Source organism: Rattus norvegicus, chromosome 3, assembly GCF_036323735.1.
Source record: "Rattus norvegicus strain BN/NHsdMcwi chromosome 3, GRCr8, whole genome shotgun sequence".
Lineage (NCBI taxonomy): Eukaryota > Metazoa > Chordata > Mammalia > Rodentia > Muridae > Rattus > Rattus norvegicus.
Window position 1 is genome coordinate 165,720,905 of NC_086021.1, and position 250,571 is coordinate 165,971,475.

General features: G+C 47.6%; 8 protein-coding genes, 2 long non-coding RNA genes and 1 pseudogene across 40 annotated transcripts in view; 4 read left to right on the forward strand and 7 right to left on the reverse strand.

Annotated features, from left to right (window-relative positions):
• Nucleotides 1-10,964, forward strand: part of Dlgap4 (DLG associated protein 4) — a 147,598-nt gene extending 136,634 nt beyond the window's left edge. For 8 of the 11 annotated variants that reach the window (XM_039104402.2, XM_039104406.2, XM_039104408.2 and 5 more), the window contains 4 exons: nucleotides 440-852; nucleotides 7,436-7,527; nucleotides 8,369-8,524; nucleotides 9,294-10,964. In XM_039104402.2, coding sequence (XP_038960330.1) covers nucleotides 440-852; nucleotides 7,436-7,527; nucleotides 8,369-8,524; nucleotides 9,294-9,512 — 880 coding nt within the window. In that variant the 3' untranslated portion in view covers nucleotides 9,513-10,964. Of the gene's footprint in view, nucleotides 1-439; nucleotides 853-7,435; nucleotides 7,528-8,368; nucleotides 8,525-9,293 lie in introns of those variants that run through there. The other 3 variants (NM_173145.2, XM_063283180.1, XM_063283179.1) reach the window with 3 other exon arrangements.
• Nucleotides 10,965-21,115: 10,151 nt separating this feature from the next.
• Myl9 (myosin light chain 9) lies at nucleotides 21,116-27,505 on the forward strand. 2 transcript variants are annotated; one of them, XM_006235402.4, is made up of 4 exons: nucleotides 21,116-21,257; nucleotides 23,880-24,088; nucleotides 26,275-26,436; nucleotides 26,861-27,505. In XM_006235402.4, the coding sequence occupies exons 2-4, from the start codon at nucleotides 23,905-23,907 to the stop codon at nucleotides 27,031-27,033; spliced, it is 519 nt and encodes a 172-aa protein (XP_006235464.1). In that variant the 5' UTR covers nucleotides 21,116-21,257; nucleotides 23,880-23,904; the 3' UTR covers nucleotides 27,034-27,505. The 2 variants fall into 2 exon arrangements, with proteins under 2 accessions (XP_006235464.1, NP_001094355.2); NM_001100885.2 differs by having other exon boundaries at nucleotides 21,143-21,225.
• An 11,231-nt stretch (nucleotides 27,506-38,736) lies between these two features.
• Nucleotides 38,737-49,765, reverse strand: LOC102551821 (uncharacterized). Of its 2 annotated transcripts, none has more exons than XR_591803.3 (3): nucleotides 49,577-49,765; nucleotides 48,081-48,174; nucleotides 38,737-39,497 (listed from the first exon to the last, which is right to left on the reverse strand). It is a non-coding gene; the product is annotated as an uncharacterized LOC102551821 (long non-coding RNA). The 2 variants fall into 2 exon arrangements; XR_352763.5 differs by lacking the exon at nucleotides 38,737-39,497 and adding an exon at nucleotides 43,756-47,155.
• A 12,149-nt stretch (nucleotides 49,766-61,914) lies between these two features.
• Nucleotides 61,915-72,444, reverse strand: LOC120101767 (uncharacterized). Its single transcript, XR_005502677.2, has 2 exons — nucleotides 72,076-72,444; nucleotides 61,915-63,813 (listed from the first exon to the last, which is right to left on the reverse strand). It is a non-coding gene; the product is annotated as an uncharacterized LOC120101767 (long non-coding RNA).
• Tgif2 (TGFB-induced factor homeobox 2) lies at nucleotides 70,197-87,765 on the forward strand. 7 transcript variants are annotated; one of them, XM_063284390.1, is made up of 4 exons: nucleotides 70,197-72,428; nucleotides 76,601-76,826; nucleotides 85,291-85,390; nucleotides 85,508-87,765. In XM_063284390.1, exons 2-4 carry the CDS (start codon nucleotides 76,635-76,637, stop codon nucleotides 85,810-85,812), a joined length of 597 nt encoding a protein of 198 aa, XP_063140460.1. In that variant the 5' UTR covers nucleotides 70,197-72,428; nucleotides 76,601-76,634; the 3' UTR covers nucleotides 85,813-87,765. The 7 variants fall into 7 exon arrangements, with proteins under 7 accessions (XP_063140460.1, XP_006235487.1, XP_006235489.1 ...); XM_006235427.5 differs by lacking the exon at nucleotides 70,197-72,428 and adding an exon at nucleotides 72,539-72,768; XM_063284389.1 differs by lacking the exon at nucleotides 70,197-72,428 and adding an exon at nucleotides 73,467-73,594.
• Nucleotides 87,766-97,155: 9,390 nt separating this feature from the next.
• Rab5if (RAB5 interacting factor) lies at nucleotides 97,156-107,167 on the forward strand. Its single transcript, NM_001013922.1, has 4 exons — nucleotides 97,156-97,424; nucleotides 99,124-99,227; nucleotides 105,740-105,869; nucleotides 106,649-107,167. The coding sequence occupies exons 1-4, from the start codon at nucleotides 97,311-97,313 to the stop codon at nucleotides 106,688-106,690; spliced, it is 390 nt and encodes a 129-aa protein (NP_001013944.1). The 5' UTR covers nucleotides 97,156-97,310; the 3' UTR covers nucleotides 106,691-107,167.
• Nucleotides 100,260-127,183, reverse strand: Sla2 (Src-like-adaptor 2). Of its 3 annotated transcripts, XM_063284391.1 has the most exons (9): nucleotides 126,035-127,183; nucleotides 123,834-124,997; nucleotides 121,048-121,175; nucleotides 117,892-117,991; nucleotides 117,463-117,549; nucleotides 116,723-116,826; nucleotides 109,547-109,696; nucleotides 108,770-108,902; nucleotides 100,260-108,157 (listed from the first exon to the last, which is right to left on the reverse strand). In XM_063284391.1, the coding sequence occupies exons 3-9, from the start codon at nucleotides 121,142-121,144 to the stop codon at nucleotides 108,037-108,039; spliced, it is 792 nt and encodes a 263-aa protein (XP_063140461.1). In that variant the 5' UTR covers nucleotides 121,145-121,175; nucleotides 123,834-124,997; nucleotides 126,035-127,183; the 3' UTR covers nucleotides 100,260-108,036. The 3 variants fall into 3 exon arrangements, with proteins under 3 accessions (XP_063140461.1, XP_063140462.1, NP_001165589.1); XM_063284392.1 differs by lacking the exon at nucleotides 123,834-124,997; NM_001172118.1 differs by lacking the exons at nucleotides 123,834-124,997; nucleotides 126,035-127,183 and having other exon boundaries at nucleotides 107,753-108,157; nucleotides 121,048-121,144.
• Nucleotides 127,184-128,571: 1,388 nt separating this feature from the next.
• Nucleotides 128,572-166,634, reverse strand: LOC134486193 (protein NDRG3-like; annotated as a pseudogene).
• A 2,551-nt stretch (nucleotides 166,635-169,185) lies between these two features.
• Nucleotides 169,186-204,203, reverse strand: Ndrg3-ps1 (NDRG family member 3, pseudogene 1). 5 transcript variants are annotated; one of them, XM_063285109.1, is made up of 14 exons: nucleotides 204,107-204,203; nucleotides 189,805-189,925; nucleotides 188,042-188,104; nucleotides 185,846-185,906; nucleotides 185,498-185,584; nucleotides 182,268-182,324; nucleotides 180,225-180,328; nucleotides 179,224-179,289; nucleotides 179,088-179,139; nucleotides 176,815-176,862; nucleotides 173,509-173,544; nucleotides 173,308-173,359; nucleotides 171,825-171,863; nucleotides 169,186-170,730 (listed from the first exon to the last, which is right to left on the reverse strand). In XM_063285109.1, the coding sequence occupies exons 1-14, from the start codon at nucleotides 204,189-204,191 to the stop codon at nucleotides 170,549-170,551; spliced, it is 1,053 nt and encodes a 350-aa protein (XP_063141179.1). In that variant the 5' UTR covers nucleotides 204,192-204,203; the 3' UTR covers nucleotides 169,186-170,548. The 5 variants fall into 5 exon arrangements, with proteins under 5 accessions (XP_063141179.1, XP_063141180.1, XP_063141177.1 ...); XM_063285110.1 differs by lacking the exon at nucleotides 204,107-204,203 and adding an exon at nucleotides 199,466-199,644; XM_063285107.1 differs by lacking the exon at nucleotides 204,107-204,203 and adding an exon at nucleotides 192,450-192,531.
• Nucleotides 204,204-208,148: 3,945 nt separating this feature from the next.
• Nucleotides 208,149-243,231, reverse strand: LOC120101769 (protein NDRG3-like). 4 transcript variants are annotated; one of them, XM_039106702.1, is made up of 14 exons: nucleotides 243,135-243,231; nucleotides 228,759-228,879; nucleotides 227,112-227,174; nucleotides 224,928-224,988; nucleotides 224,580-224,666; nucleotides 221,354-221,410; nucleotides 219,313-219,416; nucleotides 218,309-218,374; nucleotides 218,173-218,224; nucleotides 215,898-215,945; nucleotides 212,465-212,500; nucleotides 212,270-212,321; nucleotides 210,788-210,826; nucleotides 208,149-209,693 (listed from the first exon to the last, which is right to left on the reverse strand). In XM_039106702.1, the coding sequence occupies exons 1-14, from the start codon at nucleotides 243,217-243,219 to the stop codon at nucleotides 209,512-209,514; spliced, it is 1,053 nt and encodes a 350-aa protein (XP_038962630.1). In that variant the 5' UTR covers nucleotides 243,220-243,231; the 3' UTR covers nucleotides 208,149-209,511. The 4 variants fall into 4 exon arrangements, with proteins under 4 accessions (XP_038962630.1, XP_038962632.1, XP_063141175.1 ...); XM_039106704.2 differs by lacking the exon at nucleotides 243,135-243,231 and adding an exon at nucleotides 238,528-238,701; XM_063285105.1 differs by lacking the exon at nucleotides 243,135-243,231 and adding an exon at nucleotides 231,508-231,589.
• A 3,948-nt stretch (nucleotides 243,232-247,179) lies between these two features.
• The window catches only part of LOC120101770 (protein NDRG3-like), a 35,527-nt gene continuing 32,135 nt past the window's right edge, over nucleotides 247,180-250,571 (reverse strand). For 3 of the 4 annotated variants that reach the window (XM_039106706.1, XM_039106708.2, XM_063285112.1), the window contains exons 13-14: nucleotides 249,815-249,853; nucleotides 247,180-248,720 (exon numbers count right to left, since the gene is read on the reverse strand). In XM_039106706.1, the coding sequence (XP_038962634.1) occupies nucleotides 248,539-248,720; nucleotides 249,815-249,853 (221 nt within the window). In that variant the 3' untranslated portion in view covers nucleotides 247,180-248,538. The remainder of the gene's footprint in view (nucleotides 248,721-249,814; nucleotides 249,854-250,571) is intronic. The other variant, XM_063285113.1, reaches the window with a different exon arrangement.

Below are 250,571 nucleotides of genomic sequence, written 5' to 3' on the forward strand. Positions count from 1 at the left end.
CTCCCTAACCCACTTCTCCTTGCTGGATTTCTAATAACCCAAGCTGGGTGTGGGTGTGGGTGGTGGCTCAGGTGTGGGGGCTGGGCAGGGCAGGTGGGTGGACACACGAGCGCTTGCTCTGAGACCAGTCACCCCAAGGGGAGCAAGGCCGTGGCCCCCAGCACCCTGATCCTGGTGGTCTTCCTGGCCCCACTGCAGTAAACAGACAACCTTATGACCTTGTCCTTGTGTGTGGTGTGTGTGTGTGCGCGTGTGGGCATGGGCAGGCGGGCAAGGGCTGAGCAGAGAATGAGCGGGGGCTGTGGGACCCGCTTCAGGCGCATGGTGAGCAGATGATGCATCCGTTTCTCTGTCTCCCCGTGTGTCCGGGTCAGGCGGCTGCTGGTCTCTGGCCCTCTTGGTGACTCTTTCCTTCCTGTCCCCATCCTCCCCCCCACAGAAGCAGCGCCCCCTCTCACAGCATGTCCTCCCGTCGGGACACTGACTCCGATACCCAGGACGCCAATGACTCCAGTTGTAAGTCATCTGAGAGGAGTCTCCCAGACTGTACCTCACACCCCAATTCCATCAGCATTGATGCTGGCCCCCGACAGGCCCCCAAGATTGCCCAGATCAAGCGCAACCTCTCCTATGGAGACAACAGCGACCCTGCCCTGGAGGCATCTTCGCTGCCCCCACCCGACCCTTGGCTGGAGACTTCCTCCAGCTCCCCAGCAGAGCCAGCTCAGCCAGGGGCCTGCCGCAGGGATGGCTACTGGTTCCTGAAGCTCCTTCAGGCTGAAACGGAGAGGCTGGAAGGCTGGTGCTGTCAGATGGACAAGGAGACCAAAGAGAACAACCTCTCTGAAGAAGGTGGGTGTCACGAGGGCGATCCGTCCCCTGGGTGCGCTTGGAGCCTCTCAGGGAGGACCATTGACCCTGTTCTTGGGCTAATTAGTGAGCTTGCCTTTCGGTGTTCATTCTTTCCGCCTGCCTCACCCGGCCTCTGCCCAGATGAGCCTTAGGATTGCACTGCCTTTGTGCAGGCTGTGGGCTTGGTCAGACAGGAGCCCAGCTCAGCCACCTGTTTTTGATCTTATTCTGCCTGCAGAAGAACCTTGTGAGGACTGACGTGCTGGACGCGAAGCTGCCCCCTAATTATCCCTTCCCAGTTCTTTACTGCCTGTTCATTGCTCCCTAGTGCAGACATCTATCTGATCGGGCCCCAGCAGGACAGACCTGCAAACGGCAAGACAGTTTCTGCTTCGCTACCCATTTCTGTCAGTACTCTAGATACTTACTCAGAAGTTACCTCCGGCAGGGAGGCCTGCAGTGGTGCTGGCCTGGCTGGCACACAGGAGCCCTACTAGCACTACCAAACAGAAAGGGGTTGAAGAAAGGGATGAGTGGTGTGCAGGGAACCTGAGTCACAGCATGCAGCGAGAGGCAGCCTCTGGGAGCCTTCAGGCTGTCACCCTGTGCTGACCAAGTTCTACCAGAGCTCAGCTTCTCAGGTGGTTCCTCTACCCCTGAAGGTTCAGGAAGGACAGGCAGGATTGACCTGTATCCCAGATCATGTGTTCTGAGGACACCTTTGATGACTCAGGGTGTTGGTAGAGTCAGTTTTCACTGCCCTCGGGGCCTCTTCCCAGCTTTGATGTCACACCCACCTTGGGGCAGGGAACTCTTGAGGGTTCTACCCAATACACTTAATTATGACATATTAAAAAAAATCAAACCAGTGGCAGAGACCAGAAGGCACCAAGTGTCTGACAGAAGGCAGCCAGCCGGTGCTCCCGTGGCCACGCCGTTGGTCTGTTCTGTATTCACCCGCACACTTCTTTTTTTTTTTTGGTTCTTTTTTTTTGGAGCTGGGGACCGAACCCAGGGCCTTGGGCTTCCTAGGTAAGCGCTCTACCACTGAGCTAAATCCCCAGCCCCTCACCCGCACACTTCTTCAGTGCAGTGTGATTGCCTTCTCCTACTTCTCCAGAATTAAGTCACTAAGTATTGATTTCTTAGGGTTTCCTATCTTTCCTGGTTCCCTTGTCTTGCTTGGGCCTGGCCATGTCCTCTAGATGTTTCCAGCTGCAGGCTTGGTTCTTCTTCAGACACTCCCTCAGCCCTTCCCCGCCGGGCCCTTCGCCTGCTGCCGCTTGATCTTCCACTCACTTTTCTCTCTATCCTGAGAGAACTTTTTGGATACTCAGCATGTCTTTCAGACCTCACACTTTAGGTATAAAGTTGAGGTTAATAATCACATTGACGTAGATAGCTACCTCCATGTTAACATTCGAGTGACAACACAGATGAAAGTGTGGGCCGAGGTCATCTTCTCCAACCGGAAGGGCCCTGCCGTGCTCTGTGTGCTTCCCTGTGATAAGAAGTTGGAAGCCATTCTGCTTCTCTGTCCTTGGATTTTATCATGGAAAACTTGAGGATCTTTATTCTGTCTGGTGAAACTTGTTAGCAGTGTGCCTGTAACTCCAGCACTCGCGGCAGAGGCTGGGGAATCGTGGGTATCGCAGTGCAGGCTTGCCTGGGTTGCAGAGCGACACCATGTCTCACACAAAGTAAACTACTACCACTAATTTCTCCCTTATGTTTGTTCTATTTTTTTTTTTCTCTTTGAAATTCCTTTCTGGTGTTAGAGTTGCTGGGTTGATTTTTCATCTTTTCCTCTCCCACTAGAGTCTTGCTTTGTAGCCCAAACTTGAAGTCCTCCTCAGCCTACTAAGCCTGGGACTACAAGAAATCATCGTCCTATCCTTGCCTTTCCTCTTGTCTGCATAGTACACAGTACCTTATCTTTGTGTGTGTGTGTGTGTGTGTGTGTGTGTGTGTGTGTGTGTGTGTGTGTGTGTGTGAGAGAGTGTATGTGTATATGCATGCGTGTGTGCGCAAGTGTGTGTACGAGTATGTGTGTGTGAGAGTGAATGTGTGTGCGTGTGTGAGAGAGTGTGTGGTATGTGTGCATGTGTGTGTGCATGTGTGTGTGAGAGTGTGAGTGTGTCTGTGTGTGTATGTGTGTGCAGGCGTGCGTGTGTGTCTGTGTATGTGTGTGTGTGTTCCTTGAATTTTTTTTCTTTAATTTTTCAACTGCTTTAGTTACTTAGGGCCCTCCACCAAGCCATACCCTGGCCCTGAGCTTTACTGAATTATAACTCACATGCTGTAAAATTAATCCTTTTGAATTCATAATCCAGACTTGCTAGTGGTTGCCATCCAGCCCTCAGGCCACCACCAAGGTTTATCCACGTGTTCGTGCACCATGCCTCATTCCTTTTTGCTGCCAAATGATGTTCGATGTTGATGGGTGTGCCTTATTTACCCAGTCCACCTGTTGACGAGCACTCAGGTCATTTCTGTTTGCAGGCTGTTCTGACCAGTGCTGTAGTGAACAGTCATGTACAAGTCTAGCACACTCTGAGCCCATTCTTTGTGTATATACCTCAAAAAGCTCAGCTTTTTGAGAATCAGTTAAACTACTTTCCAAGGCAGCTGCACATGGGCCTTCTCCTTTCCCACCCTTCTAAGTGACTGAGAGTGCGCTGTGTATCACAGGCGCTGTCAGTACCCATGAGCCCGGAGCTGCTCCATGGTGTTTCCAGTGTAATTGCTGTACACCTTGGAGTATAACACTGCTGTCCATAAGAGTCCCAGCACATCCCCTTAAGACCCTGACTTCCCCGTGTGATGAAGGGCTGAGGTCAGAGGACAGCTTAGGCAGCATGCACGTCACCTGCCCTCTCATCAGTATACCTTGCTTATTTTACTTCCTCGCACTTCGGGGCTTGGGGTCAGGGGCCTTGCAAATATAAGTAAGGAGAAGACTGCCATGGGGCTACATTTCTCTTACCTTTTTAGTTTTTGAGTCAGAGACTCACAGAGCTCCTCTTACCTCTGTCTCAAATGCTAGGATTAAAGGCATATGCCACTGTGCTTGACCTTTTAAGTCTGGAGACCAGGTCTGTCCCAGGCAGACCTTGAACTGGTGATCCTCCTGTCTCAGCCTCTCCCTTAGCTTGGGTTGCAGGTCTGTCCCGGGCCCAACTTTGCCGAGTCTCGAAGACCGAAGTCTATAGGGTCCTCATGCTCCTGGTGGGGCCTGACGGGTTGTTCGTTAGGCTGCGTATTTGGTTTTGCTGGAATGTTGCATTTTCTCAGTGTGGCTACACATGCACGCACACATTTCTTCGTGTTTGTGTACTGTCTTAGTCTTTCACTGATTTGAGTATCCCTTTAATCCACACACGCTGGGTTGGTTCACAGAAGTGTAGTCCTTTATAGTGTGTGTACTTGAGTTTCTCCCCCCTGACCAGTTTGAATCTGGTTTTAGGATGCTTCCTGCCTCGGCAGTAGGCGCTGTTAAGAGTTTGTACTGTTGCCATCTGAGGCATCCCTAAGGAACATGCATGTTGTAAAATTTATATTAGAAGCATAGGATTTGTCTCCGTTGTTTTATGACACGGGGGTTTACTGTGTTACTAAGACTAGCCTTGAACTCAGCCTCCTAAGTGCTGTACACCACACTCTCGCACTTGGATTTGCTTTTTATATTTCTGAGGTCTGTGTGGGCACGCATGTGCCACGGGTGAGTGTGAACCAGAGGGTAATTTGCCCGAGTTCATGCTTGGGATGAAACTCAGGTCATCAGGCTTGGGGAACAGATGTCTCTACCCACCAGGCATCTCACTGGCCCCGAGGAAGGCACCGATACACACCTGTAATCCCAGAATTTTGGAGCTAGAGGTAGGCGGGGCTTAAGACCTGCCTGGGCCACACGTAAAAGCCACTCATTGTTCTTCAGACCCAGCAGCGCTGTTAACACTTGTAGTTCCTTCATTTCATTGATCTGAACGGCTCAGCTGTGTGTACCTCTCTCTGTCTGCACCACTGGTGAGCAGGGGTTTGTTTGTTTTTTTCTCCTGTTATTTAAAGCATGATATAAAGGGGGGGGGGGGCTGGTTTGATAATTAAACCCAGGGTCACATGCACAGCACCACAGGGCCATATTTGCAACCCTGAGATATTAGACACTATAAAATTCACCCCTTTATGATACATAATACATGGAGCCTTAGCTTTCTTATTCACAACATTGCCATCACTATATAATAATCAATATTCTAATCACCCCAAAAGGAAGCTCTGCCTGTTTAGCCCACACTTTAATAACAAGGTCTTAATGAATGGTCCAGGTAAGCCTTGAACTTGTGATCCTGCCTCAGTCTCCCAAGCAAGCATCACACCTATGGACTGGAGAGACACCTGATAGTTAAGAGCAGTGGCCGTTCTACCATGGGATCTGGGGTCAGTTCCTAGCACCCACATGGCAGCTTCTTGTTTTGTTGTGGGGTTTTTGTTTGCTTTGAGACAGGAACTCAATGTAACCAAGAATGTCCTTTAACTCCTGATCTTCCAGCTCTCAAGTGCTAGGATTTCTGGCACTACCACCCTACCCAGTCACTATGCAATGGGTGTTCTCCCTGTGTGCTAGACAAGCTCTCTATCACTGACTATGTCCCCAAATCCCCTGACTTCGGTTTTCTGGTAAATGTTTGCGTGTCTGGGCCCATAGCTCCTATGTTGGTTCCTCTTCATGGTTCTCGGTAAGATTCATTATTCCTCGATGAGCTCTTGTAAGGTCTTTGTGGAAGTAAAGTCAAGATATGTCCCAGGTCAGTGAGGAGATGCTTGGATCTGGCTGCAGAATAGCACTGGTAGCCATTTCAGATGTAACACAGTTGACAGTCCCCATCATTCCCCTGGCGCTCAGTCCACCGTCCTTTCTTATCTGAAATAAAAGACACATATAACAATATTTGTGCTATTTTGGAAAACTCAACCTTGCCACCTTCATTTGGGATCTACATCTGTCACTGCCTAGTGGCCTTACATCCAGCCACAGGGTCTTGGCCTTGTTTTATTGAGTGTCTTATACGGTAGCCCAGGCTGGTCTCACTGTATTCTCTGTTGCCCTTGGAACTCACTATTGTAGCCCAGGCTGGCCTTATAGGTGTGAGCTACCACACAGCTGGCTTTGAGCTTGATTGTCTAGCGTCAGTTTTCCCTTCCTGCTTTTGTGTTGCTTCCCATTGACTTCTGCTGTGACTTTCACACTGGAATCACACTGCAAGTCTATCTGCTCACACTCCCGGACTAAACGCTTCATGGTTAGGAGATTTGTTCTGAAACTTTCCTGTTTGGTTCTGTTTACGTTTTATTAAAGACTTCCATGTTAAGAAAGCTTCCCTCCTTGACCATGTGAGTCAACCAGCAAGGCTCTAGGAAGTCCTAGCTGCTCAGTCTCCCAGGCAGCGTGAACATCAGGGCACACACTGTCTGCTCCTGAAAGACTGGGACCAACCCCTTCACCCACGCAGACCCAGCAAGGTTCCTCTGACTTCTGATTCAGTCACTTGTTTTAAACACTGTTGCTCTGTACTCCCCACACCACCCCAAGGCTAGCTTCTAGCTCCCTGTTCCAGCACCTTCTACTTTTTGCTTCCTAAAAGTATTTAAAATGTTTTTTATTGGGGTTGGGGATTTAGCTCAGTGGTAGAGCGCTGGCACAAGGCCCTGGGTTCGGTCCCCAGCTCTGAAAAAAAGAAAAAAGAAAAAAGGAAAAAAATGTTTTTATTAGCGCGCGTGCGCGCGCGCGCGCGTGTGTGTGTGTGTGTGTGTGTGTGTGTGTGTGCGCGTGCGTGCGTGAGATGGGGAGGACATGGAGGTCAGAGGGCACTTGGTAGCCTGCCCTCTCCTTGTCTTACACAGGTCCCCTGAGTGACAGCTGTTCACTCACTGGGCATTCTCCACAGCCCCTCTCCGTTCCTTCTCAAGCCCATGATAATTTACATTTCTCTCCTGCTTCTGATTTACTGCCATAGCATGTCCTTAGAAACTGGGATAAGGTTCCTGATACAGCTGATAAACTCCCTGTCTTGGCCTCCCAGTGCTGGCTGGGATGAATGGTGTGAGCTCCCATACCCCCTTTCTTCTGACTCTTTAGAAGACAAGGTCTCACATAGCCCAGGCTGGCCTCAGATCTTAACCCCCTGCCTCTACCTCCAGCCCTGCCCTCTTCTGTTTGTCTTCCTTAATAATGGGTTCATGTGCAAATAAACATACTAGCTTGTGTGTTTGTGTACATAAATACATGTACACACATGTATACTTGACCTCCAATTCCCCTTCCACCCCAGCACAGCCCACATGTTGTTAACACACACGTGCGCACACACACAGACTCACACACACACACACACACACACACACACACACAGACTCTCTCACACACACACACAGACTCACACACTCGCACACACACTCGCACAGACACAGACTCTCACACACACGCACACACACACGTCCCCAGGCCCACCCTGAGCAGGTCTGTGCTGGCTGACCTCTGTCCAGCACCACCATGTGTGCTGAGCTGCTTCCTCTCTCTCAGTCTTAGGAAAAGTTCTCAGTGCTGTGGGCAGCGCCCAGCTCCTGATGTCCCAGAAATTCCAACAGTTCCGTGGCCTCTGTGAGCAGAACTTGGTGAGTGACTCCCCCTCATCAACAGGCCTTCCAGCCAGTCCCTTGGCTGCCCACCTGAGTGCAGGGAGGGAGCCCCTTGTAGCCTCTGACCTCCACGCAGAGGAGGTGCTGCCCCCTCGTGGCACTATGAAGATGGCAACATTACACACCAGTCTCCATACGGGGAGGGTTGGGGCAGTCCTCCAGATCGTTAACCCTGGTATAGAATAACTGTATGAGAGCTATGTCAGTTGGTCCTGACTTACTCATACCTTTAGTCCAGTATCCAAGAGACTCCTGCAGTGAGACCTCAGGAAACACTACTACTGTGCCAGATGGCTGTCTTCCTCCCTTGCCCATTCTGGGGCCTCCCTGCCCCTAGGCCAGGCGCAGAGACCTGGTCAGAATGTCCTGGGAGAAGCGTGCTCTCCAACCAATTGGGAGCATGCGTTCCCAAGGGTGAGCACAGTGGGAAGTGAGTCTCCAGGGCCTGTGTGAGGAAAACAGCAGAGTCTGATCACAGCCGGCCTGACTATGATGTACCTTCTTCCTACCTCACCGGGAAACACACTGGTCAAGAATGGGTCTCTTCCCTACACAGGAGGACCAAGGATTCCTTACCACAGCCCTGTGATAGCCATTCTAGCGATGGCCACAGTCATATGCAGGGCCTACTCAAGATAAAACTGGATCCCTGCCACACACACTGGCATGACCAGAGCCGGCTTCATTCACAGATCCTGGCCACAGAACAAGGAAGCGAGGCCCTACCCAGGGCCAGAGCCAGAGGCCCATGTGTGTGGTGAGGGAGATAGGCCAGGTTCCTGCATTGCTGCCCCACTGACCCCCATCTGCCCCACAGAACCCTGATGCCAACCCCCGTCCGACAGCCCAGGACCTGGCAGGGTTCTGGGACCTGCTGCAGCTGTCCATTGAGGACATCAGCATGAAGTTCGATGAGCTCTACCACCTCAAGGCCAACAGCTGGCAGCTGGTGGAGACCCCCGAGAAGAGGAAGGTGAGCATGGAGCAGTGCGGAGGGGAAGTCCAGGGACAAATTCCTGGTCGGCAGTAACGCTGCCCACATCGGTCAGTGCTGCTTGGCTCCTTCTCCATGTGTCGTCTTTGAGCTGGGGCTCACGTCCATCACCTTGCGGGGTCCATGCCTGGCACCTGTCCAGCATGCTGCTCGCTGTGTAGTGGAGGCTGTCCCTAAAGCATGATATCATGCTCTGCATGTCTAGCGGAAGGGTCACATGTGCTAGTAGAAGACGCAGAAGGGCCCTTCTAGGGCCTTGCTGTCAGGGGCACTGGGGTCTGGCCCCAGTTCCGCCTCCCTGAGGCACCTGTGCTTCTGTGAGGCTCAGGCGGCCTCCTGTAGATCAGTGAGCCCAGGGCCTGTCATGATGGTCTGAGGCCCTGGTAAGTTCTCATGCAAGGACAACATGTGAGATACGGGATAGACGCCATCAGTGGAAGTCACTGCTCTGGCTGGGAGACTCAGGCAAGGTACCTAATGGCTGAAAGCAAGGGTGGGCACAGGTGGGGTTGTCCGTCCTGTTCTAGAACGTTCTAAGCCTAAGCTTGCTTTTTGCTCCTAAATCCTTTGCTCCTCCCACTATCATTGCTTCTGTGGCTTTCAGATTCTAGTGTGTGTTGCTTGTGCCAGTCTGGCGTGGAGACTCGGGGTGGGGCATTGCCAGCTGCCTGCATAAGGAAGGGGCAGTGCCACACAAAACGTGGCACCTTTAGTTTATTTCTGTCCCCTCCTCACTGTCTCAATAAAGGAAGAGAAGAAACCACCCCCTCCAGTCCCGAAGAAGCCAGCCAAATCCAAGGCGGCAGTGAGCCGCGACAAGGCCTCAGATGCGGGGGACAAGCAGCGGCAGGAGGCCAGAAAGAGACTCCTGGCCGCCAAGCGGGCAGCATCTGTGCGGCAGAACTCGGCCACAGAGAGTGCAGACAGCATCGAGATTTATGTCCCTGAGGCCCAGACCAGGCTCTAAGGCCACAAAGGAGAAAGCACTCATTTTAAATCATTAAAAACTCAATGCAAACGGAACAGCGTTTCTCACCCTTTGGTATGGTTATTATCTCTAGAGACCCTGAGCCAACTTTCCAATTGACACGTACAAGGGCTCACAAGGTGGCTTTTCTGGGTCCCTCCAAGCTTTAGGTTATGAAGACTTGACTCAAAAAAAAAAATTCAAAAACCACAATCTAGAACCTTTTCCCTTGGGCTGCCATGGTGGACCAGACGACGACTTGGGCAGCCGTGGCCCGGCCTCCAGATTGCGGTCATTTTGCTTGCTCTGTCTGCTGAGAACTAGCTTGTTTACAAGACGACGACAGTCCAAGGCAACCTTGGGCCCCTGCCATGTCCCTCCCTTCCCTACATCCCACAGCTTTTCTGTTTCCCTGCAGAACTCACAGGGGTCACCACTCTGTGGCTTCTGGTTCACACCCTTTAGGGCTGAGGGCCCAGAGGACAGAGAGAAGGGCAGCATCCCCTCCTCCCACCCTCCCCACTAAGTGCTCACACACAGCTGGCCCACCCTCCCTCCGCTGCCGTCCGCCAGCCTGGGCAGTGTCGGGCTGGACTGGCCTCCGAGCAGATAGGAAAGTACTGGTCCTCGGGGTATGTGGGGAGCCCACGCTTACCATGCTCCAGCCTCTTCTTCAGCAAAAGAAAATGTAGGACTCCCAAGTGGCTTCCAGGGGGTTGTCTGCCCTTGGCCGCACCTTCGTCCAGTTCCCCCAGGGGCAGGTGGCGGTGTCTGTACGTATGTGTACATATGCACATAGACCTTAGAGTGTATATTTAATAAACGCCCATCTGCTCACCCAAAGCCCACCAGCGCCGCCACCGCCACCGGCTCTCGGGGTACCTGCAGGAGGCGGGTGTGTGAATAGCATATATTTTTACATGTACTATATCTAGGTGTGTGTACAAGTGTGTGTAAAAATATACCTTGTGTGTAAGCAGTCCCGTTTTTGGTTGTCCCCCTAACCTGTCAGCCCAGCCTCTTGAATTTTTTATTCTGTTGTGATTTTCATCCCAATCCTCCTCTCCTGTCCCCCACCCCCATCCCCAAGGTGTTCTGAGCCCTGAGCTGCAAAGGCCTGGGCCCACAGAGCAGGGTGGAGAGGGCAAGGATGGGTCAGGCCGCCTGGAGGGGGCCCAGTAGACAGTTTGGCGTGCCAGGGGCTGTTCTATACTGTGCATATGATTCAAGGGCAGTGGGGACATCCTCTTGTCTGGCGCATGCTGCAGGGGTCCCCTGGATGAAGCAAGGGCCTGCTCTGGGGGCCTGTTCCAGCTTGGCCGCCCCCTCTGTGACCTTGGGCAAGTCATTTGACCTCTGTGTGCCTCAACTTCCTCCTCTGTAAAATGGGGACAGTCCCTGCCCCTCCCTACCTCACAGGCATGTTGTGAGAATAAATGAGGTAACGTGTAACCAGGCCTCATTGGCATTATTGCAGTGTGGTGGGCTGGACTGGACCGGGATAAGGAGCGTGGCATCAGATGATCCCAGGAAACCCAGCTAGATCCCCCTCCCAAAAGGCAGCCTTGGGAGACAAGGTGTTCAGAGAGCATCCCTGGTCTGTGAGCCTGGGCAGTAAAGCAAGGGAGCACCTATGTGGCATTCAGCCCACCAGACATCAGAACAGCATACTTACTTCACAGGGACCACCACAGAAGAGAAGGCAGATCATTCAAAAACCTGACCTCTGTACAGGGTAGGAGGGGCCCCATGACCTGCAGCGATTGCTCCCTCAATAGCCTAGGGATCCAGTATATTAGGGAATGCGCTCTGCTGTGCCAGGAGAGGGGCATGGGCTGCCTAGGAGCTCACCAGGAAGCCAGTGTGGTGTGGATTAGACTCACTCTGACAGGGCAGGAAGTTTATGGAAGACAAGGAGGAGCTCCGTGGAGTGTCCAACCGAGGTGGAAGAGGCCTGCTACTGACTGAGACAGGAAGTGAGGAAGATGCCACCCCCAGTGGGGTCAGAACATTGTGTTTAAAAGGTCTTGGGCCAGGCCTTAAAATAACATATGTCCCTTGGCTCAACCCAGCCAGGATTCCTGTGACCCCAGGCCCAGGGACCCTATTCATCCCCCCTATTCAGGAGTTTGACCCCAACTGGACCCCTTAAGAAATAAACCCCTGTGCTTGGATCCCAGCATGCGTTTGTCAGTGTGGCTGAACAACAGCTACCATCGGAGTCTGTGTGACAGTACTGTCCTTCACCTACCCTAGCCGTGGCTGACTTGAAAGGCAAGTGGCTGCCTGTTATGTCAGACTAAGACTGTTTCTGCATCCAGCATCTAGCCATCCATCCAAATGTATGAGTGAATGGAGAGGGCAAGCTAGACACAAGGACCAGAGGTCAGACTGCAGCCTAACACTACCCCCTGGGCCTCAGGGACCCGAAAGCAGAGGAACTTAGCACGGGAGAATCTTGATCCGGCCTGGGGAAGGTTCTTGGAATCACAAGCAAAAAGGGTGGGTGTCCTGTGTGGAACATCGGGCTCTACACCTAGACAGCATAGTGCAGCACTAAAGGGACCTTCCCCAAATCTATCCGGCACCTCCTAAGAGCAAGGATGGTTTCTGCCTGGCCACAGCACCCTCAAATAAACAAATGTTCCAAGCCACACTACCTTACCTGGACGTTTGGACCCTAAAATATCCAACGTCCTGCAAGTCGCTCAAGCCATGGTCCCCATGATGTCCCCCTGGTCCATTAAGTGCAGTTAGGGGCTCTAGCTGCTTTTAGACCAAGTTTCTAGTCTGAAGACCACAGCAACTGCCCCTGCTTCCTTGTGTTCTTCTTTGCGATCATTTACGTGCCCAAGCAGCTTTCAGAGGTTTCTTGGTTTTGGTTTTCGAGACGTCTTACTACTTAGCCCAGTCTTGACTTATAATCTGAGTCCGCCCCCCAAGTGCTGGGGTGGTAACGGTGTGCTTCTACACCCGGCCCCTCTCTGGCTGGATTTGAAGCAAATAGTCTTGACACGAATAGTACTTAGATGATAATTCCACCTCCTTTGAGCCTGTCCCATCAGAAAACGTTTGACAGGTTTCAGAAAGGCTGACAGCGGTTTCTCGAAGAAGCCGGGAATGAGTCTGGGCTTCTGTGATTCAGAGCCAAGGAATGCCGTTCCTGGAGGCTATGGGAAGGAGTGCAGGGAGACCCAGGAGAACAGACTAAGCACCTAGAGTCCTCAGAACCCCCACAGGGTTATAGATCTGAGGGTGTCGAGCCCATATATTCCTCCTGGAACCCCAAGCTCCCCCAGTGTTGTAAGTCCTCGGAGTTCTGTAGAGTCCTCACGGAACAGCCTTGCAGAGAGCAAGGGCCATCTTCTGCCATGAGCAGCAGGGGGACTTCAGGACAGTCGAGGAGGAGGAAGCAGTTGCTACTGGAGGCCATGAGGAGCCCATGCAGGTAAGTCTAGTGGAAGACAGACCGGCAACCAGGACATAGCTTCAGTAGTGGGGTAGGAAGTGTACATGGATCTAAGTTGTCTCCAGCCCTGCTGAACCTGCCACTGTACAGAGCAGGGAACCTGGGCCTTTTGCAGCCTGTCCTCTGCCTACTGGAGAAAGCATGCTCTCTTACTGACAAGAGGTGACAGGCTCCTTTCAGTTGCATCACTATCAAGAGTCCATGGATTCTTCCCTATAACAACCTGACTCCTGCACAGAGCATGGAGGCTTCCCACTGTACCCTGCATCTCTCTCCCCTGCTCTCAAGGTGGACAGCAAGGCCTGGAGAAAGCCTTCCCCTGCACTTAGTCCAGGTTGGGCTGGTGCCAACCTGTGCTCCATGTGTGTGCACTAAGACTTGCTTTCCGTTGGCTATGATGACTTCCGTGTCATTAGATGTGCCTGCCTCTACTGAGGGAAATGGGGGCTCTGAAGGAAGAGAGTCGGGCTCTTCCCAGTGACTCAGGACCCAGCAGGGAGCAGAGCCCCAAGGACCGAAGGGCTTAGTGATAAAGCACTGGTCTAGCATGTGCTAGTCGCTGGGTGTCCTCTCCAGAACTGCCAGGACATGGGTAAGAAAAACTAGGCACAGTTCTAGCTACATGGGAGCTGGGGAAGATGAGCCACTTGAGTTCAGGAGTTTGAAGCCACCCCAGGCAACACAGTGAGACCTGTCTTAAAAATGAAAATGAGACAGGGAATGTAATTCAGTAGGAGAATGTTTGCCTGGTATACAAAAGGTCCCGGGTTCAAGTCCCCACCCCAAAGAACAACTTCCTAAATGACTGACCTAGGGAGAAGAGGCAGGTACTTGACAGAGATGGCAACTTTCACTGGGGCTTTGAAGGACAGAGGCTCCAGAGGCTGTGAAGGGCTCAGCCAGCAGAGGCAAAGACCCATGTTGCTGCTCAGACATGCTGTGCTGGGGATGTCTTGAGTGCCAGATAAGGAACAAAGCTTCCAGCAGGACCTGCTCTAACAGAACAGGGACATTCACACGGAACCCTGCCTCCTGGCTCCAGCCTCTCTGGATTGGTTCCAGCCAACACCAGTTTTCTCTAAATGTGTCGGCAGAGAATAGGCCTAAAGCAGCAGTAGGGAATTCGGACCCTCGTCTGCCCTTTGCCTAGGAGCAGCCTGTACATCTAAATCTCCACCTAGACCCATGCCTTTCCCTGAACACCACACTTCAGGCAGGCATTGCCTTAACTAGGTGGCCACAGTGCACACTGACAGCAAGAGATATGTGCAGGTGTGCGCACGCACGTGCCACTGCACCTATCGGCATCTAACATCCATTTGGCATTTCTGACCAGATACACCGAGAGGCACAACATTCTGCTGTGGTGGTGCTGGCCAGCAAGACGGGTCAGTGTATCCATGGGAAGAGAGAAACAGCTTCTAAGAATCATACTCTCAGATCTCCGCTTATGTGCAGTGGCACATGTGTGCACACACATGGCACGAAATCTCATATACACACAAACACACACTTGTAAACAGGCACGCATGCACACTCTCATGCACACATTCGTGTATACACACACAAATAAGACTGCTCAATAGGGGCTGGAGAGATGGCTCGGCGGTTAAGAGCACTGACTGCTCTTCCAGAGGTCCTGAGTTCAGTTCCCAGCAAGCACATGGTAGCTCACAACCATCTGTAATGGGATCCAATGTCCTCCTCCCTACTCATACATAAAATAAATATTAGATTATACTTATGTACTCATACATAAAAAAAACACCTTTTTTTTTAAAAAAAGACTGTTCAAAATAGGTAAAGGGGCTTTCAACACAAGCTGGATGACCTGAAATCAATCCCCTGAACCAGGAGGTAAAAGGAAAGCTGTTCTCTGACCTCCACCCGTACCTCATGGCACATGCGTGTGCACACACACATGTATCATGCACAGAATGGTGCATAAGTGTATGGGTGCTTTCCCTAAGTTCTGTGAGATACTCTCGCAAATGAATATTTTAGGGAAATGTTTTTAGGAACCAGGTTGGAAAGATGCAAAGATAATGCAGGACCCAATATTCACAAGCGATCTGTGGCCTATGGGCAGTCACACGGGTTTCAGGAGCTCAACCCGTGGGCGTCTCACAGGCTGTCCAAGAATTGGTTGTCACATCCAGATCCTGGCATGAGAAGTATTGTGCAGGGGTTGGGGATTTAGCTCAGTGGTAGAGCATTTGCCTAGCAAGCGCAAGGCCCTGGGTTCGGTCTCCAGCTCCGGGAAAAAAAAAAAAAAAAAGAAGAAGTATTGTGCAGGCTGCAGAGATGTGGGTCTTAAACTGTCACTTCAATGATACTCAAGCTACCATCCATAGAACCAGGGAGGCTAGGTTCAGAGCAGGGGACTAGGGAGTACAGATAGATCTAATTACAAAGGCAAACAGGACAGAGAGCTATGGACGAGTGCAGGGACTGGAATGGGAGGACGAGGTGAGAAGGGGAGAGGAGGATGAGGGAGGGAATACAGGGAGAGGCAGCTAAAACCAAGGATCATTTGAGAGGAAGTAAGGAAATAGCAGAAGCTTCCTAAAATGAAACTGCCAGATAATGGAGATTCAGAGTCCCAACTAGCTGTGTGTTGTTACCAAATGAAGCTTCTGGTTCTGGGATTGGGAGCATCTAATCAATTTGTTGGCCAAAGGGGTCCCATGGGAGTCCCCAACCCACGCAGGCTGTTGCCAAGGCTGTGGGTTGTCCTCCACAAACTGGCTACAAGCCTCCATGGAGAAGTCAGGCGGAATCCTTCAACCCCTGCATTCTAGAGTCTTCAATACATGAAGGTATCTGGCACAATGCCAAAGGAGAAACAGAAACACCAAGCCAGTCTCAAATCCTTTGAACTACAATGGTTTCCCGCCTGCAAGATATGCTAGGGCAAAGTCTATGGGAGTAACTAACCAACTGATACCTGCTTTGACCTAAGGCTCACTCCAGGAAATGGAGCCCATCCATACAGACAAGGGACCTAGAGTAACAGCAAATACTGTTCTGGGAAACAATAGCAAAAAAAAAAAAAAGAACAAAAAACATGTAGCAAGAAAATGACTCCCGATGATTCTGCTTCAACTCCTAGATCCATCAGTGCCTTGCTCAGCCATCATCAGAAACGCTTCCTCCTGCAGCAGATAGGAACAGAGACCCACAGCCAGACACCATGCAGAGTGAAACACTCTGGAATACGCAGCCCTAAACACGAAGTCTCCCTCAAACCCCTCCCCTCGGCCCAGGGAACCTTGAGGGAAAAGGGGCTGAAAGGGCCCAAAGGCCCGAGGGTATGGAGGACACAGGCCCTCTAGATCAACATGCTCAAAGCTCACACGAACTCAGACAGGCAGCAAGCGCAGGTCTGCACCGGGTCCTCTGCCGGTTATTGTAGCTCCCAGTTGAGAGGTTTCGTGGGACTCCTAAGTGCGTGAATGAGCGGATCTCTGATTCTCGGGCCTTCTCTTGGGCTCTTTCCCTTCTGTGTGTCTTGTCCAACTCCAGTGTGTTCACTACTTTATTACTGTCCCTCAGAAGAGTATTTGTTTTACGTTTTTATTTATCCTTCTGTCATATATTACCTTCAGAACATAGTTTCCCTTCCTGCTCTCCTCCCAGCGCCCCCCCCCCGCCCCCCGGCCCGTCTCCTCTCCCTTAGATCCCTTAGATCCACTCCTATTTGTAGGAGAACCAGAAAGGAAAGGGATCCACGTGGGAAGAGAGAGGAGGAGGAATTGGGACAGGTAGAGGAGGGGAACCTTACTCAGGATATCTGAGGGCAACAAAAGCCCGTTTTAAATGAAATGAAAAATTATTTAATTAAAAAAAATTACAATATGATCCAGCAATTCTACTTCTGGACATGCACTCAAAATAACTGAAAGTGGGATTTGGGTTTATTGGGACAGCCGTGTTTTTTGTTTCTTTTCTTTTTTTTTTTTTTAGATTTATTTTATTTTATTTTTAGATTTATTTTAGATTTATTTTTTTATTTATTTTTTAGATTTATTTATTTATTATACATAAGCACACTGTAGCTGTCTTCAGACACACCAGAAGAGGGCATCTGATCCCATTGCAGATGGTTGTGGGCCACCATGTGCTTGCTGGGAACTGAACTCAGGACCTCTAGAAGAGTGGTCAGTCCTCTTAACCACCAAGCCATCTCTCCAGCCCAAACAGCTGTGTTTTAAATATCGTTATTGCCAAGCATGGTGGTCCATACCTGTAATTCTAGCACTCAGAAGGCTCGTAAATTCAAAGCCAGCCCCAACTACAGAGTAGACTGTGTATCTAAAACAAAGCAACTAGCCAGGTGTGGTGAAGCACGACTCACCCAGCACTTGAGAGGCAGAGGTGGGCAGATCTCTCTAAGTGTGAGGCTAGCCTGGTCTACGTGGTGAGTTCCTGGCCAGCTGTGGACTACGTAGTTGAAGCCTCTCTCAAAAACAAACAAAAAGATAAATCACCAAAAAGCAGTATTGTGGATGGAGATGAAGCTCGGCAGGTGTAGCACCTGCCTAGCATGCATGAGGCTCTGGGTTCAATCCCAAGCCTATCATAAAACCAGGAGTGGGGACGTGTGCCTGTCATCCTAGCACTCAGACACAGAGGTAGTGTGATTAGAAATTAAAGATTATCCTTGGCTACATTTCACATTCGAGTCCAGCTTTAGCTGCCTGAGACCTGTCTCCAACTGTGTATCTGTGTGTGTGGTGGGGTGGCTCAGTGGTTAAGGACACATGCTGTTCTTCTCGAGGACCTTACAATTCCCAGTACCCACACAGCAGCTCACAACCATCTGTAATTCCACTCCTGGGGGATTTGATAGCCTCTCTGGCACCAAGCAGTCCAGGGATACACAGTCATGCAGATGAAATGCCCATACACAAAAAATGAATTTAAACAACATTTAAAGACAGCATTTTTTTTTCATTTATTTCTTTTTTCCTTTTGCATTGCTAGGCCTCATGCATGCTAAGCAGGTGCTTTATCGCTGAGCTATGCCCCCAACTTGAGCCGTATGCTCAGTAATTAAAACAGGAAGACAGCCTAAGTGTCCATCCAGAGGTGGGTAAGCAAAATACAGCATATTCAGACACTGAGAAGCATTCAGCCTTAAAAGGTAAGGAAATGGGTGCTGGACATACAGCACAAGGGTGCTGACATCCCTCGTGTTTTTGTCAGATGGGACCTTATTCTGTAGGCCTCACTCTATAGACCAGGCTGGCCTTGAACTCACAGAGATCCACCTCCCTCTGCCTCTTGAGTGCTGGAATTAGAAAACATGTGCCACCATATTCAGCTCAACACTTGTTGTAAGTACCTTTGTGGGTCCAATTCACAGTGTGTGTGTGTGTGTGTATGCGTGCGCGCGCACATGCATATGTGTATGTGTCTGTCTTTCTGTCTGTCTGTCTATAAAAGAAGTTAAAGATGTAGCTCACTTAGCAAGAGTATTTGCCTAGCAAGCAGGAGGCCATGGGTTGACTCTCTTAGCACTTGGGAAATAGAAGTGCAAGATCATAAGGCCAAGGGCATCATCCTCAGAGCACAGAGAATCAGCCTGTGTTACATGAGACCATCTCAAAAATACATGTATGCATGTGTATATGTGTGTATAGTTATAATATGTATCACACGCACGTGCACACATACATGCACACGCACACACGCACACACAGAGCAAATAAACTTAGAGAACTCGGGAAGCTGTGCAGTTGGTACGACCAGCCAGCAAATCGTGGAGTTTGTGCCAAAGGCCTGGTGACGAGTTCTATCCGCAGAGCTCTTGTAAAGATGGAGAGGACCAGTGTTTGAGTTAGGGTTTCCATTTCTGTAAAGAGACACCATGACTAACAAGTCTTATAAAGGATAGCATTTAATTGGCCCTGGCTTACTGGTCCTGTGGTTCAGTCCATTATCATCATGGCAAGAAGCATGGCAGCATCGGGCAGGCGTGGTGCTGGAAGAATTGAGAATTCTACATCTTCATCCAAAGGCAGACAGGAGGAGACTGGCTTCCAGGCAGCTAGGACAAGGGTTTAGAGCCCCCACACAGTGACACACCTACTCCAACAAGGCCACACCTCCTAATAGAGCCACACCCCTGGGCCAAGCCTTTACAAACCACCACACCCAGCTCCATAACATCACCTTCCAAGCGCCATAGGATGATGCCCTTGGCACCTGCACCTCACCCATCACATACACCCTGAACCAAAACAAATTTCCATATAGGATATTACTGTGACACTTGTTGCACTTGGAATATAGGTTGTAAATTAGAAGCCTAGATCAAGGGGTTGGGGATTTAGCTCAGTGGTAGAGCGCTTACCTAGGAAGCGCAAGGCCCTGGGTTCGATCCCCAGCTCCGGAAAAAAAAAAAAAAAAAAAAAAAGAAGCCTAGATCAATGTTAAATCTTATGACTTTGATAATTATGCTATCAATACATAAGGGAGCCCTCCTTTTAGGATATGCTAAAATATTATATGTAGTGATAAAATGCACATTATGTACAGGTCGATATCAAGTATTGGGCAATATGCATAAATAACTTTGTGGGTCCCTGGGTCCCCTGTCTTCCCCACAGGGAAGAGTGAGAAGCCAAATGTCAACTGGAGACTCTCAAGGAAGTCAGTTTTCTATGATTCTTTTCTCTCTCTCTCTCTCTCTCTCTCTCTCTCTCTCTCTCTCTCTCTCTCTCTTCTTTTTTTCGGAGCTGGGGACCAAACCCAGGGCCTTGTGCTTTCTAGGCAAGCGCTCTACCACTGAGCCAAATCCCTAACCCCTCTATGATTCTTATAACCTTATCTGTTGCTTGAAATTATCTGAAAAGAAAGTTTCCAAAAATTAATACATCTAAGACAAAATGGATCCCTCCCAAATCTGTTCCTCCTGTGCCCGCCCACCCTGCCCAGCTAAGAAAATGGCAGCTCTCTCTTCCTCCAGCTGCTCGGCTGAAGTCCTTGAACTGGGCCTGAGAGAGGCTCGGTAGAAGTGGCACTCGCTGTCATATGTGGCCCAGCCACATATGGAGGAAGGAGAGAACTGACTCGCGCAATTGTCCACTGACTTCCACACCAACTCTCTTCCCAAATAAATATATTTTTTAAAGGAATTTAATTCTTGGAGCCAACTTTTTTCTTTCTCATTCCACTCTGATCCATTTCCAAGTCCTATTGGCGGAAGCACTGAAATGTTTCCAGAGCCCCTCCCTTTCTCTCCCAGTTTCTCACTGCCCCATAAGCCCAACCAACATCTCCTCCACATTCTGTCTGCTCTCTCGTCCTTGAGTGTGCGCTCTAAATCTCCTGCACTGAAATCCACTAGTCTTTCCTTTGTGACTTCTGGACTTGACGCTAAGCTAAACTCGCCAAGTTCTAGTTCTGGAAGTGTTTCAACTGTTACTTCTAATGTTGCCCAGGACAGATAAAAACTGTTACCTTCTATTTATTTAGACCTTCTTGCTCCATAGCCCGGAGCGGTCCTGGAACCTACAATCCTGCTGCCTCAGCTTCTCAAATGCCGAGATTACCGGCATGAAGCACCGCATCTGGCTCCATCTCGCCTCACCCTTACTCCATTTCAACCCGGTTCACAGAACCCTCATGCTCAGAACTGTCCCGAATCATAGTCGGTTTCAGGCCTCCCTCCCAGGGCTCCCTAGGCAGATGCATCAGTTGCCAGCCCCATTGCAGGGGGCCAGGCAGCTATTTACAAAGTAACCGAATGCCGAATGCCGGAAAGTTCCCTAGGGAAAGAGTGATGGCCGCTGTTGTCTGTGTCTCACTGGAAAAAAAAGACCATACTTGGCCGGGTGAAAGCCAGCCTTCCACCAGACACAGCAGGGGCCTCTGGGACAAGAGGGGGTCGGAGAGCTGGGAAACCCTGAAAGCTCCGCCCTTCTTGCCAGTCTGAACACCCCAGTCTGCTTCCATGCCCCAGCCTGGGCCGACCCAGGGAAAGGCTGCGTCGAGGGGGGCTATTCTAGGGACACCCCAGCCTCCTAGCCAGCAAGCGGAAGCCTAATAAGGCCGGGCTGACTGCCTCAGCCCCGCCCCCACCCCACCCCCCGCACATTCTTCTGCCTTGTAAGGCCGGGCCGCCCCGGTCCAGCCAGCCCCGGCTCCGCCCCCAGAGCTCCGGAGAGCGGGCGAGCTGCTGCAAGCCAGCTTTCGAAGCACCGCAGCAACGCCAAGGACTTTTCTTCTCTGCAGCAGGTGGGAGCCCGCTCAGCGCCTGGGCAGCTACAGTAGGTGGTCAGGCCGAACCTCACCCGGCCTTCAGAGGGCTGTGGCATGCTTAGTGGTGTGGGCTGGGACTACTGCCTTGTTCAGGTCTTACAGGGGACCCTGGCCTGGGACTGAGCAACTGATGGTTCTGCGCCCCCGGAAAACTGGTTTTTGGGCAAGGAAACAAGGATCTAGAGTGTCCTTTTGCTAAAGAGCCTAACACACCAAGTCCAGAAGCTCCAGGCTACCTGTCTGTAGAGATGCCAGTAGGAGGTTGAGGGAGTCACTGACCGAAGAAACTGTGTGTGTGTGTCAAGAGGAAATTGAGCCCTACGGAAGCACAGCACACACACACACACACACACACACACACACACACACACACACACACAATTTTGCAAACTCTACCGCAGAAGGGATAGTGACCACTTCACACCTCCCTTATCCTCAGTGCCGTGTGCATCAGAGAACGGTGGGATGAGGGGGTCTTGGTCTTGGCTTCTTCACAGCCCTCCAGCTGCCCTGGTTGCTTCCAGGAAGATAGAGTATTTAGTCTCTAATAAGCTGGTTCGAGAGCAGGGCATCTGGCACAGCCCAGCTATGGAGACTAGTAATGAGTAAGGGGACCCTGTTGGCTTCTACCTTGGTGTCAGCTGTTGCAGTAGGAAGGAATATTCTAGCCATGACAGCCAAGGTCCAGCTGTCTGATCCTTGGTGTCTAGGACTCAAGAAAGGGGAGACTATGGCTTCAGGGTTAGGGGCCAGCTTATTTCTAACTTCAGTCATTCAACCAAGTCTAGAAAGTGCCTAGCCACAGCCTTTGGCCCTTTAAGAGCCAAGCCTGCCACCCACTGACTCCAGCCTAGCATGGTGTCCTGACTTGCAACCCTCTCATGGGTATGCACTTCCCTTTTGGGGGGCCATTGCCTCTCAAGGATGAAGAAGGCTGCGATACCCTAGGGGAGCCTGGCTGGGTCTGCTCTAGAGGTCTGCAGACAGGAGGGGCTACAAATGCTGATGGCCACAGGAGGTGGGATGGCAGCTTCAAGGGACAGCATTTCTGCCCTCAGTTCCTACCAATGCCCACCCAGCACTTCACAAAGATACACCAAAGCCTGGTGCATGCTGTAGGGCCCTTGGATCTTATACAGCTCGAGTCTCAAGACTACAGGCAGATGTGGCCCTGGGACCTGCTGGAGCTGACCATGATCCCAGCCCAGGGGGGATTACAGGGAAGGACATAGGCCCTGGGCCGAGGGATGCAATGCATAGGGCAGAGAGGGGCCTTGGCTAGTTTAGGGGAAGCAGACACTAAGTCTTGAGATGTATTCTCCCCACAAGCTGTGATGGGGTCAGGTTGAGTTCTTTCCCTGGCCTCAGTTTCCCCATCTGTAGAGTGGAGCTCTGACGACCTTTCACTAAAGAGCCATCTACTCGCCTGCTGCTTGTGGGCTGCCCTAGTGGTGAGGGATGAGGGAGTCTGCAAGTGTTTGTTGTCAAGATAAGGGCGGAGAACAGCACCCTGGGACTCCAGAGCTCCCCAGGATGACAGCTATAGAAGGAGGGAAGGAAGGAAGGCCTGGGAATGGCTGTGGAATGCTAGAGGTCAGGGATGGGACAAAGTGGATCAGTCGGAAGCTGGGAGGACACTAGGTCCTTTCATGCCATGCTGTGGATGTGGAGGGCTTTTAAGGAGACAAGTAAAGGTCTGAGTTTTGAATGGGATGGGGGAGACCAGCCCAAGGCCCAAATGCCAAAATGCCAGGTTTAAATGATCTGTAGTTTCAACTTGAGGGAACTTCAATGTACAGGAAGTGACAGAGAGCCCAGAATGAAACTCATCCACTAGGGACCAATCAGGATCCTTGAGAGAGAGCAGCTGTGTTCCACAGACAGTGCAGAAGATGGGGAGGGTTGGGGGAGGGGCATGGAGTGAGAGGGTTGGGGGGGAGGGGGAACAAAGGTGTGGAATGAGAGGGATAGGAAGGGCTGCCGGGAGGGGTGCAGGGGCATGGAGTGAGGGGGATGGGGAGGGTTTTGGAGAGGGGTACAGGGGCATGGAATGAGGGGGATAGGGGAGGGGTGCAGGGGCATGGAGTGAGAGGGATGGAGGAGGGGTGCAGGGGTATGGAGTGAGGGATGGGGGAGGGGTACAGGGGTATGGAGTGAGGGATGGGGGAGGGGTGCAGAGGCATGGAGTGAGGGATGGGAGAGGGGTGGGGAAGGGTAATATCAGAAGTACAGTGCTGCTGATCTGCCCCCTCCTAGGAGAGCCCTACCTCCCTGCCAGGAGATGGGCACATGCTATCAAGAAGTAACATAGACAAAGCACATTAATGGTTGGCTCCAAGCCAATCCTGTTATACCCAATTGCAACAAAATTAATTCTTTCCATGCTCAGCACCACTCAGTGGCTCTCTAGATACTAAATTAACTAATTCCTGCAGCAGGATGCTCTGTCTTCCCGATTTCCAGATGAAGAGAGATAGAGGAATACAGCCCACAGGCTGCACTCAGAGAGAACTGAATGGCTGGAGGCCCAAACCTGTGGGATGCCTTGAATAGCAAGCTTAGCCCTAAAAGCCCTCAGGGGGAGGCAGGAAGGTTCCCTGTCCATCATGATCCCATGCTCTTCCCTGTAGGGAACCCCCAACACCCAAAGCCAAGATGTCCAGCAAGAGAGCCAAGGCCAAGACCACCAAGAAGAGGCCCCAGAGGGCTACGTCCAATGTCTTCGCTATGTTTGACCAGTCCCAGATCCAGGAGTTTAAGGAGGCCTTCAACATGATTGATCAGAACCGTGATGGCTTCATTGACAAGGAGGACCTACATGACATGCTGGCCTCCCTGGGTGAGTGGAGCAGGTACACAGAGAGAGAGAGGTGCTTGGCACCTACAGGGCACTTCCTGTGAAATGAGAGTTACAGTGCTACCCTGAAGGTCATATTGCTCCAACTCTGCCCACTCAACAGAGAGGCAGACTGAGGCAAGGAGCAGGTTTAACACGGGATTTGAACCTAAACAGCCTGACTCCCCGGGGAAAGTCAGATCTATGCATCGGGCTATGTGGTAAATCTTAGAAAAACGTGCCAGTATTTTGAGTTTGTACTGATGGGAAAACTGAGGCTTAGTAGGGAGGCCAGAGCACCCCTCCATACTCCCAAGACACCTCCAAGGTCAGGGTCTTAGGGCCAAAAGGGGTCAGGGATCAGGTCCAAAGTGCCAGTGTTCAGATGGGTATACTGAGGCCCAGAGGCAAGGCCTCCAGAGTGCACCTCTCTCCATGCGCCGGCCACAGCCAGCCAGCCGCAGCAGCAGTTCTCAGCATGGCCTTCAATGGGGCTAGAGGATCAGGGCTAGATGACAGATAAGAGTAGCACTGGGAGAGCTGCCATACCATCGAGCTTGGCCATCCCACTCGACCCCTGGCTCTGTTTTGGGCCTACTACTGCCTGTGTAAAAGGCCAGTCACCCAGATTAGAAAATGGGGTGCCCGTCCTTCCAGCCAGGCTTTCTTGAGAATACCCTCTCCCAAAAGAAAACCCAACACTCCAATATGGATCCTCTGAGTATCCTGGAAGGGAAAGACTGTCCAGGTGAGGAGGGCTGGTCCTCATGGGCTAAAAACTCCTCTGGGCATCTTCTGAAAACAAAGCAAGGGAGTGGAGGCTCAGAAGGCACAGTCATAAAGGCTTCCCACATCAGTCAGGCTATAATACAAGGCTTCCCACCTTGTATTTCACGTCCCAGAGACTGGATGGGTCTAACTAGGCAGCCAGAAAAACACGTGCCTGTGTATGGTGGGTCCACGGATCAGATGTGGTTTTCAAGTTAAAGAATATGGCCCACAGAATCAGCTAAGCAGGACTCATGGGGGCTCACAGAGACTGAAGCAGCAATCATGGAGCCTGCACGGGACTGTACTAGGTCCTCTACATGTGTAGTGGTTGCTAGCCTGGTGTTTTTATGGGACTCTTAACAGTGGGGGTAACAGTGGGGGTAACAGTGGGGGTGGGGGTGTCGCTGACTCTTTTGCCTGCTCTTGGGACCCTTCCCTCTACTGGGCTGCCTCGTCCAGCCTTGATATGAGGGTTTGGACCTGGTCTTATTGCATCTGGTTAACCCTGTTCAGTTACCTAGGGAAGCCTGCTGCTTTTTGAAGGGAAAACGGAGGAGTGGATCTCGGGAAGAGGGGAGGTTAGGGGAGGGAACTGGGAGGAGTGGAGGGAGGGGAAACTGTGGTCAGGATGTATTGTATGAGAGAAGAACTAGATAGATAGATAGATAGATAGATAGATAGATAGATAGATAGATAGATAGATAGGCAGACAGGTAGGCAGACAGACAGACAGACATGGTAGTAAGCTCTACAGCCATCACCCTAATTCTCCATGCAGCTCCCTCTTGGGGGATGGCAGGCAGAGACTCAGAAAAAACAAGCAATCTGCCCAAGGTGGCACAGTAGCCCCGAGCACAGCTGGGTCTGAACCTAGCAGAGGACAGCATCCCAGAACTGTGCCAATGACTGCCGGGAGACCAGTGGAACTGTGTCTTACCGTCACAGTCCTGAGGCACAGAACTGGGACTTGAATGTAAGCCTATATGTCACCAAAACTCACCCATGTAGGCACTTGTGAAATGTTTCTGGAACCTTGGAACAGACTGCCCAAGTTTAGCTGCTGACCCCTGGGCCTCACTTGCTTTGTGACCTTGGATAAGCTGCCCTACCTCTCTATACCACAGTTCCTGGCCTGTGAGAAAAGAGTATGCTGTTGGCACAAGGAAGGTAGAGAGTGCACCAGGTGGCCTGGCCCACGGGAGCAGCTAATCTTACACCGTAATGGTGGAGGAGCCAGGGGCTTGTGGCATGCCCTCATACCTCAAAAGCAGGCAGGGACAGGAGCTGGATGCCCAGGAGAAGGCAGGAAATTGGCTGCCTGGCACCTGCTTCCCAGTCTACAAAGGTCACTGGGAATGAGTCACTCAAGTTGGGGACAGAGAACTGGGAACAGCAGCCGCAATGTCCATCCACCACAGGGAAGAACCCCACGGATGAGTACCTGGAGGGTATGATGAACGAGGCCCCGGGACCTATCAACTTCACCATGTTCCTCACTATGTTTGGGGAGAAGCTGAACGGCACAGACCCCGAGGACGTGATCCGCAATGCCTTTGCCTGCTTTGATGAGGAAGCCTCAGGTCAGTGTACATGGGAGACCTGGGCTAGGGAGGGGGCACCAGGGTGCTACAAGGGAAGGAGCCCAAGTTCCCAGTGCCCAGGACACACTACTTAAACCTTCCAGAAATTTAAAAAAAAAAAAAAAAAAAAAAAAAAACCTTCCAGAAATCAACTGTGCCTTCTCATTTTTACCCCAGCTTCTGTCACAGATAATTAACCCCTCACGGTGTCACGGTCTCCACAGACACTGTGCATAGACCCTCTGTAAACTCTTCCCTCTGGACCCCTCCGAAAACTCTCTTATCCACAGCCATGTCCCTCAAGTGGCTGGAAACCTGAGGGGGGTCTTCTAGCCCCACCCACTATGAGGTTTCCAAGGTCTGGGAGGGGTGGGTGGGCGTGGCCAGAGCCTGCTCTTCCTAACCGCGTCATGCCACGCCTCAGGGTTCATCCACGAGGACCACCTGCGGGAGCTGCTCACCACCATGGGCGACCGATTCACGGATGAGGAGGTGGACGAGATGTACCGTGAGGCGCCCATTGATAAGAAGGGCAACTTCAACTATGTGGAGTTCACTCGCATCCTCAAGCACGGCGCCAAGGACAAAGACGACTAGGCTCTTCTTAGCTGTCCCAATGCCTACACCCCATCCCAGTCACCTCCTCAACACATACACTCTACCCTCCCCATGAGGAGTTAGGGTCCCGGCTCCCAGGGCAGGAAATGAGCCATTAAGACGCACAGGGTGAGGCAGGGGTTCCACCACGGACCCAGGCACTAGAGGAAGGGCCACAGTGGGGAGGTGAGCCAAGGGTGGGGCCAGCTAGCACCAAAGTGAAGGAAGCCACTGAAGATGGCCACCCTCAGCCATGCCCTCCCATTCCAGGGCTACCCTGAGGAAGAAAACACCCATGTTCTGGTGTTGGACACTAATTCCCAGCATCCCCACAAAGGTACACACCCATTCACCATGTCCCTTCAGAGGATGACAGTCTGCACTTACACCTATGGAGTTGTCCCAGCACACCCAGAATGCATAGAGGGACGCTGCCTGAGGGACAAATTCTCTAATACAAGGCTGAGCACCACCTCTGGTCTGTGTGTCTGTGATGGGGGCAGGGAGGGGGGCAGATAGTGTCCCATTGTGCCTTACTCCCGTTCCAGTGGCTGCCCAGATGCACCATGCTTACTGTCCAGGGGAAGAGCTTGGGGGTCTGCCAGCTATGCAGTTCTGAAGCCTCAGAGCCCCCAGGAAGGGTGCTGGCTCCATGCTCAGCTGAGACCAGATACAAATGGAAGAGAAATGGCCCTCTGGGAAGACAAGACAGAATCGTAAGACCCTTGGGTTCACCAAACCCCATACAACAGATGAGTTTTAATCTGGGGGATGGCAGGGTATCAGAGGTCAAGGTCACAGGCCTCAGGACTAAAGCCTGATTTCTAGGTCACCTCACTGGGGGACGCTTAACATTAAGGGAGACTCTAAGAACAAGAAGAAGTAAGGGGGCCAGTAGTTCACTGATCACCAACTCAGCTGCCCCCCTTATCTAGTCCAGCGCCAGGCAGTCAGAAGACCGTAGGCACATTCAAGCATGCGCAAGTGCTTGAACATACGTACACACAGACATTCTATTCCAGCACACAGGCAGGGCTGGGCTCCACCACATTTGAATAATGGGGTCACTGACAGTGATCCCTACAGTGTAAAGGGTGGGGACTGCCTGGGCTCTCCTGGTAGTCTATGGGTAGAGAAGGGGGCTTCACGTGTCCCACCTAACCCTGGCAGAGGTCCCGGACAGATTCTGGATCCAAAGCGATCCTTGAGAGGTAAGCCACAGCATGCACACAGCAGTGGGGGGCGGGGTACCAACCCAGCCTGGAGGCTACACTCAACTACATCCTCTGTAGCAAGCAGACACACACACTCACACACACCACACACACACACACACACACACACACACACACACACAGTTCCAAAATGAACCTCACAAGTTCTTGGTCTCCGCTGTGGGTGGGACTAGGCTGGTTAAGGTGCAAACCAGCCCCAAATAGTATTCTAGAATCAATACCAGCCCCACCTGCAGAGCTGAGTGACCTTTGGCCTGTCCCCTGGACACCACACCCTCTTGCTAAGCCATCCAAACACCAAAGGCCTGCTTTTAGTGTCTGTTCCTACAGTCCCTGTATGTCACGAGTTCGAGGCTTAAACTACAGAGTAAAGCCATGAGTCAGGAAGGAGGAGGGCGGGTAAGAAGAAAGTTCTCTGAGATCCATGTCTCCTCTAGGCAGGAAGGCTTTCATAGCCGTCATGGGCTGGGAGGATGCCAAAAGTATGGAGGGAGCAGAGGTCTGCAGAGGAGGGAAAGAAGGAAGCCCAGGCATGGCAGAGTGCACCCACGGCCCACAGTGCCAACCCCCCAGCTCTGCAGCTGGGAGGAAGGTGGTGTCTCATTCCCAAATGAGAGGCAGCAGGAGCTCGGTGACGCTGAAAGATTGCCACGAGCTCAAACTCAGGGCCAGCCTGGGCTACAAGGGGAAGGCCTTGTGTATGAATAAATACAAGTCAGTGGGTTGTATCTTCTCAGCTAACAATTAGCGATAAAGCGAAACCTTCCAGAATCAGAACTTTCCAAGGTTTGTGCAAACCCCGGAAGCCACAAAGGAGAAGCCGGATGGAGTTGAGGGCAGGAGAGTAAGGAGGCTGGATAGTCAAAGCTGGTGCATGCTGGGAAGCTTGCACGTGTGGACAGCGCTGAGGGGTGTGGCCCGGCTTTGCTCTGAGGAGGGCTATCAGTATTCACAAGCTTACTTTATGAACAGGATCGCCGACAGGAAATAAGGCCAAGTTTTTTTCTCTCTTTTTCTTTTTTTATTAGTGATTTTATTTTACATTCCATGCACCCCCTTCCTGGTCCCCCATCCACCAGTTCTTCACCCCATTCCCTTCCCGCATGACCAGAATCTAAACGTATCTCGTGGCCTTTTTCCAAAACCATTTTAGGCACTAAAACTGAGCAGAAAACAAAAACAAAACAAAAACAAACTTTTCCAACTTTCACTTTTAAATTCCAGAACAACCAGATGCTTTGCTTTACCCCAGAACGAAGGACTTTTTTTTTTTTTTTTTTTTTTTTTTTTTTGAGATAGGGTTTCTCTGTGTGGCTCTGGCTGTCCTGGAACTCACTCTGTAGACCAGGCTGGCCTGGGACTTACAGAGATCCACCTGACTCTACCTCCCTAGTGGTAGGATTAAAGACGTGCTACCCACCCCCCCACTTCAAATTACCATCTTATTGAAAAGCGTTCACCTGTTCCAGGACAGCCAGGGCTGTCACACAGAGAGAACCAATCTTGAAGAAAAACAAGGAAGGAAGAAGAAAGGAGGGAAGGAAGGAAGGAAGGAAGGAAGGAAGGAAGGAAGGAAAAAAGGAAGGAAGGAGAAAAGCAGACACCAAGTTGTTTGTTTCAACCTTTAGTGGAGAGATAGGATCTCACATACCTCAGGCTAGCCTCAAACTCACCATGTAGTAAAGAATGACCTTCAACTCTTGATCCTCCTGCCTTTGCCTCCCAAGGCATGGGCTACTAAGTCTGGTTTTATAGAATGCTGGGGATGGAAGCCAAGGTCCCATGCATGAGCCCCAACCTCGGCCCATCTTTTGTTAGATTGTGTGTGTAACACACACTATGGCACAGGGAAGGCAGAAGCAGCTTCACAGAGTGGGTGCTCACCTTCCAATTCGTCAAAGCAGCAGGGCCTCTAGTTCTGAGCTGTACCGTGTAGTCCAGGCTAGCTGGCCCAGGTAGAGTCCAGGCTAGCGGGCCATAGTGCTTCTGGCCACCTGTTTGCTTCCCTTCCCATTATGACAGGAATTCAGAATTTACAGACACACACCCAATTTCTGTTATTTTGTTGGGTTTGGGGAGAAGCTGAGAAAACTTGCTTCAAGGACAGAAGCTTTGGGCTGGAAAATGGCTCAATGGTTAAAAGTGCTGACTGTTTTCCCAGAGGTCCTGAGTTCAATTCCCAGCAACCACATGGTGGCTCACAACCATCTGTAATGGGATCTGATGCCATTTTCTGGTAGGTCTGAGGACAGCTACAGTGTACTCATGGAAAATACACACACACATACATACATACATACATACATACATACATACATACATATACACACACAGAGACATACATACCAAAAAAAACCACAGTCCCCTCTACCAAAGAGGAGGTTTAAAACAAAACAAAACAGAAGCTTTATTCTCTGAGTGTTCAGGGAGGTGGCCAGCTTGGGATCTGAGGGGGGCCGAGTGAGCCTTGTCTAATCATATTTTGACATGGAGGTTGAGCGAGGGGTTTCCGTTGAGGCTTGGCTGGACTCAAGGCTGGCAGTCAGAGGAAGGGAGTAAACACTGGTGACCAGGCCTTATCTGGGCCACCTGGCTTCAAGGTCCTTGACTAAGAGCTTCGGTGATCAGCCTGATCCTGGACGCATGGTCCAAAACTGGGAGATAAGGGAACAGAGGAGTGAGTAAGCGGCCATAGTCAATTAGGTTATGACAGGCAGCCAGTCGCACACACACAGGACTTGTGTGCCTTACTTTAGATAACAGGAAACTCCTTGATGTTCTTTTATAATTTACTGGTTAGCAGACAAACAAGGAACATCTAGAGAAACAGGGTAAGAATTGATTCCTGGCCTGGGAATAGGAGCTTTAGCTTGACCCTGGAAGAAGCTGACCCTGAGATGGCTGGTTTCAGAGAACTGTGTCCTTATATTCCCCCATCTTTATTTATGTACCCAAATCAAGTCTTTGATGTTACACCTCCGGTCCACTCCTTAGACAAAGGATTGATTGTATTTTGCCCTCAAGACTGTAAGTTTGATCGCATTAATGTGGTCTTGGACAAAACATGAAATGAAGTTTATCACACACACGGGGCACAAAGAGAAACAGAACTAAGGACTCAATCAGGCTGATGACAAGAGTGGGCAGCCATGGGGACCAGTTGAAAAGAGGCGAAAGCCAGTTTTGATCATTTAGCCTGTCCCATTTCCCCTGTAAGAGATTCTTAACCTTGGAGAGAGCATCCCCAACACTGAGCGGTTAGTATAAAAACAACATCTCTCTTCTAGGGCTATTCAAAGCCCTCCTTATCTTGAAAACAATAGATTCTCAAGCCAGGCTGATTCTAGAGGACCATTTCCAGTCAGTAAATCAACTTGGTTTTCCAGAAAGGAAATGGGAGAACATAAGCTGAAAAATGTCCTATCCACTGCTCACTTGGAAGCCTTGGATTCTGGTTCCCAGTTATCAAGGCCATTCTGAAAAGCCCAGAGGACAGAATAACAGCAAACATTGGTCCACCACTCCCATTTTACTGCTTGCCCACATTCTTTTCAGTTAAAGTAAAAACCATCGGGCTGGAGAGATGGTTCAATGGTTAAGAGCACTGACTGCTCTTCCAGAGGTCCTGAGTTCAAATCCCAGCAACCACATGGTGGCTCACAACCTGTAATTAGATTTGATGCCCTCTTCTGGTGTGTCTGAAACCAGCTACAGTGTACTTATATATAATAAATAAATAAAACTTAAAAAAAAAAACCCATCTGGCCTGTTAAGGACTAAACCCCAATCAACAGAATTCTTCTTTACTACCCCTGAACGTCTGCCTATCGGTTTATGCTTTAAATGGTGCCCACTCTTCCCCTTGGGGCCAAGGTCGGCTCCAGAGTTTGGCTTCAACCCTAGCTGGCTAGAAGTGTTTTCCCCGGTGAATGAAGGTGCTTTTGGTTTATTTCTGGCTTCTGTGGTCCTGTCCTCATCATTTGCATACCCTATGACCCTAACATTTTGGTGCGCTGGCCGGGAAGCACACAATTTGAGAATGAGATTCCCCAAGTCTCAAGAACTTTGTCCTTTTGGTCCTGACCAATCGTTAAATTCCTCTTTGGTTTCATTTTCTGGTTTCATTCACAAACTGGGGCTCAATGGAGAATAAATAGGTGGATGCAATAGTGATCCCAGAGCCAAAAGGGCCCGAGGGATGCCTCATCCCTTCCTGTGGCTATCAGGTCACCCCTTTGAAACCCTCTGGGATTGGTACTGGTCCACCAATTCCCGGTGGACTGATGTTCAGTGCTCTCCCTTCTGTGTCGGCCGATTTTCACTGGTGGCGTTTTCTGGGTTGTTATGTTCACTGTGGATCTCTTTGTTATCTTAACTCCTGGCCTAGTTCTAACACGTGTCAAGCCTTTTCACACCCTCAGACCCACATGGAACTTGTTCTTTCTCATTTCCAGGACTTTAAGGACACTGCCTCAGCTACCCATGTCAAGATTCAAGATGCTGTTTTTAGTCATCCTGGTCACCCGGATCAGGTCCCCTTCATGTGTGGCGTGGTACTATTTAACTAATTGACACCACCTTCTTGGTTAAAAATCTCTTATCCTCCCCTCCGGGAAATGAGACTACAATTCCTGTTCAGCCAAAAGAATCAGGAAGGAAATCTAGCCAATCTGCCATCCCTGTGGTGTTTACCCCCATCACAGATCCGGAATTGGAGAACCATACCCCTCCCTACACCCCCTGACCTCGAACATGGGTGAGACCTCCAACCCCTGTTAATTCTCCTGAATCCTCCTCCTCCTCTTCCCCTACTCTTACCTCTCTTCCCAAGCCCTCTGCTTCATCAGAGTAATTCCTCCTCCTCCTCCCCTTCTTGTGGGCCAAGCCACCTCATATCTATGATAGTTTGAATATGCTTAGCTCAGAGAGTGGCACTTTTAGGAAGTGTGGCCTTGGAGGAAGTGTGTCATTTGGGATGTGGGCTTTAAGCTCCTAGCTGCCTAGGAGCCAGTCTTCTCCTGTCTGATTTGGATGAAGATGTAGAACTCTCAGTTCCTCCTGCACCATGCCTACCTGGATACTGCCATGCTCCCGCAATGATGATAATGAACTGAACCTCTGAACCTGTGAGCCAGCCCCAATTACATGTTGTCCTTTATAAGAGTTGCCTTCAAAAAAAAAAAAAAAAAGTTGTTTTCATCATGGTGTCTGCTCACAGCAGTAAAACCCTTACTAGGGCAAGACCTCAAGCTCTTCTTGCTGTTCACCAACCCACCGGGGACAACTGTCAACAGCTCCTTCAGGTTGATTTCATGACTGAGGAGAGGGACAGGATCCAGTGGGAATACTGGAAACTGGTCCCTGGGACAAGACAGTCACCCTATGGATAATAAGCCGTCATCTGTGAAGCCTTCCCCTCCCTGTGGCCCAACAAAATATGGGATGACAATATGGCTAAAGGTCGGGTGAAGCTGCAGGTCTCCCCACTCTAGTGGATCTTGGGAGCAGAGATGTCGAACAAGATGGCGGGAAGCCCTGCGAGTACGTATGATGAATGACCACACCAGAACTGCTTGTCAATAAGCAGATCAACTTTATTTAGGGTGACTGAAGGCTTATAAAGTTTTGGGAGGCTGAGAATAGGGACATATAAGAGGAACAAAAGTCCTTGGCTGTGGTCTCAGGGTACATGGAATGCTTCGTTAGCATGGGAAAGCATTTCAGGAATCTCAGGAGCTGGCTGAGCAGGTTTTCTCAGGAGAAAGGAAACTAATCCTAGAAACTACTTGAGGCTGCCATTACTCACTGAGCCACAGAAGGCGATCCAGTCAATGGGAGACTCTCTAATTAGCAGTTTTCCCACAAGAGGCTAAAGGTCCATTGAGCCAGATTCTTACTGGGGGAGGGACATCGTTGAATGGCTGCTAGATGGCCCCCAAGTTTGTTTAAGTCAGGCAATGCAGGAACAGACTGAATCACCAGACGCATTCCTTGAGTCCTTACCGCCTCTACACTCAGATGGACCTCGACCTCAAAGCACCTGAGAATCAGGTGGCAGTCAACATGGCTTCTATCAACCAGACGGCCCCAGACACTGAGGTAAAACCTGGTAAATATGGATATAAATACCTTTTAGTCTTTAAAGACACTCTTTCAGGATGGGTAGAAGCTTTCCTGACCACAAGGGAATGGCGTCCACAGCAGTCAAAAAGATCATTGATGGACTCATCCCAAGATATGCACTTCCTTCAGTAATAGGATTGGACAAGGGACCCACCTTCGTCTTAGGTAAGACAGAACTTAGTTAAGGCATGGAGACTAATTGGAAACTGCATTGTGCTTATCACCCCCAAAGCTCAGGACAAGTAGAGAGGATGAATTGGACCTTAAAGGAGACCTTGAATGAATTAACCCTAGAAACTGGCCAGGACTGGACAACCCTCCTACCTTATGTCTTGTTCCGAGTACAGAACACCCCCAACTTCAGAATCATGTCTGGTAGACCCATTCCTCTGGTTCCCAAACTCCCCCGAGAGGTTACGGCTAGGATGTCTGAATATAAATTTCTTAAGTCCAGGCACTTCAGACAGTACAAGACGTCTTCCCGGCTCCTGCAGCATGTTCATGAGCTGCCGCCAGGAAACCTCGTGTGGGTCAAGAGACATCACAAAAAAGACTCTTGGGCCTCACTGGAAACCCTGGGCCCCACATGGTGACCCTGACCACCCCAACTGCCATTTAAGGTCAATAAGATCAAAACTTGGGATTCATCACTCTCTTATCAAGCCCGTTCCTGACAGGAAACTGCATGACCCAGACATCAGATGGAAAGCCTCTCAACACCCCCGAAGACCCATTAAAGATAATATTCAAAGCCCAATGTTCCATCGGTTCCCTCCTTTTCTCAGCCCCACTATCCCTACTCCCCCCTGAGGGGACTCGGCTAGTTAGCAGCAATGGGTTAATACCTTGAACACATTCTCAAATCTTCTAGGAAGAAAAGTTTTTTTCTACTGGTCCAAATCGTTCCTCAGGTTTATTATTATTCCCAGGAGGCTATGGAAGAGCACCTGGCATTTGATAGCTTTTGTGTTAGGCCTGCGATAATTGGAGCTTCTGAGTTAGGAATAGCTGCCCTAGTCACGAAGGACAAAAACCCTGAAAACACTATGTGTGTCGGCTGATGTTGATCTAGCTGCATTGTAACACCAAAGGCCCCACCTGGAGAGATCCCTCGACACTCTGACTGGGGTGGTTTTATAGAACCAAAGGGGCCTAGACCTTTTATTCTTACACTGGGGTTGGGGACTATGCTTGTTTCTGAGTGAACGATGTTGTTTTTAAGCAAATCATTCTGGAGTGATTCAGAAATCTCTTTCCTTGGTTAAAAAAAAAAAATCTCCAAGACCAGTCCACCAAAAACTGGTTCCAGTCCCTCTTCTCATGGTTCCCTGGATTTACTACCCAAGTCTCAGTAAAAACCAGACCAGTACTCTTTCTAATCTTTCCCTGACTTGTGGGCCCTACCGCACAAATGCCCTCCTTCAGTTTGTCCAGGCCAACATTTCGGCAGTAAAACTAACAGTCCTTAGGACTTAATTTACCCCCTTGGCCAATGAGTCAACCTTGAGGAAATTGATGAATCAAGGGTTTGATTCAGTTCCACTTCGCTGTGGGGGAGCCCAGAGTAACTCCAAGCACTGGGCTGCAGTCCCCATTTTACTGCACGCCCTTAGTCCTACATCTCTCCAGGATACCTGGCCTGCGTCAGCCCCCATGCATGTTGAGATTAGACTGCTGCCTTGTTAGAAGAACCTTGAACCTGTACACACATCCTGCTATCACAGACAGCCATATCTTGAGACAGGCTGTTACTCAAGGACAAACCCTCAATTTATGAATTCCTTCCTAACCATCCCCTGAACATCTGCTTGTGGTTTTATGCTTTAAAGGGAACTCATTCTCTCCCTTCAAGGCCACAGTTTCAGCTCCCGAGTCTGACTACATCCCTAGCCAGTAGAAGTGCTTCCTGTGGTGAATAAAGTCGCTTCTCATTTAATTCTGATTTTGGTGGTCCTGTCCTCACTGTTTGCACAACTCCAGACCCCAACACCCTGAACAGAGACATTGAAAACCCAGATTTCAAGGCCAGAGCAAATTCTATAATGAAACAAAAAACTAAAAAGCCACAAAATGAATACTTTGGCAAATGTCTATAGAGGATCAGAGGCCAAAACTAAAGGTATGTATGAGTAATATTTAAATTGAAGGAATGGTAGACACTGGAGCTGATGTAACTATAATCCAACAAAATATTGGCCACCAGATTGACCTCTTCAAGCAGTGGATATCCGATTTAGAGGAACTGGAACTTTATCCCAGGTAAAACAAAGTATCAGATGGCTTGACTGCATAGAGCTAGAGGGCCAAACAGGAAGAAGGCAATACATTGCTGATATAACCATAAACTTGTGGGGAAGAGATCAGTTTCGTCCGTGGAAAACACTGATTAGCATCCCTCCAATTTCAGGACCAAACTATAAAATAGGTGATAAAATTCTGATTAAAAACATCTTTTAAGTGTTCTCAAAGACAGATACAGACTGCCCAGGCTGTCCATAAACAGAGCACAGCAGAGGCTGGCTCTTCAACTTGAATTGGGGGAGCCTCTGCTGACAAAATGCCGACAGCCTTAACACTAAGGTGTTTGACTGACCGACCTATTTGTATTGAGCAATGGTTATGACAAAGGCAAAATTACAGGCACTAGAGCAGCTAGCCAGGAGCAGCTGCAGGCTCAACATACAGAGGCCACCAGCCCTTGGAACTCTCCTGTATTTGTCATTAGAAAGAAATCTGGCAGGTTGGGGATTTGGCTCAGTGGTAGAGCGCTTGCCTAGCAAACACAAGGCCCTGGGTTCGATCCCCAGCTCCGAAAAGAAGAAAAAAAAAAAAAAAAAGAAAGAAATCTGGCAAACGGAGGATGTTAACAGATCTGAGAGCAATGAATAAAATTATACAGCCAATGGGCTCTTTACTGCCTAGAATCCCAGTGCCTTCCTTGCTACCTAAGGAATAAGTTCTCATAGTGATTGACTTAGAAGATTGCTTTTTCGGGGTTGGGGATTTAGCTCAGTGGTAGAGCGCTTGCCTAGCAAGCACAAGGCCCTGGGTTCGGTCCCCAGCTCCAAAAAAACAAAAAAAAAAAAAACAAAAAAAAAAAACAAAAAAAAAAACAAAAAAACAGAAGATTGCTTTTTCACAATTCGTTTACAAAGACAAGATAAAGATTTGCTTTCACAATGCCCACATTTAACCACTCAATGACAATCAAAAGGTACCGATGGAAGTCTTACCACAGGAAATGAGAAACAGACCTACCTCACGCTAATATTTTGTACAACCACCATTGGAAATAATTCATAAGCAATTTCCTCAATCCATAATTTATGATTAGATGGATGGCATTTTGCTGGCTGATTACAATGGAGATACCTTAGAAAGAGTGTTTAATGAAGAAAAATTATTGGGAATTACAAGTTCCTCCTAAAAACCTACAAAGAGGAGACTCTATTAATTACCTAAGATATAAGATAAATCTGCAGGAAATTCGACCACAAAAGGTACAAATCAGGAGAAACTAATTAAGAACTCTTAATAATTTTCAAAAATTACTGGGAAATATTAACTGGCTATGGACTACAACTGGTTTGACTACTCAAGAGCTAATAATTTACTTCAAACCCTCAAGGTGATAAACAGCCCTAAAAGATCCACCTTCAGGGAATGCTGAGATGCTGGGGCATTTTGTTCCAGCACCCTGCCTGATCCTAGCCTCAAACTACCTCAATGCTGTTTCCTCAAAAAACTGGCTTCCACAGCAACTTCAAAACAGCTAGCTTACTTGGCTGTGACAATCAGGAATAATAAAAATGACACACAGTAAGAGCATACCACGGAGACTAACTTAAGACTATTTCCCCAATCTTCTTGCCCACCCCCAAAAAAGAAAAACTTCAACCCAAATCAGCAGGAAGCAATTTTAAGAGAGCAACCCCCATTCCCTTAAGGTAGGGTGGGTAGGTTTTAGTCATTCTATGGGGTGATGGATGCTTGTTGTTATAAAGGGGTTAGATACAAGTTATCAAATGGTCTTAATGGGGGGGGGCAAGGTATAGGAGGGTATACTCAGGGATTTCTCTCCTTTCGTTTTATCCTTCTTTCTTTCTTATGTAGGAGAAGAGGGGTTGAAAATATAGAAATCTAAAAAAGAGAAAGAAAGAAAGAAAGACAGAAAGAGAGAAAGAAAGAAAGAAAATATAGGAATCTTATAGGAATAATAGGAAAAGTGGGTAGATTATTGAATCTGCTCTTAAACCAAAGAACATTTAATAGCCAATAATCTCATATTGATACAAATCTTTGCATGTTGATACATATTAAGATTACATTTTGTTACAACTTATAAACCTTTGTATAGGGATACAAATTTAAGTTTATTTTTGTTACAACATATTATATATACATAATTTCAACTCTTTTTTCTTTTTTTTTAAAGAATTATTTATTAATTGATTTATTTTATATATGTGAGTACACTGTAGCTGTCTTCATGACACCAGAAGAAGGCATCGGATCTCATTGCAGATGGTTGTGAGCCACCATGTGGTTGCTGGGATTTGAACTCAGGACCTCTGGAAGAACGGTCAGTGCTCTTAACCGCTGAGCCATCTCTCCAGCCCCATAATTTCAACTCTTACTTGAGGTATTATGTCTAGATGCCTTTTAAAATTTATTTATTTATTTATTTATTATATATAAGCACACTGTAGCTGTCTGCAGATACACCAGAAGGGGGCATCTAATCTCATTACAGATGGTTGTGAGCCACCATATGGTGTTGGGATTTGAACTCAGGGTCTCTGGAAGAGCAGCCAATGCTCTTGACCACTGAGCCATCTCTCCAGCACTAGATGATTTTTTTTTTTTTAGATTTATTCATTTATTATATATAAGTACACTGTAGCTGTCTTCAGATACACCAGAAGAGGGCACCAGATCTCTTTACAGATGGTTGTGAGCCACCATGTGGTTGCTGGGAATTGAACTCATGACCTCTGGAAGAGCAGTCGGGTGCTCTTAACCGCTGAGCCATCTCTCCAGCCCGCACTAGATGATTCTTAATGATGTAATATGAAGCTCTAGTCCCTTTTAATGCTGCTATTCAACCTGTTTAGAATAATTTAAAAAAATGCAAGTTAATAATCAGACAACCAAACTCATGGTCATCTTAGATATTGAACTAGTTTATCAGAAAATATGCTTTCTAGGTTGAACAGATAGTAAATAGCTAAAAATAAACAAAATTTGCCTATTACTCAGATATGCTATGGATAAATAGCCTTCAAAAACCTCAGAAACTTAACAGAATACAGCGTTTTAAAATGTTTTATCAACTTAAGCCTTTTTTTTGGACAGTGAGACAGGTCTGCTCCTGGCAGCAACCCCATTTCTACTTCAAAAAAGATGATGAACATCAGAAAATCTCCTTGTGGAGTTTTCTTCAAATGGGGCAAGTTACCCCTGGGCAAAAACTGCCCTAGCTTCAACTACAGACAGAATGCTGTCCAAAGGGGACAAACATGAACACTAGAAAGTCAACTGCCAAGCTTTGCATGGACAAGGTAGGCTAGCCCTTCATAATTCCTGCTTCACAAAAGTCTGTCAGACATACTGGGCCAGAAGGCTGAAGTTGGATGTTCCAATGGGGAACTGTCCAGGCAAACAGCTCCTCTGTCATTTCTATAGTTTTGGAAGTTTCTTGCTGCACTTCCTGCAGTTAATATTTATTCCTTCTCAAGTCTCTAATGTGATCTGAGACTAGATAGTTATAGTCTAGCAATTAGGCTTAATTTGTTCTGGACTTACGAAGATGTTTTTGGGTCTAAAAAATATTTTAGGTTAGTAATACTACAAGTTATGACAAAAAATGACTTATATACATAACTCTGAACTCTCCAAAGCAGGACAGATAGTAGAGTGCTTTAGACAAAGTGGCCAAATATGAATGGATGGATATCATGAATATAACTCCTACCTAACAGTTTTTATAACAGTTTCATATTTGTTCTTATTATACATCATGCGGTCTAGCATGGCCTTGCGGAAAGGTCCCAATGCCCCAGTACAGAACAAGCCAGACTCTCCAACATTCCTTAACCACGGTCACTACCATCCCTCAAGGAACTACAGCTTCCTTAGGCCCATTCCTGGGTTACAGTGACTGTTTCTTCCCTTAGTACCATGTATGGCTACTGCAAACCTCACTCCTTCTGCCACCATGGAGCCTAAAACTTGTCCTAGATGCACCACTCCAACAGCTCCATTGCCTCCTAACTGCATGGCTCTAAAATGGCCCTCTCCTTTCAACCCAACCACCCCTCTGTCTCCCTTCCTAAAGATAAATTCTCCACTGCTGGTAACCAAGCAAGCTACAATTCAAGCCGTGACCTTGTGGTCACAGCACTCTCAGACAATGTCCTGACTACTTATTACTATTTATTAACCCTTTCCTGTCCTGACACAGCTTTGAGCTTAAACTTATACACTTATTATAAACCCTTAAACATAATTAAAACATATAACCTATTAATTAACAATAACAATTAATATATAACTATTAGTTAATATCAACATACTAATTAACTCAAACCAGTGGGTCATAGCTGGGTTCACAGTCCCTTCAAGGCTTGGCCTGAGGGACCCTCGTTCTTACTGAAGTGTATGAGCTATTAAGAGGCTTGGCCCGGGGGCTGGGGATTTAGCTCAGTGGTAGAGTGCTTACCTAGGAAGCGCAAGGCCCTGGGTTCGGTCCCCAGCTCCGAAAAAAAGAACCAAAAAAAAAAGAGGCTTGGCCCGGTAGGTTATGGGGTTCATGTGAAGGAACCTAAGGGCTTTCGCCAGCTTTACACCCACCGCACAGATCAAGATTAGGCAAAGTACCAGCTTCCCACCATATTTGGCCCAGGTCAAGGCTAGGCCAAGTTCCAGTCTCCATCCACAGTTCTGGGAGGCGCAGGGACATTCTTGAAAAACTGCAGAATATACTGACTGATAGTCACCTGATAGAGTTCGAGTCACCTGATAGGTCCCAGATAGAGTACGAATGCATGTCATATGCTTGCCAGCCAATAGATTCAAAGGTCAATATGCTTAGCCAATAAGTTTAAACTGTAACCTTGCTGATGTAACCTGTACTCCTAAAAAGTATAAAAACTGCTTGTCATATCCACTTGAGGTCGCCTTCCAGTCACTCCCCACAAGGGGCTGATTGAAGGTCGACCCCAACGTGCCGAGAAATAAACCTCCTGTGTTTGCATCAAACTCTGAGCCTTACAGGCCCATGTGGCAGAGAACAGTTGTCAGACAGAGAAAGCCAGGACCAGACTGAGAAACTCGTAGATAGCAGCATGGAAAGACCATCTTCCTGGAACCAGTGATGTATTAAGTTTGAGCAAATAGAAACATTTTGAAATGTGCTTAGGTGCTGAAGAGGAAAAAAATGGTTAGTTTGAAAAAGAGAGTTAGAGGAATTAAAAAATATTTTCTGTGTTAAAACAGGAAAAAAACACCATGGAAGAACATTGAATTGATTTTTAATAACTAAAGCCTGGCGGCAGGCTCGCTGCCCACCTCAATGGTTTGTGTTTCTGAATGAAAGATACGCACACAGCTTTTATATCTTTTTCTTTGAAGATTTATTTATTATATATAGGTACACTGTAGCTGTCTTCAAACACACCAGAAGAGGGCATCAGATCTCATTACAGATGGTTGTGAGCCACCATGTAGTTACTGGAGTTTGAACTCAGGACCTCTGGAAGAGCAGTCAGTGCTCTTAACCACTGAGCCATCTCTCCAGCCCCAGCTTTTATATCTTAATATACCTTAAGCAGCACAATAGCTCAGCCACCAGCTAACCTCCACCTGGCTAATCCCGAGTTAGTACTTATTAATTCTATGTCCCATCTTGGCTGCTCTGCACCCAGAGGGCTGCCCAACTGGGCCACAATCTGAGCTGTGCTCTCCCAGCTCCTTGACACAGCAGCCATGCCCTCTGTCCTGCACTCTTCTCATGCATGGCATCCTTCCTCCCTCCACACTCCCCAGGCATCATGGATCTCCCTCCTTCCTCCTCCTCCAGGTCCCAAGCCCAGGAATCCTATCCACCACCACTCCATGTCTCTTCTCCCCTGCTACTGGCTGTTGATGTCTTAATTTACCAATCAGAATTAACTGGGGTCAGAGTCCCTCAGTATCTTAGGTGCAGACTCTCTCATGCAAACAATTTTGAAGACCCAAATTCACATTAGAATACAAACAGCCTTAGACTAAACCCACTACATATCCCCCCTTTCGCCCAATTAAAAAAGGCTTTCGGATATGAATTGAACATAATTATAACAATTATGCAAATTATAAGGTAGATATACACTTATAACATCCAGCCCATCTTATTTGTCAATTTATGTAAAGTACTTGATCATCTATCCTAACTTAAAGAATTTACAATTCTATACCTCAATTATGTTTGATTTTAACTTTTTTTTTCCCCTATTGCCAGAAGCCATCAGCATTTGGCCTCAGGAGAGCAGAAGAGAGTCATTGCCAGAAGCCATCAGCTTTGGCCCTCACAACAGTAAGAGAGAGTTAACTGCCAGAAGCCATTAGCTTTTGGCCTCAGAATTGCAAGAGAGAATTAAATAGCCAGAAGTCATCAGCTTTTGGCCTTCATCCAATGCTGCACCCCACCTCAGTCAAGCATGAACCTTGACATGTATCATTTACAAAGATAACCCAGGGTTCAAATGAATCTTTCACAGACTTTTTTTTTTTTACAAAGATTAACTTCAGCTCTAAGTAGAAAAATGTCAGATCCAAATGCTAGGGGATTTTTAACTGAATCTTTAGCTTTTGAGAATGCTAATGCTGAATGCAGAATGGCAATGAGACCTTTAAGGACCAGATCTGTAACTACTTGCAAATAGATTAAAACAACAGCAGACATTGAATCTAATGCTCACAATTCAGTTGTAGTTGGACAAAAAAATGTCAACAGATTTGAAAAATCAAAATGTCCATGGCTGTGGCAGTGAAAGATCAGTCCATTTTCTCAAGGACTGCAGATATACAGTTCTGGGGACAAATTCCTCCCTAATGATAATCCAGGGAGAAAGTTCCCCATGTGGAAGGAGTGGACACAGGGCTTATGGATGTAGTTCATCCAGGGATATTTGAGACAATCACTTACTGTCAGACAACAGACTAATGAGCCTCACTTAGGGCCTGCCAAAAAACAGCACAAGTTATGTGTTTCCTGTCAGAGGAGGAAAAACTGTTCTGGAATGTGAGTAGAAAAATTAAAACCTGGGCTGGAGAGATGGCTCAGTGGTTAACAGCACTGACTGCTCTTCCACAGGTCCTGAGTTCAATTCCCAGCAACCACATGGTGGCTCACAACCATTTGTAAGGGGATGCAATGCTGTCTTCTGATGTGTGTGAAGACAGCGACAGTGTACTCATATAGAATAAATGAATAAATAAATCATAAAAAAATTAAAACCTGACAGGACAAACGGCGCTGCTCAAAACTTAAACATTTACCAGAGAAAGAGCAGCACCTATTGATAGAAGAAGAGATTCTGAATATAACAGATATTCTGGCAAGCTACTATAAATGATAAGAGAACAAAGTTAAAATTACAAGAAGATGGAATTGAGGTGGAAGGCGTAGTGGATCCAGGAGCTGATGTAACAGTAATTTCATAAGATACCAGGAAGTCAGCTTGGCCACTTCAAAAGGTATCTACACAGCTTCTAGGGATTGGCACAGGTAAGATGAAGTTCACAGTGTATGAAATGCATACGACCATTAGGTCAGATTAAAGCCATCTGTGGCAGATACAGCCATGAACAAATGGGAATGAGATCTTTCTGCAATAGTGGGAAGCACAGATCAGCATTCCCCCAACTTCAGAGAGAAGCTACAAAACAGGTATTGAAAAAATGTTATCAAAGACAGTAACAGACTGTCCGTAAGGAGGACACAGCACAGGTTGGCAATCCAAATCTATGAGGAGGCCCTCTGCAGACAGAGTACCAACTGCCCTACCATTTATATGTTTAACTGATAAACCTGTTTAGGTAGAGCAATGGCCCTTAAATTTTAAAAAGTTACAGCCACTAGAACAACTGGTCCAAGAGCATCTGGAGGCTCAACATATAGAAGAGTCCAGAAGATCTCACTGTATTTTAAAGGGAATGCTCATAAAGCAGAAGAGGGGTATGGGATTTCCCAGAGATAGATTAAATAATGCCTCACCGACCTCAAATTTTTTAAATGTCAAAGAGACAGGTAGCACAGTCGCTGAAAAACACTGGATTTCAGAAAGGACTGTGGAATTAAGTTGGCCCATATATTGTAATAATATGTTAGCTTCAGAATGGAAGCCAGGAAATGCATCGCTTTGGGGGAGAGGATTTGTTTTTGTTTCAACAGGAAGTGAAAAGCTATGCATTCCTTCTAAGTTAAGGGAAGACCTCCTGGAAATCCTGACTGTAAACATGGGAGAAGAGACCCAGAACAACAACATAACAGCTGATAGAATTGCTAGCCTTGTTACATGGGAACAGAGACTGGTGGAGACACAAACGTCTCTACAGAAGCCAATGAATCTTGTTGGCTCCCTAGTCCTCAGGGCTTACTATTACATGCCATCCTTTCATACGGCATGGAAGGAGATTTATATTATCGTTTTATTATGCAGTACAAACGGACTTATAAAGTTTGATACCTTTCACCTGCTCAAACACATAGACAAGAATCATGTTTACCTGATTTATTGCAACACACATTCAATACGTTCATATTCAACACACATTCAATATGTTAATGCTTAAACATATGTTAACTTTAAAAGTTTGTGTTTTCAGAGCTTCCAGGGACTAAGCCACTACCTAAAGACTATACATGGACTGACCCTGGACTCTGACCTCATAGGTAGCAATGAATATCCTAGTAAGAGCACCAGTGGAAGGGGAAGCCCTGGGTCCTGCTAAGACTGAACCCCCAGTGAACTAGACTGTTGGGGGGAGGGCGGCAATGGGGGGAGGGTTGGGAGGGGAACACCCATAAGGAAGGGGAGGGGGGAGGGGATGTTTGCCCGGAAACCAAAGAATAATTATTAAGTATTAAATAAATTAAAAAAAAAGTTTGTGTTTTCAGAGCGAAAAGACCAGACACCAATGAAGAAGATAAAGCAAGTAGCCCAGGTGATTCAGCCTCACAGAGTGCCTTAGCTGCTGTGTCAGGACAGATTCAAAGCAGCTAGCTCAGAGGGTCCAGCCTCACAGACTGATCCAGCCAGGACTGCAGTTAAGCCCTGCATTTTCCTATCCCATAGCTCCTGGACAAGTGAAGCAGTCTGCTCTCCCAGGACTTGGCCAATATCCCAATTTTCTTAGGATCCTCCAAAGGATGCCATTGCACCCAGAAAGTAGGAAGAAATCATAAGAAAGTGACGCCCCATTCCTGAGAGGAGGGGTGAGTGGTTTCAGTCCTTGGTTGGGTTATGGATGTTTGTTGTATTTAGGGGGTTGGTTACAAGTTACTAATGGTCAGGAAGGAAGCAAAAGAAAGAGGTTAGACTCAGGGATCTCTCTTTCCCCTCCATCCTTCTTTCTCTCTTATCTACTGTTAAGGGAAAAGAGGGAAAAGGGGACAAAAAGAAATAAGGAGGGGGATATACGGATATAGGGAAAAGAAAAGTAGATTATTGTATTTGCTTTTGGGCTTGAAAGCAACATTAAGTATCAAATATTTGGGGTTGGGGATTTAGCTCAGTGGTAGAGCGCTTGCCTAGCAAGCACAAGGCCCTGGGTTCGGTCCCCAGCTCCGAAAAAAAAAAAAAAAAGAAGTATCAAATATTTAACACTGGTATGGATTTCTGTATGTTGAAAATTTAAGGTAATGTTTGCCAAAACATACTGGATATATTTCTCAACTCTTATTTAAGGTATTGTACATATCTCAAATCTCATTACAGATGGTTGTGAGCCACCATGTGGTTGCTTGGATTTGAACTCAGGACCTTTAGGAAGAGCAGTCAGTGCTCTTAACCACTGAGCCATCTCCAGCCCTTCTAGTGCTTTTGAAAGCTGCTATTGTAAACTGTTTAGGATAACTAGGGAATAATAGGAGTGGGTCATCTATAAATAATCTTACTTGTAGTCATGTTAGGTACTAGTTAATTACAGAAACAAGCTTTATTTTGTCTCCTATATAAAGTAAATAGCTAGAAACAATGTTTGTGTATTAAGATATACTTTAGATAGACAGATGGTCTTCAAAACAGAGATCTGCAGAATATGGCATTTAAGATATTTTAATAATCAAAGAATTTTCTGATAGAAACATATATGCTCCTGGCAGTACCCACAGTACTCTAAAGAAGATGATGGGTACCACAGAGCCTTCACCTGGAGTTTGCTTCCACGGTGACAAAGATGGTCACTGAGAAAACAGACAAACTAACAAATACCTCTGACCTCAATTGCTGACAACATGCTGTTCAAACTGTGGACAAGCAGGACACTGGGAAGTTGACCAACTTTGGTGAGACAAGGTAGGTTAGTCCTTCAAAGTTCCTGTTTCACAGATAAACATCAGATCTTCTTGACTTAGCATCTGAAGATGAATGCCTCAACAATATAGAGGAACCTTGGGTGACTGTCCAGGGAGCCAACCGTTCCTGCCATTTCTTCAGTTTTAGAAGCTGCTTGCTCTGCACGTCCTGTTTTCTCGGGTAACATTTATCCTTCTCAGGTCTCTGTTGGGGTTGAAGGCTAGATAGTTATGAATCTTACAGTCTTCCTTATGAATGATTAAAAATGCAAGCTATAAGAGTCATAGGATGTGGGCTGGAGAGATGGCTCAGCGGTTAAGAGCACTGACTGCTCTTCCAGAGGTCCTGAGTTCAATTCCCAGCAACCACATGGTGACTTGCAATCATCTATAATGGGATCTGATGCCCTCTTCTGTTGTGTCTGAAGACAGTGACAGTGTACTCATACAAATAAAATAAATAAACCTTAAAAAAAAAAAAGAGTCATAGGATGTGAGCGCTTGGCTAGTGGATAGTGTTAGAAAGAGCTTTAGACTAACCAAGACAGAAATAAAATGGAGTATTTCCTCCAAGGTTGACACATACAAATGGACTGAAAACTGCATCATTCTTACCTGATAGCTTTCCTATTTGTTCTTAATGTATATAGGTTTTGATGTTAGAGAAAAAGTCACTGAGGTATACTGTGCAAAAGTGCATCTCTATCCTTCCTCACCTGCCTAAGGCATTCTCTGATTGGCTTTAATAAACAGCAGAGGGGGGGTTGGGGATTTAGCTCAGTGGTAGAGCGCTTGCCTAGGAAGCGCAAGGCCCTGGGTTCGGTCCCCAGCTCCGAAAAAAAGAACCAAAAAAAATAAATAAATAAATAAACAGCAGAGGGCCAATAGCTAAGCAGTAAGTGGAAGGTGGGACTTCTCTGATAAAGAGAAAGGGATGATGGGAGAGAAATCAGAAGTAGAGGATTCAGCCAGCAAACACAGAGGTAGATGGATGTGAACACAAGCAGAGAGGTAGATCTGGCCACGTGGCAGGATGGAGGCAGAATTGGTTAGGTCAGAGGAGATGAGAGGTATCCCAAAGGCCTCAGCTTTTAAAATATGCAAATGTCTTTGTGTCTTTATTTACATACCCGGCGGGTCTGTGAAAGTTCAGTTATCCTTGTCTGAGAGTCCCTATAAGGAAGATAAGCAGGCTCTCGGACTCGCCAAGCCGTCAACAGATACCTGAAACAAAGAGAAACCAAGTGAGCTGCCCAGAAGAGGTTCAGACCATCCTGAGCCACCTGGAAGGACACTCTCCACCCTGTTGAGCTGCCTGCGGCTGTCAGGCTGCTCCAGGTTCCCAGCTTTACTGAGCTGTCTGTGAGTCATTTCTGCTCCTGTGGCCCCTCACACATACTCTTGTAAGGAACCCAGTAAACTCATTGGGTCACCAAGTTGGACTCTGGTGACATCGCACTGGACTGTTGTGGGTTCCCTGTCTGGGGTGAGTAGATGGGTGTTGCGTGTCTTCAGGACATGTTTTTCTCATCCAACAGAAGCCAGCCTGGACTAAGTAAGACCCTTTATTTTAAAAATGTAGGGAGGAGAGGAAGGCAGACATTTTAAACTGGGAGGAAATGAGGGAAAAGACCAAGCAATCCAGTTATAAGTTAAATCTTTGGTTTTTGTTTTTGTTTTCTTGTGTGATGGGTCACAAACTCCATATGTTAACATATGTTCAAACTGACTGGTGTACAGGGGTTGGAGGTTGGGGGTCGGGGATAAAAAGCAAGCCACTGGGGTTGGGGATTTAGCTCAGTGGTAGAGCGCTTGCCTAGGAAGCGCAAGGCCCTGGGTTCGGTCCCCAGCTCCGAAAAAAAGAACCCCCCCCCCAAAAAAAAAAAAAAAGCAAGCCACTTTATATTACCACATTGTCAAAACTTAAAGCAAGAGACAATACTAAACACTGGCAAAGGTGGACAGGAAATCATCTTTTGCTGAGCAATGGGAAGAGAGACTGGACAGGAGGTAGCCATGCACCTAAGTGATTTACACCCAACTCATGCAGAAGTAAGCAGAATGGGGAGCTCCAGCTCTAATGCCTAGGGAGACAGAGACAGGAGGATTGCTCCCGAGTTCTGGGCCAGCTAGGGGCTACGTAGTGATACCTTTGTCTCAATAAAATAAAATTAAATTTAAAACCAGTGAAGAACCATGCTTTCCCAGGTGTACCCTGTTATTTTCTGAGACTCTGACAAGCAGATAGTAGAGCTGTCTGCAGTCGGGACACGTCCTAGCTCCCTCGTGCACTAAGGATGCTGTCAACCCCTTTGACTCTGGTTTCATCCCATCATGCCACAGTCTGTCTAAAACACATCGGGAGCACCTAGACTCTAACTCAATACAACAAGAAAGTTCTCTAGAAACCTTTTGAACACTCAAACTCAGAAGCCACCAAAATGGTGGGTGTTAATGCCAAGACACTTAAGTGTGGCTCCTGAGGAGCCCGGGGAGTACTTGGATGTGAGCTGTCCTGGTCCTGAGCCCCCTCTCGCTCTCTGACTAGTTCCGAAGCCCCTTCCTTGGCACTGCTGAGGTGGAGGCAGGTCAAGGTCATCAGCTACATAGGAAACTGGAAACCAACCTGAGCTTCCTGAGACCATTTCCAAAATCAGCATCACGCCAGCATCAGCATCACCCTTAGGGGTTTCCCTCTCTGGACTCCACAGGCTAAAACAGTCAGCTGAGTCTTCTGCTCCTGACAAAACTGAGGAAAAGACGGGAGGCCTCTGAATTGCAAAAGGACCACAGAGAAAGATTACCTGATTAAAAAACAAAGAACAGTAAGATGGACCCTAGCTGGGTGGCAGAAGCGTCAGGAATTCAAGGTCATCCTTAGCCGTAGCAAGTTCAAAACTAGCCCAGAACACACGAGGCACCATCTTTTAAAAAGAGAATATGAGCTCTTTTTCATGATGTTGAGATGAAGCTAAATACCTTCTTCCCAGCCACTGGTCATGCGAAACACTGAAGTAAGCACACATTTCTACTTCTCTAAGAAGCACACAGACCCAGAAGTAGCTGCTCGAGCTCTTGGAGAAGAGTGCAAAGGGGCTGTGCTCCCGTGTACACACAAGATAAGGGGACTGTAGCAGTAAATATTAAATAATGAGTATCTACCATCCCGAGCTATAGCCCTATGGCTGGCACCGGTGGGCCACATGGCATCTGCAGGGTATTTTCATCTCAGTCAGCAAAGCGTCTCACCCACTAGGCTCCATCCCATCTCACACTGCCGACTGCTACTCTCTGAGCCTGGCAGCAATCTCTCCATCCATCTAGTTCCCAAGGTGGGTCACTGCCACACCAGTTTCATAGAGAGACCACCTATCTCTGCTCACATTCCCAGCATCCTCCCCCTGTGGTTATAGTCACTCCTCCCAGTAACCCGTTAAAATCAAAACTCCATAAGCTTATAATTTAGCAATCAGATTTATATCTTAAATTCTCAGTCCATAAAACGTCCACATAATAAAACTCACAACCAATTGATAGTGATATAAACTGCCCACCTAGATAAGACAGATTGTCCTATAAAATTTCATCCCTTAAGAAATAGTCATGGGGGGATTGGGGATTTAGCTCAGTGGTAGAGCGCTTGCCTAGCAAGCCAAGACCCTGGGTTCGGTCCCCAGCTCCGAAAAAAAAGAAAAAAAAAAAAAAAAAGAAATAGTCATGGGGCTGGAGAGATGACTCAGTGGTTAAGAGCACTGACTGCTCTTCCAGAGGTCCTGAGTTCAAATCCCAGCAACCACATGGTGGCTCACAACCATCTGTAATGGGATCTGATGCCCTCTTCTGGTGTGTCTGAAGACAGCCACAGTGTACTCATATACAAAATAAATATATAAATAAATTTTTAAAAAAAAGCTCATAAAAAAATAAAGTGAATAAACCTCATAAAAAATTCTAAGACAAGTTTCAGGAACAGATGACCAAGAGAGAGAGATTGTCCTCCCTGAGAGTTTTTACTTCTAAGGCTGAGTCCAGTCAAGAATAAGACTCTTTAACATGAACAAATAAATGATCAGACCTTGAAGAAAAAGAACTAAAACCAACATGGCCCTGCCTAAATCCTCAGGGACAGCCTTACATACAGTAATTGCACAGGAAATGACAAGCGTGTATGGAGTTCTGAGAGGACAGGGGGGGGGGGGGGGGGGAGTGTACAGCTCAGAGGCAGAGAGAGCACTCAGCTGTCTGATCCCCTGCCCGGAGACAACAAACAAGAAAAAGACAAAAGAATCAGTTCCTTAACCTCAGGTCCACCCTCACTGGCTTACAAAAACAGAGGATGCCTCCGGATGTCCTGTGCAGAGAGGAAAGGAACCCTGAAGCCAGAGGAGCCCAATTAGCAGAACTAAACTGGCCAACACCCTGGCCTGGTGCATGCTGGGTAAGTGCTCCACCACGGGGCCACTCCACTGTTCTTGGGTAAGTTAACTTTTGTGAGGCTCAGCTTTCATCTACAAACCCAAGATATCAATGTGTACGGCAAACAGTTGTTATCAGTACTAAGTGAGGCCGGCTGTGGAGGTGCAATCCCAGCCCTCAGGAGGCAGAGGCAGGTGGATCTCTGTGAGTTCAAGCCCAGTCATTAAGGTTGCATAGAAGAGGGGTTGAGGATTTAGCTCAGTGGTAGAGCGCTTGCCTAGCAAGCGCAAGTTTTCCTACGGAGCTGGGGACCAAACCCAGGGCCTTGAGCTTGCTAGGCAAGTGCTCTTTTTTTTTTTTTTTTTTTTTTTCTTTTTAATTTTTTAATGTATAGGTCCACTGTAGCTGTCAGACACACCAGAAGAGGGCGTCAGACCCCATTACAGATGGTTGTGAGTCACCATGTGGTTGCTGGGAATCGAATTCTGAACGTCTGGAAGAGCAGTCAGTGCTCTTAACCTCTGAGCCACCTCTCCAGCCCCAACCACAGTTTTATAAGAGAAAATAATAGTTTGCTTAATTCAATTCAGACAATTCCTTTTTTTTTTTCCTTAAAGATGTATCTATTAATATGAGTACACTGTCACTGTCTTCAGACACACCAGAAGAGGGCATCGGATCCCTTTACAGATGGTTGTGAGCCACCATATGGTTGCTGGGATTTGAACTCAGGACCTCTGTAAGAGCAGTCAGTGCTCTTTCTTTTTTTTTCTTTTCTTTTTTTCTTTTTCTTTTTTTTTTTGGAGCTGGGGACCGAACCCAGGGCCTTGCGCTTGCCTAGCCACTGAGCTAAATCCCCAACCCCGCAGTCAGTGCTCTTAACTTCTGAGTTAGGACCTGAGTTAAGGAACTGATCCTTTTGACTTTTTCTTGCTTGTTGTCTTAACCTCTGAGCAATCTCTCCAGCCCCAATTCAGATAATTCTAATAGGAATTCACAAGCTTTAAAATGGGCAAGAATTCCAAGAATTTAAATAAGGGTGTGTGTGTGGGGGGGGATCAGGGTGAGCAACAAAACATTCAGGATTCAATGGCGACCAAAGCTGCATTCAATCTAGGAGATTAACCTGAGCATGGTAGGGCACATCAGTAATCCCAGCAATGGATGCCAGCCTGTGCTACACAGCGAATCCAGTATACATCTATATGCACGCACACACACACACACACACACACACACACACACACACAAACACACACGGGACTTGCATACAATTAAAAGCAAATACTGGTAGACCTTACTGAGTAAAGGAAATACCCAGATGTTCTTGTATGCTTTCTGGTGCTGTGATAAAGCACTGACCAAAACAAACTTGGGAAGAGAAGAGTCATCTGACTTACAGGTTGCCGTTGGCCACAGAGGGAAGCTGAGGCAGGAGCCTGGACCAGGAACTGGAGCAGAGGCCATGGAGGGACACTGCTAGCCAGCTCCCTTCCCTGTTCACACTCAGCCTCCTTTTCTCATACAACCAGGACCCCCAGCCCAGATGCCGCTCACACTGGGCTAGACCCTCCTGCATCACAAAAGTCAAGAAAATGCCATACAGACCCGCCCAGACCAATCTGAAAGAACCCATTTCTCAGCCGAGATGTATGCTTTCCGGTTATACCAAGTTGACGGCAAGAACAGCCATCACACAGGGCCTGTACGGCGCACACCTTTGACCCCAGGACTCACGAGACAGAAACGGGCAGATCGGGGCTACAAAGTGAGACCCTCGTCTCAAAAAACAAACAAAGCAAGCAAGCGTGAAGGAATATCCTTCTAGGACTTGTATTGAAAGTAAATGTATCAGGGCTGGAGAGATGGTTCAGTGGTCAAACAGGAGCTGAGTCCAATGTGTAGCACTGACAACAACTATTGTAACTCCAGTTCCAGGGAAACCTGACGCCCTCTTCTGGCCTCTGAGGCAGCAGACACACATGTGGGGCACAGATATGCATGCAGACAAACCACCCATATCCATTAAAATAAAATAAATAAAAAGTAAATGCATCAGGAGGCTGGAGAGATGGCTCAATGGTTGAGAGAACACGCACCACTACTGCAGAGGGCTGGAATGAGAGGACCGGGATTGAGTCCCATCTCCCATACACACTGGGCCACTCACAATTACCCCTAACGCCAGCCCCAGGAGCAGCGGATGCCTCTGCCCTCCAAAGGCACTGGAGTATATGCGCACACACACACATGTGCACTTAACTGAAAATAAAGTATTAAAAAAAAACAAAAAAAAAAACTAAAGGTATCAACAAAACCTGGTACAAAAGTACATTCTAGGCAGCAAACAGACTGGATTTGCTGGTGAACGGAGACACAGTCAATGGATGCAGTTAAGTAGGGTGTGGAGGAAGACACCTTTAATCCCCAGTACCTAAGAGGAGGAGCATGAGTTCAAAGCCAGCCAGGGCAACAATGAGACCCTGCCTCAAGAACACAAAGCGTTGGGGTTGGGGATTTAGCTCAGTGGTAGAGCGCTTGCCTAGCAAGCGCAAGGCCCTGGGTTCGGTCCTCAGCTCCGGAAAAAAAGAAAAGGGAAAAAAGAAAAAAAAAAAAAAAACACAAAGTGTTACCATATTGTGCCACTAGGGGTCACCCAAGGATACTGCATAAACTGGAGACCTCAGTCACAGAATTCCCAGCTGGGTTGATGCTCTCAAACACCAGCTTCCTCTTAGGAACTTGCGGTCCATGCAAAAGGCAAGGATGCTATCTTTTTTTTTTTTAAGATTTATTCATTTATTATATATAAGTACATTGTAGCTGTCTTCAGACACACCAGAAGAGGGCATCGGATCTCTTTACAGATGGTTGTGAGCCACCATGTGGTTACTGGGAACTGAACTCAGGACCTCTGGAAGAGTAGTCAGTGCTCTTAACCGCCGATCCATCTCTCCAGCCTGCAAGGATACTATCTTAAGGCCTCAGTGGCTACAGGCCGAAGGAGCCCAATAACCACTGAGGATTCTGGGAGAAGAATCCTCTCCCTTCCTCTCAAGGCCCATGTGCCTGACCCAGCTTCCCTACTCAGCCCGGATGCTTGAGAATGGGGTCTGAGGCTTCCACTTGGCCCTCCTCCTAACCAGGACCCCTGTCCAATTCATTCAGCAAGGGCTCCTAGCATCCCATCAGAAATTCTTGTGGCCCAGAGTCTGGCACGAGGTGAGTGACCGATGTCTGCCACATGCCCCACCCTCATCCCCATCTGAACCCCACATACCATGTTCTGTCTCACCAAGAATCAGAGCTAGGGCCTATGAACTGAGATCTGTGGCCTCCTGTACATAAACAGGTCTTTCCCTTCCTGAACTGGTCATGTCAAGTACTTTGGCAAAATGACACAAAGTAACTAACAGAAGGACAGACTCTAAGACACCGGGAACACACTACTGGAAAGATCTGACCACGTGGTCCAGAAACCCTGGGAACTGATTTGTGGTGAGAATGTGGAAAAGCTGGAGTTATGAACCAGAGAAGCCAGAGAGGACTGCAGGCGGTCGGCGTTTGTCCACGCCACACGCTGAGACTTTGAAGGAGGCTGAGTTCGAAGGTGAGGGACTAAATCTGATGAATTGATCGGCATTCAGGCGGTGGCACTGTCCGCTGTTGTCATCCAGGTCTACAGTAAGAATGAGGAACAAAAAGAGAACAGAAGACTAAAAGATGTCATTTAGTCAGAAAAGCCTGTGCAAGCTGGAGCAAGGAATGACTGATGTTGGAGTGTTGAAAAGGAAGCCCAGTTTGGAGAGACAGTTCCAGTGGTTTAGGAGCACAGGCTGTTCTCCAGAGGATCCAAGTTCAATCCCCAGCACCCACATGGCAGCTCACAGCCTCTCCAGATAATCCAATGCTCTCTTCTGACCTCTACAGGCACCAGACAGAACTGCAGTACACAGACATACACACAGGCAAAACATCCAGACTAATAAAGCAAAAATACATATTTTATTGTCAAGTATGTGGGGACGTGGTGGTGCGCACCTTTAAACCCTGCACTCAGCAGGCAAAAGCAGGAGGATCTCTGAGTTTGAGGCCAGCATGCTCTTCAGAGGGAGTTCCAGGACACCCAGGGCTACACCGAGAAACCCTGCCTTAAAAAAGATAAAAGCCAAGTACTTTGCATCTCTGCAAGAGAAAAGATGTTTCAAGGAGCCAAAATATGATAATGAGGGATTGAGAATGACCACAGACTACTGCACACATGTATAAAATGTCATAATGAGACCCATTATTTTGTACAATTAATAATCGCTAATAAAAATGAGGAAAGGATGCCTTGAGGGCATCTCAGGAACTGGCAAAACCCCAACCATGGCATGCTCAAAGCCATGCAAAGAGGAAGCTCATTTGATTGTCCCTTGAGAAGGAAGCCCTCTGCCTAGGGGCACCTTGCTTACATAGGCAGTGTACCGGCTGGTTTTGTGTGTCAACTTGACACAAGCTGGAGTTATCACAGAGAAAGGAGCCTCCCTTGAGGAAATGCCTCGATGAGATCCAGCTGTAAGGCATTTTCTCAACTAGTGATTAAAGGGAGAGGGCCCAGCCCATTGTGGGTGGAGCCATCCCTGGGCTGGTGGTCCCGGGTTCTATAAGAGAGCAAGCTGAGCAAGCCAGGGGAAGCAATCCAGTAATCCCTCCGTAGCCTCTGCATCAGCTCCTGCTCCCTGACCTGTGTGAGTTCCTGTCCTGACTTCCTTTGGTGATGAACAACGTGGAAATGTAAGCTGAATAAACCCTCTCCTCCCCAACTTGCTTCTTGGTCATGATGTTTTGTGCAGGAATAGAGACCCTAAGACAGGTGGCAAGAGTCCTTTCCCCAGGATCTGTTTCCCAAGCTTAGTCAGATACCTGGGCACCCGGAGGCCAGTGAGGCTGTGCTCCAAGATGGCCAGACAACTGCCAGCAGGCACTAAGAGAGCAGTGTGAGGCCATGAGAGTGCCACTAAGGACGGAACGGGGACCCCAGAAAGGTAAAGCTGGCAGGAATGAGAAGTGTTTACTATGAAAAGCTACAAGCAGTAGCAGAGCTGACCCAAAAGGAAGCCGGATATCGGACGTGAGAAAGCCCGGGGCTTGGGCTGTGCGGTTGTGAATTCCTGCACCCTGGATGCTGGTAGAATGCAAGACTTAATGTTTTCCCTAATGCGTTTTCTTACTTTTTAAAAAATATTTGTTCTTGTTTATTACTTTGTGTGTGTAGTTGCTTTGCCTATGTCTGTGTACCCAGTGTCTGCGTGGTAACTGAGGACAGACAGGAGTTTCAGACCTGAACTCATAACTGATTTGTGAGAGAGCTAGAGTTGTGAGCCCGAAAAGCCAGAGAATGCTGCAGGCGCCCCGGCCGACATGTGTCCCTGTGCTGACGGTTGTGAGTCACCACGTGGGTGCTGGGAATATAACCTGGGTCCCTGGAAGAGCAGCCACACCATTGCTCCTACCTCTCCAGCCCCGTGTTTTGTTTTGTTTTTTTGAGTCAGAGCCTCACTGTGTAGTCCTGACTGGCCTGAACCTGCTATGTGGACCAGGCTGGACCAAACTCTCAGATTAGCCTGTCTCTGCCTCCAGAGTGCTGGAATTAAAGGTGGTTCTCATTTTCCACCCTGTTGAGGTGGGGTCTCCTGTATCCCAGGCCAGCTAGCTCCTAAGCTTCTGAGCAGCTCTGCTGTCTCACCACAGGAGTTAGTAGGATTACAGATGTGTGCACCTCTGACTCTTAGGTGGGCTCTGGTCTTGGTCTGAACGCTGTCCTGGGGCTTACACAGCTAGTGCTGGGTTTTAGTCTTTCTTTGGTCTGAGCTTTCCTTATTCTACTCCTCAGTTTGGGCTTGGGAATATTTATTGCCTGTTTAGGTTGTTGTTTTTAAAGACTTATTTATTTTACTTATATAAGTACACTGTAGCTGTCTTCAGACACACCAGAAGAGGGCATCAGATCCCATTATAGATGATTGTGAACCACCATGTGTTTGCTGGGAATTGAACTCAGGACCTCTGGAAGAGCAGCCAGTGCTCTTAACCACTGAGCCATCTCTCCAGCATACACACCCCATCCCTAGTTGTATGTTAAAAGTAAGTAAGCTTCTTTTTGATCTTTTGTGGGCTTAGAGCTCATGTAAAAGTCTGGAGGAGAGTCTGGACTTTTGAACATGGCTTGGAAAAACATTAGAAAAAATTTTAAAAGATGACTTTGGAGGCATTTGGATATGAACTAAATGTATTTTGCACCAGGAGAGACACACACACACACACACACACACACACACACACACGGGGAGTGGGGACACATACACCCCAGCCCTCAGTTCTCAAAAGCCATGAGCTTTTGGGGTAGAATATTATGGTTTGAATATGAAACGTCTCCCCCATAGGCTCATGTGTTGAATGCTTGCTCCCCAACTAGTGGCGCCATTTTGGAGTGTTCAGAAATCTCCAGAGGACTAGCTGGAGGAGGCGGATCATGGGGAACATGCCTCCAAAGGTTACACTTGTTCCAAGTCCCTTCTTTCTCTGTTTCCATCTGCTAACGTGAGCAGTCTTGGCTGCTTACCACCTCATCCAGAGCCCAAACCCAACAGAGCCAGACTATCACACTGAATGTCAGTGTCTGAATCATGAACTAACTTCCTCTGCAACACACAGACACAACACACACACAACATACACACACAACATACCCACACAACATACCCATACAACACATACACACACACACACACACACACACACACACACACACACACACACACGGGGAGTGGGGACACACACACCCCAGCCCTCAGTTCTCAAATCTGCCCTGATTTTCCCCTCTGCTGACCCTTACCCTCTCCCAATACCTTCCCTAGCCTCTGTTGGTTTTAAGATCAGATTAAAATCAAGCTGCACCCAACTGGAGCCTGAGCTCTTACCCCTAGCACCCTGGGCTTTATGTGAACCACCAATATTAGTCTTTCTTTACAATCTGAAGATAGAAAAATTAAGGCATCTGAAGCACACAATAGGATGAACGCGCCCCCCACCCCCCAGCGAGCAGGACTCCTGGTACTTCCTCCCCAGACAAGCCTCACACCTACCCACGAGAAATTTTAGATAACTTACTGCCAAGCTTCTGTAGCCATGACACCACCCTGACCAAGACCTAGCAGGTTCTTACTCTAAGCACAGACCTATAGAAACATAGTAAATGTTCTTTACCTTTAAGGGTTAGACAGAGGACTCAGTGATTTACAGCACTGGCTGCTTTTCCAGAGGACGCAGGTTCAATTCCCAGCACCTACACGGTAGTTGACAACTGTCCTTAACTCCAATTCCAGGGGCACCAATGTCTTCTTCCAGCCTCCTTAGGAATCCTCGCACATGTGCCCACATAACATGCCATGCAGACACTCACACATACACATAAAATATATATAAATCTTGGGGTGGGGTGGGGGACTTCAGATCAAACTGGCTTTCTGGGCTGGGGAGAGGGCTCAGAGGTTAAGAGCACCTGCTGTTCTTGTAGAGGACCTGGGTTTTACTGTCAGCCACTGTATCACGAGGTTATCCGCCTAGAACTCCAGCTCCAAGGAATCCAATACTCTCTCTCTTCTGGCCTCCTCAGGTATCAAAACATCCCATGTCATACAAACATACAAACACACATAAATCAAAACCAAACCAACAACAAAAGTCAGCCGGGAGTGGTGGCACACGCCTTTGATTCCAGTTCTCCAGAGGCAGAGACTGCAATTCTGTGAGGGCAAGACCAGCCTGGTCTACTACACACATTGAGACCTTGTCTCAAACTAATAAGTAAAGTCTAGAAATATCAGAGGAGTTAAAGGAAACCATCAGGCACAAATACTTTAAACGACTGTTTATTCAGATGCAAATCTGTATGGTCTCCTCCTGGGTTTGGAAGACTACAAACTCATTAGCCCTCAAGCCAAGAGTGCACGTTAGGTTACCCCGGCCCGGGAGTCTCTGGTCACTCAGCTGATATGATTAAGTTTAATCGTCTGTTGCATTTGCCGCTCTTTATTATCACTTCGTCTTTGTCCCATGGTAGTTGAGTGTTTTTCTTTTGCTTGGAAATTCAATCTCCAGGAATGCAGGCTGTGAAGACAACCTTGACTGTACCCTCCTCTCTCCAGCAGCTAAATTTTACTGGATTACTAGTTTTATGCTGGATTACTGGTTTTATACTGTGAGCACAATAGTTCTTCAAAACTACTGACGCCTACAGCTTTGCCTCCTGCTTGTTTCTCTTCGCTTGCTTTTTGAGGCAGGATCTTATTATGTAACTAACACTGGCTGTCACCTCATGAGCCTCCTGCCTCAGTGTCCCGAGTTGGAAGCGCCTGTCCTTAAACAATGCAATTTCCCACCTGAAGTACAGAATGGCAATCACTTTTTACGTCCTTTTTACTCAAGTTCTTCAACGCAGACAGCCACTGATCTCCGTTTTCAGATTTCTTTGCTTTTCTTTTTTCCTGGAGTTTTATTTGGGAGGGTCCTATAATTAGTATTTTTTTTTTTTTTTTGTAACCAGCTTCTTTCATCTGGCCTGTTAATCACCGGTGACACTGCACATGTTTGCAGGACAGTTTCTCTCCTGTATGCACCGAACTCCCTCGAAGTGAATAACCATGTATGGTGTTTATAGCCTGGGGTCTCTTAGGGCCAGGGCGGCGGTGAGCACTGCTTTACAAACACTTGTGTAGACTTATGCTTTGCCCTCTAATGAAAAACCCACACCTTTGTCTGTGGTGCTTCCTGCCGTTACATACACACACACACACACACACACACACACACACACACACACGCACACACACACACACGCACGCACCGACTCTCTCTGCTGTCAAACTGACTTACTACAGAAGAACGTGTTTCCGTCAGAGACACACACACAGGCTCTGTAAAACATGAATGCAGTCACTGCAGGAAGCTGTAAAATGTGAGGGGGGGAGGTTTCCCCTGTAACTTTCCCTGACCATCTGCCAACGTCCACTGAGGTATGTATGACCTAAGCTTTCTTTTTATTTTATCCAGCTGATTTTTAAAAACAGGTCTCCTGTGGCCAGGGATGATCTCAAACTTCTCCTCGTCCTGCATCCACCTCCAAAGTGCTAAGATTCCAAGTACTGCTATACCTTGTTTGTCTTGGGAACTCAATCCCAGAACTTCTCTTAGGCCAGGCAAGCACTCCACTGACTGAACTCCACCCCAGCTGGGTATTTTCCTCCTTTTTACATGTTTTTTTTTTTTTTTTTTTTGGTTCTTTTTTTTTTTTTTCCGGAGCTGGGGACCGAACCCAGGGCCTTGTGCTTCCTACCACTGAGCTAAATCCCCAGCCCCGCTATTTTCCTCCTAATACAGAGATGGACCCATGGGCCACCTGAGAGGCAAAGTATCAGTCAGGACAGCCTAGGCAGGAAACAGCATTGTTAGCCCCGTTTCCTGGTTGGGAAACTGAGCTGGGTGGGAAGGGAAGGACCAAGGAAATACATCCTCGGTCTGCCAGAGTCCAGGTAAAGCCCAGGGCAATGACTTGAGGAACTGGCTCCACCACTCACCGGCTGAATCCTTCCCTGCAGGGAGACTCACTCTCAGCTTTCAGCCTGACTTCAAGCAGTCTACACCCATAAATAATCCAGATGGCCAAGAAATGTCATTCCGTCACCCACCCACAGCAGACAGGCAAAGACCCCCTGCTTGTGCAGGATGGCAGGGAGTGTAAAGTTTCAGAGTGGCCTTTTGAAAAGCAATAAAAACACAACACAAAAAAAAAAAAACAAAAAATCGCCACGTGGACAGCCGGAGGGGATCTTTCCTGCCCACCACCTGCTGCAACCAACCCTGGCTTAAATTATTACGAGTCCGCCCCACCCCCACTCCCCACCCCCGCCTTAAATTACTGAGACCTTAGTCAAAGAGGACACTAGAGCCTGAAGCTTGGGGGCCCAAAGGGACAACGTTGACAAAACCTTAACTGGCTCTGCAGGGGGAAGAGTGTAATTTGTGTCCATTGTAGGGAGGCTGGACAAGGAGAGGGAGGAGCCTGGACAAGGAGAGGGAGGGGCCTGGTCAAGGGAGGCGGAGCTGAGCCAAGAGCAGGAAAGCAGGCCAAATACCTTCAGACAAAGATAGGCCTCCCAGAGGTAGGGCATCAGGAATCCAGGCCCACGATTGAGAAGGAAAGGCCAGCCAGTTCCTCCAGAACACAAAATTCACTCACTCTCCTGAGGCCAGTGTTAGCAAAATGTGGTAAGGATGGGACCCGAGAGGAAACTGGGAGCAGGCTGCTCCAAAGCCCGAATGGGCATCCTGAAAAGAAAGGGTTAATCACAGCACTAAATGTCAAGATGCAGGACAGGAGGGCACCTGTTAGGTTAGGGAGGGAGCCTAGTAGGGCTAAGCCTGAAGGCACTGGAGCAAGACCTCAGCAAACATCTCTGAGCCCTCAGAGCCAAACAGGAGCTTGGGCCCAAAAGCCAGTCTCCATTTACATATTTTAAATTTTATTTTTATTACGTGTGTGCATGCATTGCATTAGGGTCATGAAGCACCTGAGAGAACAATCCTTCCTTCCACCATTTGGGTCCTGGGATCAAGCTGTCAGGCTAGGTGGAAGGTGTCTTTATCCACTTTATCCACTGAGCTGTCTCACTGAAAATAGTGTTGTTCACTAAGAGACATTCATGATGAAAGCCAATATGCATCTGCCAGGTACGGTGACAGATGCATTTAATCCCAACCCTTCAGCAGAAGTACGTGGGTCTCTATGAGTTCCAGGACAGCCAGACTACATACTGAGACCTGTTTCACAGAACACTCAGTAATCAAACAGTCAGAAAGATCAAGAAGACGGCCCAGGCTCCAGACGAGTGCCAGGCCAGCCGGAGCAAGTTAGTTGGAACCTGTCTGAAGTGGGAACTTAAGGGTTCTTTGGAAAGTCAGTTGTGTTGGACGGTGTTTTGCTGGGGCGAACACGTGAAGGAGTGTTTTCCTGAAGTAGACACAAGTGAAAGGATGTTTTGCTAACTCAAGCATGAGAAAGAACCCATGATGAAGGACTCTTGGCTAATGGAACGCAGGCATTGGTCCACCTTACATGCATCGCTGAGCTCCATTTGTCGGAACTCCATAGAGAGAAATGCACCAAAAACACCTCTGGTGGGGTGCCGCGGCTTCTGGCCGCTTCTGAGGACTCAGGCTGATTGGCAGAGTGATGTCAGCTGAGGCAGACTCACATGCTGACGTACAATGAGGCAAGACTCGCAGAGGGCACGTGATGTTTGGCGGGAATATAAATAATACTAAACGGAAAGGGTCAGAGGTGAGGCTTGGCTTGCTTGCATAGCTAGAAGCTTCTTGATATCTCGTCTTCACTGATCTTTGCTTCATCAAGAGATACACGGACAAGAATGAGACCTTCTCCTGGTGTTCCTGTTGGCCCTGGTCCCTCCTGCTGACAAGTTCCAATTCCGCTGAGGCCTGGCTGTCTCTGTTAGGTCATGCCACCACTGCTGATTTGTAGTCGGTCTTCTGACTGCCCAACTGGACTGCTAGTGTATCCCTGAAGTATATTCCAGTGGACCCAGCAGTCGCTGCTGACCTGTGAACTGAACTGCTAGTTTCCTGACAACGTGGATGGGAATTAATCCAAAGAGCTATTTCTATCCTTTCTTTTCCACAACCTCTGGTGGGTGGTGGGCTAGAAGGGAGGTTAAAGCATGTAAGAATGATCATTAAAAAAGTTACGGGCTGGAGGGATGGCTCAGTGGTTAAGGACACTGACTGCTCTTCCAGAGGTCCTGAGTTCAATTCTCAGCAACCACATGGTGGCTCACAACCATCTGTAATAGGATCTGATGCCCTCTTCTGGTGTGTCTGAAGACAGCAACAGTGTACTCATATACATGAAATAAATCTTAAAAAAATAAAAATTAAAGTTACACCTGCCTCAAAATTCAAGAATGCACAAAGCTCTGTGTTCAATCCCAGTACCTCATAAATAAAACCAGACACGGCAGCGAACAGAAATTCAAGGTCTTCCCCAGCCACAGAGTGAGTTCGAGGCTAGCTCATGGGAAAATTATGGTAGCTCATGTCTGTAATCCCAGTTCTTGGGAGGCAGAAGCAGGAGGAATGTCTCAAGTTCAAGGCCAACATGGACTACATAAAAGTTCCAGGACAGCCAGGTCCACACAGTGAGACCCTGGCTGAAAAAAAAAAAAAAAGCAAGAAATAATAGTAAATAATCTTTAAAGTAAATAAATAAACACGGGAGGGGGACTTGTGTTGCATACCTGCAAGCCAGCACTCAGAGATGACACGGGCTTTATGCTAGTCTGGTCTACACAGTGAGTTCCAGGATAGCCAGGGCTACACATAGAAATCCTGTTGGAAGAAAAATGAAATTTGGGTGTTTTTCTGTTGCTCTTTTGAAATGGAGCCTTGTGTCGGCAGACTGCCTTGATCTAGTTTGCTGTGGGGTGAGGATGACCTTGAATTTCGAATCCTCTTGCTTCCCAAGGCTTTTGCTATCAGGCCTGGGTTTCTGGATTCCGCTGTTTGTTCGGGGCGTGTGTGTGTGTGTGTGTGTGTGTGTGTGTGTGTAAGATTTTTCTAATTCTGAGCACACTGTCTCACTCATGCTAGGCATCCTCAGCCCCAAACTTTAAGGCCTCAAGCACTCCTCGTACCCCAGCCTCCTGAGTGGCACGGACCGCAGACACACACACATCAGCCCAAATGGACTCACTATTAATCGACTTTTTTTTTTTTTTTCCATTTCTTTTTTTTGGAGCTGGGGACCGAACCCAGGGCCTTGCGCTTGCTAGGCAAGTGCTCTACCACTGAGCTAAATCCCCAACCCCTATTAATCGACTTCTTATAATGATGGTTTTATAATATCACGTTGTACAGAGAAAAGGAAGGGAATTCCTTCTACTGTTTGTAATGGCATTTGTTGTGTAACTACGTTCCTGGCGGGAGAAAACTTTAGCTTTTCGGTAATTATTGTGTAAGAACTTAAGTCCTAGGACTGGAGAGATGGCTCAGTAGTTAGGAGCACAGACTGCTCTTCCAGAGAATCTGGTCTCCACTCTCAGAACCCACAAGTCGGCCCATAGAGGGTTGTAACTGGAGTTCCGGGGATCTGATGCCTTCTTCTGGTCTCCATGGGCACTGCATGCACATGGTATACAGACATACATGCAGGCAAAACAACCATATACATAAAATAAATCTTAAAAACAACAACAACAACAACAACAACAATGAAGTCCTCTAGTTAGCGTGTGGAAGCTCACAGTAGTCCTGGCCTTTGGGGGGCCACAGTAGGGGATCAGGATCAAGGCCAGCAAAGTCAGGTAACATCTGATCACAGAACTTTTATCCTTTTGTTGCTTTTTTTTCCTGAGACAAGGTTTCTCTTTGTAGCCCTAGGCTCCTGGAACAGGTCAGCCTGTGTCCTGTGTCCTGACCTGTAGCCTCTGCCTCCTGAGGCTTGGGATGAAAGACACAAGCCACCATGTCAGGCAAGAATATTTTTTTTTTTTTTTTGGTTCTTTTTTTCGGAGCTGGGGACCGAACCCAGGGCCTTGCGCTTCCTAGGCAAGCGCTCTACCACTGAGCTAAATCCCCAGCCCCCAAACTTTTTTATTTAAAAAAGAAACTTCCTTTATAAAGAAACTATAGTCCTTGGTACGGTGTATATTCTCTTACTCTATTCCTGACACTCCACTAGAACAGCTTGTCACATAGCAGGACATTCATTTCTGAACTGTCTATGAAAGGAACTGCAGATTCCATAAGGAACCCAGCTAAATGTGCTTCTAACTCAACCTTGGGCTAGATCAGCAAAAATGACCTGGGCTGAAAGCCACCAGGTAGAGGGAGAGGGACTCCCAGACAGGAGCCACAGCAGGTCAGGATAATGGAGTGGAAGAGTTGCAGTGAACACTTCTAAGACATAAAAACATGCCACTCTCTTCTTTTCCAGTCTCTTTGGCCTCTCTGACAGAGGCAAGATGACGAAGGGAACATCATTCCTTGGAAGGTGTCACACTACGACACTACCGGGACTGGCAGTGAGGAACCTAAATTTGTCTGTCAGATTCAGACTCGGATTCCATGATGGAGGGACAAACAAACAAACAAAAAACCAAAAATATACCACCCTTCCCCAAGGCCTTTTAAAGACACTTGGATCACCAGTGTCCTTACAATTCAAAGGTCACTGAGTTCACAGGAGAGAATCTGTCACCCTCACGACAGGCTTTACTGTCTATGTACCCACTCTTTGGATGAGGACACCCCTTGGGTTTTGCGGTGAAATGAGGTTTAAGATAAAAGAGGGGAGGATAATTAAAAACACACTAATAGCTGAGCATGGTGGTGCACACCTTTAGTCCCAACACTCAAGGCTGTTGGAGTCTAAGTTCAAGGCCAGCCTGGTCTACAGAGAGAGTTCCAGGCTACACAGAAAAACCCGGTCTCAAACAAGCAAACAAAAAAGGAACAAACAAACCCTCATAAACCAAACTATGTACCATGATTCTTACTGCAAACTGCAACCCAGACTGCATGACCAAGGCAGTGAAGGATTAATCGCTATACAATACGCCATTAGTAAATGAGCGGAGGTGTCTTGGGGCAGGGGTTCATGGATAGCATATACTTTGAGGTATGCACGACTCTTGCTTCTATCACAAGCACCTCCAGAAAAGAGAGTGAATACAACTAGGAGTTGTAACACCGCCTGCAATATCGGCACTGGGGAGGGAAGGGGATCGGGAGTCCACAGGAATCCTTAGGTACACAGCAAGTACATTAGACACTGTCTCAAAACAACATCCACTCACCTCCCACCCCCCAAAAAGGAGAAAATAAAACTCTGATATTAAGTCTCCCTGACTCAGGAGCCCATTCCTGTTCCATGCCACCTACAGCCATGTTGGAGGGGTTGGTTCCCAGTTGTGGACAGACACAGAAGTAGAATGCTACAGGGATGGAGAGCTCAGCCATCAGTCAGTCAGAGGACCCGAGCTCATTCCCAGCACCACACACAGTGGCTGCCTGTGACTCGGGAAAATCAGGTTCCCTTTTCCAACCTCCGTGGTTATCGTATTCACATGCACAAACCCACACTCCAACACAAACATTCACACACACACACACACACACACACACACACACACACACACACACACACACACACACACACAGGCATGCTGGTGCACGCCTTTAATCCTAACAGTCATGAGGCAGAGGCAGGTGGATCTCTGAGTTCTAGGCCACCTTGGCCTACAGAGCGAGTTCAACAGCCAGAGCTACATAGCCAGACCCTCTCTTAAATAAATAAAATTGTTTTTTTCTAAATCCTCCTTTTTTGACGGTTTATTTTGTGTGTCTGGGAGTTCTGTCTGCATGTCTGTCTGTGTACCATGTGCATGCAGTGCCCACAGAGGCCAGAGGAGGGCATCAGATCCCCTAGAACTGCCACGTGGGGGCTAGGAGTTGAACCTGGGTCCTCTGGAAGAGCAGCCATTGCTCTTGACCACGGAGCCATCTCTCCAGCCCTCTCTAAATCCTCTTAATTAACATTTACTTATCTGTTTACTTATTGAGGCCTTCCCTCCCCTCTCTGGAAGGTTGTGGGGGTGGAGCATGGAGGTCAGAGGATAGCTCTGGGCATCAGTTTTCTGCTTCCACCAGATGGGTGTCAGGGACCAAACACCGTCGCCCTTGGCAGCAGCAGGTACTTTTGTCCTTTGAGCCACCTCAGCAGCCCCTAAGTCCCCTCCAATGCTGAGGAAGATAGTACCTGGAGCCTTCTTTTTTTTTTTTTTTTTTTTTTGTTCTTTTTTTTCGGAGCTGGGGACCGAACCCAGGGCCTTGCGCTTCCTAGGCAAGCGCTCTACCACTGAGCTAAATCCCCAACCCCTACCTGGAGCCTTCTACATGCTAGGTAAGCACTCTACCACAGAGCTACACCCTGACCAGTAAAACTGCTTATTCCTCAATTAAAAGCACACCATTCCACGGTAGTACTTAATCTGTGCCCGGGAGCCAGAAAACATCAAGGAAAGAGCCTTCGGCACCCCTACCCAAGTCTGACTGCACCCCTGCAACACTTCCAAGTTGGCATGTGGTAATAAGCTCGCTGACAAATGCCTTTGAGGCAAACCGTCTGCGTAGAAAATCTTTCTACTAAGTCTAAGCAGACCAAGGCAGAACTGACTCTAAGAAGTGATACGACTTTTAGTAATATTCCTCTCTCTCTCTCTCTCTCTCTCTCTCTCTCTCTCACACACACACACACACACACACACTCTTACTTTTAAAAACACACAAGCCTTAGATGGCAGAATGCCAAGGAAGTGAAGCGATCTCTACCTGATCATGCACAGGCCTTTTTTAAAATTACATTGTGTGTGTGTGTGTGTGTGTGTGTGTGTGTGTGTGTGTGTGTGTGTGTATGTGCATGTGCTTAGAGGTCAGAGGGCAATGCAAGAGTTGGTCCTCTCCTTGTATCACATGAGTCTCTGGCTATCGTAACTGTCTTATTTTTGGAGACAGGGCCTCACTGTGTGGTCCGGCAGGCCCTGAGCTCACAGAGACCAACCTGCCTCTGCCTCCAGAGCACTGGGAGCTTTTTTTAAACAGATGAACAACTTGGAGGTTACACAAGGACAGTCAGCACCAGAGGCAAAGCTGAGACGCCACGATAATCAATCACACCTGCCCTCCCGTGAGCACAGGCTACTCGCAAAAGACTAACAGCTGTGATATCTTTGCCTTACCAAAGCTTGATCTAACCACAGACAAGAAACCTGAGGTTCAAAGGGTGGGCAAATTTACTGAAACGACCCGCTATAACCCCAACTTCCAGCGCCACATGCTTCCAACCACAAGGAACTGTTGGCCAAACTCTTGGGGTAGCCCAACCAATGGGCTCCCCAGGTTGAAGCATACAGCCTGCCAAGATAGTCGCTCAAAAATTAAATAGAGGCTAGGAATAGTGGTTCGTATCTTTAATCCCAGCACTTGGACGAGGCGGACGCAGGTGGATCTCTGCATGTTAGAGGCCAGCTTAGTCTACATAGCAAGTTCCAGGCCAGCCAGAATAATATAGGTGCAAAAGAGACATTAAAACAGGGGCACAGGGGTTGGGGATTTAGCTCAGTAGTAGAGCGCTTGCCTAGGAAGCGCAAGACCCTGGGTTCGGTCCCCAGCTCCAAAAAAAAAAAAAAAAAAAGAACCAAAACAAACAAACAAACAAACAAAAAACAAAAAAAAACAAAAAAAAACCAGGGGCGCAACAAGTTGGCTCAGTGATAGGAACTCTCTCGGCTGAGCCTGACAACTTTGAGTTCAATTTCCAGAGCCCCGCAGATTATCTTCTGAGCTCCACAAGTATACACAGATACTAAATAAAATGCCAAAACAAAACTGTCTTAATTAAAGAGGGGACTTTGGTGAGGCTTGATGAGAGACTTGCTAGCATGCAAGAGGGTCTGGATTCTACCTCAGCACCAGGGGTAGAAGAGGTAAAAAACTCGGACGACCAAACTCAACAACATGAAAGCTAAACGGCATGGGCTTGACCGACAGGGTAACGACTTTAAGTAGTTAAGTGGGAATCCACGTGAGACAGAGACAAGAACCTCTCGTGAACCAGTCTCCACCCTGAAGGCTGGCCTGCTATGGCTTCTCCTCTACCCACTCAACCTGATCTCTAAGCTCTTCCTTAGTCTCTAGAAGAGGCCCGGGCGGGCAGGCAGGCGGGATCCAAACCTCTTCACCACCTGAGGTGACTGCCTGTCACAGCCGGTCCCTTTGCCACTCTGGTAACAAGGGCAGCGGCCAGTGATTTCTTTTCCAATCAAAGTGGACTCCTGTGACATTTACTGCACCCTTGTGACCAGCAAGTATCCTCGGAACCAGCAGCATGAAGGCTCCCCAGAGGTCAGGACCCCAAGCTGGAACCAGGAAGGCTCTCTCCTTCTCAGTATAGGTGTTTGGTTGTTCTGAGACAGGGTCTCCTGCTCTACAGTGGCGGTTCTCAATATGAGGGATCGTGACCTCTTGGGGTGTTGCGTATCCGATATCGTGTATATCAGATATTTACATTATGATTCATAACAGTAGCAAATTTACAGTGACGAAATAGAAACAAACTTTTATGGTGGGGGGGTCACCAAAGCACGAGGTCCACAGCATTCGGAAGGTTGAGAACTAAGGCTACAGCTAAGGCTGACCTTGAACTCATGATGCTCCTGCTTTTATTTCTAGAGTACTGGGATTACTGACATGGTTCAAAGAGCTATTAAGAAAACCTCCAAGTCGGGGCTGGGGATTTAGCTCAGTGGTAGAGCACTTACCTAGGAAGCGCAAGGCCCTGGGTTCGGTCCCCAGCTCCGAAAAAAAAAAAAAAAAAAAAAAAAAAAAAAAAAAAAAAAAAAGAAAACCTCCAAGTCAATGGGTCATCCCCATCCCAACCCCCACCTCTCTACCCCCCTCCCCTAGTTTTATGGGGGAGCTGAGGACCTTGACTGGCCTGGAACTCTCTTTGTAGACCAGGACGGCCTTGAGCTCACAAAGAGCCACTTGCCTCCACCTCCAAGTGCTGAGATTATAAATTTGTGATACCACGCCCAGCACAGTTTCTTACTTTGGGGGGGGGGGGCCGGGGTGGGGGAGGGGGGAGGGCCGGGGTGGGGGAGGGGAGGTTTCTTGCCACAACAATAGTAATGTATTCTTAGTGCTGGGGTCCAAATTCACGTTTGCTAGAGAGGTTTGAGCTTACCAAAAACATACCAGAGCCAGGTGTGGTAGGGCACACGGATTCCAGACTAAACAGGACAACATAGGGAGACCTGCATATCCAGAGAGAGAGAGAGAGAGAGAGAGAGAGAGAGAGAGAGAGAGAACTAATAGTGCTACTTGGGAGTCTGAAGCAGGCATAGCCTTGAGCTTGGGAGTTTGAGGTCAGCCTAAGTAACAGACAGACTTTGTCGCAAACCAAACACCAGTCAGAAAGTTTTCTTGTCAAAATTATCAACATATCTGGCCAAAGCCCCTTCTAGGCTGAATATTATAGCTGAAAATAAACTCAAGCCAGACCTCGCTGGCTTGGAGCACACAGATTTATGATATTGTATGGTTCCGTTGTTATCAATAACGATCCAGAGGCCAGGAAGGGCACCTAGATGTTTGACTTTTCCAGAACAGCAGCGTGAAGAATAATCTCACGTGAGTTTTAGCTTCGTGTGCAGCTGCTTTGAAGACATTAACCCGGGGGTGGAAGTGCCTGGTGTAGAGACGCACACATCTTAAAACTATATTTACAAAGAAGACTGACCTGGCAACTGTCAAATTCATGGTATATTTAGGCTAGGGAATTTGTTTATGGGAAATCCTGACACAGAGCCAGCCCCCCCATCACCCCAACTCTGGATCCTTCTAAGAAGGTTAGGGAGAATCCAGACCTGTCACCCAGCATTCAGTTCCCTCTGCTGCTGGCCATGGGAACGCATCACTCATCTGGACAGACTTGGGGACACTGGCTTAGCAAGCTGTCACTGGTGGAATCTGTGGGGAGTTCTGTGGGCTTGTGACTGCCCACCAGAGGCTCCTGTCCCAAAGAGAAGATATGGCTCTCAGACCTGCTACACATGCCTAACAAGAGGTCCAACTTAGCAGCTAAGAACCAGGTCACATCTTCAGGTTCACCAGGCTGTCCCTCTATTTCCCTTCCATGCCACACCTATATGAAGGTCTCTGCCTCTTGCCAAGACCTAGTTGATTCTTACCTTACTTACCTAAGATTTCCCATCTCCTTTATTCTTATTCTTTCATAGGTCTGTGGATGGGATATGACTTGGCCAAGAAATTGCTCGTGACCAACTCTCTGAGCCTTGGTTTCTCCGTGGGTAAAAAGGAGGGTTCTGGGCAATGTTGTAGATTTTGGATGGCCATTTTGGTTGAAAGTATTTTCAGCCAAGTCTGGCTTCTATGACACCCATCTTAAGAGGCTTTTAATCAGCATCCTGACTGGCTTAGGGCTTTCTGGGTGGGAAACTTAACTTTTGTTCCCAAAGTTTCTGTGACTACAATGCAAATGAACAACAAAAGTTGAGTCTGATGTAGCAATGACAGTTGTTGTCTCTGTCCCTTAGGTAGCCTCAGCAGGGTGACCCCCAAGCTCAACAGTAAAATAATGGTTAGAAAATAATAACATTTAAAAAATAATAATCAAGGGAAGCCTGTTCCAATGCCATTGGTACTGGCACGAGGGTCTCAGGTTTCTGGGCCTGTATGTTCACAAACCCAGAAAAGGTCTCTGTGAGCTGGAATTAGGATATGCCAACTAATGCAGAGAGCAAGAGACAGTCGGCCAGTCAAGTAACTTGTTAGTAAGGAAAACTTGAAGAAAAAAGACACCAGCCTGGACTGTTGACAGCGCCTAGATTCACCCTCTGCATCTGGATTTAGCCACCAAGGGAAAGGCTCAGGCTCTACCATCAGACCCACCTGGGCCAAAGGACACTGGCAAACATGGTAAGTCAGGGACCAGCGAGTAACTGTGGTCATCTCCAAATTGCGACACGGTGCCCGCCTTTCCCACGCTCCTGGGGCGCAGCCTGTACTCACCCCTGGCCGACCCTCTGTGCTAGGCTTGGGGTTTTATCCAAAGTGGCCTTCGCCGCGACCCTACGGGCTGACAAAACAACTGGTCCCTTCGCACCTGGGAGTTAGCCTCCGTACCTACTGAGCCTCAGTTTCCCCATCCCCACATGGGCAAGCTCCCAGAAGAGGAGACGAACTTACGGGGACTGGCACCCCTTATGCTCGGTAGTGCCCCCACCCCCATCCAGGAGCACACAGTAGGCGCTCCGGAAACACTCTCTGAAAGGAGGAGCGGGCCACTTCCTGCCCTGGAGCTGACTCCGGGAGCCCTGGTCCCACCGCTCCGCCCCAGGCCCGGGCCATGTGGCATTCCTAAGGTGGGTGGGCGCAGGAAGGAGGTGCCGCGGGACCGCCCCCTCCGGCGCGTGGGCGGAGCGAAGCCCCCTGGCTCTGCGGGCCCGCCCCCAAGGGTGGGCGTAGCTGGCCACGCTCTGCACAAAGTTTGTTTCTGCCTCGCGGCGGTGGGGGAGGGTGAGGCGGGCGCGATGGGAGGAGAGGGGATCTGACGTCAGGTCGCGAGGTGCTTTCCAGCCGCGAGCTGTCAGGCGGGTGTCAGACCCGGCAGGTACCCGGCGCGTTCCCCCTGCGCCCCCCCGTCCCGGCCCGGTCGTCCCTCACCCCACAGAGGCCGCGTGGGCCGGAAAGCCGCCGGGGAAGGTAAGTGCGGGGCGCCGGAGGGCTGGAGACGCGGGAGGAGGCGCGCGGACAACTTGGAAAGTTTCTTGGGGCGCCGGGGCGGGGGAGGGGGCGTCGTCCCGGCGCGTGCGACAGTGGGTGTGTGAGCCCGGGGGTGTGTGTGAGTCCGGACGGCCGAGCGCTGGCGTGGAATGTCCGGGGGGGTCCTGTTCGGTGTCTTTGTGGGAGGGGTCGGCTCCCAAAGATCCCACTCTGGGAGAGGGCGGCCGGTGCCCTGCAGCGGGGTGAGCGCGCGGGGAGCGGGTTTGTTTGGTTTCAAAAGTGCACGTTGCTAACCGCCCGCAGCCCCCCTCCCGCACGGTGGCGGAGCGGGACCGGGGGCCGCCGAGTGACAGCTGGAAGTGGGGGCCGCGGGCGGGGCTCCGACGGAGAGGGCTTGGGAGCCCGCGCGAGTTCCCCTTTCCTTTGGAACAAAGGAAAGTCTGTCTCCGAGGCATCTGTCACTCCCGGGCGGGCCAAGGCTGTGGGGCGCGTGGGGCTGGCGACGCGAAGAAAGTTTGTGCGCGCCGGGACCCCGGGGCCAGGCGAAGGGCAGCCGGGCGTCTTGCGGGGGCTGTGCGCGTCCCCGATGCAGGGGGGCGGCCAACATGGAGTCTGGGAGCAGAGTTGGGGGGGCGGCGCGGAGGTTGGAGCCCAGCCCCCTCTTTTCCCCTCCCCCTCCGGGCCGAGTTCGGAGCACAAAGCCGAGCGCGCACGCTCCGGCGGCCCCGCGCCCCAAGAGTCAGTCTGCGCGGAGTACCAGGGAAGGGGCTGGGAACTAAACTTTTTCCTGTCCCAGAATGGACACGTGAGTTTTCTTTTTTGCAGAGTTCCCCCCAATTCCCAAGCGCCGAGTGGCGGGCCGGCAGGGGAGCTGTTGCACGCACCGTGACTCTGGTGGGGGACAGTTGAGTGAGGGTGCCTTGAGCGCCGGCGGATTCGTCGGCGCCCCATGAGCCATGTGCTCCGCTGCGTCTGGGCCGCGGGGGAGGCTGCGCGCTTTGTGTGAACTGCTGGGAACTCCAGCCTCAGTGTGCGGCCCGGGAGAGAGTATCTAGAGCTGGGCGAGTTGTCAGAAAAGTTCTGTGGGAGTGGCTGCAGATGGTGTTGTGGGAGTGTGTAGGAGATTGATGGGGTGCAGTGTCCAAGGGGTGCCTCCAATAACCTAGTTAGTGTAAAAATTGATGGATGGCTGATGTGGTGACGTCTGTGTCCTGGATCGGAGAGATCGTGGGTGGGCAGGTCACTTGGGGTTCGTGGGTGGGCGGGTGCAGGAGTTGGGCTAGTTCGGAGAGAGCCTTAGTCGTTGGTCCTAGGTATGGGGTGTAAAGCTGTGTGTTTGTAAAACTCTGGGAACTTGGGGATGTGAGCAGTGGGTCGGGTCGGTTTTCTGAGCAGTGTTCAACTTGCATGAGGGGTATTGAGGTATCACTGGGGTGTGTGTGTGTGTGTGTGTGTGTGTGTAACCTGCAGACAGCCCTAGGGTGCAGGACCCATAGGTGGAAAAAGTTCCCGCTGAGGGGTGCTCTTCTGGCCCCACACCGGGAATTCTGAAGACTGAGTTCTGGCAGGCAGCCAGAGTGGAATTCGTAAAGATAACCTTGAGTAAACTTCTCACCCACTGCCAGGGCTGCCTCCCTGAGCTGGTATCCCAGCTGTCGTGGTGGCCGAAATGTCTGCCCTCAGAATGCATCCAAGTTTGCTCCTCTTAGCGAACAGTGCCCGTTTCACCTCCAGGTGGCCTGGCTGAAGGTAGACCCTTCCCTCGAAAGTCTGGCTTAGCCAGCCCAGGGATCTGGGCTCAGGCCCAAGTCGAGGAAACAAAACCTGGGAGATGCCAGAGTCTTTTGGCTAGGCCTGCTGGGGAGCTGTTAAAAGGCAGAGAAGGGAGGAGCCTTGAGATTCGGGCCCAGCCTTGGCCTAGAACTTGTGCTATTAAAATGTAAATTTCTTTTGCTTTTGTGAACTGGAACTTTGTCTGCTGGAGGGGCAGCTGATACGAGTTATCTAGGCAGAAACCTTCCTTCTCGGACCAGGGGCGGAGGAGGGCTTCTAACTCTGAAAGGAGGACATTTAACTAGGATCACACAGCCCAGTGGGAGTTAAAGCTGGGACCAGAGCCACACTTCATTGGTCAGGATTCTGAGATTAAGTCTCAGACCAGGTCAGAGGCCGGACCAAGGAAGACGGTCCAAGAAACAACCATAGGAATGACTCACTACCCACCACATGCACAGTGGCTGGCGGCAGGACGTACAGAACCAGACCCGCCTCTGGGCCTTGGAGGGAAAATTACCCCATACCAAATCCTTTATAATGAATCTTAAACGATGGGAAGTTTATTTTTTCTACTGTGTGTGGATTTTCATCTGCACCTCAGAGGTCAAGAGAAGGCATCTGATCCACTGGAACTGGACCTGTGGTTGGTTGTGTCCTCCACGTGGGTGTGGGGAATGGAACCCACGTCGTCCGTAAGAGCAGCAAATGCTCATCAGTGCTGAGCTATCTCTTCCTGCCCCAGAAATTCACTTTTAAAATAGGCGTGGGGACCTGGGGGGGGGGGGCTGGAGAAATGGCTCAGGGGTTTAAGAGTACTTGTTGCTCTTACAGAGAGCCTGGGTTCGGATCCCAGCACAGACACAAGGCTCACAACAATCTTAACTCCAGTTCTAGAGATCTGCCTCTTCCTCCTGTCCTACCAGGACTCTGCATACGTGGTGCAGAGACATGCATTAGACAGAACATCTATATATGTAAAATAAGGAAAATCCTGGAGGTGGGGGGGGGGAAGGGATTTGGTGGGAGGGGAAAAGGTGAGAGAATAGAGCACTTTGGTCAAAGAATATTTTAATATATATATATATATATATATATATATATATATATATAAAATTTTAAATAAAACAGGCTAAAATCCTTCTATCCTCCCCACTCCTAACTGACTGCAGAACCGTTTTGTAGAAGCAGCCTGTTGCAGACTTCCCTTCACACTGGGAAACCTAGCAGTGGTCCTTTATGACGGGCCTCTTCCGAGCATGTGCTCAAGGCCCATCCATGTTGTAGTAATTATAATTTATTTTGTTTTATGTGTGTGAGTGTATGTACGCACCACATGGATGTCCGTGGAGGTCACAAGAAGGCATTGGGTTCCCTGGAGCTGTACGTGGGTTGTAAGCCACCTCGTGCTGGGAACTGAGGTCCCCTGGAAGAGCAGCCAGTGCTCTTAACCACCGAGCCATCACTGCAGGCCACTGTATTTCTTTTTATGGCCAAGTAGCTCTTTCGCTCAGCCATCTGTTGGAGATGTCTTGGTCGTTTCCACCTTTTGGCTCCGGTGAGCATTGGTGCATGGGCTTCTGCGTGGGGCCAGGTGTGCGTTTCTCTTGAGTAGCTAGCGAGCAGCGAGACTGTGAGTTTCCCCCTTTTAGGAGTTTTCAAAAGAGTTACGTGAGGTAATAGGAGTAAGTTTCCAGGACAGCCCAGAAAACAGAATTAGAGCTAAGCATTGCCCCCGGGGAGGCAGAAGCAGGAGGGTCCACCTGGGCTGTGTAGTGAGTCTGTCTCAGGACCATGGGAGGAAGCTGTAGTTCTTTCTGGTCCTGCTCTGTTTTTAGAAGAGATGCCACCCATGTCTCAGTCATCCCTCTATGTTCCATGAATTGGTGGCATTTAGGATTCATCCAGCTTGCTCAGGCTATGGTGCCACTGTCCGGGATTTGACACCATGACCCTGCTTGTGACGGAGAACTCACTAGGAGACTAAGGAAAGGGGGACAGAAGCTAATATCCCCATCCACTTTGTCACTTGCCCCAGGCTGCCCAGAGGTCCAGCTTAGTCCCCAAGCACCATGTCGGACAGCGATCTAGGCGAGGATGAAGGTCTTCTGTCACTGACTGGCAAGAGGAAGCGCAGGGGGAACCTGCCCAAGGAGTCAGTAAAGATTCTCCGAGACTGGCTGTATCTGCACCGCTACAACGCCTACCCCTCTGAGCAGGAGAAGCTAAGCCTCTCTGGACAGACCAACCTCTCCGTGCTGCAGGTAAGAGGGGACCAGGCCCCAGTCCCTGGCTCTGTCCCCCGGGCCCTGTGGCCTTGGCCTACCATAACCCCTGCTGTGATAAGAAGCCCACTCCTGGCCCTAAGGGAAAGACACTGAAGTGAGGTTGCTGATGCTCTTGAGGCTTCGGTCCCTGTGAGGGGATGAGGAGTTGTTATTGTTGACCTTGAAAGTGAAAAGGCACGGGAGCAGAGAGAGGTTCTGAGGTGCATCCCACAGCGCTGTTGGAACAGGACTTGCTTAAAAATGAGTTGAATGGACTGAGGAGGTGACCCAGGGATTAAGAGCACTCTCTGCTCTACCTGTGGATCCTCGTTCCGTCCTTGGCACGCATCAGACAGCTCAGAGCCTTCTGTAACCCCAGCTCTCAGGGCCTCTCGCCTCTGCAAGTGCATGTATGCCCGTGACTTTCTTTTTCTTAATTTCTTGATGGAAAAGAGAAGGTCTTTTAGCAACTGCTGGAGGTAGACAAGCTGGTACACGCCTGTGATCCCAGCCCTGAGAAGGAAGAGGAGGAGGCTAGTTAGACATTCCTCTCCTGTGCCTAGTGGAACTGTTAGGAGGAACACATTTTAAACGGGATATAAAAGGACCTTTGTGAACCACATTCAGGGGCACTCGAGACGTTTGTACTAGAAGTTGTGTCTCTTTTCAGTTGTCCTGTCAACCAGCAGATGGGTTTGCTGTTTGCATAGTGCTGACCCACCAGCGCTCTGGGACTGGGTTGGCTCTCACCTCCCGAGTTTATGCAGTAGGCCCTTGGCCTAGACCAGAGTCCTGCCTCTGTCTTGCTGGCCTCACTGCTCCTTTTGTGAGCCAGCAGGCCTCCTCTCGCTTCTCTTCTCTGGCCTGTCTACCATTTCTCCAACCCACAAGCTGGCTCCTTCCTCCAGTTACCTCACCTGATCCTGCTACTTGCCAGGCTTCCCGCCTTTTGTTCCTCCTTCAGTGAAAAGGCATGGCGGGTGGTCAGCCTGTAAAAATCCTGGGACCTAGCTCTGTGCCTTAGACAGTGGTTACCCCAAGTCTGTCTTGAGACACAGTCTAGACTCAAGTTATAGGACTTGATTGTCACCTCACTCTTTTCGCAAGGATTCTGGACCTCAGCCAGTCTGCTGCTGTCATTCTGAGTCTCGTCTCTTCATCTGACAGGGAGCGTTCTCGACAATTCAAACAACAGTTGGGGTGCTTGTCTTCTTTGTTTTTATCCTCCAGGAGCCCATAGCCAGGGTGCTCTGTAGCACGGAACATTTACATTTAATTCCGGGGCCCTGCTCCTCCTCCTAGGATACTGTCAAGGAACTTCTAGGCTGGGAGTGTGGGGTACAGATTGATGGATACTAAGACAAGCCAATAGAGACCGGGTGACACAGAGCCCAGGGCCTCTGTCAGGACGCCTTGGAAGGTGTCTTTGAACTTATGTGCGCTAGAGGCACATAGGCAAGAACAAAGGCCTAGCGTTTGAGACCAGAACTGCATAGACAGCCTTCGCTGGTCCCCCTGCCTCCAGCCTTTATCTTTCAGTCACAGAAGTACAGATCAGATCATGTCCCACACACTCCAGGGACCCCACTGTCCTCAGATGGGCTCCAGACTTCAGAGCAAGCACCCCAGCTTCCTTTGCAGTCCTTCCTGGGACTGGCCGTTGGGTATGAACATCCAGGGTCAATCCTGGCCTTTGTTTGCTTCACTCTCCTCAAGCACGTGTCTCTCCCTCTAGCCTGCTTCCTGTTTGGAGCTGTTGTCACAAATCCCTGTGGCACCTCACACCTGTCCTGTCAAGCCACTTGCCACACAGAGTTGAAATTGCTTCTTGTCCAGGACACTATTTCTCAGAGCTGAGAAATGGACTGAGACTGACCCTTTTCAGTAATTGGAGAATGGGCTGAGTGGTGAGGCACTGACTGACTGGCTTAGCACACCAAGAAACAGGGGTCCCCAGCACTGCACAAAAGCCATTCCTTGGCCCTGCCTCCCCTCATGATGCTAACTTTAATAATTTTCATTTTTGTCTCATAAGTGTGTAGTGCAAACATAAAACTGAGTTTAAAACCTTTATTTTTGCTCTTACATATAGCTATAAGACCAGTTTCCCAAAGTAAATAAGTTACCCCAGTGTGTTCTGCCGCCAGCTCCAGATGTGGGGGCCGGCAGTTGGGCGCCATGCATGACATGGGCCAGAGTGAAAAAAGTCAGAATATCCTTGCAGAGACCAGTGGGGCCTACACGACCATAGCTTCACTTCAGCATCCAAGTAGAGGGCAGGATCAGCCACTGGGGTGTACGGAGAGTAAGGGGCAAGTGGAGGCCATCTGGCACTCCCTAAAGGATACCTCATGGCAGCCTCAGCTGTACCCCTCTCCTGAAGACTCTTCAGGCACTTCAGGTACCTAAGTGGAAACTTGACAGTTCCAGCTGACCCTGCCCTTTCTCACGCTCCTGTGAGAGCTCCAGCTTCTCTTCAGGGTTATGGAATATCAGGTTTTGGGTTGTTTCTTGAGGCAAGGTCTTGCTATGGAATCCCTAGGTGGCCTTGTCTCATTAGGAGAGCTAGCTGCCTGAATCTCCCAGTGCTGGGCCTAAAGGTGTACCCACCACAGTAGGGGACTTAGCTTTTTTTTTTTTTGTCTTTTGTGTGTTTTGTTGCTGTTCTGGTTTTGTTTGGTGGGGTTTTTGGCGGGGGGGTGGGGGGGGATATTCTGAGGCAGGTCGTCCTGACCTAACAACAGTCCTGGAACTCTGTGTGGACCAGACTGGCCTCTGGCCTGTAACTCACAAAAATCCACCTGCCTCTGCCTCCAGAATGCTGAGATCAAAGGTGTGAGCCACCGTGCCTGGCTGGAATGCAACTTCTCTATTCCACGCTTTTCCCTGTCACTCCAAGACACCAGTTGCCTGTTTATAAGTCGGTCTCCTCTCTGGCCCACATTCCTGCTGTGTACTCTCTTTACCATATTCCTTATTCTGACCAGGGAACCCCACCTCTGTAGGAGTTGGCTGTTTGCACAGGACCTGGGCCCAGCATTAGGCCCTTTAGCTGGCTGCATGTAGGTGGCACAGAGTCCGTGGGTGTGGGGAGCAGAGACCTTAGCTTGCTTTGCTGTCATTGCTCCACTCTGGGTGCTCGCTCATCAGGGAAGGGCTAAGTAACTGCAACAGCAGAAAACAGTGTTGGAGATGGACAGCACTGTCTGTATATAGTTTAAGGTTGCCCTTGGCTCCTAAGGACATTGGTTTCCAAGCTCGCCCACTAAGCACCACTCCTGCCCCGAAGGAAGAACTTTAAACTAGCCACTGCCCCAACAGGTACCTCTGCTTTGTGCCAAGCTGGTTTCTTCTCCCCGGGGCACCTCTTTTGATCCTGGCTTCTTACTTGCCCTGGAGCCATGTCATTAGCAAGTCACTGAGTCATGCAAGTAAATGGTTTGCTAGGTTTTGTCCTGGGTGAGGCAATTGGGAGAATAAGACACCCCCTCCCCCACTGAAAACAAAAAAACCCCCGACCGACCATTGTGTTGTGGAGGATTGTTGTCAGGTCCTTGTGGCAGTCAGAGCCTAAGTTACTGGTTGAGTTCATCTGGTTTCCTGTTACTGGACTGACTGCCTGGAGGGTCCTGAGTCCGTTTCTTAGTTTTCCCACCACCTGGGCTGTACTGGGAGGGCTCTGTGCTGTGCTGCAGGCAGTTAGTTCCACTGCTCCTCTAAGTCCTTTCCTGACAGTTCCTGTGCCCACAGGCTGCATAGCTATTTCTCTAAGACCCTTCTGTCCCCCTATGCAGGCAGTCACTGCAGGCACGCACTGTGGAAGCTTCCACAGGCTACAACAGGTCACTTGTCCTCAAGGCCCTCCTGTGTGTGTTTTGAGCTTCTTCTGTGTGACATAGTTAAAGAACTGGTGGTGCTCACCAGAGTGGGTTAGATAAACCCCTGTCCCTAGGTCTGCACAGCAGCTCTCTGCAGAGCCCTGGTTTAAAAATGTGTATTGCCAGGTGAAGGTAGCAGCTCACGTCTGTGACTACAGGAGGATTACCACAAGTTCAGGTCAGCCTGAGCTATAGAGACCCTGTCACAAAAGAAATCCAAAGTCTGGCATGGTGGTGCATACCTTTAATCCTAGTACTCAGGAATAATTGGAGGCAGGTAGATGTTAAGTTCCCGGCCAGCCAGGGCTACATAGTGAGATGTGAGACCCTAATCTGAAAAAGAAAAAGTGAGTAAGTCTAAGAACGGAAACATCTTCCCAACTCCACCTCGTCCTACCTGCATATAAAGTCCGTAAAGCAGATTGAAAATGGCCATTTTAACAGATTTTTAAAATCCCTCCAAGGATCAGGGATGAAGCTGAGTGATGGGGCACTTCTTAGCCACATGAGAAGACTGGCCCTGGGGCAGGCCCTAGTACTGGGGCAGGGAAGGGTGAGGAGCATCTGTGGTAAAGGCTCAGTTCGGAGAGTACCGTCCTAGCAGTCAGAACCCTGCTGTGGGTCCCCAGCACAGCGTAAATCTAGGGGTTGCTCTCACTCCCCCTCAGATGTGCAGTTCTATGGGATGAGTAGTTCAGCACACAGTCTGTGGGACACGGCTAGTGTGGAGGTACCCTGGGCTAGGGGCCCATACAGCCGGTGGCCAGTGCCCAGAAAGCCTGTAGCTTTCTCTGAAGCGCATTTCTCTTAAATTTGCTAGGCAAGGGGCTGGGGATTTAGCTCAGCGGTAGAGCGCTTGCCTAGCAAGCGCCAGGCCCTGGGTTCGGTCCCCAGCTCCTTGCAAGGCAAGTTACTAAAGTGGTGCCTGGTGCCTGCTCCCACACCTCACAGCCAGATGTAAAGGAGAGAAGAGCAGGCTGCTAATGGCTGAGGGAGGGAGGAAGCAGGTGGACGGGAGCTGGGAGGAAGGGTCTAAAGCCTGCTCCCTTCTGCTGTATGGTCAGGCCAGCCTTCAAACCTGAACTCCTAGTGATGGCCTCTAACTCAGCAGTGGAGATTGTCACCAAAACCATGTCATGGACTGATGAAGACTAAACGAGTCGAGTGGATGGGAGCTGAGGTTTTGTGTTTGAGTGATACCTTTAAGATCGAGGTTTACTTAAACTGTCCCTGTGGCAGTTGAAGGAAGATGGAGACCTCTAGCCAAGAGATCAGCTTGTGAAACCAGCTATGTAGCTCAAGGCAATGTGACTTTAGGCGTGTCTCTTCATCTCTGTGTCCCTCTTTGTAAGGTTTTGAGGACACTGCCTACTTACTACCTCCCAGACTTGCATACAGATTTAACAAAATGTCTCCAAAGTTGTTCCAAGACATCAATGTTAATCCTGCTTCCAACCAGCCAGCGGTCCAGCCTGTCCTTTGTAAAGGACCTAGCTAGAACTCTAGCCATTATCTGCCAGTGCCTGTGTGTGTGAAGCACCGAGGTGAAGAGAGATAAACGAGTCCTGGGCAGCCCTCTTGAAGCTGGATTGGAGAGGGGAAGAGGGACCACGGATGCCTCTGTCAGGTTAGCTCAACAGGGCTCTTCTGTGGGGTTTGGTAAAATTGCAGCTGGCTGTTACAGATTACTCTCTGTCACGATGGGTCTCTTGTCTCTTTGGCTAGACGTGGTGGAGATCTCATGAGAAGACTATACCCAAGAGCTTGCTCAAGAAATGTACCAAGAAAGAAGCCTAGCACTAGTCAGGGCCAGAAGAGAGGCACAAGAGCTTGGGTCTCTGATCTAAGCAGGATGGAGGAAGTATGAGGCACTGCTGTGGCCTTCTAAGGAAGAAGACTCCTGACCTTTCTTTTTCCTACAGCAGCTGGTACAGGCTCTGAACGTGTCTGCTGATGAACTAACAGGACAGAAGAGCCTAGGGTGTGAAACTTGTCAAACTGCATGTGTTCCCAAGTGGTGGGATCAGCCCTGACACTGAGAACTCCTCACCTACCTCTTCTTGGACCTGGGATTTTTATTGGGTTGCTTTCTCTGCCCAGGCTCCTGAGTAACAAGGACCACACAGACTACACATTCACAACCTTTCCATTCATTAGTCCTTCTGCTTATCTGAGGTCAGGTCTTACTCAGTAGCCCAAGTTGGCCTCCCATTGCTGGAGTTGCACGTGTGCACCATCATAGCTGACTTCATTAGCTCAATGACCCTTTAGTATTTGCTGCTGTGGCCTCAGTCAGTGCTCCTTTGGTTGGCCCTGACCCTTGCTGTCCTTTAAGCCTCAGCCTTTCAGACAGACTCATTAGCTCTGTCTCTGGTGTTTAGTATTTATTTTAATTAAAGGGTTTTTTGTTTTGTTTTAATCGTTCATAGTTGCAGGGGCCTGGTCCGTGGTGGTTTGCTCATTGTTTCTGAGCTACTTACGAAGCAGTGGCATTGCAGTGTGCTGGACAGTGGAGGAGCTGTTCACTGCCAACAGGAAGCAGTTAGAGAGGGATCTCAGAGGTTGATAGACTGTTCCTTCCTGTTTCTGGACTTGTCCTGGTGGTCATTCACCTGTTTGTTTACTGCCTTTGCACAGCCAGATGATGTCAGCACCTCAGGGCAGGGCATAGAACTGTTAAAGGCAGCCCCAGCAAGGGACTGGCCTAAAGCACAGCAGGCAAACAGTGACGTGAAGAAGTCCTGGAAGAGGAGAGTAGGGGGCGTGTGGAGGCTCTAACTCAACTGTTTTAGGGATTACAGAGAGCTGGGCTCTGGGCTCTGCCAGGTGAGAGTCCACCTACTGCCAGACGGACTTTTCTGTGTGTTCACCAGCAGTACTAGAGACGGCCCAGCTCCTTTTACAGAAGAAAAGTCTGACGCTCTGTGCTCAGTAAGTAGCAGCTGTTAGAGAAATCGGCACTGGAGGTGCAAAGCCTGTGCCCTGGTCCACCAGTAGGCAAGAAAGCACTCCAGGAGGGAGGGAATGCGCTATGTAGAGCGCGTGCCTCTTGGGAGGCTAAGTTTGGTTTGGGTTTTTTGGAGGGAGGGGTATAGACAGGGTTTCTCTGTAGCTCTGGCTGTCCTGGAACTCACTCTGTAGACCAGGCCTGCTTCTACCTCCCAAGTGCTGGGATTAAAGGCATGTGCCACCAACACCTGGCTTTCGTTTAATCCCAACCCCCACCCCACAGGGTTTTACTCATCCAAAGCCTTTGCATCTGGAGTGTTGAAATTAAAGACTATCTTGTGTTTTGTGGTTAATTTTGTTTTGAATGAGCAGGGCCCAAAAGCAGTTGCACGTGCTGACCGCAGAAGAGCGGGAAGGAATGGTGCTGGGTTAGAAAAGTGGACGAGGTAGGAGGGTGTTAGTTTCCTGGCTCCTGAATCTGGACTCAGACTAGTGGTGGTAAGAAACAAACAGCCACTTCTTAGCCAGATCACCAGCCATCACACTTTGAGAACATTACACTGGCAAAGAGGTCAAAAAGAGAGCCTTGAAGCTGAGGGTCAACTCCGTGAAAATCACTTGCTTAACGTGAGCAAGACTGAGGTGCTCCCTCAGCACTAGAGATAAGTAATGGGCACACGGGGCACAGGGCACCTTGAGCTTCGCAGCATGACCCAGCATACAGAGGGGTGACAGACCGCTTGGCACTGGTGTTGCTTGGAAGCACTCTTTCTTCTCTCTGATCGCCCCTTCGCTATCTCTGTCTGGTCTCAGCTGCTCTACAAGCCTAGGAATTCGTCTCTCAGCATCACTCTTGCCACATGTACCACCCACACCTGTGGGCAGCTCATTTCCTAAACATTCTCTAACCTCTACAGGCACGTGATGCACGTGTGCGTGTGCGTGTGCGTGTGCGTGTGCGTGTGCGTGTGTGTGTGTGTGTGTGTGTGTGTGTGTCTACCTCTCAGGAGGTAGGGGCAGGCAGAGCTCTATGAATTTGAGGTCAGCCAGAGTTCAAGAACAGGGATACACAGAGAATCCGTCTCAGAAAAACAAAAATATAAAGCCAAGTGTGGTAACTCGGGAGGTAGAAGCAAAGTTTGAGGCCACCTTGGTCTAAGTAGTGAATTCCAGAACAGCCAGAGCTATACAGTGACACCCTGTCTCAAAAAATAAGAAGCGGTAACTTGTGTGGCTCCCTGTGTTCTTAGTAAAACTAAATCCTCACCCTAAGAAGTGGCCTCTAGTAACCACATTGAGCTGTGCCATGGCCTGCCTTTCAGCGTTTTTCATAGGTACGCTGCAGCCACTTTTGAGATGTGGTCTCACGATTTAACCTTGGCTTTCACAGAATTCATTTAGACCAGGCTGGCCTTTAACTCATGGAAACAGGTACATCTGCCTCTTGTCTCCCAAGTTTCAGTTGAAAACTATTTCCTAGAGTCTGCATCCTTCACTCCATTGTCCCACCATTCCACTGGCCAACATGTTGTCTGAGATGTTGGCTGCTGTCTGTGTCTTGGTGTCTGAAACACCAAACATTTTGTAGCTGTTTTGAATGAAGTTAACTGATAAGTCTCCTTCACTCTTTCTAGATATGTAACTGGTTCATCAATGCCCGCCGCCGCCTTCTCCCTGACATGCTTCGGAAGGATGGCAAAGACCCTAATCAGTTCACCATCTCCCGGCGCGGGGGTAAGGCCTCAGATGTGGCTCTCCCCAGGGGCAGCAGCCCCTCTCTGCTGGCTGTGTCTGTTCCAGCCCCCACCAACATGCTCTCCTTGTCTGTGTGTTCCATGCCACTCCACTCAGGCCAAGGTGAAAAGCCAGCAGCGTCCTTCCCACAAGTGGAGCTGGAGTCCCCCAAGGCCCTGGTGACCCCTGGGAGCACACTCACCCTGCTGACTAGGGCAGAGGCTGGAAGCCCCACAGGTGGACTCTTCAATACGCCACCACCCACACCCCCAGAGCAGGACAAGGACGACTTCAGCAGCTTCCAGTTGCTGGTGGAGGTGGCGCTGCAGAGGGCTGCTGAGATGGAGCTTCAGAAGCAGCAAGATCCAGCGCCACCCTTACTACACACTCCGCTCCCTCTAGTCTCAGAAAATGCCAAGTAGGCACTGCTCCCAGGCGGCTTGAGGTCCAGGCCAGCTGTCCCAGGTTTCTGGTTCACTTCCCTTTCATACAGAGGGTTATCTATGTACGGATCACTGCCGAGCATCAGGATCATCTGTCCAGCGGGCCTCAGCAGAAAGAGGCCACTGATGTCGCTGCACTGCACCGGTAACAGGGCCTGTACTCTGCTGAGTGCCATTCCTTCAAGCGTCCTCTCCGAGGAGACCAAGGCACCAGAGCCAGGTGTGGTGCTGCTGCTGCTGCTTCTCCAGAGAGCCCTGGGACACCTGCACTCCAGCCTGCTTTCTGACGCAGGCTCAGGAAACCTGCCAAGTTCAGACTTGAGCTGGGTCCAAGCCGCCCCTAAGCTGTGCCTCTTGGTCGAGCCAGGTGCACACATTCCAGCCTATTCAAAGGACAAAGGAAAATGCCCAGCAGATGTCACAGAACCGACTCCAGTTGAATGTTTAGATTTTTGCTAAATTGTTTTATTTTCCTTTTGCTGTGGTTTGTGTTAATGGCAGTAGGTAGCCCAGAAGCACAGGTGTGGGGAGAGAGCACCTTACGTGATGGATGGGGCTTGATGAATGGGGTAATCTACGGCTGCTCAGGATGACTGTATAAGGGACCAGCAGATTCTCTATAGTGCTGAATTCAGACTATGGTGATTGTTTAAGTCTTGGTTTGGTTTACCCTGTTATAAAAGACAGAAGGAAAATATCCACAGGTGGTGGATTATTTGCACCAGACACAGGCGGGGAATAAAGCCACAACCAAGTCCAAGCAAACCAGACAGCCATTTAGACACAGCAGAGACAGATGATAAAGTCAGAGACACACTTGTTTCTATTGTAGTTTGGGGTGGTTAAGCTAGACTGAAACAGTTTTGTTTTTCTCTCTGTTCTGGGTAGCTTGTTTCAGACTTATTCCAGCGTCTCCTGCTTGGGGAAGAGTGAGCCATCTGCTGGTCAGGAGGCCCTTCAGACATGCCGCTTGTTCCTTACCTAGGCAGTTGGAGCCTTCCTAGAGGAGAGGCTAGTGCGGCTACAGCCTGGCCCAGCCGCCTGGGAGCTGTGTCTGTTCACCTCCCTTCAAGTTGGGATTGCAAGGGGCCTGCCTAGATTTCCCGGGAAACAGACCACACTTGGTCTTAATCTTCCTTCCCCCTGTTTACTTTGCTTAGTTTTCAGCAGCACTGTACCCCATCTTTATATATCCTAAGAAACACTAACCCTAGGTTTTTATTAATCAAAATATTTGTGTTCTGAATAACCAGAAGATGTGAGGAGCCCTGACTGTAATTTCCTGGGGTCTACCAGGTTGTGCGCACAGATGGGGCTCTTGGATGTTGACTGACTTGGAGTGCCTGTCCCAGAGGAAGGCAGAAGACCACTCGCTCTGGCCTTTCTGGGAGCCCCTGATGTTTACCAGGCTTCCATACCTCTCCTGAGTGGCTGTGCCCCATTCGTTGCTGTGCAAGTGGAATGGGAGATTTGCTGTTTGTAGGGACTGCTCTCCTAGGCTGTCTCGTGCCCCCCTCTGGCTTCCTGTACTGCAGGAGACCCAGCAACCTCACCTGTGACCTGGAGGCACTCCTGGGAAGGGCATGGTGGGTTCACTGAGTTTGGTTTGCCCACTTCTACCCCACCTGTCTGAGAGCTCCCATGGCTGTGTAGGATGCTCCAGTAGGGGTGATACTAGGATGAGGGATTTTCCCCCCACAGTGCACTGAGCAGGGGGAGGAGGGAAGGAGCCATGCTGCTGACATATTCTGGCACCCCCTCCTGGAGTGAAACGGCGTCTGCAGGGTAGAGCAGTCTCTGCTTGTAAGATAAATCTGGAGAAGCGCAGTTGTCCCATTGAACAATATTTGAGCAAAAAAACTACTGTAAATAACTGGTTTTTGTCTTTTGTCAAATAAAATTGTTTTGGTTTTGTTTATGTTTAAAGTCAAACTGAGTTGTTGATTGGACCTACTGTGCTTTGGAGACAGTTTTATTTTTTCTTGTAGCCTTGGCTGTCCTGGAACTCACTCTGTAGACCAGACTGGCTTCAAACTCCCAGAGATCCTCCCGGTTCTGCCCAGCAAGTGCTGGGATTAAAGGCGTGTGCCAGTCCCTGGGTTTTTACTCCACCTTACCTCTGCTGCTCTCCTCTAGCTACCTAGGTATTGTGTAAGCCTTTCCTGGTCTGCATCTGTCCTGTCCAACGCTGTCTACAAGGATGCATTCCCTGTAAACCTGGCCAGTCTGCTGACTACAGGCAGACTCGGCTCTGTGGGGTGAAAGGATCTGCTACTTCTGAGGTGGCAAGTTTTGCCCCCTGGGTGAGGAGAAGCATGCGGTTGAGAGCTGCATCTGACCACATCTGCTTCAGCCATAGCTCAAGGCAAGAAGACCTCAGCTTCTGTTTTGTCAGCCTGCAAATTCTCATTTGAGTTCACTAGTTGTGGGCATAGTTTGCTACATCAAGATTATAATTGTGGCATAAAGCACAAAGACAGCAGTAGTAAAGAGCTCTGCTGTGTGGCGGGCCTGTGCAGTGCTCATCTAGTTGTTTTTATACACACACAGGAGATGCCCACATCCTGAGAAAGGCAATTGAGTGAGGATTTAGGTTACAGGACTGAACTCGGCCAGTGTAGGTGTGGATTTGGGACCTTCAAGTGTCTTGCTTCAAGGTCAAGAGATGTCCAAAGCCCAGTTAAAGCAGTGGTGAGTGGTTTGCCACTAACCAGCATCCTGCCATCTTTAACTTCAATGTGGGCTACGCACTTCACAATCAAAGCAGCTGGTTGCGCTTTTTTTTTTTTTTTCTTTTTTTCTTTTTTTCGGAGCTGGGGACCGAACCCAGGGCCTTGCGTGGTTGCGCTTTTTAAAAGACACCAGAAGTCAGAAAAGGGTGTTAGATTCCCTAGAATTGTAGTTACAGAAATTGCAAGCTACCATGTGGGTTCTGGGGACCAAACTCAAGTCCTTGGCAGAAGGAACAAGTGCTCCTAACTGCTAAGGCCACCTCCCCAGCCTTGATTTGTTGTATTTGTGTGTGTGTGTGTGTGTGTGTGTGTGTGTGTGTGAGAGAGAGAGATAGTGTCTCCTGTAAGCATGTGGTCTAGCCTTGAACTCCTGACCCTCCTGTACCTATTAGGATTCATCCAGGGTCTGTTAGTGTCCCCTACAACTCAACAGTTAGGCCCAGAACTTACAGGAATAGGTAACTCTGAAGAGGTTTGCTTTTGTTGGGCTTAATATGCAGGTCCAGTATTCCAGGAATAGAGGCAGGAGGATCAGTGATTCCAGGGCTAGCCTAGGCTACACAGCAGGATGTCTGAAAAGTGACATTCCCTGTGTTGCCGTCTGGATCTGAAATGACCCCTGAAGGCCCTGTAGGTAAGAAACTATTGCAAACTGATGGGCTTTGGGGAGGGAGGGGCTTGGGACTTGTTTTCTGGGATATAAGGGCTCTAGGCGACTAGTCAGTGGATGAGTTTATAATTTAGGGGGTGTGGCAGAGAAGAGATTAAGCATTGACACTTAAGGTGGTTACTGGGTGGGTGTGCCCAAGCAGAACCTGTGAAGATCCCATCCTTTTCCTGTTTCCCTTCCTTCCCTGCCTCGCCTTTTCTCCACCTTAAACCTCCAGGCAAGCCTTGAGCTAACGCAAACCCTCATTCCTTTAAACTATTTCTCAGGGAATATGGTCATGATGATAAAAACATGATATACCCCAAAAAAGAGAAGTGTTTTGAGGGTTCCACTTTGTTAAAAAAAAAAAAAAAGGCTTCTCTAAATGGAACCCTCACCTTTCAGAGAACTAAAAGTGAAACTTTGAGAGCTAAAGCCGCAGCCCTGTTGACAGAGTATTTGCCTAACATTCACAAAGCCCTGGGTTCAATCCTGGGCACCACTCTGGAAGGATAAACCAGACATTGTAGCTCAAACCTGTAATCCCAGGACTTCTATAGAGTCAGGAGAATCAAAAGTTCAAGGCCCAGCCTGAGCTGGCTCAGTGTATGAATGAATGTGCCTGCTGCAGAGCCTGACGACCTGAGTTCATTCCTAGGACCCGTGACAAAAACAACCAACCAAAAAAACCCAAAGAGAGCTGACTACTACAAATTGTCCTTTGGCCTCCCATGTATAGTGTGACACACATGTATTCCCACATGCACACATGTAACTTTAAAAAAAATTTCTAAGTTCAAGATGGTGTTCAGCTTTATAGCCGAGTTGGAGGCTACCTGAGATACATAAGGCCCAGTCTCAAAAAACCAAAACAAACAAACAAAAAAAAAAAAACCTGAGAAGCTGTGGGTTGATAATTTGCTTGAATTTACATGTTGACTGTGACTGATGCCTCTTGTTTTTAGAACAAAGTCTCACTATGTAGTCCAGGCTAGCCTCAAAATCAGGGTCTTTCTGCATCAGTCTCCCAAGTCCGTCTCTTTCTTTGTGTGTGTGTGTGTGTGTGTTGGGAAGAAAATCAAACCAGAGACTTTTCCACCTACAAGGTACACTACAAGTGAGCTAGCCCCCAGCCTCTCAACCTTAACAGTGTGTTACAAGATAAGGAAAACAGGTCTTGGGCTGGAGATGGCTCAGCAGTTAAGAGCATTGGCTGTTCTTCCAGAGGATCCCAGTTCAATTCCCAGTACCCACCTGACAGTTCACACCCACCTGTAGCTCCAGTTCTAGGGGATCCACCACCCTCACACAGACATGTATGCAGACAAAACACTAATGCACATAAAATAAAAAAGGAAAAAGTTCTTCCCTGAATCTTTTGACTTCTTAGCCCTCGGCAGTCTATAGTGACCTGAAGGTCACCTTCCTGGGATTGTCACTTTAATCACTACCTTTCCATTCCTGGACTCCACATCATAGATTGAACCAAAACTGTACATGCTACACAAGTACACCTTCCTTCCCTGTCTTCATCCACTGTATAACTTGGGTAGTGGCTTTCCCCACAGCATGTCAGGTTTCTGCAGTGCATCATGGTTTATCTAAGGCCAGCAGAGCATACCTTCAGCTCCAGCTCCAGTGCAAGCAGCTGCCAGGGACACAGGCGTTCTAGTGAGAAGGAAGTCGCTGCGGCCATGCTTGACTTGCTAAAAACCCTACACCTCACAAAGACAAATTGTGCCCTACTTCCAAATCTGTCTTCCACCTCCAAACCTGACCTCATCAAGTCCTTAGGCGCCATCTTAAGACCACCCACGATGTTTATTTTAACCAGATGGATGCCCTGGGATTCAGCCAGATTCCTCACTTCCTAAGATAAGAAGGCCTTAGAGAATTCAGAAAGGGAACAAGTCAGTCTCACACCTTCTAAGCTAGGGCTTACCCAGCTCAGCCTCAGAGAAAACCAGACACACAGATGGGCTCCAGTGGGTCTTATCCTCTAAGCTGCTGATCACCTGAGCTACTCAGCAGGATCCCAGATCCTTCCAACTTTCATAAACTCGCCTGACTCCTATGAAAAAAATTTTGATAAATTTAAGAATTAAAGTTGAGGGGCTGGAGAGATGGCTCAGCGGTTAAGAGCACTGACTGCACTTCCAGAGGTCCTGAGTTCAATTCCCAGCAACCACATGGTGGCTCACAGCCATCTGTAATGGGATCTGATGCCCTTTTATAATAAATAAATAAATCTTTAAAAAAAAAATCTTAAAAAAAAAAAGTTGTACTTCACGATCTATAACACAAATAGTGGTGTTTTTTGTTTTTTGTTTTTTGTTTTCCTCTCCTGTAAAAGCTACCTGAGCAGTTTTGGGCTGGGTGTGCTGGGTGTGCGGGTGTAATTCTATAATACTTGCACTGGGGATTTGCAGGCAGGAAACCCTGGGTTCAAGTCCTATTACTACATAAAACTAACCAGGTCTGATAGTGAATGCCTATAATCCTAGCACTTGGCATATCCAGGCAGGAGGATCTGAAATATAAGGTCATCCTTGACTACACAGCAAAGTAAAGGCCAGACTGGGCTACATAAGAACCTACTTCATTTAAAAACAAAACAACAGAATTAATCTGTGTTCCAAGATAATGTAATCTGACTGGTAGGAGACCCTACAGACGGCCTTCGAGGTGGCTAAGCGGGTGAAGGCGCTTGCTGCCAAGTCTGACCACTTGACTTTGGCCCCACACGATGGAAGGAGAGAACTCCCATGAGCTGACTATATGCATGCTTTGACATACCCAAATTTAAACTCTTTTTAGTCCCAGCACTTTCCAGGCAGAGGCAGGCCAATCTCTCTGAGTTCAAGGCCAGCATGGTCTACAAGCTTTACAGAATACAGGCTGCACTCACATGCTGCTCACAATCACAACGCGCCTCTAGTTCTGAGAGAATCGTACAACCTCTTCAGGCTTCCATGGGCACCAAATACAAATGTACTACAGATACAAACATGAAGGCAAAATATACACATCAAAACAAACAAAAAAACCACAAAACGCTAGAAAAAATGAACATGAAGTCAGAGGGGACTTCTGGGAAAAATAGGTTCAGAGGGAATGAGATGAGGGAGGGTAATAAGAGACTGAAAATAACCAAGATACATTCTATACAGGTATGAAATCATTTTCAAAAAAACTACAGTTAAGCTGGGTGGTGGTGGTACATGTCTTTGGGAGGCAGAGGCAGGTGGATCTGAGTTCGAGGCCAGCCTGGCTACAAAATGAATTTCAGGACAGCCAGGGCTACACAGAGAAACCCTGTCTCAGGAAAACCAAACCAAACCAAACAGACAAAACAAAACAAAACAAAACAACCAACAAAAACCAACCTACAAAGTTCCAATAGTGGCACTGGCATGAAAACAGACATATCGACCAATAAAGTAGACAGAAAACCCTAAAATAAATGAGCCCTTACATGCATGAAGATGGTCAGATTAATTCTCAAGAAGGGCCCAAGGCCAATGCGGAAAAGACTTTGGGAGGGGACTAGGGTCTTGATAGTTGTTTCAACAGATGGTGGTAGAAAATCTACAAGCAAAAGAACGAAGTTGAAGCTTTCATGCATACACAGAAATGACTTCCAAGTAGATTAGGAAACTGTAGCTCAGTGTCAGAGGGCCTGCATAGCCAGGGCTAGGCCCTGGGTTTCACTAACATCGGAAAAAAGAATGTAAATGTCATCTGCAATTCCTGAAGTGCGACGGCTTGGCATAGGGATGCCCTGGTAGTAGGCCAGCCTAAGAAACTCTGGGGGTCTGGGGAAGGGACAGAAGAAATCCTGATGAAACTAATGATTTGCCAAGACTTTATTGGATTTTACACCAAAGATGCGTAGCAGAAGGAAAGATGGAAAAGTCCGACTTCAGCAACTTTGAGGTCATTTATCTGTGCTCCCAGCCACTTGGGAAACTGGAGCAGGAGGATAGATCACTTGAGCCTAGAAGTTTAGGACTAAACTGGGCAATGCAGGGAGACACCCTTTTTCTGTTTCAAAACATAATGAACAAGATGTTTGGCCTATACAGTAGCACAATCCCAGGAGGCAAGAGAAGAACGATTGAGGCAGCTCTAAGGTCAGCTTGGTCTGCATCTCAGAACTTTGTCTCAGACAAAATCAAAGAAAAACCTTTTACTAAATAAACAACTTTGTCAACAGAATAAACCCACAAAATGGTTAAGAATGAAAATCATGGGGGTTGGGGATTTAGCTCAGTGGTAGAGCGCGTGCCTAGGAAGCGCAAGGCCCTGGGTTTGGTCCCCAGCTCCGAAAAAAAGAGCCAAAAAAAAAAAAAGGAATGAAAATCTGGGGTGTTGGAGAGATGACTTCGCAGTTAAGAGCACTGTCTGAGGCTGGAGAGACCGCTCAGTGGTTAACAGCACTGACTGCTCTTTCAGAGGTCCTAAGTTCAATTCCTAGCCACCACATGGTAAACCACATGTGGCTCACAAACATCTGGAATGGGATCTGATCTGATGCCCTCTTCTGGAGGGTCTGAAAGAGTGAACTCACATACATTAAATAAATAAATAAATCTTAAAAAACAAACAAACAAACAAACAAACCCCCCCAAAAAACACAACACTGTCTGCTCTTCCAGAGGTCATGAGTTCAATACCCAGCAACCACATGGTGGCTCACAACCATCTGTAATGAGATCTGATGCCCTCTTCTGGTGTGTCAGTGACAGGATGCTCATATATATTAAATAAATCTTTTTTAAAAAAGGAAAGAAAAAAAGAAAAAAAGCACATATGAGTATTAATATTCACAATGAAAAACTAGACTACAAATAAACCAAGACACAGGCAAAGCTCTTGAACAGACTTTTCTCCATAGACACAAACAAGAGGTCAGCGTGCGCATGGAAAAACACTCAGCATTCCTGACCGTTAGGAAGATGTCCATCAAAACCACAGGGAACAGTTCTGCTGCTGCAGTTCTGGGATCCCTTCACTTGGGAGGCCGACAGAGGAGGCAGCTTGGCTACATAAAGAGTGCAAGGCTAATCGGGGATACATTAGGAGGGTGGTCCTGTCTCAGGAAAGGTCCTGGAACCAGCCAGGTATGCAGTACCACACCTTCAATCCTAAGAATAGGGACCAGGAGGCAGGCAGATCTCTGTGTACTCGAGACCAGCCTGGTCTACGCATAGGGTTCCAGCCCAGCTGGAACTATACAGTGAGATCCTGTCTCAAATTTTAGAAAAGAGGGGTGGGGCAGGGGTGGAAAGTCTGGGAAACCTTGTTAGTAGACACCTGAAGACCCAACTACTAGTGACTGTTGACATATAAAAGAGAGGTTCTGGCTTTTTGTTGTGTTTTGTGTTTGGGTTTTTTTTGTTGTTATTTTGTTTTTGAAACAGGTTCTCTTTTCTTTATACAGTCCTGGCTGTCTTGAACATATAGACTAGGCTGGCCTCAAACTCACAGAGATCCACCTGCCTCTGTCTCTCAGGTACTGGATTAAAAGCTGTGCCACCTGAAAAAGAACTCAATGTCACTCTGCGACTCAGGCTGGTCCTCCTGACTCCATCTTCCAAATGCTGGGTACTGCAAATAGGATCAGGCAGTCCTGAGTGTGCCACATGGGCACACCTGCACATGTCTGCACATACTCAGTCGAAAATACACACATAAATAAATAAAATAAACTTGGGGGATTTGAAACACTATGTAGTCCTGGCTGTCTTGGAACTCACTGTCTAAGATCAGGCTGGCCTTAAACTCGAAGTGATGCACCTGCTTCTTCAGTCTGAGTGCTGGAATTAAAGGTGTGGACCACCACACTCGGCAAAACAAACCTTTAAAAGCACACACAGGCTGGCATGGTGATGCATGCTTTTAATCTCAGTACCCTGAGGAAGAAGACACAGCTGAAACTGTGAATTTCAGACTAGCCTGTCTATATAGCGAATTCCAGGCCAGCCAGGGGCTATGTAGCGAGATCCTATTTAAAACACACACACACACTGGGTGTACGGAGAGAGATGTCACAGTGCTTACGAATTTTGGCTTAAGAATTCCAATTCCAGGGGGCTGGAGAGATGGCTCAGCGGTTAAGAGCGCCCGACTGCTCTTCCAGAGGTCATGAGTTCAATTCCCAGCAACCACATGGTGGCTCACAACCATCTGTAAAGAGATCTGATGCCCTCTTCTGGTGTATCTGAAGACAGCTACAGTGTACTTATATATAATAAATAAATAAATCTTTAAAAAAAAAAAAAAAAAAAAGAATTCCAATTCCGGGGGTTGGGGATTTAGCTCAGCGGTAGAGCACTTGCCTAGAAAGCGCAAGGCCCTGGGTTCAGTCCCCAGCTCCGAAAAAAAAAAAAAAAAAAAGAAAGAAAAAAAAAAAAAAAAAGAATTCCAATTCCAAGCCCTGAATGACTCACAATTGTCTGAAACCCAGTTCTAGGAGATATGTCGCCCTCTCCTGGGCAGTAGGCACAAAAAGTGGTGCACAGACACACAAGCCAGGCAACCCCCCCCATACCGTGGAATGAAATAATTCTTTTTAGAAAGAAAAGAACATGGACTTAGAGGCAAATAGACCCAGGCAGTAACTCAGTGAATCTAGGCAAATTACTTTGCCTCTATAAACTCAATGCATAAAAATGATGTTCCAGGCTGGGGAGGTGGTTCAGAGATTAAGAACACTCTCTGTTCTTCTTGAGGTCTGGGGGTCAATTCCCAGCAACCCACATGTGACTCACAACCATCTATAATGTGATTTGGTGCTCTCTTCTGGCACGCAGACATACATGCAGGCAGAGCACTGTATACATACTATATAAATCTGTCTTTTTAAAAGTGATGTCCCTTGATCTATTGGCTTAGCATTGCACATTCTGTGCAGCGCAAACTAGAGCATGTGATTAGTTTTGCTCATTTGTTCGTTTAAGACAGCATCTCTTGCTCGGTATGCTAGACCATCCTTGCTATGTAACCCAAGTCAGCTGTGGCGCAGGATCTTGGAATGCAGCCAGGTTGGCCTAAAATTCCTCTCTGGGCTGGGATTGCAGACAGGCCATAGCATGCACTAGAATGTGTCTTCGTACAAGTTCGCAGGGGGTGCAGCTCCTTCTGTCCGTCCAAAACAGATTCTGAGACGTGCTACCAACACACAGTAGATATCCTGACACCTACTATTTTTCCACTTCCCCTAGCGGAGTTCTCCACTGGTTCCAACTTGCCTTATCCTTAGAAAAGAATTTTTCTCTTGAGATCTCAGGCTCAAATTTGTCAGAAGAAAATGCTGAGCAAGATGAGACGTTAGCTTTCACAGAATTTTTTTCCTGTTGAGACAGGTTGACGTGACCCGGGACTCACCATCCTCCAGCAGGTAGATAGGCTTGCACCATCGCCGGATGAGGGAACTTTATTATTTTTTTCCATAGTCATGGCGGTGGATGAATTTACTTCGTGAATAAAGTCGTGAATAACGTGTAGGTTTAGGAGGAAAGCACAGAAGGTAACTCCAGCGGGGCAGCCCAGGGCTTCCGGGGACCAAGGACACGGCTCGGGAGGCGGAGCAGGATGCAAGGCCACCTCTACTTGTCGCTCCAGGGTACGAGTCGCTGCTCCCTGGGCAGCGAACCGTCAAATCTCGGCTTTCCTTAGAGGGGCTGTGCCTCACTCAGTCTCCACAGCGCCTCCTCGCGTACAGGCCGCCTTCTGGCCGCACTTGTCCCTTCTCGCTCACCTTACCTAGCGCCTGACGGAAACTTACGTCACTTCCCCCCACGGGAGGACGCTCGCGCTGAGGTGTCGCCGAGCTTTGGAGCCGAGGGCTGCATGGCCGCCGATTGGCTGCGTGCGCACGTCGTGAGGGCCCCGCCCCTCCCTTCGCGGCGCTTGCTCCGTGGAGTTAGCGAGCCGGCAGCTTGGCAGAGCGAGCGGAACCTCGGCGTGCCACGGTATCTCACAGCCTAGACTGTCGCTGCCGCCCCGCGCGCCGAGACCCGCCATCCCAGACCCCGACTCCCTTTGGCTCGGCCCGCGCGCCCCACGCCCAGCTCGGGCGGCGCGACGGGAGGATGAGCGGCGGGCGGCGGAAAGAGGAGCCGCCTCAGCCGCAGCTAGCCAACGGGGCCCTCAAGGTGTCCGTGTGGAGCAAGGTGCTGCGGAGCGACGCGGCCTGGGACGACAAGGTGCGGAAGGCCGGGCGAGGGAGGATGGGGTCGGGTTTCTCTCGCCCCGGGCGCGGCCGTGGGAACAGGGAGTGGGGTGGCGGGGTTACCAGCGCGTAGTGGAGCGAGCGGAGCTCCTACCATCCTTCGCCGTTTGCTCAGCAGGATCTGGAGTAGTTAGCGCTTCTGAAGACCGCGCACGTGCCGGGTGAGGAATCCCCGAAGTGCCATTGGGAGGGGTGGTTCTGCCCTTGCTGGATTAGATGAAGAAGACGACGTGCCCTACGAGTTTTATGATTCGAGAGCGGGGTCTAAGACCACCTTAGGAGGGTGTGAGTTAGTAAGAAAGTCGCTAGACATGGGTAAGAAGAGGTTGGGGACTTCAAGATGCACTCGCTGGATCTGAGCGTGGACTTTGCTCCATTCTGTGGTCTTCAAGACCGTCACCATGCAGCCTGATTCTAGATGGTTTGAAAAGAATGCTATATTTGGGCTCCTTCCGTTGTTTGGGCTGCTGAAATTGGGCTTTCCTTCCTTCAGTTCCGCCATGGAAGGGGGAGTACTTCCTGAAGGTGCCCTTGGCCTGCCCCCAGCCCTGCCCAGCTCTTGCAAAACCTGTAGTGATCTGCTGTGTCATTTTTTTTATCTTCCGCGGTCCAAGGACTGGTGTCTGGAGTCCAGGGCAGTTCACAAACCTGAATGCTTTTTGTTGGGTGAAACTTAGATGAGTTGGCAAAGGCCTAAAGCACTTCTCCAACTCCATACCTTGCTTCCTCTGTGGCTTTCTCAAAAGTCACTGTACAGGAAGGGTGGGTATTGATGTTAATAGTTTTTCTCCTTGGAGACTGTCTAGAACTTAGCTGGTCAGGTAAGGATTATCTGTGGCCAGGAGCACAGTGCCCACTATCACTTTAAAACTGTTTCATTCATGTAGTTTCTTAGTAGAGTACAGGCTCTGGAATTAATCACTTAATGTCTAAATACAACATTTCCCATAACACTTTAGTAGAAGAAATGACAGAAGGAGCAACATATGGAGCAAGGTGGCAGTGGTGCACACTCCCCCCCCCCCCCCCCCCCCCCCGGAGCTGGGGACCTAACCCAGGGCCTTGCGCTTCCTAGGCAAGCGCTCTACCACTGAGCTAAATCCCCAACCATGGTGGTGCACACTTTTAATCTGAGCACTGGGAGGCAGAACTGGGGGATCTCTGAGTTGCAGGCCAGCCTGGTCTACATAACGAGTTCCAAGACAGCCAGAGCCACACAGAGAAACCCTGTCTCGAGAACAAAACAAACGAACAAAAAAGAACCACATATGGGGACTAGAGAGGCCTCAGCAGTTTAGAGTGGGCTCCAATCCCAGCACCCATATGGGGAATTACAACGGTCTGTAACTCCAGTTCTAAGGGATCCAATGGTCTCCTCTAGTATCCATGGACAGACAGGAGGTGCATACACAGTGCACATGCATACGTTAAGGTAAAACATACATAACAGAGTAATAAATTTGGGGAAAAGAAGAACCACATGCCAACCTAGACGTAGTGGTACACAACTTTAATTCAGTACTCCACAGCTAAAGCCTAGTTTACACAGCTGATTCCAGGCCAGCCAAGGCTACATGAGATGGTAGGAAATATTTAGTAAGTGTTTGATTTTCCACTATAGCTGTCCTGTGGTAGCCATTCCAGATAATGCATACATTGTGTCTTTTCTATAGGATGAATTTTTAGATGTGATCTACTGGTTCCGACAGATCATCGCTGTGGTTTTGGGTGTCATTTGGGGCATTTTGCCCTTGCGAGGCTTCTTGGGAATAGCAGGGTAAGTCTTGGGTATCACAGTCTTATGGTTTTGTCTGTCTGAGACGAGCTCACTCTGGAGCTTAGATAAGTAGTTCTAAGCCTAGTACATGCTGGGGTTATGAGCAAGCAACTATGCTCAGGAGCCTCATTTCTGTTTTGTATTTTAAAAAAAAATTTTTTTAAAGGAACAGGGGTCTTATGTAGCCCAGGTTGCCCCTTGATCTCCCAATCTCTTGCCTTTTTTCCCAAGTGCTTTTGATGTTTACAGGCATGCCTTAACGTGCTTGGTTGGCTCTTGGTTTCTTTTCAGGTCAAGGCCCTGTTTTCCTTTTATGACTTCACTGTGTGCATCTGATTACTAAAGCAAAGAAGTCGGTGTAGCACTCCTGGGCTGGTGCAGTGTTCCTTAGTTCCTTGGCCTGGGAGCATCTCATGTCAGGCTACTGTCTTAAAGACTGGGCCCATCTGTTTATTCCTGGGTCTACGTGCCTTCTCGCAAGTGTTACATTACTTATTGCCAACAACTGTGGCCTTTGTGGAAGTTTGGGAAGTAGAGCAGCTTTGTAGTTGACCATTTTTTTATGCTTTGTATTTTGCTTGATAAATAGTTCTGAGCTTTGGCAGGAGTTATTTTTTTTAGGTCCCTATATTTTAAAAATGGAGGCTTGGCCTTGCACATTTTATTTTACTCCTGGCCAGTGACAACATTCGTGACACCTGCTCATGGTTCAGGTTAGCCAGTTAGTGAAAGCAAGTCTGTGCTGGTGAAACTGCACTTAGAGGAATAGGAAAATCCTAAACTTGAAATGTGAGAAAGCAGGTTGGAGATTTAGCTCAGTGGTAGAGCACTTGCCTAGCGAGCGCAAGGCCCTGGGTTCGGTCCCCAGCTCTGAAAAAAAAGAAAAAAAAAATGTGAGAAAGCGCTTACAGAAGTGAGGAAGGAGTCTTGTCTTTTCTCTTTTCACAAAAGGAATAAAAGTGCGTACTCTCCTGCTTTCTCACCCCTGCCCATGGAAAGCCATGCTGGTTGGTTGAGGGCTGATGGTGTCTCTTTCTGGTTTTTTTTTTTTTTTTTTTTTTTCCTTCTTCTTTAAATGTGCATTGGTGTTCTGCCTGCATGTGTTGCGTGATGAGGTCAGATCTTGGACTTAGACAGTTGTGAGCTGCCATGTAGGTTCTGAGAATTGAACCCAGGTCCTCTGGAAGAGCAGTCAGTGCTCTTAACCACTGAGCCATTGAGCCATCTCTCCACTCTCTTATTAGTTCTTTAGAGAGGGAGAAGTGAGTTTCAGAAATAGAGTTGGATAATTTTTGGACAGTAGTAATCCAAAAAATATATATAGTAGTCCCTCTTGTTGACGATCTATTCTAAGACCCTCAGTGGATACCCACAACCAATTGCATATCTCCAAGAAAGTTTAAATTGTAAGTGAAGCTTTAGACATGATGGTGCATGCCTGTAATCTCTGTACTTAACGGGCATGAGACAGGAGGCTCGCCGTGAGTTTGAGACCAGCTGGACTGCATAGTGAGTTCCTGGCCAGTCAGCCAAGGATATGAAGGACAACTTTCAGAAAACCATTTTAACAAATCACAAATAAAGCATCGTGAGAGATTAACAGCGGTAACTAATAAAATAACAACTGTAGCTGGCAAGGTGGCACACACCTTCCATCCCAGCCACTCGAGAGGTAGAAGCAAGCAGATCTCTGAATTCCAGGACAGCCTGGCCTACAAAGTCAGTTCCAGGACAGCCAGGACTGTTACACAGAGAAACCTTGTCTCTAAAAAAATGAAAACAAATGGAAAAACCAACTATAACAATGTAAACTGTGTAATAAAATTACATGGTTCTCTTTGTCTCAAAATACCTAATTGTCATACACTACTTCGGCCAGTGATAATGTTAGATATCTGCAGAAGTACTTAATGGCGTTTCTAGTGTATCCAGATTGCTAGGATCGCTTTATTTTGAGGCTGTTACTAAGTAGAGCCAGGGTTGTTTGAGCACAAGCACTGACACTGTCACAGGTTGTGATAACCAAGTCACCATTGACTGACAGGCAGGATAGTCTACAGTGTAAATGGAGGGATGCTGCCATGAAGCAGGGCAGCAGATTTCACACAGCCTGCATGCATGGTACATGTTTGTTTGTGGAATTTCCCATTGGTCCATGATTGACGGTGAATAACTGAAACCACACAAACACTGAGAAAGGGGGACCTACAACTCTGTGCCTCCTAACCAAAAAGGTGTCCTACATTTTTTTTATACTGAGCAGGCATTATATAAGGAAACCATTAAGGATTCATGTTGGATGCCTAAAACATGTTAGGGGTGACAAGATATTGGGCCTAGGTTTCATACAGCTCTTCTTCCGTGGATGAGGTGTAAGGACAGAATGTTATTACCTTACTTGAGCTAAATGAAAAGGCAGAGAACAGTGCCAGAGGACGAGGAGCTGTCTAAAGGCCAGAGGAGTTCTCATCCTCCAGAGCCACCAGTGTAAGGGAGAGAGGGTGCTAGTTCAGAGCTCCCCCACCCATCAGATCTTACAAGACTGTTTTTTTCTTAGCTGCATGGTACATGCACATGAGTATGCAATGTATATGCATACAGAGGCCGGAATAGGATGCCGGGTGCCTTCCTTTGCTGCTCTGTGCGATGTTGCCTTGAGACAGGGTCTCACTGAACCGGTAGCTCACCATCCCGTTAGGCTGGCTTGCCAGTGAGCTCCCAAGATCTGCTTGTCTGCAGCTCCCAAAACTGGAATAACAAACATGTTGCCAAGACTGGGCTTTATGTGAGTGGTGGGGATTTGAACTCAGATCCTCATGTTTATAGAACTAGTGTTCTTAACCACTAAGGTATCTCTACATCTCTTAAAACATTAAAAATACTGGTTTTTTATTAGTTTTCATGGCAATCAGAACAACTTAAGGTGTTGGTTCTCTCCTTTCACCATGTGAGGTTGAGCTTGGGCCAGCAGGGACCTTTGCTCCACTGAGGCCCTTTTGTAAGATTTTGTTATGGTTCCTTTTTTGAGATGGTGACTTAACTGTAACTCTGGATGCCTGGAACTCACTTTGTAGACCTGGCTGATTTTGAAGTCACAGAGATCCATGTGCTTCTGCCTCCCTAGTGCTGGGACCAAAGGCATGGGATTCTGAAAGGATTTCTCTGAAGACATGCTGTCTGGGAAGATCTGACAATACCAGAGTAGTTCATTGCTCTTCTCCTGTGTGCAAACAGCCCTTAAAACCTTCAGAGAGAACTGTGTTTAAGGTCTAGGTCTACTGCTTTGAAGCTATATAATCTTGGACTTACCTGAGATCAGTTTCCTCATCAGCAAAATGGGCACAAGGAGTGAGTGACAGGTGAATTAAATGGGATGAATGAGTAACTTGCTAAATGGAGACCAGTTCATCAGGCATGCCGTGAGTCAGTCCACTGCTATTATCACGTGAGTAGATTTACAAAAAGTGGTAAGATGTGGCTGAGAGAACAAGAAACTGAATGCACTTTGTACTGACTCAGCCAGTGTGTGGGGCCATTGTGCCAGAGTTGCCCGTTTCTGGGATTCAGTCCCACACTGTCACTATAGCCAGTTTCTCACCCAGGACAAACCCTGACTTCCTCTGGGTTGGCACTCTCCTCTGCTTTGGAAAGGCCAAGAACTCTGATTTGTTATTTCTCTGTACCCCTCCCCCCCCAGTTTCCTTTGCTTTAGGGTTGACCTCCTGGGGCTGGTTTCTAGTGAATTTCCCTCTCTAGTTTAGCTGCCCTGTCCAGCTCCTGTCTTGCTTTATTTCATTCTGTTGTGGCGGTCAGCTACAGTAAAGTCATGCTTCCTGTTCTGTAATTTGCCCGAGTACTGGCTCATAACTCTTCTGTCTACTAAGATATTGCATTGACGACCCACCCCTGGGTCTCAGCTCAGCATAGGTTCACTGCTCAGTTAATGCTTAACTTTTTAAACTGTTTAATTTCTGTGTATATACTACATGGATTTATTTTGTGTGTGTGAAGGGGATACCCATCCATGTAGAAGTAAGAAGATAACTTGGAGTCAGTGTTGTCCACCATGTGAATTGAACTCAGGTTGGCAGGCTTGGCCTTAACCATGAGCCTCTCACTGACCCTTTTGTTGTTTACTGCAGTGGACAGGGGCTCACTGTATTATGCAGGCTGACCTTGGACTTAATCTTCCTCATCCTCCCCAATACAAGAATGACCTTGAACTATTAATTTGTTTACCCCTCAGATACTGGGTTTACATGCTGTGTGACTCTTCCTCATTTAGATAGAGCGATACTCATCCTTGAAACACAGTCAGGAGGAGGCCCTTCTAGGGCTTTCTCACCCCTGCCTCTAACCTCACTTACCATAGATTTAATGCCTTTATTTCTGTGGCCTCTGTCTGCATCGTGTATTACCTCTGAAAGGAAGTGCCTGTGTCAGCTTTTTCCTTGTCAACCCACTTACTATGACTTACTTCTCCACATCAGCTTATTGTCACTGTGGGCTAATCTGGTTTGGCTATTCCAAACCCACCCCAGCCTCATGACAGGGTTCCTCTGTGTGGCCTTCGATGCCCTGGAACTCACAGAAATCCAGATGCCTCTGGGATTAAAGGCCTGCAGCACCATCACCAGCTTCTTTCAGAGAGTTGTCTATTTTATGTATTAGATGTTTTTTATCAGAAAAGGTCATCTGATCCCATGAAATTAGTTATATATGGCTGTGAGCCACCATATGGTTGCTGGGAATTGAACTCAGGACCTCTGAAAGAGCAGCCAATGCTCTTAACCACTGAGCCATCTCCCCAGCCCCTTTTCACTTTTGGTTTTTAAAGACAGTCTTATTCTAGCCGAGACTGCCCTTGAAATTCAGCAGTCTTTCTTGCCTCAGTCTCCCAGGTATTGGATTACAGACAAGGGTGATCATTTCCAGAGCTAGCTTATTATCTAAGCTTTTCACTCTCAGTCTCCAGCTAGAACCGTTAAGCCAGCCTGTCCAAAATAAAGGCCCTTTAGGGGATAGGCGGTGGCCAGATGCCAAGATTTCTGGCAGAAGATGAGGGTGTGGCTACAGTATACTCAAAAGCCTTGTTTCTTTGAAATCCAAGAACTGTTACACTCACAGGCATTGGGTTTAAAATGCCTTTGTCTCTTACCTCTTCAGCCACATGCTTACCCCCAAGACACATTTGCTCTCCAGTCCTGAGACATGGACATGAGTAGCAGATGTAAAGCAGACTTTCCCACTTCTGGTCCTTCCCTCTACTCATGAGAAACCCATTCTACCCCTAGCCACAAACCAAACCTGTGAAGCCTGTACACCCCACCCTCACCTCAGCCACTGCCCACAGGATACCAGTGATTCCACCAAACACCAGTGTACTTCTTACACCAGTCTGTTTCACTCCTTGGAAGCAGTCCCTGCATCATCCCACACTCACTCACCCCCCACCCCATCCTTTCTGTTCATTGTGTTCAATTTCTGCATCAGCTCAATACATCCTGGGTCAGAGGCTTCCCTGGGGGTGGGAATGGGCGTCATAAGTCATCAGGGTGGACTCCATTCCCATTGCTGTTCCTAGCCCCTAGTAGATGACAACCTGGAGGCAAAGGTATCCGGTTTACCTCTTCACTGAGTCAGTAGCAAGCAGTAGAAGTTCATAAATGGCCCGCTCTTGGGAATTGATGCAGAGAGCAGACAGTGTTTTTATTTGCTTTATTAGGCCAAAAGCAATTAACTGTCTGTCCCCTGACCAGCCTTCAGCTGGAGCTTCGTTGAGACTCATGACTGGTTTAGGTCTTGTTTAGGGTGGCATTAACAGCCATTGATTTCTTCAAGGAGGCGGAGAGAAATTCTGTGTGTTTTAACTGGAGAATGAGCGAGTGTAGTGGTGTGCTTCTTAATCCCAGCACTCGGGAGGTAGAGACCTCTTATGAGCTTGAGGTCAGCTTGGTCTACACATAGATTTCCAGGCCAGCCAAGGCTACATAGTGAGACCCTATTTCAACAACAACAACAACAACAAAAAAGGTAGATTGGAGAATTGGGTCAGTGCTAGGATTGGAACTCAAAGTTGAGTGTGCTAGACAAGTGTTCTGCCATTGAGACCCCTGCTCCCTGCTTTAAATGTTTTGTTTCACACTTTCGGCTAAGACTAGTTGTTCCTTCCTTAAATCTCCAGCTTAGTTGGATAGGCAGCTCCACTTAAGGTCTAGACATTTTCATGTGTTATTTCCTTCACTCCTCCAGCCCTAATAACTATCAGAGTCCCCCTGTTTTCTATGCATGAGCTGCAGCCCCTCTGGAAAGACTTACCCTAACTCTCATGGTGATGAAGTAGACAGACTGGGCCTGTCTTCCTAAGCTTGGAACTTCTGAGGGTCAGCTCCTGCTTGGGCAGGGTGGGGAGACAGCACACAAAGAATAAACTGAACATGGTGGGGTGAGGGAAAGAACCTGTGGCCTCGGAGCTTACAGTCTGTGTTTGGTGTTTTTCCCCCTCACTCCAGATTCTGCCTGATCAATGCAGGAGTCCTGTATCTCTACTTCAGCAACTACCTACAGATCGACGAGGAAGAGTATGGTGGTACATGGGAGCTCACCAAAGAAGGGTTTATGACGTCATTTGCCTTGTTCATGGTATGTGCAGCTGGTAGTCTTACAACTGTTCCTGTTCATCTTACGGGATGTCAGGTCACTCAGAGAAAACACTAGTTGACCTGTGCTATGTGGTTAGGCTACTGTTCTTTTCAGTGGCCTCTCAAGCAGAATCCTCCAAAAGATGTGGTCTAGGGTGCTGTACAGTTGTGCAAATCCAGGGCCCACTGTTAACTACGTGTTAGAAACTGGGAAATGTTTTGGTACATATTTTTGGAGCTGGATGTGGCTGTTCACAATTGTAACCCCAGCAAGTGAATTACAAATTTGAGTTCAGACTGAGCTATACATAGAGACCTTATCCTCAAAAGAAAGGAAAAAGCCAAGAATGTAGATATGTGCATATGAAACATATCCATTATTCATAATAGGGAGAAGTAAACCACTCACATGGCTGTCATCCGAAGTGTAAAGTGTCTTCTAGCCATACAGTAAAATAATTGTCTGTGGTCCTGCAGTATAGGTGAACCTTGAAAACATTATGCCAAATGGAAGAATCTAGACATAAAAGGCTACATGGCTCCCCTTAGTAAAATATCCAAAATACACAAGGCCATGAGGCAGAAAGTAGGTTAATGGTTGCCAGTACTTGAAGGGAGAGAGATGGGAAGTAAGTGACCATGGAACAGACCTTTTCTTGGATGGTTTGGGATTTGTGAACATCCTAAAGACCTCAGAGTTGTGTATTGCCATCTTCACGTGGGGGAGGGGCCTGCATTAACCATCCGTGACGACATGAATATTGCTTGTGTCTCCCGTAGGTCATTTGGATCATCTTTTACACTGCCATCCACTATGACTGATGGCATTTGCTCCCGTCCCTTCTGTCCAGTCCAAAGGACCCTTTTATTACAGCACAGATACATGCTTATTGGGGCACTCCTGCTGTGTGGAACCGAGAAGACCCAGTCTCCTGGACTTAGAATCAGCGTGTTGGGCATCAGTGTTTTCCTGCAAGGGTTGTGAAACTTTTTAAAGAACCATCCACCTTTGGGGAAGCATTTCTGAGTTTGTCCATTGTCAACAATCTGTCCTTGGATACCATCATGTAACAGCTGTTTGCCAAGTGGAGCTGCTGTTGAATCTGATGCGCCTCTGGATCCGGATGAAACATTGTCTTCCTTGGTTCTCCGTCAGGTGTACAGTTTTTAAACATCACTGCATCTCAAGTCTTCTGAAAACACCATGTGCGTGGTCCATGGTACAATACAAGCAGCCATCTACTAAGTTCCATTGTAGGATGTTTTCAGATACTTGAATAAACAAATCTTTAACTGAAAGTGTGTTGGCATGCCTCGCAAACTAAAGCCTTGCTTACCTACTGACCATACCCTCAGAACCTAGGAGGAGTGTGTAGCATGGCCCCTGCTTTCTTCCTTCTTCCCCCTCCTCCCACAGCAGCAGTAGCAGCCAGATTCTCTCTTTTGGCTGGAGTTGGTGAAGGTTATTGCCTTGGTTTTGGCATTTCAGAGAGGGTCCACCACCTGATGTCCTGACCCAGCACTTAGGTGAGGGGTCTAGATTGAGATTTAAACGGTGTCATTTTGTGTTTGACCAGCAGGTGGCAGGACTGGTGTACAGGGAAGACCTGGGAGAGTTTGGGTGAACGCTTGAGCTTGGCTGAAAGGACTTGGGCGATCAGGGGAAGGTCTGGATTATCAGTCTTCCTGTGGTGTGGGAGTTAGGTGGTCTGCTGTGGTAAAGCCATCAAGGGGTCTGCTTGTTTTTGCAATCCGACCATTCTACTGTCTCAGATGTGTTTGCATGCTGAATGAGACTTGTGGATTTCCCTAATATTTTTTCTCTCTATGGTAGTGAGGATCTCTCTCCATTTTAGTAGGGCTGGTTAGCTGTTGTACTGGACATTCCTCTCAGGAAGTGACTTACCAGACCTCAGAAGTCTCTTGCTCTCCGTACAGGCCTGGCCCTGCTTTGAACTGCGCTGCACACAGACTAGAACTTATAGGCAGGGATGAGGCCTTGGAAGAAGATCCAGGCTTATCAGAAGGTCCAGGTGAGGCCCTGAATGTGTGTCCCCACCCCCACCGTCTGCTTTCACAGCCTTGCCTCTGGGGAGCTTTGTCAGGGTCAGCCAAGTTAGAGTTGTAGGTGCCACTGCCTTGGTTCCCTTTAGCTTCCAGCTTCAGGACTAGGCATCGTCCAAGGCGGTCTCCTCAGTCAGGCTGATGTAGGAGCTGAGGGACTCCCGGAGGCCCTCACTGAGAAGAGACGCCTCCCCACTGGCAGGTGCGTCCAAACACAGGAGGCTCCTGTGGACGGGGAAAAGCAGGGAAAGGAGTCACTTCCCCATGCTTGCCACAGATCACTACCCTGAACAGCACCACGTCACTGACAAACTCAGGCTCCTCATCCCTTAACTGATCTTACTCCATTGACCACATTCTGGACCGTGCTCACCCACCCACTCTACCCTGGCTTCCCTGAGTTCCGGGCCTCCCTTTCCCTTGGCATTGTTGGGCTGGATTCTAGAAGTGTCCCTGAATGTAGCAGACCCATTATGGGTTGTGAGTCTATTTCTTTTTTCTTTTTCTTTTTCTTTTTTCTTTTTTTCGGAGCTGGGGACCGAACCCAGGGCCTTGCACTTGTTAGGCAAGCGCTCTACCACTGAGCTAAATCCCTAACCCCTTTCTTTCTTTCTTTCTTTTTTTTTTTTTTTAACTATTTATTTTATGTATAAGAGAACAATGGTACCAGAAGAGGGCATCAGATTCATTACAGATGGTTGTGAGCCACCATGTGGTTGCTGGGATTTGAACTCAGGACCTCTGGAAGAGCAGTCAGTGCTCTTAACCACTGAGCCATCTCTCCAGCCCGTGAGTCTATTTCTTATTCTGCCTTTATGTTCCAAATATCCCCCTTACCTGTCTAGCTTTTTCCAATTCAGTGATGACGTTGGCACAGTCACAGGTAGAGGTGTATCTTTGCCAGGTAGTGGCCCAAGCTTCTGCAGGACACAGGGCTCCCTGAGGGCACAGCAGATGCCATCTGCTAGCTCTATGGAAGAGATCCAAACCCAATGGCACATTGAGGGCATGGTCGCCAAAAAGTAAAAAGAAGCGAAGTCTCAAGCTATGGGTCACATAAAGGCTGAGATGTTAAGAGGTCATCTGGGGCAAAGTTATGGATACTTAGTTCAGGGTAAAACTGAGAAGACCAAGTAGGGAGTGGTCAGGCTGACATCCATCATATCTACTGTGCAGAACCACCTTGTAGGAAACCCCAAGTCAACTTTCTCAAGAGGTGTCCCCCTTACACACACACACCACACACACACACACACACTGCCAATAAGGTATTCCCTTTGTCTCCTTGACACCAGAAATGCTAGTGACCGCATTGCGCCCAGGGACAGCACAGTCTGGCTCCTATGGGAAGAACCCAGCATCAGGGGAACATTGATTTGGAAGCACTGTTGCCTGGGAGATTCTGGCCAAGCTCACAGTTGGCCTGTAGGACTTTGTCAGCATGGGACAGAGGCAGCTTCCACCCAAATCTCAGTACAAGGGCTGTGTAAGGATGGAGAGGAGACGCCTCCTCTGCCTATAGCTCCTCCAGCAGGCCAAGCATCCAGGGGCACAACTGGCTACCTCCTAGGCCCCCTCATCCAGTCTGCAGTGGAGGCAAAATGTTAGCCATACCAGAGTAATGTTCCACCAGGGCGTGGAGTGAGGGGAAGGTGAGGCGAGGTGAGATGTACAGCCAGCCATTGTCAAGACGCTGTATCCTGTAGTGTCTGATCCGGTCCCAAGAAGCAGGGCGACTGAGGCGGATGGACAGGGAATAGCAGCCTGAGGAGGAAAGGGTCCAGAGTGGCTCTGAGGTCCTGCTAGAGACCCAGCCCTGCCTAGGTTGGAAGAAGGAGAAAGCAATAGCCACAGCCCAGTCTTCAGGAGGATGCTGGAGTCTAAGGCAGGCCGAAGACTGTTAGTTGTAATGGATAGGATTCTGTGCTCCTTGGAACAGGTGAGGTGTGGGTGAGCATTAAATGTTGATTGTGTGGATAAAGACTCAGGTGCTGCAGGGTTGGAATGAGAAAGTAAGTAGATGTCACTATGGCCAGAGAGAAAGTCATGGAAAGTTTGGTGTTAACAGTTGAGTTATACCTTCACACGGAGCAGAGCTCTTCATAGATACCACACTCACAGCCTGTTTGGGCCCCAGAGCACAATAAAGTGCAGAGGTACTCGGTGGTAAAGCGTTGGCCTAGTGTGCACACTACTTTGTGTTAGGAAATTCCCCACTACCTCGTACAGAGTAGAACAATGCCTTACACAGAACACAATGCTAAGTATGGAGCAGAGTGTGCTGGGACACTCCTATAACCCAAGGACTCGGAGGGTGGAAGCAGGAGAGTAGAGTTCAAGGCCCTTCTTGACTACATGGTAAATTTGAAGCCAACCTGAGCTATCTGAGACCAGACTGTCTCGAAAGAAGCAACAAGTCACGGAGTCACTCTGCCTAACTCAGCAACTTCAAAACCGGCATCGGGGGCTGCAGGGGACATTCACTCGGCAAGGTTGTGGAGAGAGGCAGTGGCTCAAGGCCAGCCTAGTTGATATACTGCGGTCTAGGTGGGGTGGGGCTGCATAGTGAGACTGTCTCTAAAATGAAAACTTTAGCCATTCCTGAGGAACTGCATTCTCCCAGTTCTATGACACCTGTTTTATAAATCAGACTGCCTAGGTTTCAGTCTCTCATGGAGCCACACTCTACCCACACCCAGCAGCCCTGTTGCTAAGGCGCACCATCTGGCACACAGGTTTGTTTTTTTTTTTTTTTTTTTTTTTTTTTTTGGAGACAGTGTTTCTCTGTGTAGCTCTGGCTGTCCTGGAACTTTGTCTGTAGACCAAGCTGGCCTTGAACTCAAAGATCTGTCTGCTTCTGCCTTTCTAGTGCTGGGATTAAAGGAGTGAAGGGGGTTAATTATCCTGATCTCCACACTGTGAGCATTCAGGTAGTGAACTCTGGCACGCGGCGAGCACCCCTAAGTATTGTCCGTACTCTGCCTCTATGTTCCTGCTGTTCCTTTGTGGTGGTTTGAATATGGATGGTCCCCAAGGTCTCATATTTGAATGTGTGGTCATTAGGGAATGGCACTGTTACAAGGTGTGCTTGTTGGGCTAGTTATGGCCTTGTTGAAGGAAGTGTCACTATGAGGTCTCAGATGTTTAAGCCAGGCCCAGTGTCTCTCTTCCCTGCTGACCCGGATGTAGAACTCTCGGCTACCTCTCCAGCATCACATCTGCCTCCGTGCTACATGCTTCCTTCCCACCATGACAATGATGTACAAATCCTCTGAACTTGGAAGCCAGCGCCAGTTAAACACTTTCCTTTAGTAAGAGTTGCCACGGTCACGGCGCCCCTTCACAGCAGTAGAACACTAAGACACCCTTCTCTGCAGACCCTTCTCTCTCCTGCACGTTGCACACCTGCCTTCTAAAGAAAGAAGTCTTCCTAAGGATGGTTCTGGGATATCCTGCCAACTTCCCATCTTCATAGCCGTCCATCCCTGAGCTCCAAACTCTGGAGTCACTGACTGCTTCCTCTCACACTGTCTTGATTTGGACCTGGAATGCCTTCCCAAAGCCCCCGAGGTGAAGGCCTGGCACTAGGGCAGTAGTGTTCAGACGTGAGGCCTTTGGGTGGTAATGGGATCATGAAGGCTTAGACTTCTCCCAGCAAGCTTTTCTGTTCTCTGGCTGCTACAAAGCAAGCGCCTTTTCTCCACCACGTTACTTCACCATAAGGCAAATGACTGGGCTAGGCGACTGCCAGCAGCCAACTATCAAACAAGGAGCCAAGACAAACCTTTTTCCCTCTGAGCCCTGTGATTTTTGACACAGCACCAAAAGTTAGCCTGTCGGCAGGGCCCTCCTGGCTATATTCAGAGCACACCAGGAATCTGACTTCCTCTCAACCAGACAGAGCTGTGACCGTTTTCCACGTGGTGGTTTTCCACTTCCTGCTTGTCACCTACAACGTAGGCCACTCCTCTTTGGAGCCCTCCCTGTCGCATTTATAGTCAAAATCCTCACCTTTGAAAGGCTTTGCAGAATCTGACCTCTCCTTGATCTACTCCAGCCACGCAGGCCACACTTCCTCAAGGCATACTTTACCCCACAGCCACACCCTAGCTCTGGTTTCTGGTTTCCTTGTGACACGTAAGTATGACAGTGACAAATGTTCACTGTCCACTCTGCCATTGAGATTGTGGCTGGAATCTAGCTTTTGATACATTGGATCTTCAGTGTCCTACTTGGTTGTTTTTGTTGTTGTTTTATTTTTTTTATTTTTTGACAGGCTCATCATAAAACTGAATCTGGCCTTGAACTGTGACTGCCATGCCTATGCCTCCCGTGCTGGTATTATAGTGGGATTCTTGAAGACTTACTACCCTTGCATTTCTTTTTTTTTTTTTTTTTCCAGAGCTGGGGACCGAACCCAGGGCCTTGCGCTTCCTAGGTAAGCGCTCTACCACTGAGCTAAATCCCCAGCCCCTACCCTTGCATTTCTTGTAGAAACCATTGAACATCTGCCCCCTACTGGCCATGGGACCCTCCCAGAGGTAGACCCTCGTGAGGGTAGAGTGCTAAGGTGCACACAGGCAGGCCCAGCTGCCGGAGTGGATATGAAGGAGCTGGTGGTATGGGAGGCAAGGTTGGGTCTGCCCTTGGTAGTCTGATATTAAGCAGCCCTCACCTTCCCGTCTGGAAGGCCGTCTTTTCCAGCTTTTCCATCCTGCTTACCCAGGCAGACTCGACTCATTCATCTCTCAGCCCCTGCTACAATGCCAGACACTGCACAGGCGCAAGCGTAGGTGTGAGGGATGCGCTCTCTGCCCGGCCATCTCCTCACCAGGGTTGAGCCCTCATTAGAGGATGAGCTCCTATGTTCTTCTCTTAAAGTACAACTTCCAGGGGTTGGGGATTTAGCTCAGTGGTAGAGCGCTTGCCTAGCAAGCACAAGGCCCTGGGTTCGGTCCCCAGCTCCGAAAAAGAAAGAAAAGAAATGAAAAAAAAAAAGTACAACTTCCAGTTTTGTTACAAGAAGCCAGTTCGCCGCAGCTGCAGGGGAGCACTGCTCTGATGTTGTGGAAGTCTCAAAAGAGTGATGGTGGGGGAGGAGATGATTGCTTGGACCACGAAGGATGGTCCCAGGGGAGAAATAGGGGAACACATGTCCTCAGAGTACCTGGTGGGCAGTGGAACTAGAGGACACAGGCAGAAGTCCTAGAGAAGGACCTACCAGACCAAAGGCAGTGGAGGTGTGCTCGGCTTTACATGCCGGGACCTCTGGGGAAGCGAGGGGCGCCATCGGGATCTTCCTGTTGGAAACGCCTAGCAAACTCTTCCCGTATGTCCTGCTCTGAGGCTTCCAGGAGCCAATGGTTTAAAGCCATTCTTGACCTGTTGGTTCTTAACCTGGGGATGATGACTCCTTTGGCAAACTTCTGTCTCTAAAAACAATTTACATTACAGTTCATAACTAGCAAAGTTTGAGTTAGGAAGTAGTAATGAAAATAATTTTATGGTTGGGGATCATCACCACAGGAACTGTATTAAAGGGTCCCAGTGTTAGGAAGGTTGAAAGCCACTGGTTTAATTGCTGACGGACCCTAGGCCGTGCCATCTGTAACTGGAGCCTGGGAGCACAGCGTGGGAGTCTGACTCTGCCAGTATTGGAGAAGTGCTTACCACCTATATCGGGCAGTGCTGAGCCCCTGGGTGGAGGAACTACGTCTCCACTAGTCTCCCGTACCGTATCCAGCACAAAGCTGGCACAAGGTGACAGCAGGAGAGTGGAGGAATGATACTTGTTGGAAACTGTCACTCATACTGGCACGGCTCTCTGGAGCAGTCCTGTGGCCTGTGTAGTTTTTAGGACCTCCTTCATAAAGCAACACTCTGGGTCAACTCAAGCCTGCTGCTCCCCAGGCCTAGATCATGACCAGGTAAGCTAAGGGAACTCTGATATGATATGGGGGGTGGCTGAGAGCGTGGGTGGTCTTGGGAGCTCAGGGATGCGGGCCTTTCTCCTTAGTAAATGCATAACCCCAGCCTTAGAGCTGCAGTGGGCTCCGGGTCCAGGCTGATCCTAGAATCAAACACAATGGCTGAAGCCTGTCATAATGGCTACTCAGGTGGAGGCAGGAGGATCATAAGGCCTGCCTGAGCTACAGAAAGAGCCTGGACAAACTTAGTGAGACCCTTGCCTCAAAACAAAAAGTACGCCAGGCTCTGGGTTCGATACCCAGCACTGCAGAGAGAGAAGAGATGACGTCACGCAGGCGGGGCTTACCACGCCGTGCGGGACCAAATGCACAGGCTGTAAGTGAACATCCCTCTTCCCTCTCACTGCTGAGCCACACTTGACCTGACTTCTTCATTACCTCTTTCTGGGTCCTCTTTCGTCACTTTGAGAGAACAGAGAACCACCCAGAGAGGGAGGCAGACTTCTGGCCTCTGTCCCCAGTAGGTCTGTAGTGACAAGAGCTGGCACTGTCCCCAGGTCCAGAGCATCCCAGTGACCCCTGTGTATGACGATCCGAGAACCAGCACTCTATAACATCGCTCAGGATAATAAGGGCTTAGTGTCAGTTTTGACTTTTGGCCCTCGAACCACAGAGTAAAACTGCACACTGCCACTCAGTATCTGAAGCAGGTCTGACTCCCACTGCTCCGGACTGCAGTGCACACTTGAGCTTCTTGCTCTACTTCACCACAGACATGCCTCGTCCAGTGAGAAGCCTCCCTTGAGGGACTCTTTCAGATTCCAGATCCCAAGACACACTCCTGACCAATTAAACCAGCTCGACCTTGGTGTGCAGGCATTCGTGTTATAAACCTCTCCAAGGTGATGGCAACATAGCCGAGAGCTAGTTCTCCGCGTGAGTTCCCCAGGCCACCGGTGTAAGAGAGGAGCGTGTTCAAGCCCAGTCTCAGACTCAGTCAGCAGGTCTAAAAGCAAGGGACTAACGTGATCTCTTTCCCTAGGCTAGGTAGGTACACCCTTCAGCTTAAGTTGTGCTGTGGAAAGGAAGCCTGGAGGAGAGGTCGGGGTCACGCTTGGGAGACAGCCATTCTAAAAGGTCAGCATGGGGAGGGTTTTTTTTTTTTGTCTTGTTTTTTTTGTTGTTGTTGTTTGTTTTTGTTGTTGTTTTTGCTTTCTATGTGTAAGCTGTCACTCCCAGGGACCCCCTGTCCTGTATCCCCAGGACTAGGATACAAGCATACATCCCCATGCCAGGCATTTTACAAATGTCTGGGCCTTGAACTAAGCCTCGTGTAGGGGATTCGGGACAGGAGGGTCCCTGGGAGTGACAGCTTACACATAGAAAGCAAAAAACCAAAACCAAACCAAACCAACCAAACAAGAAAAGCCTTGCCATACTGACCTTTTAGAATGGCTGTCTCCCAAGCTTACACGTGCTTACAAAGCAAACACTTTTCAGACTGAGGCATCCTCCGGCCTCCCACCTTAATATTTTATTTTGTAGATGAGGGCCTTGCCCTGTACCTCCGGCTGAGTCTAGAACTCACTATTAGCCTAAGTCGGCCTTGAATTCCTGTGTAGTCCTCCTGCCTCTCCTTCTGAGTGCTGGAATCGGTGCGCTGTCACTATCAGCCTTCCCTGGCGGGACAGCGTCTCACACAGAACGCATACGCCCTAAAGTCTATGTAGCTCAAAGTGACTTTGAATTCTGGATCCTTGAGGCGCTGTCTCTGAAGTACTAGGTTTCTGGCATGCACCCCTACGCTCTAACTCGGGGTCTTCTGCTTCCCATGACAGTAGCCTTCTAGTTGACCCCCCACCCCACTAGGTGCTAGCAATGGGGACGCTGGTCCCAACGTTTCTGTGGATCCTTCCACAGCTTTGACGATCTTTATGGATCCCCCTTGGCTCCTCCATTACCACTCCACGAACCTCCTGTGTGTCTGCCCCTTCTGACTTAAGAGGGCAGAAAGAGCAGCACACAGGATGGTCAGCGGTGCTCCTGGGACTGCACCAGGCCAGAGGTAGGGTGGGGTGGGTAGCTCAGCACTGAGCGCTTCCTGTGGCTTTTCTAGCTCACAACTGGCAGGTCTGCAGGGCTCCAGTCCCAGTCACCACCACCACTGAGGTTTCCTGTTTGCAGCTGCTGCACTGGGGCCAGCTGCTGCACCACCACCCCCAGCCAGCCAGTGTGTGTGAGGTTTGTTTGAGGGTGAGAGGTTGATGTTTCTTGGAAATTAGGAAAGGCTGGAGAAAGGGTCATTCAGCGAGCCCCTGAGGGAAGTGCATGCAGGGTGGAGGTAGAGAACAAGGACTCGGACAGCCCACCTCAATTAGGGCAGACACTGGAGGTCCGCCTGCACTTCGGAGGCTCTCATCTCCTCCTTCAGCTGTCACTAGCAAACTCCATATTATTGACCCTTGAGGTTTTGGGGGTGCTGGCTTGTGGTGAACATTTGCCAAAAGATCCTATCATATGCTATCTTGTGAAGGGGGGAATCACCACTGCTCCCCGTTGCCAAATACAGACTAAGCTTGGATCCCCATTGGTGGATTCATAGCCACTTTGCTCTATAGTCAAATGGAAACACTGTGGCTCAACTCCAAGCCCAGGTACCCACTTGAGAAAGTCACCTCTTGACTTGTCTTTCCTTTGTTCTCATAGGCTGGTGGCTCCACCTCAGGGCCTTTTACAATTCAGGGCATGGCTGGACTCAAGAAACCTCTGTTGATTGTTTGTAATAGCGACGGCCTGTCTTCTATGGCCTCCTGTCCTGAGCCCCAACTCTAGAGAGGTGTGGGTGGGGGCTGAGTTTACCTACCTCTCCTGGTCTGGCTCTCCCTGATGAGGAAGGCTCCTCCGGGGTTCCCAGGTAATAAGAGAAGTTCCTCAGCTTTCTCCCGACTCAGGCCCTCATACAGCCACCTGGAGGAGCAACGAGGGACAGGGTAGGCTTGTGGGTCTTAATAGAACCCTTCCATACCTCTGTATGACCTTGATGAGATCTGCCCTCCCTTTCCTTCTGGGCCTAGAAGTTCTCTGTACCATGAGGAGCAGGCTTAGAGGTCCCTCTGGCTTTGCTCGCAGGGTCCTGCTCCAGAGACTTTGGGAGCAGCCCTATGAAGGCAACCTCAAGCTTTCCTTGCCTGGAGACTCCATTCCCAAGTGTCCTGGCTTATTCAGCCTTTGTCCCCCCGCTGTCTGATCCAACCTCTGGCCTCTGTCCAACACTGCCTGGTCCTCCAGCTCTAAAGTTGGCCCACTCATGTTTGTGAGAAGTGCCCCTCTGTGATCCGACTTCAGATTGTCCTTATAGGCCATGCCTGCCTCCTACCTGTCCCCTTCAGGGTCCTCTACACTTGATTCTGGCCACCTTCCAAAGCCCCACACCCTGATACCTCCTCTATGGGGCCTTCTCTGGGGTCCTAGGTCTCCTAGGCCAAGCTGAACAAGACATGAGAGTTGTTTCTCTGCTCTGTTCAGCCTGTGGTCCTGCATAAAGAGAGCAATGTGGGGAGAGTGGAGGAAGGTCCCCAAGATGGAGCTGAGTCAGTTACTTACCCGTGGGAGACTTTAGCCACATACACACTGGGGATATGATACTCTCTGCCTGAGACTTCCGACTGGACTGTCCACCAATCTCCATCCCTATGGAGAGATCGCAGAGGGCATCACCTTCATTCAGAGGTTGTAAGAACTCATTTCCCAGAATTCCCTACATCAGGCAACTCCAGGCTCCTCCGTGGGTGAGGGCCTGGCAGGGTGGCAAATGATCCAAAGCTTCCTGTTCCACCATCGGCCCCACTGCCTCCCTCCCTGCAGTGTGTCAGCCACTGCCTCCCTCCCTGCAGTGTGTCAGGCTGCCTGAAAACCACCCAGAGACATGCTTACATGGGAGCCTTCCAAGAGTAGCCCTGTGCCTCCCTGTTGGCTTTGGAAGAACCCCTTGACCCAGGGAGCAACATCAGGGGCCCAGTGTAGTAGACTTACTCAGATATGATGGTCAGTGGTTCCCCGACTCTCAGAGATAGTCTGGCCTGCTCACCTGCTGGGAAACTGCCCAGGGCCACAGCTGAGACCTTCTGTCTTTCTAGAGAGAGAGAGAGAGAGAGAGAGACAGACACACTTACTCTCTTGGTCAGTCCTCTCTCAAGATGTGAGATCTAATTGAGTTTTGCCTTGGCTCCCCTCAGTCACCCCTCTACAAACTAAAAACCTGCAGTCCAGAGGCAGGGGATGCTGCTTAGTAGAACAGTGCTTGCCTAGAGCGGGCAGGGTTTATATCCCTAGCACCATAGCAAAACAAAACAAACCCACCACAGCTTGAAGCCTATACCAGCATGGGTCTGAAGTGGGCCTCTGAAGGCTGGGGGGACCACACAGCAGCTCTGCGGGCAGGGGAGGAACTCAGGAAGGCTAACAGCTTGGCCTGGGGCCCCAGGAACGAGAGCACAGTGAGCTCCAGCACTGACATGTGCTGTCTGTGGGGAGACAGAAAGCAGGGTCTATGAATGGAGGACCACCTCCCTTTCCAGAGTAGGGTTCTTTCCCACACACATGACTATGATTTTCGTGCTCCTATGTCTATGTGAATGGGCTCTGTAAGGCTAGAGCACTGTGCACAGGCAAAGAGTGGATTTCCAGTGGCCTATATCTGAGGTAGTGAGTGAAGGCCCTCACTGCCCTGAAGTGCCACCAAAGGCTGCTATTGCAGGCCTGACCAGGACAAGGGCCCCGAGGGAATATATGACTAAGGGTACCTGGATCTTGCACATCAGGCCCTACTGGGGGCTTCCTACATCATTTTACTTTTTATTGGACCCTTACCACTGCTCGGTGTGTGTGTGTGTGTGTGTGTGTGTGTGTGTGTGTGTGTGTGTGTGTGTGTGTGTTATGTGTATGTGTATGTGTGTGTGTGTGCTGTGTGTGTGTGTGTGTGTGTGTGTGTGTGTGTGTGTGTGTGTTTGGCTATCTCCAATGTGCAGGAAGGTCTTAAGACCCTGATGCAGCCCTCAGCAAGGAGAAGTCATAATTCCAACCCCATACCGCCCAGTTCACAGGCTCAGGCTGGGGAAGAGAGGAGGGTGAGGGGCTGGTTGACAGCTGCACCTCTCAGAAATGATCCCGGCTTCCTGGGAGGCGAAGGTTCCAGTGGAGAAGTGATTGGCCTGGGTCAATGGAAGCAGAGCGAAGCTAAGGCATCAGTCACTCTAGAAATGGTCGAGAGAACTTAGTGGGCATGAAGTCCAACTTGGAGGCTGGGCATTAGGTGCAAGCAGAAGACAGCTCACCCAGTCTAACCATCCCTTCCGAAGCCTGCAGAGCCTGCAAGTCTCTGTTGAGACCTAATTCACCCCCTCCCATCCCTTTCCTTCCCTCTGTCCTTTCTCAGTAAGGGTCTCCAAAGAGAGACTTGTTAGCACATGGATGGAGGGGCCAGGAAAGGCAGTCAAGGTCAACAAGAAGGGTTCTTTGTCCCTAAGGAGCTCCAAGGTACCAAAGTCCCACAGGACTCTGGTATGTGCTCAAGAAGGAGCTGAGACCCAGGAGTGGGAGAGGAAGAACAGACAGACAGATATACAAGAATCCAAGAGGTAGGTGAGGATAGAAGGTCTCGGTTGTAGGCAGGACGGAACCTGCTCCCCAGTCTTCCCTCTTTAAAGGTTAACAGAAACCCCCACAGCAGGAAGCTTCTTAGACCCCAGAGTCTTGCCTGCCTGACCCCTGAGGCGGTCGCTGTCTCTTTTTTTTTTTTTTCCGGAGCTGGGGACCGAACCCAGGGCCTTGCGCTTCTTAGGCAAGCGCTCTACCACTGAGCTAAATCCCCAGCCCGGTCGCTGTCTCTTAAGAGTGGAACAAGAAGCCAGTGGCCCAGCTCCACACTTTCCTTCAGAAAGGTGGCTCTGACCTGCCCCTCCTCACACTCTTATCCCTGCAACACCCTGCCACCAGCCCTAACACAACCATCATTGGTAACCGTTTAGTTTCTGGCTCTGGGACGGAGACTGGGCCCATCTAGTCCATTGTTGTGTCTTCAGTTTCTTTCTCAAGGCTTGGCACCTAGCAGGGCCTCAGTAAGTTTAAAATGGAGGTAGACCTGGGAAGGAATGATTCCTAGACTGGGCTAGTCACAACTCCTATTCCTCCTGCGACAAGGCAGCTCCGTTGAGAGAGACCCTCCTTTCCTTGGAGAGCAGCTGAAGGGAGAAAAGATCCCCTGAGTCTGGTACACCTGCTCAGAAGCACGGAATGACTCAGCAGCCTGCGGCTGCAGCTACCTCAGTGGAAAAGAAGGCGGTGTCTGTGGTTTTCAGGTCTCTTCCTGAAGGTATCCCACTGCACCTGAGAGGGCTCCAGAGCCCCGAAGGCGCCTGGGATGTCACGGCCCTGTGGAGACTGGTACTAGAGAGATAAGAGGCTTAGGAAAAGAAAACCCACATCTTAAGGGATCTGGGGGTTGAGAACTAGTAGCTTCTGCCCAAGCTCAGCTCTGCAGCCTCGGTGGAGGTAATTTACTACTCCAGCCCCTCCCTAACAGTGCTGCTGGGTTCAGATGATCTTATCTGTCATGGTTAGTTCTCTGGCCCACCAAGGCTCCCCCACACAGCATTTGGATAATGCCTGATCAGACCAGTCTGGCTGTTTCTGTGAAGATAGTTTTCAAACCAGACAATCCCACCCCAACCCCCATCCCCCGCCCCCATCCCCACGCCCAACCCCGTTTTGAAACGAAAGACAGGCTCTTCCAGTCAGTGTAACCCAGGCTATACACAAACCCATGATTCTCTTCTTTCTGCCTTCTAAATGAAGTATAAGCTTGTATCGCTGTGCTAGCTTGACATTCAAACTGTAAACGCATTTTTGTACACGTGCTGGGAGTGGAACCACAAGTTCCCAAAGTGCTAACCATCAACTATTCTTAACACTGAGTTCCACTCACGAGCCCTCACGGTTCACGTTCTAACCACTTCTGCAGGCTCGCAGAAGCTGGGAGCCATCTGGCTCACTGGGAAGGGTAGCCATAGACTTTCACTGAAGCTTGGGGTTGATTGGTGTAGTTGGCCAAAGACCCAGCGGCACGAGACTTAGGTTTCTACAGCCTCATGATGCTTGGAAGGGTCTGGGGGCTCCACAGACGTCACCTACCTGCTTGTATGGACACAGGTTCCTGGCCTGGACCAGAGAAGCTGGAACTGGAGCTTGGGCTGGAGTTTTTCCCTCTGCTGGGCAAACTTCCCATCATTCCTCAGCACACTCTCAGAAGCACACTGAACCTGAAAAGGGAGCTGCTATGTAGACAGAGCCCTGGATCCCAGCTTGGACCCAGATAGTTGACTGTCACAGGGGGATGACCTGCTCTGCCAGAGCCGAGGGAAAGGCACCATGAAAATGAAGTATCTTAACAAGCAGCCTCTCAGGACCTTGCAAGTCATCACTATGCTGGGCTGACTAACATAGACTCCAAGCCGAGACCATGGACAAGTTTCAGGTGATTTTCTCTGTGTCCCATCTTTTCTAGGCAATGAGCTTTTTCCAGTCAAGTCTTCTGGGCCTTTCTTGTGACCCCGCCCATGGGTTAACCTGCCTTCTCCATTCTTTTTGTGTCTGTCTGGACTCCACTCTTTCTTAGGAAGATCCCTGGGAAGCTTCAGCCTATGCTGATGATCCTCCTTAGAATTCCTGTGGACTGGAGAACCATCCATTCCTTAGGCCTGGGGTCAGATTCTGCTACTTAGTGGCGAGGATAGTTGGGAGACACTGAGGTCTCTCCAGGCATGCCAGGGACCATGGCTACAGTTATTAGATGGGCCAAGGAGGAGCAAAGAGGTCTTGGGATGGGAGTCATAAGCAGAGACGACACTGAATATTGGTGCCAATGGCACTGGGTAAGACTGCTGGTTATCTGTCAGTCTATGTGACATAGTAGTGGCTTGCGAAGCTCTGAGGGACTGACTGCTCACTTCCCTTCTTGGTGTTCCCTTTCCTCATCTCAGAACTAGGGATAACCACACCCCACATTTGGGTTTGATAGATAGTGCCCTGGAAAGCCAGCCCTGGGACCACACTTCCTTCCTGGTCTTGAATGTTCTCTGTGACAAATTCCTCCAGGAACTCTTCCTTTTTACTTTTCTGTCATGTTTGTTCATGGTTTCTTTTTGTTTTTGTTTTTATATGAGACTATGAACTGGGGACTATGTCCCCTGGGTTGTCCCTAAAGTCTTGGACTCAAGTGATCCTCTTGCTCCTTAGCCCTGTGATTGGCAGCAGGCGCAGTTGGAGTGTTCGTTCAGTCAGCCATTTCCCTCTAGTCCTGTGTCCTGTACTCAGCATTCAGTTAGGCCACCGAAGGCATCAGCACACATCAACAGAATGAACCAAAGTGAGCAGAGTGTCTTGTCCTCAGATTGAGCAGATCCTTGGTTTCTAGAAAAAGCTGCTTTTCCAACACTATGGTAAGTGGTTCAGTGAGGGGGCTGGGTTCTCTAGTCCTTTTCAGATGGTCTCCTTGCTCTCAGCAGGACAAGATGTAATTCCACTTGTTTCGTTCCATTCAGCTGGCCAGGTACTGCCAGGGGTTGGAAGCACAGCTCACAGAATAGCATGAGGACACAGTGGGTGCCTTCCTTACCCTAGAGATACCCGTTGCCTGGATGAGGATGTTGCTTATTAATGCCATGGGATGACATCCATGTTCTGGAATCCTTGTAGGGATGACAAACCCTCTGTACTAGCCGTGCCCCGCTCCCCTGCCTTGCAGCCCTGTGTCATCATCTGGAGAAACAGCATTTGTCTCTGCTGCCTCTGTGCAGGACCCCAGTATCACGGCACAGAGTTTAGAACACTAAGCAGGCTGGTGGTCCAGGGTTGACTCTGGACAGCCCCTTCCTCTCTCTGACTTTGGGGATTGGGCTGCTTTGGTGAGGGTGGTGGTTCTGCTGCCTCCTGGGGGCTGGCATTTGCTCACTGCCAAGGCAGCTCTTCCATTTGAGCTGCCATGAATATGAGGTTCAGGCTAAGTGCTTGGCTTTCTGCTTGCCATGGGTAGCATGGGGGACTAACTCAGACCAGCTATGTGACCTCAGACACAGCATGCAGCTTGTGGGGTCTCCTGTGATGAAGGGTCCTACTACTGACTTGCTCGCTCCACAGGGCTCACTACCCAGGGCTGTGAAGGGAGCACTGGAGGCTATCAACTCCCTTGCTCTAGTCCAACAAGACCACAACCTTCAGGACCCTTGGGCCACAGGGGACCTGCTCTTTGCTGGACACCTCTCCAGGACTCTGCAACATTCCCTTCCTGGTCGGGCCAAGGCATGGCAACTACTGGGGAAGATGAGGCCCAGGCAGCAGCAGTGAGGCGGAGGATAACCAGGTGCTGGCCACTTTTGCACAAGAGATCAGATCATTTGGCACACATCTGAGTGACATCCTATGTGCATAGGCACTCACTGTCTGTGGTGTCCTGGCGAGAGGGTGGGCAGAGTGCTGGAGAAAGGCAGCAGAAACTGCCCAGTACCCAGGCTGCTTTGCTTCTCTCGAATCCCATTCTCACTGCGATGACCTCATGTGGAGGACGAGCTGCTGCCTGCCGCTCAGGCACCAGGTTAGACCGTGCGGAGCTGAGAGGGCCATCTTGTCTATTGTGATTTTGTGGGCTTGATTTCGCCTCTGGGAACTGAGTGCTAAGGCTCAGTGATCTCTACCCTTCCTTCGTTTTGCTCCTTTTCAAACTGAGACCCTCACCCTGTAAGGACAACTGAGATGCTGTAGGTGACTGTCTTTGGAGAGTAATCTAGAGCCCTTTTATTCAGTGACCCGCAGGACCTCATACCGCTGGCTACCAGTCACCGTCCTACAGCACGACTACAAAGCTCACTCCCAGTCAGAGGACCTGACCCAAGTTCACCAGAAAACAAAGCAAGCATACTTACAGGTTTGCCATCAGAAGTTTGGTGAGGGCAGTCAGCCAATGTGCACACTGGCCCGGCAGGTCAGGCCTTTGCAGGTCCTAAGGTAGCCGGCATCTTAGGCCCTAGCAGGTTGACTCTCAGAATGGAAGATCGATCGCCCTGGTCAGAGTAGGTTGAGGTGTTGAGGTAATTGAGCTTCTTTGTCAGCAGACAACAATCTCCACGACACTGGTACTGTAGCCCTTTGCTTCTCGGGGAAACCAGATTGGGCACTCGTACCAGCACAGCAGGGCTGAAGAGTGTGGCCTAGGGGATCTGAGTCCCGGGTAGACACAGGTGCTCCTCAGAGCTCTGGCTCCCAGCTGCAGCCTCTGTGGTTCTCATAACCCCACAGTCTCCCCGCCTCTGTTTCCTCTGACGCATCACATCATAGATCATGGAGGAACCACCTTGCCCCTTTCCTGTTTCTAGGGAGCAGCTGTGCTTCCCCCATGCCTCAGGCTGGAGGGCCTTCTTGGCTTTTTGGCTCCATCTGGTCCAAGAAATAAAGGCATGTGGAGAGAGACGAGAAGGAGTTTCCCAGGCAGACCTGGCCACAGTAATCACTAGAGCACTCAGTCTCTGCGATTCTGAGTTCAAATATTCAGAGGGGACTAAGCATAGGAATACCTGAGATCTTCTTCAGTTATAGACTTTGAAGTGGGGCTCATTTCTGGTCCAGTGTGATGGCTCGGTGGATAAAGGTGCTTCTCACCGGCCTGATGACCCAGTAATCCTCGGGTCCCAGTGTTAGAAGGCGAGACTGACTACTGGCAGTTGCCTTCTGACCTCCACTTAAGCATATCAGTGAGTGACGTCGGGAGTTTGGGGAAGAGGATTTCTAACAAGCTTATGGGTAATGCCCATGTTGTTGGTGTAGGAACTCTATTTTGAAAGTTCAGGTTTGGGACTGATGTGTAGTTTAGTAGTAGCTGTGTGCTTATAATATTCTAGACCCTGGGTTCGATCCCAAGCCCATGAAAGAAAAACTAGAGTGGTCTTCAAAATATGATTCCAGTAGCCATAGTATCAGCCAGGAGTTCATTAGGTGTGCAGGCCTATCTCAGATCCAGTAAGTCAAAAAATACCCTGGTAGTATCAAGGATCAGCTTCGGCTTGGAGAGGGGTTCCAGAGAGAAGGGGTGTCTGGGAGCAGAGAAAAGAATGACTCAGGGTCAAAACAAGCTGATGACCTCTGTTCTTTGAGGTTTGTGAAACCCCTTAAATAATTCATATTGCATCCTTATATTTTGCGTAGTTGAGAAATTATATATTTCTGAACTCACGTTTTCAGAGTTCTTTCCTACAGTCTTTTTTCTTTTTTTTTTTTTTTTTTTTTTTTGTCCGGACCTGAGGACCAAACCCAGGGCCTTGCGCTTGCTAGTCAAGTGCTCTACCACTGAGCTAAATCCCTAACCCCTCTTTTTTTTTTTTTTTTAAAGATTTATTTATTTTATATATGCGAGTACACTGCAACTGTCTTCAGACACACCAGAAGAGGGCATCAGATCCCATTACAGATGGTTGTGAGCCACCATGTGGCTGCTGGGACTTGAACTTAGGACCTCTGGAAGAGCAGTCAGTGCCCTTAACCACTGAGCCATCTCTCCAGCCCTTTCCCACAGTCTTAAAGGCTGTCCTGAAGGTCTTGGCTTTTACCATTTTGCTGAACTACAGACACACCCTTGTCCCCAGATTCACACTGCTTCCTTTTTTTTTTTTTTTTTTTTTTGGTTCTTTTTTTCGGAGCTGGGGACCGAACCCAGGGCCTTGCGCTTCCTAGGCAAGCGCTCTACCACTGAGCTAAATCCCCAACCCCATTAACCTTGGCAGGGAGAATATTTCCCAGAGGAGGAACATGAAATAAAATGTCCATGTCTTTATACAAACAAGCCTTACACCCACAGCAACCATCATGGAGGTTGCCCTGCTCACTCTGTTTTAGGGGAGGGAAACCCTGTCACTCCATCCCCTACATGGGCAAGCCTGACTCAGCATGGCAGGACTCTGCATTCACATTTCTTGAGTATTTTACAAGTATTTCGGGTGATTCTGAGGCTCGAGCCTGAAACTCACAGGTGTCCTGTTCAGAACTGACAATTACCTTGACTTTCCCCGATAACAGTGAGGACACCTGCCTACTGTCCCCTCTTTAGTGGCCACTCTTTAACACAGGGACTCACCAAACTTCAACACTAGATTGAGTTCAGGTACCACAGCTTTTCCTTGGGGCTCTCTGTCTCCCCTTGCTCCCGAGGAGGTGCTCAGTCAGCATGCAGGGTGGAAGGGCTGGCAGCAGCATTTTCTCTGTAGGAAGGCATAATATTTGTTTAAGGTTGTTGGAGGGAAATTAACGAGGATTCACCCTCCAAGCCTTGGCTCCAGGCAATTCTGATGCCCATCAGACTCAGTGAGGGTTTTCAGAAACAGTGGAGGTTACAGAGACAGTTCCACGGTGTCACCCGGCAGGCTGAGGGGCCCTTTTCCTTTATCCTTTCTTTTTCTGTATTTATTTCTATGCCTGTGTGTATGTCTGTGGGGGTATGAATACCACAAATGGCAGGTAAGAGACACACTGTCGCCTTCTCTGGGACCGAGGGATGGAGAACCGCTCTCCCTCAGACCAGGAGGCACTTCCTGCTGATGCCTGGGTGTCTGGTAAGTGGACTCAGATGCTTCAGGGACAGCACTTTCTCTCTGTAGAGCGAAGCCTGGCGCTTTGCTTTCCATCTTTCTCGGCTAACCGAGGGCTTAGGCCACTTCTCTGGAGAAAACTCCACAGTGTCCCAGACATCACTCACAGGCTTCAGATCCCTCCCTCTGACTTACACGATGACAGGTATGAATCCACGTGGACAGGGGAGGTGACTGCCACCCTGCCTGCCTATCTGTGTAATCGTAACCCCTTCTACTGGTTGTGGTAATTATTTAGTCTTGGCCTGGGCTTTCTACCCGGCCTTAGACTGTTTACAGTCCCAGATGAAATACAAACACGCTTTTATATTTACCATGAGCTTTAAACAACACAGGAGCTGGGCAGCTGCCTACCCTCTATGCTGTTACCCCTAACCCAAATAGGGACCCTTGAATAGTTTTGTATCATTTTGGAAGCTCTGTCTTTGTGCTTCCTGCATACTCAGGTAATATTTAACCCCTTCTCAAAGCTCTGAAGGGGTTGAAGACTGGACAGTCATAATCTCACAATTAAACTTAAGTTCTTTAGCATTGAAGGTGTTCTAGACTTAAAAGGAGTTTTCAGATGGTAATAAAGTTAAAATCAAACACGATGAGGTACAGAATTGTAAACTCTTTAGGTTAGGATGGATGATTACATTTTTTTTCTTTTTTCTATTTTTTTTTTTCCGGAGCTGGGGACCGAACCCAGGGCCTTGCGTTTGCTAGGCAAGCGCTCTACCGCTGAGCTAAATCCCCAACCCCTACTTCTTTCTTTTTAAAGATTTATTTATTTCATGTATGTGAGTACACTGTAACTGTCTTCAGTCACACCAGAAGAGGGCATCAGATCCCATTACAGATGCTTGTGAGCCACCATGTGGTTGCTGGGAACTGAACTCAGGACCTCTGGAAGAGCAGTCAGTGCTCTTAACCACTGAGCCATCTCTCTAGCCTGATGATTAAATATTTTATCTAAATTACCAAATATAGTGGACTGGATATTAGAAGTGTATATCATGCCTTTATAATTTGCATAATTGTTATAATTGTGTTAGATTTCTATCTGAGACAAAAGAGCCTTTTATTGGACTATGAAGGGGGATTGATGAAGTTTGTTAGCTGTCGTAATGCTAAGTGTGGCCCAGAAGACCTGCAGTCTGCTGTAGCCTCTGTGACCCCACCCTCCAAGTCATTTATGATTGGTAAATAAAGATGCCAACAGCCAATAGCTTGGCTCCCCAGACCTGCTCTCTCCTGAAATCACTCTGCAAATACTGTTGTTCAAGTGGAACCAAAATCCAACCTTGTGGCCTAACCCACCCAGATATCCACTCTGCATATTTCCCTTAAAAATGCCATTGAGGGGGGCTGGGGATTTAGCTCAGTGGTAGAGCGCTTACCTAGGAAGCGCAAGGCCCTGGGTTCGGTCCCCAGCTCCGAAAAAAAAAAAATGCCACTGAGGGGGCTGGGGATTTAGCTCAGTGGTAGAGCGCTTGCCTAGCAAGCGCAAGGCCCTGGGTTCGGTCCCCAGCTCCGAAAAAAAAGAACCAAAAAAAAAAAAAAAAAAAGAAAAGAAAATGTGGGGTTCGGTCCCCAGCCACAGAGGGTTCGGTCCCCAGCCACAGAAAAAAAACAAAACAAAAACAAACAAACAAACAAACAAACAAAAAAACCAAAAAACAAAAAACCGGAATGTTTTGGGCTGGAGAGATGGCTCAGCGGTTAAGAGCACTGACTGCTCTTCCAGAGGTCCTGAGTTCAATTCCCAGCAACCACATGGTGGCTCACAACCATCTGTAATGGGATCCGATGCCCTCTTCTGGTGTGTCTGAAGACAGCTACAGTGCACTCACAGACATAAAATAAATAAATGAATAAATAAATCTTAAAAAAATGTGAAAATAAGAAGACATAGAAATGCTACAGTAATGGCATGGGTGTGTTCTTGACACACATGAAAAGGGGTGTGTGGAAGGAATGATAATCCAGCCCACTAGAGAGAGATGCTGTGGCCATGCATGAGTGAAAGAAAGTGGAGGCCAGCTGACGGAATGAAATGTTCTATTATGGAGTGGTCATTTCAAGGAGGAGGGACTTGCATGGTCCAGGGGAGGAGCATCTGCTTAGCAAGACACTTCCATGGTCTGGTGTCTGTCCAGGACATCAGGGGACTCACAGGATTCTTGAGTTCCATCTGACTGATTGCTGGTCACAGACCTGCTGAAGGGACTTTCTCCAGAGCCAATGCTACTTGAGGTGGAGTGGGTTCGTGATCGGGCGAGCCGGGTCATGCTGGCAGATGGTACTGTAACAAAGAGCCAAGAGGTCAGGAGCAGGAGCCTGGGGAAGCCCAGATGCTCTACAAGTTTCAGCAAAGACTTTACCTTTCCCAGCCCACCTAAGATGGTGCCCAGGTCACATGAGAGATCCCCACTTTGCATTATTTGCTTAGGTGAGTGACTGTACGCAAGGCTGCTCTGATCCTCTGCGTCTGGATTCTCCTCAGATTTTCCTTCAGAGTAGGATGGGAAAGCCTACAGAGTAAAGCCTCTTAGCTGTGCCCCCGCCATTCAAACAGTGATTAGGAAGGTGGCTTTGGGAACAGATAGTGGTCCCCCAAACCTGCAGTGCATGCAAGACTAAACCAAAAGAAAGAAATGAAGATAGACAGACAGACAGACAAGTAGGAAGTGTATCACCATAGTGTAGGTCCAATATGGGAGACTGCTATTCAGTCCCAAGGGCTGCCCAACTAAAGCAGGTGCTGATGAGTGTCCACCCAGCTCATACATGTGCAGGTGAATGTTCCACTCCCTGCTGGTTTCCACTCTAAGTCTGATTAGTTGATGGGTTATAGACTGAGAACTGTGGACTCGCAGATGTCAAACTTACCCTATTACAAATAAATAGGGAGCACACACTACTCACTGTAGCCCATCCCCTGCAAAAAGGACTTGAAGGCCTCGATGAGCTTCCCAGGCTGTGGGGACAAAGATGACATTAATTTGTGTGTATGTAGAGAGGTAGCTCTGTGTGTGTGTGTGTGTGTGTGTGTGTGTGTGTGTGTGTGTGTGTGTGTGTAACTGTATAATTATTACGAACACTTCCTTACCTGAACTACTTGGGGCAGTCCTCCACAGTCTGCCATCTAAAAGAGAAAGAACATAGAGGTCAGTAGAGGGGAGTGGCCTCACCATCCCCCCTTCACAGGGGATATATACATATACACATATATATACACATACACACGTACACATACACATACATATACATATATATATATAGAGAGAGAAGAGGAGGGAAAGAGAGAGGATCATCTCCTGGCTGGAACTTTCTATGTAGACCAGGTTGGCTTCAAACTCCCAGGAATCCTCCTGCCTCTGCCTCCTGGATGCTGGTTGTAAAGATCTGCACTACTATGCCCAGCTTGTCTCTATCTAAAGGAATGTGAATCTCATGGTTTCATGGCTAGAATTAAAACTTTATTTAAAAGGGAGTCAATTATTTAAGGTAAAGAATGCCACAAAGAGCCTAAGAGTCTGTGTCTGGGCTAAGCATGGTTGATTGAGTACCTGCTATGCAAACCCGAGGTCCAGGGTTCAGATCCCCAGCATCAACCTCAGTGCTGCTTGTCTGCCATCCTGTGGTTGGAAACCAGGGCCAGAGAGAGGCATGTCTCTCCATCCATTAGCTTGTTGGCCTAGCTGAGTCTATGAGAGGCCCTGCCTCGGGGCTGGAGAGATGGTTTGGTGATTAAAAGCACTTAAACCGGGGTTGGGGATTTGGCTCAATGGTAGAGCGCTTGCCTAGGAAGCGCAAGGTCCTGGGTTCGGTCCCCAGCTCTGAAAAAAAAAAAAGGAAAAAAAAAAAAGCACTTAAACCTCTTGCACAGGACCCAGATTCACATCCCAGCACCGGCATGGTGGCTCAAAAACATTTGACTCGGGGTTGGGGATTTAGCTCAGTGGTAGAGCACTTGCCTAGGAAGGGCAAGGCCCTGGGTTCGGTCCCCAGCTCCGAAAAAAAGAACCAAAAAAAAAAAAAAAAAAAAAAGAAAAAGAAAACATTTGACTCCAGTTTCAGGGGATCTGGTGCATTTTCTGACCTCCAGAGGCTCCTGCTTCTACATGATCCACATAATAAACTCTCACGGGCACATAAACACACACATGAAATAAGTATTAAAAAGAGAAAGGCCCTATCTCAAAATATAAAGCAGAGAGGCATGCATAGTACCCCACACTTTCATCCAGCATTTGGCAGAGGCAGGTTGATCTCTGTGTTCAAGACCAGCCTGGTCTACGTAGTAAGATTCATAGCTAAGGCTACATAAGGTGACCCTGTCTCCAGACAAACTCAAGTAGAGAGTGACCAGAGAACACACCCAGTGTTGACCTCGGATCCCACACATTTGCATGTGCACCTCCAGACATGTTCGTATGCACAGAGGAGTACATATCCCACCCCCAAACACACACGCACACATGAACATACGAAGTCTGAGATTAACAAGGAACCTCCTTACAGTTCAAGGAGTAAGAGGAGAAATGCGTATTCTCACAGATATCTAAGAGACTTGACTGGCCAAGGGTTTGTTTCAATGATGGCCACGCTTATGTGGTAAGTGCCTGTACATGCTAAGCTGTCTCACTGGACAAGGAGACACTCTTCACACACTCACAGCCGTCAAATAACTCAGCATCCGTCTGTCTGCCACAGGCACAGGCTGCTGTGTTCTGTGGCTGCAGATGGGAATGGAAACCTAGAAACAACCACGTCTATGGCTGTCATAAAGCGTTGTTTGTGGTTGGCAATATTGATTCAGGTCTGCCATGAAAAGCTAATTTGAAGCCAGACTTTTTAATCCATATTTTAGAGAAGCCCATCATCGATCATCTGTGAACTCAGCAGCCTCAGAGCTCTAAGCCTCTGTGTGTTCTGAGAGCTAATGTCTCGGCTGGTAACAGGGCTTCCCTTTGACACACACTTGAGAGAGAAAGGGGAGAAGTCAGGAGCCGAGTGGATGGAGACAGAGCAGCAGGCCACTTTAAACACGAAAACACATGAGCGGAGTTTCCAGTTTGGACAAATGCTCAGCCAGAGCTTCTGTCAGGGCATTGACAGAGGACTTTTTGTTTGTTTGTTTTGTTTGACAAAGTCTCACTATATAACCCTGGCTCTGGCTGGTCTTTTTTTTTTTTTCTTTTCTTTTCTTTTTTTTAGGAGCTGGGGACCGAACCCAGGGCCTTGCGCTTGCTAGGCAAGTGCTTTACCGCTGAGCTAAATCCCCAACCCCAATCTGGCTGGTCTTGAACTCACAGATACTTTCCTGCCTGTGCCTTCAGAGTTCTGGGAATTTTTAATCATGTCATGTGTGCCACCGTGCTCAACCAATGGGGAGAATCTTTCTTTCTTTCTTTCTTTTTTTTTTTAGATCAAGCCTTGATTTTTTATTACTTAAAAAATCTATATTTTCACGATTTTCTGCTCCTCAATAAGGAAGCATTCTTGATCCTGTCTCAGACACAGTCAGCACACATGGGCCCCCACAGGTCCTGCTGACCATTCTCAGTTTTAGACAATCTCATAAGGACTTTAGGTCTTATAGCATGAAACCCTGGTTGTCTACCTGGGTACACAGCACATATGGATTTGGTGGTTTCCCAGCCTTCTTGGTATAAAGGTGAACAATCCTATTGTCAGGGGTTTGAGACAGCCTAGTCTTGTTGGAGGATGGGTCGTAGGAAAGCCTACAATGCTATGTCAAATGCTGGGCCATTCTGAGTGCCTCCATGCACTGTCCTGTAAGAAGAAAGAAAGGGCAACAGGGGATGGGAAATCTTCACACTAGCTCAGAAATCTAGGCCCAAGTGGCTATCTGCAGGCCAGCCGGGCTCTTGCATGCCTTTAATCCCAGCAACTCCCAGGCAATTGGATCTCATTAGCTCGAGGCCAGCCTAGTCTATACAGTGAGTTCTGGGCTGGCCAGGACAATGTAGAGAGACTCTGTCTCAAAAAATAAAAAATAAGGGAGTTGTCCTCTGGTGTGGGGATGCAGGATTAGTAGAGTGTGTGCCCAGCATTCACAGAGCCTTGGACTAGATCCCTAGGACTGCAAAACTCTCATGCAGTGAGCCAAGCATCTGGCAGGTGGAAGCAGGGAGATCAGAAGCCCAAGATCATCTTCAGTGACATGGCGACTTTGTGGCCATTCTGGGATACATGAGACCTTTCACTTGAGAAAGAGTGCTGTCTATCTGCTTAGAGTGCTCCTATCCAAATTTATCAGAGTATTTCTGGAAGTTTCTTACCAAGATAGCAAGGTTAAGACTGTAAAAACATTTCCATCCTATTTTAATTCTCTCAATAACGTTGAGCTATTAACTTTAAAAAAAAAAAAATATATATATATATATATATATATATATATAATCTTTTAAAAGAACCATGGACTGCTCCTCTGCTCCTCTACCCCGGGGACAGGCTCTCACTGTGTATTCCAAGACCAAGCTGGCCTTGAACACAGAGATCTGCCTGCCTCTCTCTCCCGAGTGCTGGGATAAAAGGTGTGTACCACCACTCATGATCTTAATGATATAAAACTGTATAGGACAAAGGTACCAATACCTTTACCATACATCATCTTTTGTACTTGAATTCTGAGCAATTTAACTTTTTTCTTCTCTTTATTCTATTTTCCAGTATCTGTGAGGACTGAGGTGGTTTGAAATACACTGGCTCTCATGGGCTTACCCATCTGAACACTTGGTCTTCAGTTGATAGAACTCTTTGGGAAGTATTAGGCAGTGTAGCCTCGGCAGAGGAGGTGTGTCACTGCGGGCGGGCTCCGAGGTTTCCAAAGACTGAACCATTCCCAGTGTGCTCTCTGCCTCCCATTGCGGATCAGGGCATGAGCACTCAGCTGTTCCTGCTGCACCGTCTTTACACCTCTGAAACTGTAAGCCCAACTGAATGCTTTCTTTGATAAATTGCCTTGGTCACCAGGTTTCATCGCAGCAACAGAAACATAAGTATCACAGGGAGAATGAACTCAGGAAGTTTCGATTCGTTTTGTTTGAAACACGGACACAATCCTGAGGAGAGGCTTTCCTGGAAACACCCTCATGAAATCAAGCTAACTCACTTGCGAGTGGTCTGCGGTGACAGAGGACACATTACCTTCAGTAACGTTGTAGTTATAGGGTTGAGGCGGGAATTACATTCAACCTTTAAGAAACAAAAGGGGGAGGAATGATCTTGTTAACTGTGAGGAAATGATCTGTGGCTTGGCATCAGAATGATCCTACGAGATCGACAGCTCAGCTTGCTGGCGGCCAACCCACTTAGAGAGAGTGCAGCACAGACTGTGAGTCTTCTAGTGACTCTTGTCACATCGATACTTTAGGGCACGCCTACCGATCTTTAGGACACGCCTACCGATCTTTAGGGCACGCCTACCGATCTGGACGTGAGCAGGCGAGCTGGCTAAGCAGTGCGGGTGATTGCTGCCAAGTCTAGTGACCCATATCTGCTCTCCAGGGCTCAAATGATGGAAGCAGAGAACCAATTTTTCCATGTTGTTCTCTGACCTCCACATGCGCATGAGCGCACGCATGCATGCGCGCGTGCGCGCGCTCACACAAACACACACACACACACACACACACACACACACAGTAAGAAAATGTATATAAACAGATATCTGGCCAGTTCATCTTTGCAGCCTGTTACTCTTTAATGAACAGCATGGTGACTGTAAAGTCAGTAAGACATGTAGGCAGGTACCTCCCTTCTCAGAGGTGAACAGGCCTGTGGCCGCACCCTGCTGGGCTCTCCATGCCTTCCCAGCACGACTGGACTACCCACCCGCCCGGCCTAAGCACTGTGCCCACCTCCCTGCTCAGCCCCTCCTGCCTGGAGTGGACGGCTGCCCCGCCACAGCCTCTGACCCTTCTGACTCAAGGTCTCCAGCTCTCCAGCATGAAGTTGAACAACTCTGTGCCTCTATTTTTTTCTTCACAACTGAAATCTTATTGGCTGAGGGGCAGTCCACAGATATTTCCATTCTTAACAACCGTACTAAAACTTTTTGAAGTTATCTCAGTGATGTTCCAGGCTCAAACTTGGCAGTCTTCCTTCCAATAAATGGTAGCATAGCAACAGTCAAGCCCTCTTGCTCTTTGTTTCCACTGACTCACAGTTTTGCGCCACACACGTTCACACTCAACCTTTCCATCTTCTGGAGCGCGTTGCTAGGACAGGCAGAGAAATGGACTGCCGTGACCAGAGGCGCTACAGTGCTGACAGGGCAAGGTTCTGTAGGAAATGCTTCTACTAGGAACAGGAGGCCAGATGTAGTTGAAAATATCCCACAGCTGGGCAGTGGCGCACAGGCCTTTAATCCCAGCACTTGGGAGGCAGAGGCAGGTGGATCTCTGAGTTTGAGTCCAGCCTGGTCTACAGAGTGAGTTCCAGGACAGCCAGGTCTACAAAATAATCCTGTTTCGGGGAAAAAGAAAAGAAAAAAAAGAAAGAAAAGAAATAAATAAAGAAAGAGAGAAAGAAAGAAAAGAAAAGAAAGGAAAAAAAATGTTCCAGACACAAACTCACAACTGAGACCCCAAGTTGCCATTCTAGGAGAAAATGGGCTTGGAGTCTTCACCAGGAACAACCCAGGTTCCAAATCTGGTAGATATATTTTTAAAGATTTATATTATTAATTTTATTAATATGAGTACAGTGTCTCTGTCTTCAGACACACCAGAAGAGGGCATCAGATCTCATTACAGATGGTTGTGGGCCACCATGTGATTGCTGGGATTTGAACTCAGGACCTCTGGAAGAATGGTCAGTGCTCTTAACCACTGAGCCATCTCTCCAGCCCAAATCTGGTATATTTAGTACAACCAGTATGATAAAGTTTGTGTCTGGGTAATGGGAACACAAGTGCCCAGCCTTCTGCTTTGTAACCTTCCCTCATTTTCTATGGTGGGCACCCATCACTTCTTTTTAATTCGAGACATACTTCAGAAGGAAGCAGAGAAAGGCTATGGGCCCTTGACCGCCTTCTAGCCTGCTGGATCTGTGGGAACTTCCTCCAGGTGGAAGGCTGGCTGAGTGCCAGCACTGTGACAATAAACACATAGTGTTTTATTGCATTAGTTGCCACAGAGCCATTAAGGACCACACTGATCAATCGATGAGACCTGGTGACACCTCTGAGGAACTGGTTTTTCAAAGTATGTCACAGAAGAACCCGGTAGATGCGGTTGGACAGCGAGACCTAGTGTGGTCATGTTTCTATGGTGTCAGCAGGGGGCCTGCCATACACGTTGGACTGACTACACTTCTATCCCAGTCTCCTCACATCAGCAGCACTTACCACAGCTTCCACAGCAGGTGAATTGTCCCCAACCACCAGTAAAGTAGAACACCTAGGAACAGGGGGAAGAAGAGGGCTCAGTCAGCCAGGAAGGACAAACACTGCTGCACACGGATCAGTCGGGACAGGCACTTACTTTAATGTTTTCAATCTGTTATCATTTTGGCCCAGAATAGGTCTTTCGATCTCCAGGTCTCTGCGTCTAGACAAACAAAGCACAATCAGCATCACTTACAGGAAAAACCATGGCCCTTCCCGTGTCTCCTGGACATGGAATCCAGAGTATGACGGTCTGGTAACACTTTTCCTCACACCCGAGGACAGGAGGGCTCTGAGCTGTGCCCGAGCGGCTGCTTCCATGGTAGCAGGCTATAGAACAGGGGTTTGTGGGATGCTGAAAAGGGGGAGAACTTCAGAACTCAAGCAGCTGCACCACTGAAACCCTCAAGGCTGAGAATTTTCCAAGTAGCATTTTCTGTAGAAAGGAGCCCAGTAGGAGGAGGGAAGGGCATCCTTTTTTTGTTTGGGATGGAGGAGTAGGAGGGCTTTCTTTATAAAGGTCTAGCACAGATTTTTACTTTCAGAGCTGGGATCAAACACAGGACCTTGTGCATTCGAGACAAGCATTCTATTAAAAGAATTTTAACTAAAAATAGGGGCACCCTGGAGAGCAGGTTCAGGCCTGCTGGGCTCCCTGCTAGCCCTGTCACTCTGGGGAAAGTTGCTCTGACCCATTCCTCCGCCTCTCCATCCTCCCAGAGACCAGAGAGGCAAGAGGAGCCAAGATTTCACTCTGGAGAGGTCATTCCCTGCATAGGAAGCAGCCCACCTTCTTCACTCAGGCGATGGAGGAAGGTGTGTGTAACTTCTGAACACACACACTTTGGTCTGTAGTTCAGCACCCATAGGCTATGTCTCTTATGAGACAGTTCCAGCCGGGGTTGGGGATTTAGCTGAATGGTAGAGCGCTTGCCTAGCAAGCGCAAGGCCCTGGGTTCGGTCCCCAGTTTGGTCCCCAGCTCTGAGGAAAAAAAAAAAAAAAAAAAAAAGGAACCTGAGACAGTTCCAGCCAAGAGCAAGTAAGTCGAAGCTCAAGTCCTTTACCCTTTGTTTTTCTACATGCGTGGTCCAATAGCACACACCATCTGTCGCACAGCACAGGGCGCGTTCCCTGCCTCCTTTCTCTTACAGACACCTGTCGTCTCTTTTGAACTGGTCTTCAGGAGTGGGTAACACCATACCTATCATAAGAACGCAGGAAAAGCTCTAGGTTTCCTTGGTTGATATCTTGGGCAATTTGTAGTCTGTAACTTTGAATCAGTTCCAGGTTGGTTTTCAACTCCTCCTAGAGTAAGCAGAAGACATATTCTAAGCTGCAGAGAACAGAGAGCAACACACACACACACACACACACACACGCACACACACACACACACACGCACACACACACACACATACACACATGCACACACACACGCACATGCACACACACGCACGCACACACACGCACACACACACGCGCACACACACACACACACACACACACACACACACACACACACACACGAGGAGGCAAGACCTGTAAGAAATGTAATCTTACTTGGAATACTACATGGAATTGCACTGGAGGGAAAGGTATATCAGGAATCATTAGGAAGATAATTTCAGAACGGTATATAAATATCACCAGGAAGCATCGTGGAGAACAGAGATAAGGAAAAAACCTGTTTGCCTTCTACAGCACAAGGGTGAGAGAGCCGAGAAGATAGAGGCAGCTCCCTGGGCCTGAAAGTGCGGGAACGATTCCTCCCAGGAAACACGGCTGAAGCTCTAACCTCAACCTGAAGACATGACAATGAGAAAAACGAATAGTGGAGTCGGGAACTCAGTCAGTAAATACCTGCTGTGCAAACGTGAGGACTGCGAAGGAGCACCCCTAAAACTCAGACCTGAGAGGCAGGGATGGGGAGATTCCTGGGGCTCCCTGGCCGGCCAGCCTGGCCTAGCCAGGAACAGGCCCCAGTGAGACTGACTCAACAACAGGACATCTCCCTAGGACAAACTGTCACTAAAGAAAAACACCACACATAAACACACACACATGTCCGTACACACAAACAAGAAGTGGATACTATGAGACAGTAGTACATTACATAGTAATCAGACTGAAATGACTAGCCGTGGAGAGAAGCTTGAGCAGCAGAACTAGAGGTAAAAGGGAAGAAATGATACTTTGAGACAGGTAGAGATTGCTGTGAGGGGCAAAAGACAAATATCTCTGAATTTTTCACCTATGACCCATTAAAGCGTCTAACGGTTTTGTCACTGACCACCAGATTCTGGCCCAGGCCAGGGCGATTGCAGACCTGGAGGCCCTGTGCTGAATCAAGCTACAAAATTGCTGGGATCTGAGAAGCCACACAAACCTCAAAGACCAGGAGGAACTGTCACTAAAGGAAAACCAAAGCTCTCCCCAGCTCACCCGCCCTCAGTCGGCTTAGACAGCACTGACTTGGAAGTCGCATAGCTGGGCAGCGCATCCTTGCTCCCACTAGCTTTGCTGTAGGGGACACCTCTGATACGTGGGTTATGAAACAGTTGCCTAGGCAACAGCAGAAGCTTGAAGCCTGCTTTTGTGGGAAACACTGACCCTGTATTTTGAGCCTGTAACTATCGGATGGGCTTGGAGTTGGGTCAGTCTTCTTTGCTGTTCTGATATTTGGATTGGATCCCCCTCAGCTCCACCTGTAGACACGTTGGTCATCCAGGAAACGGTTTGCAGAAACGTTACCCTGAAGACTCTATTCTGCCCTGTACACGAGCTACTTCAGCATCGATCACAGCTCAAGCTCTTCCACCCACACAAGATCCAAGCTAACTACGAGGCCTGGATGTGTGTGCGAGACAATCATATCAACAGCAGGAGAGACTCAGCTGAAAACCTTAAGAGCAGGATTTCATAAGTAAGGAAGACATCTTTTGAAATGGTGCTCATCATGGGGGGGAGGGGACCTCCAGCATTAGCTGACTCCAAAAGTCCAGGGCTTCTTGCTGCTGCCTTTGTTCAGTGAGTAGCAGCCTGACCCCCACTGAGACCTGCTGTCTCCTGTATGCTCAAAGCCTGGGTCAGCCATCTGCAGGAGTCCCAGTAAAGCCTTGTCTGTCACGGCCCTGATAAATGGTTCTGTCCTCTCTCCTGCTCCATGCCACCAGAGCCCACTCTGTAGCATTGTTGGTCTATGGAGGGCAAATAAGGACACGGTCACTAACGCAAATATTTAAGGCAAAAGAAAATGATAGTAATTACCCTCCCTCTGCCGGTACACATGGATTAAAAAAAACATAAACCGTACTCTTACATACATCCTGCTAACACACATGTTTCCACTTCCACTTGGGCCTGGGAGAGAGCATAAGGACATGGAAAGCAATCACATTTTTTTTATATTAACTGTTTCCTACATCCCTGCTAATATCACTTTTTGTTGTTATGGGAGACAGGGTCTCATAGAGCCCATGCTGACCTCCAACAATATATAACCAAGGACGACCTTGAACTCCTTCATCCTCCTGCCTCGGCCTCCTGAGAGCTACAGCTACAGACTAGCATTGCCATACTCAGCTAATACAGTGCTGAGGTTGCACCCGTGATAAAGATTCTGCTTCTGAGCTGCATCCCCAGCCCACGGTTACTGTTTTTATCTTAAGGTTTTTTTAGTGTATGTGTAGGTACGTGCGTCCCAGCATGAGTGTGAAGTCAGAGGACAGTCTTGTGGAGTAAGCTCTTTCCTTCCATCCTTACGGATGCGCCAGGATTCGAACTATGCTCACCAGGCTCGAGTGGCAGTCACCCTTACCTGCTGAGCCATCCTGCTTGTCCGTCATCACTGTTTGGTTTTGCTGGTTCGCTAGATGATCAAGTGGGAGGGTGTCGTCGTTCCTGGTGTGTGTGTGTGCGCGTATGTCATTTGTGTGGGGGTACACATATGTGTGTGCATTCATGTGTATCCTTCCCATGGAATTTGTCAGAGGGGAGCTTTTTGGAGTCTGTTCTTTCTTTCTTTTTTTTTTTTTTTTTTTTTTTTGGTTCTTTTTTTCGGAGCTGGGGACCGAACCCAGGGCCTTGCGCTTCCTAGGTAAGCGCTCTACCACTGAGCTAAATCCCCAGCCCCGAGTCTGTTCTTTCTTTTACTGCGTCGGTCCCTGGGCTCAAACCCAAGTCCTCAGGTTTAGTGGCAAGTACTTTATCCACTGAACCATTATGACAGCCCAGTTGTCTTTTTCTGAGTAGTGAGAATGAGCATTATTTATGCTTTTGTATATAAGGTGAAGTGGGTCTAGGCTGACACGGAACTCACTCTGTGGCTGAGGCTGCTTTTTAACTCCTGATCCTCCTGCCTCCACCTCCCAGGTGCTGAGGTTACGGGGCCTGCTGCAGCAGCCTGACTCTGCTTCATGTTTAAAATCAATTATCTAAATCCAGATAAACCAAACCAAGGCCAGTCTTGTTTGTCACTTACATTTAGCCAACAAGTGCTTTAAAAATATTGGTTTTAGTACCTTTTTTTTTTGTGATGAGGGTTTGCATGTGGGTTAGTGGCCCATGCACATGAGTTGTACAGTGAAGCTGGAAGAGAGTGTACTGGGTCCCCTGGCACTGGGGGCATAGCTGGGAGCTGCCACGAGGGTGCTGGGAGCTAAGCCTGGGTCCTCAGCAAGAGCAGCCTGTTATACTGTCTTCCTTCTTTAGTGAGATGTGACTGACACTGGGCATCCTCCTGGTTCTGACAGGGCAAAGCACAGGAGCATCACTGATGACTTCAGAGACAATCTTCCCTCAGAGACAAAGGAGGAATTGCAATCTAAATGGCCTGCTGAGCAGTGGAGGGAAGAATCAGATGGTCTTTCCCATACTCCTTGTCTGTCTTAGGTGAAACAGTCTCCAAGCTTGACTTCTGCCCGGTCTGCCAGCTCTTCAGTGTAAGGTATAGGTATGCAGCTCTCTCTCTCTCTCTCTCTCTCTCTCTCTCTCTCTCTCTCTCTCTCTCTCTCTCTCTCAATTTGTAGACCAGACTCTCCATCCTGGAACTCATAGAGCTCTACCTGCCTCTGCTCTCCAAGTGCTGGGATTAAAGTTATATGCCACCACCTAGTTTTTCTTTTAATTTTATTGAAAATTCTTATTTTGGGAGCTGGAGACATGGCTCAGCAGTTAAGACCACTGGCTGCTTTCCCAGAGGACCCTGGTTCAATTCCTGGTCCCCACATGGCAGCTCACAACTGTCTGTAACTCCAGATGCAGGTGGTCTGGCCTCCTCACACAGACATACGTGCGGCCCAAACGTCAGTGCACATAAAAATAAATAAATCTTTAAAAACCAAAAAGAAAATTAATCTTTTATGTGCGAATGTTTTTGCCCACATGTCTGTTATGCACCAGATGTCTGTGGTGCAGGCAGAGGCCAGAAGAGGGTGAAAGATCCTCTAGGAATAGAGATTCAAACAGGATACGGTGCTAGGACTTGAATCTGGGACCTCAGGAAGAGCATTCAGTGCTCTTAACTGTTAAGCCACCACTCCAGCTGCCTAAAGCAGCTTTCAAACCTCTCAGCACACACATAACCAGTCGGTGGTAACCACCTGATCTGTGCCAACCTTCCATTCTCCTTTAGGCATATTTAGAATTAAGGATGCAGACTCACTGAGCAGCCTCTGCTCCTCCCTGTAACTGCCCTCATAGCTCCCCACCTCATCACTCAGTGTCTCTGTCACTCACTTTCCCTTAGAAAACAGGACTGGAGGCAAATCCCCAACAACAACCATCCCAGGATAGCAGCCATCCTGCTGGAGAAGCCAGCGTCTATCAGCTCGTGGTTGGATAAGGTCAACCTAAGCTCCTTCCACAATGGCTCTTCGCTTGCTTCCTCTGGAATTTCCATTCCTGTGAAACCTCTCCTGAGCCTCCTGGTGGCTCTAAAGCTGTCTGGTGAGGCACCAGTGTTGTCAAACATTCACAGATGGCATTCTGCTCACGGGGTACAGGTGGGGGAGAGGCTGTTTTCTGTCACTCTCTGAGTGCCAAGATCCGTGAGGCTGAGAGAAGCCTCTCCAGTGGGCCTGGCCTTTGCAGACCCACATGCCCTTTGGACTGACTGGGCTATGCTGTCTGCCAGGATCCAGACATTGCAAGGTTTCTCTTTCTTCCCTGATGCACAGTAAGGCTGTTTATGCGAGCCAAGGAACCCAGCTCTTCTGGTGCATGGGTGCTTACCTGCCCGAAGTGATGAGCCAAAATTATGTCCACGACGTTGGTAGTCAAGCCGGAGAGCTAAAAGATAGAAACCGTGATAAGAGAGTGAGCACGTGTGAGCATCTCACAGGCTGCCCACTAAAGGAAGGTGTAGTTTACCCACAGTATCCTTCAAAAGCAAATAAAAACACAAGTCAGTGACATTTCAAAGAAATGTAAAAAAAAAAAAGCAAAAATATAAGGAAGATCTAAATATTCCTTCCACGGTATGAGCTGAGTTTGTTTTGAAACAGGGCTGGACGAAACGGTGGCCATTGCTTTGAGATGTGCAGTTGGGGACTGTGGCCTCTGCTGCCTCCTTCCTGCCCCTGTTCCTGCATTTACACTGGGTTGATGGCAGGTAGAGATGACTTACAGCCCTGCCCAAGACATCCAAGACACAAAAAATAAGATTCCTTCCAGTTTTAGCTATCTTTATTTCAGGGAGTGGGAGGAAAAGCTATATTTACAGAATGTTCTCACATTTGAACATTTTTCTCCCAATTCTTCCCATTTGAAAATGATGCATCTCGGTCTAATAAATGCAGCAATCTGTGTAAATCTGGAGACAGGCTATTTTCAGAAAAAAATGTCAGCTCAGCTCATCTTGCCAACTCCCCTTTAAGCTGCTGCTTGGGTTCTGGATGGAATTCCCACCGAGGACTTGGAGGAGTTGGAGCTGGGGGTGCAGGGAAGGAAGCGAGGGAGAGCCATGACATGAGTGAAAGGTTAGGGAAGAAAGATGGCCTGAGATCACCCGTGGGCTGCCAGTGAGCCCCAGGCTACAAATGAGAGAGGAGCATGGGTAACGACCCGGCTCAGTTCATGAGCTGCACTGTCCATAATTAATGCTCAGAGACCCAAAGTGCTCCATGAATGTCATCAGGCTGCTGTACGTCTAAGTGTGGGGGTCAGGATATCCGCATACTAGACAGGCATTTTACGCAGGGCAGGCTGGGGAGGAGTCCATAGCCCCATCGAAAGCCAGGGAAGGCAATATACCCCAAAATGTACATGCATGTGGGGCGGGACAGACAGACTGTTCAGAATCTGGTCTGCTGGTAGGCAGAAAATATATGCAGGATTTCATCTACCTGCAATTGGATAGATAGACTAGGCTACCTTGTCTCAGCCTCCAGAGACTGGGATTAAAGGCAGATGCCACCTGGGTAGGTTTTTCTTTTATTTTTTCATTTCTTTTTTTTTTCCTTGAGTTTTTGAGACAGGGATTCTCTGTGTAACCTTGGCTGTTCTGGAACTCATTCTGTAGACCAGGCTGGCTGGGAACTCATAAAGATCTGCCAGCCTCTGCCTCCTGAATGCTGAGATTAAAGGCATATGCCATCACCAAGTGGCAAACAACTTATTTTTTATCATATGTTTTGCTATTGAATAAGACATTTTGTGACTCTATTATCAGTACTTTAGAATTTTTTCCTCATCCGTTAGACTGACAATCAATGCTTGGATGATTATATGGTGCCTTGGACCATCTAGCTAAGACACAGGACATATCTTTTTTTTTTTTTCTTTTTTTTTTTCTTTTTTTTTCGGAGCTGGGGACCGAACCCAGGGCCTTGCGCTCGCTAGGCAAGTGCTCTACCACTGAGCTAAATCCCCAACCCAGGACATATCTTGATAGGATTAACACATTCCATTTCTTTGAGTTGTCCTGAGAACAAGAGGTTAAATATACACAAACCATATGAGAACAGTGTCTGGTATTCAATAACCATTATGCTGGTAACAGATTTTCTCCTAATAAAAGCATTAGGTGGCTCAGTCAGCAAATGCACCTGCTGAGGACACCAAGCCCAACACGGTAGGGAGCATAATGAAATCCGGAGGGCGGTTTTCTGACAGCCATAGGCCTGATATGGCATGAGTACACTACGATGTATGTATGTATGTATGTATGTATGTATTCATTATCCATTCATTCTCTGTTTACTTCTGGCTATCCTGGTGGGTAGCACATATCGTAAAACTTAATTCTGTTTGCCAGTACTAAGGAATGCCTAGGAAGCCAAGCATGGCGTAGTTGCCTGTGATCCTAACCCTTGGGAGGCAGAGGTAGGAGGATTGCTGCAATTTCAAGGCCACACTGCTTTGTATAACAGTTCCCAGTGAGCCAGGTTCAGGCAATGACCCATTCAAAACAAAATAATGACCCTAAATACTTAGGGTCAGAGAAACAAGAGATGGCCAAGCAAGGGCCCTTGCTGCCAAGCCTGAGGTCCTGCGTTCAATCCCTGGAACCCACCTGGTAAAAAGAGAGAAGTAACTTATGTAAATTGTTTTATGACCTCTACAGGTGCATCCTGGCACACATGTACACACACACACACACACACACACACACCACAACAATAATAATATAATCATTTGTGTCAGGAGCTGGCTCAGCAGGTCAAAGTGTTTAGCTGCTTTTAAGCCTGAGTTAATCCCCAGGACCAGGGAACCCCTGTAAAAAGCCAGATGGCCTAGAGTAAGCTGCAGGGCAGCAGAAACAAGAGAGACTGCTTTAGCAAGGTGGAAGGCAAAATGAATGCCACAAAGTTGTCCTCTCACCTACACACGCATACACACACACACACACACACACACACACACACACACACACACACACCAGTTTTTTAAAGACGAGGGTATGGTAGTACAGCCTGTAACGCCAGAACTTGGGAGCTGAATGCAGGAGAATCAGAGGCTGAAGGGCATCCTCAGCTACAATAGGAAGTGCAGGGCAGCCTGGGCTATATAATGCCTTCTTTTAAAACAACAAAGCAGCAAGTAACTGGGTCTGAAGACTCACAGAATCTAGCACTAGGGAGGCTGAGGCAGGAAGAGTGCCACAAGGTTAATGCTAGCCTGGGCTACAGAGTAGGATCCAGTTTAAAACTACTAAAGCCAGCCAACTAACCAACCAACCAACCAACCAACCAAACAAACAAACAAACAAGGACCCTTTCAAACAAAAATAAATACACAAAATTACAAGCAGTAGAGAGAGATACCTAGGCAATCACTAAGACATCTTTCGGTGTGTCTCTGTTTGCTTTCCCAAACACCAGGATCTGAAGGGTTCTGACCTGGAGGTGAGTCAGTTCTCTGGACTCATAATGCCCTGGTAGTATTGGAAGGCAATACAATGTCGAGAGAGAAGCTGGGCCACAGTGTAGGGAGGGTGGGTGGGGGTGCACCTAGGGCTGTGTCCTGTTCCTTTCTGAACTGCCTTTCCTGTGTGCCCAGATGTCAACTGCTCCTTTCAGCAACTGCTTCCTCTCTCTGTTACAACCAATTCAAATGTCTGCACTGTGAGTTGATATAAATCTTGCCTCCTGTTGTTCTCCTGGATAATTTGGTCCCAGGTACACAAGTGTAAGTAATCCATGCATCATGCAAAGGACTTCTACACAGATCATTTTTAAAAAAAGAAATGCCTGGTGATACATTACTACTTTCTGGCCCAGAGCTCTCTAAAGGTCTCTACCCGACTTGCTAAATTCCCATGCGGCTGCCAGCTACTCTCTGAGCTCCGGGCTGCCATGGCTAGCACCAGAAGCGACCGTCCTTCTAGTTCCCATGGCATGGGTCACTGCCACAACAGCCCCATTCAGCCATCCACCTGCTGTGGTTATAGTCACAAGTCCCAGTAAACTGTTAAAATCGAAACTCTAAAAGCTTGTAATTTATAGTTCAGATTTATATCAGTAAATTCTCACTCCACAAAACGTCCACACAATAAACTCAGAGCCAATTGATATTGATATAAACTGCCCACCTAAAAAAAGACAAACTGTCCTATAATTATCCATCCCTTATAAGATTTTCATAACTACCTGTGGTTATTTAAAGCCACACAGGGGTGGGTCATCCTTCCCTCCATCTCTATTTCTTCTTTCTCCTATCTCTCTGGCCTCTCAAAAACTCTGTCCCCGCCTTCCTTTTTCACTGCCCAATCACAGGCCTTGCCTTATTTTGCGCCTGCTCTCACCTGCATATAGACATCAAGCCACATATATGAGAGGCTGAGGGCTGGAAGGATGGCTCAACAATTAAGAGGCTGCTCCTCAGAGGACCTAGGTCCCAGCACCCACATGATGGCTCAAGCCTTTCTGTAACTCCAGTTCTAGGGGATGTAACCCCCACACACTTTGACCTCCATGGAACTGCATACACGTGAGGCACAAACATTCATGCAAGTAATATGTCTATACACAAAATAGAAATTAATTTGTGAAAAAAAATTAAAAAGTAAATGTGATGGTTTGTATATGCTCAGCCTAGGAAGTGGTGCAATAGGAGGTGTGGCCATGTTGGAGGAGGTGTGTCATGTGGGCGTGGCTTTAATACCCTCATCCTAGCTGCTTGGAAGCCAGTCTTCTTCTAGCAGCCTTCAGATGAAGATTCGGAACTCTCAGCTCCTCCTGCACCATGCCTGCCTGGATGCTGCCAGGCTCCCACCTTGATGATCATGGGCTGAACCTCTGAACCTGTGAGCCAGCCCCAATTAAATGTTGTCCTTATAAGACGTGCCTTGATCATGGTGTCTGTTCACAGCAGTAAAACCCTAAGACAGCCAAGCTATTTTTTTTTTTTTATGAAGGAACAAGAGAAGTCTAGTTTAGCGACATGGGCCTGAAATCCAAGCTTCTTAGGAGGCTGAAGAGTCACATGATCATGGCCAGCCTGCCCAATTTAGTGAGATCCTGTCTGAAGGTAAATAAAAAAAGAGATCCGGGAATGTTAAGTTCTGTGACAAGATGAGTGCCTAATGTGCATGAAACTGTGGCTTTAATCTCCAGTACCACCAACAGGAGGAAGAAGAAGAAGAGGAGGAGGATGAGGAGGGGGAAGAGGAGGAAGAGGAGGAGGAGGAGGAAGAAGAAGAGGAGGAGGAGGAGGAGGAGGAGGAGGAGGAAGAAGAAGAGGAAGAAGAAGAAGAAACAGTAGTAGTAGAAGTAGTAGTAGAAAAAGAAGGAGGAGGAGGAAGAGGAGGAAGAGAGGAGGACCAGAGAATGAGCAGACAACTCTACCCCTTAGTACTTACTTTGGAAGCTGCCCAGTCAATCCAGTCTTTAGCACACGGGTCAATGTTAATGAGCACAAGACCTTCTACCAGCTCCGGATGATTGAGCTGAGAGAGAGAGATAGAAAAAGACAACTGTGTGAGACTCCCGCTCCCATTTCTGCAGGAGAGGTGCTATGGAGCATTTACAGACAATGCCTCCTGAAACCTGACTAGCACCTGGAAACCAGTCTCTCCAAAGGGATGAAGTCACCTCCCCTTGAATGGGCAAGACAGGATTTTTGTTGTCACAGCAGATGGAGAGCATGCTGCAGTTGTCCAACTCATAGGGGATTGCTTATGGGCAAGTGTGGTAAAACACTTGGCACGAGTGCTACTCGGGCTTATGTGGGCTATTTTGGTACAACATGGACTCCTGGAAGTTTTTTCCTGAAGCCATCTGAATAATAGACAGTGCCACCCTAGAAAACCCTTTTCTGTAACCCAGGAGGAATCTCACAACAATCCTACAGGATTTGGCACATTAAGGTGACATTTCAAGGTCTTTTCAAGATCCCTTTTATGGTTTTAACCATCTTCTTAGAAGTCACATCTGGGTCTCTTTATAATGTTCTGTACTCGTTTGTAGATTTTCGGGTCCCTCTACAGACAAAGCAAGTCTTCACACACATGTGCCTGGAGCAGCTAGAACTCACAGAGCCGACACAAGCCCAGAGCAGCACTAGTCATTTGACGCACTCCCCAGCTGGGACCTCCGCACTGCCTCAGGGACTTGAGACCAATCCTTCCTGTACTCACTGCAAATCTGCTGAGGATTTGCAGTGGGCTCCTGCTCCAACTCCAACGCCAATGATGCTCTTCATACTGAATGAGGCAGAAGGACAATTGACAACACCTTACTTCTGTGGCAGCATGGCAGAGTGCGGTGACTATAAGCCAGCCTCCCAGCCATAGCTTTATAGCTATGAGAACTTGGGGAACTTTTTTTTTTTTTTTTTATAAACCAAAGATCTTTATTCATTCGGTAGAATACTGGTTACAATTAAGTAGAGCCATACATTCCCAAATAAATACCCTCAAACAGTATGGGTAAAAGGAAGACTACAGAGCTGGGTATTTATGTGCATTTGAAAGGCAGTAGAACAATACTGCTGCTCACCCACTCTGCTTATGAGCTCTGCTCTGTCTCACAGCAGCTCCGCACCAGGACTTCCAGTGGTGCTCTACACGGAGGGAGGGGGAACTTTCTTTTACCCTCAAGCTTTAGTGTCCCCCTTATTTGACAAAACCACTACCTCCCCCGCCACACACACTTCCTCCCCTCCCTTTCCTTTCTTTTTCTTTTTCTCTCACAGCCTTGCCTACCGAGGGCTGAATCTAGGACTGCATGGATACTGATCGAGTGCTTTACCACTGAGCCATATATACCACAGCAAGCATGATACACATTTTTATAGTTAAGTGATAAATGCCTAGAATTTAGAAATCATCTTCATTTTCCCACTGCCTCAAAATTCATCAGCAAATTCTGTCAAATCTACCTGTGAATATTGTCATCGGTAATGGTCACTTTAGTCCATCCCATGATTTCTTGGTACTGAAGTGCTAAGGCTCAGTATCAGAGTGTGGGGCTCGCCAGACATGGGCTCTATTACTGCACTGCACGCCAGCCCCGCTCTCTTTAGGGCATTGTATTGTGATTGCTGATCAAGGTCAACAAACGTAGCCATTGACTCTCCGGTTTTGCTCCTTAAGTCCATTGACAGGACAGCAGAGTTAGAACAAAAGAACGAAGTAACGAAGTAATGGCGTAGCTCAGCCGGGAGAAACTGTTGATCGGGAGTGGAAGCTTGGGTGTGATTTGTAAGAGTTGGGGCGGGGAGCCGAAATGGAAGCCTGCAGAAGACACTCACCTCAGGTGTGTAAGAACGGGAGGCAGCATCTCAGCCAGCTCATCCACGGTGGGGTACTGATACCTGAAACCCAGAGTAACCGCTCCTGAATTAGAAAGCACCACAGTTCCTAGACACTAGGAGACCTTGACCACTCCAGGAGTCTTAGAGAAACACAAGATTTATTTTAATTAATTAATTTTACCAAAGGCTCAAAGGAGGTGTTGTGGTGCCTAGAAGTAAGTGTGGCAGACGCCATGATCCTCCATGACTGTCATGTAAGGAAGAAATAAAAGGCCACCCTCCTTGTACCAGAGCAGGCTACAGGAAAAGAACTGGTTACAGGGCCCACTATGTGCTATTTCCACAGCCTTAACATGCACTCCCAGGCTCAGGAATGCCCAGCAACAGGTCTGCCAGTCATATTTAGGCAGTTACCTTAGCAGGAAACAACGTTCTCCTGGGCCTGTGCATCATTATAAACTCAGAATCCTCAGAATAGACGCTCATTTATTTCACTTAGCCTAATGCATTCACTTTATGAACTACTTACTAATAATATGAACTGACTCCGAAATGGCCAGGCAAGCCCAGAGCTGACCCAGAGGAGGGAGAGTAAGGAGGAAGTCACAGATGACAGAATCAGAAAAGGACAGGACACTTTAAAATGAGACTGTGTGTGTGTGTGTGTGTGTGTGTGTGTGTGTGTGTGTGTGCGTGCGTGTGTGTGTGTGTGCGTGTGTGTGTGTGTGTGTGTGTGTGTGTGTGTGTGTGTAACAGTCTCCCATGTTTGGTGGCCTCTGCCCCACAAATCCAGGGCCATCTGCTGCACTGGAAGGAGTGGAGTGTCTCACACCATTGTGCACAAGTTGAGAACAATCCTGATGGACAGCACCTGGACAAATGACAACTGTATCTGAGACACAAGAGTGTGGACAGTCAGCTAGGACTCTGTGTGACAGGACATCTTAGGCTGAATCCTTGCACACTGATGAAAAATCGCACAGGACTGTTGGGCCGAGAGAGCTAACACACACAGAACATTAAACAATGTCTGGCAGAGCCTGGGTCCCGTGCAGGGGCAGACTCTCCCCTGTCAGGAATGCTTACTCTACAGAAGTCACTGGAAATGCAGCACGAGGGGGAAGGGCTCCCTCCTACCCCAAAAGCTCTCATTGGCGCCCTGTCCAGGGGGCACTTGGGAGCCTGTGACTGACAGGCAGAGCAAGTTTAGGATGATGGTGGGTGTCAAGGCCAGTCAGATGGTGTCTTTGCCCATCAATATGGCTCTAGAAAAAAAATGGTTCCCCAAGTGACCAAACTCCATCCCTAGGTGGGAACTCAGATGGGACCACCCTCCCAGAACAGGGTCAAGGAGTCTGGGCTCAGCCTATGTATTTGGAGATTCAGGAAGCAGCACAAGGTGACAAATAAAAATGGATGAGTCAGGGGACAGATGAGGGACAAGTGGGTACTCCAGACACATGACTTGTGCCTACAGGGACACAGGTCCTGGCCATGAAGAGGCTTTTGTAGGTTTGTGAAAATACCAAGGAGACATCAACACACGAGCTTCTGAGACCAAGGGCAGAAAGACGGGCAAGCAATACCACCCGTGCGTGTGACGCCATCAAGTGGAAGGGGGCACAGCATTCAGTCCCCTACAGCCACCCACAGCTCTTTGGCCTGCATGCCTCCCACAGAGCTTCCCTGGGGCCTTACTTACCCTGTTGGGAAGGAGGGTGCTGCTTCCTGTTGGCCTGGGGCATCCACGTGACAGACAGCAAAGTGCTGGGTGATCTCTTGCATATCCTCAAAGTTGAAGAACGTGTTGAAGCAGGATTTATCTATGAGACAAGGATTCCTGTGCATCGGTTCCCCAGTTCTCCCTGCTTCCCCTCAGCTCTGCAAAGCTGACCAGTGTTCTCTCAGTCCCTTCTCCTCAGCAGCCCACTCGAGTGAGGAGTCTGCACACAGCCTGTGCCTCAAGACGCCCAAGGAAGACTCTGTAGGGAGCACCTCAGTGCCTGGAGGATGAGTGGTTCTCAATTCCATGCAATGGGCTCAGAGCAGAAAGCATCTTGGGGATATTTGCTGGGTTTCCTGGTGGTGACAAAACAATCTTCTACCCACAATGCTGTCTTCTATGCACCTTGTCCCTCTACCGGATGAGGAAGGACTCTGAGCTCCCTGACCGTGGCTAGGGCTATCCTCAGCTGCTGACACCCACCACATCGGGCTCTCCATTGTCAGGACTGCTGTGTGCCTGGAGGAGATGCTGCCTCATTCTTAACCCTCTCAGTACAGGTCCTTCCTCACTTCTCAGGCTAAGACTCAGCCCTGGGCTGTCAGCTTAACACTCTGAAAGGCAGAGCAGCATGAAGGTGAGCAGAGCCTGGTCCCACATCTAGATCCTAATTCTATACTGTTTGTTGAAAAGCCACTTGTAAAATGCTTGGTGGCTAATTCGGTGAGGATTTCAGCTTTGGATATATTTGTGGAAACAGAATGAGACGTCTTGGGGACTGATCTAAAGATGAACATCAAGCAGACTTTGTCTTACATACGCCTAATGCACATAGTCTGAAGTGACTGTTAAAGTGGGCCCTTCGTCTTTGTAAGTCGGGGACTCACAGGGAACAAGAACACAGGTCAAGCAATTGTAGTTCTGCTGGGCCTGTGGTGTATCTAGCTGTTTTCTGTCCGCATTCAGTGTCAGACTCATAGCATTTTAGATTCTGAATTACTGGACTAAGGATGTTCAATCTATACTAGGCAGAAAAGCCCATTGGAAGAATACTTTTTTTTTTTTTTTGGTTCTTTTTTTCGGAGCTGGGAACTGAACCCAGGGCCTTGCGCTTCCTAGGTAAGCGCTCTACCACTGAGCTAAATCCCCAGCCCCGGAAGAATATTTTTACTACTGAATTCAAAACTCTGGGCTTTCTAACCTAAGACATGAATAAAAATCAGCCTTCAAGGCTGGACATGACGGTGCGCACCTTTAATTCTAGCACATGGGAGGCAGAGGCAGGCAGATCTCTGTAAGTTGAAGGAAAGTCTGGTCTACATAGTGAGTTCCAGGTCATTGGAGCTATGGAGAGAGAAAGAGAGAGACAGAGAGACAGAGAGACAGAGACAGACAGAGATGGAGAGACCCTGTCTCAAAAATAAATAAATAAATAAATAAATAAATAAATAAATAAATAAATACATAAATACATAAATACATAAATACATAAATACATAAATACATAAATACATAAATACACAAATACATAAATACATAAATACATAAATACATAAATACATAAATACATAAATACATAAATACATAAATACATAAATACATAAATACATAAATAAATAAAGCAGACCTCAGTTCTAATTTCTAAAATGTACTTCCAGATGCCCCACCATACTTGACCCAGCTCATACCCCAGGAATATTAACCTCCCGTTAATAAGGGTTTTAAGAGGAGAAGAGAGATGCGTGCGTTTTATTAGAAGTCTGTTATTATGCTCTTTAATACAAAGATTACGCATGGTTCAAGGGAGCTGTTTGGGGCTGGAGAGAGAGTTCAGTGCTTAGCGGCCCTTACTGCTCTTGCCGAGCACCAAGGTTCCGTTCCAGCACTACTGTGATGACTGGCAATCATCAGTATCTCCAGTTCTGGGGGGAGGGGTATCCAACATCCTCTTCTGGCTCCCACGGGGATTGCATGTATGTAGTGCCCATGTATCCATGCAGGCAAACACTCACACACTCGAAATTAAACTATTTCCTCTTAAAAAGGGAATGTGCAAAATCAAATACATACAGTTGAGCCCAATGTCATGGTATGTCAGGATAAATGGTCTATTTCTCTTCAGGGAGCCCTTTATGGTGACATGGACCATACCATGGGGTGTTTCTATGTCATGCTCCTATAACAAGACAGTGTAAGGTCTTAGGAAGTCTTCAGGAGCTATAAGCTCACCAGAGAGATGCTGTTATACCTAGTATTCCCACTCTCTAGGTCTTCTTTTGAGATAGACAACAAACACACAGAAAAGGTCTCACTTTTCATCTGAGAAACCTCACCATGAGGCCAGGTATATGTGTTGAAAGTGAATTTGTAATTGGTTGTGGGGAGGGGATCAGCCAGTTGGATAAGGAGCCAGGAAAAACTTGGGAGCACAGCTAAGGAAATGGAAACATGAAGTTCTTTGTGGGTAAAAAGTCACAGGTTTCAAAGCTCTGAATGCATGTCTCGCTGTAGACCATTTCAGTGGTGTAAGAATATATCATTAGAATCAAGCATTTCTCTTCAAGGCTGGCAGGTACTACAGTATGACATCATCTGTGAGTCCTTAGCTAACAGACATCCCAGTGTCATCCCAGTGTCAGGATTTCTTACCTGGGAAGTGAGCTAACCTCACAGGGGCATTGGTACCACACACATCCTCTTCTCCATCCCCTCTCATGCTTCCTGCCTGGTAATCAGAAAGCCCAGCTGAAGGTTCTTGCTCTGACTTCCCCACCATTCCAAGAATATAAGGTAAGCCTCCTTTTCTGCCATATGGGCTCTGATTTCTCTCTAGAGACTCCCACTGTACTGTTGCCTGTTGGTCTATTCGTGGCATCAATAATTCTTCTAATAAACTATTTATCAGTAAACTGTCTCAGTCTCCTTTTTACTTTTTTAGGTAGGGTCTCACTAAGTACCCTGGTAGGCCCTAAATCCACTATGTAGACCAGGCTAGGTTGGAACTCACAGAGATCTACCTGCCTCTGCCTCCTGAGTGACTGTTGGAATTAAAGGTTTGAATCACTATACCTGGCCTAAGGCTTTACTATGTGTGTATATGTGAATTCCTGAATATTGTCTGTGCTCCATATGTGTGCCCGATGCCCCCCAGAGGCCAGAAGGTGGCACTGAATACCCAGGAATTGAAGTTACAGGAAGTTGTGAGCTGCCATATGGGTGCTGGGAACCAAACCCTGGTCCTCTGCAAGAGCCTAACCCTTCTTAAGCACTGAACCATCTCTCTAGCCCTCAGTATCACACGCCATCCAAACCACACCTAGTAGACACTGAAAGGTATATTGGCATAGAATCTCTCTCCTTTCCTGCCTGTCTCACACCACCTGTCCCTTAGAGCAGTGACTCTTGGCTGTCGTGTTCATAGAATACATTCCTAGACTAGAACCTTCCTAGAGGCGGGAAGGTATCTGGTCATGTGCCATCAGCATCCCTCTCTAGGAACTGTGTTTGAGACAGAGAGAGCGTATCTGTGACTTGGTGCTTCTCCTGAAACTGGAGTAACCCTGGTAGCTGTTAGGTGATGTGTCACCACTCTCACTCCTGGTCCTTGTTGTGTGTCCGTAAGTCCCGAGACACCCTGGACTGCTCCTGGTTTAAGGTGCTGGGCAGTTTGTTCCACCTGTCCCATGAGACATGAAACGAAGGAAAAGTAAGTTGAGAAGCTGTTAGAGTAGAGCTCAGCTCAGGGAACCGAGTAAAGCCAGAAAGGTTTGTAATTGTTTGTGTGGGGGTGCCTACAGCATGGAGAATGATGGACAGGAAAGGAAGAGAAGCAGAATACTGAGATTTATTTTCTCTATTCCAGTTTTAACATTCCTAAAAAATAAACAATCTGATTAACTAATGCATCTCTGCTGATGATACCTGCATCCGTCAGTCTCACATTAGGTAGATTTCAAATGCAAAAACCACTGTGCTTAGTGATAAATGACTTCAATGACAGAACTCAGGAGCCGGAGGCGAGAGGATTAGAAGTTCAAAGTCATCCTTGGCTGGACCAGGAATTTACCTGCATTAGAGAACCTATCTTAAACACAAATGTCCCACAAAGGCCTTTCAACGTAACTCCATCTCGACAGTGAACTGCATCTTTGCTGGGGGCCACAGAAGAGTGTGTCAAGCTGACCGGATATTGCCACATCTCCACAGCACAAGCCAGCGAGATGGCACAGCCCTGCAGGCATTTCTGCCAAGCCTGACCACTTGATTTCGATCCTCAGACCTCATGTGGTGGAAGGAAAGAACCAATCCCTTCAAGATATTTCATGGCTTCCACATGTGTGCTGTGTGCCCCTCAAATAAATAGGTAAGTCTGTACTGTAGAATGTCCTGTGTTCATGATGACCCTCCTGGTCCATCCTCCCGTGTGCTGAGATTATACACATGAGCTACCATATACAGGAGGCTTCATGGTCTTGTCCTTTAATGTTTTGCTTTTCTTTTCTGAGAGTCTTGCTAAACAATTCAGGTGGCCTCAAACTCATGATCATCTTACCTCAGCGTCCCCTGTGCACCGCCACACCCTGTTAGACACCAGTATATCAAAGCCCAGGTTGGAGTAGATAAAGTCAGGCATGTTGCTTTCTGTCACTGATTTCTTTTCTCGAAGGCTAGTGATGGTTTAAAATGATGGAGGAGACATGGGGGTAGAAACAGATGTGAGCTGACTTGGAAGAAAGCACAGGGTTTGTGAAGGAGAAATTAAAAACTCCTGTGGCTGCATGATTTTTTTTCATAATAAGGGAGGACAGAAAGAATTTAAAAAGGAGAGGATGGGGACATGTTAGGGTACCTGGGAGGAACAGGAAGAGTTGGGGGTAGATATGATGAAGCTATTTTGCTTCCAAAGACAAAAGGAAGAAAGAAAGAAAGAAAGAAAGAAAGAGAGAAAGAGAGAAAGAGAGAAAGAGAGAAAGAAAGAAAGAAAGAAAGAAAGAAAGAAAAAGAAAGAGAGAAAGAAAGAGAGAAAGAAAGAGAGAAAGAAAGAAAGAGATCACAACTGAGGAGACAGAACGGTTGGTATGCCTGGACAAGCTTGAGGGATGCATAGGGAAAGGGACAAACAGATTGACCAAGGGCTCTATCTCTTTTTTTATTTTTTTTATTTTTTTTATTTTTTGGTTCTTTTTTTTGGAGCTGGGGACCAAACCCAGGGCCTTGCACTTCCTAGGCAAGCGCTCTACCACTGAGCTAAATCCCCAACCCCGGGCTCTATCTCTTGTAGCCGTGTATGTGCAGGGAGGAAGCAGAGACCACATCCAGAAAGTAAGCCAACCATTCCCGGTGAAGAGACTGGCAGCTTAACCACAGGGCAAGCCTGCAGTTTTGTGTGTCTTAAATCCACTGGGGTTGGAGTCTACAGAGACAGCTCAGTGGTTAAGAGCACTTGCAGCTCTTGAAGAGGACCCAGGTTCAGTTCCCAGCACCTGCCTGGAGGTTCATAGCTGTTTGTAGTTCTAGTTCCAGAAGATCTGACATGCTGTTCTGCACTCCCTGGGCATCAGGCATGCACGCAGCGCACATATTCACAGGCAAAGCCCTCATACACATAAATTAAAAATAAATTCTTTTTAAAAATCCAGTGGGGGAATTTGGTGTTATAGTGACTACTCCTCCCTTGTGACAAGCCAGCACTAGGAAAGGTCCTATCTTGAGAAACGGGTGGTTATTTGAGACTGAACTATTCTGGGAACCTAAAAGCAAGGACCAGTCACACATCTGGTAGCATCCTGCCATAGTTTCTGGGTGTGAGACAGCCATGTGAGATGAGTGTGGAGACAGCAGCTCACATCTGGACGTGTGATAAGGTCTGTGGCATGAAGCTTGGGCAGTTAAGGGCACAGTAGTCAGTGGCTGGCTCACCCTCTGTGGAGAGATCAGATCCTATCACTGTGATAGCCGATCCCCATTAAGACTCAGAAGCTGGGGTTGGGGATTTAGCTCGGTGGTAGAGCGCATGCCTAGGAAGCGCAAGGCCCTGGGTTTGGTCCCCAGCTCCGAAAAAAAAAGAACCGAAAAAAAAAAAAAAAGACTCAGAAGCCCTTGTCAGTGATCTGCATGTGACCATGTCTGAAATCATCTGTCACATAGCTTAATGCTTGCATGCTGAGAATCTCAAAGCTTGATTTGTACAGCTATCTCGGTGGGTGAGATATGGGGGCACTGTGACCGATTTTCCAGTACAGATCTGTTTGGTTCCTATTCTCCAACACACTCAAAAGATCCCCCTTTGCTTAGACATTAGCTATCCCATGGTATTCAAATTTCGGGGGAGGGAAAGGAATCTGCAGTGAGAATCCATTTGGCCCCTAGGTTGAAATGCAAAGTGTGACTATCAGGGGCTCCTGGTAAACACAGAAAGAAGCTTTTATATGGAGGCATCTGTCAGACATCCGCCCTTGATTGGTCCAGGCTTAGCACTACTCAGATGGTAAGCAAGCCAAGAGACCTAACGCAACAGGTCACCCCACCCCCAGCACAGGCTGTGGTATTTGTAGACACAGGAGGAGCAGCTCCAGCCTCCTCTTGTCCTGCACCAGAAAGAGCTCCAGGCTCCTCCTGCCCCAAGTCTGCCTTTCCTCTGTTTTCACTTTTAGTTTAACTTTTATTTCTAAAAAGCTTTTTTGTTTTTGTTTTCTTCTTGTGACTGTCTTTGAAGTTGTTTTAGACAAGCTCTAGCTGTGATCTCATGGCTGGCCTTGAGGCGAGCCTGCTGCTATTGCCTCCCAAGTACTGGGGTTAATATGCATGAGCCACCACATCCTGATTTTGACATATATTTTCTTACATAATTACACTTATTTATTTATTATAGTGTGTGTGGGAAGCATGGTGTGTGTGGCAGCAAGAGGACAACTTTAGGAATTGCTCTGTTTTTCTTTATTGCATATTCTCTCTCTGTCTCTCTGTCTCTCTCTCTCTCTGTCTCTCTCTGTCTCTGTCTCTCTCTCTCCCTCTCTTCCTCTCTCCCTCCCTCTCCCTTTCCTTCTCTCTCTCTCTCTCTCTCTCTCTCTCTCCCCCTTCTCCCCCTCTCCCTTTCCCTCTCCCCCTCTCTCTCCCCCTCCCCTCTCTCCCTCACCATTTCCATCTCTCCTCTGTCTCTTTCTCTCCTCTCTCCTCCCTTTTCTGTCTCCGACAGATCCCACAACTTTTAATTTACACAGCTCCTCCTGCCTTGGTCTCCAGAATGCTGGGTGTATAAGGCCTCACGCGAGCTGTCGTGCCTGATATATTTTTTCTCTTCTTCTGTTTGACCTGGCTTCTTCCCTACTGACCCTTCCAGACGCATTTCCTTTATTTCATTCCTGTACTGCTTTTACACTTATCCTAACTAGTTTTTAACTTCACAGCTCATTCTATATAACTGCAGAATTCCATGATTTATTCTTTTCTGCTCTGTGGTTTCTCTCTCTCTCTCTCTCTCTCTCTCTCTCTCTCTGGTGATTGGCTTTAATTTATAATGCATTTCCATATCCAGTTTGGTTTGGTCCCATTGCTATTAAAATTACTCTCTCATCTCTGAATGGCACTGAAGATTGAGCCCTCAAGAGGAGGATGCCTACTAAGAAGACCTCAGAACAAACTAGAAAGAGACAGCCAACAGATGCGGGACTTGCAGTCCAGAACCAGACACGAGAAGGCAACACGACCCCTGTCAGCTCCTCAGTCAACAAATCCAAAGAAATGCAAAGAATTCAAGATACTATTTGTAAAAAAATTCACTTCAAATGAACAAGCCTGTGGATGAAACATAAAAGGAAGTGCAAATGTGAGGTTTGTGCATGCTTGGCCCAGGGAGAGGCACTATATGGAGGTGTGGCCTTGTTGGAGTAGGTGAGGCCTTGTTGGAGTAGGTATGGCCTTGTTGGAGTAGGTGTGGCCTTGTTGGAGTAGGTGTGGCCTCGTTCAAGTAGGTGTGGCCTTGTTCAAGTAGGTGTGGCCTTGTAGTGGGTGTGGCCTTGTTCAAGTTGGTGTGGCCCTGTTGGAGGAAGTGTGCCACTGTGGGTGTGGGCTTCAAGACCTCATCCTAGCTGCCTGGAAGCCAGTTTCCTCCTAGCTGCCTTCAGAACAAGATGCTGAACTCCAGCCCCATGTCTGCCTGCAGGCTGCCATGCTCCAACCTTGGTGATAATGGGCTGAACCTCTGAACCTGTAAACCAGCCCCAATAAAACGCTTTCTTTATAAGAGTTGCCTTGGTCATGGTGTCTGCTCACAGCAGTAAAACCCTAACTAAGACAACAAGTGCTGGCTTTGCAGTTTTTCTCCTTGTTTTGTTCATGCCCACACACAGGGATGCACACATATGACCTTGCATAGTCATGCACACATATCACATATACACATGCAAAAAAAGGAAATAAAAAGCCCTGAGAGTCAATTAAAGATGACCCTAAACGGGTCACCACAAGCTGTTGTCTGACCAACAACAAGCACTTGGCATATCCACATGTGCACACTCATACACACATGTAATATTTTAATTACATGTAAGATATGACCCGCTAATCCCATCACTGAGGAGGAAGAAGCAGACAAACTTCTGAGTTCCAGGACAGTCAGTCAGGCTTACAGAGAAACACTGCTTTAGAAACAAACAAACAAACAAACAAAAAAACCCCGCAAATTAAAATTGGAGGGCCCTCAAGATGGCTCAGTGAGTAGAGGCACTTGATGGCGAGCCTATGGCCTGAGTTCAATTCCCAGAAGCACAAAGTGGAGGGACAGAACCCCACACAACGTCTTGTCTCCTCAGGGCACTGAGGCACACAGGCTATAAATAAGCAGATAAAATGGAAGAAGAATAACTTTTAAAACATCCAAGTTAGGTGCTCGAGACATCAGCTAAGAACACCGACTGTTTTTCCAGAGGACCCAGGTTTAATTCCCAGTCCCCACATGGCATCTCTCACCTGCCCCTGACTCTGAGATCTGACACCATCACACAAGCATACACTCAGGCAAAACGTCAGTGCACAGAAAACAAAACATCGAATTCATTAATGAAACATCGAAGTTAGTGCTTTGTATAAAGAACTCATGAAGGTAACGAAGGAGCATGCGGATTGGACAGTTGTCAGGGGCAGCCAGTCCGTGGCTGGTGAGGTAGCTCGGCAGCTGAGGTACTTGCGGCCAGAGCCGGTAACACCAGTCTGATCCCGAGTAAATGTGGAAAGAGCCAACAAAACCGTCTTCGCATCCACATGTGCCGAAGCATGTGCACGACAACCCTTCCCTTCACAGTATACACGCTGTAATAATACATAGAAATAAAACCAACACATTCTGACCTAGCAGGGAAATGTCGATTAAAAACTGCGCTGGGATTCCATCTCGCCTGTCACCCACGTGGCTGTCGTCAAGATGGATGAAGGAAGCGTGATGAGTCCGTACAATGGAGTTTTATCCAGCCACAAGGGAAACGAGGTCATGTTATTGAGAGGAAAATGAGTGTCGCCCTACTTTGGTCTCCTGCTTTGCATTGTCGGTGTCTCAGAATTCATCTTCCTCTTTGAAGAATGGGAATGAAAACTGTCTGCGAGCAACAGTGTGGAGAGAGGGGAGGCGCTCACCTCCACAGGGATTTGGACACATATCTGCTGTAAACTAGTGCACGAGCAGACTGAAGGAGACTCCATGTGGGGAAGCAGGCAGAGGTCTCCGCTGTGGAGCTGATACGATTGTCAGACTACAGGGTGTAAGTTGCCATCTTCCTGTTCTGCTCAACCCTCATCTGCCTGACTGGCTTTCTCCAGGGACTGTCACCCCAGCATTCTAGAATGTGACCCACAATGGCAGCCTGTGCTCAGAGGGCAGAACTCGAAGCGACCTCTCACGGGCTCTGGTGTCCATCTCTGCGGTGGTGTACTTTAGGGACACATCCCGTTGCACTCCAGGCTTATGATACAACTTAAGCTCATCCAGGTGGCCGACATCTCCATCTGTGACGACTGCCTACCCTGTCACCCAGATGGCATCCTAACCAGAGAGCCTGGTAGAACCTGAGCCAGGGTGGCACCAGTTTGATAACCAGCAACTTTGGACTTTCTTTTTTTTTTAAAAGATTTATTTTTTTATTTATTATATATGAGTACACTGTAGCTGTTTTCAGACACACCAGAAGAGGGCATCAGATCTCATTACAGATGGTTGTGAGCCACCATGTGGGTGCTGGGATTTGAACTCAGGACCTCTGGAAGAGCAGTCAGTGCTTTTTTTTTTTTTTTTTTTTTTTTTTTTTTTTGGAGCTGAGGACCGAACCCAGGGCCCACTGAGCTAAATCCCCAACCCTGCAATCAGTGCTCTTAACCACTGAGCCATTTCTCCAGCCCAACTTTGGACTTTCTCATGTCCTTTCCCTTTGGTTAAACATGCCGTCACAGTATCACTGGTCCTTTATCTCTGAGACCAGTTAAACCATGATCGCCTAATGCCTGACAATATTTCTTCTCCATTCTAGCAATTGTTTTTGCTAATATGAAATGTTATTTTTTCTAATAATTAGGCTATCGTATGAGTTTTCCAATGTTATATATGAATTGTGTGTGTTTGTGTGTTTATGTATTTGTGTGTGTGTGTGTAAGCTTCACGTTGTTGCTTTTTGTAACATGAGTCACTTACAGGCACATGGGAATGCTATCAATGACTGTACCGCAGGGGAACTGTGTTTCCTCCCCCCTCAGTGATTATTAACTTTCTACAGACCCTTAGGGATGGGTGGGGTCTTCTCAGCCCCACTTCAGGAATCTCTGATACAATTCCTACTGCTGCACCCTTTGTAGAGGGACAGCCTCGCTTCCGGTTGCGTTGGCTCTCACAGGAAGCGGTGAATCTGCTCCTTAGCCTCTGCCCTCTGACTTGCCATGGCTCCCCACCTTCGCCTCTCACACTTTTTCAGCCTGGTTCTGCCAACACTTTTCAATTCCTGTTTCTGCTTGTCACCAGTCACGGCTCCCAGTCTTCTCATATGCCACACTCAGTCCAAAACCCTCGTTGGCAATGTCAGCCTAAACTGTGTCTTTTCTTCCTTCAGTCTTTACAGACGTAGTCCACGATGAGAAGAGAAACAGTGAGTGACTAACTGCACGAAATGTTTAGTGTTCTCCCCGGCTGTAGTGCTCCATAGTTGGGGACCTGGCCCAGTTACACTGTTATTAGTTACTTTTTGCTGTTGTGGTAAAAACATCCTGAGCAAAAGCAACTTATGGAAAAGTTTAGTTTAGTCCCCTGTTCCAGAGGGTGAGTCCGCAGTGGGAGGGGAGGCATCAGAGCAGTTATAAGAGGCTGGGAGATCATGTCTTCAACCCAGTTGGAAGTGGGGTAAGGCTAAAAACTCTCAGTCTGTTCCCGGTGACATACTCCTTTAGCAAGGCTCTACCTCTAAAGGTTCCACAGCCTCCTGAAACAGGACCTCCAACTGAGGGCCAAGTGGTCACATGTGTGAGCGTGACAGGGATGCTATTCAAAACACCATGGCCATGAAGCTCAGTACCGCCCTGGGCAACAACTCTCCACAGGTCTTCTCCCTTCTCACCAGTTCACCTTTGCAGCTTCACGTCCACACACGCAGATTCCTTATAGTCAATTTGTGTACCTACGCATGCGTGATAGCCATATGCACACATAATTGCTCCTGTTTCTCTAGAGAACCCTAAGATGCTATTCAAACTCTAAATCAAGATGCGATTTTAGAAGAGATTTATATAAACAGAACCCAGTTGTTGAGAAAACTGCATGTTCTCCCCAGATCCTAGTCTCTACTGTATACAAGTGTGTGGATATAACACGTAGACAGGAGACTAGGGAAGAGTGTTATTACACGGTGAGGAAGGACAAGAAGAAGTAATGGGCACAGGTCATGAAAAATAAATTACCTTTTTCTAGTTTTCACTCTATCATGGGTTTTTTGTTTTGTGTGTGTGGACATATATAAAATGTAATTGCGAGGGAAAGTGTAAAATCCGAAGTGAAACTCTATGGCTTCTGAATGGCTGCTCTAACTGTGCAGGAGTTCACTGTGATGGACAGACTTTGGGTCTAGGCAAGCGCTTGTTTGAGTGGTTATATTAATACGTGCGATATTTTTATTTTCAAATTCTACAGTAAAGTGATTTTTTTTTTCTTTTTTTCGGAGCTGGGGACCGAACCCAGGGCCTTGCGCTTGCTAGGTAAGTGCTCTACCGCTGAGCTAAATCCCCAACCCCGTAAAGTGATTTTTTTTAAAAAAAAATATTATTTATGTATATAAGTACACTGTAGCTATCTTCAGACACACCAGAAGAGGGCATCAGATCCCATTACAGATGGTTGTGAGCCACCATGTGGTTGCTGGGAATTGAACTCAGGACCTCTGGAAGAGCAGTCAGTGTTCTTAGCCTCTGAGCCATCTCTCCAGTCCAATAAAGTGATTTTTATTAAAAAAAAAAAAAAAAGCAAACATTTATGGGCTGTTTCAGGTAATAAGAACTAGACCTAAACCTATAGTTTTGACATAAAAATATTAAAATTTCTAGGATGATTTGTTTATTCAGCTATCTTAAATGCTGGGACTTTTGCTCAGCGATATCTTAGAAAATTATTATTCTTATGTTCCTTCATACACACCTGAAGAAATTCAAGTCAATAAACCATGGTAGCCCTGTACATCTCTATTTTATCATCTTCATGATAGGCAAGCTTTAGAGTCAGCCTCGGTGTCCATGAACAAATGAATGGAAACAGAAAAAGTATCATGTACATGCAATGGAGTTTCATTTGTCCATAATTTCAGGAAAATGTATGCAGTTAGAGATCATTGTGCTTCATAAAATAAGAGGTTGCATGTTTTCTCTCTCATTTGTGGAACATAAGCTACACAAACCCATGAGTACACACACACACACACACACACACACACACACACACACACACACACGCACACACACTTTGATGTTAAAGTAGAGAGGGAGAGGAAGAGGAAGGATTGGAGAGGTAAAGAGAAGTCATAGAGCCAGGTAGTGGTGGTGCACACTTTTAATCCCAGCAATTTTGAGGCAGAGGCTGGCAGATCTCTGTGAGTTCAAGGCCAGCCTGGTCTACAGAGCAAGTTCCAGGACAGCCAGAACTACAGAAACTCTGCCTTGAAAAACAAAAACAAGGTGTAGGTGTGTGTGTGTGTGTGTGTGTGTGTGTGTGTGTGTGTGTGTGTGTGTGTGTGTGGCTAATGGAGCACAAACATGATCAGTGTACTTACCACAAGTATGAGCTACACATTTTTTTTTTAATTTTTTTTTTTTTTTTTTTTTTTTTTTTTGGAGCTGGGGACCGAACCCAGGGCCTTGCACTTCCTAGGCAAGCGCTCTACCACTGAGCTAAATCCCCAACCCTAAGCCAAGAGAACCTAAAACCCACACGAGTGTTTGTACACACCTGTGGTCCCAACTTCAAGGAGTCTGATGCAGAAGGATTGGGAATTCAAAGCAAGTCTTTCTGTAATAGCAAGTTCCTGAACACCCTAGACTAAATAGCAAGAGTATGTATGTATGTATGTATGTATGTATGTATGTATGTATGTATGCATATGAAAGAAGGAACTAGAGAGTTGCCTCCGAGGCTAACTTTTGTCCCTAGAGCCCATTTCAGGTAGGTAAATTACAAGTGCCTATAACTCCAGCTACAGGGATCTAACGCTTCTAGCATTTATTAATACGTGTATTTATGTGCATTCCCCCCAAATTAAAATAGATTAAACATACATGTACAGCAGGAAACGTGGTTTTGTGTCAAGTGCTTCACAACACCTTGTAGGTCAAGAACTTCCTGCAGCAAACAACGTCAATATCCTATTTCTATGTTATACAATAAGGTAGTCACTCAGTCCGTGAGGCCACTGACCACTTGGACTGTAGACTGTGACTTCGAGGCTAAGTGTTTTATGTGTGTGGGTTAGAGATGGAACCCATAGCTTCCTCTGTGCAAACCAGGTGCTCTGCTGCTGAACTCCTTGCCCAGCCCCTCCTATTTCCTCTTCTTTCTGCTCCTGGGATGTTCTTACCACTACTCCGAGCTCAGCAGAAGCCAGGAGCCCTTGTTTGGCTCACTGTGAAGGATGTTCATAGGCTCTCCTTGAAGCTTGGGGCAGTATAGGAGTTGATGGCCAAAGTCCGAGAGGTAGTGAGATCTAGGTGCAAATTGACTCATGATGTCTTGGAAGGGCCTGACGATCCCACACACATGACCTACCTGCTTGTAGGTCTCTGGCCTGGACCAGACGTACTGGATCTTGGGCTGGGCAGGCTTTCCCTCTGCTGGGCAAACTTCCCATCATTCCTCAGCAGTCTCTCAGAAGCACACTGCCAAAAGAAACCAGAAAAGACAGATACTGAGGGAACACAGCCCATAGATCCAGCTAGGATCCAGACACTTGACCAACACCAGGAGTAACCCACTTCTTGTCAGGTTCAAGCCCTGACCCCTTTCTTCACAGGCAGAGACTGCTAGCAAGCTGTAGGTGTTTGCTTTGTATTGGTCTTTCCTTGGCTGTGGCTTTGCTCTGTTCTGAAGAACACAGCTGGTCTCTGCCACCTCTTTGTAGCAACTTTGAAGCATGTGTGTGTGTGCCTTCTCCATTTCCTTTGTGTCTGTCTGGACCCCACCCTTTCTCAGGAAGCTCCCTAGGAAGCTTCAGCCTTTGCTGATGATCCTCCTTTGAGTTCCTGTGGACTGGAGAACCGGCCATTACTTAGGCCTGGGGTCACATTCTGCTACTTAGTGGCAGGGATAGTCGGAAGACACTGAGGTCTCTCCAGGCATGCCAGGGACCATGGTTAGGGTTAGAGTTGGGCCAAGGGAGAACCATGAGGTCTTGGGATGGGAGTCACAAACAGAAGGGACACTGAATACAATTAAAAATGTCAAAAACACAGGCTAAGATTGCTAGGAGTGTGTGTCTATGTGACATAGTAGTGGCTTGCAAGGCTCTGAGGGACTGACTGGTCACTTCCCTTCTTGGTGTTCCCTTTCCTCATAACCACACCCCACATTTGGGTTTGAATAGATAGTGCCCTGGAAAGCCAGCCCTGGGATCACATTTCCTTCCTGGTCTTGAATATCTTTTTGATAAGTGTTTCCAGGAACTCTTCCTTCTTCGCTTGCATAGTTGGGTTCCTTCCCAGTTTTAATTACATACTCATGTCTTAGATGTTTTCAAATATTCTTTTCTTTTTTAAATGACACTATGAACTGAGGATTATGTTCCCCAGGCTGTCTCCAAACTTCTGGGCATAAGTGAACCTTGTGAACCATTCCCAGTTTGAATGTCTGTTTCATCTGTCATGACTGCACAATCCCTTGCTCCTGGTCCCAACAGCCAGCGAGGCCCACAAAAGGCCGTACACATTATCAACCGTGTCTCAGATAACACTGCTTTTCCAACACTGTGGTAAGTGGTTCAGTGAGGGGGCTGGGTTCTCTAGTCCTTTTCAGATGGTCTCCTTGCTCTCAGCAGGACAAGATGTAATTTCACCTGTTTGGTTCCATTCAGCTGGCCAGGTACTGCCAGGGGTTGGAAGCACAGCTCACAGAATAGCATGAGGACACAGTGGGTGCCTTCCTTACCCTAGAGATACCCGTTTCCTGGATGAGGATGTTGCTTATCAATGCCATGGGATGACATCCATGTCCTGGAATAGTCCCCACTGAGAAGAGACACAGCCTTGTAGGGATGACAAACCCTCTGTGCTCCCCCCACCCCCTAACCCCACCCCACCCCACCCCATCTTACAGCCCTGTCTCATCATCTGGAGAAACAGCATTTGTTTCTGTACAGGACCCCAGTATCACAGCACTGTACTGACTGGTTCAGTTCAGTTCAAGAACACTGGACTGGTTGGTTTTGTGTGCCAACTTGACCCAAGCTGGAGTTATCACAGAGGAAGGAGCCTCCCTTGAGGAAATGCCTCCATGAGATCCAGCTGTAAGGCATTTTCTCAACTAGTGATCAAGGAGGGAGGGCCCAGCCCACGGTGGGTGGTGCCGTCCCTGGGTTGGTTTTCTGGATGAGAAAGCGAGCTGAGCAACCCAGGGGAAGCAATCCAGTAAGCAGTACCCCTTCGTGGCCTCTGCAGAAGCTCCTGCTTCCAAGTTCCTGCCCTGCGTGAGTTCCTATCCTGACTTCCTTTGGTGATGACAGCAATGTGGAAGTGTAAGCTGAATAAACCTTTCCTCTCCAAGTTGCTTTTTTTTTTTTTTAATTTTTTTTTTTTTTTTTGGTTCTTTTTTTCGGAGCTGGGGACCGAACCCAGGGCCTTGCGCTTCCTAGGCAAGCGCTCTACCACTGAGCTAAATCCCCAACCCCTTTTTTTTAATTTTTAAAAAAAATTTTTTAATGTGAGTACACTGTAACTATCTTCAGACACACCAGAAGAGGGCATATGACCACATTACAGTTGGTTGTGAGCCACTATGTGGTTGCTGGGATTTGAACTCAGGACCTCTGTAAGAGCAGTCAGTGCTCTTAACCTCTGAGCCATCTCTCCAGCCCCTCCAAGTTGCTTCTTGATCATGATGTTTTGTGCAGGAATACAAACCCTGATTAAGACAGACACTAAGCAGGCTGGTGGTCCAGGGTTGACTCTGGACAGCCCCTTCCTCTCTCTGACTTTGGGGATTGGGCTGCTTTGGTGAGGGTGGTGGTTCTGCTGCCTCCTGGGGGCTGGCATTTGCTCACTGCCAAGGCAGCTCTTCCATTTGAGCTGCCATGAATATGAGGTTCAGGCTAAGTGCTTGGCTTTCTGCTTGCCATGGGTAGCATGGGGGACTAACTCAGACCAGCTATGTGACCTCAGACATAGCATGCAGCTTGTGGGGTCTCCTGTGATGAAGGGTCCTACTACTGACTTGCTCGCTCCACAGGGCTCACTACCCAGGGCTGTGAAGGGAGCACTGGAGGCTATCAACTCCCTTGCTCTAGTCCAACAAGACCACAACCTTCAGGACCCTTGGGCCACAGGGGACCTGCTCTTTGCTGGACACCTCTCCAGGACTCTGCAACATTCCCTTCCTGGTCGGGCCAAGGCATGGCAACTACTGGGGAAGATGAGGCCCAGGCAGCAGCAGTGAGGCGGAGGATAACCAGGTGCTGGCCACTTTTGCACAAGAGATCAGATCATTTGGCACACATCTGAGTGACATCCTATGTGCATAGGCACTCACTGTCTGTGGTGTCCCGGCGAGAGGGTGGGCAGAGTGCTGGAGAAAGGCAGCAGAAACTGCCCAGTACCCAGGCTGCTTTGCTTCTCTCGATTCCCATTCTCACTGCGATGACCTCATGTGGAGGACGAGCTGCTGCCTGCCGCTCAGGCACCAGGTTAGACCTTGCAGAGCTGGCAGGGCCATCTTGTCTATTGTGATTTTTGTGGGCTTTTTTGTTTTGTTCTAGAGCTTGGAACTGACCCAAAGGGCCCACTCATATCTGGTCCTAGCTGTACATACTCCTTTTCGAACTGAGAATCTCCTCTTGTGAGATGAAGCAGCTGGCCGTGTCTTTGGAGGATAATCCAGAGTTCTCTCTTCAGTCATGCTAGAAGACTGTGGTCCAGGGCCAACAGTCTGCTCTGTATGGCAAGTGGGTGGTCAGAAGGGCCAGCAGGTATCTGAAGGCTAGACGGAAGAATTCGAGTCTCCAGGAGGCAGTCAGGTGGGGAGAGCAGACTGTGTTTCCATGAAATCTTAGAAACCTGTTATTGCCACCAGATCCCCTCCTGAGTCCCATTCCTGAGATAAGGAAAGCCTACTTCCATTCTCAGAGTGACCGCTCTTTCTACCGTATATGATGAGACAGTGGCCTCCTAAAACCATTCTTAGAGGACGTAGTATACAGCAGCTTCTGGAGAATTAGAGTCTGCTATCTTAAGAGCAACTCAGGAAAGTGGTTGCAAATGATTACATGACAGGTGGACCAGGAATTCCAGAGATGGTGGGACATAAGAAATGCACAAGCTTCCTTGGGATCTAGCAACTTCTCTTTAAAAACAGCACTGTCAGGCTTCTTGGGAGTTTTGAAAGGAGTAGGCCATGTCACGTAGATGGGAATTCAGCAGGTCTCCCCTTAACTGCCTGTAAGATCTCAAACACATTATTTATTCTAATGTGTTCGTTTCTCCCTCTTGCAAGAGTCACTGGGATACGTAATCACAGGTAAGAAAATGGAGTCTGGAACTGGTAAAGGAAACCCTCCCCCCACAAAGCCCTGGAGAGCCGCTTTAGAGAAATGACACCACAGCCAGGTAACAATGAGACATATACAGCTTTATTTAACCTGTAAAAAGTCACACTCTGCAGAGTGACACCTTTCTTATCTCAGCAGAAAGCAAGGAGTGTGTGAAAAACCTTTTCCTCAGGTTGGGAACCGTATGACCCTGGCTGGGCTCACATGTGGATCCTTCCAGAGTCCTTGTGTGTGGCAGCTTCTTCCCAGAGGGTCTCCCTGGCTGGTGTGACCCCTCACCAACAACAGACAGGGGGGCAAAATATTTCTACCTGGACAAGGCTGCCCTGAGATTGTCCCTTTCCCTCCTATTAAGGGACATTACATGCTTAAGACCTTCCCAGAAAAGTCACCTTCAAGGTGACTTGGCTTTCATCATGTCTGCTGACACTTAGGCTCCACTTATTTACCATGATGGTGTGTGCTAACGGTCCTTCCTCTTCCCCAATAAAACCCTCACCATCGATGGCATTTTCAAATATCACTCTGTTCTCTGGGACCGAGGGATGGAGAACCGCTCTCCCTCAGACCAGGAGGCACTTCCTGCTGATGCCTGGGTGTCTGGTAAGTGGACTCAGATGCTTCAGGGACAGCACTTTCTCTCTGTAGAGCGAAGCCTGGCGCTTTGCTTTCCATCTTTCTCGGCTAACCGAGGGCTTAGGCCACTTCTCTGGAGAAAACTCCACAGTGTACCAGACATCACTCACAGGCTTCAGATCCCTCCCTCTGACTTACACGATGACAGGTATGAATCCACGTGGACAGGGGAGGTGACTGCCACCCTGCCTGCCTATCTGTGTAATCGTTACCTCACCAGTGGCCCACACAGTAACTATAGCCTCACATATTCCTCAGACCTGCTCTCTCCTGAAATCACTCTACAAATACTGTTAGTTGTCCAAGTGGAACCAAAATCCAATCTTGTGGCCTAACCCACCCAGATATCCACTCTGCATATTTCCCTTAAAAATGCCACTGAGAATTCAAAAAAGTCCCTTTGCAGAAGCACTACAAGAAAGCATGTCTAAAATCACAGAACTATGCACACACAGACACAGACACGCGTGCTCGCACACACATGGAGTTGGGAATTAAAGAGTCTCGTCAGATACATATTTGAGGGAGCGCAGGGAAAGGCTGGCAAGAGAAGATATGGAGATCGGATCAGATCAAGGTGTTGGAATGTTACAGTAATGGCATGGGTGTGGTTCTCGGTACATACAAAAGGGCAGAGAGAATGATAATCCAGCCTACTAGAGAGAGATGCTGTGGCCATGCATGAGTGAAAGAAAGTGGAGGCCAGCTGACGGAATGAAATGTTCTATTATGGAGTGGTCATTTCAAGGAGGAGGGACTTGCATGGTCCAGGGGAGGAGCATCTGCTTAGCAAGACACTTCCATGGTCTGGTGTCTGTCCAGGACATCAGGGGACTCACAGGATTCTTGAGTTCCATCTGACTGATTGCTGGTCACAGACCTGCTGAAGGGACTTTCTCCAGAGCCAATGCTACTTGAGGTGGAGTGGGTTCGTGATCGGGCGAGCCGGGTCATGCTGGCAGATGGTACTGTAACAAAGAGCCAAGAGGTCAGGAGCAGGAGCCTGGGGAAGCCCAGATGCTCTACAAGTTTCAGCAAAGACTTTACCTTTCCCAGCCCACCTAAGATGGTGCCCAGGTCACATGAGAGATCCCCACTTTGCATTATTTGCTTAGGTGAGTGACTGTACGCAAGGCTGCTCTGATCCTCTGCGTCTGGATTCTCCTCAGATTTTCCTTCAGAGTAGGATGGGAAAGCCTACAGAGTAAAGCCTCTTAGCTGTGCCCCCGCCATTCAAACAGTGATTAGGAAGGTGGCTTTGGGAACAGATAGTGGTCCCCAAAACCTGCAGTGCATGCAAGACTAAACCAAAGAAAGAACAACAAACCACACAAGTAGGAAGGTATTTCACAAACACAGTGCAAGCCCGATACAACAAGACTACCATCCGTGTCCACAGGCTACCGTTGCCCTCTGGGAAGGAGACACGGATGGGTGGAGGGGAGAGAAGGTGTTTTGGAGCTGATCTCTACACAGGATGAGGTACAGGTTGTTGGGTCCAGGGATTGAGAGGGGAGGGACTCTGGGGGTGTTTAATTTAGACTTTTTTGCTACTGTTTCCACTTTGACTGTAAGATCCTCTCAGCATGAACATGGCCTGCACAGGGCCTTACCTGAAATGACTCACTGCCTAGTATTTTGGACCATTAGTCATCTCCCTGCTGTCTTTCCATCACAGGGATCAGAGGACACCAGGTCTGTGGTGGTCTCTGCTCACAGATGCTATTCTACCTAGCGTCAAGGATGCAGGCCCTTTTGACTCCCACCTAGGGCTCATGTCAAGGACTAGCAAACAGGTGGTGGTGGTGAAGAAGCGGCCCTCCCTGCTGAGCTTTCGCTGAGGCTGTCACCCTGGCTGAAGGTGCAAGGTTACCTGGGCAGTTCAACGGAATGCTCTTTCTTACAGGGATCAGGCCTGCTCTGTAGGGTAAACTCCTAGAACACACTGAGCCCTGTTCTATCGGGCTCTCACTGAACAGGGAAGCCGCGGACATGCTGCAGGCAGCCAATGCAGCAGGAAGAGCATAGTTGGGAGGCGGGCAGGGCCAGCACAAGAAGGTACCTGACTCGCTGCTGAGGTGACTGAGCTGCACATACGGGACTGGAAGCAGGATGGACACAGGAAAAGGCAGGTTAGTGACCCACAAGGGCTAAGTGACAACCTTGGCTGCCTAGATGCTGCTGACAGGGTATTCGGTCAGGGATGAACGTTTCTTTCAAGGTCCCAGAGAAGAGCCTGATGCAAGCACTTTAATGCCACTGCTCAAAACAGACCAGAGAACCTAGTCCACCCATGCTCTACAGGTTACCCTGCCCGGGATTAGGACCCAGCTGCATCATCGGGTATTTTTGGGAAAGGGTAAGAACAGGCAAGGAGGGGACTCTTCCTCCTGATGAGCCAGAGGGCTGTGCGTGGGCTTGGTTGGTAGCAGCTCACAGACGGGGACAACACAGCCACTCTAGACAAGACACACATGGTCTTCCTGTCAGCTACAATTCTGAACCCAGGGCCCAGTTCTGAGGAAGCTCATCAATGGTCACCACCCAATGGACAAAGATAGAAATACTGCCTGCTAGGTAGTGTTCTGTACTGGGGTTAAAGGTATTTATCTAGGGCTGGAGAGATGGCTCAGCGGTTAAGAGCACCCGACTGCTCTTCCAGAGGTCATGAGTTCAATTCCCAGCAACCACATGGTGGCTCACAACCATCTGTAAAGAGATCCGATGCCCGCTTCTGGTGTGTCTGAAGACAGCTACAGTGTACTTATATATAATAAATAAATAAATCTTTAAAAAAAAAAAGGTATTTATCTATTTCCCCCTCGAGAAGTGTAAATTTCTGTGACAAATGAGAAAGCTCAGGGGTCTGAGAGGTAATAGGCCAACACAGTAGCACATGACATAAACACACAATGTGGACATACACTGCCAGCTTGTCTCATGGCAGGACAGATTTTACTAATGACACTGTTCTTTTCTCCTGGAGTTTCTGCTTTGTTTCTGTGGGCCAGGAGTGCCTCGGCTGAGCTCAGATGCATTGCATGCTCTGATTCCTGGCTAAGGCAGTCACAGCTTCAGTGGGAAAGCCTGGAGACAGACTCTGAAGGGTCAGCCCTGGCTGTGCTGTTTACTGCCTGCCCTGGGAGGCATGCTGAACACTGTTGAGCCTCAGTGTGCTCAGTGTCACTTCTTAAAGGCAAGCATGGTAGCACACGCCTTTAATCCCCGCACTCGGGAGCTAGAGGCAGGTGGGTCTGAGTTCGAGGCCAGCCTGGTCCATGGGGTGAGAGCTTCAGGACAGCCAGGGCTACACCCTCTCTCAAAGAACACAAGAAAAGAAAATGAACAACATCAGTCTTAGTCGAGGACGTTTAGCCATCAGCCTCAGTAATACACGCACAGACGGATGACGGCTCTGTACTCTGCTGTTCTCTACCTCAGGGCTGACTAGCACATGGGACATGCTCTGCGAACTGTGACTCTAGATGGTAAACTTATCCTATTACCTATACATTTATAATAAATCAAAAACAGACACTACTCACTGTAGCCCATTCCCTGCAAAAAGTACTTGAAGGCCTCGGTGAGCTTCCCAGGCTGTGGGGACAAACAAAAGACAGCAATAATTTTTGTGTAGGTAGAGAGGTAGCAGTGTGTGTGTGTGTGTGTGTGTGTGCGTGTGCGTGTGCGTGTGCGTGTGCGTGTGTGTGTGTGTGTATGTGTGACTATTACGAGCACTTCCTTACCTGAACTACTTGGGGCAGTCCTCCACAGTCTGCCATCTAGAAGAGGAAGAACACCAAGGTCAGTGGAGGGGAGTGGCCTCGTCATCCTACGTCAGAAGGGCAGGATTAGGTACTTAAGGGCATCACCTTTGGATCACGTCAGTGCACGCTCTGCCTTGATGCTGGCAATGCCTGTGGGCAAAACCCTGAGAGAGACACTCAGGCTGCCTGTCCACAGGATGCTAAGGCCTGGCTTTCAGGCCTCTTGTTGGGCTGACAGTGTTGCCAGCTACACCTTTCACCCTGGCTCTGCCTGTACCCGAAGAAGCTAAGCGCTCAGTCCTTTCCTTTTGCCTGAGTACCTGGGCACAGGCATATGTCACCATGTCTGCTTTCTAGTCCCCTTCATCTCTTATTGCTCTGACTCTATGACAAAGGGTATGATGCCCTCAGGTGGGGAGAGCTGTCCAGTCCCTCCCCAGTCCTCAGATGGCTCCTAGGGCTGCTCTTCTCTTTTGAAGGGTTTTTTTCCATTGGGCAGTCTTAGAGCTTTGCGAGTGTGTACTGGAATCCCGTTAAATCCTGACTGTTGGATACATCTCGGGGATTCTGACTGAATAGGTGTGCAGTGAGGCCAGAGAACTAGCATTTCTAACTCTGTGACAGAGATGAAGCATCTGCCAGTCTGTACTTGGCACTTTCCAGTGCGTGTCGGCCAGACAGAAACCAACATCCTCCTTCCAGATGATATAACCTGACCTCAGAGAGGGGCTATTCCGATGACTTGCCATGATTAAAGGGATATGAACGGTATGGCAAGATGGCTCAGTAGTTAGAGCTCATGCTGTTCTTCCAGAAGACCCAGGTTTGATCCCTAGCACCCATATGGCAGTGACACACCCTGAAATTCCAGATCTAGGGGATCTGACACCTGCTACTGACCTGCTTGGACATCACCAGTCCAGTCAAGCACATGGTACACACACACACACACACACACACACACACACACACACACACACACACACACACTTGCAGGCAAAATGCTTACACATAAAATAATTATTTAAAGATATATATATATATATGTGTGTGTGTGTGTGTGTGTGTGTCCGTGTGTGTGTCCATGTGTGTGTCCTTGTTTCATTGATGCAATTAAAATCTTATTTAAATGAGAGCCATTATTTAAGACAAAAGAATGTCACAAATGGCATTAGAATTTGAGCTTAAGAAGGAACAATTTGAAAAAAACAAGCCTGAGAAAAAAACCACTTAACCTGAAAAATATAAAATGGGACAAACTAGTGTGGCCTGGGACTTTTGCAAAGTTTAGAAACTAAAAATTGGTTAGAAGTACGACACTGCTGCACGTGCCTCTAATGGGACCCCTTCAACATCTGGGGCAAGGCCAGTTCAAGTAACATAGTGAGTTCTAGGCAAACCATGACCATATAAAGAGCTACTGTCTCTTTAAAAGAAGAAGAGGAGGAGAAGGAGGAAGAAGAAGAGAAGGGGTCATAAGACCCTACCCTGCCTAGGGAAGCTAAAGGCAGTGGAGGGCTGGTAAAGAAGTCATCATGTTCAGTGGTATGGCACTTACACAAGTGTCAGTAGACGGCTCCACACCACGCCCATGAGGATCCCCTTCAAGAGTAGTGTGCACTCATCGGTGAGCCTTGTCTCCAGCCCCCTATTTGTTTTTGTTACATTTTAAAAGTTGCATTTATTTATTTTGTGTGCGTGTATGCACATCATACCTGGCGTTTGTGTGTGTGTGTGTGTGTGTGTGTGTGTGTGTGTGTGTTCAAGATGATAACTGGTGGGAGTCAATCCTCTCCACCTCAGCTCGGGTTGTCAGGCTTGGCAGTGAGCGCCTTTATTCGCTGAGCCATCTAGCTGGTCCTGTGTTTAGTGAGACAGGGTCTCATGTAGCCTGAACTTGCCATGCAACTGAGAATGAACTTCAACTCCTGATTTTTTACCTCCCAAGTATTTTTTTTTTTTTGGTACCACCAAATTTGTAAAAATCAAATTTGAAGCCATAATTTTTTATCCATATTTTAGAGAAGCCCATCAATCGTCTGTGAGCTCGGCAGACACTAAGCCAATGCGTGTTCTGAGAGCTAATGTTGCTGCTGGTAACAGGGCTTCCTTTTGACACACACTTGAGAGAGAAAGGGGAGAAAGCAGGAGCCGAGTGGATGGAGACAGAGAAGTGCAGCAGACCAGCAGGCCAGCTCCCCAACACATGAGCAGAGCTTGTTTGGAAAATGATCAGCTGGAAGTTCTGTCTGGGGTACACTTATGGTACTCTTTTTCTTTTTTCTTTTTTTTTTTTTTTTCGGGGCTGGGGATCGAACCCAGGACCTTGTGCTTCCTAGGCAAGTGCTCTACCACTGAGCCAAATCCCCAACCCCATGGTACTCTTGATAATCTAGAAATGTATCACAAACATAAAGTGGCCTAAGAGGAAAAAAACTGTATCCTTTATCACTAAGATATGCTTAGAAGTTTCCTTAAAACTACAACAGGGGCCAGGCATGGTGGAGCGCATCTTCAATCCTAGCACAGGAAAAGGAGAGGCAGGCAGATCTTTCTGTGAGTTTGGGGCCAGTATGGTCTACAGAATGAGTTCTATGACAGCCAAGGCTATTATACAGAAATACCCTATCTTGAAACACAAAACAAAGGATTGGGATATAAAGCATTCTCAGTACTATTTTATTTCTTGTAATTTTGTATGTTAATTCTCTTAGTAGAATGGGAAAATGTTTATAACACAAAGTGGAGGAAAACAGATACAGGGTTATAGTTATCTTCTAGTCTTTATTTGCCTGTTTGTTTTGTGGGCCAGAATAGTCTGGAACTTACTATGCAGCTCAGGCTGGCTTCAAACAGAGCAATCCTCAGCCTCCTGAGAGTTGGAGTTTTAAGTATAGGCCACCATCCCGCCTTTTATTTTTCAGACAGTGTCTCTCTTTGTAGCTCAGGCTAGTCTCACTCTCACTAAAGATCCACTTGTGCCTCCTGAGTGCTGGGGTTAAAGGAAGGCGCCACCATGCCAGACCTCTAGCTCCTCTGATAGTGCCCTCCCACATGACAGAGGGAAAGAAGGAAGTTGTCCTAAGTGCCATGTGTGCCTAGGCATGTGCTGTCCCCACCCATAAATACATAAACGCAATTAGCGTGCTTTCTTCTTATTCATCCAGACAGAGAACACTAACAGTCATGAGTGAGGAGAAGAGAATTGTACAGTGCTGCTTAAAACACAGAGCTGGAATGTATCTCAGTTATCGTAATGGTTGGCTGTAAGAGAAAACACACTACCTTTAGCAAAGTTGTATTTATAGGGTCGAGGCGAGAATTACATTCAACCTGAAAAACAAAACAATTTTATAAACTGCTAGAATTACCACATTAGTGATCTTACAACAAGATAGATTAGGTCGTGTGTCATGCCTGCTTGGCTAATGGCTCAGTGTTCATCTAAACAAATCTGTCATTTTCTTTTCTGATATTTTCAGTCTTTAATGAACAGCATGGTGACTGTAAAGTCCATAAAACATGTAGGCAGGTACCTCCCTTCTCAGAGGTGAACAGGCCTGTGGCCCCACCCTGCTGGGCTCTCCATGCCTTCCCAGCACGACTGGACTACCCACCCGCTGGGCCTAAGCACTGTGCCCACCTCCCTGCTCAGCCCCTCCTGCCTGGAGTGGACGGCTGCCCCGCCACAGCCTCTGACCCTTCTGACTCAAGGTCTCCAGCTCTCCAGTGTGAAGTGAGTTCTTTGTGGCTGTTTCATTGTGACAATCATCAAAATCAGGGATGACAGCCTGGCTCATCTCCTTGTTGGGGATCTTGGACCCTTATATCTATGAAAGTGTCCTCAAAGAAAATGTTTGGAAAGATTATCTCTGACAAGGTGCCTTATCACTGAGTCATATACCTCTGGCTCTAAAAGGTCAATATTTTAATCAAATATTTTTTTAATCAAACAATCTTAAATTTAATCACTAAACCAAACAACTTTTCCTTATCACATAGAAGCTGTGATAAGAGCTTAGAATCAGGAGCGGGTAAGACTATACATACCACAAAGGGAAATGAAGTAAGTTCAAAACCTTTTCTGCCGTGTGGAACAAACACACAGAAGACCAAGTAGGGTTTTCAGAGACAGATAAGAGGAGGTGGGTGTCTGGAGACATGCAGAGGTAGAGAAAGGAGGGCTGTGCAGGGCACACGTGTCACTGTGGTGGCCAAGTGTACAGACGATGCACACAGAGGCAGACTCCGAGAGGCCTGGAGCTGACTGAGCTGACAGGGTCAGAGTGCTTTAGCAGAGCGGTGGGAATGTGCAGGACTGAAGCGGCAGTGAGCCATCGGGGAGTGGATCAAGTTACCTAGGCAAGAATCAGCAATCCAGGTGAACTTGGGATCTTGGGATTGCTGAAGGGCAGGTTTACAAAACTCCTCTAAAATCAGGAGATGATCTAGAAGCCAAGCTCGAGTCAGAGGTTCAATCTGCTCTATGTGAAGGACAGTGCAGTAAACAAATGCATCCTTTTTGTACAGAAAACACGACTCTACAGGTAGAATTTTAAAATGGATATCCAGTCACAGTGCTTAAGAGTGTAGTAGATAAGCTATAAATATTTCCTAAGAAGCCAGCTTCTGTTTCTGTGTAATGAACCATGCTTTCCAGTCTCACCACTTCATAATTCACATAACGTACTATGTCCCCATGTTGAGCTCACCACAGTCACTGAGGCTGTGTGTGCTTTCCGTCGGGGTTGGAGACACGCTAATGCTCTACCTCGATCACTGGTCTCTGACATGTCTTTGCATTTCCTAAATCCCGGAACAGAGATAGCATCTGCTACTCCTCAGCACTGAATAGGGGATGCTCAAAGTGAGCACAACAAGGGGTCAATAGCACTTGGGGTTTCTCCCTGATATCCCGGGGCTAACTCTAAAGTGGCAACCATCAGAGGCATAATGGGCTCTGGCAAGAGAGTTGGGTCTGTGATTAGAGAAGTGTTTTCTCTGTATTTCAGATGAGGTCCCACCTCTCTAAAAACAGGAATGATGAAGTAAAATGAAAAGGCCAGGGTTGGGGATTTGGCTCAGTGGTAGAGCGCTTGCCTAGCAAGCGCAAGGCCCTGGGTTTGGTCCCCAGCTCCAGGGGAAAAAAAAAAAAAAAGAAAAGGCCTTATTTATTTGGACAAACTATACCTTAAAAAATCATGGATCGTGCTATTTAAGTCAACACAAGGGAAAGGCTATGGCCCTCAGCAGCTCTGCACCTACTGGATTTGTGGTGGTAACTTCCCAAGTGGAAGGCTGGTGTAAAAATCTGACAATAATTGACAGAGTGGGCAGTGGCACACAGAGCCATTAAGGACCACACTGATCAATCGATGAGACCTGGTGACACCTCTGAGGAACTGGTTTTTCAAAGTATGTCACAGAAGAACCCGGTAGATGCGGTTGGACAGCGAGACCTAGTGTGGTCATGTTTCTATGGTGTCAGCAGGGTGCCTGCCATACACGTTGGACTGACTACACTTCCATCCCAGTCTCCTCACATCAGCACCACTTACCACAGCTTCCACAGCAGGTGAATTGTCCCCCACCACCAGTAAAGTAGAACACCTAGGAACAGGGGGAAGAAGAGGGCTCAGTCAGCCAGGAAGGACAAACACTGCTGCACACGGATCAGTCGGGACAGGCACTTACTTTAATGTTTTCAATCTGTTATCATTTTGGCCCAGAATAGGTCTTTCGATCTCCAGGTCTCTGCGTCTAGACAAACAAAGCACAATCAGCATCACTTACAGGAAAAACCATGGCCCTTCCTGTGTCTCCTGGACATGGAATCCAGAGTATGACGGTCTGGTAACACTTTTCCTCACACCCGAGGACAGGAGGGCTCTGAGCTGTGCCCGAGCGGCTGCTTCCATGGTAGCAGGCTATAGAACAGGGGTTTGTGGGATGCTGAAAAGGGGGAGAACTTCAGAACTCAAGCAGCTGCACCACTGAAACCCTCAAGGCTGAGAATTTTCCAAGCGGTCTGTAGAAATGAGCACATTCCCTTGAAGGGGGAATGGCGTGCTTTTCCGTGAGAAGAGAGATTTACTTATAGGAAAGCTCTGCAAACCAGATTTAAATCCTGGCATTGCGCCCTACTGGCCGTGTATCTCTGCAAGCATACAGCTGACTCATGCAGCCTTCCCCACCACGTTCCTCCTTTGGATAAACTATTCCTAGGGTAAGAATCAGTGCTCTCTCCTCAGCCTACCCTTGGACAGGGACAGATGACAGTAAATTTTGAAATAATCAAGGGAGAAGGAACTGCTATTCTGCCTGCTTCAAGATGCAGTAGCAGCAAACAGCACTAAAATCAAGCCCCACTGTTCTCTCCATGTCTTCCTACATGTGCTTGGCTTTCCCCTGGACCCCAATATTACTGGACTTTTTTTGAATACATGCTAACTTGGGCTTTTTTCCCTTAAGACAACCTAGAAACTGTTTCTGTTTTTAGAACTCACGGTGTACTTCTTTAAAGCTCTTTTAAAAATCTTTCTTACAGCCCTTGCATCCTAGAATGGTCAGACATCATGGGCAATCCCATATACACCAATGGCACTAGGTTAAGTCTCCTCTCTGCTTCCTCGACTGTCAAGCAGATTTCAGAGCTGCACTGCACAGTTAACTGAAGGGACGGGAGACAACTGTACCCATTATAGGAACCCAGGAAGAGCTGGAGATTTTCTTGATTGATATCTTGAGCAATGTGCAGTCTGTATGTTTGAATGAGGTCCAAATTGGCCTGCAACTCCTCCTAGAACAAGTGGAAGAAAACACTAGTGAACTGAATTGCAGAACAAATTCCTCTTATTTGGTTTGTATTTTCAGAGTCACTAGGGAACTTGGGGTGGTGCTCAGAGTTACTAATGCACCAATCCACTGAATGGCTAACATCATTTTAACATCAACAACACTGATGGGCCTCACCATAGTTTGGCTCTATATTCTGTGTCAAAGCAGGGCACCAGCTAGTAAATGGAATGGCATATACCAAAGATAGCTATACAGAACAAAAAATGCCAGGTCCTTATAGTATATACTATGATTTTACTTATTTTAAATTTAAAAAAATAGGCAAAAGTAAAGAAGCAAGGCCATAGATCAGTGAGTATTTTGTTTAAGGGGATTAATGAATAGGAAGAAGACAAGAGAACCGTTTTGTTCTCTTTGTATGGAGATATTCTATACAAAAATATATATGGATATTAACAATTCATAGGATGAAGGCAAGAGACAGGTAATTATAATGTGTGCATAATAGTATATGTGAGTTACGTCCTCTTTGTCAAGAAAATGATATGGATGGACATCACCCAGCCACAAAGAACCAGATTAAAATCCCAGCACTTGGGAAGCTAAAGGAAGAGCATCCAAGCTTGAGGCTAATCCTGGGATAGACACTGTCAAAGGCAAGAGAGTGGGGGATCAGAAGACCTACAGAGGTTGCCTGTAAGAAACAGGAACTGGAGGCTGGAGAGATGGCTCAGCGGTTAAGAGCACTGGCTGCTCTTCCAAAGGACCTGAGTTCAAATCCCAGCAACCACATGGTGGCTCATAACCATCTGTAATGGGATCCGATGCCCTCTTCTGGTGTGTCTGAAGACAGTGACAGTGTACTCACATACATAGAATAAATAAATAAATCTTAAAAAAAAAAAAAAAGAAAGAAATAGGAACTGGGATGTGTTACAGATTTTCTGTAAAAAGCCTGAATAAGCTCCTTCTTCTAAAATGAGTGTAAGTGTGTGTCATTGGTAAAAATATAGTGAAATAAAAGAAAATAATGAAAGAAAGAATATGACTTTGGAACTAGATCTTGATTCAAATGTCAGCTCCATTACTTTCTATGTGGATGGTGGTGGTGGCATATTGCACCGTGTTTCAGGCTTTTGGTTTCCCTCTCTTAATATTAAGCCAAGGGGCTGGAGAGATTGCTAAGTGGTTAAGAGCACTGACTATTCTTTTAGAGGATCCAGGCTTATACCACATACACCGGATAAAATAAAAACTACTCAGCACACACATACTCAGTCGGTGGTAACCACCTGACCTGTGCCAACCTTCCATTCTCCTTTAGGCATATTTAGAATTAAGGATGCAGATTCACTGAGCAGCCTCTGCTCCTCCTTGTAACTGCCCCTCCACACTGCAGCCCTCACAGCTCCCCACCTCATCACTCAGTGTCTCTGTCACTCACTTTCCCTTAGAAAACAGGACTGGAGGCAAATCCCCCACCAACAACCATCCCAGGACAGCAGCCATCCTGCTGGAGAAGCCAGCATCCATCAGCTCATGGTTGGATAAGGTCAACCTAAGCTCCTTCCACAATGGCTCTTCGCTTGCTTCCTCTGGAATTTCCATTCCTGTGAAACCTCTCCTGAGCCTCCTGGTGGCTCTAAAGCTGTCTGGTGAGGCACCGGTGTTGTCAAACATTCACAGATGGCATTCTGCTCACGGGGGACAGGTGGGGGAGAGGCTGTTTTCTGTCGCTCTCTGAGTGCCAAGATCCGTGAGGCTGAGAGAAGCCTCTCCAGTGGGCCTGGCCTTTGCAGACCCACATGCCCTTCGGACCGACTGGGCTATGCTGTCTGCCAGGATCCAGACATTGCAAGGTTTCTCTTTCTTCCCTGATGCACAGTAAGGCTTTTCGTGCGAGCCAAGGAACCCAGCTCTTCTGGTGCATGGGTGCTTACCTGCCCGAAGTGATGAGCCAAAATTATGTCCACGACGTTGGTGGTCAAGCCGGAGAGCTAAAAGATAGAAACCGTGATAAGGGAGTGAGCACGTGTGAACATCTCACAGGCTGCCCACTAAAGGAAGGTGTAGTTTACCCACAGTATCCTTCAAAAGCAAATAAAAACACAAGTCAGTGACATTTCAAAGAAATGTAAAAAAAAAAAAAGCAAAAATATAAGGAAGATCTAAATATTCCTTCCACGGTATGAGCTGAGTTTGTTTTGAAACAGGGCTGGACGAAACGGTGGCCATTGCTTTGAGATGTGCAGTCGAGGGCTGTGGCCTCCGCTGCCTCCTTCCTGCCCCTGTTCCTGCATTTACACTGGGTTGATGGCAGGTAGAGATGACTTACAGCCCTGCCCAAGACATCCAAGACACAAAAAATAAGATTCCTTCCAGTTTTAGCTATCTTTATTTCAGGGAGTGGGAGGAAAAGCTATATTTACAGAATGTTCTCACATTTGAACATTTTTCTCCCAATTCTTCCCATTTGAAAATGATGCATCTCGGTCTAATAAATGCAGCAATCTGTGTAAATCTGGAGACAGGCTATTTTCAGAAAAAATGTCAGCTCAGCTCATCTTGCCAACTCCCCTTTAAGCTGCTGCTTGGGTTCTGGATGGAATTCCCACCGAGGACTTGGAGGAGTTGGAGCTGGGGGTGCAGGGAAGGAAGCGAGGGAGAGCCATGACATGAGTGAAAGGTTAGGGAAGAAAGATGGCCTGAGATCACCCGTGGGCTGCCAGTGAGCCCCAGGCTACAAATGAGAGAGGAGCATGGGTAACGACCCGGCTCAGTTCATGAGCTGCACTGTCCATAATTAATGCTCAGAGACCCAAAGTGCTCCATGAATGTCATCAGGCTGCTGTACGTCTAAGTGTGGGGGTCAGGATATCTGCATACTAGACAGGCATTTTACACAGGGCAGGCTGGGGAGGATTCCACAGCCCCTGGCAACAGTGTCGTTAGTTCACTCCATTGAAAGCCAGGAAAGGCAATATTCCCCAAAATGTACATGCATGTGGGGCGGGACAAACAGACTGTTCAGAATCTGATCTGCTGGTAGGCAGAAAATATATGCAGGATTTCATCTACCTGGAATTGGATAAGTAGACTAGGCTACCTTGTCTCAGCCTCCAGACACTGGGATTAAAGGCAGATGCCACCATGCCCTGCCCTGGGTAGGTCGGTAGGTCGGTAGGTCGGTAGGTCTGTCTGCCTGTCTCTTTTCCTTGGTTTTTCGAGACAGGTTTTCTTGGCTGTTGTGGAACTCACTTTGTAGACCAGGCTGGTCTACATAGAGATCCTTCTGTTTCTGCTTCCCAGAGTGCTGAGGTTAAAGTTGTGGCTACCAAGCATGCCTGGACAAGTCTGTCCTTATGCCAGTCTCACCTCAGACTCTACCCTCACCTCACATCTGGCCTAAGGAAGGTAATTCTTTGATCATACACTGTTCTACTCTTAGTATCAAGCTTTGTACCCTCTACTATTGGTACACAGACTGTGTCTATCTTTCTGTCTTACAATGTTTACAAATGTCCTGGCCTGGTGAGTCCTAGCTATGTGACCTTGGATGATGTGTTGATTCATTTGATATCCTGAGCAGAGCAGTTTAAACATAAAAATAAGTTGTTAAGAACAGTGACTGGTATACGGTAAGCATTAAATACGTGTTCATTTCTTTAAAGATTATTAACCCTCTGCTTAAATCTACATCACTACACAGTTCTCAGATACAGAATTGCTGGATGTCATGGGTTTGAGTGTCAATTAAAGTCCTGGTACATGTGATAAGCAGGATCATAGTGTTCTGGGGAAACTTCTTTCAGTGGCAAATTACAAAGACACTTATGGTAACTACAAAGTATTTAAAAGCAGGAATTTAAAAATGAAATTATTACATTAGTCATGTTTTAGCAGGCTTAAGTCCTTTTTCTCTTACGGAAAACATCATCGCTTTAGGTCAACACAAATAGATCTGTATGAGATCATGAATAGCACTGCACTTCAGTAAGAAAGCAGACTGCTTCGAGTGGACCCGACCACAGCGGGTATTGTTTCCCAAGACCTCTCTTTGGCTCTGGTTCAGCATGGAGATTTTATATGTGATAGGTCATTAGCATATTTATTTTGTTTTCTATCTGGTGGCACATATTTTAAAGACCAAATTCCCTCATTTTCCATATGGTAAACATTAATAATTAAAATGACTAGTGGAACAGTAGAAAGGAGCTGCTTCAATGTTTACAAAAGATAATGAGTCATCCAGTCATTTTATTTAGTAAGCAACTAAAAGTGCAAGCCAAACGAAGAGAGATATCTAAACTACAAGAATTTAGCAAGAGACTCATTTCTGAAATATTTTTATGTTGAACGAGGAACTCTATCAGAAGGGCAGAAGATATTTTTTTTAAAGATTTATTTATTTATTATTTATGACTACGCTGTAGCTGTCTTCAGACACACCAGAAGAGGGCATCAGATCCCATTACAGATGGTTGTGAGCCACCATGTGGTTGCTGGGATTTGAACTCAGGACCTCTGGAAGAGCAGTCGGAGCTCTTAACCACTGAGCCATTTCTCCAGCCCAGGGCAGAAGATATTAAAAGAAACTTTGCAAGAATATTCCAAAAAAAAGGCAGTGACATCCCTGCCTCTTAGGAGATGCAAGCTCTAAGCTCTAACTGCTAAAAGGATGGTAGGGCTGGGGGGCAGCATGGCAGTGCTGTGCTTGTCGAGCATGTGGGGAGCTCTAGGCCCGCTCTCTCTACCCCAAAGAAGAAAAACACACAGTGACAGGAAATCCTTTGTTGCTGTTGCACTGATAAGGGGAAGAAGACTGTAATCTAAAATACCAATTACAGGAAGCTTTAGACAGACCAGGCCTGTCTGTTCGTAATAGAAGTTAGAATAAGGTGATAACAGGCAAGGAGCATCAGGCAGGAAAAGGCAGACCATTCTGCGTACCAGCTGAGTGGTGATTACATGTGTAAATATTTGTAAGTTGCATATATAAAACCTTTTGAGTGGGGTTGTGGTTAAAGCTGGATGTTAGGGATGCTTGCACAACAAGTTCAGTTCACAACACTCAACAAAACAAAACATCTCATTTTACCCTTAAACCCTATAAAGGTAATTTTCTAAGAGACCAGAGAATGAACAGACAACTCCACCCCTTAGTACTTACTTTGGAAGCTGCCCAGTCAATCCAGCCTTTAGCACACGGGTCAATGTTAATGAGCACAAGACCTTCTACCAGCTCCGGATGATTGAGCTGAGAGAGAGATAGAAAAAGACAACTGTGTGAGACTCCCGCTCCCACTTCTGCAGGAGAGGTGCTATGGAGCATTTACAGACAATGCCTCCTGAAATCTGACTAGCACCAGGAAACCAGTCTCTCCAAAGGGATGAAGTCACCTCCCCTTGAATGGGGCGCTCAGGGAAGACAGGATTTTTGTTGCTACAGCAGATGGGGAGCGTGCTGTGGTTGTCCAACTCATAGGGGATTGCTTATGGGCAAGTTCTTTGTACTCACTGCAAATCTGCTGAGGATGTAGGCTCCTGCTCCAACTCCAATGCCAATGATGCTCTTCATACTGTGAACAGATAATTGAGAGTGCTAACTACCTACGGAAAGAATGCATGGGGATGCTTCACAACCTTCAGTGCCTTACCTATGGTAACAAGGAAAACACCATCCACTTTCAAATGTGCTTTTATAGTTAAGTTCCATGCCAACCAGAGCTACAAGAGAGACTGTCTCAAAAAAAAAGTATGCATATGTGTGTATACATATACATGTATGCATACATATATGTATTTGTGTGTATACACATGTGTGTACATATTTTTTTGAGACGGTCTGTTTTTAGACATATATACACATTTATACATCTACACATATATCTATACATATGTATGTATATACATATGTACATAAACACACACACCCCTCAAACTTGGGAATCATTTTTGCTACTACCTCAAAATTCATCAGAAATATTTTCATTATAACCTACTTTACATTTGTATACTTTTACCTTTTTTAAATAAACAAACTTTCTTTTTTTTCATTTTTTTAATTGGACATTTTCTTTATCTACATTTCAAATGTTATCCCCTTCACAGTTTCCCCTCCAGAAACCCCCATCCCATCCCTCCACCTCCTGCCTCCATGAGGGTGTTCCCTCCTCCACCCACTCCCTCCTGCCTACCTGCCCTGGCATTCCTCTACATTGGAGCATCAAGCCTTCATAGGACCAAGGGCCTCTCCTCCCACTGATGCCGATGAGGCCATCCTCTGCTACATATGCGGCTGAAGCCATGGGTGTCTCCATGTGTACTCTTTGGTTGGTGGTTTAGTCCCTGGGAGCTCTGGGGGCTCTGGTTGGTTGATATTGTTGTTCTTCCTATGGGGTTGCAAACCCCCTCAGCTACCTCAGTCCTTTCTCTAACGCCTCCATTGTGGACCCTGTTCTCAGTTCAGTGGTTGGCTGCAAGCACCCACCTCTATATGTCAGACTCTGGCAGAGCCTCTCAGGAGACAACTATATGAGGCAGGCTCCTGTCAGCACCCCTCATCATCCTTAATAGTGACTGGGTTTGGTGACTGCCTGTGGGATGGACCCCCATGTGTGGCAGTCTTGATTTTATTTGAATTTATGTTTACGGTGTGTGGCCATGTACAGGTTGAGTGCCAGGCGCCTGTGGAGTTCAAAAGAGCATGTGGATTCCCTGAGGCTGAGCTACAGGCAGGTGTTAGTAGAAGCTGGGACCCAAACTCAGGTTCTCTGCAGAAGTGGGAACCTCAATGGCTGAGCCCTGTCTCCCATCCTTAAAATGTATTTTAATCCATCTCCTTTTTTCTTTTCTTTTTTTCGGAGCTGAGGACCGAACCCAGGGCCTTGCGCTTTGCTAGGCAAGTGCTCTACCACTGAGCTAAATCCCCAACCCCTTAATCCATCTCTTAACAGAACCAAGTATCAAGCTATCCTCATTTTTTTCCTGAAAGACTATGGTCATTTAACTGTGTCCATGTGTTTAGCTTTTACTTCTCTACAAACGACTATAGCAGGAATAATTCTTTTTCAGATATAGTTCTACTGAGTTATATTTTATATACTTATAGTAATCATTTTAAAAATCTAACTTGTGCTTCAGTCCAGGATTAAAATACTTCAGTGTCTTTCCTTTATGCCAGCAAAGGCACTGCCAACGTTTATCTGACCCTTCAGACGTAAGGAGTCTGGTCTGTGTTTCTCTGATGCTACAATATGCCTTTCTTCTACCTGACCTGATAATTGGTCTTTCCTTCTGCCCTGGCGCTCTGTCTTAGCCTATACAGCACCCAGCAGGAAAGACATTCCCTAGCTAGCCCCATTTATCTATCATTAAATACAGATAAACGTTCTTTTATCTATCATAATATCAGACTTCTGTATGCTGATGTTGCTTAATGCCAAGAAGCAACCTCAGAGAGCTAAGTGCTCTCTGGCTGAGAGACAGACATACCGCAGGAACACTTTGCTTACGGCATTTTATTGTGATTGATCATCAACTACACCATCTCCAAATTTAATACAATGACCATAGACTCTTCTGCTTTGCACATAACTATAGTTAGGGACAATAAAGAATACAGAGCCAAAAACAATAAGGTGGCAGAGCTGGGCGCAGATCTCAGTGGGAAAGCACCTGTTTATCTGAGTGAAAGCCTGCAGAAGACACTCACCTTAGGTGTGTAAGAACGGGAGGCAGCATCTCAGCCAGCTCATCCATGGTGGGGTACTGATACCTGAAACCCAGAGTAACCGCTCCTGAATTAGAAAGCACCACAGTTCCTAGACACTAGGAGACCTTGACCACTCCAGGAGTCTTAGAGAAACACAAGATTTATTTTAATTAATTAATTAATTTTACCAAAGGCTCAAAGGAGGTGTTGTGGTGCCTAGAAGTAAGTTTGGCAGGCGCCATGATCCTCCATGACTGCCACGTAAGGAAGAAATAAAAGGCCACCCTCCTTGTACTAGAGCAGGCTACAGGAAAAGAACTGGTTACAGGGCCCACTATGTGCTATTTCCACAGCCTTAACATGCACTCCCAGGCTCAGGAATGCCCAGCAACAGGTCTGCCAGTCATATTTAGGCAGTTACCTTAGCAGGAAACAACACTCTCCTGGGCCTGTGCATCATTATAAACTCAGGATCCTCAGAATAGATGCTCATTTATTTCACTTAGCCTAATGCATTCACTTTATGAACTACTTACTAATAATATGAACTGACTCTGAAATCGCCAGGCAAGCCCAGAGCTGACCCAGAGGAGGGAGAGCAAGGAGAAAGTCACAGATGACAGAATCAGAAAGGGACAGGATACTTTAAAATGAGACTGTGTGCGTGTGTGCGCGTGTGTGTGTGTGGGTGTGTGTGTAACAGTCTCCCATGTTTGGTGGCCTCTGCCCCACAAACCCAGGGCCATCTGCTGCACTGGAAGGAGTGGAGTGTCTCACACCATTGTGCACAAGTTGAGAACAATCCTGACAGACAGCACCTGGACGAATGACAACTGTATCTGAGACACAAGAGCATGGACAGTCAGCTAGGACTCTGTGTGACAGGACATCTTAGGCTGAATCCTTGCACACTGATGAAGAATCGCACAGGCCTGTTGGGCCGAGAGAGCTAACACACACAGAGCATTAAACAATGTCTGGCAGAGCCTGGGTCCCATGCAGGGGCAGACTCTCCCCTGTCAGGAATGCTTACTCTACAGAAGTCACTGGAAATGCAGCACGAGGGGCTGGGGATTTAGCTCAGTGGTAGAGCGCTTACCTAGGAAGCGCAAGGCCCTGGGTTCGGTCCCCAGCTCCGAAAAAAAAGAACCAAAAAAAAAAAAAAAATGCAGCACGAGGGGGAAGGGCTCCCTCCTACCCCAAAAGCACTCATTGGCGCCCTGTCCAGGGGGCACTTGGGAGCCTGTGACTGACAGGCAGAGCAAGTTTAGGATGATGGTGGGTGTCAAGGCCAGTCAGATGGTGTCTTTGCCCATCAATGTGGCTCTAGAAAAAAAATGGTTCCCCAAGTGACCAAACTCCATCCCTAGGTGGGAACTCAGATGGGACCACCCTCCCAGAACAGGGTCAAGGAGTCTGGGCTCAGCCTATGTATTTGGAGATTCAGGAAGCAGCACAAGGTGACAAATAAAAATGGATGAGTCAGGGGACAGATGAGGGACAAGTGGGTACTCCAGACACATGACTTGTGCCTACAGGGACACAGGTCCTGGCCATGAAGAGGCTTTTGTAGGTTTGTGAAAATACCAAGGAGACATCAACACACGAGCTTCTGAGACCAAGGGCAGAAAGACGGGCAAGCAATACCACCCGTGCGTGTGACGCCATCAAGTGGAAGGGGGCACAGCATTCAGTCCCCTACAGCCACCCACAGCTCTTTGGCCTGCATGCCTCCCACAGAGCTTCCCTGGGGCCTTACTTACCCTGTTGGGAAGGAGGGTGCTGCTTCCTGTTGGCCTGGGGCATCCACGTGACAGACAGCAAAGTGCTGGGTGATCTCTTGCATATCCTCAAAGTTGAAGAACGTGTTGAAGCAGGATTTATCTATGAGACAAGGATTCCTGTGCATCGGTTCCCCAGTTCTCCCTGCTTCCCCTCAGCTCTGCAAAGCTGACCAGTGTCCTCTCAGTCCCTTCTCCTCAGCAGCCCACTCGAGTGAGGAGTCTGCACACAGCCTGTGCCTCAAGACGCCCAAGGAAGACTCTGTAGGGAGCACCTCAGTGCCTGGAGGATGAGTGGTTCTCAATTCCATGCAATGGGCTCAGAGCAGAAAGCATCTTGGGGATATTTGCTGGGTTTCCTGGTGGTGACAAAACAATCTTCTACCCACAATGCTGTCTTCTATGCACCTTGTCCCTCTACCGGATGAGGAAGGACTCTGAGCTCCCTGACCGTGGCTAGGGCTATCCTCAGCTGCTGACACCCACCACATCGGGCTCTCCATTGTCAGGACTGCTGTGTGCCTGGAGGAGATGCTGCCTCATTCTTAACCCTCTCAGTACAGGTCCTTCCTCACTTCTCAGGCTAAGACTCAGCCCTGGGCTGTCAACCAACACTCTGAAAGGCAGAGCAGCATGAAGGTGAGCAGAGCCTGGTCCCACATCTAGATCCTAATTCTATACTGTTTGTTGAAAAGCCACTTGTAAAATGCTTGGTGGCTAATTCGGTGAGGATTTCAGCTTTGGATATATTTGTGGAAACAGAATGAGACGTCTTGGGGACTGATCTAAAGATGAACATCAAGCAGACTTTGTCTTACATACGCCTAATGCACATAGTCTGAAGTGACTGTTAAAGTGGGCCCTTCGTCTTTGTAAGTCGGGGACTCACAGGGAACAAGAACACAGGTCAAGCAATTGTAGTTCTGCTGGGCCTGTGGTGTATCTAGCTGTTTTCTGTCCGCATTCAGTGTCAGACTCATAGCATTTTAGATTCTGAATTACTGGACTAAGGATGTTCAATCTATACTAGGCAGAAAAGCCCATTGGAAGAATACTTTTTTTTTTTTTTTGGTTCTTTTTTTCGGAGCTGGGAACTGAACCCAGGGCCTTGCGCTTCCTAGGTAAGCGCTCTACCACTGAGCTAAATCCCCAGCCCCGGAAGAATATTTTTACTACTGAATTCAAAACTCTGGGCTTTCTAACCTAAGACATGAATAAAAATCAGCCTTCAAGGCTGGACATGACGGTGCGCACCTTTAATTCTAGCACATGGGAGGCAGAGGCAGGCAGATCTCTGTAAGTTGAAGGAAAGTCTGGTCTACATAGTGAGTTCCAGGTCATTGGAGCTATGGAGAGAGAAAGAGAGAGACAGAGAGACAGAGAGACAGAGACAGACAGAGATGGAGAGACCCTGTCTCAAAAATAAATAAATAAATAAATAAATAAATAAATAAATACATAAATACATAAATACATAAATACATAAATACATAAATACATAAATACACAAATACATAAATACATAAATACATAAATACATAAATACATAAATACATAAATACATAAATACATAAATACATAAATACATAAATAAATAAAGCAGACCTCAGTTCTAATTTCTAAAATGTACTTCCAGATGCCCCACCATACTTGACCCAGCTCATACCCCAGGAATATTAACCTCCCGTTAATAAGGGTTTTAAGAGGAGAAGAGAGATGCGTGCGTTTTATTAGAAGTCTGTTATTATGCTCTTTAATACAAAGATTACGCATGGTTCAAGGGAGCTGTTTGGGGCTGGAGAGAGAGTTCAGTGCTTAGCGGCCCTTACTGCTCTTGCCGAGCACCAAGGTTCCGTTCCAGCACTACTGTGATGACTGGCAATCATCAGTATCTCCAGTTCTGGGGGGAGGGGTATCCAACATCCTCTTCTGGCTCCCACGGGGATTGCATGTATGTAGTGCCCATGTATCCATGCAGGCAAACACTCACACACTCGAAATTAAACTATTTCCTCTTAAAAAGGGAATGTGCAAAATCAAATACATACAGTTGAGCCCAATGTCATGGTATGTCAGGATAAATGGTCTATTTCTCTTCAGGGAGCCCTTTATGGTGACATGGACCATACCATGGGGTGTTTCTATGTCATGCTCCTATAACAAGACAGTGTAAGGTCTTAGGAAGTCTTCAGGAGCTATAAGCTCACCAGAGAGATGCTGTTATACCTAGTATTCCCACTCTCTAGGTCTTCTTTTGAGATAGACAACAAACACACAGAAAAGGTCTCACTTTTCATCTGAGAAACCTCACCATGAGGCCAGGTATATGTGTTGAAAGTGAATTTGTAATTGGTTGTGGGGAGGGGATCAGCCAGTTGGATAAGGAGCCAGGAAAAACTTGGGAGCACAGCTAAGGAAATGGAAACATGAAGTTCTTTGTGGGTAAAAAGTCACAGGTTTCAAAGCTCTGAATGCATGTCTCGCTGTAGACCATTTCAGTGGTGTAAGAATATATCATTAGAATCAAGCATTTCTCTTCAAGGCTGGCAGGTACTACAGTATGACATCATCTGTGAGTCCTTAGCTAACAGACATCCCAGTGTCATCCCAGTGTCAGGATTTCTTACCTGGGAAGTGAGCTAACCTCACAGGGGCATTGGTACCACACACATCCTCTTCTCCATCCCCTCTCATGCTTCCTGCCTGGTAATCAGAAAGCCCAGCTGAAGGTTCTTGCTCTGACTTCCCCACCATTCCAAGAATATAAGGTAAGCCTCCTTTTCTGCCATATGGGCTCTGATTTCTCTCTAGAGACTCCCACTGTACTGTTGCCTGTTGGTCTATTCGTGGCATCAATAATTCTTCTAATAAACTATTTATCAGTAAACTGTCTCAGTCTCCTTTTTACTTTTTTAGGTAGGGTCTCACTAAGTACCCTGGTAGGCCCTAAATCCACTATGTAGACCAGGCTAGGTTGGAACTCACAGAGATCTACCTGCCTCTGCCTCCTGAGTGACTGTTGGAATTAAAGGTTTGAATCACTATACCTGGCCTAAGGCTTTACTATGTGTGTATATGTGAATTCCTGAATATTGTCTGTGCTCCATATGTGTGCCCGATGCCCCCCAGAGGCCAGAAGGTGGCACTGAATACCCAGGAATTGAAGTTACAGGAAGTTGTGAGCTGCCATATGGGTGCTGGGAACCAAACCCTGGTCCTCTGCAAGAGCCTAACCCTTCTTAAGCACTGAACCATCTCTCTAGCCCTCAGTATCACACGCCATCCAAACCACACCTAGTAGACACTGAAAGGTATATTGGCATAGAATCTCTCTCCTTTCCTGCCTGTCTCACACCACCTGTCCCTTAGAGCAGTGACTCTTGGCTGTCGTGTTCATAGAATACATTCCTAGACTAGAACCTTCCTAGAGGCGGGAAGGTATCTGGTCATGTGCCATCAGCATCCCTCTCTAGGAACTGTGTTTGAGACAGAGAGAGCGTATCTGTGACTTGGTGCTTCTCCTGAAACTGGAGTAACCCTGGTAGCTGTTAGGTGATGTGTCACCACTCTCACTCCTGGTCCTTGTTGTGTGTCCGTAAGTCCCGAGACACCCTGGACTGCTCCTGGTTTAAGGTGCTGGGCAGTTTGTTCCACCTGTCCCATGAGACATGAAACGAAGGAAAAGTAAGTTGAGAAGCTGTTAGAGTAGAGCTCAGCTCAGGGAACCGAGTAAAGCCAGAAAGGTTTGTAATTGTTTGTGTGGGGGTGCCTACAGCATGGAGAATGATGGACAGGAAAGGAAGAGAAGCAGAATACTGAGATTTATTTTCTCTATTCCAGTTTTAACATTCCTAAAAAATAAACAATCTGATTAACTAATGCATCTCTGCTGATGATACCTGCATCCGTCAGTCTCACATTAGGTAGATTTCAAATGCAAAAACCACTGTGCTTAGTGATAAACGACTTCAATGACAGAACTCAGGAGCCGGAGGCGAGAGGATTAGAAGTTCAAAGTCATCCTTGGCTGGACCAGGAATTTACCTGCATTAGAGAACCTATCTTAAACACAAATGTCCCACAAAGGCCTTTCAACGTAACTCCATCTCGACAGTGAACTGCATCTTTGCTGGGGGCCACAGAAGAGTGTGTCAAGCTGACCGGATATTGCCACATCTCCACAGCACAAGCCAGCGAGATGGCACAGCCCTGCAGGCATTTCTGCCAAGCCTGACCACTTGATTTCGATCCTCAGACCTCATGTGGTGGAAGGAAAGAACCAATCCCTTCAAGATATTTCATGGCTTCCACATGTGTGCTGTGTGCCCCTCAAATAAATAGGTAAGTCTGTACTGTAGAATGTCCTGTGTTCATGATGACCCTCCTGGTCCATCCTCCCGTGTGCTGAGATTATACACATGAGCTACCATATACAGGAGGCTTCATGGTCTTGTCCTTTAATGTTTTGCTTTTCTTTTCTGAGAGTCTTGCTAAACAATTCAGGTGGCCTCAAACTCATGATCATCTTACCTCAGCGTCCCCTGTGCACCGCCACACCCTGTTAGACACCAGTATATCAAAGCCCAGGTTGGAGTAGATAAAGTCAGGCATGTTGCTTTCTGTCACTGATTTCTTTTCTCGAAGGCTAGTGATGGTTTAAAATGATGGAGGAGACATGGGGGTAGAAACAGATGTGAGCTGACTTGGAAGAAAGCACAGGGTTTGTGAAGGAGAAATTAAAAACTCCTGTGGCTGCATGATTTTTTTTCATAATAAGGGAGGACAGAAAGAATTTAAAAAGGAGAGGATGGGGACATGTTAGGGTACCTGGGAGGAACAGGAAGAGTTGGGGGTAGATATGATGAAGCTATTTTGCTTCCAAAGACAAAAGGAAGAAAGAAAGAAAGAAAGAAAGAAAGAAAGAAAGAAAGAAAGAAAGAAAGAGAGAAAGAGAGAAAGAGAGAAAGAGAGAAAGAAAGAAAGAAAGAAAGAAAAAGAAAGAGAGAAAGAAAGAGAGAAAGAAAGAGAGAAAGAAAGAAAGAGATCACAACTGAGGAGACAGAACGGTTGGTATGCCTGGACAAGCTTGAGGGATGCATAGGGAAAGGGACAAACAGATTGACCAAGGGCTCTATCTCTTTTTTTATTTTTTTTATTTTTTTTATTTTTTGGTTCTTTTTTTTGGAGCTGGGGACCAAACCCAGGGCCTTGCACTTCCTAGGCAAGCGCTCTACCACTGAGCTAAATCCCCAACCCCGGGCTCTATCTCTTGTAGCCGTGTATGTGCAGGGAGGAAGCAGAGACCACATCCAGAAAGTAAGCCAACCATTCCCGGTGAAGAGACTGGCAGCTTAACCACAGGGCAAGCCTGCAGTTTTGTGTGTCTTAAATCCACTGGGGTTGGAGTCTACAGAGACAGCTCAGTGGTTAAGAGCACTTGCAGCTCTTGAAGAGGACCCAGGTTCAGTTTCCAGCACCTGCCTGGAGGTTCATAGCTGTTTGTAGTTCTAGTTCCAGAAGATCTGACATGCTGTTCTGCACTCCCTGGGCATCAGGCATGCACGCAGCGCACATATTCACAGGCAAAGCCCTCATACACATAAATTAAAAATAAATTCTTTTTAAAAATCCAGTGGGGGAATTTGGTGTTATAGTGACTACTCCTCCCTTGTGACAAGCCAGCACTAGGAAAGGTCCTATCTTGAGAAACGGGTGGTTATTTGAGACTGAACTATTCTGGGAACCTAAAAGCAAGGACCAGTCACACATCTGGTAGCATCCTGCCATAGTTTCTGGGTGTGAGACAGCCATGTGAGATGAGTGTGGAGACAGCAGCTCACATCTGGACGTGTGATAAGGTCTGTGGCATGAAGCTTGGGCAGTTAAGGGCACAGTAGTCAGTGGCTGGCTCACCCTCTGTGGAGAGATCAGATCCTATCACTGTGATAGCCGATCCCCATTAAGACTCAGAAGCTGGGGTTGGGGATTTAGCTCGGTGGTAGAGCGCATGCCTAGGAAGCGCAAGGCCCTGGGTTTGGTCCCCAGCTCCGAAAAAAAAAGAACCGAAAAAAAAAAAAAAAGACTCAGAAGCCCTTGTCAGTGATCTGCATGTGACCATGTCTGAAATCATCTGTCACATAGCTTAATGCTTGCATGCTGAGAATCTCAAAGCTTGATTTGTACAGCTATCTCGGTGGGTGAGATATGGGGACACTGTGACCGATTTTCCAGTACAGATCTGTTTGGTTCCTATTCTCCAACACACTCAAAAGATCCCCCTTTGCTTAGACATTAGCTATCCCATGGTATTCAAATTTCGGGGGAGGGAAAGGAATCTGCAGTGAGAATCCATTTGGCCCCTAGGTTGAAATGCAAAGTGTGACTATCAGGGGCTCCTGGTAAACACAGAAAGAAGCTTTTATATGGAGGCATCTGTCAGACATCCGCCCTTGATTGGTCCAGGCTTAGCACTACTCAGATGGTAAGCAAGCCAAGAGACCTAACGCAACAGGTCACCCCACCCCCAGCACAGGCTGTGGTATTTGTAGACACAGGAGGAGCAGCTCCAGCCTCCTCTTGTCCTGCACCAGAAAGAGCTCCAGGCTCCTCCTGCCCCAAGTCTGCCTTTCCTCTGTTTTCACTTTTAGTTTAACTTTTATTTCTAAAAAGCTTTTTTGTTTTTGTTTTCTTCTTGTGACTGTCTTTGAAGTTGTTTTAGACAAGCTCTAGCTGTGATCTCATGGCTGGCCTTGAGGCGAGCCTGCTGCTATTGCCTCCCAAGTACTGGGGTTAATATGCATGAGCCACCACATCCTGATTTTGACATATATTTTCTTACATAATTACACTTATTTATTTATTATAGTGTGTGTGGGAAGCATGGTGTGTGTGGCAGCAAGAGGACAACTTTAGGAATTGCTCTGTTTTTCTTTATTGCATATTCTCTCTCTGTCTCTCTGTCTCTCTCTCTCTGTCTCTCTCTGTCTCTCTCTGTCTCTGTCTCTCTCTCTCCCTCTCTTCCTCTCTCCCTCCCTCTCCCTTTCCTTCTCTCTCTCTCTCTCTCTCTCTCTCTCCCCCTTCTCCCCCTCTCCCTTTCCCTCTCCCCCTCTCTCTCCCCCTCCCCTCTCTCCCTCACCATTTCCATCTCTCCTCTGTCTCTTTCTCTCCTCTCTCCTCCCTTTTCTGTCTCCGACAGATCCCACAACTTTTAATTTACACAGCTCCTCCTGCCTTGGTCTCCAGAATGCTGGGTGTATAAGGCCTCACGCGAGCTGTCGTGCCTGATATATTTTTTCTCTTCTTCTGTTTGACCTGGCTTCTTCCCTACTGACCCTTCCAGACGCATTTCCTTTATTTCATTCCTGTACTGCTTTTACACTTATCCTAACTAGTTTTTAACTTCACAGCTCATTCTATATAACTGCAGAATTCCATGATTTATTCTTTTCTGCTCTGTGGTTTCTCTCTCTCTCTCTCTCTCTCTCTCTCTCTCTCTCTCTCTCTCTCTGGTGATTGGCTTTAATTTATAATGCATTTCCATATCCAGTTTGGTTTGGTCCCATTGCTATTAAAATTACTCTCTCATCTCTGAATGGCACTGAAGATTGAGCCCTCAAGAGGAGGATGCCTACTAAGAAGACCTCAGAACAAACTAGAAAGAGACAGCCAACAGATGCGGGACTTGCAGTCCAGAACCAGACACGAGAAGGCAACACGACCCCTGTCAGCTCCTCAGTCAACAAATCCAAAGAAATGCAAAGAATTCAAGATACTATTTGTAAAAAAATTCACTTCAAATGAACAAGCCTGTGGATGAAACATAAAAGGAAGTGCAAATGTGAGGTTTGTGCATGCTTGGCCCAGGGAGAGGCACTATATGGAGGTGTGGCCTTGTTGGAGTAGGTGAGGCCTTGTTGGAGTAGGTATGGCCTTGTTGGAGTAGGTGTGGCCTTGTTGGAGTAGGTGTGGCCTCGTTCAAGTAGGTGTGGCCTTGTTCAAGTAGGTGTGGCCTTGTAGTGGGTGTGGCCTTGTTCAAGTTGGTGTGGCCCTGTTGGAGGAAGTGTGCCACTGTGGGTGTGGGCTTCAAGACCTCATCCTAGCTGCCTGGAAGCCAGTTTCCTCCTAGCTGCCTTCAGAACAAGATGCTGAACTCCAGCCCCATGTCTGCCTGCAGGCTGCCATGCTCCAACCTTGGTGATAATGGGCTGAACCTCTGAACCTGTAAACCAGCCCCAATAAAACGCTTTCTTTATAAGAGTTGCCTTGGTCATGGTGTCTGCTCACAGCAGTAAAACCCTAACTAAGACAACAAGTGCTGGCTTTGCAGTTTTTCTCCTTGTTTTGTTCATGCCCACACACAGGGATGCACACATATGACCTTGCATAGTCATGCACACATATCACATATACACATGCAAAAAAAGGAAATAAAAAGCCCTGAGAGTCAATTAAAGATGACCCTAAACGGGTCACCACAAGCTGTTGTCTGACCAACAACAAGCACTTGGCATATCCACATGTGCACACTCATACACACATGTAATATTTTAATTACATGTAAGATATGACCCGCTAATCCCATCACTGAGGAGGAAGAAGCAGACAAACTTCTGAGTTCCAGGACAGTCAGTCAGGCTTACAGAGAAACACTGCTTTAGAAACAAACAAACAAACAAACAAACAAAAAAACCCCGCAAATTAAAATTGGAGGGCCCTCAAGATGGCTCAGTGAGTAGAGGCACTTGATGGCGAGCCTATGGCCTGAGTTCAATTCCCAGAAGCACAAAGTGGAGGGACAGAACCCCACACAACGTCTTGTCTCCTCAGGGCACTGAGGCACACAGGCTATAAATAAGCAGATAAAATGGAAGAAGAATAACTTTTAAAACATCCAAGTTAGGTGCTCGAGACATCAGCTAAGAACACCGACTGTTTTTCCAGAGGACCCAGGTTTAATTCCCAGTCCCCACATGGCATCTCTCACCTGCCCCTGACTCTGAGATCTGACACCATCACACAAGCATACACTCAGGCAAAACGTCAGTGCACAGAAAACAAAACATCGAATTCATTAATGAAACATCGAAGTTAGTGCTTTGTATAAAGAACTCATGAAGGTAACGAAGGAGCATGCGGATTGGACAGTTGTCAGGGGCAGCCAGTCCGTGGCTGGTGAGGTAGCTCGGCAGCTGAGGTACTTGCGGCCAGAGCCGGTAACACCAGTCTGATCCCGAGTAAATGTGGAAAGAGCCAACAAAACCGTCTTCGCATCCACATGTGCCGAAGCATGTGCACGACAACCCTTCCCTTCACAGTATACACGCTGTAATAATACATAGAAATAAAACCAACACATTCTGACCTAGCAGGGAAATGTCGATTAAAAACTGCGCTGGGATTCCATCTCGCCTGTCACCCACGTGGCTGTCGTCAAGATGGATGAAGGAAGCGTGATGAGTCCGTACAATGGAGTTTTATCCAGCCACAAGGGAAACGAGGTCATGTTATTGAGAGGAAAATGAGTGTCGCCCTACTTTGGTCTCCTGCTTTGCATTGTCGGTGTCTCAGAATTCATCTTCCTCTTTGAAGAATGGGAATGAAAACTGTCTGCGAGCAACAGTGTGGAGAGAGGGGAGGCGCTCACCTCCACAGGGATTTGGACACATATCTGCTGTAAACTAGTGCACGAGCAGACTGAAGGAGACTCCATGTGGGGAAGCAGGCAGAGGTCTCCGCTGTGGAGCTGATACGATTGTCAGACTACAGGGTGTAAGTTGCCATCTTCCTGTTCTGCTCAACCCTCATCTGCCTGACTGGCTTTCTCCAGGGACTGTCACCCCAGCATTCTAGAATGTGACCCACAATGGCAGCCTGTGCTCAGAGGGCAGAACTCGAAGCGACCTCTCACGGGCTCTGGTGTCCATCTCTGCGGTGGTGTACTTTAGGGACACATCCCGTTGCACTCCAGGCTTATGATACAACTTAAGCTCATCCAGGTGGCCGACATCTCCATCTGTGACGACTGCCTACCCTGTCACCCAGATGGCATCCTAACCAGAGAGCCTGGTAGAACCTGAGCCAGGGTGGCACCAGTTTGATAACCAGCAACTTTGGACTTTCTTTTTTTTTTAAAAGATTTATTTTTTTATTTATTATATATGAGTACACTGTAGCTGTTTTCAGACACACCAGAAGAGGGCATCAGATCTCATTACAGATGGTTGTGAGCCACCATGTGGGTGCTGGGATTTGAACTCAGGACCTCTGGAAGAGCAGTCAGTGCTTTTTTTTTTTTTTTTTTTTTTTTTTTTTTTTGGAGCTGAGGACCGAACCCAGGGCCCACTGAGCTAAATCCCCAACCCTGCAATCAGTGCTCTTAACCACTGAGCCATTTCTCCAGCCCAACTTTGGACTTTCTCATGTCCTTTCCCTTTGGTTAAACATGCCGTCACAGTATCACTGGTCCTTTATCTCTGAGACCAGTTAAACCATGATCGCCTAATGCCTGACAATATTTCTTCTCCATTCTAGCAATTGTTTTTGCTAATATGAAATGTTATTTTTTCTAATAATTAGGCTATCGTATGAGTTTTCCAATGTTATATATGAATTGTGTGTGTTTGTGTGTTTATGTATTTGTGTGTGTGTGTGTAAGCTTCACGTTGTTGCTTTTTGTAACATGAGTCACTTACAGGCACATGGGAATGCTATCAATGACTGTACCGCAGGGGAACTGTGTTTCCTCCCCCCTCAGTGATTATTAACTTTCTACAGACCCTTAGGGATGGGTGGGGTCTTCTCAGCCCCACTTCAGGAATCTCTGATACAATTCCTACTGCTGCACCCTTTGTAGAGGGACAGCCTCGCTTCCGGTTGCGTTGGCTCTCACAGGAAGCGGTGAATCTGCTCCTTAGCCTCTGCCCTCTGACTTGCCATGGCTCCCCACCTTCGCCTCTCACACTTTTTCAGCCTGGTTCTGCCAACACTTTTCAATTCCTGTTTCTGCTTGTCACCAGTCACGGCTCCCAGTCTTCTCATATGCCACACTCAGTCCAAAACCCTCGTTGGCAATGTCAGCCTAAACTGTGTCTTTTCTTCCTTCAGTCTTTACAGACGTAGTCCACGATGAGAAGAGAAACAGTGAGTGACTAACTGCACGAAATGTTTAGTGTTCTCCCCGGCTGTAGTGCTCCATAGTTGGGGACCTGGCCCAGTTACACTGTTATTAGTTACTTTTTGCTGTTGTGGTAAAAACATCCTGAGCAAAAGCAACTTATGGAAAAGTTTAGTTTAGTCCCCTGTTCCAGAGGGTGAGTCCGCAGTGGGAGGGGAGGCATCAGAGCAGTTATAAGAGGCTGGGAGATCATGTCTTCAACCCAGTTGGAAGTGGGGTAAGGCTAAAAACTCTCAGTCTGTTCCCGGTGACATACTCCTTTAGCAAGGCTCTACCTCTAAAGGTTCCACAGCCTCCCGAAACAGGACCTCCAACTGAGGGCCAAGTGGTCACATGTGTGAGCGTGACAGGGATGCTATTCAAAACACCATGGCCATGAAGCTCAGTACCGCCCTGGGCAACAACTCTCCACAGGTCTTCTCCCTTCTCACCAGTTCACCTTTGCAGCTTCACGTCCACACACGCAGATTCCTTATAGTCAATTTGTGTACCTACGCATGCGTGATAGCCATATGCACACATAATTGCTCCTGTTTCTCTAGAGAACCCTAAGATGCTATTCAAACTCTAAATCAAGATGCGATTTTAGAAGAGATTTATATAAACAGAACCCAGTTGTTGAGAAAACTGCATGTTCTCCCCAGATCCTAGTCTCTACTGTATACAAGTGTGTGGATATAACACGTAGACAGGAGACTAGGGAAGAGTGTTATTACACGGTGAGGAAGGACAAGAAGAAGTAATGGGCACAGGTCATGAAAAATAAATTACCTTTTTCTAGTTTTCACTCTATCATGGGTTTTTTGTTTTGTGTGTGTGGACATATATAAAATGTAATTGCGAGGGAAAGTGTAAAATCCGAAGTGAAACTCTATGGCTTCTGAATGGCTGCTCTAACTGTGCAGGAGTTCACTGTGATGGACAGACTTTGGGTCTAGGCAAGCGCTTGTTTGAGTGGTTATATTAATACGTGCGATATTTTTATTTTCAAATTCTACAGTAAAGTGATTTTTTTTTTCTTTTTTTCGAAGCTGGGGACCGAACCCAGGGCCTTGCGCTTGCTAGGTAAGTGCTCTACCGCTGAGCTAAATCCCCAACCCCGTAAAGTGATTTTTTTTAAAAAAAAATATTATTTATGTATATAAGTACACTGTAGCTATCTTCAGACACACCAGAAGAGGGCATCAGATCCCATTACAGATGGTTGTGAGCCACCATGTGGTTGCTGGGAATTGAACTCAGGACCTCTGGAAGAGCAGTCAGTGTTCTTAGCCTCTGAGCCATCTCTCCAGTCCAATAAAGTGATTTTTATTAAAAAAAAAAAAAAAGCAAACATTTATGGGCTGTTTCAGGTAATAAGAACTAGACCTAAACCTATAGTTTTGACATAAAAATATTAAAATTTCTAGGATGATTTGTTTATTCAGCTATCTTAAATGCTGGGACTTTTGCTCAGCGATATCTTAGAAAATTATTATTCTTATGTTCCTTCATACACACCTGAAGAAATTCAAGTCAATAAACCATGGTAGCCCTGTACATCTCTATTTTATCATCTTCATGATAGGCAAGCTTTAGAGTCAGCCTCGGTGTCCATGAACAAATGAATGGAAACAGAAAAAGTATCATGTACATGCAATGGAGTTTCATTTGTCCATAATTTCAGGAAAATGTATGCAGTTAGAGATCATTGTGCTTCATAAAATAAGAGGTTGCATGTTTTCTCTCTCATTTGTGGAACATAAGCTACACAAACCCATGAGTACACACACACACACACACACACACACACACACACACACACACACACACGCACACACACTTTGATGTTAAAGTAGAGAGGGAGAGGAAGAGGAAGGATTGGAGAGGTAAAGAGAAGTCATAGAGCCAGGTAGTGGTGGTGCACACTTTTAATCCCAGCAATTTTGAGGCAGAGGCTGGCAGATCTCTGTGAGTTCAAGGCCAGCCTGGTCTACAGAGCAAGTTCCAGGACAGCCAGAACTACAGAAACTCTGCCTTGAAAAACAAAAACAAGGTGTAGGTGTGTGTGTGTGTGTGTGTGTGTGTGTGTGTGTGTGTGTGTGTGTGTGGCTAATGGAGCACAAACATGATCAGTGTACTTACCACAAGTATGAGCTACACATTTTTTTTTTAATTTTTTTTTTTTTTTTTTTTTTTTTTTGGAGCTGGGGACCGAACCCAGGGCCTTGCGCTTCCTAGGCAAGCGCTCTACCACTGAGCTAAATCCCCAACCCTAAGCCAAGAGAACCTAAAACCCACACGAGTGTTTGTACACACCTGTGGTCCCAACTTCAAGGAGTCTGATGCAGAAGGATTGGGAATTCAAAGCAAGTCTTTCTGTAATAGCAAGTTCCTGAACACCCTAGACTAAATAGCAAGAGTATGTATGTATGTATGTATGTATGTATGTATGTATGTATGTATGCATATGAAAGAAGGAACTAGAGAGTTGCCTCCGAGGCTAACTTTTGTCCCTAGAGCCCATTTCAGGTAGGTAAATTACAAGTGCCTATAACTCCAGCTACAGGGATCTAACGCTTCTAGCATTTATTAATACGTGTATTTATGTGCATTCCCCCCAAATTAAAATAGATTAAACATACATGTACAGCAGGAAACGTGGTTTTGTGTCAAGTGCTTCACAACACCTTGTAGGTCAAGAACTTCCTGCAGCAAACAACGTCAATATCCTATTTCTATGTTATACAATAAGGTAGTCACTCAGTCCGTGAGGCCACTGACCACTTGGACTGTAGACTGTGACTTCGAGGCTAAGTGTTTTATGTGTGTGGGTTAGAGATGGAACCCATAGCTTCCTCTGTGCAAACCAGGTGCTCTGCTGCTGAACTCCTTGCCCAGCCCCTCCTATTTCCTCTTCTTTCTGCTCCTGGGATGTTCTTACCACTACTCCGAGCTCAGCAGAAGCCAGGAGCCCTTGTTTGGCTCACTGTGAAGGATGTTCATAGGCTCTCCTTGAAGCTTGGGGCAGTATAGGAGTTGATGGCCAAAGTCCGAGAGGTAGTGAGATCTAGGTGCAAATTGACTCATGATGTCTTGGAAGGGCCTGACGATCCCACACACATGACCTACCTGCTTGTAGGTCTCTGGCCTGGACCAGACGTACTGGATCTTGGGCTGGGCAGGCTTTCCCTCTGCTGGGCAAACTTCCCATCATTCCTCAGCAGTCTCTCAGAAGCACACTGCCAAAAGAAACCAGAAAAGACAGATACTGAGGGAACACAGCCCATAGATCCAGCTAGGATCCAGACACTTGACCAACACCAGGAGTAACCCACTTCTTGTCAGGTTCAAGCCCTGACCCCTTTCTTCACAGGCAGAGACTGCTAGCAAGCTGTAGGTGTTTGCTTTGTATTGGTCTTTCCTTGGCTGTGGCTTTGCTCTGTTCTGAAGAACACAGCTGGTCTCTGCCACCTCTTTGTAGCAACTTTGAAGCATGTGTGTGTGTGCCTTCTCCATTTCCTTTGTGTCTGTCTGGACCCCACCCTTTCTCAGGAAGCTCCCTAGGAAGCTTCAGCCTTTGCTGATGATCCTCCTTTGAGTTCCTGTGGACTGGAGAACCGGCCATTACTTAGGCCTGGGGTCACATTCTGCTACTTAGTGGCAGGGATAGTCGGAAGACACTGAGGTCTCTCCAGGCATGCCAGGGACCATGGTTAGGGTTAGAGTTGGGCCAAGGGAGAACCATGAGGTCTTGGGATGGGAGTCACAAACAGAAGGGACACTGAATACAATTAAAAATGTCAAAAACACAGGCTAAGATTGCTAGGAGTGTGTGTCTATGTGACATAGTAGTGGCTTGCAAGGCTCTGAGGGACTGACTGGTCACTTCCCTTCTTGGTGTTCCCTTTCCTCATAACCACACCCCACATTTGGGTTTGAATAGATAGTGCCCTGGAAAGCCAGCCCTGGGATCACATTTCCTTCCTGGTCTTGAATATCTTTTTGATAAGTGTTTCCAGGAACTCTTCCTTCTTCGCTTGCATAGTTGGGTTCCTTCCCAGTTTTAATTACATACTCATGTCTTAGATGTTTTCAAATATTCTTTTCTTTTTTAAATGACACTATGAACTGAGGATTATGTTCCCCAGGCTGTCTCCAAACTTCTGGGCATAAGTGAACCTTGTGAACCATTCCCAGTTTGAATGTCTGTTTCATCTGTCATGACTGCACAATCCCTTGCTCCTGGTCCCAACAGCCAGCGAGGCCCACAAAAGGCCGTACACATTATCAACCGTGTCTCAGATAACACTGCTTTTCCAACACTGTGGTAAGTGGTTCAGTGAGGGGGCTGGGTTCTCTAGTCCTTTTCAGATGGTCTCCTTGCTCTCAGCAGGACAAGATGTAATTTCACCTGTTTGGTTCCATTCAGCTGGCCAGGTACTGCCAGGGGTTGGAAGCACAGCTCACAGAATAGCATGAGGACACAGTGGGTGCCTTCCTTACCCTAGAGATACCCGTTTCCTGGATGAGGATGTTGCTTATCAATGCCATGGGATGACATCCATGTCCTGGAATAGTCCCCACTGAGAAGAGACACAGCCTTGTAGGGATGACAAACCCTCTGTGCTCCCCCCACCCCCTAACCCCACCCCACCCCACCCCATCTTACAGCCCTGTCTCATCATCTGGAGAAACAGCATTTGTTTCTGTACAGGACCCCAGTATCACAGCACTGTACTGACTGGTTCAGTTCAGTTCAAGAACACTGGACTGGTTGGTTTTGTGTGCCAACTTGACCCAAGCTGGAGTTATCACAGAGGAAGGAGCCTCCCTGGAGGAAATGCCTCCATGAGATCCAGCTGTAAGGCATTTTCTCAACTAGTGATCAAGGAGAGAGGGCCCAGCCCACGGTGGGTGGTGCCGTCCCTGGGTTGGTTTTCTGGATGAGAAAGCGAGCTGAGCAACCCAGGGGAAGCAATCCAGTAAGCAGTACCCCTTCGTGGCCTCTGCAGAAGCTCCTGCTTCCAAGTTCCTGCCCTGCGTGAGTTCCTATCCTGACTTCCTTTGGTGATGACAGCAATGTGGAAGTGTAAGCTGAATAAACCTTTCCTCTCCAAGTTGCTTTTTTTTTTTTTAATTTTTTTTTTTTTTTTGGTTCTTTTTTTCGGAGCTGGGGACCGAACCCAGGGCCTTGCGCTTCCTAGGCAAGCGCTCTACCACTGAGCTAAATCCCCAACCCCTTTTTTTTAATTTTTAAAAAAATTTTTTTAATGTGAGTACACTGTAACTATCTTCAGACACACCAGAAGAGGGCATATGACCACATTACAGTTGGTTGTGAGCCACTATGTGGTTGCTGGGATTTGAACTCAGGACCTCTGTAAGAGCAGTCAGTGCTCTTAACCTCTGAGCCATCTCTCCAGCCCCTCCAAGTTGCTTCTTGATCATGATGTTTTGTGCAGGAATACAAACCCTGATTAAGACAGACACTAAGCAGGCTGGTGGTCCAGGGTTGACTCTGGACAGCCCCTTCCTCTCTCTGACTTTGGGGATTGGGCTGCTTTGGTGAGGGTGGTGGTTCTGCTGCCTCCTGGGGGCTGGCATTTGCTCACTGCCAAGGCAGCTCTTCCATTTGAGCTGCCATGAATATGAGGTTCAGGCTAAGTGCTTGGCTTTCTGCTTGCCATGGGTAGCATGGGGGACTAACTCAGACCAGCTATGTGACCTCAGACACAGCATGCAGCTTGTGGGGTCTCCTGTGATGAAGGGTCCTACTACTGACTTGCTTGCTCCACAGGGCTCACTACCCAGGGCTGTGAAGGGAGCACTGGAGGCTATCAACTCCCTTGCTCTAGTCCAACAAGACCACAACCTTCAGGACCCTTGGGCCACAGGGGACCTGCTCTTTGCTGGACACCTCTCCAGGACTCTGCAACATTCCCTTCCTGGTCGGGCCAAGGCATGGCAACTACTGGGGAAGATGAGGCCCAGGCAGCAGCAGTGAGGCGGAGGATAACCAGGTGCTGGCCACTTTTGCACAAGAGATCAGATCATTTGGCACACATCTGAGTGACATCCTATGTGCATAGGCACTCACTGTCTGTGGTGTCCCGGCGAGAGGGTGGGCAGAGTGCTGGAGAAAGGCAGCAGAAACTGCCCAGTACCCAGGCTGCTTTGCTTCTCTCGAATCCCATTCTCACTGCGATGACCTCATGTGGAGGACGAGCTGCTGCCTGCCGCTCAGGCACCAGGTTAGACCTTGCAGAGCTGGCAGGGCCATCTTGTCTATTGTGATTTTTGTGGGCTTTTTTGTTTTGTTCTAGAGCTTGGAACTGACCCAAAGGGCCCACTCATATCTGGTCCTAGCTGTACATACTCCTTTTCGAACTGAGAATCTCCTCTTGTGAGATGAAGCAGCTGGCCGTGTCTTTGGAGGATAATCCAGAGTTCTCTCTTCAGTCATGCTAGAAGACTGTGGTCCAGGGCCAACAGTCTGCTCTGTATGGCAAGTGGGTGGTCAGAAGGGCCAGCAGGTATCTGAAGGCTAGACGGAAGAATTCGAGTCTCCAGGAGGCAGTCAGGTGGGGAGAGCAGACTGTGTTTCCATGAAATCTTAGAAACCTGTTATTGCCACCAGATCCCCTCCTGAGTCCCATTCCTGAGATAAGGAAAGCCTACTTCCATTCTCAGAGTGACCGCTCTTTCTACCGTATATGATGAGACAGTGGCCTCCTAAAACCATTCTTAGAGGACGTAGTATACAGCAGCTTCTGGAGAATTAGAGTCTGCTATCTTAAGAGCAACTCAGGAAAGTGGTTGCAAATGATTACATGACAGGTGGACCAGGAATTCCAGAGATGGTGGGACATAAGAAATGCACAAGCTTCCTTGGGATCTAGCAACTTCTCTTTAAAAACAGCACTGTCAGGCTTCTTGGGAGTTTTGAAAGGAGTAGGCCATGTCACGTAGATGGGAATTCAGCAGGTCTCCCCTTAACTGCCTGTAAGATCTCAAACACATTATTTATTCTAATGTGTTCGTTTCTCCCTCTTGCAAGAGTCACTGGGATACGTAATCACAGGTAAGAAAATGGAGTCTGGAACTGGTAAAGGAAACCCTCCCCCCACAAAGCTCTGGAGAGCCGCTTTAGAGAAATGACACCACAGCCAGGTAACAATGAGACATATACAGCTTTATTTAACCTGTAAAAAGTCACACTCTGCAGAGTGACACCTTTCTTATCTCAGCAGAAAGCAAGGAGTGTGTGAAAAACCTTTTCCTCAGGTTGGGAACCGTATGACCCTGGCTGGGCTCACATGTGGATCCTTCCAGAGTCCTTGTGTGTGGCAGCTTCTTCCCAGAGGGTCTCCCTGGCTGGTGTGACCCCTCACCAACAACAGACAGGGGGGCAAAATATTTCTACCTGGACAAGGCTGCCCTGAGATTGTCCCTTTCCCTCCTATTAAGGGACATTACATGCTTAAGACCTTCCCAGAAAAGTCACCTTCAAGGTGACTTGGCTTTCATCATGTCTGCTGACACTTAGGCTCCACTTATTTACCATGATGGTGTGTGCTAACGGTCCTTCCTCTTCCCCAATAAAACCCTCACCATCGATGGCATTTTCAAATATCACTCTGTTCTCTGGGACCGAGGGATGGAGAACCGCTCTCCCTCAGACCAGGAGGCACTTCCTGCTGATGCCTGGGTGTCTGGTAAGTGGACTCAGATGCTACAGGGACAGCACTTTCTCTCTGTAGAGCGAAGCCTGGCGCTTTGCTTTCCATCTTTCTCGGCTAACCGAGGGCTTAGGCCACTTCTCTGGAGAAAACTCCACAGTGTACCAGACATCACTCACAGGCTTCAGATCCCTCCCTCTGACTTACACGATGACAGGTATGAATCCACGTGGACAGGGGAGGTGACTGCCACCCTGCCTGCCTATCTGTGTAATCGTTACCTCACCAGTGGCCCACACAGTAACTATAGCCTCACATATTCCTCAGACCTGCTCTCTCCTGAAATCACTCTACAAATATTGTTAGTTGTCCAAGTGGAACCAAAATCCAATCTTGTGGCCTATCCCACCCAGATATCCACTCTGCATATTTCCCTTAAAAATGCCACTGAGAATTCAAAAAAGTCCCTTTGCAGAAGCACTACAAGAAAGCATGTCTAAAATCACAGAACTATGCACACACAGACACAGACACGCGTGCTCGCACACACATGGAGTTGGGAATTAAAGAGTCTCGTCAGATACATATTTGAGGGAGCGCAGGGAAAGGCTGGCAAGAGAAGATATGGAGATCGGATCAGATCAAGGTGTTGGAATGTTACAGTAATGGCATGGGTGTGGTTCTCGGTACATACAAAAGGGCAGAGAGAATGATAATCCAGCCTACTAGAGAGAGATGCTGTGGCCATGCATGAGTGAAAGAAAGTGGAGGCCAGCTGACGGAATGAAATGTTCTATTATGGAGTGGTCATTTCAAGGAGGAGGGACTTGCATGGTCCAGGGGAGGAGCATCTGCTTAGCAAGACACTTCCATGGTCTGGTGTCTGTCCAGGACATCAGGGGACTCACAGGATTCTTGAGTTCCATCTGACTGATTGCTGGTCACAGACCTGCTGAAGGGACTTTCTCCAGAGCCAATGCTACTTGAGGTGGAGTGGGTTCGTGATCGGGCGAGCCGGGTCATGCTGGCAGATGGTACTGTAACAAAGAGCCAAGAGGTCAGGAGCAGGAGCCTGGGGAAGCCCAGATGCTCTACAAGTTTCAGCAAAGACTTTACCTTTCCCAGCCCACCTAAGATGGTGCCCAGGTCACATGAGAGATCCCCACTTTGCATTATTTGCTTAGGTGAGTGACTGTACGCAAGGCTGCTCTGATCCTCTGCGTCTGGATTCTCCTCAGATTTTCCTTCAGAGTAGGATGGGAAAGCCTACAGAGTAAAGCCTCTTAGCTGTGCCCCCGCCATTCAAACAGTGATTAGGAAGGTGGCTTTGGGAACAGATAGTGGTCCCCAAAACCTGCAGTGCATGCAAGACTAAACCAAAGAAAGAACAACAAATCACACAAGTAGGAAGGTATTTCACAAACACAGTGCAAGCCCGATACAACAAGACTACCATCCGTGTCCACAGGCTACCGTTGCCCTCTGGGAAGGAGACACGGATGGGTGGAGGGGAGAGAAGGTGTTTTGGAGCTGATCTCTACACAGGATGAGGTACAGGTTGTTGGGTCCAGGGATTGAGAGGGGAGGGACTCTGGGGGTGTTTAATTTAGACTTTTTTGCTACTGTTTCCACTTTGACTGTAAGATCCTCTCAGCATGAACATGGCCTGCACAGGGCCTTACCTGAAATGACTCACTGCCTAGTATTTTGGACCATTAGTCATCTCCCTGCTGTCTTTCCATCACAGGGATCAGAGGACACCAGGTCTGTGGTGGTCTCTGCTCACAGATGCTATTCTACCTAGCGTCAAGGATGCAGGCCCTTTTGACTCCCGCCTAGGGCTCATGTCAAGGACTAGCAAACAGGTGGTGGTGGTGAAGAAGCGGCCCTCCCTGCTGAGCTTTCACTGAGGCTGTCACCCTGGCTGAAGGTGCAAGGCTACCTGGGCAGTTCAACGGAATGCTCTTTCTTACAGGGATCAGGCCTGCTCTGTAGGGTAAACTCCTAGAACACACTGAGCCCTGTTCTATCGGGCTCTCACTGAACAGGGAAGCCGCGGACATGCTGCAGGCAGCCAATGCAGCAGGAAGAGCATAGTTGGGAGGCGGGCAGGGCCAGCACAAGAAGGTACCTGACTCGCTGCTGAGGTGACTGAGCTGCACATACGGGACTGGAAGCAGGATGGACACAGGAAAAGGCAGGTTAGTGACCCACAAGGGCTAAGTGACAACCTTGGCTGCCTAGATGCTGCTGACAGGGTATTCGGTCAGGGATGAACGTTTCTTTCAAGGTCCCAGAGAAGAGCCTGATGCAAGCACTTTAATGCCACTGCTCAAAACAGACCAGAGAACCTAGTCCACCCATGCTCTACAGGTTACCCTGCCCGGGATTAGGACCCAGCTGCATCATCGGGTATTTTTGGGAAAGGGTAAGAACAGGCAAGGAGGGGACTCTTCCTCCTGATGAGCCAGAGGGCTGTGCGTGGGCTTGGTTGGTAGCAGCTCACAGACGGGGACAACACAGCCACTCTAGACAAGACACACATGGTCTTCCTGTCAGCTACAATTCTGAACCCAGGGCCCAGTTCTGAGGAAGCTCATCAATGGTCACCACCCAATGGACAAAGATAGAAATACTGCCTGCTAGGTAGTGTTCTGTACTGGGGTTAAAGGTATTTATCTAGGGCTGGAGAGATGGCTCAGAGGTTAAGAGCACCCGACTGCTCTTCCAGAGGTCATGAGTTCAATTCCCAGCAACCACATGGTGGCTCACAACCATCTGTAATGGGATCTGATGCCCGCTTCTGGTGTGTCTGAAGACAGCTACAGTGTACTTATATATAATAAATAAATAAATCTTTAAAAAAAAAAGGTATTTATCTATTTCCCCCTCGAGAAGTGTAAATTTCTGTGACAAATGAGAAAGCTCAGGGGTCTGAGAGGTAATAGGCCAACACAGTAGCACATGACATAAACACACAATGTGGACATACACTGCCAGCTTGTCTCATGGCAGGACAGATTTTACTAATGACACTGTTCTTTTCTCCTGGAGTTTCTGCTTTGTTTCTGTGGGCCAGGAGTGCCTCGGCTGAGCTCAGATGCATTGCATGCTCTGATTCCTGGCTAAGGCAGTCACAGCTTCAGTGGGAAAGCCTGGAGACAGACTCTGAAGGGTCAGCCCTGGCTGTGCTGTTTACTGCCTGCCCTGGGAGGCATGTTGAACACTGTTGAGCCTCAGTGTGCTCAGTGTCACTTCTTAAAGGCAAGCATGGTAGCACACGCCTTTAATCCCTGCACTCGGGAGCTAGAGGCAGGTGGGTCTGAGTTCGAGGCCAGCCTGGTCCATGGGGTGAGAGCTTCAGGACAGCCAGGGCTACACCCTCTCTCAAAGAACACAAGAAAAGAAAATGAACAACATCAGTCTTAGTCGAGGACCTTTAGCCATCAGCCTCAGTAATACACGCACAGACGGATGACGGCTCTGTACTCTGCTGTTCTCTACCTCAGGGCTGACTAGCACATGGGACATGCTCTGCGAACTGTGACTCTAGATGGTAAACTTATCCTATTACCTATACATTTATAATAAATCAAAAACAGACACTACTCACTGTAGCCCATTCCCTGCAAAAAGTACTTGAAGGCCTCGGTGAGCTTCCCAGGCTGTGGGGACAAACAAAAGACAGCAATAATTTTTGTGTAGGTAGAGAGGTAGCAGTGTGTGTGTGTGTGTGTGTGTGTGTGTGTGTGTGTGTGTGTGTGTGTGTGTGTGTGTGTATGTGTGACTATTACGAGCACTTCCTTACCTGAACTACTTGGGGCAGTCCTCCACAGTCTGCCATCTAGAAGAGGAAGAACACCAAGGTCAGTGGAGGGGAGTGGCCTCGTCATCCTACGTCAGAAGGGCAGGATTAGGTACTTAAGGGCATCACCTTTGGATCACGTCAGTGCACGCTCTGCCTTGATGCTGGCAATGCCTGTGGGCAAAACCCTGAGAGAGACACTCAGGCTGCCTGTCCACAGGATGCTAAGGCCTGGCTTTCAGGCCTCTTGTTGGGCTGACAGTGTTGCCAGCTACACCTTTCACCCTGGCTCTGCCTGTACCCGAAGAAGCTAAGCGCTCAGTCCTTTCCTTTTGCCTGAGTACCTGGGCACAGGCATATGTCACCATGTCTGCTTTCTAGTCCCCTTCATCTCTTATTGCTCTGACTCTATGACAAAGGGTATGATGCCCTCAGGTGGGGAGAGCTGTCCAGTCCCTTCCCAGTCCTCAGATGGCTCCTAGGGCTGCTCTTCTCTTTTGAAGGGTTTTTTTCCATTGGGCAGTCTTAGAGCTTTGCGAGTGTGTACTGGAATCCCGTTAAATCCTGACTGTTGGATACATCTCGGGGATTCTGACTGAATAGGTGTGCAGTGAGGCCAGAGAACTAGCATTTCTAACTCTGTGACAGAGATGAAGCATCTGCCAGTCTGTACTTGGCACTTTCCAGTGCGTGTCGGCCAGACAGAAACCAACATCCTCCTTCCAGATGATATAACCTGACCTCAGAGAGGGGCTATTCCGATGACTTGCCATGATTAAAGGGATATGAACGGTATGGCGAGATGGCTCAGTAGTTAGAGCTCATGCTGTTCTTCCAGAAGACCCAGGTTTGATCCCTAGCACCCATATGGCAGTGACACACCCTGAAATTCCAGATCTAGGGGATCTGACACCTGCTACTGACCTGCTTGGACATCACCAGTCCAGTCAAGCACATGGTACACACACACACACACACACACACACACTTGCAGGCAAAATGCTTACACATAAAATAATTATTTAAAGATATATATATATATATGTGTGTGTGTGTGTGTGTGTGTGTGTGTGTGTCCGTGTGTGTGTCCATGTGTGTGTCCTTGTTTCGTTGATGCAATTAAAATCTTATTTAAATGAGAGCCATTATTTAAGACAAAAGAATGTCACAAATGGCATTAGAATTTGAGCTTAAGAAGGAACAATTTGAAAAAAACAAGCCTGAGAAAAAAACCACTTAACCTGAAAAATATAAAATGGGACAAACTAGTGTGGCCTGGGACTTTTGCAAAGTTTAGAAACTAAAAATTGGTTAGAAGTAAGACACTGCTGCACGTGCCTCTAATGGGACCCCTTCAACATCTGGGGCAAGGCCAGTTCAAGTAACATAGTGAGTTCTAGGCAAACCATGACCATATAAAGAGCTACTGTCTCTTTAAAAGAAGAAGAGGAGGAGAAGGAAGAAGAAGAAGAGAAGGGGTCATAAGACCCTACCCTGCCTAGGGAAGCTAAAGGCAGTGGAGGGCTGGTAAAGAAGTCATCATGTTCAGTGGTATGGCACTTACACAAGTGTCAGTAGACGGCTCCACACCACGCCCATGAGGATCCCCTTCAAGAGTAGTGTGCACTCATCGGTGAGCCTTGTCTCCAGCCCCCTATTTGTTTTTGTTACATTTTAAAAGTTGCATTTATTTATTTTGTGTGCGTGTATGCACATCATACCTGGCGTTTGTGTGTGTGTGTGTGTGTGTGTGTGTTCAAGATGATAACTGGTGGGAGTCAATCCTCTCCACCTCAGCTCGGGTTGTCAGGCTTGGCAGTGAGCGCCTTTATTCGCTGAGCCATCTAGCTGGTCCAGTGTTTAGTGAGACAGGGTCTCATGTAGCCTGAACTTGCCATGCAACTGAGAATGAACTTCAACTCCTGATTTTTTACCTCCCAAGTTTTTTTTTTTTTTTTGGTACCACCAAATTTGTAAAAATCAAATTTGAAGCCATAATTTTTTATCCATATTTTAGAGAAGCCCATCAATCGTCTGTGAGCTCGGCAGACACTAAGCCAATGCGTGTTCTGAGAGCTAATGTTGCTGCTGGTAACAGGGCTTCCTTTTGACACACACTTGAGAGAGAAAGGGGAGAAAGCAGGAGCCGAGTGGATGGAGACAGAGCAGTGCAGCAGACCAGCAGGCCAGCTCCCCAACACATGAGCAGAGCTTGTTTGGAAAATGATCAGCTGGAAGTTCTGTCCGGGGTACACTTATGGTACTCTTTTTCTTTTTTCTTTTTTCTTTTCTTTTTTTTTTCGGGGCTGGGGATCGAACCCAGGACCTTGTGCTTCCTAGGCAAGTGCTCTACCACTGAGCCAAATCCCCAACCCCATGGTACTCTTGATAATCTAGAAATGTATCACAAACATAAAGTGGCCTAAGAGGAAAAAAACTGTATCCTTTATCACTAAGATATGCTTAGAAGTTTCCTTAAAACTACAACAGGGGCCAGGCATGGTGGAGCGCATCTTCAATCCTAGCACAGGAAAAGGAGAGGCAGGCAGATCTTTCTGTGAGTTTGGGGCCAGTATGGTCTACAGAATGAGTTCTACGACAGCCAAGGCTATTATACAGAAATACCCTATCTTGAAACACAAAACAAAGGATTGGGATATAAAGCATTCTCAGTACTATTTTATTTCTTGTAATTTTGTATGTTAATTCTCTTAGTAGAATGGGAAAATGTTTATAACACAAAGTGGAGGAAAACAGATACAGGGTTATAGTTATCTTCTAGTCTTTATTTGCCTGTTTGTTTTGTGGGCCAGAATAGTCTGGAACTTACTATGCAGCTCAGGCTGGCTTCAAACAGAGCAATCCTCAGCCTCCTGAGAGTTGGAGTTTTAAGTATAGGCCACCATCCCGCCTTTTATTTTTCAGACAGTGTCTCTCTTTGTAGCTCAGGCTAGTCTCACTCTCACTAAAGATCCACTTGTGCCTCCTGAGTGCTGGGGTTAAAGGAAGGCGCCACCATGCCAGACCTCTAGCTCCTCTGATATTATAATTTAAAAACATAGAAAAAGATGCTGACACTTCACTACGTACTTCTTTTTCAGTGGGTAAGGTATCAGCAATTGGGAAAATATATTCTCTAGGCTGTGAGATGGCTCAGAGATCAAAGGGCTTGCAGCTGAGTCTGATGCCCTGAGTGCCCTCCCACATGACAGAGGGAAAGAAGGAAGTTGTCCTAAGTGCCATGTGTGCCTAGGCATGTGCTGTCCCCACCCATAAATACATAAACGCAATTAGCGTGCTTTCTTCTTATTCATCCAGACAGAGAACACTAACAGTCATGAGTGAGGAGAAGAGAATTGTACAGTGCTGCTTAAAACACAGAGCTGGAATGTATCTCAGTTATCGTAATGGTTGGCTGTAAGAGAAAACACACTACCTTTAGCAAAGTTGTATTTATAGGGTCGAGGCGAGAATTACATTCAACCTGAAAAACAAAACAATTTTATAAACTGCTAGAATTACCACATTAGTGATCTTACAACAAGATAGATTAGGTCGTGTGTCATGCCTGCTTGGCTAATGGCTCAGTGTTCATCTAAACAAATCTGTCATTTTCTTTTCTGATATTTTCAGTCTTTAATGAACAGCATGGTGACTGTAAAGTCCATAAAACATGTAGGCAGGTACCTCCCTTCTCAGAGGTGAACAGGCCTGTGGCCCCACCCTGCTGGGCTCTCCATGCCTTCCCAGCACGACTGGACTACCCACCCGCTGGGCCTAAGCACTGTGCCCACCTCCCTGCTCAGCCCCTCCTGCCTGGAGTGGACGGCTGCCCCGCCACAGCCTCTGACCCTTCTGACTCAAGGTCTCCAGCTCTCCAGTGTGAAGTGAGTTCTTTGTGGCTGTTTCATTGTGACAATCATCAAAATCAGGGATGACAGCCTGGCTCATCTCCTTGTTGGGGATCTTGGACCCTTATATCTATGAAAGTGTCCTCAAAGAAAATGTTTGGAAAGATTATCTCTGACAAGGTGCCTTATCACTGAGTCATATACCTCTGGCTCTAAAAGGTCAATATTTTAATCAAATATTTTTTTAATCAAACAATCTTAAATTTAATCACTAAACCAAACAACTTTTCCTTATCACATAGAAGCTGTGATAAGAGCTTAGAATCAGGAGCGGGTAAGACTATACATACCACAAAGGGAAATGAAGTAAGTTCAAAACCTTTCCTGCCGTGTGGAACAAACACACAGAAGACCAAGTAGGGTTTTCAGAGACAGATAAGAGGAGGTGGGTGTCTGGAGACATGCAGAGGTAGAGAAAGGAGGGCTGTGCAGGGCACACGTGTCACTGTGGTGGCCAAGTGTACAGACGATGCACACAGAGGCAGACTCCGAGAGGCCTGGAGCTGACTGAGCTGACAGGATCAGAGTGCTTTAGCAGAGCGGTGGGAATGTGCAGGACTGAAGCGGCAGTGAGCCATCGGGGAGTGGATCAAGTTACCTAGGCAAGAATCAGCAATCCAGGTGAACTTGGGATCTTGGGATTGCTGAAGGGCAGGTTTACAAAACTCCTCTAAAATCAGGAGATGATCTAGAAGCCAAGCTCGAGTCAGAGGTTCAATCTGCTCTATGTGAAGGACAGTGCAGTAAACAAATGCATCCTTTTTGTACAGAAAACACGACTCTACAGGTAGAATTTTAAAATGGATATCCAGTCACAGTGCTTAAGAGTGTAGTAGATAAGCTATAAATATTTCCTAAGAAGCCAGCTTCTGTTTCTGTGTAATGAACCATGCTTTCCAGTCTCACCACTTCATAATTCACATAACTTACTATGTCCCCATGTTGAGCTCACCACAGTCACTGAGGCTGTGTGTGCTTTCCGTCGGGGTTGGAGACACGCTAATGCTCTACCTCGATCACTGGTCTCTGACATGTCTTTGCATTTCCTAAATCCCGGAACAGAGATAGCATCTGCTACTCCTCAGCACTGAATAGGGGATGCTCAAAGTGAGCACAACAAGGGGTCAATAGCACTTGGGGTTTCTCCCTGATATCCCGGGGCTAACTCTAAAGTGGCAACCATCAGAGGCATAAGGGGCTCTGGCAAGAGAGTTGGGTCTGTGATTAGAGAAGTGTTTTCTCTGTATTTCAGATGAGGTCCCACTTCTCTAAAAACAGGAATGATGAAGTAAAATGAAAAGGCCAGGGTTGGGGATTTGGCTCAGTGGTAGAGCGCTTGCCTAGCAAGCGCAAGGCCCTCGGTTTGGTCCCCAGCTCCAGGGGAAAAAAAAAAAAAAAAAGAAAAGGCCTTATTTATTTGGACAAACTATACCTTAAAAAATCATGGATCGTGCTATTTAAGTCAACACAAGGGAAAGGCTATGGCCCTCAGCAGCTCTGCACCTACTGGATTTGTGGTGGTAACTTCCCAAGTGGAAGGCTGGTGTAAAAATCTGACAATAATTGACAGAGTGGGCAGTGGCACACAGAGCCATTAAGGACCACACTGATCAATCGATGAGACCTGGTGACACCTCTGAGGAACTGGTTTTTCAAAGTATGTCACAGAAGAACCCGGTAGATGCGGTTGGACAGCGAGACCTAGTGTGGTCATGTTTCTATGGTGTCAGCAGGGTGCCTGCCATACACGTTGGACTGACTACACTTCCATCCCAGTCTCCTCACATCAGCAGCACTTACCACAGCTTCCACAGCAGGTGAATTGTCCCCAACCACCAGTAAAGTAGAACACCTAGGAACAGGGGGAAGAAGAGGGCTCAGTCAGCCAGGAAGGACAAACACTGCTGCACACGGATCAGTCGGGACAGGCACTTACTTTAATGTTTTCAATCTGTTATCATTTTGGCCCAGAATAGGTCTTTCGATCTCCAGGTCTCTGCGTCTAGACAAACAAAGCACAATCAGCATCACTTACAGGAAAAACCATGGCCCTTCCCGTGTCTCCTGGACATGGAATCCAGAGTATGACGGTCTGGTAACACTTTTCCTCACACCCGAGGACAGGAGGGCTCTGAGCTGTGCCCGAGCGGCTGCTTCCATGGTAGCAGGCTATAGAACAGGGGTTTGTGGGATGCTGAAAAGGGGGAGAACTTCAGAACTCAAGCAGCTGCACCACTGAAACCCTCAAGGCTGACTGAATTTTCCAAGCGGTCTGTAGAAATGAGCACATTCCCTTGAAGGGGGAATGGCGTGCTTTTCCGTGAGAAGAGAGATTTACTTATAGGAAAGCTCTGCAAACCAGATTTAAATAATGGCATTGCGCCCTACTGGCCGTGTATCTCTGCAAGCATACAGCTGACTCATGCAGCCTTCCCCACCACGTTCCTCCTTTGGATAAACTATTCCTAGGGTAAGAATCAGTGCTCTCTCCTCAGCCTACCCTTGGACAGGGACAGATGACAGTAAATTTTGAAATAATCAAGGGAGAAGGAACTGCTATTCTGCCTGCTTCAAGATGCAGTAGCAGCAAACAGCACTAAAATCAAGCCCCACTGTTCTCTCCATGTCTTCCTACATGTGCTTGGCTTTCCCCTGGACCCCAATATTACTGGACTTTTTTTGAATACATGCTAACTTGGGCTTTTTTTCCCTTAAGACAACCTAGAAACTGTTTCTGTTTTTAGAACTCACGGTGTACTTCTTTAAAGCTCTTTTAAAAATCTTTCTTACAGCCCTTGCATCCTAGAATGGTCAGACATCATGGGCAATCCCATATACACCAATGGCACTAGGTTAAGTCTCCTCTCTGCTTCCTCGACTGTCAAGCAGATTTCAGAGCTGCACTGCACAGTTAACTGAAGGGACGGGAGACAACTGTACCCATTATAGGAACCCAGGAAGAGCTGGAGATTTTCTTGATTGATATCTTGAGCAATGTGCAGTCTGTATGTTTGAATGAGGTCCAAATTGGCCTGCAACTCCTCCTAGAACAAGTGGAAGAAAACACTAGTGAACTGAATTGCAGAACAAATTCCTCTTATTTGGTTTGTATTTTCAGAGTCACTAGGGAACTTGGGGTGGTGCTCAGAGGTACTAATGCACCAATCCACTGAATGGCTAACATCATTTTAACATCAACAACACTGATGGGCCTCACCATAGTTTGGCTCTATATTCTGTGTCAAAGCAGGGCACCAGCTAGTAAATGGAATGGCATATACCAAAGATAGCTATACAGAACAAAAAATGCCAGGTCCTTATAGTATATACTATGATTTTACTTATTTTAAATTTAAAAAAATAGGCAAAAGTAAAGAAGCAAGGCCATAGATCAGTGAGTATTTTGTTTAAGGGGATTAATGAATAGGAAGAAGACAAGAGAACCGTTTTGTTCTCTTTGTATGGAGATATTCTATACAAAAATATATATGGATATTAACAATTCATAGGATGAAGGCAAGAGACAGGTAATTATAATGTGTGCATAATAGTATATGTGAGTTACGTCCTCTTTGTCAAGAAAATGATATGGATGGACATCACCCAGCCACAAAGAACCAGATTAAAATCCCAGCACTTGGGAAGCTAAAGGAAGAGCATCCAAGCTTGAGGCTAATCCTGGGATAGACACTGTCAAAGGCAAGAGAGTGGGGGATCAGAAGACCTACAGAGGTTGCCTGTAAGAAACAGGAACTGGAGGCTGGAGAGATGGCCCAGCGGTTAAGAGCACTGGCTGCTCTCCCAGAGGTCCTGAGTTCAAATCCCAGCAACCACATGGTGGCTCATAACCATCTGTAATGGGATCCGATGCCCTCTTCTGGTGTGTCTGAAGACAGTGACAGTGTACTCACATACATAGAATAAATAAATAAATCATAAAAAAAAAAAAAGAAAGAAATAGGAACTGGGATGTGTTACAGATTTTCTGTAAAAAGCCTGAATAAGCTCCTTCTTCTAAAATGAGTGTAAGTGTGTGTCATTGGTAAAAATATAGTGAAATAAAAGAAAATAATGAAAGAAAGAATATGACTTTGGAACTAGATCTTGATTCAAATGTCAGCTCCATTACTTTCTATGTGGATGGTGGTGGTGGCATATTGCACCGTGTTTCAGGCTTTTGGTTTCCCTCTCTTAATATTAAGCCAAGGGGCTGGAGAGATTGCTAAGTGGTTAAGAGCACTGACTATTCTTTTAGAGGATCCAGGCTTATACCACATACACCGGATAAAATAAAAACTACTCAGCACACACATACTCAGTCGGTGGTAACCACCTGACCTGTGCCAACCTTCCATTCTCCTTTAGGCATATTTAGAATTAAGGATGCAGACTCACTGAGCAGCCTCTGCTCCTCCTTGTAACTGCCCCTCCACACTGCAGCCCTCACAGCTCCCCACCTCATCACTCAGTGTCTCTGTCACTCACTTTCCCTTAGAAAACAGGACTGGAGGCAAATCCCCCACCAACAACCATCCCAGGACAGCAGCCATCCTGCTGGAGAAGCCAGCATCCATCAGCTCATGGTTGGATAAGGTCAACCTAAGCTCCTTCCACAATGGCTCTTCGCTTGCTTCCTCTGGAATTTCCATTCCTGTGAAACCTCTCCTGAGCCTCCTGGTGGCTCTAAAGCTGTCTGGTGAGGCACCGGTGTTGTCAAACATTCACAGATGGCATTCTGCTCACGGGGGACAGGTTGGGGAGAGGCTGTTTTCTGTCGCTCTCTGAGTGCCAAGATCCGTGAGGCTGAGAGAAGCCTCTCCAGTGGGCCTGGCCTTTGCAGACCCACATGCCCTTCGGACCGACTGGGCTATGCTGTCTGCCAGGATCCAGACATTGCAAGGTTTCTCTTTCTTCCCTGATGCACAGTAAGGCTTTTCGTGCGAGCCAAGGAACCCAGCTCTTCTGGTGCATGGGTGCTTACCTGCCCGAAGTGATGAGCCAAAATTATGTCCACGACGTTGGTGGTCAAGCCGGAGAGCTAAAAGATAGAAACCGTGATAAGAGAGTGAGCACGTGTGAGCATCTCACAGGCTGCCCACTAAAGGAAGGTGTAGTTTACCCACAGTATCCTTCAAAAGCAAATAAAAACACAAGTCAGTGACATTTCAAAGAAATGTAAAAAAAAAAAAAAGCAAAAATATAAGGAAGATCTAAATATTCCTTCCACGGTATGAGCTGAGTTTGTTTTGAAACAGGGCTGGACGAAACGGTGGCCATTGCTTTGAGATGTGCAGTCGAGGGCTGTGGCCTCCGCTGCCTCCTTCCTGCCCCTGTTCCTGCATTTACACTGGGTTGATGGCAGGTAGAGATGACTTACAGCCCTGCCCAAGACATCCAAGACACAAAAAATAAGATTCCTTCCAGTTTTAGCTATCTTTATTTCAGGGAGTGGGAGGAAAAGCTATATTTACAGAATGTTCTCACATTTGAACATTTTTCTCCCAATTCTTCCCATTTGAAAATGATGCATCTCGGTCTAATAAATGCAGCAATCTGTGTAAATCTGGAGACAGGCTATTTTCAGAAAAAATGTCAGCTCAGCTCATCTTGCCAACTCCCCTTTAAGCTGCTGCTTGGGTTCTGGATGGAATTCCCACCGAGGACTTGGAGGAGTTGGAGCTGGGGGTGCAGGGAAGGAAGCGAGGGAGAGCCATGACATGAGTGAAAGGTTAGGGAAGAAAGATGGCCTGAGATCACCCGTGGGCTGCCAGTGAGCCCCAGGCTACAAATGAGAGAGGAGCATGGGTAACGACCCGGCTCAGTTCATGAGCTGTACTGTCCATAATTAATGCTCAGAGACCCAAAGTGCTCCATGAATGTCATCAGGCTGCTGTACGTCTAAGTGTGGGGGTCAGGATATCTGCATACTAGACAGGCATTTTACACAGGGCAGGCTGGGGAGGATTCCACAGCCCCTGGCAACAGTGTCGTTAGTTCACTCCATTGAAAGCCAGGAAAGGCAATATTCCCCAAAATGTACATGCATGTGGGGCGGGACAGACAGACTGTTCAGAATCTGATCTGCTGGTAGGCAGAAAATATATGCAGGATTTCATCTACCTGGAATTGGATAAGTAGACTAGGCTACCTTGTCTCAGCCTCCAGACACTGGGATTAAAGGCAGATGCCACCATGCCCTGCCCTGGGTAGGTCGGTAGGTCGGTAGGTCTGTCTGCCTGTCTCTTTTCCTTGGTTTTTCGAGACAGGTTTTCTTGGCTGTTGTGGAACTCACTTTGTAGACCAGGCTGGTCTACATAGAGATCCTTCTGTTTCTGCTTCCCAGAGTGCTGAGGTTAAAGTTGTGGCTACCAAGCATGCCTGGACAAGTCTGTCCTTATGCCAGTCTCACCTCAGACTCTACCCTCACCTCACATCTGGCCTAAGGAAGGTAATTCTTTGATCATACACTGTTCTACTCTTAGTATCAAGCTTTGTACCCTCTACTATTGGTACACAGACTGTGTCTATCTTTCTGTCTTACAATGTTTACAAATGTCCTGGCCTGGTGAGTCCTAGCTATGTGACCTTGGATGATGTGTTGATTCATTTGATATCCTGAGCAGAGCAGTTTAAACATAAAAATAAGTTGTTAAGAACAGTGACTGGTATACGGTAAGCATTAAATACGTGTTCATTTCTTTAAAGATTATTAACCCTCTGCTTAAATCTACATCACTACACAGTTCTCAGATACAGAATTGCTGGATGTCATGGGTTTGAGTGTCAATTAAAGTCCTGGTACATGTGATAAGCAGGATCATAGTGTTCTGGGGAAACTTCTTTCAGTGGCAAATTACAAAGACACTTATGGTAACTACAAAGTATTTAAAAGCAGGAATTTAAAAATGAAATTATTACATTAGTCATGTTTTAGCAGGCTTAAGTCCTTTTTCTCTTACGGAAAACATCATCGCTTTAGGTCAACACAAATAGATCTGTATGAGATCATGAATAGCACTGCACTTCAGTAAGAAAGCAGACTGCTTCGAGTGGACCCGACCACAGCGGGTATTGTTTCCCAAGACCTCTCTTTGGCTCTGGTTCAGCATGGAGATTTTATATGTGATAGGTCATTAGCATATTTATTTTGTTTTCTATCTGGTGGCACATATTTTAAAGACCAAATTCCCTCATTTTCCATATGGTAAACATTAATAATTAAAATGACTAGTGGAACAGTAGAAAGGAGCTGCTTCAATGTTTACAAAAGATAATGAGTCATCCAGTCATTTTATTTAGTAAGCAACTAAAAGTGCAAGCCAAACGAAGAGAGATATCTAAACTACAAGAATTTAGCAAGAGACTCATTTCTGAAATATTTTTATGTTGAACGAGGAACTCTATCAGAAGGGCAGAAGATATTTTTTTTTTAAAGATTTATTTATTTATTATTTATGACTACGCTGTAGCTGTCTTCAGACACACCAGAAGAGGGCATCAGATCCCATTACAGATGGTTGTGAGCCACCATGTGGTTGCTGGGATTTGAACTCAGGACCTCTGGAAGAGCAGTCGGAGCTCTTAACCACTGAGCCATTTCTCCAGCCCAGGGCAGAAGATATTAAAAGAAACTTTGCAAGAATATTCCAAAAAAAAAGGCAGTGACATCCCTGCCTCTTAGGAGATGCAAGTTCTAAGCTCTAACTGCTAAAAGGATGGTAGGGCTGGGGGGCAGCATGGCAGTGCTGTGCTTGTCGAGCATGTGGGGAGCTCTAGGCCCGCTCTCTCTACCCCAAAGAAGAAAAACACACAGTGACAGGAAATCCTTTGTTGCTGTTGCACTGATAAGGGGAAGAAGACTGTAATCTAAAATACCAATTACAGGAAGCTTTAGACAGACCAGGCCTGTCTGTTCATAATAGAAGTTAGAATAAGGTGATAACAGGCAAGGAGCATCAGGCAGGAAAAGGCAGACCATTCTGCGTACCAGCTGAGTGGTGATTATATGTGTAAATATTTGTAAGTTGCATATATAAAACCTTTTGAGTGGGGTTGTGGTTAAAGCTGGATGTTAGGGATGCTTGCACAACAAGTTCAGTTCACAACACTCAACAAAACAAAACATCTCATTTTACCCTTAAACCCTGTAAAGGTAATTTTCTAAGAGACCAGAGAATGAACAGACAACTCCACCCCTTAGTACTTACTTTGGAAGCTGCCCAGTCAATCCAGCCTTTAGCACACGGGTCAATGTTAATGAGCACAAGACCTTCTACCAGCTCTGGATGATTGAGCTGAGAGAGAGATAGAAAAAGACAACTGTGTGAGACTCCCGCTCCCACTTCTGCAGGAGAGGTGCTATGGAGCATTTACAGACAATGCCTCCTGAAATCTGACTAGCACCAGGAAACCAGTCTCTCCAAAGGGATGAAGTCACCTCTCCTTGAATGGGGCGCTCAGGGAAGACAGGATTTTTGTTGCTACAGCAGATGGGGAGCGTGCTGTGGTTGTCCAACTCATAGGGGATTGCTTATGGGCAAGTTCTTTGTACTCACTGCAAATCTGCTGAGGATGTAGGCTCCTGCTCCAACTCCAATGCCAATGATGCTCTTCATACTGTGAACAGATAATTGAGAGTGCTAACTACCTACGGAAAGAATGCATGGGGGTGCTTCACAACCTTTAGTGCCTTACCTATGGTAACAAGGAAAACACCATCCACTTTCAAATGTGCTTTTATAGTTAAGTTCCATGCCAACCAGAGCTACAAGAGAGACTGTCTCAAAAAAAAAGTATGCATATGTGTGTGTATACATATACATGTATGCATACATATATGTATTTGTGTGTATACACATGTGTGTACATATTTTTTTGAGACGGTCTGTTTTTAGACATATATACACATTTATACATCTACACATATATCTATACATATGTATGTATATACATACGTACATAAACACACACACCCCTCAAACTTGGGAATCATTTTTGCTACTACCTCAAAATTCATCAGAAATATTTTCATTATAACCTACTTTACATTTGTATACTTTTACCTTTTTTAAATAAACAAACTTTCTTTTTTTTCATTTTTTTAATTGGACATTTTCTTTATCTACATTTCAAATGTTATCCCCTTCACAGTTTCCCCTCCAGAAACCCCCATCCCATCCCTCCACCTCCTGCCTCCATGAGGGTGTTCCCTCCTCCACCCACTCCCTCCTGCCTACCTGCCCTGGCATTCCTCTACATTGGAGCATCAAGCCTTCATAGGACCAAGAGCCTCTCCTCCCACTGATGCCGATGAGGCCATCCTCTGCTACATATGCGGCTGAAGCCATGGGTGTCTCCATGTGTACTCTTTGGTTGGTGGTTTAGTCCCTGGGAGCTCTGGGGGCTCTGGTTGGTTGATATTGTTGTTCTTCCTATGGGGTTGCAAACCCCCTCAGCTACCTCAGTCCTTTCTCTAACGCCTCCATTGTGGACCCTGTTCTCAGTTCAGTGGTTGGCTGCAAGCACCCACCTCTATATGTCAGACTCTGGCAGAGCCTCTCAGGAGACAACTATATGAGGCAGGCTCCTGTCAGCACCCCTCATCATCCTTAATAGTGACTGGGTTTGGTGACTGCCTGTGGGATGGACCCCCATGTGTGGCAGTCTTGATTTTATTTGAATTTATGTTTACGGTGTGTGGCCATGTACAGGTTGAGTGCCAGGCACCTGTGGAGTGGATCCCCTGAGGGTGAGCTACAGGCAGGTGTTAGTAGAAGCTGGGACCCAAACTCAGGTTCTCTGCAGAAGTGGGAACCTCAATGGCTGAGCCCTGTCTCCCATCCTTAAAATGTATTTTAATCCATCTCCTTTTTTCTTTTCTTTTTTTCGGAGCTGAGGACCGAACCCAGGGCCTTGCGCTTTGCTAGGCAAGTGCTCTACCACTGAGCTAAATCCCCAACCCCTTAATCCATCTCTTAACAGAACCAAGTATCGAGCTATCCTCATTTTTTTCCTGAAAGACTATGGTCATTTAACTGTGTCCATGTGTTTAGCTTTTACTTCTCTACAAACGACTATAGCAGGAATAATTCTTTTTCAGATATAGTTCTACTGAGTTATATTTTATATACTTATAGTAATCATTTTAAAAATCTAACTTGTGCTTCAGTCCAGGATTAAAATACTTCAGTGTCTTTCCTTTATGCCAGCAAAGGCACTGCCAACGTTTATCTGACCCTTCAGACGTAAGGAGTCTGGTCTGTGTTTCTCTGATGCTACAATATGCCTTTCTTCTACCTGACCTGATAATTGGTCTTTCCTTCTGCCCTGGCGCTCTGTCTTAGCCTATACAGCACCCAGCAGGAAAGACATTCCCTAGCTAGCCCCATTTATCTATCATTAAATACAGATAAACGATCTTTTATCTATCATAATATCAGACTTCTGTATGCTGATGTTGCTTAATGCCAAGAAGCAACCTCAGAGAGCTAAGTGCTCTCTGGCTGAGAGACAGACATACCGCAGGAACACTTTGCTTACGGCATTTTATTGTGATTGATCATCAACTACACCATCTCCAAATTTAATACAATGACCATAGACTCTTCTGTTTTGCACATAACTATAGTTAGGGACAATAAAGAATACAGAGCCAAAAACAATAAGGTGGCAGAGCTGGGCGCAGATCTCAGTGGGAAAGCACCTGTTTATCTGAGTGAAAGCCTGCAGAAGACACTCACCTCAGGTGTGTAAGAACGGGAGGCAGCATCTCAGCCAGCTCATCCATGGTGGGGTACTGATACCTGAAACCCAGAGTAACCGCTCCTGAATTAGAAAGCACCACAGTTCCTAGACACTAGGAGACCTTGACCACTCCAGGAGTCTTAGAGAAACACAAGATTTATTTTAATTAATTAATTAATTTTACCAAAGGCTCAAAGGAGGTGTTGTGGTGCCTAGAAGTAAGTTTGGCAGGCGCCATGATCCTCCATGACTGCCACGTAAGGAAGAAATAAAAGGCCACCCTCCTTGTACTAGAGCAGGCTACAGGAAAAGAACTGGTTACAGGGCCCACTATGTGCTATTTCCACAGCCTTAACATGCACTCCCAGGCTCAGGAATGCCCAGCAACAGGTCTGCCAGTCATATTTAGGCAGTTACCTTAGCAGGAAACAACACTCTCCTGGGCCTGTGCATCATTATAAACTCAGGATCCTCAGAATAGACGCTCATTTATTTCACTTAGCCTAATGCATTCACTTTATGAACTACTTACTAATAATATGAACTGACTCTGAAATCGCCAGGCAAGCCCAGAGCTGACCCAGAGGAGGGAGAGCAAGGAGAAAGTCACAGATGACAGAATCAGAAAGGGACAGGATACTTTAAAATGAGACTGTGTGCGTGTGTGTGCGTGTGTGTGTGTGGGTGTGTGTGTAACAGTCTCCCATGTTTGGTGGCCTCTGCCCCACAAACCCAGGGCCATCTGCTGCACTGGAAGGAGTGGAGTGTCTCACACCATTGTGCACAAGTTGAGAACAATCCTGACAGACAGCACCTGGACGAATGACAACTGTATCTGAGACACAAGAGCATGGACAGTCAGCTAGGACTCTGTGTGACAGGACATCTTAGGCTGAATCCTTGCACACTGATGAAGAATCGCACAGGCCTGTTGGGCCGAGAGAGCTAACACACACAGAGCATTAAACAATGTCTGGCAGAGCCTGGGTCCCATGCAGGGGCAGACTCTCCCCTGTCAGGAATGCTTACTCTATAGAAGTCACTGGAAATGCAGCACGAGGGGGAAGGGCTCCCTCCTACCCCAAAAGCTCTCATTGGCGCCCTGTCCAGGGGGCACTTGGGAGCCTGTGACTGACAGGCAGAGCAAGTTTAGGATGATGGTGGGTGTCAAGGCCAGTCAGATGGTGTCTTTGCCCATCAATGTGGCTCTAGAAAAAATGGTTCCCCAAGTGACCAAACTCCATCCCTAGGTGGGAACTCAGATGGGACCACCCTCCCAGAACAGGGTCAAGGAGTCTGGGCTCAGCCTATGTATTTGGAGATTCAGGAAGCAGCACAAGGTGACAAATAAAAATGGATGAGTCAGGGGACAGATGAGGGACAAGTGGGTACTCCAGACACATGACTTGTGCCTACAGGGACACAGGTCCTGGCCATGAAGAGGCTTTTGTAGGTTTGTGAAAATACCAAGGAGACATCAACACACGAGCTTCTGAGACCAAGGGCAGAAAGACGGGCAAGCAATACCACCCGTGCGTGTGACGCCATCAAGTGGAAGGGGGCACAGCATTCAGTCCCCTACAGCCACCCACAGCTCTTTGGCCTGCATGCCTCCCACAGAGCTTCCCTGGGGCCTTACTTACCCTGTTGGGAAGGAGGGTGCTGCTTCCTGTTGGCCTGGGGCATCCACGTGACAGACAGCAAAGTGCTGGGTGATCTCTTGCATATCCTCAAAGTTGAAGAACGTGTTGAAGCAGGATTTATCTATGAGACAAGGATTCCTGTGCATCGGTTCCCCAGTTCTCCCTGCTTCCCCTCAGCTCTGCAAAGCTGACCAGTGTCCTCTCAGTCCCTTCTCCTCAGCAGCCCACTCGAGTGAGGAGTCTGCACACAGCCTGTGCCTCAAGACGCCCAAGGAAGACTCTGTAGGGAGCACCTCAGTGCCTGGAGGATGAGTGGTTCTCAATTCCATGCAATGGGCTCAGAGCAGAAAGCATCTTGGGGATATTTGCTGGGTTTCCTGGTGGTGACAAAACAATCTTCTACCCACAATGCTGTCTTCTATGCACCTTGTCCCTCTACCGGATGAGGAAGGACTCTGAGCTCCCTGACCGTGGCTAGGGCTATCCTCAGCTGCTGACACCCACCACATCGGGCTCTCCATTGTCAGGACTGCTGTGTGCCTGGAGGAGATGCTGCCTCATTCTTAACCCTCTCAGTACAGGTCCTTCCTCACTTCTCAGGCTAAGACTCAGCCCTGGGCTGTCAACCAACACTCTGAAAGGCAGAGCAGCATGAAGGTGAGCAGAGCCTGGTCCCACATCTAGATCCTAATTCTATACTGTTTGTTGAAAAGCCACTTGTAAAATGCTTGGTGGCTAATTCGGTGAGGATTTCAGCTTTGGATATATTTGTGGAAACAGAATGAGACGTCTTGGGGACTGATCTAAAGATGAACATCAAGCAGACTTTGTCTTACATACGCCTAATGCACATAGTCTGAAGTGACTGTTAAAGTGGGCCCTTCGTCTTTGTAAGTCGGGGACTCACAGGGAACAAGAACACAGGTCAAGCAATTGTAGTTCTGCTGGGCCTGTGGTGTATCTAGCTGTTTTCTGTCCGCATTCAGTGTCAGACTCATAGCATTTTAGATTCTGAATTACTGGACTAAGGATGTTCAATCTATACTAGGCAGAAAAGCCCATTGGAAGAATACTTTTTTTTTTTTTTTGGTTCTTTTTTTCGGAGCTGGGAACTGAACCCAGGGCCTTGCGCTTCCTAGGTAAGCGCTCTACCACTGAGCTAAATCCCCAGCCCCGGAAGAATATTTTTACTACTGAATTCAAAACTCTGGGCTTTCTAACCTAAGACATGAATAAAAATCAGCCTTCAAGGCTGGACATGACGGTGCGCACCTTTAATTCTAGCACATGGGAGGCAGAGGCAGGCAGATCTCTGTAAGTTGAAGGAAAGTCTGGTCTACATAGTGAGTTCCAGGTCATTGGAGCTATGGAGAGAGAAAGAGAGAGACAGAGAGACAGAGAGACAGAGACAGACAGAGATGGAGAGACCCTGTCTCAAAAATAAATAAATAAATAAATAAATAAATAAATAAATACATAAATACATAAATACATAAATACATAAATACATAAATACACAAATACATAAATACATAAATACATAAATACATAAATACATAAATACATAAATACATAAATACATAAATACATAAATACATAAATACATAAATACATAAATACATAAATACACAAATACATAAATACATAAATACATAAATACATAAATACATAAATACATAAATACATAAATACATAAATACATAAATACATAAATAAATAAAGCAGACCTCAGTTCTAATTTCTAAAATGTACTTCCAGATGCCCCACCATACTTGACCCAGCTCATACCCCAGGAATATTAACCTCCCGTTAATAAGGGTTTTAAGAGGAGAAGAGAGATGCGTGCGTTTTATTAGAAGTCTGTTATTATGCTCTTTAATACAAAGATTACGCATGGTTCAAGGGAGCTGTTTGGGGCTGGAGAGAGAGTTCAGTGCTTAGCGGCCCTTACTGCTCTTGCCGAGCACCAAGGTTCCGTTCCAGCACTACTGTGATGACTGGCAATCATCAGTATCTCCAGTTCTGGGGGGAGGGGTATCCAACATCCTCTTCTGGCTCCCACGGGGATTGCATGTATGTAGTGCCCATGTATCCATGCAGGCAAACACTCACACACTCGAAATTAAACTATTTCCTCTTAAAAAGGGAATGTGCAAAATCAAATACATACAGTTGAGCCCAATGTCATGGTATGTCAGGATAAATGGTCTATTTCTCTTCAGGGAGCCCTTTATGGTGACATGGACCATACCATGGGGTGTTTCTATGTCATGCTCCTATAACAAGACAGTGTAAGGTCTTAGGAAGTCTTCAGGAGCTATAAGCTCACCAGAGAGATGCTGTTATACCTAGTATTCCCACTCTCTAGGTCTTCTTTTGAGATAGACAACAAACACACAGAAAAGGTCTCACTTTTCATCTGAGAAACCTCACCATGAGGCCAGGTATATGTGTTGAAAGTGAATTTGTAATTGGTTGTGGGGAGGGGATCAGCCAGTTGGATAAGGAGCCAGGAAAAACTTGGGAGCACAGCTAAGGAAATGGAAACATGAAGTTCTTTGTGGGTAAAAAGTCACAGGTTTCAAAGCTCTGAATGCATGTCTCGCTGTAGACCATTTCAGTGGTGTAAGAATATATCATTAGAATCAAGCATTTCTCTTCAAGGCTGGCAGGTACTACAGTATGACATCATCTGTGAGTCCTTAGCTAACAGACATCCCAGTGTCATCCCAGTGTCAGGATTTCTTACCTGGGAAGTGAGCTAACCTCACAGGGGCATTGGTACCACACACATCCTCTTCTCCATCCCCTCTCATGCTTCCTGCCTGGTAATCAGAAAGCCCAGCTGAAGGTTCTTGCTCTGACTTCCCCACCATTCCAAGAATATAAGGTAAGCCTCCTTTTCTGCCATATGGGCTCTGATTTCTCTCTAGAGACTCCCACTGTACTGTTGCCTGTTGGTCTATTCGTGGCATCAATAATTCTTCTAATAAACTATTTATCAGTAAACTGTCTCAGTCTCCTTTTTACTTTTTTAGGTAGGGTCTCACTAAGTACCCTGGTAGGCCCTAAATCCACTATGTAGACCAGGCTAGGTTGGAACTCACAGAGATCTACCTGCCTCTGCCTCCTGAGTGACTGTTGGAATTAAAGGTTTGAATCACTATACCTGGCCTAAGGCTTTACTATGTGTGTATATGTGAATTCCTGAATATTGTCTGTGCTCCATATGTGTGCCCGATGCCCCCCAGAGGCCAGAAGGTGGCACTGAATACCCAGGAATTGAAGTTACAGGAAGTTGTGAGCTGCCATATGGGTGCTGGGAACCAAACCCTGGTCCTCTGCAAGAGCCTAACCCTTCTTAAGCACTGAACCATCTCTCTAGCCCTCAGTATCACACGCCATCCAAACCACACCTAGTAGACACTGAAAGGTATATTGGCATAGAATCTCTCTCCTTTCCTGCCTGTCTCACACCACCTGTCCCTTAGAGCAGTGACTCTTGGCTGTCGTGTTCATAGAATACATTCCTAGACTAGAACCTTCCTAGAGGCGGGAAGGTATCTGGTCATGTGCCATCAGCATCCCTCTCTAGGAACTGTGTTTGAGACAGAGAGAGCGTATCTGTGACTTGGTGCTTCTCCTGAAACTGGAGTAACCCTGGTAGCTGTTAGGTGATGTGTCACCACTCTCACTCCTGGTCCTTGTTGTGTGTCCGTAAGTCCCGAGACACCCTGGACTGCTCCTGGTTTAAGGTGCTGGGCAGTTTGTTCCACCTGTCCCATGAGACATGAAACGAAGGAAAAGTAAGTTGAGAAGCTGTTAGAGTAGAGCTCAGCTCAGGGAACCGAGTAAAGCCAGAAAGGTTTGTAATTGTTTGTGTGGGGGTGCCTACAGCATGGAGAATGATGGACAGGAAAGGAAGAGAAGCAGAATACTGAGATTTATTTTCTCTATTCCAGTTTTAACATTCCTAAAAAATAAACAATCTGATTAACTAATGCATCTCTGCTGATGATACCTGCATCCGTCAGTCTCACATTAGGTAGATTTCAAATGCAAAAACCACTGTGCTTAGTGATAAACGACTTCAATGACAGAACTCAGGAGCCGGAGGCGAGAGGATTAGAAGTTCAAAGTCATCCTTGGCTGGACCAGGAATTTACCTGCATTAGAGAACCTATCTTAAACACAAATGTCCCACAAAGGCCTTTCAACGTAACTCCATCTCGACAGTGAACTGCATCTTTGCTGGGGGCCACAGAAGAGTGTGTCAAGCTGACCGGATATTGCCACATCTCCACAGCACAAGCCAGCGAGATGGCACAGCCCTGCAGGCATTTCTGCCAAGCCTGACCACTTGATTTCGATCCTCAGACCTCATGTGGTGGAAGGAAAGAACCAATCCCTTCAAGATATTTCATGGCTTCCACATGTGTGCTGTGTGCCCCTCAAATAAATAGGTAAGTCTGTACTGTAGAATGTCCTGTGTTCATGATGACCCTCCTGGTCCATCCTCCCGTGTGCTGAGATTATACACATGAGCTACCATATACAGGAGGCTTCATGGTCTTGTCCTTTAATGTTTTGCTTTTCTTTTCTGAGAGTCTTGCTAAACAATTCAGGTGGCCTCAAACTCATGATCATCTTACCTCAGCGTCCCCTGTGCACCGCCACACCCTGTTAGACACCAGTATATCAAAGCCCAGGTTGGAGTAGATAAAGTCAGGCATGTTGCTTTCTGTCACTGATTTCTTTTCTCGAAGGCTAGTGATGGTTTAAAATGATGGAGGAGACATGGGGGTAGAAACAGATGTGAGCTGACTTGGAAGAAAGCACAGGGTTTGTGAAGGAGAAATTAAAAACTCCTGTGGCTGCATGATTTTTTTTCATAATAAGGGAGGACAGAAAGAATTTAAAAAGGAGAGGATGGGGACATGTTAGGGTACCTGGGAGGAACAGGAAGAGTTGGGGGTAGATATGATGAAGCTATTTTGCTTCCAAAGACAAAAGGAAGAAAGAAAGAAAGAAAGAAAGAAAGAAAGAAAGAAAGAGAGAAAGAGAGAAAGAGAGAAAGAGAGAAAGAAAGAAAGAAAGAAAGAAAAAGAAAGAGAGAAAGAAAGAGAGAAAGAAAGAGAGAAAGAAAGAAAGAGATCACAACTGAGGAGACAGAACGGTTGGTATGCCTGGACAAGCTTGAGGGATGCATAGGGAAAGGGACAAACAGATTGACCAAGGGCTCTATCTCTTTTTTTATTTTTTTTATTTTTTTTATTTTTTGGTTCTTTTTTTTGGAGCTGGGGACCAAACCCAGGGCCTTGCACTTCCTAGGCAAGCGCTCTACCACTGAGCTAAATCCCCAACCCCGGGCTCTATCTCTTGTAGCCGTGTATGTGCAGGGAGGAAGCAGAGACCACATCCAGAAAGTAAGCCAACCATTCCCGGTGAAGAGACTGGCAGCTTAACCACAGGGCAAGCCTGCAGTTTTGTGTGTCTTAAATCCACTGGGGTTGGAGTCTACAGAGACAGCTCAGTGGTTAAGAGCACTTGCAGCTCTTGAAGAGGACCCAGGTTCAGTTCCCAGCACCTGCCTGGAGGTTCATAGCTGTTTGTAGTTCTAGTTCCAGAAGATCTGACATGCTGTTCTGCACTCCCTGGGCATCAGGCATGCACGCAGCGCACATATTCACAGGCAAAGCCCTCATACACATAAATTAAAAATAAATTCTTTTTAAAAATCCAGTGGGGGAATTTGGTGTTATAGTGACTACTCCTCCCTTGTGACAAGCCAGCACTAGGAAAGGTCCTATCTTGAGAAACGGGTGGTTATTTGAGACTGAACTATTCTGGGAACCTAAAAGCAAGGACCAGTCACACATCTGGTAGCATCCTGCCATAGTTTCTGGGTGTGAGACAGCCATGTGAGATGAGTGTGGAGACAGCAGCTCACATCTGGACGTGTGATAAGGTCTGTGGCATGAAGCTTGGGCAGTTAAGGGCACAGTAGTCAGTGGCTGGCTCACCCTCTGTGGAGAGATCAGATCCTATCACTGTGATAGCCGATCCCCATTAAGACTCAGAAGCTGGGGTTGGGGATTTAGCTCAGTGGTAGAGCGCATGCCTAGGAAGCGCAAGGCCCTGGGTTTGGTCCCCAGCTCCGAAAAAAAAAGAACCGAGAAAAAAAAAAAAAAAGACTCAGAAGCCCTTGTCAGTGATCTGCATGTGACCATGTCTGAAATCATCTGTCACATAGCTTAATGCTTGCATGCTGAGAATCTCAAAGCTTGATTTGTACAGCTATCTCGGTGGGTGAGATATGGGGGCACTGTGACCGATTTTCCAGTACAGATCTGTTTGGTTCCTATTCTCCAACACACTCAAAAGATCCCCCTTTGCTTAGACATTAGCTATCCCATGGTATTCAAATTTCGGGGGAGGGAAAGGAATCTGCAGTGAGAATCCATTTGGCCCCTAGGTTGAAATGCAAAGTGTGACTATCAGGGGCTCCTGGTAAACACAGAAAGAAGCTTTTATATGGAGGCATCTGTCAGACATCCGCCCTTGATTGGTCCAGGCTTAGCACTACTCAGATGGTAAGCAAGCCAAGAGACCTAACGCAACAGGTCACCCCACCCCCAGCACAGGCTGTGGTATTTGTAGACACAGGAGGAGCAGCTCCAGCCTCCTCTTGTCCTGCACCAGAAAGAGCTCCAGGCTCCTCCTGCCCCAAGTCTGCCTTTCCTCTGTTTTCACTTTTAGTTTAACTTTTATTTCTAAAAAGCTTTTTTGTTTTTGTTTTCTTCTTGTGACTGTCTTTGAAGTTGTTTTAGACAAGCTCTAGCTGTGATCTCATGGCTGGCCTTGAGGCGAGCCTGCTGCTATTGCCTCCCAAGTACTGGGGTTAATATGCATGAGCCACCACATCCTGATTTTGACATATATTTTCTTACATAATTACACTTATTTATTTATTATAGTGTGTGTGGGAAGCATGGTGTGTGTGGCAGCAAGAGGACAACTTTAGGAATTGCTCTGTTTTTCTTTATTGCATATTCTCTCTCTGTCTCTCTGTCTCTCTCTCTCTCTGTCTCTCTCTGTCTCTCTCTGTCTCTCTCTGTCTCTGTCTCTCTCTCTCCCTCTCTTCCTCTCTCCCTCCCTCTCCCTTTCCTTCTCTCTCTCTCTCTCTCTCTCTCTCTCTCCCCCTTCTCCCCCTCTCCCTTTCCCTCTCCCCCTCTCTCTCCTCCTCCCCTCTCTCCCTCACCATTTCCATCTCTCCTCTGTCTCTTTCTCTCCTCTCTCCTCCCTTTTCTGTCTCCGACAGATCCCACAACTTTTAATTTACACAGCTCCTCCTGCCTTGGTCTCCAGAATGCTGGGTGTATAAGGCCTCACGCGAGCTGTCGTGCCTGATATATTTTTTCTCTTCTTCTGTTTGACCTGGCTTCTTCCCTACTGACCCTTCCAGACGCATTTCCTTTATTTCATTCCTGTACTGCTTTTACACTTATCCTAACTAGTTTTTAACTTCACAGCTCATTCTATATAACTGCAGAATTCCATGATTTATTCTTTTCTGCTCTGTGGTTTCTCTCTCTCTCTCTCTCTCTCTCTCTCTCTCTCTCTCTCTCTCTCTGGTGATTGGCTTTAATTTATAATGCATTTCCATATCCAGTTTGGTTTGGTCCCATTGCTATTAAAATTACTCTCTCATCTCTGAATGGCACTGAAGATTGAGCCCTCAAGAGGAGGATGCCTACTAAGAAGACCTCAGAACAAACTAGAAAGAGACAGCCAACAGATGCGGGACTTGCAGTCCAGAACCAGACACGAGAAGGCAACACGACCCCTGTCAGCTCCTCAGTCAACAAATCCAAAGAAATGCAAAGAATTCAAGATACTATTTGTAAAAAAATTCACTTCAAATGAACAAGCCTGTGGATGAAACATAAAAGGAAGTGCAAATGTGAGGTTTGTGCATGCTTGGCCCAGGGAGAGGCACTATATGGAGGTGTGGCCTTGTTGGAGTAGGTGAGGCCTTGTTGGAGTAGGTATGGCCTTGTTGGAGTAGGTGTGGCCTTGTTGGAGTAGGTGTGGCCTCGTTCAAGTAGGTGTGGCCTTGTTCAAGTAGGTGTGGCCTTGTAGTGGGTGTGGCCTTGTTCAAGTTGGTGTGGCCCTGTTGGAGGAAGTGTGCCACTGTGGGTGTGGGCTTCAAGACCTCATCCTAGCTGCCTGGAAGCCAGTTTCCTCCTAGCTGCCTTCAGAACAAGATGCTGAACTCCAGCCCCATGTCTGCCTGCAGGCTGCCATGCTCCAACCTTGGTGATAATGGGCTGAACCTCTGAACCTGTAAACCAGCCCCAATAAAACGCTTTCTTTATAAGAGTTGCCTTGGTCATGGTGTCTGCTCACAGCAGTAAAACCCTAACTAAGACAACAAGTGCTGGCTTTGCAGTTTTTCTCCTTGTTTTGTTCATGCCCACACACAGGGATGCACACATATGACCTTGCATAGTCATGCACACATATCACATATACACATGCAAAAAAAGGAAATAAAAAGCCCTGAGAGTCAATTAAAGATGACCCTAAACGGGTCACCACAAGCTGTTGTCTGACCAACAACAAGCACTTGGCATATCCACATGTGCACACTCATACACACATGTAATATTTTAATTACATGTAAGATATGACCCGCTAATCCCATCACTGAGGAGGAAGAAGCAGACAAACTTCTGAGTTCCAGGACAGTCAGTCAGGCTTACAGAGAAACACTGCTTTAGAAACAAACAAACAAACAAACAAACAAAAAAACCCCGCAAATTAAAATTGGAGGGCCCTCAAGATGGCTCAGTGAGTAGAGGCACTTGATGGCGAGCCTATGGCCTGAGTTCAATTCCCAGAAGCACAAAGTGGAGGGACAGAACCCCACACAACGTCTTGTCTCCTCAGGGCACTGAGGCACACAGGCTATAAATAAGCAGATAAAATGGAAGAAGAATAACTTTTAAAACATCCAAGTTAGGTGCTCGAGACATCAGCTAAGAACACCGACTGTTTTTCCAGAGGACCCAGGTTTAATTCCCAGTCCCCACATGGCATCTCTCACCTGCCCCTGACTCTGAGATCTGACACCATCACACAAGCATACACTCAGGCAAAACGTCAGTGCACAGAAAACAAAACATCGAATTCATTAATGAAACATCGAAGTTAGTGCTTTGTATAAAGAACTCATGAAGGTAACGAAGGAGCATGCGGATTGGACAGTTGTCAGGGGCAGCCAGTCCGTGGCTGGTGAGGTAGCTCGGCAGCTGAGGTACTTGCGGCCAGAGCCGGTAACACCAGTCTGATCCCGAGTAAATGTGGAAAGAGCCAACAAAACCGTCTTCGCATCCACATGTGCCGAAGCATGTGCACGACAACCCTTCCCTTCACAGTATACACGCTGTAATAATACATAGAAATAAAACCAACACATTCTGACCTAGCAGGGAAATGTCGATTAAAAACTGCGCTGGGATTCCATCTCGCCTGTCACCCACGTGGCTGTCGTCAAGATGGATGAAGGAAGCGTGATGAGTCCGTACAATGGAGTTTTATCCAGCCACAAGGGAAACGAGGTCATGTTATTGAGAGGAAAATGAGTGTCGCCCTACTTTGGTCTCCTGCTTTGCATTGTCGGTGTCTCAGAATTCATCTTCCTCTTTGAAGAATGGGAATGAAAACTGTCTGCGAGCAACAGCGTGGAGAGAGGGGAGGCGCTCACCTCCACAGGGATTTGGACACATATCTGCTGTAAACTAGTGCACGAGCAGACTGAAGGAGACTCCATGTGGGGAAGCAGGCAGAGGTCTCCGCTGTGGAGCTGATACGATTGTCAGACTACAGGGTGTAAGTTGCCATCTTCCTGTTCTGCTCAACCCTCATCTGCCTGACTGGCTTTCTCCAGGGACTGTCACCCCAGCATTCTAGAATGTGACCCACAATGGCAGCCTGTGCTCAGAGGGCAGAACTCAAAGCGACCTCTCACGGGCTCTGGTGTCCATCTCTGCGGTGGTGTACTTTAGGGACACATCCCGTTGCACTCCAGGCTTATGATACAATCTAAGCTCATCCAGGTGGCCGACATCTCCATCTGTGACGACTGCCTACCCTGTCACCCAGATGGCATCCTAACCAGAGAGCCTGGTAGAACCTGAGCCAGGGTGGCACCAGTTTGATAACCAGCAACTTTGGACTTTCTTTCTTTTTTTTTTTAAAGATTTATTTTTTTATTTATTATATATGAGTACACTGTAGCTGTTTTCAGACACACCAGAAGAGGGCATCAGATCTCATTACAGATGGTTGTGAGCCACCATGTGGGTGCTGGGATTTGAACTCAGGACCTCTGGAAGAGCAGTCAGTGCTTTTTTTTTTTTTTTTTTTTTTTTGGAGCTGAGGACCGAACCCAGGGCCCACTGAGCTAAATCCCCAACCCTGCAATCAGTGCTCTTAACCACTGAGCCATTTCTCCAGCCCAACTTTGGACTTTCTCATGTCCTTTCCCTTTGGTTAAACATGCCGTCACAGTATCACTGGTCCTTTATCTCTGAGACCAGTTAAACCATGATCGCCTAATGCCTGACAATATTTCTTCTCCATTCTAGCAATTGTTTTTGCTAATATGAAATGTTATTTTTTCTAATAATTAGGCTATCGTATGAGTTTTCCAATGTTATATATGAATTGTGTGTGTTTGTGTGTTTATGTATTTGTGTGTGTGTGTGTAAGCTTCACGTTGTTGCTTTTTGTAACATGAGTCACTTACAGGCACATGGGAATGCTATCAATGACTGTACCGCAGGGGAACTGTGTTTCCTCCCCCCTCAGTGATTATTAACTTTCTACAGACCCTTAGGGATGGGTGGGGTCTTCTCAGCCCCACTTCAGGAATCTCTGATACAATTCCTACTGCTGCACCCTTTGTAGAGGGACAGCCTCGCTTCCGGTTGCGTTGGCTCTCACAGGAAGCGGTGAATCTGCTCCTTAGCCTCTGCCCTCTGACTTGCCATGGCTCCCCACCTTCGCCTCTCACACTTTTTCAGCCTGGTTCTGCCAACACTTTTCAATTCCTGTTTCTGCTTGTCACCAGTCACGGCTCCCAGTCTTCTCATATGCCACACTCAGTCCAAAACCCTCGTTGGCAATGTCAGCCTAAACTGTGTCTTTTCTTCCTTCAGTCTTTACAGACGTAGTCCACGATGAGAAGAGAAACAGTGAGTGACTAACTGCACGAAATGTTTAGTGTTCTCCCCGGCTGTAGTGCTCCATAGTTGGGGACCTGGCCCAGTTACACTGTTATTAGTTACTTTTTGCTGTTGTGGTAAAAACATCCTGAGCAAAAGCAACTTATGGAAAAGTTTAGTTTAGTCCCCTGTTCCAGAGGGTGAGTCCGCAGTGGGAGGGGAGGCATCAGAGCAGTTATAAGAGGCTGGGAGATCATGTCTTCAACCCAGTTGGAAGTGGGGTAAGGCTAAAAACTCTCAGTCTGTTCCCGGTGACATACTCCTTTAGCAAGGCTCTACCTCTAAAGGTTCCACAGCCTCCCGAAACAGGACCTCCAACTGAGGGCCAAGTGGTCACATGTGTGAGCGTGACAGGGATGCTATTCAAAACACCATGGCCATGAAGCTCAGTACCGCCCTGGGCAACAACTCTCCACAGGTCTTCTCCCTTCTCACCAGTTCACCTTTGCAGCTTCACGTCCACACACGCAGATTCCTTATAGTCAATTTGTGTACCTACGCATGCGTGATAGCCATATGCACACATAATTGCTCCTGTTTCTCTAGAGAACCCTAAGATGCTATTCAAACTCTAAATCAAGATGCGATTTTAGAAGAGATTTATATAAACAGAACCCAGTTGTTGAGAAAACTGCATGTTCTCCCCAGATCCTAGTCTCTACTGTATACAAGTGTGTGGATATAACACGTAGACAGGAGACTAGGGAAGAGTGTTATTACACGGTGAGGAAGGACAAGAAGAAGTAATGGGCACAGGTCATGAAAAATAAATTACCTTTTTCTAGTTTTCACTCTATCATGGGTTTTTTGTTTTGTGTGTGTGGACATATATAAAATGTAATTGCGAGGGAAAGTGTAAAATCCGAAGTGAAACTCTATGGCTTCTGAATGGCTGCTCTAACTGTGCAGGAGTTCACTGTGATGGACAGACTTTGGGTCTAGGCAAGCGCTTGTTTGAGTGGTTATATTAATACGTGCGATATTTTTATTTTCAAATTCTACAGTAAAGTGATTTTTTTTTTCTTTTTTTCGAAGCTGGGGACCGAACCCAGGGCCTTGCGCTTGCTAGGTAAGTGCTCTACCGCTGAGCTAAATCCCCAACCCCGTAAAGTGATTTTTTTTAAAAAAAAATATTATTTATGTATATAAGTACACTGTAGCTATCTTCAGACACACCAGAAGAGGGCATCAGATCCCATTACAGATGGTTGTGAGCCACCATGTGGTTGCTGGGAATTGAACTCAGGACCTCTGGAAGAGCAGTCAGTGTTCTTAGCCTCTGAGCCATCTCTCCAGTCCAATAAAGTGATTTTTATTAAAAAAAAAAAAAAAGCAAACATTTATGGGCTGTTTCAGGTAATAAGAACTAGACCTAAACCTATAGTTTTGACATAAAAATATTAAAATTTCTAGGATGATTTGTTTATTCAGCTATCTTAAATGCTGGGACTTTTGCTCAGCGATATCTTAGAAAATTATTATTCTTATGTTCCTTCATACACACCTGAAGAAATTCAAGTCAATAAACCATGGTAGCCCTGTACATCTCTATTTTATCATCTTCATGATAGGCAAGCTTTAGAGTCAGCCTCGGTGTCCATGAACAAATGAATGGAAACAGAAAAAGTATCATGTACATGCAATGGAGTTTCATTTGTCCATAATTTCAGGAAAATGTATGCAGTTAGAGATCATTGTGCTTCATAAAATAAGAGGTTGCATGTTTTCTCTCTCATTTGTGGAACATAAGCTACACAAACCCATGAGTACACACACACACACACACACACACACACACACACACACGCACACACACACTTTGATGTTAAAGTAGAGAGGAAGAGGAAGGATTGGAGAGGTAAAGAGAAGTCATAGAGCCAGGTAGTGGTGGTGCACACTTTTAATCCCAGCAATTTTGAGGCAGAGGCTGGCAGATCTCTGTGAGTTCAAGGCCAGCCTGGTCTACAGAGCAAGTTCCAGGACAGCCAGAACTACAGAAACTCTGCCTTGAAAAACAAAAACAAGGGGTGTGTGTGTGTGTGTGTGTGTGTGTGTGTGTGTGTGTGTGTGTGTGTGGCTAATGGAGCACAAACATGATCAGTGTACTTACCACAAGTATGAGCTACACATTTTTTTTTTAAATTTTTTTTTTTTTTGGAGCTGGGGACCGAACCCAGGGCCTTGCGCTTCCTAGGCAAGCGCTCTACCACTGAGTTAAATCCCCAACCCTAAGCCAAGAGAACCTAAAACCCACACGAGTGTTTGTACACACCTGTGGTCCCAACTTCAAGGAGTCTGATGCAGAAGGATTGGGAATTCAAAGCAAGTCTTTCTGTAATAGCAAGTTCCTGAACACCCTAGACTAAATAGCAAGAGTATGTATGTATGTATGTATGTATGTATGTATGTATGTATGTATGCATATGAAAGAAGGAACTAGAGAGTTGCCTCCGAGGCTAACTTTTGTCCCTAGAGCCCATTTCAGGTAGGTAAATTACAAGTGCCTATAACTCCAGCTACAGGGATCTAACGCTTCTAGCATTTATTAATACGTGTATTTATGTGCATTCCCCCCAAATTAAAATAGATTAAACATACATGTACAGCAGGAAACGTGGTTTTGTGTCAAGTGCTTCACAACACCTTGTAGGTCAAGAACTTCCTGCAGCAAACAACGTCAATATCCTATTTCTATGTTATACAATAAGGTAGTCACTCAGTCCGTGAGGCCACTGACCACTTGGACTGTAGACTGCGACTTCGAGGCTAAGTGTTTTATGTGTGTGGGTTAGAGATGGAACCCATAGCTTCCTCTGTGCAAACCAGGTGCTCTGCTGCTGAACTCCTTGCCCAGCCCCTCCTATTTCCTCTTCTTTCTGCTCCTGGGATGTTCTTACCACTACTCCGAGCTCAGCAGAAGCCAGGAGCCCTTGTTTGGCTCACTGTGAAGGATGTTCATAGGCGCTCCTTGAAGCTTGGGGCAGTATAGGAGTTGATGGCCAAAGTCCGAGAGGTAGTGAGATCTAGGTGCAAATTGACTCATGATGTCTTGGAAGGGCCTGACGATCCCACACACATGACCTACCTGCTTGTAGGTCTCTGGCCTGGACCAGACGTACTGGATCTTGGGCTGGGTAGGCTTTCCCTCTGCTGGGCAAACTTCCCATCATTCCTCAGCAGTCTCTCAGAAGCACACTGCCAAAAGAAACCAGAAAAGACAGATACTGAGGGAACACAGCCCATAGATCCAGCTAGGATCCAGACACTTGACCAACACCAGGAGTAACCCACTTCTTGTCAGGTTCAAGCCCTGACCCCTTTCTTCACAGGCAGAGACTGCTAGCAAGCTGTAGGTGTTTGCTTTGTATTGGTCTTTCCTTGGCTGTGGCTTTGCTCTGTTCTGAAGAACACAGCTGGTCTCTGCCACCTCTTTGTAGCAACTTTGAAGCGTGTGTGTGTGTGTGCCTTCTCCATTTCCTTTGTGTCTGTCTGGACCCCACCCTTTCTCAGGAAGCTCCCTAGGAAGCTTCAGCCTTTGCTGATGATCCTCCTTTGAGTTCCTGTGGACTGGAGAACCGGCCATTACTTAGGCCTGGGGTCACATTCTGCTACTTAGTGGCAGGGATAGTCGGAAGACACTGAGGTCTCTCCAGGCATGCCAGGGACCATGGTTAGGGTTAGAGTTGGGCCAAGGGAGAACCATGAGGTCTTGGGATGGGAGTCACAAACAGAAGGGACACTGAATACAATTAAAAATGTCAAAAACACAGGCTAAGATTGCTAGGAGTGTGTGTCTATGTGACATAGTAGTGGCTTGCAAGGCTCTGAGGGACTGACTGGTCACTTCCCTTCTTGGTGTTCCCTTTCCTCATAACCACACCCCACATTTGGGTTTGAATAGATAGTGCCCTGGAAAGCCAGCCCTGGGATCACATTTCCTTCCTGGTCTTGAATATCTTTTTGATAAGTGTTTCCAGGAACTCTTCCTTCTTCGCTTGCATAGTTGGGTTCCTTCCCAGTTTTAATTACATACTCATGTCTTAGATGTTTTCAAATATTCTTTTCTTTTTTAAATGACACTATGAACTGAGGATTATGTTCCCCAGGCTGTCTCCAAACTTCTGGGCGTAAGTGAACCTTGTGAACCATTCCCAGTTTGAATGTCTGTTTCATCTGTCATGACTGCACAATCCCTTGCTCCTGGTCCCAACAGCCAGCGAGGCCCACAAAAGGCCGTACACATTATCAACCGTGTCTCAGATAACACTGCTTTTCCAACACTGTGGTAAGTGGTTCAGTGAGGGGGCTGGGTTCTCTAGTCTTTTTCAGATGGTCTCCTTGCTCTCAGCAGGACAAGATGTAATTTCACCTGTTTGGTTCCATTCAGCTGGCCAGGTACTGCCAGGGGTTGGAAGCACAGCTCACAGAATAGCATGAGGACACAGTGGGTGCCTTCCTTACCCTAGAGATACCCGTTTCCTGGATGAGGATGTTGCTTATCAATGCCATGGGATGACATCCATGTCCTGGAATAGTCCCCACTGAGAAGAGACACAGCCTTGTAGGGATGACAAACCCTCTGTGCTCCCCCCACCCCCTAACCCCACCCCACCCCACCCCATCTTACAGCCCTGTCTCATCATCTGGAGAAACAGCATTTGTTTCTGTACAGGACCCCAGTATCACAGCACTGTACTGACTGGTTCAGTTCAGTTCAAGAACACTGGACTGGTTGGTTTTGTGTGCCAACTTGACCCAAGCTGGAGTTATCACAGAGGAAGGAGCCTCCCTGGAGGAAATGCCTCCATGAGATCCAGCTGTAAGGCATTTTCTCAACTAGTGATCAAGGAGAGAGGGCCCAGCCCACGGTGGGTGGTGCCGTCCCTGGGTTGGTTTTCTGGATGAGAAAGCGAGCTGAGCAACCCAGGGGAAGCAATCCAGTAAGCAGTACCCCTTCGTGGCCTCTGCAGAAGCTCCTGCTTCCAAGTTCCTGCCCTGCGTGAGTTCCTATCCTGACTTCCTTTGGTGATGACAGCAATGTGGAAGTGTAAGCTGAATAAACCTTTCCTCTCCAAGTTGCTTTTTTTTTTTTTTAATTTTTTTTTTTTTTTTGGTTCTTTTTTTCGGAGCTGGGGACCGAACCCAGGGCCTTGCGCTTCCTAGGCAAGCGCTCTACCACTGAGCTAAATCCCCAACCCCTTTTTTTTAATTTTTAAAAAAATTTTTTTAATGTGAGTACACTGTAACTATCTTCAGACACACCAGAAGAGGGCATATGACCACATTACAGTTGGTTGTGAGCCACTATGTGGTTGCTGGGATTTGAACTCAGGACCTCTGTAAGAGCAGTCAGTGCTCTTAACCTCTGAGCCATCTCTCCAGCCCCTCCAAGTTGCTTCTTGATCATGATGTTTTGTGCAGGAATACAAACCCTGATTAAGACAGACACTAAGCAGGCTGGTGGTCCAGGGTTGACTCTGGACAGCCCCTTCCTCTCTCTGACTTTGGGGATTGGGCTGCTTTGGTGAGGGTGGTGGTTCTGCTGCCTCCTGGGGGCTGGCATTTGCTCACTGCCAAGGCAGCTCTTCCATTTGAGCTGCCATGAATATGAGGTTCAGGCTAAGTGCTTGGCTTTCTGCTTGCCATGGGTAGCATGGGGGACTAACTCAGACCAGCTATGTGACCTCAGACACAGCATGCAGCTTGTGGGGTCTCCTGTGATGAAGGGTCCTACTACTGACTTGCTTGCTCCACAGGGCTCACTACCCAGGGCTGTGAAGGGAGCACTGGAGGCTATCAACTCCCTTGCTCTAGTCCAACAAGACCACAACCTTCAGGACCCTTGGGCCACAGGGGACCTGCTCTTTGCTGGACACCTCTCCAGGACTCTGCAACATTCCCTTCCTGGTCGGGCCAAGGCATGGCAACTACTGGGGAAGATGAGGCCCAGGCAGCAGCAGTGAGGCGGAGGATAACCAGGTGCTGGCCACTTTTGCACAAGAGATCAGATCATTTGGCACACATCTGAGTGACATCCTATGTGCATAGGCACTCACTGTCTGTGGTGTCCCGGCGAGAGGGTGGGCAGAGTGCTGGAGAAAGGCAGCAGAAACTGCCCAGTACCCAGGCTGCTTTGCTTCTCTCGAATCCCATTCTCACTGCGATGACCTCATGTGGAGGACGAGCTGCTGCCTGCCGCTCAGGCACCAGGTTAGACCTTGCAGAGCTGGCAGGGCCATCTTGTCTATTGTGATTTTTGTGGGCTTTTTTGTTTTGTTCTAGAGCTTGGAACTGACCCAAAGGGCCCACTCATATCTGGTCCTAGCTGTACATACTCCTTTTCGAACTGAGAATCTCCTCTTGTGAGATGAAGCAGCTGGCCGTGTCTTTGGAGGATAATCCAGAGTTCTCTCTTCAGTCATGCTAGAAGACTGTGGTCCAGGGCCAACAGTCTGCTCTGTATGGCAAGTGGGTGGTCAGAAGGGCCAGCAGGTATCTGAAGGCTAGACGGAAGAATTCGAGTCTCCAGGAGGCAGTCAGGTGGGGAGAGCAGACTGTGTTTCCATGAAATCTTAGAAACCTGTTATTGCCACCAGATCCCCTCCTGAGTCCCATTCCTGAGATAAGGAAAGCCTACTTCCATTCTCAGAGTGACCGCTCTTTCTACCGTATATGATGAGACAGTGGCCTCCTAAAACCATTCTTAGAGGACGTAGTATACAGCAGCTTCTGGAGAATTAGAGTCTGCTATCTTAAGAGCAACTCAGGAAAGTGGTTGCAAATGATTACATGACAGGTGGACCAGGAATTCCAGAGATGGTGGGACATAAGAAATGCACAAGCTTCCTTGGGATCTAGCAACTTCTCTTTAAAAACAGCACTGTCAGGCTTCTTGGGAGTTTTGAAAGGAGTAGGCCATGTCACGTAGATGGGAATTCAGCAGGTCTCCCCTTAACTGCCTGTAAGATCTCAAACACATTATTTATTCTAATGTGTTCGTTTCTCCCTCTTGCAAGAGTCACTGGGATACGTAATCACAGGTAAGAAAATGGAGTCTGGAACTGGTAAAGGAAACCCTCCCCCCACAAAGCCCTGGAGAGCCGCTTTAGAGAAATGACACCACAGCCAGGTAACAATGAGACATATACAGCTTTATTTAACCTGTAAAAAGTCACACTCTGCAGAGTGACACCTTTCTTATCTCAGCAGAAAGCAAGGAGTGTGTGAAAAACCTTTTCCTCAGGTTGGGAACCGTATGACCCTGGCTGGGCTCACATCTGGATCCTTCCAGAGTCCTTGTGTGTGGCAGCTTCTTCCCAGAGGGTCTCCCTGGCTGGTGTGACCCCTCACCAACAACAGACAGGGGGGCAAAATATTTCTACCTGGACAAGGCTGCCCTGAGATTGTCCCTTTCCCTCCTATTAAGGGACATTACATGCTTAAGACCTTCCCAGAAAAGTCACCTTCAAGGTGACTTGGCTTTCATCATGTCTGCTGACACTTAGGCTCCACTTATTTACCATGATGGTGTGTGCTAACGGTCCTTCCTCTTCCCCAATAAAACCCTCACCATCGATGGCATTTTCAAATATCACTCTGTTCTCTGGGACCGAGGGATGGAGAACCGCTCTCCCTCAGACCAGGAGGCACTTCCTGCTGATGCCTGGGTGTTAAGTGGACTCAGATGCTTCAGGGACAGCACTTTCTCTCTGTAGAGCGAAGCCTGGCGCTTTGCTTTCCATCTTTCTCGGCTAACCGAGGGCTTAGGCCACTTCTCTGGAGAAAACTCCACAGTGTACCAGACATCACTCACAGGCTTCAGATCCCTCCCTCTGACTTACACGATGACAGGTATGAATCCACGTGGACAGGGGAGGTGACTGCCACCCTGCCTGCCTATCTGTGTAATCGTTACCTCACCAGTGGCCCACACAGTAACTATAGCCTCACATATTCCTCAGACCTGCTCTCTCCTGAAATCACTCTACAAATACTGTTAGTTGTCCAAGTGGAACCAAAATCCAACCTTGTGGCCTATCCCACCCAGATATCCACTCTGCATATTTCCCTTAAAAATGCCACTGAGAATTCAAAAAAGTCCCTTTGCAGAAGCACTACAAGAAAGCATGTCTAAAATCACAGAACTATGCACACACAGACACAGACACGCGTGCTCGCACACACATGGAGTTGGGAATTAAAGAGTCTCGTCAGATACATATTTGAGGGAGCGCAGGGAAAGGCTGGCAAGAGAAGATATGGAGATCGGATCAGATCAAGGTGTTGGAATGTTACAGTAATGGCATGGGTGTGGTTCTCGGTACATACAAAAGGGCAGAGAGAATGATAATCCAGCCTACTAGAGAGAGATGCTGTGGCCATGCATGAGTGAAAGAAAGTGGAGGCCAGCTGACGGAATGAAATGTTCTATTATGGAGTGGTCATTTCAAGGAGGAGGGACTTGCATGGTCCAGGGGAGGAGCATCTGCTTAGCAAGACACTTCCATGGTCTGGTGTCTGTCCAGGACATCAGGGGACTCACAGGATTCTTGAGTTCCATCTGACTGATTGCTGGTCACAGACCTGCTGAAGGGACTTTCTCCAGAGCCAATGCTACTTGAGGTGGAGTGGGTTCGTGATCGGGCGAGCCGGGTCATGCTGGCAGATGGTACTGTAACAAAGAGCCAAGAGGTCAGGAGCAGGAGCCTGGGGAAGCCCAGATGCTCTACAAGTTTCAGCAAAGACTTTACCTTTCCCAGCCCACCTAAGATGGTGCCCAGGTCACATGAGAGATCCCCACTTTGCACTATTTGCTTAGGTGAGTGACTGTACGCAAGGCTGCTCTGATCCTCTGCGTCTGGATTCTCCTCAGATTTTCCTTCAGAGTAGGATGGGAAAGCCTACAGAGTAAAGCCTCTTAGCTGTGCCCCCGCCATTCAAACAGTGATTAGGAAGGTGGCTTTGGGAACAGATAGTGGTCCCCAAAACCTGCAGTGCATGCAAGACTAAACCAAAGAAAGAACAACAAACCACACAAGTAGGAAGGTATTTCACAAACACAGTGCAAGCCCGATACAACAAGACTACCATCCGTGTCCACAGGCTACCGTTGCCCTCTGGGAAGGAGACACGGATGGGTGGAGGGGAGAGAAGGTGTTTTGGAGCTGATCTCTACACAGGATGAGGTACAGGTTGTTGGGTCCAGGGATTGAGAGGGGAGGGACTCTGGGGGTGTTTAATTTAGACTTTTTTGCTACTGTTTCCACTTTGACTGTAAGATCCTCTCAGCATGAACATGGCCTGCACAGGGCCTTACCTGAAATGACTCACTGCCTAGTATTTTGGACCATTAGTCATCTCCCTGCTGTCTTTCCATCACAGGGATCAGAGGACACCAGGTCTGTGGTGGTCTCTGCTCACAGATGCTATTCTACCTAGCGTCAAGGATGCAGGCCCTTTTGACTCCCGCCTAGGGCTCATGTCAAGGACTAGCAAACAGGTGGTGGTGGTGAAGAAGCGGCCCTCCCTGCTGAGCTTTCGCTGAGGCTGTCACCCTGGCTGAAGGTGCAAGGCTACCTGGGCAGTTCAATGGAATGCTCTTTCTTACAGGGATCAGGCCTGCTCTGTAGGGTAAACTCCTAGAACACACTGAGCCCTGTTCTATCGGGCTCTCACTGAACAGGGAAGCCGCGGACATGCTGCAGGCAGCCAATGCAGCAGGAAGAGCATAGTTGGGAGGCGGGCAGGGCCAGCACAAGAAGGTACCTGACTCGCTGCTGAGGTGACTGAGCTGCACATACGGGACTGGAAGCAGGATGGACACAGGAAAAGGCAGGTTAGTGACCCACAAGGGCTAAGTGACAACCTTGGCTGCCTAGATGCTGCTGACAGGGTATTCGGTCAGGGATGAACGTTTCTTTCAAGGTCCCAGAGAAGAGCCTGATGCAAGCACTTTAATGCCACTGCTCAAAACAGACCAGAGAACCTAGTCCACCCATGCTCTACAGGTTACCCTGCCCGGGATTAGGACCCAGCTGCATCATCGGGTATTTTTGGGAAAGGGTAAGAACAGGCAAGGAGGGGACTCTTCCTCCTGATGAGCCAGAGGGCTGTGCGTGGGCTTGGTTGGTAGCAGCTCACAGACGGGGACAACACAGCCACTCTAGACAAGACACACATGGTCTTCCTGTCAGCTACAATTCTGAACCCAGGGCCCAGTTCTGAGGAAGCTCATCAATGGTCACCACCCAATGGACAAAGATAGAAATACTGCCTGCTAGGTAGTGTTCTGTACTGGGGTTAAAGGTATTTATCTAGGGCTGGAGAGATGGCTCAGCGGTTAAGAGCACCCGACTGCTCTTCCAGAGGTCATGAGTTCAATTCCCAGCAACCACATGGTGGCTCACAACCATCTGTAAAGAGATCCGATGCCCACTGTAGTGTCTGAAGACAGCTACAGTGTACTTATATATAATAAATAAATAAATCTTTAAAAAAAAAGGTATTTATCTATTTCCCCCTC

Bases quoted from the DNA above. Each gene is read 5' to 3' on its own strand.
- Myl9 (XM_006235402.4), top strand. From the start codon at position 23,905: ATGTCCAGCAAGAGAGCCAAGGCCAAGACCACCAAGAAGAGGCCCCAG. The intron at 24,089-26,274 runs GTGAGTGGAGCA...CATCCACCACAG, and splicing joins TGACATGCTGGCCTCCCTGG to GGAAGAACCCCACGGATGAG. The intron at 26,437-26,860 runs GTCAGTGTACAT...GCCACGCCTCAG, and splicing joins CTTTGATGAGGAAGCCTCAG to GGTTCATCCACGAGGACCAC.
- Tgif2 (XM_006235425.5), top strand. From the start codon at position 76,635: ATGTCGGACAGCGATCTAGGCGAGGATGAAGGTCTTCTGTCACTGACT. The intron at 76,827-85,290 runs GTAAGAGGGGAC...CACTCTTTCTAG, and splicing joins CCAACCTCTCCGTGCTGCAG to ATATGTAACTGGTTCATCAA.
- Rab5if (NM_001013922.1), top strand. From the start codon at position 97,311: ATGAGCGGCGGGCGGCGGAAAGAGGAGCCGCCTCAGCCGCAGCTAGCC. The intron at 99,228-105,739 runs GTAAGTCTTGGG...CCCTCACTCCAG, and splicing joins GGCTTCTTGGGAATAGCAGG to ATTCTGCCTGATCAATGCAG. The intron at 105,870-106,648 runs GTATGTGCAGCT...TGTCTCCCGTAG, and splicing joins CGTCATTTGCCTTGTTCATG to GTCATTTGGATCATCTTTTA.
- Sla2 (XM_063284392.1), bottom strand. From the start codon at position 121,144: ATGATGGGAAGTTTGCCCAGCAGAGGGAAAAACTCCAGCCCAAGCTCC. The intron at 117,992-121,047 runs GTAGGTGACGTC...CTCTCTCTCTAG, and splicing joins ACCTGTGTCCATACAAGCAG to AAAGACAGAAGGTCTCAGCT. The intron at 108,158-108,769 runs GTAAGGGGGATA...CCCCGTCCACAG, and splicing joins AATTGGAAAAAGCTAGACAG to GAGCCTCCTGTGTTTGGACG.
- Ndrg3-ps1 (XM_063285109.1), bottom strand. From the start codon at position 204,191: ATGATGGGAAGTTTGCCCAGCAGAGGGAAAGCCTGCCCAGCCCAAGAT. The intron at 189,926-204,106 runs GTAGGTCATGTG...CTTGTCTCATAG, and splicing joins GGCCAGAGACCTACAAGCAG to ATAAATCCTGCTTCAACACG. The intron at 171,864-173,307 runs GTGAGTAGTGTC...TCCTGCTTCCAG, and splicing joins TTTGCAGGGAATGGGCTACA to TCCCGTATGTGCAGCTCAGT.
- LOC120101769 (XM_039106702.1), bottom strand. From the start codon at position 243,219: ATGATGGGAAGTTTGCCCAGCAGAGGGAAAGCCTACCCAGCCCAAGAT. The intron at 228,880-243,134 runs GTAGGTCATGTG...CTTGTCTCATAG, and splicing joins GGCCAGAGACCTACAAGCAG to ATAAATCCTGCTTCAACACG. The intron at 218,225-218,308 runs GTAAGTGCCTGT...CCCTGTTCCTAG, and splicing joins AACAGATTGAAAACATTAAA to GTGTTCTACTTTACTGGTGG.